Source organism: Gambusia affinis, linkage group LG16, assembly GCF_019740435.1.
Source record: "Gambusia affinis linkage group LG16, SWU_Gaff_1.0, whole genome shotgun sequence".
NCBI classification, from domain to species: Eukaryota; Metazoa; Chordata; class Actinopteri; order Cyprinodontiformes; family Poeciliidae; genus Gambusia; species Gambusia affinis.
The window spans coordinates 10,941,137-11,200,572 of NC_057883.1; the positions used below are offsets into that span (position 1 = coordinate 10,941,137).

At 38.2% G+C, this 259,436-nt stretch overlaps 4 protein-coding genes across 9 annotated transcripts; all 4 read right to left on the reverse strand.

Moving 5' to 3' along the window:
* Nucleotides 1–12,403: 12,403 nt before the first annotated feature.
* Nucleotides 12,404–16,600, reverse strand: gjd2b (gap junction protein delta 2b). The gene is made up of 2 exons (XM_044143279.1): nucleotides 16,151–16,600; nucleotides 12,404–14,719 (listed from the first exon to the last, which is right to left on the reverse strand). Exons 1-2 carry the CDS (start codon nucleotides 16,219–16,221, stop codon nucleotides 13,876–13,878), a joined length of 915 nt encoding a protein of 304 aa, XP_043999214.1. The 5' UTR covers nucleotides 16,222–16,600; the 3' UTR covers nucleotides 12,404–13,875.
* Nucleotides 16,601–18,931: 2,331 nt separating this feature from the next.
* On the reverse strand, nucleotides 18,932–33,494 carry LOC122846001 (actin, alpha cardiac muscle 1-like). 2 transcript variants are annotated; one of them, XM_044142639.1, is made up of 9 exons: nucleotides 33,265–33,494; nucleotides 27,537–31,318; nucleotides 23,204–23,412; nucleotides 22,384–22,522; nucleotides 21,937–22,261; nucleotides 21,279–21,440; nucleotides 20,835–21,026; nucleotides 19,290–19,471; nucleotides 18,932–19,208 (listed from the first exon to the last, which is right to left on the reverse strand). In XM_044142639.1, the coding sequence occupies exons 4-9, from the start codon at nucleotides 22,510–22,512 to the stop codon at nucleotides 19,065–19,067; spliced, it is 1,134 nt and encodes a 377-aa protein (XP_043998574.1). In that variant the 5' UTR covers nucleotides 22,513–22,522; nucleotides 23,204–23,412; nucleotides 27,537–31,318; nucleotides 33,265–33,494; the 3' UTR covers nucleotides 18,932–19,064. The 2 variants fall into 2 exon arrangements, with proteins under 2 accessions (XP_043998574.1, XP_043998575.1); XM_044142640.1 differs by having other exon boundaries at nucleotides 33,235–33,494.
* Nucleotides 33,495–34,974: 1,480 nt separating this feature from the next.
* aqr (aquarius intron-binding spliceosomal factor) lies at nucleotides 34,975–79,973 on the reverse strand. 3 transcript variants are annotated; one of them, XM_044143294.1, is made up of 38 exons: nucleotides 79,885–79,968; nucleotides 79,531–79,623; nucleotides 79,271–79,327; nucleotides 78,873–78,913; nucleotides 78,745–78,780; nucleotides 78,530–78,650; nucleotides 78,250–78,390; nucleotides 75,991–76,059; nucleotides 75,758–75,858; nucleotides 75,575–75,651; nucleotides 74,143–74,207; nucleotides 72,656–72,772; nucleotides 71,736–71,849; nucleotides 71,471–71,574; nucleotides 68,184–68,286; nucleotides 67,473–67,593; nucleotides 67,084–67,225; nucleotides 66,594–66,772; nucleotides 66,050–66,217; nucleotides 64,061–64,230; nucleotides 63,053–63,294; nucleotides 62,744–62,893; nucleotides 61,707–61,776; nucleotides 60,187–60,297; nucleotides 59,705–59,814; nucleotides 56,973–57,108; nucleotides 55,078–55,287; nucleotides 52,596–52,733; nucleotides 52,432–52,503; nucleotides 52,004–52,191; nucleotides 51,744–51,915; nucleotides 48,795–48,965; nucleotides 42,213–42,298; nucleotides 37,700–37,771; nucleotides 37,515–37,617; nucleotides 35,702–35,806; nucleotides 35,376–35,486; nucleotides 34,975–35,309 (listed from the first exon to the last, which is right to left on the reverse strand). In XM_044143294.1, the coding sequence occupies exons 2-38, from the start codon at nucleotides 79,612–79,614 to the stop codon at nucleotides 35,163–35,165; spliced, it is 4,404 nt and encodes a 1,467-aa protein (XP_043999229.1). In that variant the 5' UTR covers nucleotides 79,615–79,623; nucleotides 79,885–79,968; the 3' UTR covers nucleotides 34,975–35,162. The 3 variants fall into 3 exon arrangements, with proteins under 3 accessions (XP_043999229.1, XP_043999228.1, XP_043999227.1); XM_044143293.1 differs by having other exon boundaries at nucleotides 34,975–35,486; nucleotides 79,885–79,973; XM_044143292.1 differs by having other exon boundaries at nucleotides 34,975–35,486; nucleotides 37,515–37,550; nucleotides 37,633–37,771.
* Nucleotides 79,974–85,589: 5,616 nt separating this feature from the next.
* dph6 (diphthamine biosynthesis 6) lies at nucleotides 85,590–166,592 on the reverse strand. 3 transcript variants are annotated; one of them, XM_044143409.1, is made up of 16 exons: nucleotides 166,434–166,592; nucleotides 151,175–151,254; nucleotides 150,936–151,027; nucleotides 148,737–148,921; nucleotides 133,053–133,126; nucleotides 132,063–132,181; nucleotides 123,354–123,415; nucleotides 122,164–122,258; nucleotides 121,988–122,081; nucleotides 120,014–120,164; nucleotides 119,539–119,664; nucleotides 118,065–118,194; nucleotides 117,815–117,989; nucleotides 99,609–99,857; nucleotides 92,698–93,085; nucleotides 85,590–86,001 (listed from the first exon to the last, which is right to left on the reverse strand). In XM_044143409.1, the coding sequence occupies exons 1-16, from the start codon at nucleotides 166,464–166,466 to the stop codon at nucleotides 85,883–85,885; spliced, it is 2,172 nt and encodes a 723-aa protein (XP_043999344.1). In that variant the 5' UTR covers nucleotides 166,467–166,592; the 3' UTR covers nucleotides 85,590–85,882. The 3 variants fall into 3 exon arrangements, with proteins under 3 accessions (XP_043999344.1, XP_043999345.1, XP_043999346.1); XM_044143410.1 differs by lacking the exons at nucleotides 151,175–151,254; nucleotides 166,434–166,592 and adding an exon at nucleotides 151,286–151,451; XM_044143411.1 differs by lacking the exons at nucleotides 151,175–151,254; nucleotides 166,434–166,592 and adding an exon at nucleotides 150,307–150,504 and having other exon boundaries at nucleotides 150,936–151,028.
* Nucleotides 166,593–259,436: the final 92,844 nt, after the last annotated feature.

The window sequence follows — 259,436 nt, forward strand, 5'->3', positions numbered from 1 at the left end:
GCCCTGAGGGAACACTCTTAGCCTTTTGACAGAGAAAATGACTGACAGTTAGTGTTTGCTTTGCTGGCAGACAAGCACCCAGAGGTGGCTGAGTGGGAAGAGCCAGAATGACGTGCCCGAATGAGGACAACAAACAAGGTCATGTAAACTGTGTCACTGTCATCCAAACTCTAAAGGGCAATAGGATGTTTAAGGTGAGGCCTGCATTTGTGAGCACTTTTATTAATCTTTTATTGGATGTTTCAGTGGATGAAACGATTATAAATGATCGAAGATCTAGCTGTTGGCTTCAGGTGAAGTCAGAGGCTTTGTAGGTATCGTTATCCCACCAATAATGAGATAATAATAATAATAATAATAATAATAATAATAATAATAATAATAATAATAATAATAATACCAATAGTGTAACAAGGGATAATATTGTAATATCTCCTGTAACCATAATGAATTTAACATATTTAAATGTTAGAAAGGCAGTTCAAATAATATCTTCCTGACAGTCTAATAAATATTTTGAGTGAATAGCATGTAATTGGGTCAATGTTATCGTATTGAAACCCTTTAAAAATGTGATAAATAAACCTATGCCATAACAATGCATAGTGACATTATTATGTATTAAAAGTCTTTTTGTGCAGTTTGATCATCAAAAAGAAGGGATAGTGGGTGTCATAATTGATACATACTCAAAAGCCTTCAGTTCAATTAAATTATTCAGGGAAATGCCATGACCTGCATTTGCCATTTTGATCACTTTGTGGAGCACAGTTTATATGTAGGGCAGTGATCATGTAACCTACATGCGGTTGTTCAGTTTAACCTGCCAAAAGCATAGCAATCTTTTACATTATTGGCAAAATATTGTTCCTGACCCAAAAACATTTTATATTTTTGACAAATGATCACATAACTGGGTTTATTACATCTGAAGAGACAATTGAAACTTATTACAACATTGGTTGCCACACACATTGTTCAATGTACCACTGGCAGTATCACTGACTCTCATCATGATGCTATTTCTAACTTGGTCCAGTGTTCAGTGTTGGTTCCTTGTTCTCAGATTTGAAAGCCTTGCCTTGACTGTACCAGATATTCTTCCACTCATCGTGTCCAGTTTGCTCAATTTTGGTCTCTGACAAAAAAATAAATGCAAACTTTCTAGGTTTATGTGAAATTTGCCTCACTGTGGGCAGTGAGACTAAACCTCACACTTTATACGTAGCTTAGATACAGACTACTGCTTGCCTCCATTTCACTAGCATCTAATAAATTAAGAAAAAATTTATCAAGATATTCATATATTTAACTTGTCCCTTGTACCTTTTACCACTTAACAATAGATGAGTCGGACAGCAGCAGCTTTAACTCACATCCCTCCAGACAGTCCTCTCCTGAGTGAAATTAAAGCTGCAGTATGTAACTTTTATAAAAATATATTTTTTTACATGTTTGTTAAAACTGTCATTATGTTGTGGCAATATGATATGAGAGGTAATCTGTAAAAAATCAATTTCCTCTGCTTTCTCAAAGTGCTAGAAGCAACCAGTCAGTGGAAGGAGAGTTTTAGTGCTGTCAATCACAATCTCAGGTGGCTGAACATCCTTCCTCCCCCTTGCTCTGTGCTATACTGCAGCTAGCATAGCCTGTTGTAAATGCTTAGTAAGCATAGCTACCAGTGACAGCAGATATATAATTTTCCTGTAATAGCCTAAGTTGTTTTTCCACCATTAGCACATTTAGCAGTGAGTGAATGAGGTTGATTGACAGCACTAAGACCCTCCTCCTGGTTCTGATTGGTTGTTTTTGGCCAGAACGTTGTATTACTTTAGCTAGCAGTAGTAGCTCAGGGAAGAGGTGGAGGAGAAGGATTGTTTTAATAGATTATCTGTCTCATAAACTGTCACGACATGGTGACAGCTTTAACAAATATGGAGAAAACATATTTTATTAAAGTTTTATACTGCAGTTTGAATGAAATGCAACTACATAGCATTTTTTGAAATGTCTGGATTATTTATGTGTATTTTGCATGTTGTTTGTGACTGTTGCTCGTGGGGAGAGGCATTTCAGTAATCTAAAACTAAGAAAAAATGTAAGCAACCTACTTGCACACTGTATGCAGACTGTTGCATGTAAAATTCATGAGCAGTAAATATTGTCCTAGTATCAGTATTGGGCCAAAGAAAGCAAGGCAGTTGGAAGCCTTTAAAATTCTGATGCTTTTGATGGGTCAGATAGACTCAAAACTTGTAACAGCAGCTGTGCTGTGGGGCCCAAATTAAAGTTTTGTCAGGGGGCCCAAGATTCCTGGCAGCGCCCCTGCTTCCTGGAATCATCCTCCTTCACAGATTCTCCACCATTATCAAGTCAGGATTCATGCTGGGCCAGCACAAAACATTAATAGTACTTCCAGTCAGATAAACAAGTTAGTAAAATTAAAAGATTAGTGTAAACGCAAAACCTGTAAGGGTATGAAAAGTTTAGATCTCTACAAAGACAAAATGCCACTAAAGGTAACCCATAAAGTGTGATGATTGCAGCACAGTTTGGCCAGATGTTCCCAAGGGGGAACCCTGGTGCTCTGTGCTTCAGGATTAATTGTTTGAATAAAAGAAAACGTAATTAAATTCTTCCCTCATGCCCTGGCAATCAAAGAGATAAAGAACGAGGGAGAGGTTGGAGACACAGCTTTGATGGATAACCAATTCCAGTACCCCCTATCAACCCTCCTCTCATTTGCACCACACACTCACACACCAACAACGTACACAACACACGTTTAGCTCTGATGTACAGTAAGCAATGAGAATGCAATCGAAGGCCACCGTCTCTCAGATCCAGACAGTGTCACGGGTGGCGCTGAGGCAATGAGGTGGGACAGCAGCTGATGTTTGGATTGCAGCAGGAATTAGCCATGCAGCAGCAGTGAGTTGGAGTGGCAAATTATTTCTCTGCTGAAGATGGTGTGTTCAGAAACAGTTGGTGTTTACAGTTTTTCCAGAAGAACATTACCCTTAAGTGTCCTAATATCTCACTGATCTAAGTTACAAGATGTTTTTTTTCCTCTCTTCTTTCATGAATCTAATCAATTTGCAGCACAACATTATTCAGTTTGGGTGGTTTTAATTTACATACCAGCCAAAATGTCTCATGTGCAAACCTTGTTATGACTTTGAAAACTACAAACCAAAAGTTGTTTAACATTCATGAGAGATTCTGTTGGTGGGTGTGTTAACATGTTACACAAACAGACTTCATCAGAAGGGCAATAAGGTCATAAAGGATCCCTTGCATCCAGGACACTCTTTTGTTTCTCCTTCTTTCCTGCAGAAGACAATATAGATCATTCAAAAACTACTAGAGTTAGCGATAGTTTTCCCCTCCACAAGTAAGGAGCAACAATAACCTTTGGTCCTGAACATAGCAGACTGCAGTTCATATTTACATTTTCCTTTGTAATTTGACTTTTAATTGTATTCTGTATGTATTTATCTGCTTTTAGTTTTTGTGTGTGTCTTTGGTATTCTTTTCCCTATTCTAATTTAGATATTTGATATCTAATTGTGTAAATAAAACTGAACTGAATTACAGTGAATCAACTAGCTTCTGCATAGAGGACAGTCCCACTGTGGAGTGTGTGGTGCTGCAGGCGGAGGACTAACGGGGACAGCTGCTCGCTCAGGTCATGTGAACCCAAATCTCTGTTTGGAGAGAGACCAGCTTGTCTCCAGTTGTGCCTCCTAAGGCCATCAGAGAGCTCCCAGTCCAGTCCAGCCTGAGCCAGAGCCAGAGCAGCTCTACATTGACAACCTCTATACAAAACTTCTCCCACAGAACAGTATAATTCAAACCAGCTATTGTTATTCCATCCATGTGGCAAACAATGCAGCAAGAGTACATTAAAATATGTGATTGGAACCCCGTGTTGAAACGTGGTGGTGAAAGCACCAGCAGGACCAAATTTGGTTGTATGTTTGCAAATCATGTTATGGTTTTTGCTTCCTAACTCATCTGAAATGAAGTTTGGCTGAATTATATTTTACGTAACTTGATCTAGACTGGACATGTGCGACAATGTTTTGGTCACACTTGTGAATTCGTATTGTAAAGATAAGATCAAAACTAAAAAATGTGATAGTTTTAAAAAATATATAAACAAACAGGATAGTCAGTTCCCAAATTAACACGTGACGGGTCATCAACTCTTGGATCATTGCCTAATAATTGTCAATTATATTCTAAGGAGGTACCTATCATTATCATTTATGCCATTCTTTACCTTCAGTTGCCATTAGATCTGCAGTTATAAACTCAGATTACTTTTGAACAAAGTATCAACATATGTTTACAGTTTGCAACAAAAAAAAAACGTTCTCAAAATTGACGTAGTTTAGCTACCTTAAAAAAACAACACCACCACAACAGCTTCATGGAGCTTAGTGTAGCGAGGAAGTTCAATATCTGCAATTTAAAAATGCTGTGAACTGGGCCCTGAGCCTGAACCGATTGGGACACCTCTACCATTACCATGTTATGCATATTATGTTGTTTATCTATGTATAATGTTAGTATTTATATGCTATTTTATGTTAAAAGGTTCAATCAAGCTTGTTAAAAAGACGGATTTAAGGAATTGCACATACAAAGCCTTTATTTTTGCATAATAATTAGATCAGTTAAAGTAATTAGAAACAGACCTCCATAATGTAGACTCCATCTGTTAGTACTGATTCTAGATTACCATTAAGCCATTTCTGCACAACCAGTTGCCTCAGGCTTCAGTACAGTAACTCCTCCTCTAATGTTCACAGCCTAGAGGTGTCTTCAAGTCAACCCTCAAACAAAACAATTTGCTTTCATAATTTAAATGTTTATTCATTTCAGTTTAATTCATTTTTTTCTTTTTTTCTTTTTTTGCTTCAGCAGCTTTGAAATACAACTTGCAAAACATGTTATGGAATCCTGTCAACATTATATTTGATCCTAATTACAAGCAGGCATGAAAATCTCAAGAATGATTTACACAGCCAACACTTTCCGCAGTAGGATTGATTTTTAATGATCACGTGAAATTTTCTACACACGTTTCAGGTCGATCACAGCTGAGACACTTTCTGGCACATGGAGCGGGATCTCTGCCGTGTGGGAGGAGGTGTTATGTGGGTGTGTGACTCTGGACGGCTTGAAGGGAGGGTCGAAGATAGGATTTCTCAGTCTAATTAACGCCTCAGCAACAACAGCAGCATACGTTTCTGCACAGATTTTTCCCAGCAGCTCTTTTTTTTCCCCATTTGAAAAAAAGCTGACGAGAAAACAGCGCAGCATGTGTGCTTGAAGGGACGTTAGAAAATGTGGGAACACATGCATGTAAGTGCTGCATTCTGCCATAGCATTGTGTTTTTAGATAAATGTCGAAATGCAAATTGGGTCTTCTCCGCTACCACCAGCATCATGTTGCCAATTTCCAGGACGGATGATCAGATATTTCAGTATGAAGGTTGCTGCCGTCTTAGTAGATTATCATGTGACATATTCAAAGGTCCGAGTCATTCTTCAGATGCTCCAAGTGTTTACACTTTACAGATGATTCAAGTTCATATGAGAACAAAAGCTGTCTCACTGGGATTCCACAGAAATAGTGACTAAAGGATAGTCTATTCAGTCCAATAATTTTTATATATTTGAGTTCATTTGTGTCATCATTCTATCCAGTGCAGTTAGATAAAAATAAGAATTTATTGTAGGCACAAATACAATCTAGTCAGCTTCTTTGTTTGAATATCTCTGCATTTCTACCTGATACTACATGAAAGACATCAAGACATGTCAAATATTAAAAGGGTGAGGTTTAAAAAGCAACTCAGACAGTAAGAATATGATAAACTGTTTATTAAAATAGGAGAAACCAGCAGGAGGAAAAACAAAAAGCTCTAGTTTCAACATTAGATGGGTCAACCCTAGATGAAAGTAGTAGATGAAAGTAGGAAGAAGAGTTTTCAGTCTGATTACCTTCACGTCTTTCAGGCGATGTGGTCAGGTTAGCTTCACTGTTGGTGTGCTTCTGCCTCAAGGCGAAGACTTCACTGACCTTTGTTCGCTGACTTACAAAGAAGTGACAGAAAAGAGCAAAAATGATCAAAACTGAAATAGTTTGGGCATCTGCTAAAGATGGATCTTAATCATCATCAAGAAGAGATGTTGCAAAAAACTAAACACTTCCTAGTACATGACAATACTGTCTAAAGTATTAAAATTTTTCAAAACCTTGCTATAGTTTGTCACGTTACAACTCTAAGTTTCAATCTGTTATATGACTTACAAAAGATTTTGCAAGTGCCTGTGTTGGTAGTAAGTGTTTTTAAGTAACAGAAAAATGTTACGAATGTGAATTTTAGACCAGTATCGTGTGTTTGGTTTCATTCCATATTCTTCTGGATATTCCAAACATTCAGGGTTTCAAGCAATTTGCAGTCACTTAGCAGATAAAACTTATTCACAGCACTCAGCAGACAAGAAAGTGAGTGAAGAGCTGCCTGTTTCTGTTCTGCCCTTGGCCCTAAAATGACAACATTCGCCCCTGCCGGTGTTAGCAAAAATGTCACTTTCCAGGATAAGTGTCAGAAGAAAGGGCCGAGGGTATCATAGTGAGTGTCTTCCACCCACGCTGTGAAATCCTAGGTTTCCCCTGGCATATAAATTTGAATTCTTCCTTCAAAACAAAGATAGTATATGTTCCTTTGTCTTTTGCTTTCCATTTGTTTGCACTGAAAAAGCTTTTTTTAAAAAAAAAAAAAAAAAAAAAAAAAAGCAGCAGCCTTCCCACTCATCTGGCTCCTATTCAAGCAATTTAGTCTTTTATTTTGCACCCACAAAATTCCCGTATGAGTCTTATGTTTTGGCCCTGAGTACTTCTGTATTCATCATGTGCTACAGCATTTCAGTGCAGGTAATTTATGCTTCTATTAATAAAGTAAATCTTCTGTCTGTCTTAGCTGTCTTGCGCTATGCTGCACTGCACCTCGTACATCAAGTGCAAGTCCAACTGGCCGGTGTACAGCTCTGTGTCCAATTAAGACTTGCCAGCCACTGATTTTTATTGGCTGTGTAATGGTGCAGAACTTAAACATTTATCAGGGTCGATGGGCCACATGTAGCAGCTACAAGCTATTAGGAGACTCAGAGGGGGTGAGCGAATGTGAAAAGTTTTAGCAAATTGTAAATATTCAAACAAACTGTCAACTGTAGGAAATTAAAATATCCCAAGGTAGAAAAAAAAAATCTGTTTTTTTTTTTTTATTTTGCTGCGGTGCACATTAAATATAAACTGCTTCAGCGGAAAGAGGTAATGCAGCACAACAACAAAAGATGTTAACACGCTTTTTTAAAATTTTCTTTTGATTTTTCCCTGGACCTTTATTAAGGTAGCTGCAGCATTTAAGAATAATTAAACACCCGGAAGTTAAACATTGGGTCTCATTGAGTCTCCCAAAAGAAAAAGAAAAAAATTATCATAAGCATAGTGCCAAACTAGATAGAAAGTATCTTAGCGACAACAAGGTCATTGTTTAGGTGTTGCTATCACAATCCCTGATCTCAGTCCCATAGAAACTTTGCTGGCAGAACTGATAAGGTGTATTACAAGCCTGACTAAGTTATACCAGTTTTATAAAGAGAATGTCAGGAATTCCAGCAAACTATTGTAAGTACCTTGTGAAATGATACCCAAAGTTTTTGTCCATAGCATAAAGTAATGTTTTTTGTAAACTTCTAAATTCGAAGAAAGTAGTCATAAAAACTCTCATATTCTGTGATTTAGCAAACAGAAATATTTTTGGTCAACCTAAGTGACTTAAAGAAGTGAAAGATTAATCAAATCTACTGTCTGTTTATGAGGAACGATGATCTGTCTGTGTCTGCTTACAGTGGATGTGAATATCTGTTTTCAGCTGTGTGAAGGAGAAATAGCGTCAGCTCCTCTTTCTAATAGATTCACCCAGGCTGACTCAATCCCTAATCTCCCTTACCTGTCTGGCAAATCAAAATAGGAATTCGCATTCATCACTTTTTAGGTTTGGGTGCATTGTGTCCTCAGCCAGGTGCTGACTGTCCCACTGCGAACCTCTGTTTGACAAATCTGAGTATAATCCACTAATGTTCTTAATCCGGGGGGCACATTAAAAAATGGATGAGAAATTAATCTGCTGTCAGGTCTGTCAGGTATATTCTGTCAGTGCTGGTGCTTATTTTCAACCAATTCCTTCTGGGTGAGCCAATGCGACCTAAACACCCGACCAAAATCAGCCTGCTAAATCCCTCAGGATACCCTCTGTCAAACGTTCTCTTCTCTGTCCTTTTGTCCTTGTTTCGGAAAGATTTCATAAAAGCTGATGAATTTTGAAAACAAAGCAGCTGGAGCACAAATGAAACGCACACAAAAAAAAGTTAGCTCTTCTGTGTCTCTGAGTTGCTTTGAAGCACAGTGGTGAGGAGGCAGAGAGTAATTGTGGCTTCAGATAAAGGGTCTATTTTCCAGCTACCCTGGCTGACAGAGGTTGAAACTTGCTCCCACTGTGTAAATGCGTTTCTGTGTCCTCCCCCACAAGGTCTCCAACATCAAGTGTATTTTGTTTCAGTTTTTGCCATATCTTTCTGTGCCATGCCATTCTGTGCATACATTTTGCCATAAACAGACTAATTTCATTCCTTCCGGCTAGGTGCATCAAAAAGACCCATAGTTTGCTGGTTTTCTTTTTCTTCTTTCTTTCTTTTTTTTTTTTTTTTTGCTTTCCCTTTCAAGCTGTAATCTGTGCAAAAGGCTGAATTAAAGCAGGGCTCCCCCTGAAGGAAGCCCTCTCTGTTAAGATTAGAGAGTAGGTGAAAGAGGAAAAACAGGAATGATATGCCTGCTTCTCCTGCAAAAGGATTGCTGGATGAACTGTCAGGTGAAACTTCTGAAGGTTTCAAGGAGAAAGTATGTGCAAAGACAGTTCCAGTTTGAACAAGCTTGGTTCTGAGGAGAAAAAAAAGTTGTTTTAACATAATGTGATTTACAAGCACAAGTGAAATGAATATAATAAATTAATTTAATCTTGATTTGTAAAATTGTTGTGTCTTATGTCGACACAATAATTTTTTGCAACGTAGTGCTCAGGTGAAAACCTTGACATTTCTCTGTGTGTTGCTTCTTGCCAAAAGACGTTGAATTTACCAACCAAACCCATTGCGTTTTGATGACAAATTCTTAACGAGATTTTATCTTTGCATTATTTTCCTGCCCTTTACCGTGTTCAGGATTCTATAAGGCCAAAGTTGTGGAGTGCATTTCTAGCAGTTGTCATTGACGACGCCATGCTCCACATCAGCAGCTTCACAGAACAGCTGAGTTTAGAGGTTTGGTTGAAGAATTAGGTGACTTCTGAACATAACTGGTTGCATTAACATGTCTGAATACGAATACATAACATTTATTTTATAACTTTTGAAGACTATCTTTTCCAACAATCCTTCCATCTCAAGATTATATATTAATTTGTCTGGTCAATGACATCACTTGCCCCAAAAATACATTGTAATTTGTGATTATGTTCTGACAAAATGTGAATACGCCTGCACAGGTCATCAGTGAATGCAGACACTTAACTGTGCTTACACCCTGAAGGCAGTAAATTCGGGGCTGAGAAAAGAATCTGGAGTATTGTGAGAAAAACAAAACGTAATGTAAACAATGGAAATGTAAACTTTCCACACAGAAAGTCCAACCAATGATCTTGTAGCAGTGAAGTAAGCAATCTGACCAGCTTCCCACTGACCTGCACTAAATAGTATTTGTCACCCTAATAAAAAAGGTGGCACCTCTCTGTGCTACACACCAGAAAAGACCAGTTTATCCCAGTGTGTCATGACCTGCTCTCCAGACTGTCCTGAAAGGAACAAAAGAGACTCACAGTATTATTTGTTAAGCTTAGTCATCCATCTTACTATCCCTATAACAAGATATGTATATTTGTTTCTATAACAAATATACAAATTGATTAGGCTTATTTTTTTAGGTTTCCTGTGTGATGTATATGACTGGTTTTGCCTTTCTTGAATATGTTTCAGAGCACCTCTTTTGCTGCATTTTCTGTATTAACAGTTGTTTAAATTTATTTCACAGTTTTTTTTTTTTCTGTTGGCCTGGACTTTGTTTGAAGCCATTCTGTGACAGATTTACTTTCATGTGTCTGGTCCGTGGTCCTGCGGCACCACCCAACTCCCACAAGACTGCCATCCGGATGATATTCTGTCAACAATGTTTGGAATTTATTCCCCCATCGTCAAAGGACAGCTGTAAAGTTCCAGAGGCTGCTCTAAATTATTATGCTCCTGCCATCATTTTTCACTACGGGACTGATATTTTAGACTTAAAGTTTAAGCAGTTCACAAAATATTTACCTAGAGGCATAATGGAGTCAAAGTGCTTTTGGCTTGGTTCTGGAAAACCGAGGCGCGAGAGATGAACTCCTGGACGCTTCCTGTGTCATATATTGTGCACTTTATATATTTATTCATTTTTCTCTTACTAAGGTATGAATCTTATTTTGACCTAATCATGCTCAATAGCCAATAGAATTACTGTGGTAGAATCAGTTAATAAAACTCCAAGTGGAAACCTTTAATGTATTCTCAGGTATTTCCAACAGATGTCCTGTAGGCCAGGGATTACATTAATGCTTAAAAAGGAAGCTACTGCACTGCTATAAATACACACATTTAATAGAAAATAGGAAAACTGTGGACTTTAAACAAAACTCAAAGTCAGATGCGGTCTGTCTGTTTTTTATGTTTTGTTTTGTTTTTTGCTTACTGTGCCTCATCTTTCAAAATTCTGCTTATTTTGCTGCTTCAGCCTCTTCAAACCAACACCTGTCAGATTATATTTTTGAGACTTAAAAGCTAATAGTCCTACTCTTGGCTTTGATCTCTGCTGACCGGAAAATAACCTTACACCCTCCTGAAAGTCAGACAAGAGACCTTTATTTTTAGCGATAGGGTATCTGGAGTGTCTTAGGTGGCATTTTTAAGGTTTGTCCCTGTTTATGCTTATTTTGGTGCCTTTTTTTAATTCAACTTTCAATGCATTTAAAACCCAATATAAATTCTTAAAGGTTTTAATATTCCAATATGATAGTTTGCATTTGTATTTAAGTAATTTGATTCTACAACACTCCTTCGGATATGCTAATCGGTCAGAAATTTGAGTTGCCTGATTTTCATGTGCTGCACATTTATTCTTACTGACATGAACTAAAGCTGGCATTGTTATAACTGGGCTTGTTGCATTGTTCACATTCTGAATATTCCTATTCAGAACGTGAACAATAGAACAAGGTACTTTTCTTTTATACGTCACATAATAATGGGAACACCTCTCTTTTAATGTGTTGACTTTTAACCTCTTTTGACCTGTAAAATATAAATTGACTTAAGGAAAACCCGAACTGGGAAGAGGGTCTGTAGGCTTCTTGCCTCTCGTTTTCATCTTGTCACATCAAAATTGTTTACAATTGAATACAAGATAAACTGGATAAACAACCTAATTTTGTGAGAGTAACATATTATTCTTGAAACTGTAATTTTGTTCTACTGCATCCCACCATAGGCTGTTGCATTCATAGCTAATGAGGATGACAGGGTGCTGGTTCACAATGACAATGATTAATAGGACTGCTTTCGGTCTTCTTTTCTTTTTGAATTCATGACAAAATCTCTGGTCCCTGCTGAGTTGGAGATGGATGTGCAGGTACAGCTGCTCTTTGATTTCTCCCAGCTTTGCAGAGTCATCATTGCAAGGCGGGTGGGGAGGGGACTGGCAGTGAGGCTAGGGAAGGAGCTGGCGTAGAGATGCCATCCTTCCCCCAGAACAACTATCAACAGCTTCAGATTTTTCATTTCATCTCCAAAAGTCTTCATTTCTTTCTCATATCTCTGCCCCCCTCCCTTTTTTTTTGCGGTTATACAACTGAAGACTTTGTGTCTTATTATTTTTCCCCATCTTTTGTTTCTGACCTTCACAAGTAGCACAACGCCCTCTCCTCCTTTTGTTCTGGCTGCCTCCTTTGTCAAATTAAAGAGGATGGGATGAGCTAAGTGCACGTATTCAGAGGCATGATTAGCTGTTTGTTATCCCTGTAGAGTGGAGCACATTAACGTCACACTAACAGCCTGTGAATATACATTTAAGGGCTTGCGCTAGTTTAATGCATGCTGTGTTATCTCAGAGCAAAAGTATCGATGTGTCTCAAGAAAGCAGCACTAGAATTGCAACACATTGCAGAGTGGTGAGACTCTGCACCAGGTGTGTCCTGCAGTAGTGGGTGTGGCTAACATCTTCACTGCAGCAAGACACAACTACCACCGGATACCTCTGTGATGAAAAGAAGCCACAGCAGGGAACACAAAGTACCGCACTGCACACGTTTCTGGTGTACACGAATCCCATTTTTATTTTCCACAGAAAAAAAAATGTTAGTGTTTTGTTTTTTTTCTTCTTCATTCTGGTTCAGAAGGTTACATTTAAAACCATTCTATGAAAAACTGTAGCACCAGAGCAGATTGTAATTGCCCATTCATTGACAAAAATTCAACTTTGTGCTTTTCTTTTCAGATTTGACCAGCTGTGATTGGAGGGAGTCTTGTTATTATTGTTATTATTATAAAAAAAAAAAAAAAAAAAAGAACTAGCACTTCATTTCTTTTCCGAGACATTTCCAAAAATAAAAGACAGGGGAAAAAAATCTGAATATCTTAATTTCTTCAGTCAAACCACAAGAAATACATTTGGAGCAAACAAAAGTAAATTGGCCAGTATTGAGCATAATCCAAGCAAGGAATCAGCTTTCATGATTACTATTATAATCAGATATTTATATATTTATATATATTTATATATACATATATATTCTATATATATATATATCCATATGTATACATGTATTTATAATTTATATAATGTCTATGTACAAGTATGGCACTTGATTACACGAAAAGCAAGAAAATAAACACTCACAAATAAAAGCAGTGGGCGCTTTGGTGTGTCTTAAATTAAGGAATTCACAGACGTTAGCGTTTTGCAGCAAATTCACCAGATACTACTTTGCAAGTTATAGCTATAAAGCAATGGAATGGTTACATATGTTAAGGTCAGTGGTGCAACACAGGCAACAAAAACAAACAAGAAGAGTGGACCAAATTGATGTATTTTAGCTATATATATATATATATATATATATATATATATATATATATATATATATATATATATATATATATGTGTGTGTGTGTGTGTGTGTGTGTGTGTGTGGGTGTGAAGGTGTGTGTATGGGGGGGTGTAGGTGTGTGTGTGTGTGTGTGTATGTATAATGGGTATATATAAATCTGGTAGGAATATGCTATATTTTCCCTGTTTAATGGTGCCATATAAGAGAAATATGGGTGGAAAAAAATGTCAGCACATTTGGATACGATCAAGCTCTCATGTGTTCACCTCTTTTAGTGCAAGTTTTTCTTCTTCTTCTTCTTCTTTTGCATTTGCTCTTTTCAAGTTCAGCCCAAGAAAGAGTAAATCTGCGAACACTTCAACATGGTCTCCACGTTTTAAGTAGAAACGTTACTTAAAAAGTTGCATCAGTGCATTAATAAAATAAGTAAAAGTAAACCAACGTGTGATCCACGTTCGTCTTGAAGTCCTTAAAATATCACCAAATCAAACAGAAAATAAATAAAGTAAATAAATAAATCTGCCCACTCTTTAAAGTCATGACACAAGTTTTAGGCGTGCGGAGCTGTCCTTCATGTCCATCATGGGTTGATTTTATTTATTTATTTTTTTTACACGTATGCAGAGTCACTGGACTGCGTGCGGCCAAAGTTGGGCACGCTCATCCTCGGCAGGTCCTTGTTTCTGATCTCATAAATGGACTTCCGCCGGGCTTGCACGCCCCGCACCGCCGTCTTGATTTTCCTCCAGCCCAGGTGATTGAGTTCGGCCAGATTCAGCACCACGCAGAACCCGCTGACCGCGAACATGAAGACCAGAAACACGGTCTTCTCCGTGGGTCTGGACACGTAGCACTCGACGTCTTTGATGCAGGGGTAGCGGTCACATTCGTACACGGACGGGACGTTGAACCCGTACAAGAAGTACTGGCCCACCAGGAAGCCTATCTCCAGCGCGTTTCTGAACACCACCTGGATGATGTAAAACCTGGAGATGCCCTCCTGACGCCTCATTTTGGACTTGGCAGTCCTCATGGCCGAATTTGGGATCTCCTTCACCTCCAAGCAGTCCGGCTCGGCTTCTTTGGTGGAGTTCTCAGTGTTCTGGAGTACTCCGTTCACAATGGTGTTCTTTATCTTTTTGCTTTCGTCTCGCTTCAGAGAATCTTGATCCTTATCCAGCGTCAGGTAGATCGTGGAGTACCGCCGCTCCTTCTGCTTGGCCGACTGGTGCACAGAGTACGTGATAAAGCAGAGGCTAGGCGTGCACACCATGATGATCTGAAAAACCCAATATCTAATGTGTGAAATGGGGAATGCCTTGTCGTAGCATGCCTGGTTGCAGCCCGGCTGTAAGGTGTTACAAACAAACATGGTCTGCTCGTCATCATAGACAGTCTCTCCAACTATCGCTACGATTAGAATCCGGAAGATGACCACCACTGTTAGTAGGATCCTAAAAAGCAAGAAAACAAACACAACAATGTGAAAATATGTGCATTAAACGTCGTTAGTGTGGACGCGCTCGGATTTGATCCAAGAGAGCTGCCCGGTGCTGAAACAGGGCGTTTTTTTAGAAAAAGAAAGGATTTTTACAATATATGTCCAAGCAAACCTAAAATATGTAAAGAAAAAAAAAAGAAAAAAGTGTATAAAATAAATAAATAAATATGTGCGTTAAGTGTGTTCAGTGTATGGGTGGTTGGATTTAACTTAAGGAGCTGTCCGTGGCTGAAACAGGGCGCTCTGGTTAATGAAATTTGTCTTTACTGCAATGCAAAACGTAAAGCAAACACAACGACGGAAAACGAGAGAGTCCGACTTTAATTTAGGGACCTGTCCCCTGCCGAAGCAGGATCCCCTCCGAGAGAAGATAGGAGTTTCTTAAAATGTAATTTCGTGTCTTTTGTTGCTATAAACCAAGCAAACAAAAACATTTTTGAAAACGCGTGCGAGTTGTTGGTATTCCGTGTTAGGAGCGTCCGGTTTTAAGTTAGGACATTGTCAAATGCTGAAACGGTACATTGTCCTGTAAGAAAAAAAAAGTGCTTCTTTTAGTTCATATTTGTGCTTGTGAGTCTAGAAAGCAATCAAACAAACATAACCATGTGCCACTATATGCATGTCTATGTGTTCAGAGCAGATGTTCCTTTAGCTGTGCCGGAGCGCTCGGATTTAATTTAGGGAGCTGTCCAGTGTTGAAACGGACGCTCTGCGAAAATAAACAAATAAATGTGTTTCTTGCAAGAATACAAGCAGAGCAATGTGAAAATGTATCTTAGCTGTTTGTTCAGTGTAGGAGCGCCCTTATGCAATTTAAGGAGCTGTCCAGTGCTGAAACTGGACGCTCCCTGAGAAATGCGTTTCTTACGATGAATGTCCGTGGTTGTCATTTAATGATCATGACACGTCAGCAATCGACGTTGCTGTGATTGTACCTGTGTGAGCATGCTAATGAAATGAGGCGATGTCTCTTTCTTGCCACCCTCCTCTGAGTGCATTACCACCACTCAAACTCAACGACCAGCCACCAAATGAATAAACGGATGAATGATCACATGAAACGGCTACACATGAATTTTAAGTTTAGGCTGTTTGACTTTGCAGCACCATCCCAGGTTCCTAAAAGACAGCTGTCATCTGAGCTGAGCTGTCTCGTTTAGGAGGAAGACAAAAAGGAAGCAAAAAAGAAGAAGAAGAAGAAAAAGATCTGGGGAACAAGACAAGAAAAATCCACAACACAGACACGAAGCACCACTGGACACCACGGCACAGACGATCCTGGAGCCACAACACAGAAACGGGGGACTGGGGTGCCATGCTAAAGACGATCCTGGAGGCTGCTGCATTTCCTCGGTTTGTTCTTGGTTTTTGTAGATCATCTTACCTTCCTATCATAGTAGAGTGCTGCTGGACAGCAGCCTCCAGGAGCCTCTCTAGTATAGTCCATTCCCCCATTTCTGATCATCCGGAGGAGACGACGATACAAGGGCACTCTGGTCAAATCCCTCCAAAAAAAAAAAAGCACCCGGCTTAATTTCCCCGCACGGCCTCTCTCTGTCTTCCGGTGTTCTTACACTCCAGAGCGTCCAAAATCAGCTAAAAAACGCATCCGTCACTGGATGCTCCTATACCGTCCCCGTCCCCCCCTTCTGTCTCTCTTCACGCTATCTGGTTGGTTATGAGCTGAGAGTGCAGCGCCAGTGAGCGTCCTGCTGTGTGTGCCGAGCGCTCCCACAACGCTGCCACACTGTTCCTTGTCATGAGACTCCGAGGGCTGATTACTGTAAGCCCTCCTATTTTCGATCTTCAGACCAGGTTGATTGGCTGCGCGCTGTGTCTGGATGGAGGCAGGTTGGATTTAATGTCTTGCACCGTTAATCCGCCTTTAAGTAGTATGGACCCCCCTCCCCCCGCCCCCGCCCCCCGCCCCACACACACACACACTACACAGGCACAAACACACACGTGCACACCCGCAACCCCCTCCTATGCGTCACGTACCCAAAGACAAGTTGGTGTAGCTCCACCTAGAGTGCCAGTAGTTCTGACTTTTGTTTTACTTTTTTAAGGTTTTGGATCAGGTTCTGTACATTCTGCTCTGGCCTGGTTTGTTAAGAGTTGCACTGTCTTCATCGTCTCCACAGAGCTACTGAAACTGCAACCACTCTGTCTTGATCAACATGCTGCTTATTGTGAAGTGGAAAAGAAATTGCTTTAAACATTTTTTAACCAATAAAAATCTTTTGTATTTGTATTCAGCTCACGTGAACCAGTACTTTGTAGGCTACTTGTTTTTTTGGGGGGTGTCTCTGCAAGCTTTACACATCTAAAAAAAACCTCAGTTTTGAAATCTTTTCACCAATTTCCATTCCTGTGTGCACTTTAACATATACACTTAATTTAATCCTAACTATTTCATCATAACTAATGTGTTTAGATGCATTGAACTCATCTTTGAACTTTGACCTAGCTGCTTTAAACTTGCTCTCAGCCAGGATTGCCCCATATTTAGCTCCATCAGTCTTTCCATCGATGCTAAACCAGCTTTTCTATCTCAACTCAAGACAAACATGTTCACAGCATGATGCTGCCACCACCATGTGTCACAAGTGGAATAGTGAGGTCAGTGTGTTGTACTGTGAGAGTTGTGTACCACACATTGTGGATTATGATGTTAATTGTTACTTCATCTGACCAGAGCAGAAGTCTTCTTCATTTGTTTACAACTAGTACACATATAAATCACTATGAAACTTTCAAATCAAGTGGTGGGAAAGTTATCTTGGGGTCCCCCTTCCTGTTTTTCCAGCATTAGGCACTTGCTCAGTTTGCTTATGCAATGTCCCAGCTTTTGATATAAGAATTCTTTCTATTTTTACTCAACATTTGAAACCCATGGAGTCTGCTCTCGGCTAAATGGAGCCTCTCCTCTCTTTCTGGTAGAGAAAACAGCTCCCTCTTTTGCCCAGAGGTATTCCCTCCCTATGTCACAGGCTGTTGGCCCGGATGGCAGAGCTGTTGTTTCCACCTCGAGCAAAGATGACGCTGTGGATACAGTGACAGAGTGAAAGTACCATCCGAGTTGTTAATCGCTTTATGAAGCGGCCTGCTTGCCTCTCTGCCTCTCTTCGTCTCTCACTGAAGTCTGAAAATAGAAGCAAAATATGATACTTTGCTCCATATAACACCCAGAGAATGTAACTTATCATGCTGCACTGGGCTTACTCTAATGAAGTGTGTATTCAGTGCGCTTGTCTTTTCACTGGAGGTTTAGTTGGACCATTCGTCAGCTCTGGTATTTAAAGCCCATCAAGATTCAAAAGCCTACCTTTGTAAAAAGCTGCATTGTTAAACTTTCATTTACTAGGGGCTTTTGATTGAAGCACCTGCCAAATGTATGAAAATGAACATAAACTGAACAATGAAAAAACGTGATTTTATGCGATGAGTCTTCCTAAAATTCAATTCAAAAGAAAAACATAAGCTCGTGTATCGTCATCTCTCCATTTGAAACAATCTATTCTTTTCTTTTTTTGTGGCACATACATAAAGTTTTGAAAGGCCAGCAAAGTTTATTTTCATATCAGATTTAATCCTATTACTAATGCAGAATAGTCTTTTAACATAAGCTAATCTATGAAAAGTGGGGCTTTTTTTAAAAGACGGGCTTTAATTTGAAAGTCCAAACTTGCTGATCACTATAAAACCTACTTTGTTTATATTTCTGTTTTTTAGCTTCATTTTTAAAACCTTAGAACATCTGGTTTAAACCTGTTAGAAATTTAGATTCCTTTTAATTGGAATTTTGAAACTCATCTATGATTATTACAACAGAAGTAATAATACAAATATCATTATATTAATAACAGCATTAACTGCAATAATAATTCTAAGCATTATTATTGTTCGGAATACTAAGAGTAATACTATTGTTGCTGCCATTGTTCAGTTTCTTATTTGCTTTGTTCAATCCGGGGTTAGGGGTCACGTGACCCGGTGTTGTCACTAAATGAATGTTTCTCATGAGGTGGCTGATCCTCTTCTCTCGCTGTAATCTTTTCTAATTCAAATCTTCAATAACCTTTACTCAGCCATTACGTGAGGAAAGGACAGAGCTCAGAGAGCCACTGCTGCCCAGGGCCAAGAAAAAAACCAAACCAAAACATTCTTAAAAATTATTTATTTTGAAATATATACATATCTTGCAATAAATTCCAAATACATAAGCATAGACTTTGACAAGATGTAAATTGCTGGGAAGATAATAGAGGATGGTTAGAGAAAGAAAATAAAGTTCCTCAGAAGCACTTCCTGTGGACTATAGATGGTCCAGCCTCGTCATATTCCTCCTTACTGATCCACATCTGCTGGAAGGTGGACAGAGATGCAAGGATGGAGCCACCAATCCACACAGAGTACTTCCTCTCAGGGGGGGCAATAATCTAAACCAAAAACACATTTATGATGATGCGAACCTGCCCAATATAATATATAACAGGAGATTTTGCAGAGAGTTGAATTACCTTGATTTTCATGGTGCTAGGGGCCAGAGCAGTGATCTCTTTCTGCATGCGGTCAGCAATACCAGGATACATGGTGGTCCCACCAGAGAGGACGTTGTTGGCATACAGGTCCTTACGAATGTCGATGTCACACTTCATGATGCTGTTGTAGGTAGTTTCATGAATACCAGCAGACTCCATGCCTGTGAACGGAAACAGCCGAGTGTATTTTGGAATCATCTGTAGCAAGAAACATGCCACCATCAGCTGTCAGAACATGTGCTGAATGGGATAGCTCCACTAACAGTTGCATACATAAATCACATGGCTGTTTGTATTGTCATCAGACCGCATATCTGAGGTGGATAACCTGTGACCTTTAACTGAAGACAGCCGTGCTCCGAATCCTATGAACGGAAAGTTCTGAAAAACTAACATTTAGCATTTCTAGGTGTCTAATGAAGAATCACTTTAAAATTAGATGTATAAACAAAGCTCACACCAGCTCAGACTTTACATGAATTAAAAAAAATAAAAGATGTTTTGGGGTGTCCTGTGGTGGCGCAGGGGGTTAGCACACCCCACGTTTGGAGGCCTTAGTCATCGACGCGGATGCCGCGGGTTCGACTCCCGGTCCCAGCGACCTTTGCCGCATGTCTTCCCCCCTCTCCTTGCCCGCTTTCCTGTCTGCCTACTGTCACAAAAATGCGAGCCACTAGTGCCACGGGAAAAAAAAGGAAAAAAAAAAGATGTTTTGCTTCTTCTTGATCCTTGATGTAGAAAATATAGTTTTCTACTCAGGGCACCATTGTTTGGGGTGCATACGACTGAAATGCAAACGAGTTAGCTGCATTCCAGCCTATGGGAATAAGCACTCCCCTGTGCTGCACATGGTGAAAGCAAAGAAAGAAGAAGTTGTTCATACTGAAGAGCTACTTTAGTGTTTTTGAAAGCAGTAGGATGAAATCATCTCTTTTGCAAAATTTAACATAATTAGACATGTCACTTGTCAAATGAATACTAACCACAGATATCTCAGCACAGCTTAAGACAGATTTTTTCCTCTTTGTGAAAACTAACGAAGAACATTTTCAACTATTTTTGGCCATGAGGGTCACCTCGGGTAGAGACAACTGTGAAAAGCACAGATTATGGGTGTTTCTTAAAACATTTTGATACCTGTAAAATCTCTAGCTACAAAAGGGGGCCTTAATTTTCTTCTAAAACTGTATTGTAATCAAGGTGTCCATTCACCATTCATTTTTAATTTCAGATTACTTGCAATTTTTTTTTGAGAAAAATAGAGTAGAGAGAAAAGGGTTTGGCCTTGCCATGGGAATGGGTATATTTGGTTGTGCATAGGGCAGAAGAAAAGGGGTTTCCAATTTATACTACAAACAAACACTGTTTCTAAATACAGTGTCCAATAATCTATCTGGTTTCAAGTTATGCAATTTCTAAATTATTATTGCTAAGCCATTCACTTTGTTCACAATTCAGCTGATCACACAATATGTTGGTGATGTTAGTATGGGTGTTTGGATGTTTAAGTGCACGTTTACACACCAATAAAGGAGGGCTGGAAGAGGGTCTCTGGGCAACGGAAACGTTCGTTCCCGATGGTGATAACCTGGCCGTCGGGCAGCTCGTAGCTCTTCTCCAGGGATGAAGAAGAGGCTGCGGTGGCCATCTCGTTTTCAAAGTCCAGAGCCACGTAGCAAAGCTTCTCCTTGATGTCGCGCACAATCTCACGTTCAGCTGCAGATACGCAGACATTGATCATTTTAAAAGTTGTCAGAAAATTATTAATCATTAAAGCTTAGCGATTATTTAAATACTCAAAATCTTTTCCGCTCTACTTGTTTTGAATTTTCTTCAAAGAGCATTTGACATTTCATGAAGATAATTCATTGAAAAGTTAAACTATTTTATTTTGTATTTATTTTACTCTTGTTCATCTAGACTGTTTAAATAAGATGCGTCATGCTTTTCTTTGGACTTGAGACTCACCAGTTGTGACAAAAGAATATCCTCGCTCTGTTAGGATCTTCATGAGATAATCGGTGAGGTCACGACCAGCCAAGTCCAGACGCATGATGGCATGAGGAAGAGCGTAACCTTCGTAAACCGGTACATTGTGGGTTACACCATCACCAGAGTCCAGGACAATACCTGCAACCGATGACCAAAGTTCATAGTCATAATTCATTTCACAAATCACTATCTGTCTTTTAAAGGACAGATAGTCCTTTAACTCTCTCATCTTTATCTGTTGTGTATATTTTTGTGTTATATTTATTCAGTGGAGATATTTTAAATGTTGAAGCAGCAATTGTGAAATGCTGTCCAGATTTCATGTGAAACACATTTTTTTTTTTTTTTACTACTGTATAAAAGTTTTAAAATGGATACCAACATCAGGACTATTAACCAGCTATGATATACAGCCATATTCCTTCAGAGCGTATACTGCGCACAGCACAAGAGGGCACCCAGTTCAATCTAACAAGATGTAGAAATAAACAATTAAATGTCAAATAGCCGAGGAGAGCTTCAGGGCCAACAGTGGGCCCCCGGTTATGCTGCCCTGGGAGATGAGCCAAATTTCTAATGTCAGAAGAGGCACACTCTCTATGAATAACAAGCACAGCTGAAAATTCAGTCATACCTGTGGTTCTCCCAGATGCATACAGTGACAGCACAGCCTGAATGGCCACATACATGGCAGGGACATTGAAAGTCTCAAACATGATCTGAGTCATCTTTTCTCTGTTGGCCTTTGGGTTGAGAGGGGCTTCTGTGAGCAGGGTGGGATGCTCCTCAGGGGCAACCCGCAGCTCATTATAAAACGCATGGTGCCAGATCTTCTCCATGTCGTCCCAGTTTGTGATGATGCCGTGCTCGATGGGATACTTCAAGGTCAGGATACCTCTTTTGCTCTGGGCCTCATCTCCGACATATGAGTCCTTCTGGCCCATACCAACCATGACTCCCTAAATATGACAAATATGAGAAAAATTAAGTGATGTGTTTGAGTGCTCATGATGCATTGAATTCAATTAGAAAGTGTGTCCAAACTTTTGGTCTGTACTGCATGTCGAATAGTTTACTTTACCTGGTGACGTGGGCGACCAACAATGGAAGGAAACACGGCTCGTGGTGCATCATCTCCCGCAAACCCGGCTTTCACCAGACCCGACCCATTATCACACACCAGAGCAGTGGTCTCTTCGTCATCACACATCTTGTCAACTCTGAAACACGAAGGCCAGCATGTAGCCACAATTTAGCCAATCGGAATAGAATCATTTTTGTGATTTATAGCTCTACTTTAATCAGAGATAGCCATCAAAGGATACAAAGAGTTATTATTGTAAAAGGAAAATGTTGGATTTAACATACTGGTTCAGAATTCAGATCTGAAAATTCAAACAGAATAACATAAAACATTTCCATATCTTAAGGATATCTTCTTTAGATCTTATGTAATGTTCACATTTTTTGAGAAACTAAAATTTTAGCTCTAAAACATATTCATCAGAATGCATCAAACTGAGCATCTTAAAAGTCAGTCCTTGTCTTATGAAGCTTTATAATATATTAGTTTTTCTTTTTAATCAAGATTACTTATAAAATCCATCATTCAACGGTAATAGGATTTGTTGAGATGGGCCAATAGTAGACTACTTAAAAAAGACACTAGTGCATAAAAGGCTAGTATTTGTCAGTCTTTTAAAAGTTTAAAGCCTGCAGCCCTCTGGTCGGTACTACAGGATGATCCAGCGCAGTCAGAAGATCACAAACAAACTAACTGAAAGTGAAATCACTGCTATTTTGTGTTAAAATCCATCACCCACTTTATAATATATATATATATATATATATATATATGTATATAAAATCATTTAGTACGAACCAGACGTGTTGATACTCACCAGATTAATACGTGGGGGCCGGACTCTGAGTACAAAAACAAGAAGTGCTGAGATGTCATGGCCAGACAATTTATACCACGAAGAAAGGCCCTGGAGGCCAAGTAGTGTGACCCCCATCTCTATATTTGGAGGCCAATTGCTCCCATTGTCAACAACCGCTCCATGAATGGCATCACTAGGAAAGGGAACTCCCCAGTGGACATCTGTGCCTGCAAACCATATATGGATGAGGGCAATGAGGTGGGCGAGACAATGACAAAGCTGCCTTTGATCTTTTACCTACTGACGAGTCATTGTATCATTACTGGGAAACCTCAGTATGTCCGTGATAGGTAAGACATAGTCACATGTTTCTAATTTCCATTTCATATTTTGTAATAGTCTAGAAATGCTGCTTATCTTAACTAAATCAGGGAGAATCAAGTTACCAGAGCAAGCTAAGAAGCTTCTGACATGAAACCTGTAGTAAATACGTTGCTTTTTTTTTGTTTGTTAGTTTTTGTCTTTGGACTGACAAGACACATGCGAGCTGACAGTGCCAAACAGAGAGACTACTTGTTCCTCCAGCTGCTGTCAGCAGACGATTGACTTGCCCCCCAACCACCACCCCATGCCCATTTTGATTTTCTGCAAAGACAGCGAAGCTTACATTCAGACAAAACATCCCTTCTCTACTGTAGTGTGATTTCAGCTTTAGCCCAGAACAGTTTTGGTTCTACAATGAGATCAATGTGTACGAATGTATTCCACAAGCAAGTGCAGGTTATATGAGTTATGTTTGGACATGCCATAGGGATTCTGCAAGAAAATTTACTCACAAAGTAAATAGTATATTTACTTACTATTAGTTTAACATGCTCAAAATTCCTATCTGTCTATTTATCTGTCTGTTAATCAATCTATCTTTATATCTTGTCCTTAATGGGTCACATATTAGTTGTAGTCATCTGGTGCCCAACTCCAACGGTCAGTAACTGAGATAGGGTACCCTGATTACCAATGCTTCACAGGGCAACACCTAAACACACAACCTACACACACTCATACCTAAGGGAGATTTAGAGTAGTCAATTAACCTAACAGTCTTTGTTTCTCTACTTTTGGATTGTGTAAGGAAGCCTTAGTACCCAGAGAAAACTCATTTATGCAAGGGGACAAAGACACCAACATTTCTCTTCAACAACACTCCAAACAATCAGAAGGGGAACTTGAACTTCGTCTTATTTTTTTGTTTTTGCTAAAATTAATTCTCTACGTGTGAAAAGTGCCAGAGACAAACCCATAAACATTTGCAAATCTGATTGAGACAAAATTCAGTTCTACAAAAAAAAATTGAGGGGAGTTTGTTAAAAACTTTGTAAAAACTCCAAATCAGTTATTATTTTACATCAGAAAAAAAACCCAGAAAGTAGCAAAATAGGTAAAACTAATCTTTTTTTTTTTTCTGAAAAAGGACTTGTTCCAGCATTATTAAAGTATTTGTTTTTGAGTAAAAATGTATATGGGCTAAAACATCATGTGCAGGTTTGGAGCCACAGGTTGCAGACCTCTGGTTTATACTGTTAAATGTGGCAAAATGTGTAAAAAAAAACAAACAAAAAAAACAACAAAACAAAAAAAACAAGGGGTTTATATTTTGCAAGATAGTGTAACTCAAGCTGAAATTTACTGTAGCATGGCTTTAATGTGACACTGGGTAAATTTAAAAGATTTTCTATGGTTATAGACTTCCACAGGTGAATCAAAAGCAACCTTTGTAGTGTTTACTGTTTGCAAGTTCCCAAGTCTGAGTAAAAAAGGAGCATCTCATGTAGTGACATGCCACATATTCTTTCTTTAATCCCACACAGACGGGAAAGAAGACGACACTGAAAATGACATTGCCGGTTTACTCGCATCAGACAGAGAGCAAAACTCTGAAGGCTGTAAAATAACACTGGCTAAAAGCAGTGGATGGTCCCTCCACAAGGAGGACATGACAAAAGGGCACAGCGAGCCATGAATCATATGCTGCTGTCAACCGACCCCGAGCCATAACCCTCCACTGTGTGACTCTTTGTTTGGCTCTTATGTAATGAATTTTAGGCAGTGGTCTGCTTTAAGCGTCCTTTTGCCCCAGTATTCAAACATTCCTAACATTTTTTGACCATAGCTCATTTAGGGCTATGTATAGAGAGAAACTGTCTTTTAACTTGTTATTGAGTTTACTGTGAAAGCTAAAAAGGAGCCTTGGGATTCCCCCCGGAGGAGCTGGAAGAAGTGGCTGGGGAGAGGGAAGTCTGGGCCTCCCTTCTGAAGCTGCTACCCCTGCGACCCGACCCCGGATAAGTGGAAGAAAATGAATGGATGGATGGATGGAATTTATTTATTTATTTATTTTGCCTTTTCTGCAGATTTTAAAATTCAAATTGCACAATAAAAACAGACACAAAAAAAGGACATATTATCAGAAAATGTTCTTCTGTTCCCAGTGAACACAGAGGTGTGTTCAACTTAGGGTTTCTAGAGGGTTGCTCAGATCTCGTAGTGTGACTTTCACTCTCTCGTTTGCTACTGAGATTAAATCACTGTGGCACAATCACTCTACCACTCACGAGCCCTCAGGAGATCAGCTTCATTACTCAGCAGAAGAGATGAGATAATAAGGTACAAACTGTCGAAAACAAAAAGCATATTGATTGTCTATGGGAATTTCGCGTCTTAATCGGAGGAAAAAAGCCATTCCAAGAACCCTGAGGGGAAGTCATTTGCGAGGCTTTGTGCTCTAGTCAATAACATGCAGACATATTGGAATGTGCCTGTACCAGATTGTGGCATTTAAGTTGCCCATCTAAAACTCACTCAATACTAATGTTCTGTAAGGATTTTCTTTATTTATTTCAACTTGTCTGCTTCATTTATGATGTTTGAGGGGGCATTTAAAGGTCAGAGCAGATGGAAGGCGAGGAAAACGCTCTGTGGAAACTGGGTGCCCTTGTTCTGGTTGCTACAATAAATAATGAGTGACAAGCTGTTGGTTTTTCCTAAAGTCTCGCATGAGGTACCCCAAAAGAGTACAAGGCTCACGTCGCTGTTACCGTCGCTGCAGCGACTCTGCAAACATTGACATGTACAGTATGCTACAGCTAACTGCAGAGAAAGCGAGATTTGTTTTCAGATGAATGCATGGTTTTTATGTTTTGATGCTTATTCAGATATGCCACACTAATTTTTTGTTGACCACATGATTAAAGGAGAGCTGGTTTTAGAGGAGATGTTACATTGCAACCACAGTTTTTAATGTATTTTATTGGGATTATGTGGCAGACACAACTGTACAGTGAGAGACAAAGCAGAATCATCTGTAGCAAGAAACATGATGATTCAGGGGGCATTTAAAAGTCTATAATCTGAAAGGTGCAATATGCATTTGTATTAAGTCCCTCCTAGATATACTGTGTGGAATTATGAAATTGATACATTTCAGGAAAAAGACCACTCCCACTCCCAGTCCAATAACTGTTTTTTCTTTCACCTCCCAACAATCCAATACCCAGAAGACTTCAGGCTTGTTCAGCTTCTTGGAAAACCAAATTGAACTTTAGTCAAATGAATATCATCAGAGTTCTCCCTGTTTCTCCTAGATGTGACTTTGAGACAGTGTGGTGAATGTCAATGACTCCAATTTCTGAGATTTACAGAGAGATTCTATTGATTGATTATTTATTATTTCTGCAGATTAGAAAATATCAAGACCTGGATTTGACTTGCAAAACAGGGTTACGTTTCCCAAGTAAAAAAAATAAAATAAAGATAAATAAATAGTCAACTGACTATTCATCAATGGGACAATTGTTTTTTCCCATAGGACCAAGTTGGTTTGGATAGTTTTTTCCCTTAATGAATGAAATCATCTTTTGAAAATTGTATTTTATATATACTAAATATATACTATAACATTTATCTTTAATCTTTGGTAAAACATTGTATTTACTTGTTTTTAAGAACTTGATTCCAAAAAAAAGAAGCCAAATGTAGAAATGGCTTATTCATTGCCCTTCCTTTGGACCGCTGGCTACTTTCCTCCTATACTCTCTCAGGAATACGCAGTTGTGGTACTTGCTGGACACTTTCAAGCATTAAGCTTTCTGAAGTTTCTTCTCTTCAGCTGAACTTGCAAAGCATTCTGTGGACTGCATTAAACTGAATGGTTTCAGCTGTACCTTACCCGTGCCTTTATTGAAACGTTTCGTGACAGGAAAAAAAAAAAAACTTTCAAAATTGGCAGTTGCTATAAACTTTGCACAGTAGTTTAAAATAATCTGAACAGCTGGAAAATGTAAGATTTACTAACCATGACACTTGTGTTGCTCCAAACTCTTTGGCGATGGCTTGTGAATTTAATGGGGTGAGGTTTCTGAGCAGTATGTGGCTAATTGAAAAGGGACATCTACTCTTGTCGTTCCTTCTCTCTGCCTCTGAGGTCTCCTCGCAGCCAGGACAGCATCAAACCTGTTTCATGGTCAGTCTCAGACTTCGATGAAAAATTTACTAGCTTGCCTCTCTTTGATTCTCTCAGTTCGGTGCTGTCATCTTGGCTTGAAGGCCTCCCTCTTGTGCTCACTGCAAAGGCTTTTGGGAGGAAAAACAAAGTAGTTTAAAAACTGGGCTAATTTATTTATTTATTTTTTTGGGGGGGAAGTGGGGTCTCACTTCAGGATATTTGGGAGCAAATCTGGGTAATATATAAAAATGCAATCTAATTAGGTCTCAGATAGCACTTCTGTAAATATTACAACACTCTAGGGTCTTCACCTCTTTTTTTTTTTTTTTTGCTAATTTATCTCAGCATGCATTTTAAGAGTGACATTCTGACACTGCGTTTCAGTCGACAATAAGGAATCTGAAATTATGATGAAAAGCAGTTTGAAATGAAAATGAAATATTCATGTGGGTAAATTTGAATAAGCTACAACACTGGCAGATTTGTAGGTAGGCAGCTCAGTAAGATTATTTGAGAGCGTATTTATGGGGGTTTCTGAGGACGGTATCCGGAGCTATTTTGGTCCCGACTCAGGGTGTGTGATGCCAGTCAAAATATTAAGACAGCTTCTAAGTTGGTAAGCGCAGTACCCTCACACCTCGCCTTGACAAATACAGCTAAACAGAGTTTTTCTCGAATATGTGCAGAAATACTGTTAATGTGTTTGAATAAGCCTCTATTGCAGAAAACAAATCTGTAATTATCATAATGTTGAGGCTTTTTTGCAGCCTTTTTGGCTTCAGGAAAGCTGTTATGGAAGTCAGTCAGCATCACACATCAATTGATATCAATAAGATAACAGATCAGTTGTATTTATTGAGGTCCATCGGTTTCAAATCTTACTGTTTTTACGGAACAGCAATAGTTGGAAATGCTGGGAAAAGGGGCCATTAACTTTAAAGAAGCTCCTTCAATCAAGTAAATGGCTAATATGTTGTTAATGTAGTTAGCAATAACATATTAGCCAATATCAGTACAGGAATATGCACTGATAAGTGATTAATTTTTTTGGTGGTGTCTAAACATGTTCATAGACTCAGTTCTGTAACAAAAAAAAACTACCAAGCAGATCCATCCCTCCATCCATCCCTCCATTCATCCCTCCATCCCTTCATCCATCCCTCCATCCCTTCATCCATCCAAACATCCATCCATCCATCCATCCATCCATCCCTCCATCCATCCGCCCACCCACTAAAATAACTCACACATCATCATTTTTGTGAGTTCTAAAAGCTGGATGAATGTGAACGTGCAGAAGACAAACGGAAGCAGATGGAGTATTAATTAACGTTACAGTTCCAGGGAATTTATCTGGACATCAGTCTTTACTTAGAAGAACTCAAAGTGTCAAAACTTTAGTCCAAGGTCCAAGAACTTTTAACTGCTTTCAGGTTTTCGTTTTATTAAAAGCACTCAGTTTACTTTCAAAAAGTTTTCCCTTAAAAGATGGAAGCTTGGATATGTGAACCAAACCATTAGCCAGGGCTTTCAGAACATTTTTTTTTTCCTGTAAAGTCACAGTTAGTTATAGTCATGTGTACGAATTAGTTCATTCCTAAAATAACACAAACATATGTTATGATGTGTGTGCTTTGAAAGATATCCTGTTTGGGTCCCAACACTATAGCTTGCCCTTTGAAATTTGGCTGAAAAGTCTTTAGTTTACTCTTCAAGTTTAATAGCTTTCTCCCCCTTTGTGTTAGTAAGATTTCAGCTACTTTGGAAGTGCTTTTAAATGCTAGAAGAGCCATTTTGCAGCTCATGTCATACATCTGTGTCAGTGTATGTGGTTCATTGCTGGACTATCAGCAGCAAAGAACCTGATAAGGCAGACAGGGATATTTCAGTACAGCTTCTACCATCGCCACCATTTAGTCTACATCAGAGAGAGGAAGGAACAAAAAAAATCTAATCACTCTGCACTGCAGTCAGAAAGAGTAAAGGTTTCCAGGATTTATGTTGAACCTTTAAATCAATTAAGATGTAAGCAGAATGCAACATTCACTTATTTTACAACTGTCCCATGTGCAAGAAAAAACACCAGAAAACAATAAAAACATTCTGATGATGAGAAAATTCATCATCAGAGTTTGCTCCGACGTTGGCTGTCACTTTAGGATCCATCATGGGATCATCAGGGTCAAAGTCTGGCACAAACACCTGAGGTCATGATCCAATTCAAATGTTCTATTGTCTATGTGAAAATGGAAGTTTTGTTGTGCCATCTGGTCAGCTTGATTCTTGGTTGGTGGGTAGATATTTGGATTTATGGCATGCCATCAACTCAAATACACACAAAGCAGAGTTAGACTTTTTTTCCCTCAGTGGCCTTAAAAACATTTTATTTTGCTGCTGCTGGTGTAGCAGTAGGGAAAGAGCAGACTGTAGTTCTTGCAAACGTTTAGATTCTTCAGTGTCTTCAGTAAGACGCTGTAGATCTATTAGTTTGTTGTGGACAGTGTTATCTCTTCTGTCATCATCTGTTGAGGCAGCAGCATCAGAGTCAGTGACCTAAAATAGTTCAACAAGCTGATAAAGAATAATTTCTCTGTTCTGATGACTGCTATAGTACCTCTGGAGATGAATTCTTCATAAAATGAACATTACATCAACCCTGAGCATGTTCTTTATGAGACTGTGATGCAACAACAAGGGGTTTTCAGTCAGAAGCTTTTTAAGAACTGATGTAATACTGACAACCAGAGAAGATTCTTACTACCTACACGCATCTATCTATAAAAACTCTTTTAAGAAATATGTATAAAGCAAGTTACAATAACTATTTTTTTCCTTTTTCATTAGTAAAGTATTTTAGTACTGGAATTGAATTGAATAAATGAACTATTTAAACACAACATGTGTGTTATAAGAATTAAAATGTTGTTCATATGTCAAACTGTCAATGTTTTTCTGTTTGCTTCCTAATTAAACAGTACACATTACGAGTCCATCAGCAACCACAGAGGACGAGCTTAAAGCAGTTTTAATCGCATTCTAGGTTTCAGTACAGTGCTTTACAAGTCTAAACAGTTCTATTGTTAAAATGCCATTTTCATTCTTATCTTCTGCAGGCAGTGTCACCATGAATTATACAGAGAGCATGGACCATGAATGCAAAGCCTATTTTCTTGCACACAAAACTGAAATCCGAGGTTAATTAGGTGTTAACAGCAGAGGTGGAAACCAGTGTTCAAACTTTTTGGTAACAGAGGTTACAAGACAGAATGCCAGTTTATCAAATGCCACTCATTACAAAGTAAAACAGACACCATCGGCTCCTATCTCTGTGAAGAAGCTTTGTTGCTATAGAACGGGAGTTGCCTTTGACCCCTCTGTGATCAGGTCCTGATCACTCAGGGTGACTCTCAGCACAAAGGCTTGCAGTGCCTCATGTTGTTGGCACAGGTCCGGCCTATGTTGGCCCCCTCCAGCAGTAAGTCAGAAAGTCGATCGAGGCCAAGGCAGGTGGTGAGGGGGCTGAAGAGACCATAGAGACCGCCTAAGGTGATGCTGATTGGCCAGCCAATGCACAGCAGTACCACCAGCCAAATGATGCACCAGAAACACGAGCCACAACTCGCCATCCTGGTCTACAAGAAAAAGAAATCAGTTAGAATACAAATTAAAACATAGACAGGAATGTGAATAAACTGCTTCAACTTTAGCCCAGCTCAGGTGTAACACCAAAGGCATCATCTTTGATAGGAATATGTCAGAGACCATTTCTTCTTTAACAAATTAATACTTTTCTCAAAAACTGGCAGGGGAGAATCCTTTACTTGTCTCATATCACCTAGCGGTAGATCTCATACTATCACCAGCAAAGAACCTGGTGATAGTATGTAATTACAAAAATGACACATGGTATTGCACAAATTCTGTATATGTTAACTAATAAGTAATACTAATTACTAACTTAAATATAACATCTATTGCAGTAAACTGCGAAGAAAATGTGAGTTGTGAAATGTATTGTTCACAGATATTTTTTTGGGGGTCAGAGGTATGAATAGTTTTGTATCAAAAACAAAAACAAAAATTGTTTTCTACTCTTTTCCTGACTGATACATTGTGATACTAGCATTCCTCAATTCAATCTGAGCGTCATTTGTGGTTTCGGTGTGTACTGGTTCCTGTTTGACACTAGTGAGGATGTGGTGGTTATTTCAGAACAAGGCCATATCCTGCGTGGCGGAGGAGAGCATGCAGACTCATACAGTCACATTATAAAAACATCATAAAAACATGGTTTGTTAATATGGGTGTATGACTTCTTTTTCCACTGTATGTAGTTTAACAATATCAATATTTATATATTTTGTAACGAGCTTAATTTTTATAGTATGTGACTATCACTATGAGTTCTTGCATCTGGCTTTAAAAAACAATTAAGGTTGACTATTTAGATTACACAGGACAAAAAGTTAATGTTCTTCTGTTGTGATGAGAGATTATCGGTATGAGGTGGGAATTGTTGATCTAGAAGTGCTTGTCAGGATCAGACAGTCGCTTTTATAAAGCATGATATGCTGACAGCTTCCAGCGATAGTCACCATGCCTGTCTGACTGTCGAGGTCAACTGACCATTGAGTGACACGGTGTTGAAGAGGCACGTTAGTCACCCACTAATAGCAGATCAGCAAACATCATTCAGGACCTTTATAATAAGCACAACTGTCAGCACAGATAAACAGCAACCAGGAGTCGTAATGTGCTGCTATTCTCAGCCTGCTGCATCACCTGCAGAGACAAAGTTTCACTTGGTAAACTGTGCAGGTCTCAACTTCCTTTTTCACCACTTTGGAAGGGTTTGAAATAAGGAGTGCGGCTTTAAACATTTCCTGCGATAAAATCCACCAGAAAAATCTGGCCCGCGGCCCAGCCTTGAAGTTAAAATAGTAGATCTGATGGTTTTATGAGTGTGAAAGTATTGTGCGCTGTCAGGCTGATTCTTTAAGCTTGTTAAAGCTTTAAGACACAATGGTCAGATTTCTCCCCCCCAACTCCCTGCGGGCACTGCTGCCTTAACTCTGTGCAACGTGTAATTTCCTGTTTTGACAGCACTGTCATGTAGGGTTGGCCAATAAATTACATGTTCTTGCACGAGCGTGTCTCATGGTGTATCCCGTGCTCTTAGTAAACACCAGCACAATGAAAAGAGAGCGAAAACACACATAAATGAGCCACAAAATTACAAGTTTTTACAGCGGAGAAGAGTAGTGCATACAATTACAAGAATATTACTGATATTAGATCAAAAATTCAATTTAAAACTTGGAAATTTATACAGTTGCACACTCTGAGATATGATGAAATTATTGTCTATTTCAAAAAATATCCCACAAAACATTTAATAATAACGAATCTTCTCATACATCACTCCACAGGAAGCGCAGCAACAATCAATCTACTTCTGTTATGTTAAATGTGGTTAGTGCAAATGTATATCTAAGCAAGAGGTTAGGAGTGTCAGCTTTGCAAGAATAGCTATTAACCTAGAGAATACCTGTCCTGTGAGTATAAAAGACATGTTCACCTTCAGCACAGACAAGGTTCTGGAGGAACTGAGCGCCTGCTTTCCTTCTCGCACGGACAAAACTCTCCCAGATCCTTCCTCAGACTTCCAGGGAAGATGTTTGTAAGCAGTGGTCACTTCCCACCAGTTTGCCTCTAATTTGCTCCAACAAGGTGCCACAGCAGCTGGACTGTCATAAGGCTGGCTGAATGAAAGCTAACGGGAAGTCTGATCGGAGTGAGGCTGTTGCACAATGGAGCTATTCATGTGACTCAGGGAAAAGACTTCCCTGTTGTCATGAGATTTCAGCTCTTTGACGATATAGCGAGATGTCGCGAACCTTGAGGTTTTATGTGACTGATAAAAACAAGAGTGGATAATTGTGTGGTGGAAAGTAAATGATTTGTGGATTTTTAATAGTTTGTTGTGCATTTTTATGTAGCCTCCCTGACTTCCATTTCTTTGGTAAATAGCTCACACTCTGAGTGGAGATGATCCGTGAACATTAACTTTTGCGATATCTCAATTGGACTTAGATCTATGCTTTGATTAGGCCATTAAAAATATGCTTTCAATTAAACATTTTTCCCCATTAACTGTAACCAGCATTGAAGAGAACTTAGTAATTGTTATAACCCAACCCTGAATTAACTTAACATGCAATGGACTATATTTAGTCCATTGCATGTCATCAGAGGGGCAAGTAGTTTTAATGCATGAATTTTCAGATTCTTATATATTTAAAAAAAAAATCTTGAAATCTTTTGTCTTACACTCTACAATTATGTACTATTTTGTGTTGGGTGAGTATATGAAAAATTCAGCAGATTTGCCTTTATCTTATAGTTGAATAAAAATGAGTCTCTTATATGAAAGTCCTTCACTTACTCAGTACACAAAATATTTCTAAACTGTCATTCCAATCCTTACTCTAGGAAACAGAAAGCCCTACCTACTACTGCTCCAGCAAAGTCCAGTGAACCTTTACCTCAACTGCCCTAAATTTACACAATATAGCGGAAGAACAGACAAAAGAATTTTTATGGCTTTACAGTTGACTGCAGAAAATGTGTCTCTTCACATCTATCAACACATGGTTCTCCAGCAGGTCCCTGAACTGGCCGAGGCACAAGCAGCTGTGCAGCTGACCTGCTGCGCTATCAGGCAGCCTGAGGTGTGATGTAACAACGACCAATCTCTCGTGCATGATAATGACTAAATTTCCAGTCTGCGTTTTCGCCTGCAGTTGTGAACCCCATTAAACTCTTAATCATAATTAATTTATGTTGAAATGGTTAAGATTGCTTTAAACCTGGATTATGGATATCACTCTTGATTTTAACACCAATAATAAGTTCTTTCAGTCGATCTCATTTTGTATATGAATTGCTCTGCAACGTAAGTGTGTCTTCAGTACTCCACAAAGATGTGTGAATGGTGAAGGATTTACTGTTGCTGGTTGAGTGACTGTGCTTCTAGAGGGCAGGGTGAAATCCCCCAGCATGCACATGGGCTCTTGGGTGAAGTGACTGACCTATAAATGCAGCTTAGCAGCAGCCTGCGCTGCTGGTTTGGGTTGAGCCAGTCACAGCAGAGTTAAGATTACCATGAATGGATGAGCGTATCATGACACAAAGGTTATTTGATAGAGTTAGAGTGCAACAATGATTATGTTTGGAGACAAAGTACATTATCAGCTTTGGTAGCTGCACATAAAGAAACAAGCCAGTGTAAATAAAACGATTTTAGTTTCTTTAATAAAGTACTAATGGTTACAAAAAATCTTCTGCTTTTTAAAAAAAAAGGTAACAAGAAAATAGTACAAGGATCTTTGAGAAGCAGATTCAGTATCAACGTCATCACATATTTTCAATGAAAAATCTAATTTCTCCATGTGTAGTAGTCCACTAATGGATCCTCTACTGCTCTTCGTCATCCTCCTCCTCACTGTCGCTGTCTCTGCCTGGATGCTCTGGCATCTTTGTGTGGTCAACTGTTTCCTGGTCCCCCTCTTCCTCTGTGGTCTTCTCTGCATTTGGCTCAGGGTTCGCAGCTCCTGGGGTTTCCTGGTCCCCCTCTTCCTCTGTGGTCTTCTCTGCATTTGGCTCAGGGTTCGCAGCTCCTGGGGTTTCCTGCTCCATAGGAGCTTCTGGCTGTGGTTCTACGGAGCTACCCTGCTCTGTCTCGACTGCAGCGTCCTCCTGAGATTGTTGTGGAGGGATAGCCAGTTTAAGCTGTTGCTGCTGAGAAAGCCAAAAACACAAGGATTTTTAACAAATGAAATATTTTCACAGCAATTTTAGTAAAATGAAAAGAGTTGTTTTCTATACCTGTGAATATAAATACTATTTATTTCTTGATTGGAAGTGAAAATATTTTAGAATGGTAGTGTCAGAAGTGGTTATAAATGTTTTTTTTTAATACATATTCTAAGATAATGGTACTGAAAGGTGTTTACCTGTCTGTACTTCTGGGAGGTCTGGATCATGTGCATGTACATGTTGTACACAAAGTTTGTCATCTCTGGCATGTCCTTGATGATCCGGTCAGGCTGCTCATCCCTCTAAAGGAGAGGAGAAGGGAGAAAAAGGCAATTTGATGTTTCAGAATAGTAATGAAATCAAAAAGTCCTTGCATCTTGTTAGGGATCATTCATTAAGTTACCAATGCAGGTTTTATGGATTTACAGCAAAATCAGTGAGAAAATTACATTTCATCCCCGAACACAAATTTTCCTTGCAGCTACCACTTCTCACTGGCTAATGAAACCAAGTGCAGAATGCAGAGTCAGTAATTCGACAACATTAGCATGCAGACCATTTCTTGCAGCCTAAACTGCAGAGAGAGATGAGCAGAATATTTTATCTGCTGATAGACTTTTGCTTTGCTAACAGAGAAGATCCTCACTGGAATCCTGCTGGCATCACGTCAAAGTCAATGAGACACTTGATGACTATGACTTAAATGTGGAAGAATTCTCTGTAGAGAAAAGTTAATACAACATGTTGCTTTACTGTAATTCAACTCACTAAAGATATAGTGCCATGAAAGAGTAACTGTTCCCTTATATAGCTCTCCTATATTTGTCACATGTAACTTCTTGAGAGTGCAGAATAAATTGTAAGAATGGGACAATGCTAACCAGAGTAAATACAAAAAGCAATTTTCAAATGATTATTTCAACCATTAAGAAAAAAAAACCTCTCCTAACCAACCTGGCCCTTTGCTTAATGAGTTAATGATTTACCCAACCCAACAGTTTCCATCTAGCAGTTGCTACTCATTTTTTCACAATATTTACCTGCAGTGACGTTGTCAACATCCTCACCACTCCGAGGAAAGTTCACCACTATTTCAAGCATTCTCATTTTAAATATAATGGTGTTCCCTGCTGTCCCAAATAATCTAAGATGATTTTATAATCTTTTTCAGATCAATATGTTGGTGACTTTAGTTCTCATCTGTTCTTAAACGCCTTTAATTCAGAACAGAAACAAAGTTTTGAGATTTTTGGCCACCTTCATGTTGTACAACAGCTGCTATTTGAGTGATTTTTATTAGTTAGTTGTTCCCATATGACCGTGATAGTCTGGATACTTTTTTTACCTTAATTAATTTAAATGACCTTAAAACATAATTAGTTATCTGTACAATGTAAACACATTGCTGCAACATTGTGTGCAAGTACTCCTGTGAACCAAGTCAGCTTGCGATTTAGTGAGGCCAAATTGCTTGTTATCCTTCTGGTCGGGTGGTGTCAGACAAAATCTGCATGTGGGTGTTAGCAGCAAAGGTTTACCAACTGTAGATGGACAGGCTAAGCAGGGCCGCATGTGTGTGCCCAAAAGAGCTGTCCCTCGTGGGGATGAACACTCGAGATTCAGAGAAAGTGTCAGAGGCTGTGGGGTATTTTAGACTGCCCTGTTGCCACAGTGCGCCAGCCACTGAGATGCAGTGACCAGACAACAGCCGTGTCACGGTGGTCTGGCCCAGGGTTTTATTGCTAGATCTTTGGGAGTTAAAAATAGCCAGGCCTGTGTTTCCCATGATCACAAAGGGCCCCTGCACACTGACGTTAACAGATCAATCTCTCTGTGTAAAGTAGCATAAGGTATAATAATGACAGAGTGGAAGCGGATGGAGAAATAATTTAAGGAAGAAGAGACTAGCATGGTTCTCAATGTATTTGCCCGACTCATGATAAGGAAGGTAAACGGATTACGACAGAATAATTGATCCAGAGAGCAGAGCATGCATGTGGATGTACATACAGGCTGTTCTTGGCTGTAGTACTCATGTGGTCTGATGTGTAGCTGCAGTGGTCTGGCAGTCAGTTGCTTGAAGGCGGGAGTCAGCTCGAAGCAGTTCTCAAAACTCATGTGGTCTGATGTGTAGCTGCAGTGGTCTGGCAGTCAGTTGCTTGAAGGCGGGAGTCAGCTCGAAGCAGTTCTCAAACAGTGACACCCGAGCAAAGATGTACAAACCCAATCTGGCTCTTGACATGGCGACCACAAGACGCCTCACATCCCTGTGGAGGGAGGAGGAAAAAAAAAAAAAAACAGCTGAGCATTGGTTTGACATGAAGAGGGGGGATATTCAAAGAGACATGAGTGGGAGGGGAAGAGAACTGTGAAATTATTATGTGCAGAGGAATAGCTAAAACTTAGATCAGGGTTAAAGGATACAGTAAAGACGGAGGGAAAAAAAAGACTATGTAGCGTGGGAGGACGGAAGGTTTAAGGAAGGATAAGAGGGACTAGGTGAGTGGGACAAATACAGAAGACGAAAGAAAAATAAAGGAAAGGGAGGCAAGAGGGAACATAAGCAGAGGAAGTGGGAGAGTAGAGGAAGGGGCAGATTTAGGTTACTTTTTCTTGCCACCTAAGAGAATTAAGAGATTAAAAAGGACAGAGGAGTAATTTCTCTATGAAGAAAAAAAAAATCCCACTTGGCTTGGTCTAACACATTTGTTAAAGTACTCTGCTGTCAAGGAACACAACAGAAAATCTAAATACAGCCCCCATACAAGAGTATTAGCATTTCTGTTTCCAATGTTAATTCTACTAGAATCCCTTTTACATAAAGGCTCTAAAAAATAAGAATAAGTCTTGACATTTTCACTGGTAGTGCTTTTTAGAAGTTAGAAAAAAAGATGACAAAACATATAGATGTGTAAATCTATAACTGTTATGTCATATTTACTCTAACTCGTGATTTTCAGTAATTTTTCCATATTGTCCTCATACTCTGCCGAAAGAAAGAAAATACTACACTGCTCCAATTAAGAAATACTGTTACATGCTCGTACTTTGCTTCCGCCTCCTGATTGTTTATTTTTGTTTTATTGTTGGCACCTTTGACGGTTCACCTGTGGGGGGGGCGGGGCTTAGCCAGCCCAGGTGTTTTTAGTTGGGCTGGTGGCGCACCTGAGAGAGATGAGTGATGGTGGCGTGTGCGAAGCTGCGGTAGCAGCGGAGTTCGAAAAGGAATATTGATTAAAAACGGTGCGGGAAGGCTCTGGATGAAACAGAAGGTCTCAGAGTAATTTTGATTTTTATCAGTAATGGACAGAGTGGGAATTGAATCGGCAAACCACCAACAGAGGGATGAACTCCATCCACAGTCATCACCTTCGTCCCAACATTGTAGTTTGTGACAACATTGGAGGGATATGAATACTGTGGCAAAGAACTGTTCTATAATTTCTCCTTGACAACGCAGGTTTGGAAAGAAAAACAGACAGACCTGCACGTGAACACATCATGAACACATCATGAACCCAAAGGTAAGATGCACAAAAACTATGCTGAATGTGCACTGCATCCACCTACTCTACTGTATTACAATTAATTCAATGCAAATCATGCAAATCCAAGTAGAAACAGTAAACAATGTTTGTACTTTTAGTCACTGAAGACGAAGAATATAACTCATAGTTATGATGGTGCATTTCTAAAATCAAGGACCTTTTTTTTGAGAATATGGAAATGTATTCTAAAGTGTAAAATAAGTCCAGCTGAACATGTTGGCAGATTAAGAGAAGTAATCCTTTAAATATGCATGATTAGTTTCATGAATATGCAAAAAGAAAAAAAAAAGGACTTTGGGAGCTGCTGTGTGGCATATAGTATTTTAACAGCTCATACCAGCATAATATTGAGATTATTGCAGAAATTAATACATTGTTCAAAAAAGAGGTTCACTGCTACAAACTGGAGAACTAAATGATCATTTTTTTTATATGCAAAATATGCAATAAAGAGTCTGAACCATGGAAGACAATACTATGGAGGACATGAGCCAATCATCGTAGCCTGTGGACATGGCAGTCCTGAGAGATGCCCACCTGGGCTGTGCTCTGACACGTTGGGGCAAAGTGGACGAATAGCTACCCTTTGTGTGTCCACGTATTTGTGTGCATCTGTGGCCTGTGTGCTTCCCTGTCAAAGTGTGTGATCCTGTATGCGAGTGTGCCAGTGTGCATCAGCAGGAAGGATTCTCCTGTCAAAAGCCAGGGCCAGTTCATCATATGGTCAGCTGTATGCCGTTTGGTTGTCACGGCAGCAAATTGCCAGGAGGAGAGATGCAGGATCAGAGGAGAGGAAGAGGAGCATCGCTTGTGAGGGTGGCAGGCCACAGTGATCCCAGGATATCTCAGTGATCCTTTCAGAGGTAATTGCGCCTCTAACATATGAATGAATCACAAGGAAAGTAGTGTAAAAAGTATTTGTTGTATCTATATTACTGTGATTAAAGGACAACTGTTTGAGATGCACATTTAAATATATTTTGATGGATAAGAAATCCTATGAACAAATATTTTAAGATTTAAAAAAATTTAAGTATGAGACTATATTTGCTAGTAATCATAACCAACTTATGCTCAGTGATCATAATGAAATGTTGGACATTAAATAGATGAAGGATGATGAGGTGATAAAAGGACTAGTGATAAAAATAGGTGAATAAGACATATATATTCTGCATAAATTTTTATTAAAATATATGTGATTATGCTTCTTGACCTTTAAAATAATTTCCTGAAGCTAAATTAATAAAAAGTCACTTAAATTAAAACGATATAATTAAGAAATATTTTTAAAAATTGATTCCTAGTTTCTGTCATTTTCAACAATTTCTTTCTTAATAAAACTACAAAGATGAACCTCTCATTATGCCGCCTCTGGCTGTTCATAAATCACCAACCAAGCTGGTCGTGTTCCACACACATTAAAGCATTCATAGATAAAACAGAACCACAGGAAGGATGGGACAAAACTCCTGTTCTTCAGGATAAAACAAGGTTATTATTCCATTGTTTAAAGACATTTTTGATGCACTAGTTATATGCAAAGCTGCACCCAGTAGTGTTCAGGAGAAGAGATTGCTAAATCTCTTCTGCAGTGAATAAGGATGAAGATCAAACTGCAATATGCTGTGTGTGTGTGTATATATATCTGTCTATATGACTGGGTTTGTATTGGATTGATTTGAGTGTTAATTAAATAGTCTGTGACAAACATTAAGTAGGATTATTTGGGTTTGGATGAAAAGAACAAGAAACATTAGTAAAACATTTTATGCAAATGTTATCATTTGCATAAGATAAGTCAGCTAAGTGTTGGTCCCAATTTCCTAATATGATCTTCTTGCTTTGGGATTGGCTGAGTCTGATAATATTCTTTATTTCACTGTTGTCCGATGACAACAGTAATGATAAATGAGGTAAAATTACAGTGGTGCCTTGTTTACTTAAATCTCAAAAACGTAGCAATCTGAGGATAAGAAAAAGTTTTTTTAATAATTTCATGTGGGCTCCAAGTTGATGAAATGTGATGAAATCTGGGAGGCTTGGAAAGCAACACTTTCTGCAATATTCCCAAATGAAATAAGAATACATGCTTTAATATTGCCAGGAGAATCCACATTCATGTAGAGTGTTATCACCAATAGTATGAAGCTGACTGAAAACTGGGTTTTGAAGGACTTTGATGTTCAGTGCTGCCATAAATCATCTACAGAAGTGCTGCAATGCCATCCACTGACAAATCAGAAACCCTCTGAATGTGGGTATGGTAGGGTGTGAAACATGTGCGACAAGATCAGATAGATGAGGGAAAGAGAGAAGCATGCACTGCCAAAAAAGATAAAGTACATTTATTGTCAGGGACTTCAATTCAATTCCCTATCTGTGAGATAAAAAAAATTGCCTTTTAAGGGTCTTGTTTCTGCCACCTAACGGGTCCAAAATGAGGGCTGATGTGCAGAGAGAGAGATAGTATTCAGCTCTAAAAGGAATGGCTTGTTATTTGCTCTGGAGTACCAATTTGTTGGCTGTCCAATACAGCGATAAAGTTGTGAGCTGTGCAATTCCAACAGTAGCTAATGTATATCAGAGCAAATAGCCAGCATAGCTAACTGAAGTGCGGTGGATGAGTTCAGCCTCAGCTCCCTGATAATAAACCATGTGGCATATAAAGTGTAAGGAGCTCATTGAGATTTCATGAAACAGAAAGGCCACTAGACCACACATCAGTGGAATAAGGAATGAAGGGAGAGAGTCAGGAGCAAACGAGGGTCTAGGCCTAAGATGAGGGGCACGTAATGGGAATGTCATGGTTTTAGAGACAATTTTAATCTTTTTTTGGCTAACTTTCTTGTGTAAATAAAGAGGTTCCATATAATCTTTTGCAGCTATCTCTATGGGGGCCAGGATTTAAAGATGGATGGCTTGAAGGATAACACTTCATAAAAAGGCGTAAGGAAAAGGAAGTATGAAAATCTAAATACTTGTTATACTATTAAACATTAAATCTATTAAATAAAAGTATAAATAAACATTCCCATAAAGACATAGCATTAGAAAAAATAGAAGTTGCATTTACACAGGTAATATTGTAGAACAGCTATTGAGATTTTTTTTTATATCAGGTACATTTATTCTGCTTTGCATGCACTGGAATAATCACCTTAGGTGTCCCACAGCTTTGGTACGGACCAGCGAGAGGATGATGTAGTCATTCTGCTGACCCTGGAACCTGTCCACTGTTGTAATCTGCACACACACAAGCACATTTTTATTATTCAACAAAGCCAAAGCACACCTGCATAAATTTGAAAGATTTGCTAAACAAGCTTCAGCAGTTAAGATGCTTTGCAAAGTAAATGAATGTGTTATAGCCAGCAAAGTTTTTTCCTGAAATGTAAAAAAAAAAAAAAAAAAAAAAAAATATGAGTGAGCCTACTTTCCCTCTTCGCTTCTTCTTTTCTTGTTTCTTTCCTTATTTTTGAGAGGAGAGTGATAAGAAGCCGGCGTCTTCTTGTTGGGCTGTTATCGCTGAGGGCCACATGGGCAACCAAAAGAGTTAATGCGGCTTAAAGGGCATTTGCTATCACTAGCCTCTTAGCGGGGCCTCCTGAGAACCAGATCCAAGGTAGTAGGGGGCCATGCGGTTAGTCTCAATCAAAGGTTATTTTCAGAGGAGAGAAAATGCCTGAGAAGTATTTCTGTGTGAGACTTTTCACTTTAATTCAAGCTGATGGCAACTGTACTGACTTCAACACACGAGGAACATAAATGTCCCTGTGCTTTTATGCATTACAAAGTAAAGATATGGCTCCTTGTAAAATCTGAAGTAGTTAACTTACAGGTTCCCTTGGAACTAATAACATTATTTAATACACATAACATACAGCGTTGCATTATCTAATGAAAGTTAAAAAATAACTTTCAATGTGTACCACCAACAATGTGTACCACCATTGTTGGTGGTACACATTGACCACCAACAATGTGTAATTTTAGATAAATGTTCATTTCTGGTACTCTGATTTGTTCACAAATGAAAGAAAGATTTATTTGGGATAAACACCCTGGAAAAAAAAAAGCCAGTCTTCTGATTTACAGAAGTGAGACATGAATAAGCATGCACTTTAATGCTCTTTTTCTTTTTAAAGTTCATTAAAAAAAAATCTGACAAGCAGATTAAGCAGAAGATGATGTATGGATTCTTTAAATGGGAGTTTTAAAGTATAAAACCTGTGGATAAAAGCAAAGATATTGTGATTCTGTGTTTTCTCAAGTTCACAAAGGAAACCATTCAGCTAAAGGGATGTTTTGAAAGAAATGTGCAAAATTACATTTTATAAATCCGAGAGATTTTTACACTACTCAAATAAAGAAAAAAAAGTGCACAGACAAAAGTTGCTCTTTGGAATCATTACTGTATGGAATATGTGGTTTTACAGGAGGAATGTTCAGAAGAACCTAAAGCCCAACACAAAGAGGTTAGTGTGTCCTCTATAGATGCTCACATTAGAACAGATCAATAGGTCTCCATCAAGAAGCTGCACAGTGCTGGACTGGATACCTCACTCATGTTATATAAATCATGCAGTGGCTGGAACTTCCTCCGATCTCATAATCCAAAGTAACTTGGAACTCCCACAGAACACCCTATCTTCGGTAAAAAGTAATGTGTTGAGTGTGTCTGTGTGCTAAAAGGTATTTATTTATGTCTTCCTGATATTTATGTCTTTTGCCTGTGCAAACTCTCAGGGAAAAATATGTTGTGTTTTTAAGCACATGAGGAATCGTGGACTGTATATCCGCATGCATAAACATAAGCCTCTCACACCACGAGATGTGAGAGGCTTTTGACAGGTAGTTATTCTTGGCCCGGAGACACGGACGCCTATCGACATTCTCCCCAAGGTATAGCTTTTTGCAAGGTGTTTAGTTATTTATGAGAAATCTTCCTGCGAGAGAATCACAGAGGTCATGTCAATGTGACACACACACACACACACAACAACTATTTACAGGGGATCATTTTCTACCATCTTGTCTTTCTCCTCATTGTCAGAACAAGAATGACACACTGTCTTTCAGCTAATAGACAATCATGGAGTGTTGCACTCTTTTTGGTTATTTAATCCATTCTGCTACGTAGCATTCGTTGTAATCACTGCTGAGAATGTGCAGATTAAGTTAGATTTTTAAACTATTTACGAGGCATGAGGGACAACAAAATTAATAGTATGCCCTATTTTTGTGGGCTCCTGAAGACTCAATATTTATGACTTAAAGAAAAAAAAAAACAGAACAAAAACAGAAGGCAGGAAGATTTTCCTCTAATGACAATTATGTAGCATTTAGACATCCTGATTCATATTTTATGAATGAAAGATATGCACCTTTCTTTATGTTATTACATTTAGTCTCTCTCTCCGGTAATACAGTTTATGGTTTATGGTAATTTGCAGAAAATGAGAACAGAGACCTTAAGTAAGAACACTCCTTTGTTTGTCTTCTGCCCAAGTAACATGCAAGGAAATAAACAAAGGACTCACAATTCACCATTCAAGCTTTGACCCGACAATACAGATATTAGCCATTTCCAATTTCATGTTATGAAATTTAAGAGAATTAAACTATTCTTCTTACATAAAAGAACAGTGCTCAAACAATATTTTATGTTTATATAAGGAGCAGAAACAGTGTTAAACTGTAAGAAAATTTTATTAACAAAATGTTTAAGTTTTAACTCACTGGCTTTAGGATACAATATTAGCAACTACTGCATTTAGCATTATTAAAAGGTGAGTCTGACAGTCAGTTTACAATAAATGTAAACCCTTAGATTAACTAATGACTTAAAAAAAGGTTACCAACATTTTCAGATGTGGAATATGTTCAAATACAGGAAAAATCAGATTTTTTTTTTTTTTCTGGTATTCCACTCAGCCTTCCTGTTTTCTTCTTTAAGTCTTGCTTCATCTTAAACTTAATTAACTACAGGCATTACTAGACTCGTCCTGAAAAAAATATATTTTCATGCAAATAGCTTCCTATAACTCTGTGCTTCCCTCCACATGAAACAAATGAAACACCTTGACATTTTTGAAAATAGCTAACCTTGAGGGTTTTTTTTTTTTCTCCACTCAACACCATTACCTATGCTGAAGAGTTATGAAGTCAATGTGACCAGAAAGCACTGTGTTTGGATGAAAAAAAGAAAAGAAAAGAAGACAATCATCCAGTTCTTGTCAGAAAAAAAATTCTTAGTTGCATATCTATATAAAACTTTAATACTGAAAATCCAATTTAATACTAAGCAATTAAAAGTAAAAGTAAAAGTAAAAATAATAACATTGTTGAAAGTATGAGAAACTGGCTTATTGACATTCAAATGTAAATGTAGGCTAATGCTTCTCCTTTTGAGACTCCAACTGGTGCTAACCAGGATTTCCCGTCTTACTGAGTCTAATTAAAGCCATCAAAGTAAAGTAAGCAGGCTGCTGACATTTGCTTGGTTTTAGCAATTGTGACACATTGTCAGACACACTGTGGACCTGGTGCTCAGCGCCTGACCTTTCAGCCGGTCAGCATTTTTCCCATAAGAGTCCCTCTTTCCTTTTCATCAAGTGTCCGGACTGGCCATCCTTCATTTCAGCACATCTAGCAGCCTGTCACTCTTGTCACTGTATCACTGGGTATGCATACTGACTAAGGATGCGAGCACTTTGACTGATGCTTTGTCTTAACTTTGCAAGACATCTTACATGGCTAAGCACAATTTTGGGCTCATTGTCAAAACAAGGAATATAGTTCAAGAGAAAGGATAGAGGTAAGGTTGCACAGCAGAAGCTTTAGATAACAATAAGAAATGGAAGTAAACACTTTTGCCCTGCAGGTGTCCAACGCACCATTAATTTGGCACTCAAACTGATACCATAAGTGACTCAATGGGATCCACTTCCGCTGACCCATTTTCACATTTTAAGAAATAGCTAAGAGGCTGCCTGAAGCTTAGTTAGAGATTCAGTTAAGCCCAAATCTAATCATACCCTTGTGCAGGTTCATATTTAGGTAATCTTCTAATTTTACTAACATGTTTATTCAGACTGAAAGTTAAAATGACCTAGCCAAAGGGTTTGCAACTTCAATGACCAAAGAGACATTTTTGCCTCATAGTGGGACAGTTGGTAGCACTGTGTTCTTGCAGCAAGAAGGTCCTGGGATTGAATCCCAACTGAGACCTTTTTGAATGGAGTTTGGATGTTCTCCCTGTGCATATGCGGGTCTTCTCAGGCAGGACTGACAACCTGTTCAGTGTGTATTCTGTCTTTTGTCCACTGAATGTAGGTAATAGGCCCCAGGTGGCCCTGAAAGGACCAGCAGGTGTACACATGTAAGGCTAGATGGATGGATAAAAATATCTAACACTGTAAATTTGTTGTTGTGTTTAAAGGACTACCACTTTACCTCCACTTTTAGGCTTAAAAAAAACCCCATAAAAGCCAAAGGATGATGAATATGCTTCCTTATATGGGATGTTGATATTTAAAAAAAAAAACTGATGTTAAAAAAAGATGCAAAAAGTTATTCCTGCTACTTGTAGTGCCATTCTATTGTGAAAATTCAACCTGGATCTGGAAATGCATAAAGCTTGTCAGTCAATTCATTATATTTTCATAACCTTTCAACACCTTGAAAACTGACATTGCATCTCTGCTTCAGTTAAACAGCCCACAATCCTGCACTGCATTACCAACAAGGTCACATTAAACAAATATCACACGGTCAACTCAACACCCTCCCGCCCCTCACAAAACACATATACCAACAGCAACAAGATGGAAATAAACTGGGTTGTTAATACCAGCCCAGTTTTACCTATGGGGCCGATATTGATATGTTTAAAAGGTGACCAGCATCCATCAATGCCGATGTTACTGTCAATATATCTCTATTCCCCAATGTAATTTTCAGTCCTTTCTCCAAATGTTAGCAATCAATGTGTGTATGAAAATATTCACGGCCAGTAAAGTAACAGAACTCAAAGAGGAAAACCTAATCTTAGAATTGAGCTTAATAATAAAAAACAGAATAATTAGAATAGTGGGGGAAAAAAATCTGCCAGCAAGGTGCTGAATAATCATGTTAAAAAAAGAAAATAAAAAAATAAGGAGACAACAGCAGAGTAACAGATTAACACAGGCTAGACGAATACATCATAAGCATATTTTTTTAGAGGTAAAAAAATGGGCACAATTCACATTCCTGCACCCACAATCAGTCAGGTGGTTAAAAGAAGGAATCTGCTTCATTTGGTCTCATGACCTGCAGCTGTTCCCAGAGTCTCATGATCTGATACAACTGAACAAAAAAACCTTTTATTGACAAAATTTTGTCTCTTGATGACTCACAGTGCAACACATCAAGACTGAAAGGCAGTGAAAATGTACAGCTGACAAACATTCTTAAATGTGCACACAGAGCAATGTGCATATTTCCTTTTCTATGGCTGAAATCAAACACCAAGAGCTTTAGGATAATTGGGGATGGACCTCATCTCATATATGAGGTTGTGTAGTAAGTGCCAGTGACCATATCTTGTATGTTAAGTAGATTTTTGCTTACATGAGGTATAAAAATGTCTTCTGGGATTGAGGATTCCTTCAACATAAGGCATAAAACATATATCACCTTCAAGTGTTATTACACAAGGAGTGGGTTGTGTTGCAGAGTTGAAACACTACAACACAAAGAGTAGTGGTTGTTAAATGTCTGGCAATTAGAAGTGAAAAACATCCAAAAATGCACTTCCTAAAGATAAAAGCTGTTGTGACAATTGTACATTTAGAGACTTGCAAGTCTCAGAATACCATCCCAAAGTATAGAGTAAGAATAGAAGCATTATGTTATATGGCTGTTCTAGAGGGAATAGAGACCTTCACAAAGTAAATGGCATCCTAAGGAAAGTAACACCTGAAGACATCAACCAGAAAGTTAGGAAATTAACACAAACTAGTCTTTCAAAAAAAAAACACACTGTCAAAAAAATAAAAATGGCTTAAGGACAACAAATTATATGTGTTGGAGTAGAAATCACACAGCTCTGAAAATTTGTGGTCAAAGCTGAAAAGACGTTACACCAGCTTTGTTTGCGCTGCTTAAAAAAATTACTGTGCAGTGCATGTAAATATAACTTGATTCAACTGTATTGTTGAAACCAGGCTCAGCTGTAGGGATGTAACAATACACCCAGCATGCAAGACAAGACAATATTTATTTCCCCCATTTTTGTACTTCCACAAATAGTCGATGTATCATGTGCCAAACTGTGTTTTGAATTATCTGTAATCACTGTAAAAAGACAAATCGGTTTAGGTTTGACAAGTTCACCTACTGTAGTCATTATTTTTGTCTAAATCCAAAGTGGTCCAAATGTCACTGATGTTTCTTTTATTTACACAGTCAAGCGTTCTCCTACAGAAAACACTATTCTGCTTTAAAAAAAAGCTTTTAATTTATTGTGCATGAGAACCATAATGAATTAAAATATATTGATGTGTTCAACATTATGTAAAACGTTTTTAAAAATAATAATAATTTATGACACAGACAATTTCTTAGTGTGTGCAAAACACAGGTAGCAGCCATTCCCACTGATCTCATATATTCTTTTTTTCTTTCTTTGTTCTTTACTTCACATTTGTCAGGATATAGTATTTTATTCATATGGTGAGTTACCATTGGGACCTACCTTGTGAGGCTGCCCAAAGTAAGGGTTTCTAGCACATCGTTGGTTAATAACATCTCTGATCAGGTGCTTTTGTCCATTGTAGGTTGTGAGGATGCTGATTCGCTCTGATGGGTAGCCCAACAGCCTCATGTACATAAAGAGAGCAACAGAGTACTCTGCCTCAGCCAGGTTCTTCACAGAAAAGAAAAATAGGAAACAGGGAGAAGATTAGAATCTGATTATTCATATTCATTTGATTGAATGCTGAGTAAAGCATCACTCAGACAAAGAGTGAAAAGGTAAATGAATTTTTCCGTGTCTTCTAAATCACTTTGGAGTCTGTTAACACTTCAGCAAATTCAAATTTAAGATAATTTATCTTACTCCAGAGAATAAACTCAATTAGTCACATATCATTTACTGTCTGTAGAGAGTTTTGCAGATATAGATATAGAATTTCTTTTTTTCTTTTTCAACATACTGGCATGATTTCTCATCTGCTGGTCAGATAAAGAACACAACTAATTGGAACTGGAAAATCAGAGGTTTAAAGCAGGTGAAACTAAAAATAAAGACATTTTAACAACAGTTAAACAATGATATGTGTTAAGTAAACATATTCAAATTAAAATTGTTCTTGGAAGAACAGAGTGTCCATAAAATGAATTGTTGTTGGTCATTTACTAACTTTCCAAATGACACATTTCTCTTCTCTGTGTTCTGGCTCCAAGATTGTTCTTTGCCTTTCAAATGTGACCAGAAAAAGAAAACAAGCCAACTGTATGCATTATTCATTCAGTTTCAATTAAACGTGGACCGCAGCCTCACATCTTTGATAGTAATTTATGCAGGTTCATTAACAGCTTCTGATATAGTTTCAGTGGAATCAACACATCAAAAACAATGGGAGCCTTTGTTCATTTTCTCCCATTACCTGCCACCAAATGAAGCACATACATGTATTTATGAAAAAAAAAAAAAAAAACATGTTGGATCTTGCACATTTTGAATTTTGCAGTTATATACACTATCAATTTGGCATCCTTTAGAATTGAGAACAAGTGAAGCAGGTGGGATATTTGATTCAAGCCAAATCTCTCAGAAAATCTGAAATATTCACCTTGCCTTGAAAAAGAACTATCTTAATTTCCCTCCAGCAATCTACAAAAACTCAGCTACAGCTGTTCTGGTTCTTGCAATATCACAAAAGAGCTATGATACCTGAAACACACAGTCAGGATTACAACTCAGAACAAAATAATCTGCCAGAAATTATTGTTATTATATACAATTATTATATTTTAAAAGATATATAGACACAACTTAATGTTATATCAGACCTCGTTAGGAAAAGCTGGACATATTTTGCAGACTTTATGGCTGCAAATTGAGAAAGTTAAATGAAAAACATTTTAACACAACCAAGTATTAAAACGGTTGGGCTCAAAGTGTGGAGCACTTAGAAACCAAAACAAGCAGTCCGAACGTAACTTCACGCAGTTGAAACCAGCCCCCAAAGAGAACATAAAGACAGGAGATTATGAAAGAATGTCCAAGTGGTGGAAGAGCCATGGATGCTTTAAACAAGTTATTTTCTTTTAGCCTATTGTGTTTTAAATACACCAACCGGGCCAGATATGGGTTGTGAAACTGAATTATGAGAGAAATGTGGATTGGAGAGAACCTTTCAAACAAATAAGAATCTTGATGAAGAATCAATCAACTGAAAACTAATATGGAAAGTGCTGTAGCAAATGAGGTGAAGACGTAACGTGCTAACACTTTCTTTATAGATGATCTGTTCAGAGTTAGCGGACAACAGTGGTCGTAGCGGTGTTTGCTCAGCTGTGGGAGGTATTCAACAGGGACTGGAAACAACAGCTTCTCTTGTGTCAGCCATATTCCCCACCGTTTCCTAGCAAAGTTAATGTGTGTACATGTGTGTGCTTCAGAGCGATCCTAGTAATTCCCTCGAGGAACCTGGAAATGGCAACAGCAAATGGAGTTGAGTTGCATGTGACCTGCTGCCTTGAGACGTGCACATGCTCTGCATTTAAGGACAAAAGGAAGTTGTACTCCTCATGGAGCAATATCATTAAACTAATTGGACAGACAAGTAAAATATTAAAGAAACTCTTTCTATTTTATTTTAAGAACAGTTTTCCCCCTGAAATAAGACCCTGCAGCTGTTCCATATGTCTTCGTTTTTATCAAAACCATTTTAAATCTGTATGTAAGTAGTTCTGCATCTCGTCGTTTAAAACGTTGCTGTTGCCATCTGCACATTTGTAAATCTTTTCATATTGCAATAATATATTTGGGAATAATATTTAGGAATGACATTTGAAATGTTGAAGTGGTTGGTGCAAAAGAAAGAAGAGCTTATGAACCCAGCCCACTGCCCACGCTCTGTAGCTGAGTCTTAGCAATGCCATGATGAAATGCAATCTGGCTCCGGTGTAAAGGACAGACCCACTGCTCTGTTCTGGACAGCTGTGGGCAGCACACTTGGCACAGTGATCAATATAGCAAGTAAACTGATAGAAGAACCACTAGAACATAAAAATTAATGAACTCTTGTCCAACCACCAATTTAGAGGACACACTTAAAGGGGAGTGATGGAGCTGATTTCATGCTACATCAGTTTTAAGTCTGCAGGTGTGTTTGCCTTTGTAAAAGACAGTAAATTTTGTTCTGGAGGAGCACAAGACATTTTAGCTGATTTGACATTATGTTTCCAATGCTCCACAGATGTTAGGGATAGAGATGTTGTGCTTGTACTAAAACTTTACTAGCTGAAGGAACAAATCAATGTGGACTCGTACTGTTGGGATAAAAATACTTAAACATTTTCTTTACATCATTTTAAATACCAATAATTAAGAGGTTTGTTTTGATCCAGCTTGCAAAGTGCACATTAAAATGGTTTTAGAACAGTTGATTATGTTTTAAGGGTGTTGCATACTGACCTGGTAAAAGTAAGGGTTGGGTTCAGATTCTCCCACCCCATTAAAGTCCTCCACATTAATCAGTTGGAAGTCAAAGGTCAAGCCAGGGTTGGGTACCTGGAACTCAGGAAGCTGCTGAACGTGAGGCAGGTTTCCAAGGTGTTTATAGCGCCAATTGTAAAGGTTACAAAGGCTGAGGAGAGAAAACAGATGTATAGAATTCAAATTCCAAATTAGATCAAGCCAAAAAACCTCCTGCTCTTTCTTTAACTATGACCTACCTTGCACGCGCACGGCCCTGTGCATCCAAATCTACGGTAGGAACCCCCAACCGTACAAATCTGGTGAACAAAGACTGCTCCATGTTGGAGTACTTCTGGAATGCCATGTTCTTGATTACTGGGGGCAGCTGATGGTGGTCTCCGATCATGATCCAACGCTTCAGCCTGCTGTAGCCATCCTCCGGGTTCTACAGACAACAGGTGATAACAAGTTGGAGGCATTTGCACAAGTTTAAAAATGCACTTTTTACACATGTACATTAAGAAGAATTGGTAACGTACACAGGAAAGTAAGTGTTAACATTCCATGTATCAATATCCGACTTGAAAAAGTATAATCAGTGTGAACATATACCATTTAACAGAATTTCAGTCATCTCATTTTGTCAATCTCTATTCAGTTTTTTTCCCAGATAATAGAAAGTTACCTGCAACAGCAGAGGGATGAATGTCTCAATCTCAAGAATCTGTGCAGACTCCTCCATCAAGATGTTGTCGTACTAATAAATACCACAAAAATCTGGTTTTTACAACCCAAATTGTAGGTAAATATGTACATTCCTCCTGATTGCCATCAAATTAGATACGTTACCTTAAATCCTAGCTCCACCAGGTCATGACGTTTGAGTGCAGCATGTGTGCAGGTCATGGCGATGATTTTAGCTTCTTTCACCAGGAGATACTTGGAGCGGTCCAGTCCACTCCTCAGCAGCTCAAAGGCCCTGAACTCCTGTCAGATGAGAACGAAAGTAGTGATACAGACTTTACGAACTGTTCAATGTGGCATTTTAAAAAGTGGGTGTAATAAAAGTTAATCTCTGTTAAATGTATAACATTGCCTTTTGTGATTGTTGCCCAATCCCTTAAAAGCACTTTGTGTAACATATAAGCATGTGAAAAGAGCCCCATAAATCACATCTGATTGGCTTAATAAAAAATAAAAATGATAAAAAATGGCAAGAAATTCAAAGCCTAAAAAAAGAAACGACAAACGAGGCTGGAAGAGGACTGAGTTTAATTTCGAAGTTATAAAAAAAAAAAAATGCAAAGCTCACTGTTAAGAGAACTGCAGCAAAAAGTGATTATAGGGGTGCTGCTGCATACATTTTTATCTAATGCATTCTTTTTAGAAGTGAGGTCATATTGTGGTGCATTGATAAAAAAAAAAAATCCAACAAGCTCCACAGTGTGATAAATCGCTCAATATAAGCGCCCTACAGAGCCCTTTTACAGGCGGATTCTATTGTAATGTGAATGCAAAAGAAAAGTTGTTTGCCCTGAAATCCACAGCAGTTTATTTTAACATATCAATATTTTGATATTACAAGAACGCTGTGGGGTTAAAGGAATGCTGGAAGAATTTGCTGTGTTTTCATGCAGCCCAAGGAGCTGTGTAGACAGGGGAAGGGAGGGCAAGCGACATTTGGACAGCGCCGTGGTATAAATATTTGATGTGTTACTATTTTAGCATTAATATTAAACCAATCAAAACATGCAATATTGATGAGGTCTACTTTTAACCATCATGCCTCCAGACTGAGGAGTAAAGTCAAGATAATAAGTATTTGCAGAAATTGATGAGTGGGCAAAAAGAATTAAATTAAAAAGCTGGAAGAACTATAAAGGAGGTCACATCTACACATAAACTCCTAAGGAACAATAAATCACAATACATTACAGAGTAGCATTTAAAACTGCTTTTCCATTCAGAAGTGAAGACAGTTCAGCAACCGCAGCAGGATGTTACTTTTGCTACCTTGCGCCACGTACAGCACCCTCTCTTAATGGGCGAGCAGATTTCACTGCAGCATGGGTGAGGCCGAGGGAGGAGGGAGAAGTGCTGCGATGCAGTGATACAGAGGCCAGCCAGATAAATCAAGGTCACCACACGACACATGTCGGGATATTACCTCCGGCAAATAACTTTCTTTATTGCTTTTTGGAAACCATCTAGGTGTTCCAATAAATCAGAAATGTTTTCAGTTATTTCTACAGAAGTAGATGATAAGCTGAGAGAGAACGAAAACACTTATTCTGGTATGTGTGAATTAGTATGAAAGCAAGTGCAAAGCAACTAATGGAGCCCTAATTATATTGTTTTGATGGTTATTTTTTTCAGATTCCCAAACATAGTTATAAATGTACAAAAATATTGCTGAGCAATCTGCTTACGTAATCATGAATAAGTGAAGGAATGAGCAGAACTACAGCACAAAAGCCCTGCAGAGACTTCGTCTTACTAGTCACCAGTAATCGACAGCATATATAGATAAGAAAAGAAGCAAGTTATGCACGGGAAAATGAACAGCATTTGGACCCCCGGCTAACAGCTTGGGAAAAGAACCAAATACAGCTGGCAAAGCGTTTGTGTTTGAACAAAAAGAACAAGAGAGAAAGATGTTGCTCACATATATGCAGGAGCAAGTAAAAGTATATGTACACCCTGAACTTTTACACATTTCATTACAAAAACTGATTTCAATATATTTTAGTTTAATTTGATATGAAAGACCAACACAAAGTAGTGTACAATCATGAAGCTTTAAGAAAAATCATAGATAGTTCTGTGGACCTTTCCTAAATAAAATCTGATAAGTGCGGCATGCATTTGTATTCAGGCAGCCTCCGTGAATACACACTTCATAGCAGTCACTGCTAAAAGTCTTTACATGGCTCTACCACCTTTGATCAGATCTGGACTTTGACTGGGTCATTCCGACATATGAATATGCTTTGATCTAAATAACACAAATTTGTACCATAACACATATGCAAGTTTCTCTTTTACAGTTTTTACTTGTAAAAGACATTTCAAAACTATGTAAAATTGTTATATCACTTTACAAATACGCGACGCTTTGTGTTGACCTCTCAAAATCCTACAGACTTGCACTGAAGTTTGTGGTTGTATTACAACAAAATATAAAACGGTAAGAATACTTTTGCAAGTCACTGTAAATACAAGCTGTGATGGGTGCTCCAGAAATAGAATTACTGTTCTCAAATAACCTCTATATCTCACAGAGTTTTGCTCAGCAGTGATGAAACCAGCAAACTCTTTTAAAACGTCTCACCTCCAGCTGGGTAAATATTTTCTTGATGTGGCGATAGCAGCCCTCCGCAATGTCCATGTCCTCCTCGTACGATCGGCCCTTGAATACAGGCTGCGGGGCGTTGGAAAAGTACTTGTGGAAAGGAAAGTGTGCAGCAACAGCCTCCACCTCCACCTTCTTGCCCTGTTTAGGTTTGACTTTGCTCATGTACTGCTCCCAGCGTGATATCACCTGTAGAGAGGAGAGAAATTGGAAACATTTTTGAAAGACCTCCAGGTTTGATAACTTTTTGATGCTCACCAATACACAAATGTGCAGACACTTGCAGGGCTTTGTTTGTGCAAATTAGTGCCTACGATTTTGCTTTTTATAGTCATTGCGGCGTTGCATAAAACAGCACAAAAGTGAACAAATAGTCTCCTTTTAACAAAGCTTTCCTGCTGAGAAACTAATAAAGCAGCTTCAACCTAACAGCAGGTTGTTCTATAAATAGCCCGGTAAATTTACAAAAATGTAGAGAGTTGCTTCAGAGAGGCACCTTGGTGATTTAACTGGATGCATCTGTCTGTATAAATAATTGTGATCACAATGGAAGCATCTAAATACACACCATATTGTTATGGGCTATAAACAAGTGCTTAGCTGATTGAGAAAGTTTTACAATTTACTGAAATGCCACTCTTATTTTATTTTTACTTTGAAAGCAGAGAAAGTGTAAGCACCGTAAATCCATTTTCTATCTTGCACCAATTAATAAAGCAAGAGAGAAACACCTGGACTGTGACAAGTGTATAAATACCTAAATACAAATGGAAATCATTGTGACTTGGTGAAAATAACACCAGAAAAAATTGAAAAAAATAAAATAAGAGCTGAGGGATCAAATACAAAATTTAATAGAAAGGCATACTCAGACTTGACTAAGATTGACCCTCTCCTGACCTTCATGACTGTTTGAACACAGAATCTTGAGACCCTAACACGAGTGTGAAAGCAATCATAACAGTTCTGTACTCTCAGTGCTCTGCAAATAGTTATTTCACGTTTGCTTTTCCAGTCATCCAACGACATAATGCCACAGCTCTGAGTATCTCAGCAGGACTGAGATGTTTCCTCATGATCTCTGTGATTTCACACTCTCTCTGCAGAGAACATCCAAGTTCTAGCTTATTTATAAATGTCAGAGTATGGCATTAGTCTGGTATGCAGCGGCATATGTAATATAGGTAAACATTAAATGATCAAAATAAAAAAATACTTTCTCCTATAGCGAGGGCTCAACATTACTGTGACATGATAGGACAAGTAAGGCAAACTGAATTGTCTTGGTTTTAGAATAAAATGAAATAAAGTTTACATGTTACCCCAAAAGACTGCACTCAGTTCAAAATAAAGCACGTCTATTCCAGAACTTATCTTGTACAAAATATTAGTAAGAATAAATTATAGTTTAAAATTCCAGTTATTTTGGAGTCCGAGTATGCATAGGATGGCGTGGGGACTACACCCCAATAATTCTATAATATTTAGAATTCTATAGAGTTGAGAGAAACAAAACTTCTATTATGTAAGTTAACTGTTATAAGATTTCTGAGAAAAAGGACAAAGCCGCATTCAAATAAATTCATCAAAATCTCTCTGGAGTCTTTGTTGCTCTGTAGCTCAATAACATAATCCAACACAAATTTCAAAGATATTTAGTTGGTTGCAGAAGAACAAAAGAAAGAAACTGAAAACGAACAAAAAAAAATAAATAAAATCAATTTGGACATCTGAAAGAGATTTGCTAAACTTGTAGTCAAAAACAAATATTGTTTGGAAAACAAAACTATTCAGCTACTTGGAAAATTAGTGCCAAACGAGTTAATGTTTATCTTTGAGATGTCAGAAGCACTCATTCCTAGGGTTATTTTTACCTGATAGAGGTAGAAGTGCCCTGCAGTCTCACAGGTGTATGACACGTCTCCTGGGACGTCCAAGCTCTCCTGTAATCTTCCCACCTCTCTGAGAAGCTCCAGTCTTCTAGCAAGGACATAGTTCACTCTGCCATATCTGCAGAAAAATGCAACATGATTAGTGATTAGTAGCATGATTAGTATTTGTTGATTTGCAGAATTATATTAAACTGTTTTATTTTAACAGAATAAACAACAGCCTTGTTAATTTGAAATTGCAGCCATGTTTACATGTAAAATTATTCCGAAATGTACAGAATAATCAGCCTTAAGCAAATATTTGGTTCTGTTGTTATTACTGACTTCTTTATATGAATCTGTTAAAATGCTGAGTAAGATATGTTAATTATATGTTAATATTATTCAGATATTACAGGATTAATTTCTATTTTATTAATTCATGCATCTTTTTGTGCAGCTAGACAGTTCTGAAAATCAATGAGCCATCTCAGACACACACAGAGGAAAAAGGCAGGGTCATTAGGGTGATATTAGAGGTGAGCACTATTTTTAGACCATCTTCAAAGATCATCAGTCAGCAAATGACACAAAGAGGATCATATAGCCCTGCCTGTTTGGGAAGAATAAAGTAAAAAAAAAAATGGAAAGTGAACATAAATCTGACAAATCAGACCTACTTTCTAGATCTTAAAAACCCCAAACATGTTGCTTTGTTTAAATCTCAATAAAACCAAAAATATTTACCATGGATTGCAATAGTTTGTAGTTTCCCCTTTGGCAGGCAGTAGCTTTGCCATCCATTTTTTATTTTACCTTGTAGAAAGTGTTAATTAAAACCCCCTGGCTCTCTCTAGCTGGTGTCAGCGGAGTGGAAGAAGTGTGGAGTCTGCATGTTGGGAGGCGGCAAGGGAACATGTTGGATGGGGCTCATTATAGCTCTTTCTTTAGCATTTATGTTTTTGCATAATTTAAAATGCTAGTTACTGCTTTCGTGTCAAGATCCCAGTTCACATACAGAACTGAATACAACAAGCAGAAATATCAGGCACATGCATGGACGACACAAAAATCTCCCTACCATTCTCAGAGGAACTCTAACAGAACATAATTACTTGGGTAATTTACAATAAAGCCTGTGAGGAAGCTTTAAATAGTAACACTATAGGAACTAATACTCTGTGATATGGGACTATTTATATACAAAACAAATTGCTAAAAGAAAAAAAAAGAGAAAGGTTCTCATTTCTTCACCGATGGTGTTAAATATAGCAGCAGTCATAGTGAGCTCTAAGTGCTTTGAGCTTCTTGAGCCAAGTCTTCCACAAGTCAGTCATGAGACTTCATAATACATCATTCCCTATTTCACCGAGGATATGACTCACTTACCTTCAAGGCAATTCACACACACAAAATTAGTGTTTACAGAGCTGCAAGCAGTTGTGGGTTTTTAAATCAGACATCAATTCTTATTTACTGGCAATGCAAGACGTTTGGACTAGTGTAATGTGTTATTTGCACTGGAGACAATGGTAAAGTATTAACAAGATGAAGTGCATTTCAGCCTTAAGCCTGATGCACATCTCCAGTTTAGCTTTTGGAGAAAAAAGAAAAAAACTTCATACTGCACTATGCATGCTAGAATTAAAACATGTTTAATTTGGGCGTTCCATGGTGGCATAGGGGATGGCGCGACCCATGTTTGGAGGCCGTGAGTCCTCGACGCCGGCGTCGCGGGTTCGACTCCCAGACCCGACAATATTTGCCGCATGACTTCCCCCCCTTTCCGGTCAGCCTACTTTTATATAAGGGACACTAGAGCCCACAAAAGACCCCCTGGAGGGGTAAAAAAAAAACCCAAAAAAATCCCAACATGTTTAATTTAAAACAATCTTCGTCACCTGAACCTAATAACCATTTTAATGATTTTTTAAAGAAAATTAGGTGCATTTATTCATGCAGTCACTTATGCATGTATTTATTTCATTATACCATCACACTCTTTAATTACCTATCAAATAAATATAAATGAAATACCCTGTCAGCAATATCCAACCATTAATAAATAACAATCAAAACAAATTCCACCTTGTTTCTTACACTGACTAACGTTGTTTGATACAGTGCTTTATGATTATTTTTTTTGTGAAAAACCCCTAAGTGTTTTTCAAGGCAAAATCCACTCAGAGCAATTTCTGATTATTTAATAACAAATTATTAATCCATTTAATCTCAGTTAATATGAACCATCTGTTAATATTGTGCTACAATCACTGAAATATAGAAAAGCATAATTTCTATATAAACAATTATGAAGCTACAAAAAAGAGTTTCTAACTTAAACTTAAGAGTCCTGCTTCAGTTCTGTACAGTGATATAACTTGAGCTATTTTTTAAAATGATAATTATCAAAGCAGCTTTCATCGTATGACGTTTATTGCTCTCCAGCGAAAGAAAGCAATGCATTGATCAGAGCGGAGGAACAAAATGTTTTGATTAGTGAAAAGGCCTATGTGTGCAGTAAAGCCTAATAAAGTAAAACAAGGCCTACGGTGTGGCACATGAGGTTATTAGGAAGTCCAGTCACTGTACAGAAATGAATAAGAACATGGGCAGCTGTTTTCTGGAGAGACATGAATATGAGTTTATACACAATCATGTCTATACACCATCAGTATGTGTATGTGTGTGTGTGTGTGTGTGTTTTTTTTCTACTGGTTTCTTGTTGTCCTCACCTGCTGAAGTCTTTCTCTGTCTCCAGTTCCTCCTCTCCGTGGCCCAGACGCAGAAGGTGACGCTCATCAATGTCTAGAGCCATAATCTTTTCAAAGAGCTGGTTCAAAGCCTGGTGTAGAAGAAAACATGCAAAAAGGTTCATTTTGTAAGTAGTTGATGTTTGTTTTAAGCCAGTTAGATATACACTAACATTGGTATAAAGTTAGATTCTACAGGGAATAAATACAGGAGGGGGATTATTATCGAGCTATGTTTCTGATGGATAAGGTTCCTTCTGGTAAGCATTCACTGGTGTAAAACAAGAGCAGATTACTTTATGATTTAATACTTAAGGGGAGAGCTGTGGCACAAAGGAGCTTAAGTTTTTCCTTCATGGTATAAATGTGACTGCTGCCTTATTAAGCTGTGAATTCTCTAGACACTTATTTCAGCAGTGTTTGCAAAACCGTTTTTCCATGTCTTTGAGTTTGAGTGTGCTGACCTGATTCGAGTGAGTCACTATGAGAGTCCTTTGCTCAGGAAAATTGTGATAGAGGTTTGAGATGATCTGAACAGCCACATCAGTCTTTCCGGTGCCCGGCGGTCCCACAACCTGCAGGCAAAAAGGAATAAGGCAGTAATGTAGAAAAAAAATTTATAACAGTCAGACAAAGACATAAAAAGGTACACTAGGGAAAAAGCAGAGTATGCATTTCCATAATCTGACTCATATCTCCAGAGTTTTCAGTCCTTTTCTCCCGGACCCGACACACACACAATTAACAAGGACTGAAAAAAGCATCTTTCTACAGATGTCAGGCCTGAATCTTTGGACAAATAGGTGGATGACCAGATCAATACACTATTAAAAGGAATGAATGGATAAGTGGAGAAAGGGACTGTCGAACAAATAGACAAATGGATGCACGGTTAGATGGATGGACAAATAGACATTTGGAGATAATGAATGGACAAATGGATGACCAGACATTTAGACGACTAAACAGATGGATGGACAATGGGATGCAGAATAAATGGGGGAAATGTAAAAGATTCTTCTGTACTTATTGGCATCTGGAAAACACAGAGATCAAATTCAGCATTTCCCCTGACCTGTCCATATTGTGTGGAAATCCTGAGTTAAATTCAAAAATTTGTTTTGACAACTTGATTTTAAGGATTTTACAACAACAGGATCTGTGCTTCAATGAAGTGAAGCTCAAATGGAAGCAGTGCATTACAGTTCATACTGGAAACAAGTTATTTTGAATGCACATGCAGGTAAGGACAGACAGCCAGTGGGGGGAATAAATTACACTTCCAGTCTTTCTGTTATACTTACTATGTAAATATTACAGCCACTTCACTACTGAGCTCAAGTTAACATGATAATAACCCCAAGCTCTATTTACTCAACTAAAAAGAAGAGGGCGATGTGGTTATATCTAACATTCTAAATACATATTCATGAAACAGGTTGGTTTTAGCATGAGTCTCTCAGGTGAGTAATCTCTGCTAAAAATAGTAAGCACAATTACATTTGCATACATAAATCTGAGCATTATCAGCTGGTTGGTTTCCCCACATGAAAGCAAGTAAAACAAGGTTGTAGAGGGTGTTTGTTCTGTCTGCTAATGAATATGGTGTAAACCAAGGAGAAAGGTTAGACGAGGACAGATCAAGAGAATAGCATGTATGTTGAGCTGTCTTGTGACCCTGATGATAGCCTTCAGTCACCACAAAAGAACATGGTACACCACTCTTCATATCTAACTATCAGGCTGGGGTTAGATCCCAGTGAATATGGGAATTAGTTGAGGAAGCCATAGTTTCATTGTTATTCTGCTTTATTTTATTGCCTGAGACGTCTCACTGCAGAAATTTGTATTTTTATTTATTTATGTTTTGGTTTGGTTTTTCTTGCAGAGACAACTTTATTACCATTATACACCTTCATATTTGTGCTAAACTTTATCTTATGCATCATAGACAAGAAATCTCAGCAAACAAAAAAATCCTTACCATTGTTAGTCCTGGCTGCATCCCAGCTCGAATGGCTTCAATCTGAGTAGGTGTGAACTGAATCGTATTCCTGCAAGAATTATTACAATTCTGATGTTAATAATCCTGATGACATATTTGCATGTTTTATGCTATATCTGTCACTTTTGAAGATCACATTAAGGTATTACTACAAAACACTATGCTGCAGAGAGAAGTCTGCATGACAAAGCTCAGAATGACAAGTGTCTTATGGGTGCAGTAGTCATTTTGTAGAAATGTAAAAAGAAAAAAGGTCCATAATAATTTGAACATATTTATATCTATTTGAAGATGTCTACATGTCACATTCAATAAACCACTTAAAAGATATATACAAGGTTTTAAAACAATGAAAGAAACACATTGAAATATATGCATTAGATAATTGTAATATTTATACTGATATGGACTGGCTTATGTGTTAGGAACGTATGGTAACCACAAAATTAAACTTACCTACAGAACTCAAAGACAACTCAGAAATACTTGTGAGGAAAAGATGACGCCAGCTTATTTTGCCAAATTTTCTTTGCAGAAATTTAGAGTGATACTCATGCAGGAATTTGGACTACGCCGGTGAGGTTCAGGTATTGCCTAATGCAAGTAATAGTGGCACTGATTTTTGCCAAAACTAGTGGCACTGACTGCTTTGTGCAAAAACAGTCAGAGAAGAATGGGAGGGATAAATCCCAGCAGTCTCCAACTGTAAAACAAATCCTGTTTAAGATGGTTCCCTCCCCTTTATCGAGTAACGCATCAATCAAACATTAAGATTGCCAATGAACAAAACAAACAGAAAAATCAATACTAAAAATCCCTCAGTTCAGTCTGTTTGGTGTTATACATGGCTATTCACTTACCTCTTAAATGTTAAAGATCAAAAACTACTAAGGACATAAATGACACAAAACAGCAACACAGCAATAATTAAAGACATTTCAATTGGTTAAAACTTAAAGGACGTGATTAATCATTTCAATAACTGATGTTTTAGTCAGAGAGAGATGCTCTCTGACCTTTTGGGCTGGTTGTAGGGATATGGCCCACGGTTGGGGGCGACATATGGTTCCACATTTAGGGTTTTATCTTCCTCGCTGTCCTTCTCTTCTTCATCAGCCTTTCTCTTCTGTCCTTTGTCTTTTGTGGTTGAGATGGGAAACTTGATTCTGGGAAGCAATGGCAGAGGTTATTATCATATATTGTAAATAAATTACATATAATGTTGAATTCCATAAATTAAATCAGATTTATTTAGAAGGTAAATAATGGTAATAGTTATATGAACATACATTAAATCATTTTAAAAAGTATTTTTGGATTTCTACCTGAAAGGAGGAACTTGGAGTTCAGGATTCTCCTCCAGAACCTTTATGGTGTAGCCAGGAAAACACGACTGTAAGTGGTCCAGAGACAGGAAGGTGTCGTTGAAGTCCAATGTTGAGATCTGATTGGGCATCTTGGAATAGTGGGCGCTGCCCTGGTCACCGTAGCCAAGGATAATGTCATGAAGCCAGTCAGGCACAACACATTCTGTGTTCATCAGGTGCCTGATTGTCTCCAGCACCGCCTGAAACACAAATAAAAACATACTGAAGAGCAAATCAGGAAAAAAAAAGAACAGTCATCTCTCTAGAGGGGGTTTAGCAGAATAATAATATCTGACTAAGTTAACATGAGGTAATTTTATGGCAGCAAATTATGTTTTGACAAGCTAAAAATGTCCTAAAAATGTGACCATCAAGTACAAACAGTAAAAATATTTGTTCCCATTTTGATTCAAATTTCTCAATTTCTCAATTCTTTTTGGACAATTTTTAGAGTATATATAGAAAAGCTTGCACTGATATGATATAAATACAGTTATGGCAAAGATTTCTTGTAAATAATTTGACGAACTGAGAACCGAATAGATACCTGCATGGCAGGAAAAAAAGCCTAAATAAAATTAAACTGGATACTATTGAAATGACATAGAAAACATAGGAATTGTTTACTTTTTGCATTCAAAAGCAAGACAAAAAGATTGTGTATAAAGAGGATTGTTTCAAGCTCAGTGGATGCTTCATATGTGAAAATTTTGCTTAATGGACCAAATCACATTACCCAGGTAGGATTTTATTCTCCTACGGATTAAAATTATTAATTCAATTATAGTTTGGAAAAACGTATATTGTCATGTTGTTGCGTGTTTAGCTACATGTTTTTTTTATTACTTCATCATGATGGCTTTTTACAGAAAGAAAATGGCTCTTTGCATGACTAGTATTGCAAAGTGAGTCAGAGACTAATGACAAAATTCAAAAGCAAAATTATCTTCAGCTTTTAGTCTTTACCTTGAAATTGTTCTCTTTGGGTTTGCGTCTCATGATGATGTTGAAGGTCTCATATGGGTCTTCAGTTCCATTCTGAATGCTGCTGGTCATGTCCTGCTGATACTGGTTCGGATCGAGCCAAACACGAAAAGTTCTGGTGTCCCCACGTAGCTTGGGTTTGGGTTCAGGTCCTGTTCAAGAGAAAAAAAGAAGAAAACATGTTTTTCATGCAAATGCATGCAACATTTTGGACATAGTTAATAGAAAAAAAATGAAAATGAAACCCATGCACCATTTTACTTCCATGTGACAATTATGTACTACTTTGTCTTTACCACAAAATACCAATTACCATATCTTTAAATATATATTTTTAATTTCCAAAATTGTAAAAAGTTAGAGGCATTCTGCATCTAAGCACAGAATGACAATACCGGGTTGAAATAATGTGTGCAAGTGGTCATAAACCTGAACTTTTATTTGCAGTTATTAAAATGATCAGAATAAAAACTGGTCAATTATTTATCAACAAATTTTTCTCTAAAAACAGTATATGTTACCACTGTATTTAAGCAGTGGTAACATATTCAACTGGACATGGCAGTCAATGATAACTAAAAAAAAACAGATCTTATTTTGTTTACTCATACCTAACTTAACCCTTCAGCAAATGCTCAGTGATTTATGTGACATGGACACAATATGCAGCTAACCACAGAGCCACTTACCCCTGTTGGAGATCTGAAAGTTTAAGCAAGCCCACTCTGGTAGGACACGTCTCCTGGCATTGTGTCTACTTAGAAAACCCTTCCTTCTCCATATTTGATCAAAGCAGATGAGACAGGATAGGAAAAAGGGCGCTTCGACAAAAGGACACATGCTCCCAGGGAAGACTAAGAAGAAGCTTGGAGGGTAACTTGGGTGAAGCAGCAGAAGCAAACCACTTCAAAGAAGAGTACAGCAGGTAGCAATTTACCTCTCAAGTAATTGGCAGATCTGTCAATAGCTATTATTTTTTTAGAAATATGCTTTACTCATAATTATATAGAATGTTTTTACTATTATGTTATGTGTTAAAGCTGTTTTTATGCTTTATACAAACAGGCGAAAAAATACAAATATGTTAATTTTCTTTAACTTTTATTTTATTTTATTATTTAAGTATTTAAGAAGTAAATAATTTTACTTTATTTGAGCCATTTAAGAATTCACTTGTACTTTTCATATTTCAAAAAGCACAAAGAAGTCGTAATGATTCAGATTATATTTACTGCTGTAAAAAAATTTTTAATAAAGATATATTTCATTTTCAGATGAAGGAGGGATGAATTTGTAGACTGCGCTGATAATGATTTTTGGCAGTGGTCAGCTTCTCTATTACCGTAATATATGAGAAAACAATCAATGGAATGCATTTCAAAAGGGTATTTTAATGGCACCAACTTCTTATTGCAACACATTTATACTCTAATTTAGAAGAAAATATGTTAGGACAACAATTTACTGATTTGTCAAGCTTAAATGTACAGCACTTGTGTAAGAACATTACAGAAGTGTTTTTTAAACAATGGAAAACAGAGGAAAACAAGCTAAAAACTTTAATTTGTTGTATTTAGAGAGTAAGGAGGTGATTCAATTGCACCAGTTATATTGAAATAAAACTAAGCAGCCTAACATAAAGACTTAATCAGATATAAGCTAGTCCTACTTCTGAAAAAACAATCGATGGTAAAATATATTACAACTGGGAAAAGCACTGTTCCAGATGTAAGAAGAGCTTACTGATTTTCTGCAGCAAGAGCTCCTGAAAAATTAGGCAGAACTCAGGGTTGTTGTTGACCTAAAGTTGATGAAATGTTAACACTAACCTCCCAGGTCTAAATTAAAATTCTACCATTAAAAACACAAATCTGACGCGTCTTGAGGATTTGCTCGTAGTAATAAATGGGTACGCCAGGTTAAATGTCTCATGGCCTTCTGGTGTGTTTTCACAGGTAATTGCTACTTTACCTTCTTCGATGACACGGCCTTTTTCATCCAGCATGCCCTGGACTTCGCAGCCTCTCACGTACACCAGGCCGGTCTGGTCCAAAAAGGGCTGACGTCGATCGAAGCGAGTGCCGTAGAGTAACATGGGGCGCACTGTGATCAGAAAGCAAACATCGTGCTTTCGCAGACCTGCAAAGAGGGGAAACAGAGAAGAACCATTAGAGAGAACAGGAAAATGAAAACTTAAATTTAAACCTGCTTTTATTTTTTGAGATTTACAGCAACAGATAAAAGATAAAGTTTATGTGGATCTAGAGACTTAATCTAATACTTGCATGTTCATAAAACCATTTCACTCATCTACATACATTTTCCCAACTATAAACACCTCGAAGATATAAGAAAACCTTCTACAGAATTAACCTCTGGAACAGAACCACAAAATCAAACAAGGTGAGACATCTGTTATCTATTTATTTTAAGAAATGGTTAATGGGGAAACACATGGTAGAAATTTCTATAAAAATTTAAAAAGTATTTAAGTTGGATCACAGTCAGTTTTTACCTTCCCATTCTTGTTTGATGTGATCTTGGACATTGAGATTAATTGTGACGTCAGCCCGTACACGAGCAGGCCAGCTCTCTCCGATGTTGGGCTTGGCAACTTCAACGATGGAAAAAGTAGTGATAGTCTGAGCCATCCGAGCCCAGCCTCCAAACACCACTCCGCCATATTCTGATTGCCTGTGTGAGCAGAAAGACAGGAGTCACCACAGGTACTGAAGGCTGTTTAGAATTGGAAATGAGTTTAATCTAAAAGGCAGCTCATGACTCTACAGCTTACTTATATAGTTCTGGTAAAACACAGAGCAGGTTGCTGCATCACTTTACATACTTTAATCGCTTTTAAATTTAGGCACCAGGTTTCTAAATACCGCAAGATGGAAAAAATTATGATCTGCCACTATGTTTCAATGTGACGGCATATACAGACAGGAACAGACACGCTAATATTGATCCGTGTTTTACCTGCTATTCTGAATCAGTTTACCCACCATGGTTTCATTCTCCACACCACATCTTCAATGTCCTGTCGGATCTCATACGTGGACTCAAGGCGAAAGAGGTTAAAGTTCCTCAAAAGGTAGTCGTGAAGCGTCAGGAACTGGAGATTCAGCTTTGGTAGCGCCAAGCAACCTAAGAAGGTCAACAAGTCAAACAATAAACATGAGTAAAAACAAGGGATTTAACAAAGATTTTGAGTAAATCATGCAGATTTTTTGTAATTGTGTCACCTCTAAATAAACAGGATTAAAACAGAAAATAGTGCCAAAGCCCTGCAGGCACAGCACTTCCCATAAAGCACAATACAATATGTGGGTGTAAAGGAACTAACCGCACATAGCGCATTAATGAAATCCCAGTTCACACATATTTTTCCTACCTTCGCCTGAGTAATACTCCGTTGGGACGATGTTTTCATCCCAGATTATCTTTTCTGTGGGATAAAGGGGCATCTGGTTCAACTGCTCAATCTGAGAGATTCTGCGCTCATGGCGAGATACCTATGGGTGATTGAGATAAAACGTCAACAGAAATTCAAGGTTAATAACGTAAGCAAAAAGTTCTGCTGCTGCCTTAGCTCCATGTTTATTATCTTTATTATAACTAGAAACTTAGAAAACACCTGCTGATATTTCACTTTTAGAGATATAAAACTAACAATTTTTTTCCATGTTATTTTTTATCTATCTATTTATTTATTTAATTTATTTTGAACATGTTATAAGTATGAAATCACACACATAAACAAGGAATGCAAAAGACATATTTTTCTACCACAATAATCTTAACTTGTTTCATAATTTTTCACCATGAATTGAAATACAATATGTTAAAAAAAATAGTCCACAAACTATTGCCATTGGAACATTCTCATCAGTCGGTTAGGCAGCCAACATTGACAATATCAACTTAAAAGTGTAATTTACTTAAAGAAACAAAAGAAACTAAATAGATGCTTTTCAGAAAAAAAGACCTGCTTCTTGCAAAGTGAAATTTTTCTCTTCAGTTTTAAATATTTAAAGTAACACACATTTACTATAGCAGTTCAAATGATGAGGTTCTCACAACATATTAAAACACTGAATCCTACCATCATCTCGAGGAGAAATTCTTTCTCAATGGTTGTGTCTTGGCCTTCAGGCAGCTCAGGCAGCAGACACAGGTATGAGGCCACCCGGTGGAGCATGTTGGGACTGCACAGAAACAGAAAAACAATTGGTTAGTCAGCGAAAAATTTTAAACCGGAATAAAAAAATATTTCTGTGGTCTTAATTTCGCTGACACTCATCCAGAGTATGCAGATATTATCTTACTGGAGTACTGAGATAATGATTTTTGGCAAAGACTAAAATGATGACGATTCAGAGGAACAAGGACAACATGGTTTTCAGCCACATCTGAGAGATATAAAGCAGTTTGATGCTTCTGCATACCATATCTATGAAGAAAAATCAGTCTCTTTAGCACTTTTTGAAACTACATTTCAGATAGACAAATGTTTAAAATTCTGTCAACACTGTATGTGTGAAAATACACAGCCTTATCAAATAATTCATGCTTATTAGCACTTCAGCACAAAGCAATTTCTCTGTTTGGTTTGACACGGCTCTTCTGCACCGTCAGCATGTGCGTTAAGGGCCAAGAGCGCACTCAGAGACAGGATTAGAAAAACCAAAGCCCATCTCAACCTCGGAAAGCTGAGGCGCGGCTCTTTGCATACAGACTCGTTTTAATCAGCCTTCCACACTGTGACACAGGAATACTCTGGTGAACAGCAAAGGACAGGACCTGGACACGTTGTGACAGGCCTGGACAGCCACACGTGGCACTAAGCAACTGCGACCATGCATGTGCACCCCCACACTTGAGCAGCAGGGTAGCAATTTTGCCAATGTTGCACTTTGGTGGCCCAGTAAATGACCTGGCATGGCTCGCGTGGAAGTTCCTTCCCTCAGCAACAAGATAATGTTGGCACAATAAGTCATTCGGGGTAAGGGAGATGACTGGACCAGGTCCTGACTGACAGCGGAGACACTGACAGGGTAGAGTGGGGACATTTTAAGAACAAGGTAGAGCGGGGACATATCAGGAATTTTTCAACAGTAAATTGGAAAAGGATTTAATGACCTCCCTTTGATCATCATGTCATTTTCATGTCTGTAGAACATTTCACGTTATTACGATACAATCACTATACTATACAAACCTGGGAAATACGCATGCTGTATTAATTTAATATTGTTTAAATGTGAAAATATATTGTAATAACATGATAAAACATTTTCAATATAATAATAAGTTCATGTTCTGACAGAATGTAGCTGTGTTTTTATTTTGCTCAGGTGGCAGCTCTGCACTTAAATACCAATGCATCACACACTTTCTTGATTCTTCTTTGAGTTGCTCTATAAAATGCAACAAAGTTTTTAAAAGTGTATGACTACTTTGCAAGGCTTTGTAAGTTTGCTAATTTTTTTTGAGTCAAGTAAAATAAATGTCTCAGTATTTTGTCATTTTCCTAAGACAATTTTGTATTTAGCTAGCAAACGAAGGTTAGGATTCAGTAAATTCGCCAGTTTGAGGATAACAATCACAAGTACAGATGTATTCCTTTGAGAACAAATACTGCTACCACTATATTACATCATGTAGTTAACTTCTCTTCTTTGCCTACAATGCATTTTCCATGTTTGAAAAAATTGCCAGTGTGTCTCCATGCAGGCAGACTGGTAGGAGTGTTTAAAAGTGTGGGCAGACTGTGCAATAATGATACATTTGTTGTGTGTGAGGCACTTAGCGGATAAATTCAGAGTGGTGGTTGACTGGGTGCTTAGCCTGTGATTAACACAGCAGGAATTAACTGGCATTTGGATGAGTTGTTTGAGCGAAAACTGCATAGCTAAATCTGATCGTCACATTTAGAGTTGCTCAACGGTTGCTTCAGTGGCAGCTAGGAAAGATGCGGAAAATGCAGCCTGTTCAATATTCGAAACCCGAATTCTGGGAGGAGAAAAATGAATAGTTTCTACCAACATGTGAAATGGCTCACATTGTTTAAGGTGTTATAGGGTTAAAGCACAGTGACAACATGTACTCAGGAAAATTACAATGTCAAAACACATACATCTAATAAGTCTTTGCAGATCAGCAGCATATAAGTGATTATACAGTTATGTATACCTGACGTTAATCTAGATTCTCACAGCCACTGAGACACAGGACTGCTCATCAAAGTGAGGGTGGTTTTTGGCTATTTGGCAAGCTAATATGATTTGACAAACACAGCTGTTCAAAGAGTTTATTCTCGAGCCACTGCAAATCGATTAAATTAATGAGGCGTGCCTCTCTGGCTTGTACCAGCTGCCTGTTCAAGGGTTCACTAGCCGCCTTTTAGCAAGGAAGTCAGGCAGCAATGGCAGCTTGGCTATATTACAACACAGCAGTAACTTAACTGTAAATGCAAGGCCTGAATTTTGACAGCGACTTCTGTGATATTTTGACCAGGTACTGCTCCTTCAAACACAGGCTTTTATGGATTATCAAGTCCTTGTCTTCATTTAACCTGGAAAATGTGTTAAAAACCTAATATTTTGTAGTCTAAATGTTTGGCCTAAATTTGGCCACAAAAAAGAGACTAAGAGTAATTAGCTGATTTGATCAATTTTAACAATGTGTCAAGCATTGACACATTGTTAAAATTGGCCCCTTTTGCACACGCAAAAGGGCCATAAATCATAACTAACAAACCTTGAAAAAAGCTGTTCAGAGTGACACAACCCTTTTTAATTTGCCAAAATGTTGTGCGGTGATCAAAGAACCACAAAATGGGGAAAAAAACCATCACAGAATGGTTTGTTGCAACAAACGTGTTGAGAAAAGTTACAAATGAAGTGCCAGACATTTGAGAAAAATAAAAACGTGACGCTGTCATGTTCCAGAACTACAACCTATCAGGACTTCCAAGGAGAAAAGTGTGTTCAGGTCTCAAGAGATATGGCCAGTGCAGGGAAGATTCAAACCCGCTCAACACCAAACAACATCCCACGATAAGACTGGGCTAAGAAATATCTGAAGACAAATTTTTCAAAGGTTTTGCAGACCGGTGAGATATGGGAGCAAGGTGGTGGTAGGCTACAAGTATCTACTTGGGTTAATGGAGATGAGCTAAATGCACCTTTTCAAACTGAAGATCAACTCCCAAATCTACTGCCTTTTTTGGTAATGCTTTCATTAAGCAGTTATATAGGAAAACAACATTTTTTACAAAGATGAAAAATGTTGTTGGAAAAACCTTTTGAAAATAGACAAAAAAACAGACTTAAACGTCTTTGATCTTATCTTACAAATTCTACGTCTAAGTCACTCTTCTTTCTTTACCTGAGCTGCCCAAAGAGTTTGGTCAAAGACTCTCTGGTGTCCACAGCAGCAACATTGGACAATGCAAAGTCATGCAACTCCGGGAAATGAGCAAAGGCAGCTCTCTGAAAGGAAAATGAAGTTGTGAAAAAGTAATAAAATGTTGTATAATTACACATCATCAGTGAGAAGATGTAACATATTGTGCTATATAATATACTACCAGGAGAAATGACCCATGAAATTATCAGCAAAAGCATACAGCTGCCCTGTTTTGTTTTATTACCTGGAGTGAAGTGATTCTGTCATAGTGCAAAGTGGTCATCTCTTTCTCAGTCAAAGCATTTCCTGTCTGGTCATTGATCTCAAAGCCAGTGTAGAATTTCAGCATGTCAAGAAGCTACAATCAGAAGAGAGGATGAAACACTGAAATACTTTGTTTTGGTAGTTTGTTTGAGTAAAGATGTGTACAAAGGCCTTAAAATAAGAAGCTATGAATACTCTGACTATAACATATCCCTAATTTGCTCTAGGTCTCCAACAAAGAACAAACTGTTCAGCCGTAGAGATTTCCAGACTGAAAGTCAACACATATATTGCATTCATTTTTCAATAATTGCTAAGGAAATAAATGAGTGTGCCACCAATGATTTTGTTGTTCATATTGATGGATAAGGTGCACATAGGTTTACGATAATCCATCCATCCATCCATTTTCTAACACCCTTGTCCCTAATGGGGTCAGGAGGGTTGCTGGTGCTAATCTCCAGCTACGTTCCAGGCGAGAGGCGGGGTTCACCCTGGACAGGTCGCCAGTCTGTCCCAGGTTTATGATAATAATAAATAAAATAAATAAAAGTTATAATAAAAAGTATTGAAACATCCATTGCAGTTTCATTGGTAATGGATTTAATGGCAGCATCTCCACTTCACTGGAGCCAAAGCCCGACTGCAACATAAATACTGATTAAAAAAAAATAAATAAATAAGAAGGCTACTTATGACTTCCATTACATCTAGTAATTTTTTTTTTCAAATCAGCACAAAATAACTATTTAATCATATCTGTTTCCAAAATTTTCTGAATCAAGTCATGCTACAGAAATAAAAGTTTAATTAAATTTAAGGTTTTTTACACCTCTATGCATTACCCCCCCCCATGTCTGTAGAGTTGAAATCTTTGCAAAACTTTTGCAAGTTTTGTACCTGACAGAAAAGGTGGCCCTCCTTCTCTCTTTTGGTGAGACCAGAAAGCTGGCAGTTGACCAGCAAATGGGAGTCGTCCAGCACAGTATTGAACCAACGCCGTGTAGGAAGGAGGGCCTAGATAGACAAGTTCATGAACATAGTCATTAAAATGATTGTCAAGTTATGATTAGCAAGGTGGGCTAATGCTTCTTTTTTGCTTTAAGGTAGACAGAAATGACAAAAATATCAACACTGACAGTAAGACAACAACATACACTATCAACTCCCTTTATAGAGGGATAAATAAAGCTTGCTGTTGCAGGAAGAGAGGAAATAATAAGATGCTGTGCTTTGTGAAAACTCTGAAAATGCTTAAGGGCAACTCAGAGTAAAAGCATGGCTGATACATATAGAATCAAACTACACTAACGGAAAAAAATATTCTAGCAAGGAAGCAAAAAAGGTAAATACATTAGAAACGCGAAATTCTAAAGAAACAAAACTAAAATGGAATCATCCTTTATTCATTTAAGACTGTTCTTCAGAGGTAGCAGGTGCAGCGAGTTACACCCAAACACGAGCTGAGCAGATACTTTGATATCCAGCACTGTCTTTGATCTCAACACGGTCCTTGGAACCAGCATAAAGACAGCCACACAGATCTTTTTCCTGGGCTCTCATTTCCAGGTCATCATTGCGGAAAGGAAGTATGGACTCCAGGCAACCGAGTCTTTGTAAAATGATATTGCTGAAGGACAGGGGAAGTCTGTGGAGACAGTCAGCTGGCCGGCCACTCGACGCTGCCAGGAACTGCAAGGCCAGCCTTTCAGCAAACACCCACATGAACTCTATTCACCGCTAACAGCAGCACTAATATCAGTCTTATGGGATGATGTGTCATCACCAGCCTCATTAACAAATTTACATTCCCAGGCCAGTTTCTTTTGACATGACAAAACAAAGTGATTTTGTCACTGGCAGCTCTTTTTTCAATTGACTGTTGTCAAATTTCCAAACAGCTCATCAAACCAAATAAAATTAAAGAAATGAAGATCTCAAAATTAAATAACAGTGATAAGTAAAAACACCAGCGAACAGAACTGTAACATTAATCCTCATACCACCATGTTCACCAGATGCTATAAATTCCAAGAACCATGAGCCTGAAAGTAACTCCTCCTTGACTCAAATGAAACACTCCTGCTTCAAATACTGGAGGAATTTTTTTTTACAAATGTTTTTCCAACTCAGCAATTTAAAAACTGGAAGAAAACCAAAAGATTACTGGCTGTAATTGCAGTGGAAGTTGATTCTACAAAGTATTCACTCGGAGGGGCAAAAAACTGATATCAGACCATCAAGTTTCAACTGTAAAATTGTTATTAATTTGTGAGTGATAAGCTGTTACACTGTAAATTTCTGTCATAAAATATGACAGAAGTGCTTGACTAGAGAAATTGTGTAAGACTGTCTCAGACAGAATGTGAATAAATGATGTGTCTTACCTCTAAATCAATCAGCAGCTCAATGAATCTTTCGCAGTAATGCACTTTTTCCATGGGAACAGGCCCTGTGAACAATAAAAGACATTGTGTTGAATGAAACTGCAGCTTAGATCTAACATCACACTTTTAAGAAAGATATGAAACACTGGATGTTGCAGTGCTGTAAAGGACCCATATTTTCATATTTTCATTAAAGAAATGCATGTGGACAACAATGAAGGTGTCATGGCTGTCCGAATGGACCTTTCTATAAGATGCTGCATGTTCAGCAGAGCGGCATGCTGGGACCCAACTCCTCATTAGGCGAGTGTGTTGTACACTTATAGTCGACGCATGCAGCAAGGATCAGAGTGAAGCGTATCCCGCTGGCCTTTAGATCATAATCTAGTATGTCAGCGTTGAATTCTACCTAAACACAGATTCTGTTTTTAGCATTCAGGTAGGGGGTCTGTGTGTCGGCCTGCATTACCAGACACCGCGGTCGGTGCCCGGGGGTGTACGGCGGCTGAGTGAATGCTTCTTCGCCAGCACTCAGAAGGAAAGTAGAAAACATTGTAACTCAAAGCATGCAATAAAAAAAGTGATATTTTCAATAGAGTGTATCTGTTGTGTATCTTCACATTTGTGGAACTTTTTTAATTCTCGCATAGCTTTAGCGACACTGATCCAAATGGCAAAAAAGGGGTCCAAGTTAAAAACTGTACAGTTCATTTAAACTTTCAACATGCCCCCCACGTTGTTGTTTTGCCTACTAAATCAAAAGGATACATTTGAATACAATATTTTTCAATACACTATCACTGCAATTTGATTTCTGTTATTTTTTTCTATTTTATGGGGTTCAAATCCCTTCAGAATGTTACTTTTTAGTGTTTTTCATAGGGTACAGATACTTTTCATCTATTGTTTATCAACCAATCTGCATGTAATGAATATATATATATAATTTGAAGAAAATAACATTTCTTTTTGTTAAAAAAAATAAAATGTAAATGCATATAGTTGTGAAAAATTCAACTAAAGTTCAACTGAAATTAAAACTACACTTCTGAAAAATCAAACCAAAAGGTGCTACACAATATGTAATCACTAAATATTTTTTGTTTTAGGGGTCAAAAACAATAAAACTGTATGAATATTGCTATAGCTGATGGACCTTGACTTTAAAACTTACGTTCACACAGAAAATAGAAAAAAATACAATCAATGACAATCTGTAAAAGATTCTTATCTTGACTGCAGATGTAGAACAATGAAGTTTCCCCTAAATAGTTAAAAAGATGTAGGACTGTGCCATGTTATTAATAATGTAAAAGGCAGTGATCAATAACAGAGATGTAGTTTTTTTTTCTTCTAATTTGATTTCATCCTATTTTATTCTACCCAATAAGAACCATTTCCCCAAGGAGCTAAATGCATTTCTTCCAATTACCCTCAGCTGGAACTGACATCAGAACGACCCGAAACTTTTTAATGAGAGACGAAAGGAAAGTCCTTTCCTTGGTTGCTCTGGGGAAGACAGAAAGAAAACAAATCAGTAGCTGCAAATCATGAATTATAATGTCATAATAACTATAGATCTTCTGAACGTGCTTAGCAAAGAAAATTATATTACTGCTCGACTGCTTCAGCATCCATCTTATCAAATTTTTTCTTGATTAGATTCCAAAACTTCTGCAGCTTGGGAACTTTCTTCAGCTCTTGTAGGAGTCTGGACTATAAATACACACACACACACACACAAATAAAAATAAGTCTGCATGGGGTAAAACTGAAATAAAAAAAGGGAAAATTACTAAGTCAATATTCACCACCAAAATTTAATTATGGCTATGATTTTAATCTTACTGGTAGGAGGCACATCCACATAGGCAGAGAGATGAGCTGCTGCACCTGTTCTCTGATCAGATCCACCTCCTGGGAAGAACAGAGGGATACAAAGAGATATAAAGAGGGAAGAATGCAGTCAGAATGCACAATGCATGACAGATTTTTATTGCATTTGGACCCTTAATAAAAGTCTCAAAATAAAATATTTACAAGCCTTTATAGGATGTGATTTCAGGCCAGCAAGCTATCACAGCAGATTCTGAGGTGAGACATCTGCAGTGTTTCCCTGTGGTCCCATGCAGTTATTTGGGAAAATTACAGAGTGCTGGCAGTGCTTTATCTGTTACTGCCACTTAGTGGGCATTATAAGTAACTACCTCAAATCTTAATTCATCTTTAATTAGGCAAATTTACACTGCTTGATGTTTATCTGGTTTTATCTACTTGTCTTTAACCCTCCTGTTATGTTTGTTTCTAGAGTACAGCAAAAATGTTCGTGGGTCAATTTGTTTAATCATGCTATAGTGTCAGAAACCAAAAGATTCCTCCAAAACATTTTTGTATCTGATTACTAACTCCAATACTAACCATTTCAATCAATATTTGTGCAATGATGTTTTTTTATTTCTCAGAAATTAAGGATCAATGACGACAACTTACTCATTTACTCATTTGGACATAAAAAAATGGAATTTACATTTTTAAGGTTCACTGATAAAAACATAGACACAAAAAAAACAACAATTTCCTTAAAATTGATCTTTGGTCATTTTTTTTACATTACACTTTTTTTTTTCAATGGGTGATCTTTATAATTAAACTTGAGACACACATACTACTCAGGGTCAAATTGACCCACTGACTAAAATCAAGATAAATGAGTCATGCAGATAGTATTTATGTTTTCCTCCACTTCTGCTGAGTGTCCACTCAGTGTGGGTGGAGTTTATCCACGGGAACAGAAAAGATTCCAGTCAAGAGTTGTATGAACACCTGCTTTCTCGCAGTTTCCTTGTGAAGTAAAGAGAATAGTGAGAAAGCGGGTTCGTGTGTGTGCACATGTGCATGTATGTGTGTGGTGTGTTGGGTTTGTGTGTGTGGTGAAATATGGTTTCTTGGTAGCTGCAAGAAAACATATAGAATTGGACATTTTTTTTTATCTTTTTTTGCACTTTAACTTGACTGCCAGGTCAAATTGAACCAAACAGTATCTCTGTAAAAAAGTAGACCCAGGGGGTGGTGCAAATGTGTAAAATGAATACATTTTCAATTTCTATGTAGAGTGCACCTATTAAGACAAATAGAAAAAGTTTCATGCATGGACAAGGCTTTTTAGTTCAGTTTTAATCAATAACTTTTTTGTAAATAAATTAAATTAAAAATAAGAATAACAATTAACCTTTTTGACCTGGACTCAACATTTTGGATTAGATATATTTTACTTCTCCCTCACCCCAACAATAGGGAAAATGTATCAAACTGTTTTAAGAAAATCTTGTCTGGATACCTATTTGACTATAAGAATACATGCCACTTATATTGTGTTTATTGCTGCTCACTGCCATTCAGTTTTCTGAAAGGAGGCTACACATCTTTGATTGACTTAAAATAAAAACATAGTTTAAATATTTATGAATGTTGTGTCTCAAAAAACACAGGTGATAATACTGTAGGAACCGTATTTACAATATTCGGTGTGCTACCAGCAGGATGGATACCTAAACAGTCGAATCAAAAAACTATGCGCTAATTTCAGCATGTTACACAACAAAAACGTATTTCCTGCACAGTAAGCAAATACTACTAAATTCATCAGACGTTTGTTAAATATATTTTGATATGTATATTCCTGACCTAATCTAAAGACCACATCAACTAATTTCATATTCATGTCTATAGTTATGAGGATGGTCGGTTAACTGCAGTTTAATGATGCACAAGCATGACCCAATGCTTTTGGCCCTATAATGTAGATAGGTCTCCCCTCTGAGATATGTGGAATGAGTTTTTTTTTTTTTTGGGTAAAGGAAATAATATCTCTGTTCCAAACAAAACGCCACACTTCCTGCTGAATTTCATTATGATTTACCTGAACTTATTGTTATAAATTCATAAGTTTTTTAATGGAGGTTCTTCCTAATTTCACACCATGTTTATATGAACTAAAGGATAAACATGCAATCTGGAATGCTCATATATAAATGGAGAAACTATCTTTTGCTTTCTTAGGGAGGTTTTCCATGAATTGTAAGGTGTTATAATAATACTAATACACACCAAACTGTTGAAGCAGTGGTCCAGGAAGACCAGAAGTATGGTTTGCTCCTTTAAGGTGAGTCCAGCCTCCTCGCCTGCCAGCACAGCTTCCATCACACGTTTGAAGAAAAACGGGAAGTGTGTGGGCTCCTTTTTGAACACCTGATAAACACCAAAAAAAGACCAGGAGAAAGTTGTAGAAAGACAATCTGTTTGGATGTTAAAAAAAAAATTGTGTAAGTATAGAAGGATACATATCAAGTGAGAATTTGGCACAACATGGATATAACAATTTTCTTACCTCCCAAGCTGGAACGTTTTCTCTGAACTTCTCATTGACAATGCAACAGATGGACATGATGAAGGCTTTGCTGGAGACCTCAGGTGTGTAATTCACCCACAGATAATTTTCAAGGTATTGACTAGGGTGAGGGGAAAATAAAATACAGTAAATAGTCAACACACTTATGGAAGCTTAATGTGTGAAGTAAGAAGATAAAATGGAAATACATTAACCTGAATTCAAGAAGCATAATTTTTCTGATGGCGAATCTGTAAACAATTCAAGAAGGAGTCATTTTTTTCTTCAACAGATATTTAACTGCAGTTTAAATAAAAAAACAAAAATATATATATTTACTTACTTTGATGAGAAAATCTCTTTTTCATAGACATCTTCCATCACCTAGACATAACAAATATGTCATGAGATGTAGGAACTTAACACATTTTTTTGGCCAAAGTGACATAAGTTTAAACTGGTATCCAAATGTCATTCAACTTGCTAAATGCAGTCTATTTCCAATAAAAGGTCACTAGTCAAAAATAAAGGAGGAGTGGGGAAAATATCAATTTGTTGCATTGTCGCAATATTTACAACTAACATCCCCATTCCGCGATTTTCTAATTCAGTGTAGTCCTTTATTGTCGCATATGACAGAAAACCATTATGCAAAAGGACTAAAGTCGTGGCAAACCGAACAACATATTTGCAATAAACATAAATCACATAATTATCTTTCAGATGCAGCATATGACTCACCTGAGGGTCAAAAGGCAGCTTTTCCTTTACATGGGGAGCCCAATATTTATTAGCCAGCTGATAACAAGAAACAAGACATAAAACATGTAATACCAATTATAAGAACACATTCATATAGACAATGTTGCTTACTGAGGTACGGATCTTATCGGTCCTTGCATTTAATTTTCAACAGCTACTAATATCTCTTGGCTAGAATAAGGGCACATATTAAAAGCTGAGACTTAAAGTTAGCATAACGCGTTGGTGTACGTGGTTACCTGCGTGACATATTCAGCATTTATTTGGGACACTGAAGGCGCTGCAACCTTTTTAGCTGGACTCTCTTTCTCCGTGGTGGCCATCTCAAAAGGCTGCCATTTGAAAGAAGAGGAAAACACAATAGAACAACATAGCTATTGGCACAATAGTAAACAATACAGCGGAACTAGGCTCCTGACGTGGATACTACATAGGTATAATGTTAAAAGCAATAATACAGTAAATAAAGATTGGGAGGCAGAAAGAGATTGTAAGTCCGGTTCAGAAGTAAAATTATTTAAAACGGATACAATAAAGTAAATTAAATAAATAAAAAACGTCATGGAAATAAATACTGAAGTAAGCTTACTAACCTTTAATATGTTTAATCAACATGAGCGTGACAAAACGCGCTGAAAGCGTCTAACTTCCTGAATGGGTACTTCCAGATAGTCGTCCCCAACTACAAACAATCCGCTCTTTTGTTCCGCTAAGTAAGGCGTTTATTCAGTAGAATATATGAGTTAAAATCAGTTTCACCACGTTTCTTCTTCAATCCACCTTTTACTTTCTTTATCAAGTCTTTCATCATTTTATTTGGCAGTTTTCAGCATATTTTGACAGCCAAATATAGCTCTCATCTTTTGGGATTTGGCTTGGATAGTTTCTTGTTTTCTTAAAAGTCACAACTTTACAAATTACACACTTTTTTGGTTATCATTTTTAATTCAAAACAATTCAAATTATAATGACAGAAAGAACTAAACTGGTATAGAACAAACGGGTTGGGTAAGCAAAACATCATTTCATATAAACAAATAACATTCTGTACTGTAAAGGCAAAATTCCTGGAAAAATTATTTTAAGAATTAAAAAACAACTTTCAAAATGCAATGAATGCATCAGCATAGTACTTAAAACAAATGTAGAATGGCCTTTTAAAAGTGCATGATACTTTTAATAAGGTCAAATTTAGTATAAACTAATGTTTAGAAGCTAAGACAAGGTTTACAGGAACTTAGCACATTCTTTTTGGCTCAAGAAATGAAGACATTAATCTCAAAGAAAATACATGCATCACTAAAGGTATACTGAAAATGTAAATTAGCAGCCTAGAGATTTACAACAAAAACATCTTCAATGTTTCTTCTCATCTTTGGATATTGGGTGTTTAATTATTAATGAGTGATTTAGCACAGTGCTTTTCTCTGAAACAACTGCACCTCTAAAGGCTTGCTTTGCTTTTTCAACATTAATATAGCATTCAGATGCTGAGTTAACCAACATAAAATGCTGATTTTAAACTAGTTTAACATATACATGTTTATATAAGACTGGCAAAGTGAAGCGTTTAGTTGACATATCATTGTGCAAATAAAGATCATGAATCGGAAATACAAAGACCTGGTCAAACAGTAAATATAATTTGTGTCTGTCTGGCTTCTTTGATTTGTTGAAGAGAAACATAACCATTATTCTTGTTTCAAGCCTCTTTTCAATCTATGTTCTTATTTTGTTATAAAATCTTGACTTGCACTTACCACAATGCTGACAACATTTGGAAATTATGAATGTATAGCTTGTAGTTTATAGAAAAACTCAAGGAACAGTCAACAAATAGATTAGATTAGGAGGAATGTTGCTGGCCCAAAGTTTGGATCATCCAGACACTTCTGAATCTGGAATGTGACCAAAAATGCCTCTCAAGTCACATTTTGCACAATATAAAACCAATAATCAGAATGTGACCTAATGTGTGTCATTTGTTATCATCTTACCATACATATTTAATTGAAAGCTACACAGTAATACTTGTAAGTGAAAATCATTTTCACTCTATTCAGTGGCATTGTCATTAGAAGTTAGATGAGGGCTTGATAAGAGTAAGCCATACAAATGACAATTTAGACCAACAGTCATTATGCAACATTAATGTTGCTGTTATGGCCAATAACCTATATTTAACAATATTATTTACTTTATGTACATTTTCCTACCACACGCCCAACTCCCTCCAAATCACATACACAAAAGATAAAAAGAGGAACACATAGCGGTTATTATATAAGTCCAGTTTTAAGTGAAAAATGACCGGCCAGTACTGATGTCAATAGCCATATATTGTGCTTAAGTGTCTTTCACCTAAGACCTGCTGCCTTGCAGCAAGAAGGTCCTGGGTTCGATTCCCGGCCCGGGGAATCTCCCTGTGCATGGTGGGTTCTCTCCGGGTTCTCCGGCTTCCTCCCACAGTCCAAAAACATGACTGTCAGGTTAATTAGTCTCTCTAAATTCTCCCTAGGTGTGAGTGTATGTGTGAATGGTTGTGTGTCCTGTATGTCTCTGTGTTGCCCTGTGACAGACTGGGGACCTGTCCAGGGTGTACCCCGCCTCTCACCCGGAACGTAGCTGGAGATTGGCACCAGCAACCCTCCTGACCCCATTAGGGACAAGGGTGAACAGAAAATGGATGGATGGCTGGATGGATGGATGTCTTTCACCTATTGTCAAATATACATATGCTCATTATTGGAGCAGTTACAGGTCACACAGAAAAGAAATCTACCAAACATAACATGAACTAGAAGTAAAGGTCATAAAAAATGTGAGAAAGCCTATACAAAAATAACAGAGAAAAAATAAATAAATGAGCAACATGAAAGCTAAATATTCACTTTAAAAAATTATTAAACCAAAAGAATGGATGTAATACCAGAGGAAAAAAAAAAATATTGTTTATCATTGTTTATTTAAGTGGAATACATAGTTTTGATACATTTACTCAACATGGTAATGATTTTATTCAAACTGTTCTTCTTCCAGTGAAATCATAAAAAAGCAAATAAGTATGTTTTATAAACAAGACATAGGTGTTCAAGCTCAATTTATTGTCCCTATTCTCTTATCCAACTATATTTTAAAAACTTTTTAGAATTTTGATTGAACCCAAATTTGTTTTTCTGTCTTTGGTGACATAAAAAATATACAATCTGAATCTTCAAAAAAGAACTTATTGAATCATTTTTGTGAAAAATATTAAATACTGTTTGCTCTAGCATGTTATAACCGCAGTACGTCAAGTGACCACATGAGGGAAGCATACACCACCAAACAGCATGAGGTTGCCAGCGGGTTCAGCAAAGTTTCATCAAGCGAATGCTGTGACTGTTAAGACATGCCGTACAACAGTTCTAGCTTGGAAGACAACGATTACGAAACACAAGGGATTCCAACTTGAAAACAAACAAAACCGCAATCACTGAGGCAAGAGGACCACAATGTGAGGAGAAGGCATTTCATGCTGTGACAAGGCCACTGCAGAGCTAGGGAACCCTATTGCAGCCTACTGGTGTAGGGGAAGGGGAAAAAAAAGTCACAGACATCAGCATGGTTTGCCTGGAGGTAGAAACACAGTTAAAGTCCATGTGCAAGGCCACAATGACAAGGGCCGCAGGCTGGTACACTCCACACAAAGGACAGTATTAGCTACAAAAGTCTGTTTCATTGTGGAGTGGTTGCAGGTCAGCTTGGTAGAAAATGTACGTTTGACAAAACACATGAAAAAAAGGATAAATGTCACCCTGTCTTTATTCATTTTGTAAAGCAGCCCAGTGGTGAGGACACAAAAACGCACGTCTGCCATGGGCCATCACATTGGCGGAGATGAGGATGTGAAGATGTAGCCGTGGTTTTGTCAGCGTGTGTATGAAAACACATCTAATAAAAGACATATTAGAAGGGCGAGTATGTGAAGGAAGAGTGATTATTTTGAAGTCTGTGAATGGTAAAAAAGAAAATCTAGAATCTGGCAGATTATAGATTTTTATTATAGCACACTGTTGCTGTGCTATAATAAAAAAGCCTATTTGTAAAGATCTGTGACTTTTGATTCTAGTCACAGATTTAAAGTTTAAAAAAAAATTCCAACCCTCTATAACCAATTAATTTTGCTTCAGATCTTCAAGAAGTGATATTTACTCTCAAATATTATTAGTTCCAAAAAGCCTTGGGAGTTAAAAAATATTTAATGAGGAATATTGAAAAAATTTCTTACATGTGTGTTTGCAGTATCTTGACACATCGTGACTGGGATTGTGCAAGGGTTCTGAACTAGCAAACAATTTAAACCAGGTTTTTAAAAGGACAATAAAACCCTGCTTGTTTTCTTTGCAGAGCTCTAATCAGACATGCACCTCTATTCTTCATAACCTTATGTTCATTTTGTGTTGAGTTTTTTCTTTTTTTTTTTTTTTTTACAACTGGATGCATACATTTAAATACAGTAAGGATTTTTTCTAATCTACATAATTAAAATTCCACATAAAACTTTAAAGTTATAGATATACCATTACAAATATGTGGTTTATCTGTTTAAGCAAGATGCATCCCAAACACATTTTTAGACCATCAACATAGTCTAAAACAGGTGTTTGGGACTGGTTAGCTTAGATAAACTAAACAGTTTATCTAAAGTGGTTAGTTAGGTTTAAGGCAAGCCTGGTTTTGTCCATTCCACAATTACTTTCAGTGCATTTTTGAGAGATTGTTCTGTTTCAGCATCCAACAATGTTCAATCAACTGGTGCATGTCTCTCCAATGACAGAAAAAATACACTAGATGTTCAGGAACAACGCAAGGACAAAAAACTCCTAAAACATCAGACGCACTGACCGAAAAATAGAAGGTACTGTTGCAAAATCAAAATCTTCAGGGAGAAATAAAACACACAGCTGATTACATGGAGAAACTAGAAGTAATTTTTGACAAATGTTAAATATGGTGGTGGCAGAAGTTGTATCTCTTGTTCAGCCCTTGATACGGTGTTCTACTGGTTTCACATATTTTCCAGGTTTAAAACACTTTCTTCATACAGTGGTTCAGAAACCAAGCCTTGGCAGAACCTCTGCAGAACTTGAAACCACAATAAGGAGGTATTAAAGCCATTTCCGTCAGATGTTATTGGCACGGTCATATCCAAAACATGTAGGACACTGGAAATCAAATGGACTCCAGTGCTGTAAAATTAAACGTCATCCAAATTGATATAAAGAACATAGAAATTGAACAACAATCGAGGTGCCAAAAAGACAGTAATTGAAAAAAATAACATTTTGTGCAATAGGTAAACAATGTTAAAATGTGAAGAGTATGTTGAGGTCTATTTGTTGGGCTGTTTAGGTGCAACATTAAGTAAAATCTTCTAAAAGTGAGCAGACATATTTCTGTTTTCTTTATGTATATTTATGTGGAATTAATAGCAGCATCTGGGATCAGGAATACAATACCTGACTCTACTCTGGAACTATAAAACATCATAGAACAAACACAATCAGAATCAGTTTTATTTGGCTAAGCTGGCGCACACTAAGAAATTTGATTTTGCTTACAATGCACAGACAATTTAAACATAAATGGTAAAGTAGTGGGATACATATAGGACTAGAATGCTTGCTCCCATAAATAATTGCTTGTTTGTATTTTTCCAACCCTCAATAAAAGTGTGAAGGCTCTATTGGCTACCTCTATTGTTCAATTTTTGATGACAACAATCAAAGCAACACTGTAGTGGGTAAAGATCAATAGCCTGCTCCACTTTGAGAGCACACTGGAGTGAATTGCCAGAGTGAAGATTCATTCAAACTTAGATTATCAATACAAATCATGATCTTCAAGAGAAAAAAAAATGCTTCAGATGCAATGGTTAATGGTGTTATTTTCTTTCAACATGGTTACAACTCATCCATTGATATCCCCCTCAACACAGAGAGGACACACACTTGCCCTGCAGCTTTGTGTCCTAGTGTCCTTCTATTAACCAGGCTGCCTTGGAATCGATAGAAAACATAAAGAGGCTTAATCTTTTCAGGTGCTTGGCACTGATTGCCTATTACACAATAATAACACACCCAGTGCCCTGTGGAGCATGAGAGAGAAACTCGCTCACCTCATACAAATACATTACACACATCTCCAAAGCTATGACACAGTAAATCTATAGGTCTGCAACCGACAGAGGCGGTGTCAGAGGTGAAGCTCAGCTGTGATGAGCGGCGTCAGAGAAATTCCACCAGAAGCAGTAAGATATCATGGAAGGGAGTTTATTGCCTGCTGGAATGAAAGAAGTTTTCTGGTATGCACCTTTAGATTAAAGACACTCCAAAGGGTGCAGTAAATACATCCCTACAGCTACACACTTGCACATTTTACATTTGTCACTGATGAACAGCAACACTGTCAAGACTAAAGGGAAATTTCCATCCCCCCCTTCATTTATGTTCTTCTTTAAGTCTAAAGTTATACAGTAGCTTTACCAGAAAAGTGTCTCTGAATCATATGTGGATTGGGGGAATCTTCCCCTTGACTACAAGTGTGTTATTATAAACTGAGCCAGCAGGATAAGTGGAGGATCTGGGAGTCAGGCAGACCCAGGACAGGAACCAAGGCCACAGATGGACTGGATTCTCCTAAGGTGTTCTGTAAACTTTCTTCAAGTCCTGTAAGATATAAACAGCACAGAAGAGACAAGGTGAAAGCCAGAAATCAGGGGAACCTAACCTAAACCTGCATTATTGTTAAACTGAAGGGAAACAATACCCAATTTATGTTGACATAAACATAAATTGTTTATTTATGTTTATGATACCCCTAAATAAGATCCAGGAAAGTCAATTATATTCAGAAGTCACTTAATTAGTTCACAGAATCCACTCAAGTCAATATATTACCATTTTTCTTAAACATCAGTGAAGAAAGAGCATCATGAAGGCCAATGAACACAGCAGTAGAGGGTACACTAGTGAAAAAGCTTAAAGATGGGTTAGTTTTTATTTAATATCGCAAGCTTTGATCATTTTATAGAGAACTGCTCATCTCTTGTTCAAAAATAAAGAGTATGACACAGGACATGTAAGGCAACCTAAATTGACAGACTAGTTGAGGAGAAGAATATTTAGAGAAGCAGTAAAGAGCCCCATGGTGACTGTTGAAGAGGAGCAGAGAGCCACTGCTCAGGTGGAAGAATCTGTCAACAGGACCACCATTAGTCACGCATTCCAGCAATTGTTCAATGAACCCCCTAAGAAATCCCACTAAAGTTCGCCACACTCCAGGTACGAGGCAGGAAACAAGTAGAAAATGGCGCTCCGGTCAAATGAGACTAATACTGAATTTTTTTGGTTGACGCAAAGCAGTATGTACATGTGAAACGATACTAACATTGCACATCACCTAGAACACATCATCCCATCATAGATGATATCATACAGTGGGAAGGTTTTTCATCAGCCGTAATGGGAAATCCTGTTAGAGAAGATAAATGGTCTACTGCAGTCAATCTGGTAGAGATGCCTCACAACTTCTGTCTTTAACTGGAATAAAAGGTTCTTCCAGAAACTATTAACTTAGGAGGGCTGAATTAACACACTTTTCAGGCTTTATTTGTAAAAAAAGAAATCACACTATAACATTTCACATTAGTGCGCTTTCTGTTGGTCTGTACATAAAAGCAAGTAATGTTCTGGAGCCAGGTGACAAAATATGAAAATATTCAAGGCAGTGTAACCTTCAACCAGAGAGGTAGCATTAAGTTCAAGTTTAAAAGGCGGATGGCTACCTTTTACTCCCCACTAAATCATCTCTCTGTAGTGAATGTTGGGGGAAGCCAGTACAACTGATCCTCTGTTTGTTAACACGTTATTGTGTCTGCAGCCGGACTATTGGGCTGTGGACTTTTGAGAATTCACTGAGCACATCAGAGCCAAGCCTGATGACAGTCTGTCTGTTTAGCAGCAGGCAGCTGAGATGTTGCTCTAATTGGTCACAAGAGCCTCACCGTCTCCAGTCCAGCCTCCTTTCTTCTCTTCTACCATGTTGGACAAGACTCAGATGTGACTCTACGTTGTAAGTAACATCAAGCTGCATAATCTCTATTATAATCTTAAAAGGCAAAGAAGCAACAAATTTCTAATACAATTCTTTGTTACTCTGTCCTACTTTATGACATTTGTGTGAACTTGCAGAAAGTAAAGTCAGCACATGGAGGTTTCAAGAGCAGTTAGGTTGTTAATAAGTCTCACTCTCTCTCATTTGATGCACACACAGCATGGCGAACTCCCTCACAAAGAACCCAAAACCCTAATTAGCTAATATGCACCATGGCTTAAAATGCCCCTACTGAACATGGGCCTTTTTGGAAGGTATAAAAAGCCTAAATATGTGTTATCAGAGCGCAATGGGAAGTGGGGTCCTCTTTAGATAGTTGGCTGACAACCGAGCAGGCCGCAGAGATCACAGACTGAGGATGGTTTTATTAGGAGAAGAAACAAACCCTTCATCACACCTTGCACACTAAGCCTGTTTAATGTCTGAATGTTTTAATCTTTGTACTACTGGATGGGAAATAATTGCTCTCTCTTTGAGGTACTTTCAGTGACTGTACTCACCGGCAGGTCTGCGTTTATAAAAGGGAGACAACGAGAGGGGTGAAGGTGACATGAATGACCATGCAATTTTGTGTTGTTTCCTTTTTTAAAATCTTTATTAGTCAAATTAGAGGAACGGCAGCTCTCTTTTTTAAACCTCTCGCAATGATGTGCTCGAATTACACTCAAATGTACTCTATGTGCACTTTTACTAATGGGTATGGTTAGGAGCCAGAGATTATAATTGTGATATACTGATTTCTAGACAGGTCATATGATCCACTGAACTAAATACTAATTAGTAGGTTTAGGGTTATAGCAGTACAGACCAAAGAGACAAAAAAAGAAACGACTGCTCTGGGAGTGTGGTGCACCGATTGAAACACTTGAAAATGTATAACCACCTTAAAAGCAGTATGTTGTTAAAATAAAACAACATCTCAAATTAATGTAAGCATAAACATGCAAAGAACAGCTTGTCTTTGTTCTTTATCATTTTATCTTTTCTAATCAGTCTGAAACCAACATTTACATATTTTATCCATTGACTTCTACTGATGTTTTCTGTACTATTACAGAATGGTAATATTATTACTTGGGACTTACAAAGTAACCATTTTGTATGGATATTCTGCACAAAAATTAGAGGTTTAAAGGGTTAAGGTTATACACCTTATGTATTAATGGCTAGCCAGCAAAAACAAAAGTTTTTTGTTTTAAAATCAAAGATCTGAAAAGTGTGGTATACATTTGTATTTAACATTTGTGAATAATTCACAGAACCACTTTTCACTATAATCTTATCTGCAAATTTTCTTTAATTTGTGCATACGCTTCTAGCGCGCTGCCTGTACGCTTAGTGTCATTGTTCAACAAGTATGAATCTCCAGGCTTGAGTCTCTTGCAGCTGTTAACTGGCTTTCGTTCAGGATTGTCCAGTATTTAACTAGTGAGAGTTTTTCTATGAACTTTGACCAGTCTCCCTGTCTAACCTGAAGAAAAACGTCCCTCCCAGCATGACCTAGTCACCACCATGTTTTACTGTGGGGATGGTGTGTTCAGGATGTTGTGCAAAGGCAGTTGTTTGCCACACATAGGGCTTTATATGTAGGTGCAAAAGTTCAGTTTTGGTCTCATTTGAGCAGATTACCTTCTTCCATATTTGCTGCGTCTCCTACACAGCTCGTGGCAAAGTCAAAACAAGATTTTTATGACTTTCTTTCAATGAAGATTTTGTTCATACCACTTTTCAATAAAAGCCAGATTCGCTTAATGTAAGACTAATAAATATTTTGTCAACACATGCTTCCACATAGGCTAAGTAGCTCCTCCAGAGTTACTGGTATTGCTTTATAACTTCACTCTCCTTGAGGTCTCTCCAGTTGTTTATGCTTGACATATCTGGTTATGCTCCTCTGACCATTCTCTAAAATCTTTTGAGGCCTTCATACTGACTGACGTTTCACTTTTCACCTTGTGTTTCTCTAACACATAAACTCTCAATAAGATACTCTGTAGTTTTGCAAGGAGTGTAGTCATTAAATCTTTTAGAACACAAAATTATTTTGTACTTCTCATCTATGTATAAACTTCTATAATAATCACAAGATATTATTTTGATCATTTATTTTTTAAAAATGCTGAAGATTTTATTAAGCTGTGGGGTCATATCTGCAAAAAAAAACCCCAAAAAACCTTTCTATCGTAAGTAACAAGTTGAGACAAGATGTTTAAAGGTTTCATTTGAGCCATATGCCACGTCTATCAACTGTGAATCCTACAGTGAGCAAAACAAGGAGGGGTTGTGCAGTCGCATTTCGCTCCGCTGTACGTCCCTGCAGTGACAGCAACAATAGTAAGGCAGTGACTGCTGGCGCCAGAGGTGTTACTTTTCCCCGTTTGACTTTTTGGATTTATCACCCAATGAGCATCAGCTTTGACCCATAAAGATGCCAGCGGGTAAGCTCGCAGGGCCTGGCTGTGTAAGCATCAGAAGGTAACGGATTTCATCTCAGCAATGAGTCAATAAATGGTTTTAGGGGAGCTTTCTGTGCAGTTCATAATCCAAGAAACATACATGTGAAGGATTAGGATATGGCTGTTAAAAAAAAAAAAAAAAAAAAAAAAAAAAAAGCGATTTAAAGCTAAGCCCCACTTTTATTGCAGTATAATGTATAAATATGGATTTAAAAGGAAACATTGTAATAATCTGTTTGCTGAATATCTCTTGTGAATGTTTGAGGAAAAGGACTGACAAGCATCATAAATGCTCAGAAGCAGGAATATAATTAGTCAACAACATAAACAGCACTGACTCACTGTCATACCATTTTAAGACACATTCTGAGCACGCTGACCTCCTTCTATTCACTATTGGTTACCATAATTCAATGTTGTGAGAATGATAAGCTATATCAAAGTTAAAAATGACTGAAAGACGACTGGTTTGGCAAAGATTCAGAAATGCTAAATGACTGCTTTGGTGACGGCCTGACAGCTGAGCTTATGTGATCGATGTGTTCATCGCCCTTTCCTCTCACAGAGAACATCTTTCAGGATAAAACAAACACTGCGCTGCGTTTTGTCTTGACGAGATCCTAGAATCCTGGGAGCCGGAGACGGCGGTGTATAAAAGTGTAATGATGACAAAAGACTGTGCCAGCTGCCTGGGTTACTGTACACACTGAAGACACAACAAATGGCTTACAATAATTAAACACAGGAAGAAGAGGAGATCCTCTGGGGAGACTGTTTCCTTGAATACTTTATGATGGCTTAACTAATGTTGGCTCAAACTTTTTCTGAAAACAGAACACAGAGCAAGAGAGGCTGTCATGTCGCTTCCATTAAAAGAGTGTTATGGAGCTCAACTTGCAAAACCAGAACATGTCATGAGTGTTATACTTAACAGGAAGGCTTCTATGGGATTAATCCTCTCTGTAAGAGAAAGCATTAGATCACTTTAAATCTGGCATGTACAACAATCATAGATAATAAATCACCAACAGGTGAAGAGAATAATGATGTTGCAATTTAAAGTTCAACTGGAAAACCTTCTGTCCTTGTAGTCATACATATGTTTCTGTTTAACTAAGTACAAAACTGTTGGTGGTTTAGCATGTCACAGTGGCCATCCAACAGATGGAAGTGTAACTTGCTGATGTGACCCAAAATCTGTAGGGATGTGTTGAAGAAACTAGATATATATACAACCTATTATCAAAAGTGATTTCAGGTTTTCCAAACACTTTCATGAGTGTTTGAAGTCAAGCATCTCATCATGCTGCAAATATTTGTGAAACAATGGGTTTCAAGTGGAACAGCTGCTACACCATTTTTAAAAGTTGAGGTGCAAACTTATATTTCTAGTCCTCCGTTTTTGACCCAAGGAAATCTGATCACTCCCCGTGGTTCAAGTTTACAAAGTCTCTGTCAACTCTCATTGGACTTTTTAAACTTCCAACCAAAACATAAAGATTACAAGTGCTAAATTACAGCCCCACCCTAGTTCCCTTCAAAGTTGACTTGATACAACTCTGCATAAAAGTTGCTTTGTTTCAATGCGATCTCTTCAGTCGGACAGTTTACAGCAATGAATAGGGATCTTAAAATTTATAAAATCTCATTCAGCCTTTAAAGTGTTATAACACACATTGGAGGTTTAGGGTGACTCAGATAACTGAACTGTAAACAATAAGCAATTATGCCTCCTCCAGCAGAAACATGTGAACAATACAAGTTGTGTAAGGACATGAATGAGCAAGTCTGGAGATTAGAAACTTGATTAGTTTGCACAGAGTCAATCCAATAGAACACAATGGGATGAATTAGGATGGAGACTTTGTCCAACATCAGTGTCTGACCTCACAAATATTCTCCTAGAAGGATGATCAAAAAATTTACATAAACACACTCCTAAATCTTAACAGAAAATTCACCAGGAAAAAGGCATACCACTGTAAAAACCTTTGTGTTAACAACAGAATGTGATAGAAATTAATTTATGTGCATGAAATCAAAACATTTATGGCAATATATTGTTATAATTGTGTATATTTCATTTGTTTTTCTTTTTTTCCTTATTTAGAATTAAACTCTTAAACTTTATTAAACTTTTTTCTTGTATTCATGAAACGGTGGTGCTATGCCTATGCTGTTTGAGACCCACTGACGTAAAGTTTAAGACTCACACACAACAAATATTCTGACAGCAAAAGGTCAACATAATGAATGGGCCAGTTGCTTATATGACGGTATGTTAAGGTTTCAACATTTATTCCTCTTTAAAGTGTATTTTAATAAGAGCGCAAAGAAACATCTCATTTCATTGAAGTTTTTTTCCTGACCGTATGGAACATGTAGTCAAGAAGCGTTGCACTTACTCCATCAAACAAAAAATAAATTGAAGAAATCACATTATCCTACAGCCTTCAAACTAAGAAAATATATTATATATATTTTAGCACAAAATAGTTAAAAATTTATCAGGCAATAAATTGATTTTATTGATTAATCAAATTTCCTTCACCAATGCAGTTCTCAGGTTTCTATAGTTCCAAGTGAATTTTAAGCTATTTTCTGTCTCCGTCTTTTTTAAGGGAAAAAAGTGACGGAAAAATAAATAAATTAAAATCTGGGATTTTAATTTTATACCATATTGCACCAGCCCTAACTTTGGAAACATTGACGGGTGGTGGCCCTGTCGTATCCCCACCATGACTGCACCTTTTTTGTTATGACAGCGTGGTGGTAGTGTCATTAGAAGCATACCTTGAACTATCTGCTGAATTGGTGAGGGGCTGCACTTGTAGAACACCCTTGCACACTGTGGTACCAACTTGGCCTCTATCGCCTTTGTGGCCTTCATGAAAGCCGTGCCAAGTTCTTCTGTGATGCTTTTCACATCAGCGATTCCCAGGTCGCTCCCGCAGGCGATCATCGAAAGTGATAGCGAAGCACTCCTACGGTCAGCAGACAACATGGTGTGGCACCGTATGGATCCGCACACCATCTTTGTTGTAACATGCTGGGTAGTTCTTCTGGAGGGATCGTCATTCACTGCAGTCACATGAAGCTCAACGGCTGCATCCTTGGGTAGGGCAGGTATCACAACAATCAGCAGTGGCGCAAGTTTGATCTCAGATTCCCACAGCAACTCCTGCAAGTAGACAGATGGTATTCAAATTAACCTCATGGGAAATTACATACTGTGTGTTTTACCGCAGACTACAATCAATCAAATGCACGACCCTCCTGCTGAGACGCATGTTGCAGTTTCTGAACATAAGCACTAACCCATCAGTGTTAATATAAAGCCCATCAGAATAACACTGCCACACAGCACTAAGACAGGCTTTTTGCTTGACAGATTGACAACCTATCAATTAAAATGAGATTGTTAAATGACCCTTGGTAATGATAGTGTGCAAACAATACAAAAAGAATCCAGCGTCTGCAACCACAAACAAAACGCAATTCTCTTTTTAGGTGCATTTGGCAAAATGACAGATTCTCCGAGATGACTTCTCACCTTTTTTGAGAAGATCATTCACAACATGTTTCATCACACACATTTAGATGCTCAATTTTATCAATTGGGGGTGAAATATCTTTATTTTCTTTCTTCTCCTCTGGATGGAAGAGCCATTATCAAAAACAAAATGTCTTAGAGCAGTGTTACAACGTGGCCTTCTAATGATACTTGGCTGCGGCTTCATCTGCTAATGGGAGAGAAATGAGTGTTTTATGTAACCGTCATTCCAATCGGAGTCGATAGGGCAAAAACACTTAACCCCCTTTTCAATTTGCTGGATCAATTTTCATCCACTTACACCCTACTTCGTAAGTGCAGAATAATAACAGGTTACTTACATTTTATTTTGATACTCGCACGCACACACACAAACAAAAATAAAGAAATCATTAACAAGACCAGATGATGGCCCCTTTGTCCCTTCACGAGACGGAGGCTCGTCATGACCCAATCTGCTGCCGAAGCAGCACTTAGCTTCAGATTAAATTTAAGCAAACCCTGGCAAAACTAAAAGAACAAAAACAGAAATCAGTGTGTTTTTAATGAGCATATAAGAATGGGCTTGCTGAGGACTATCTGTACTTGGCTGTTTTTTGAAGAGAGCTTGTTTGTAGTGGAATCAAAGAAGCCCACAACAATAGCCATGTCAGCACCGTGTCAGGCAGAGTGACAGCACATATACGTGTCCAGCGCTTTGATAAATGTTATATTAGCACTTCTGGCACCGGCTAGGTATTCTCCTGGAGGGAACAGCTCCAGCACTTGTCAATAGTGATTGAACGTGGAACAGAGTGCAAAGTAGTGGGAGAAGTGACAGGACGGGGAGTTCTTGCTCAGCCAGGCTTAAAGGCCACCCTGCAGGCCTTGAGTGCCAGGGTACTATACCCAACCGGCAGCCTGTGAGGGGGATTTGAGGACTTCAGCATAGTGCTTCAGCCTCTGGCAGGATTTTATTGCCACAGCACAGTTGCTGACTTTTTATAAGAGCTGTCGGATAAGCTTACATCAGTTCTCGTTTCTTTCTTTCTTTTTTTTCCCCCCCTACCTACCGCGATTCAACATGAAGTGGGAAGTTCACCCAACAGTTCTGTGAATCAAAATGTACTAGGTGCATCTCAGTGAATCAGAATATTATCAAAAAGTTAGATTACTTGATACAAATGTGCAACAATAAGATGACTAGAATACTATTTTCTCATTTTGCAATCCAGTCTTTTCTGCCTTTTGTACAGGTAAGATCCTCGTGACGTTGTCTCTGGTTCAGGAGTGACTTGACATAAGAAATGAATGTAGTCCATCTCCTGGATACATTGGTGTAGTGGCTATTAGAGAACTGACACCATTGATTCTCTCTCACTTCACGATTCTCTCAAGAATGTGGTTATCCATGGTTGTGCATATTTTTATGCTACAGTTTTTCCTATCGATTAACTTTCCATTTATATGTTTTGCTACATCACCCTGAAGGGTCAGTTAGTTTGTGAAGGGTGTTGATGACTATCTGGTGGAAAACTGTCACACCATCAGTCTGTCCCGTGATTGTGTAGGCCATGATATAACATTTCTGAATTAAATAAAAGGTTTTAATGGTCCTTTATAATAAAGGAATTTTCTGACAAACTAAATTTTAGGTTTTTATTTGCTATAAGCTGTTATCACAAACATTAAAAGGAAAAAAAAAACTTTTTGAACTGCATCACTATGTGTAATAAATCAACAAGATTTTAAATGTTTGAAGGAATGATTTTCAGAATTAATAGCATACACCTTATGTGTGTTTCCGTGTGTGCCCATGGATCGGTGTAAACAGTTCTGTTACTCTATGCATCAAAGTTTATGAAAAAGGAGAAGAAAGAAAGAACTTTCATTTCTACCTGATTGGACATCATTAATTAAATAATCTGACAAAATACAGCGTTTGATATATGATGGAGCCTGAGTGCTGGAGAGGCAAGTTGTGAGGGCTGGTAGGTGGCAAGTGTGTGCGCGTTTGCGTTCATGTGTGTGTGTGTGTGTGCATTCAAAGGCCTCTGTTCTACTCCTCGCCAGCCGCTTAACCCAATCCATCTCATTACTTCATGCCACTTCAGTTCCAGGGCATGCACCATTCCCCCTGTGCTCTGCCTCACTCTGTAGATAGCAAGGTAAAAGCACATACAGTCTGAATCTGCTCCATCAGCTCCCTACCCTGATGGGGCGTGACCTGCTTCTCTTTATGTTTGTTTTCCTTTTCCTCGGCCCCCCACCTCCCACCTACCCAATCCTTCCCTCCAACTTGTGCCCATGCGCCTGGAGCGTGTGGTGGGTTGGAGGGCCGATAGGCATGAAAGCCGAACGGTAAACACGGTAATAAGGAAGTGGTGTAAAGGAGGGGAACAGCAGGGAGCTGATAGGGGTGCACAGCTTAGCCAGTTCCCCTACATTTCCTGCCCAGCAGGATGCCTTCAGCATGTGCTTCTTATGTCTCAGCACTTACTGTAGTGCTGTCAGTCTGCTATAATACAACCCCCCTGCCTCCCCAATTCCCTCTTTTATTCGCTGGCTTTTCTCAGATTCCACTCTGAGGCTTGTTAGATTGTTTGTGTAAATGAAACGCACGGATGCCAGTGGGGTGTAAAAGAGTTTATAATTATTTGGCCATTTTTATATTGCAGAAATAACTAGTTTCTCTGTCTATTCAGAAAAGAAACTTCATACTTAATTTTAGCGTGGACCCATAAAGAAAAGGGGATTTGTTTTGGATGAAAGAATGTGGTATTTGTAACTCCTGATTTAGGCCTTCAAAAAGGGATGGAGATAAAACATTTATTGGCTTTTACATACATGCATATCCCCTGTTTCATCAAACATTCTTGCATGCATGATGACAAACAGGCTCTTTGCGGTTTAATGCAGCGTAAATACAATTTCACACATGTAGCAACTCCAGTATGCTCCCAATTAACCCTGCAAGATTCTTCATCCACCTGATTAGAGAAATTATCAACGCACAACAACTAGGGAACCCTGTGGCTTCAAAGACAAGCCAGGCATTTCTGTTCAAAACAACATCCTCAGAGAGAATCTGTCTGGAATACGTTTGCTTTCTGATATTCTAAGTAAGTGTTACATGCACAGGCCATAGTTTTTTCAATTTGGTCTCAATGATCCAAATAACTTTATGCATTGCCAGTTCCTCTCAAAAGTTTAAATATACTAGCCATGAACATGAATGTCAAATTAATTTTGCATTTGGAGTTATTTATTTGAATAATTCTTCTTTTTCCGGTACAGTAATGAGAAAATAACGTTTAATGCATTTCATAAAGAAAATGAGGTGGGAGAGTTTCCATTATTTGTGGGTTTAGTCTAATTGTGAATATTTTACAAAGAAGTTCATATTTTGTAATATTTGACTACTTCTGACGTGTCCCGGTTGAATATTTCATCACTTTTCTTAGTTCAGATTAACTGTGCTGAATCAATTCTGCTGATACTCATTTGGCTTTCATTTATTTATTTTTATTTATCAATTTTTTTATTAAACCTTTTATTAACCAGATAAAAACCTCTTTCACAATGGTGACCTAGCCAAGACAACCAGCAGCACACATCATGTAGACAAAACAAGCAGACAGAAATAACAAAAGAAATATATAAAATGTAAAAAATCTGACAAAGTGTAGTTGTTGGGAAGTAGTTTTTTTCAGCACAGCTCACAAATTTTTATCGGGATTGTGGTGGGATTATGGGGCGGCCATTCTAGAAATATATTTTTTTCTACTTTATTTATTCCAAAACCAGGCTTGATGTTATTGGGATCACTGGAACTCCAGAACATTTCCACATTTAGACCATGTTAATGATGGGAAAAAATTTGAAAAATGTGGAGATAATCTCCCAGCCTCATTATTCCACATTCCCAACAAAATTATGCTACCAGGTAGCTTTTCTTAGGTTTGAAAACATCAAACTGATTATAGTTTTCAGTTTATAACCATCTTGTGCCCTGGTGCTCTTTACATTTTTTCCTGAACATTAAAACCGCCTTCTTTCTATCTGAGGGCGACAGTTTGAGTAAGACGGTTAAAACTTAAACACAATTAATTATTCCAGTAGGAGAATGATCCTAACTTGTATATCAGGATTGATTTTGGAGTTCATAAAGCAGGCTAATGATACCCTCTTGGAATTGCTTGAACTAAACACAATAAAACAATTTACAGAATAACTCATGCCTAAAGCTGGAACAAAGCCTTGTGAAAAGCTGCCACGAAACAGCGGCTGCTCTCACATTTAATGTGCCCTTGAACAAGACGATGGGCCAAAGTTTTAGTCCCAAGAAGGAAAAAAAGTCCTAACTTGTTCAGAAGCTTGACTACAGGTCAGACATTGAGCTGTCAATTAGAACTACTTCCTCAGACATGGTTTCTTGGTAGCAATCCATGGTCATTTAAATAAATATTTTAAACTGTTGTGACAGACTGCAGGGGAGCCCAACAGACGGGCATTGTTGCCATTATATTTGGCCTCCGGCATAAACATGAATTTCCAAAGCTTAATCTGAGTTCTTTTTTTTAATAAAATAAGACAGTATTCACATCCACTGACCTCTTACCCCACTTTATCATATATCATCCACAAATTGCAGTATTCAAGCCCCAATAATTTAAAGTGTGCCACAAGCCATGCATGGAAGACAAAAAGCATATTGAAAAAGGAACTTCGGTCTGATGAGACCAAACTGTTCAGCAAAACATTTTGATGCACAAAACTAACACTGGATGAAAAAGCTGAACAGAAGTTCAACTTTTAGCAGGACAAAAATCTCATTGCGTGAGCCAGAATGACATGATCCATTAAATACCTCTGCCACACAATATCCATGTGTTTGAATGGTCCAATCAAGATCTAGACCTAAATACAATAGAGAATCTGTGGTTGGACTTGCTGTTCAAAGACACCGTCCATCTAATCTCACTGAGCTTTAGTTGTTACTCAGCTCTACTCAAAGACTGCAGAGTGTCTACATGCGTAAGTCTCAAAGAGACATTTCTTATTTTTATTTGTTTAAAAAAAAATTAATTTCCTTCCACTTCAAAATTATGTACTAGTTTCCATTGGTCTATATCATCCAGAATCTTTGCAAAATACACTGAAATTTAGTTTGAAATGTGAAAACATTATAAAACAGTTCAAGAAGTGTGAAGATTTTTGCATTTATATGTAAAATCTGACCTGCACCGACGAGGCTTTATGAAACTGTAATTTGCAGTGTGACAAAATGTGTCAAATCCCCAAACCATCCCAGTATATGAAGCGCATACACGTTTTGAAACATAGAAATTTCCATCAAACATGTCAAAGTTGTGTGAATATGATTACTAACTTTAAATATGATTACAGTTTTACATATAGTTTAAGTTGATTATGTGCTAAGAAGTGACATAAAGTTGACATTCTCCCCCTAGTCTTCAGCAGTGTTCTGCGCTGCAACAAACCACATGTTGGAGGTGGGCTCCTGCATCTCTCCCAGAGGTCCTATTCCCATGGTTAGACAGATTACTGTGGGAGGAGAATGGCTGCCAAGGGAGACTGAAGCCCCTATTAGAAGTACGGAGCAAGGGTTGTAAGCCAGCGCGGGAGAATGGAGCAAAGGGTGGAGGGTTGTGGCAGAGGAGACGAGCGAGGAGGAGGGGGATAAGCTGCTCTGAGACTTGAACGCTGCTCCAAAATGGTGTGTGGGGGCAAAGGATTAGCAGGGCTCTGAGGAAGACATCTGCTTCTGTGCCAAGCTCTGCATTATCAAAGACACCAGTGTTTCCCACATCATCAACTTTTCATGAGCGCACTCACTGGTAAATATCAGTAGCAATGGCTTGGGTCTCGCGGGAGCAGAGAGGGGCGTCAAACATGCCCCCGCTATAAAACACAATTCTGAAAGGCGTCTCTGAAAAACTTGGTTTTCACAGCAAGTTTATCTTCTTTTATTTATTATTTGATGAATGGTTTTCTTTATCTTTTAATCTATTAAACATGAACTCATCCTATATGAGTGTACCAGTACTATCAATATTTCCTCTGCATCTATAATAAAACAGTCATTTGTCCCATGCTTGGCCACAGTTGTACATTTGATTGCGAAAACCTACAATTGGCAGCGACTGACCTTCTCTTCCTCTGTAGCCTTCAGCATGCTCTCCCACACAGCTCTGATGGTTGCAATGTCTCGGTGTCTGGTGATGTAGCAGTGGGCCTGGACAACGTGGGCCAGAGTCAAGTTGGGGATCACAGCTTCCAGTACCTTCTTCACATGGCTGAAGGACAGCTGAGCTTCTACGGAGGTGGCAGCTTTCACCAAAGACATGGTGCAGGGGACCAAAGGAATTTGTCCTGCACAGAACACCAACTCATCTACCTGGACAAAAAAAATTAAAAGAAGAAGTGGAACAGCTGACACTGAACCTATAAAACTGAGTTGTGATAAACAAATTCTTAGAGACACGGTGAAAAATCAAATTATGACTGGAATCAAAGGGTTTTTCAGTTTGATTTATTTATTGCTTAATTTTTATTGGGACAATTGAAATAAAGGCTTTACACTTTATATGTTAAGCCTAACCCTTTTGACAGTGTCAAATTTTAAATTCAAATACAAAACATAATTAATAATATCTCATAGGAAGAAGGCTGAATATTTTGAATATTGTTAATTAAAGTTCTTAAAGCAAAGTTGAAATCCGCTAATGATCAGATTTTTAACTCTTTCAAAAACTGGAGGAAAATTGAAAAATCAACTCCAAAACCTGGATCAAAACTTTTCAAGATTGTTTGGAAAATTATAAAAATTGTTAATTCAACAACCACTGGTTGGACTATAATAACATTGCTAATGGGTCAATATAAATAAAAATATGAAAAGTTATCTTTTGTGTTAACTACTGAGGTAAATATGTAATATTTTCAGAAGAAATTCAATTCAAGTAAAATATTCTAACTTCTTTCCTCTGCTTGAACAAGTAAGATGTCAGAGTAGTATTCCTTTTTTCTAATTAACATGCAACTTAACCTGGAAACTAAAAAAATAGTCTTTGTTTTAGAAAACAAAAATACACCATTCACAGTTGTGGCATAATTGAATTAACATTAATTATAAACCTATGTTTCATTAGCGGTACATTAATTATCAGGTTCCTTCTCTCATTTGTCAGCATCTTATCACCAGCAACTCATATTTCACAAGTCTAATACAAGCAAGTATTCTGTTAGATGCTTGCCAATATACCTGAGTGGTGCCGCTGTTATTCATAAGTATAATTAACCATGTGATAATAAGCTCAATTCTCCATTAAATGCCTCTGTTAGAATTAAGCTCCCTGAATAATGGAAGATGGAAAAAATCTATCTGCTTAATGCAGACAGACGAGTCGGCATAAGGGGAGGTCAGGTCTTTAGAGACCCAATAGATCGGTAGCATTTGAGGTTGGACAGCATTACAGCTGGACACTGGGTACTGGACAATGCAAATGGATGCCATAGGTATGCTAAGAGCCCCAGAGACTGCAAAGCACATGCAAATCTCTAGCAGGGATAAACTGATACACGAACAAGGCTTACCAATTACAAGTAAGATGTCAGACTCCACCAAGGAGCTTAGACTTTTAAGTGGTATTAGCAGGGTTAGCATATATAAAAATACTTTTAAAATTACGCCATGGATTGATTAAAAGTTTGGGCAAATAAAAAGGAAGTTTTTTTCTTTGTTTTAATGTTTTTCTTTCTTCACACTAGTGGCCTTCATTTGACAGTTAAAAGACAAAAAAATAGATGCAAAGCAGTTTAACAAACAATCAGATGTTTAATCTATGTTGTTAAGCAACTGACTGAAGGCTAGTCACCAAGGTTAATAGCAAAAATGATAAGCCAGTTAATATCAGCCTATGATACTCCTGTTATTCCAGACCTTGGAATTTTATCTTATCAACAACATGAGTTTGTAGTAAAAGTCGAATGCGTGTATATCTTGTATTTTGTATTCTTGTATTGAAATCAACTCTTAGCGTACCTATAGCATGCCACTCTGTTGTCTTGTTTGGTTGCAAAATCCACAGTATCACCCTTTTTCTGTATTGTCAATAAGCAGATCAACATCCATCCCACATATTAATATTGAAAAGATCATTTTTGTCAAGAAGACTGAAGAGCATCACGAGATTTCCAAACTGTGGCATTACAGACACAACATCATCATCCATTTATAGAGCTGTGCTTCCTTTTACTTCAGAAAACAGTGTTGTACAATTACCTACAATGTTAAAGGTAATTATTTAATACTTTCAAGATGCTTTGATTTATCACTGAAATATAGTGATACGAGTTGTTTTTTTTGTTTTTTTTCCCCTATAAAATACTTACAGAACAAGATGCTAGCAACACAAGTGTTTTCCTAAAGAGCAGACACTGTCATTGGTATTTCCATAATTGAATGGGTTAACCATTATCCTCAGCTCTTGGGTTCACTTGTCAGCTTTGATGAAGCTTTAGTTTCCATCTTTGCTGCTGCAAATTACTGGGACAGTATATGAGACAGGAGATGGAGGGAAGCTGAATTAGAGAAGCACATGTGAGTGAAAGGGAAGATAGGGCCCTCGCTGCTTTCAACCATTTGGATCAATCACCGGATCATTTACCTGCTAGCACGATCTGCCCAGGAGCCTGCATTACGGAGACTGCCTAACATAAAAGCCAGACTCCCACACATCAACAACAAATTGTCAATTGGCATTCCATTTATGAGCCATCAAATGCCATCAAATCCACTCCAACAAAGAGGAGGTCCATCAGGTTGGACGTGTGGCTAGAGTCTTTTAACAACCTCTTCTATAAAAAAGTGCTTGCTGCATTTTGAATTCATAAAGACCAACTATCATTTGTCAATTTGAATATCAAAAAGTGAAAGCATGGGGCCTCTTGACTGTTAAAGGTAGATTCCCATAGCGTCTACCGAGCAGGTGTGTGATAATCAATTATTAAGGATCCCACTCTGGTTACTCTTAGTGGGAGGTGGAATTGGGGATCTTGGGTTTTGCCGTTTCCATGCAGGTCGTGGATGGGGGGATGAGACCACGGAAGGGAAGAGCGAATACTATTTACATAAAATTAACAGTTCAAAAGAATGAGTTCACACACCAATCAAACTTGTTAATTGACTGTCAATGGTGTGTCCCTGAATATACAACACAACTACATTATTCATCTGAGGCCTTGACAGCGAAGACAGTCCAATTTGCATGGCCGTTCTAAATGTGATCAACAACCACAATGCCACATGCATTTTTAATAGGCCAGAGATGGGAACCTTTAATATTCATAAGGGTCAAATAATTGCATATGACATTAACTTTCTTTTAACAAGGTAAGTATTTTTCAAATGGTGGCCTTAGCTCTCCAAATGGCCCTGAGAGAAAAGGACTTTATGTGAGGGATAGGAAATGAATGCAACGTGTTCCTGTTGGGTTATATTTGTCAATTGGCTGATTGAAAGATCATTCCAGAATAGTATATTTTTTATCCACAATGTTTGAATAAAATGCAACAAAGCAGCAAAACTTTTTGAACAGCAATATTACTCTCCTTTACACTAAACAGGCTTACAGTTAAAAAAATGATTTTTCAATGTGACCTGTGCTTTTACATTATAACTCATATTTCTTTACATCGTAGTTAAAAGCTGCATAATTTTTCTAGCAAACTTTGAAGAGCGGTTAGTGCCAAAAGGTCAATGCCCTAATGACATTTCTTCTATACTTGAGGTGTAGACAGTAACATAATTAAATGCTCTCAAAATGAACTTGCTGGTGTCTCATTTCAGATTGGTACATCTGAGGTGTTACTAATTACAGTTTTTTTTTTTTTTATCAAAAGCATTTCTGGGTTGACCAGACAGTGCGAGACTATATTCATATTGGTGTTGGAGCCCTCTGGGTCCTCCCATCACACCAAGGACGCCTCGGAGTGTCATTAGCAAAACTTTAGAATGGTGTAGATTAACTAGCCAGGCTTGGATAAAATGACCTGGTATTGACGAACAGTCAGGTTTTTTTCCCCTGCCTAGTTCCAAGGACAGAGAGAGGTGGAAAATGGCTCCAACATTCCTATCAGATATGCTAATGGTCACATTTCTCCCCGTTGAGACCTTATACATAATTCAGTAAGGACAATGTGTGTAAAATTATTTGGATTAATATGACTTTAAAAGAATTACTAATGCAAAGCAACACCTACCATCTAAACTAATTCTATTTATTTTAATGTTACAAAATGTCCAGCAAATAAATGCATTATAGAAGTAACAGAAAAAAGTATTTTTAAGGGACCTATTATCTTTTCTGACGTGTGAGCACTATTTATATGTTACAAGATGTAAAGCCTTTCACCAGATCTATATTACACTTTCACAATGCCTTGCAGTATTCATACCCCTTTCACATTTTCATATGTCGTCACATCTTAAAGAGTAATCTTTAAGACTCAATGCTGAAGTTAAGTCTAGACTTAGGTCATTCTAAGACACAAATTTGCTTTGATCAATTCATTCCATTGTAGCTCTGGCTATATGTCTACTCTCTTTGTCCCACCGGCAGTGAAGGTTTTTACTGGTCTGTTATAATAATGAGTTTTAATTCCATTTATCTTACTATCTGCTCTGACCAGCTTCTCTGCCTTGCTGAGGAAAAGCATTCCAACAGCATAACACTGCCACCACTTCATTGTGGATGGAGAGGTGCAGTTTTATTAGGACAGCATTTTGCATGAAGGTCGAAGTGTTCGATTTTGTCCATATCTGACCGAAGCTGTGCAGCTTCTTCAGTATAGTCATGTATTGTTAGGTTTGTAGCCGTGCTTTACATTTTCAGGATCATTATTTAATCCTGTTTTTAAACCAAACTGTTGTGCTTGTTGGTTTTCATCATGCAGTTTCATGATGTGTAGGTCACAATGGATTTTATTTGGGGGTATCAGATTGAAGGAGTTTGAGAAAAAAAAATCAATCACACTGTACTGATTTTTAACCCTGAAATCATCCTGTGTCATTTTCCTACCATTTCACATTTACATATAAAATCCCAATAAGATACAAAATTGTCAAAGTTTGAAAAAGTTCAAGAGGTATGAATACATCACATTTAAGGAATAAAATTACTTCCATTTTCAAGACATCTTTCTAGACTTCGCAATTTTGTCCTTTTTACCTGACTATTTCAGACTTGACAAACTGCTCAAAGCACCCCTAAATGTGAGGATCAAAAAACTAAGGCTGAAGTTTTGTTGCATGCATTTAAGTGCATATATTATTTCCTTTTGGTAGGGATTTGGAAAGCAGTCACTGTTTAATCCTTATGCAGTGGATGGCAGTTTGTCAGGGATGTGTGCCGTGATTCCATCTTGAACCGGCTTCGAGTCTGTGGGGTTCTTTCAGCATTAGCGAATTCAAAGCAGATCATGTCTGGGACTGGGAAATGATAAGAAACGGGCTCTTGTTGTGCCGCGCCCTGAGGAAATCCTGCCTCCTCTGACACCTCATTTCTACAAATGGAAACCTTTCAGGAGAGGCACAACCTTTCTCTCTCCTACAGAATCTTTAACTTTGTACATTTGGATTGGAAAGGGAAAAGATATTAGCCATTTTCTTAATATTCCCTTCTCTTTGCCCCCCATTCTCTCTCGCTCCCTCTCTTCTTCTTGCTGTTCGTGCTCTAGTTTGAGTCTAACCCCTGTATGCTCATCTGTCACAAAACATTAGCGTTCTTTAAACTGTGACATAAATAGCCGTATAAAGTGCACAAGAAAAAGACAAATGTAAGACATTTTTCAGCTGATTTTTGCTTGTCTAATATTCTACAAATGTTCAGTAAACAAACCAGAAGTAGACATTAATAAGTAAAACAAGGACAAAACTGGCAAATTTAGAAGTACATAAAAGTCAAGAGATTTAGGGAGCTGCAGTGGAAACAACGTGTGGTCAGTGTGGGGGACAGAAGCTATTCCCTGCCCCCCCAAGTTTTTAAAGCTTGCATGTTTTTATTTTCTTTTTTTTCTGCTTCCTATGTTTGGCCTCGACATGTCCACTCTGTAGACATTGAACTGTGCAGAGCTGTAACCCTGCACTGTCAGCTCTGGTCAACTTTATGCTGGTCAGAAGCTGCCATTCAGTACTATAGCCAAGGTCAGAGGGGAGCTGCCTACTGAATGCTCAGAGATGTGTCTGCAAGGAATACAGCATAAATAAACAGAAAAAAATACTTTTTCTCCTTTGATAGATAAAAAATAAAATAAAATCAACTATGTTTGAAACAATATTTGTGTCTGCATTTTGCTGCGTACATATAACGTTTAGCAAACAGCAAAATGAAACTCGAGCTACCCGAGGCGGATGTAATGAAATTGGCTTTTGCATTGCAGCACAGTGCCACAACAGAGTCGGGGCTGTGAACGAAGAGTGATGGAGGGGCATGCTTTTTCATCGGGTTAGGCAAAATGCCCCGCTGCCTTCAACTGTCCTGGCCGCACATTTTTTGACAAATTGGTTGTGAGGCTTTTACGACTGATGCACATATCGCAAAAATCAGTTCTGCCAAGCTTCCTCTATGACCTGCCCGTGGGACATGACAAGCCCCCTCCACGCATCGCTCTATCAAGCCGAATCTTTCCAGGACAATGCAAATTATGACAAATTCCATCATCCTGCATTATGCGTTTTCCCCCGCTAATCTCCCTAATTCGAGAGAATCGGGGAGGGTCTCTCGCTGTTTCAGCTGAGGGGCATGTTGTCTGACTGAATGATGCTGAAACTGCAACCCTCATCCCCCGTTCTGTCTCCCTTCCCAGCTGTGACCATCTCATCTCTTCTGTCTTTTCTGATTCTTTTCCCACTTTTTTTGTGAGGTTTCGTCTCTTTGCCTGACCAGTCTGAAAAAATGTCAATTTGATCTGGACACAAATAAATAATCTCAAACAAAATAAGTAGTAAAACCGTGACAGCCTGATTGAAGAATGTTCAAAAGCTAAATTACTTGTGAGGGACAATATGAAATTCTGGAAAATGTACATCCAAAGTTGATTAAAAAAAAAATAAAATATTTAGCTATTAATCTAATAAATTAATTTGTTCCAGCCTGCATCTAAAAAACATTAAGACATAGACAAACACACTCTCTAACCTTGTACCAGTGTTCTATTGTCACACCATTTTAGAGGACAAAGTGGTTAGTCCAAAACTTACTAGAAAAAGATAAACAGCCTAAAAACATAATCAATAATGCAAAGAGTGACAACAATACAGTAAATACAGTCTCGGTAGAGACATGCGTTTCCTTTTCTGATCAACAGATGGCAGTATTGCTACATTAAAAAGCTGCACAGAATACAGCGTAAACATAGGACAGGCTGACCAGAGAGCATCAACAATCCCTTTGGATTCACTTCCATTTTTTTTGTTTGTTTTGTTTTTTGGAGGGAAAATCCTAAACTACATAAATATATAGCATTCTAAAACGAAATGAGACATTAGAAAGTGCACTGGAAACCATATCAAAAATGTAATGACTAATAATACCTTGGTGATTCTGGTAAAATATATAAACAGTATATGTGTTTTTCTTTTTTTCGTAAATCCATATGGAAAAAAAACACTGCCAGGGATGAAATCAGAAAATAACATATATTTTGCAAAAAAACAAATAAGTAAAGAAAGATAAGACTTAAAACAATCATTTAAATTTAACTTGTACATTTTTTCTGTAATACATAATTTATAATATAATAAAATCTAACAATATTCCAACAACAGCAAAGTGATATAGTAGTGTTCCTATAATGCACTGAATCCCATATGGAAAATACAGCAAATATTAACATTTGCCTCAGTGCATCAGATTCAGCTCAATAAATTTTGACATGTAGTAAATATTGTCTGGTCCATATCGGGAGAATGAGCCCTTGCCCTTAACATCTCTACTTCATAACATTCCAGGCTACACTAAACTTCCTGTTTATTACAAATGTATAGCATGAATGATAAATTTATGTTAAAAGTGAATGCGCTGGTATATTGGGAGGAAAAAAATAGCAGGCAGCAAATCATTCATCTGCAGCATCTTTTTTTTTTACCGCAGCAAGACATGCTTTGATGACAACAGCATTTGAAACGTGAATAACCCAAGTTAAAATTTAATACTCTGAAGAACCGCTTCACATGGAATTCATTGTGAATCGAGAGGCTCAATGAAACATCAACACTTACGTTCTCCTGAATCATCTGTAGTCTAGATAAATATACATATTTATATATATACATTAATTTATGAAGGTGGCAATTTAATACTGTCATTTTTGGTAGTAATATGTTGGAGCAAAATGCTAATAGATGGTTAAAATTTATAACTCAAGGAATTTGTCGAAGTGCTGATGTAATTACAGGAGTTATCCATAAAAGCACTTGTGACTGTGAAAGAGACACTGAATTCACCAGCAATAGGAAACATTATTTAGTTTAAAGTAATGACTGTCTGCAGCTATAACCCTAGTATGTCCTCACAACCATTTACCAAGTTTTATTTTTGATTAAAAATTAACAGTACATTAATGAACTACTAAAAATAAAAACATTTGGCTGTTGTCTGTTTTTAGTTTAAGCTATGTTTTTTCAAGACAATAGAAATAAAACATTTCCAGTGCTACATCGTCTATAAGTCAGCAAAATTATTTGTGTAGGGGTTGATTCTTATATTGTTTTGTCTATATGTGACAAATGTAGAAAGCTCTGGCAGATCGTCTTTATTTGTTTGTTAGCACGTATGTACGCGTGTGTGAGTGTGTATGCAGGCGTGTGTGTGTACATGTGTGTAGGCAGGCCCTGTCAGCTATGCCCTCTCGTCACTGCAGGGGGAAAAAACACACCCGGGCAGTTCTGAATATAGTGGCTAGTTACCATAGTAATGGGATGGTCATACATCTCTCCATTCTGAGACATTGATGGGAGTGGACAGGACACGCTGCTATGCTTTTTATCTATGCATCTGGTATTTGGTTATTACATTGTACAAATAATAAAAATAAAAAAAACACAGAGCCATCCAATCGCTCCTTTTACTGGATCCGAATCACAGGGTTGAAATGGGAAGTAAATAGTTGGGTAAGGGGTAATAATTCACAAACGGGACTACAAATAATTGATGTGTTTTGACTGAGTGTTTGCGATTGCAATTGTAATAGCGTGAGTGTCTTGGCAGATGTCTGCGGTGGTGGGATCTTTACAAGATGCTTTTCAGAAGCCTTCTTGATGTCTCTGAACCATTGCCCCCCTCCCCACAGCTCATCAGCAGTGACAAAGTGAGAAGCAAACAAGGATCTTCTAGAACACACACTCTCACACACACACCAATGCGACATGCGCTCTCCTCAGATTAAAAAGCAGTGTCGATCATTTATCAAATGTAATTATATTCAAACACTGTAATTGATTGCATTAATCAAAATATAATTGAATGTTTTGGTGCAATCTCTTCATGAATGAAGACAATAACAACATAATCCCTTTTACACAAACTGTGTGTATTTATGAGAAGGTGATTATCAAAGTATCATAATCTTAAGCAAAAATATCCACATGCATATTTACACTTGTCAGAAAAATGAAAAGTCAAAAATTATTTATTTGCTTTTATTTATGACAGGAAATAAATAATTATTTCTACTTTTGCAAAACATAGCATATTTATTATTGATTATGTTATTTCTAAAATTCTTATCTTGATGTTCTTTTAACCTTTTAGGTTAAAAAAATTAATTAATTAATTTCTCAATATGCTACTTTAATTGATGTGTGGCACTAATTTAGTTTTGAAACCATGACTATCCATGCTTTTTTTTCCACAGGCAGAATTATTCCTAAAAAAAATGTCTTTCTTGTAAGCAAGAGGAACATACCTTCATTCACCCAGCTGACAGGCAACCCCCAGCAACAGGTCGGGGGTAAAAATATTCCCCAAACACACAATTATGTCTACTTTTTAGTCAGCTGACTCGCAGTCCACAATAACAGGTGAGGGAGGGGCAGAACTGGAAAAAAATCTGGCAACTCTATCATTTTTTCTTTTTAAATTATTATTTTTCTTCTTCCTGGTTGTATATAGTAAGTGTTATAAGACAACATGTTTGTACATTAATGATGAAATTTGTTAAATCGGGTGAACAAACTGATTGATTGAGTGATTGATTGATAGGTATCTCGCTGAAAATAGCTTAAGCTGTCGGAACAATGAAGTGATTTTAAAATCTAAACTTTTTAAGACCTTCAATACATTCATGCCAGTAATTGTCCCCATGCACAGTCCTTATAGGCGCCATCCAATTTCCACTTTCAAAAAGCCTACATGTCCACACATACACAGTGCGTATCTCATTGTTTTTGTCTGTAGTCTACGTGCAAAAGAGAAAGAGGCACGATAGCTATCCTGTCCCAACTTCCTATGGTCTGTTGACATGAACCAAGGCAGTCAGGCACCAATAATACATGAAGAGCTGTTCAAAGACAATTAGGATCAGTTGTCAAGGCCAGACCCATTAATGAGTCGGAGTGTGGCAGGGGCCGAGGCGGAGGCACAGCACAGGCGAACGCCGCCGCCTGAGAGCCGATGCACTCTGACAGATCCAGTCCTTCCCCTGTCCTCGCCTGGTACAAGCTGATACCAGCCTGCGCCCATGATGGAGCTGCAGCAATGGCAGGATATTGTACCAAAAACAACAAGGAAAAAAAAAAAGGAGGTAATGTTTTCTGAAAATGATGACTGCCAAGCCGGGTCAGCCTTCACGCCGTCACAGCAGGAGAGGAAAGAGAGAAGCGGGCTGAGAGGCTCAGAGGATATTGGTTGAAAGCAAAATAATCATCCTTGCTGCTGTCTACCACTTCACATAAAACTGCCCCCTCATCAGATTAAAAAGGTGGTGTGGTTTGACCTTTTTCATAGATGTTTGCATTTTGAGGCGCAAAATCCCAAACCCAAGTTAAACCAATCCAAAACTGTTTCAAGGCAAAGACCATATGTTTAAACGGATATACATTTCTTAAGACGTACCAAAAGACAGAGAGGGAAACATTTGTGTCGGTACCTCGAATAAAGGTTTGAAATACTCTAAATATTTACATATAAATTAATATACAAAATAGGTTGTGCCTGTTTTTGTTTGAAGTGATGTGACTGCATGGATTATGTTAGGATGTAACAATATCTCATTATATTAAAATGTCACAATAATTCTTCTTAATGCCAGTCTCACAAAGTACTATCCAGCTGATCAGCGGGTTATTTCTTCTGGAGAAATAAGTCTCAGCAAACATTTCTATTATCAGCCCTGGAAGTAAAGTTGAGAGATTTCTGACACCCTGTTGTACATTTCTTTCAGACTCTGTTGTGCTGACATAGTCCACTAATAAAAACTTGTTGGGTTGGCTGACTACATTTAGTTGCTTTAGAATTAAAGAAGCCTTAAAAATGTTTAAGCTATTTATCTTGCAGCAATTTTGGTACCCAGTAAAAAAAAAAAAAAAAAAAAAAAGTAAAATAGTGACAAGACAACATGTTAGCTGCTAACGGTCCTAAGGTATCTGCTTTGAACTTCCTAATGACACTAACCTAAAGAACTGTTTCTCAGTCAAGATGCTTTGATTACATTTAGCTCAAAATGTAAGACACTTAAAGGGAAAACACACAAGCCTCTAATGCATCATGTGAAGCACTTTACTAGAATATTTGGATTATGAGAAAATGTATTGCTTCTAAAGGAATAACAAACTGGACACAGCACCATAAAGAATCGGCCATCAAATGGAAGCAAAGGTAGTGGGTTGCTTAAAAGAAATGAATACTGCTTCTGCCATGTGTTGCCCTTTAAATTCATCAAATCTAAACCAGATCATTCTACAGAGAATAGTTATTGTTAAAAACACAGCTTGAAAACTATATGTTTTGTGAAAATAAAGACATATTTTTCCAATAGGTACACAATTTTAACAGTAAAAAAAAAAACCCAATAAAAAAAAAACATACAGCTTGTCACATATCTTTTCCCAAAGACCATGGGTGTGTGTCCGACTGTCTCTCTGAAACATTTTGCCAGAGGCCTTGAAGCAGAATCAAGTCTCTGTGCTCATTTCTAACTGGTTTGATCAGACTGTTTCCTATTTGTCTAATTCAAGTAAAGACAGCTGACCGTGTTGTTTGGGAACAAACTTACAGAGATACTGCAGAGGTGATGTGCAGCGAAAGAAACTAAATCAATGCTCGCTGTGGAAAAGCTTTGAGGTGAAGCCTGACTGTCAGTCAAAACTTCTCCGGGCTCTCCCCAGACAGAGCCAGCGGACAATTCAGGCACTCAGGAATGAAACAACGAGCCTATTCTGCTTATGTTTCCAATGAAAAGAAAAGGGGAAAAACAAATTTGGGTTACTTCCTCTGCTGCGAATTGGAGCAAGTGACTACACGTGCTAAAGAACACCGCAGCTTTGAGTAGCCTTCAATCTCCCAACTTCTCAAACCGCTGAGCCTTCAAGACCTCATTTTTCATCAGCTCAATTACTCGACAACTGTTCTCCTCTTCAGCCCGCCCCTTCTTCTCCTGCCTTATCTCCCCTCCTCCTCAGTTGGAAGTGATCATTTGTTCTTTTATTAAACCTGATAACATCCCCTTGCATTGTCTGAGCGTGCCGGAGAGGCGCCCCTACTGTTTTTAGCCTCCAGCATTTTGTATTATTGGTGCATTATTTCACGCATGCCCTCCTCTTTTATCAAGCACATTTGAAGTAATGTTAATAGACTAGAAAATTGAGACATTTATGAAGTATGGGTCGGGTTTATGAAAAAAATCCATAAAATATGACAAGGGAGAGGTGAGATAAAAGCAAGGTTTTAATAGATTATGGCAAACAGGGGAGAGGCATCAGATGCTGACAGGCACCTCCTCTGAGATGCCTCATACTTTATTGGATTAATTTTGTTGTATTAGAAATGAAGTTAAATGTCCTAATTAATCTGTTCGTGCTGCATGAATACCTCCCTGAACACAGATGCCTGCACACGCAGTTTTTTAGCTAATTACTCTTCTGTGATAATTGAAGTAGATGTAGACTTTAGATGTGGGCTGAGGAAGTTTGGGGAGAAAAGGACAAGGTGCGGGTGTGTGCGGGCGTGTGCGTGTGTGTGTGTGTGTGTGTGGGAGGGGGAGGTTTGATGAGTTGGTGGTAGAAAAAGTGGTGCTGTTTTTAGCAAGCTAGCTGTTTTTCAGCAGAACATTCAAACCAGCAAACTAAAGTAATACATTAAAATTCTATTCATTGTTGTTCTTTTTTGCATACAATTTGACTTGAAAATGCTGAATTGTGATAGTTCAAATTGTGATAAGTACTGACTTCCTAAATTTAGGTGCTACTTTGGCTTGTGCATTTTGTCCATTATTAAGATTACAGACACAAGTACATTTTATTTGTTGAACCCTTTGTAAAGATGTATAATATGGTTTAAAATATTGCAGAAGGGTAATCTGACACCGAACATTTTAGAGAATTTAATTTGAGAAAATCTCCTAAGCGGAAGTTAATTGCCTTTAGAAAGTCTTAGGAAAATCTTTGATGCTTCAATTAGGTAAACTCGTGGGGTTAATAAGGTGCATCTCTCTTTTTTTACAAATAGAACAGCACTTTGTTTTCTCCTGTGACATTTCACAAGGTTGAAACATAAAGAAAGAGAAGCATCTGTGACCAGCATTTTTTTTTTTTGCATATTGTCCTGTCCCAAAACCTGCGTTCTTTCTTATGCTCTTCTCTTCAACTCACCCCACAAGTTTCTATCAGATTTCAGCCAAGAGACTGAGAAGACAATGGAAGAAGGTAGAATTTATGTCTACCTGAACCATTTCTGTGTTGATTTGGCTATAAATTTCTGATTGGTATCCTGCTGAAAGGTCTTGTAAGAACCCAATACCAGTCTTCGGTTGCAGTGACCAGATTTCAGTTTTGTAAAACTTCTGGGTATTTCAAGGTTCCCATGGCCTTTGGAGGATAAACAAACCCAGAGCATCACAAATCTTTCACCATACTTAACAGGCAGCATATGGGATTTTTCACATTTTTATCTCAGACAGAAAAATTGACACAGCTGTAAAAACAACAAAATCTCTAAAGGTCACTGTTAGAGAACTGAAGCAAAGACTGGCAAAAAAAAAAAATCACAATAACCATTATCTACATGCCAACCATTTCTAAAATGATGCCAATAAAAAGCCTTTTCTGACCAAATCCTTAACACATAAACATGTGGAAGAAGTCCCTTATACTCACTGTTAGGTATGATGAAGAACCTTCATGTCATGGGCCTGTTTCTCTTCCAAAACAACCCAGCTCATGGTTGCAGTTAGAGTTCCAGCAGAGTTTAGCAAAAGTCACATAATTATGTTAGTAATACTTCCAAAACACTGGTGGGCATGTAGACAGCATCTAATGGTTGCTTTGGAGAGTTGGTAACCCCAAGATGCTTTGTTGCACTTCTTTCACAGTCAGCTTACAGTTTTTCTCATTTCCTTATTATGCATGATGGTACCACAGACATGGCTTTTCATGCAGTCTTGTCGCTGGAGACTAAAAAACATTTTTAAAAAAGGCCTCTGTGTCGTGATATTTATACTCCACAAACCCAAAAAGTCCTGGATTACTCATTACAAGTTCTTGGACAATCTGCCCAACTCAAAAAATTAAAGTATAAATTTAAATACTGCACTAATTTTGAAGGATAGCATTAGGGAAATTAATACTTGTATGTTGCACTCAAAAGGTTGGATTTTAAAAATTTTTCAGTGTGACATTATGCTATATAAAATATTTATTTATTTTAAGAATCATTAGGCCTCTTTGCTATTTAATTTGTCCCCATCTTTATGTAAATAAACCTTGGGTTTAACCAGGACAGAAACCTCCACACATTGTTTCCTTTCAAGCATGCTCTCCTCTCCAGATTGGGTGGCCCGCCATCACTCAGGTTGACCTCTCAACTTCTTCAAGGCCAGACAAAGTTTAATTAATTTGTTTCCAGATATTTAGACTTCTATGAGAAGATTATTCAAATTCCACCACCTCCCTGAACGCACCCCTCCCTTTGACGTTAATAGGCAGCGTCAGATCCACATAACTGCTGATGCCTTGCAGTCCATTTTGACAATTTTCAAAACCCAATGCAAATCCTATCAGCGGCTTGCTCAAGACCATATCCCACAGTATTGAATGTCACTCACAATTAGGAGACCCCGGCAAAAGCATTGGTAGGCACTATAGCAACCTGAGGCTGGTGCAGTCAGCTCCCTAAACGCACCCCGCAGAATGTGATCAGTGAGTATAATTTCCCAGCAAATATCCCAAGGGTGAGCCACTTGCCTTAACAGGAAAGAGGAGATGTTTAACAACCATTCAACTGATAGTCCTTCTATTCAGTCCTGTCTGGGCTATTGTGTTCACCTCTGTAAATGTGCCTCCAAAGGGAATGTGGCCAAATAGGCAGAATCAATTTAAATAGACATGGAGGGAAGCATGCAGCTTGAGATTCTTGTCATCAACTCTGGCTTTAGTACGTGATAAACCAATTTAATTAATCTACCTACTTATAGGAGCAATCATTCCTAATTACTCTAAATTTGATTTTATTGGTAAAAAGCAGAATAGCTAAAAGCCCCTCCACCCCCCACAAAAAACAAAAGCTGACTTCAGTCACAAACATTAAATCTAACACAAAACTTTCCTTTGAAAGAATCCCATGATATGGATTGTGTCAAGACGACTTTAAATATAAATAATTTAAAGTATTAAATAATTGTTAGGCGATTGTTACTATGTCTTCGTCCAGGAGGAGTGAAAGTTGCAAGTCAATGATGAGGCTTGGTTTCCATGTTTAGAAACTTTTTAAACTACTTTGAATGATTAATGCTTGAAAACTAGCTTGAAAACATTTAATATTCTCAAAACTTTTTATGACTAATACATTAATTATAAACAGATACTTAGATCATGTAAATTATTGCTACAGCAAACCAATTTATGCCAAGAACTTCAGTAGCCTCACACTCACAAATAATGTGATACAATTATATTGGGATACATAAAAACAACTGTCATTCATGTGAAGAACAATATGACAGAGTGAAAATCAAATCATAAATTAAATTACAGTTTTTATCTTTGTCGCTTGCGGCTTTAAAGTAAACTGATGGGCTACAATATATCAGTGCACAATACACCAAGAGCACCCCCAGCTCTGACATTAAAAAGGTTAACTAATTCCCTAAATCAAGTCAGATCTGAATCTGTCATACTGCCAGACCAAGTCGACGTTGAGTCAGCTTGCCATTTCCGAGAGCTGACGCTGAGAGACATGACAAGCCAAGCAGACAGATGAATGGATGGATGGGGTTTGAAGGTCCAGCATCCATCACATGCCAATCTGATATGCACTTCCTCTATCCCTCCACCAGCGGCGGTCCTCCGTGGTTAGACTCTGCAGGGCCATTTTCTGTCACTAGCCATGTGCTCGCTCTCAGATCATTAGAAGCAGAGGAATGGACTGGTCCCAATATAGCAGGGCAATAAACATAGTGCTTAAAGCCCTACTTAGCTGAATCAACTGGTTAGCCCCCCAACTGGTAAACAATAAAGTAAACAATTACCCAGAACTTGTCAAGCTAAGGAATCTGGAGCTGAATTTGTTCCTCCATTAAGGTTTCACTCATGACATCATCTCCACATAACTGAACACACTACTAAGATATGCATAAGATTACAGGCTAACTGTAATCTTAAGCATTACAGCACATATCTTATTTACATCCTATATAAGATATGTGGACTGGAGGTACTTTCTGTTTTATGTGGCCACAGTTTTTTTTTTTTTGTCCCTGTGCTCCTCTGAGCAATGAGGAAAATTGTCATTAAGATTGAGACAATCACAGCAGAGCCGTGATGAGACAGTGGGGGTGGGTGAGCTGCTTGCTTGCTCACAGCAAGAGGCTAATTGTATCAATATGTAAAATTCTCTACTGCACTGAAGAGTTGTTAATACATTTTTGATCAAATTAAGCCATTGTTGCGTAAAGGGGAGTAGACGCACTGAGAGACCGCGCAGGGGTCGTGTGAAGACCCACACAGAGCTCTGAGTAAGCACTCTCTTTGTGGCTTGCTCAAATTATAGCGAATTCTAATTATAATTAAATGAATGAGAGATTAGACTTTTTTTTTTCTTGTGGCAAAAGTACTTGCACACAGCTGACTTCAATTTTATGTCTCGATGAGGCTTCACTGAAGATTTCAAGCACTGCTGGCATGCTAAAAACAAACCAAACTCTTTAGGTTAGCTCTCAGGAATCCAAACTCAGCTTCAGCAACAGACCGCTGAAATACGCCCGTCAAGACCCGAGCGAATGGATAATCCACACATGTTCTCACTCACAGCTGGATTTGGTTGAAGGATCAAGGACGTGTGGAGGAGATGGACACTATCCTTGTTGACAGTACCTTGACAAGTGTAATCCTATATAATACACACTGGGTAAACACAACACTTAGCCAACCATGCAACCACGGCCCACACTTCCTCTGCTTGGCCTTTGAATTTCACATTCTTTAAAGGTTTGAAACAATATGAGAGACAAAGACTTTCTGCTTTATAAACAAGTGCAAAGGGTAGGTACACATTAGCCATTTTAGAAAGGACACATGGTAAAAGATAAAGACAAAACTACTCAAGAAAAAATCCATCACACAATAAGTGTGGAATACTTGGAAACTTGGAATACTTCTGTGAATGAGATTGTTGCTGCATTTCTTTTCCACTTCTCTCTTGCCTCATTTCCTGAGAATTCTGATTGGACCCAATAAAGGCAACTAGCATTAAAAAATAAAAACTGGAAAATGAGCCAAGTTTCACTATCCCCAAATAATTCAGTTTCTGTTCCCTGAACAGTAGATAGTAACCTGAGCTACATCAGAGTTCCATCTTGGTAGGTGCAGAACATTTTTTATTTTGCACTTTTCACATGCAAGAAGCAGCCACAGATCCTAGATTTTAATTTTATCTTTGTCAGAAAAAAATCTCAATCAAGCTAAATCACTATGAAAATTATTTTGTATCTAAATATGGCAGGACTATGAATTATTTTCCACTGTACATCAAAACTGTGAATCAACCATAAACACTTTAATCTAACTCTCCTTTCTTGTTATCTTCAAAAGCATCATGTCACCATTGCACCCATGTATCCACAATGGAGGTCCATGAACCTCACCTTGAAGGCCTGGCTGTACGGCCCGATGTTAGCGGGGGCCCAGTGGGAGAGGCTCTGGACATGAAGGGCTTCTTTGTGGCGGAAACAGCCTTCCTCCAGGGGTTCGGTCCAGTCATGGAGGAGACAGTCCATCTGCAGCAGCTGTCCACCAGGCAGAGGCGCCTGGACACAAACCCTACATAACAAAACAAAATAAATATGAAAAAAGGGAAGAGGGTAAACATATAAAGAAATAAAGGGAAGCTTTTACCTGGCTGGAGGATTTATGTCAAAATATTTCCTGTAAACTGCATTGAGAGAAACAAAATCCTCCATATTCCTCACATAGAGATGAACCAAGACGATGTCCTTCATTTTCCAAGCCTTGATTTGCAACTCATCTGATAAAATGCATAAGATTTTTAGACATTATCAACAGCACAGTCAAAGTCAGAAAATCTTGCCTAAACTGAACAAACTAAGTCTATAAACATCTGGCAAAAAGTCTTACTTGTACTTAGCTTTAATGCTCGGTTTAGTAAAAAAAAAAAAAAATCTTTGTTTTACCTCCTGATCTTATTTTAATACATTTCTGAGTCACTCAAACTAAAGTACTTGTATCTGGCTTTAAGTATAAAGCAGAAGTACTGGTGGGCCCCTGCACTGAAAGCAATCCGGTGTGCATATTGGAGGCTTTGGATACAAATACAAGCTCCATGGCTCAAAGCAAGGCATCTCTCTCTCCCAACAATCATCTGAAAGAGCTTCAAGTTTGTTTTTCCTTTGCCAACACTAGCATCTCACACTACTTTGCCCCCATACAAAGACGTTGCTCATTAAATATTAACTTGTTTAATATTGTCTCTGGGAAGGGGCTGCTCAGCCAAGCACCACCATAAACATTAAATATGCTTTTCATCTTTTGCTCTTCCATCTCCATCAAAAAAAGAAAGAGAAAAAAATAGAGATACAGTGGGGGAAAAGTGGGCACTATGAAAACTTCTGCAGGGCAAAAATGATAAACCCACTCTACATGGTTGGAGTGTGTGCGAATGTGTGTGTCTGAAAACAGTTGGTTCTGTGTTGGCTTAAAATGCTTGTCCTTGTGCAGCGGCCAGCTACATACCCCATTCATCTGACTGACAGAATCTGTGACACACCGAGTTTGTATGAGGAGTTAAGAAGTACTGCTGAGTCAAGCTGAAGTTTTAAAGGTTTGCTGTTTTTCTTGTTTTGTGTCCAGTTAACACCACACAAACAGACATTTGTTTAGATCTCACCAGTAACTTTGTTTAGATAATAAAATCTGAATTTTTAGTACATAAAGTAAATACAGGTCTGGGATTTCAAGTGATAGATCAACACTAATCAGTCTATAATTGGAAAGCAGGAATAAAAAAGTTGGTTGTTTTGAAAAGTACGCAGTGTATTTCTATTAAGCCTGCCTGACTGAATATTTTGTAGAACAACTTTTTGCTACAATTACAGTGGTGATGTTGGGAGGGGCAGTATGTCAGATGTGCACAGCATACATTTTTGTCCATTCTTATTTGCAAAATAGTTCCAGACTCATCAGATGCGGTAGTGAGCATCTGTGAACCTCATATTTCAACAAATGACGTTAAATCACACAGATGTGGCAAATGGCTGTGATGGATTTTATATAGGGGTATCAGCAGACTGAGGTCTTTAAGAAAATGAAAGAATGTGAAGGATTTTTTGGTTCTTGTCAACATTTCCTCTACCTTGAAGCATAGCTAAAGCTGCCAGTGTCTGGCTCTCAATCCCAAGATCTTGGCTCCTAAGTCCATTGATGCCTGAGATCCACTGATAGCCCCTTGAACACCTTTTGGAGCAGGATGGAGGCTCATCTGGGGAAAGAGATGGCAAAGAAGTTATAATTCCCACCATCAAATTGGTTTTGGTTCATCATAATGTATGAAGCATCTTTAAATATTTGTTCCTTCATAAACAAGCCATAAATATTAATTTTATGTCATCAAAGAAATTAATTCAGATGCTGTCACAAATAAACTACTCAAGTGACAACTCTTGTCAAACCGCCATGTAAAAAGCTCCGGCATTATGATGCTGGTCACATATGACACCGATCCACAGCAACACACACCACACAAAGATATCATTTGACACACCCAGACATAAATACACACTCATGCATGCATGTCTGCATGCACACGTCTCACAACAAATGAATCTCACCGTGGCCCCAGTGACAACTAAGGTCACAGTTTGATGTAAATTTGTGCTGGTTGTCTTCAGCTTGATCAGCATATTCCACCTCCTCAGTCATCTTGTCAATGGCGCTCTGGCAAGGACAACTACCATGGGGCAAAGCTCTCGCCACCGCATCCTGCAATAAAGCACCACAGGGGAATACATCAGGCCAAGTGCCCACCAAAGAACGCAAAGCCGTTTGCAATGGCAGACAAAACGTCGTATAATTAGCCAACCTCACCACGTACGCCGCCGAGCAGGCTGTGTGTGCACGTCAGTCTTACATGACAAGGACCCAGACGCGCATAACTTCAAGGTGAATGAATATGAAACAACTTGCTAACATATTCGTGGTTCAGGCGAACAGGGTGTGGTGTTTTCTGATACTGTAGATCCAATCATAGTGGCTGTCAGTCAAGACTCAACACTAGATCAGTGAGACATGTTTTGGATTGCACCATTTTTTTATTTATTTATTTTTTTTTTGCAGCTGTTTGCTTATACTTTGCCTCTGCTCCCTGCTACTTCTTTAAATAACAAATCATTATCATTCTCTAAGGCATACATATTACCTGCCATATCCTGCAAGGGTGCCACGCGTTTGAATACATATTTCATATTTCCTCTGCACAACCCTCATGCCGCCTGATACTCTTTCACCCAACCCCCCCCCCTGTCTCCTGTCAGCCGCATTAGGCCATATGATAATCAAATTAATTATACTTCAGCCCCTCTCTCCTGGCCAGCATGAAAAATAGCTTGACTAGCATTAACTGAGGGCAAATGATGGTGGTCCATCCCCACCCCCTGAGCTTGGTGCAGTTTCCTCTAGTGCTGGTGTCACCGCAGATCTGTCACCCTGACGAGAAGAGCTTCAGAAAGCTGAACCAGGGCAGGTTCTCCCCTGGTTGTCCCCCCCCCCACTGCCACTGCCCCTCTTGCTCTCCCTCCCCTTTCTTACTCTTGCAGGCTCTGGTTTTCCCTACTCTTTCTCCAGCAACCTAGGGGGGGCTAGAGGGGCCGCAGGAGCATGCAGTGTCTATTTGCATGTTGGGGGTGGAAGCGGCTGCAAGGGGAGCAGGAAAAAATATATAGCTTAAGGGGGTGAGGCTGGAGGGTCGCAGAGGTTGCTGGATGGGGGTATGTTTTCTGTCTATAACAGTGCCCTCCCCCATCTAAAATAAAAACATACAGTACATATGTAAAAATGTCTACATATAAATTCAAGGGGACATGTGTATGTCACAGTGTGTGTCTTCAAATCACATACTTGATCCTTCTTTGTGATGACAAAATACTCCAGTAAACACAGAAAAGGCAAACTGATCCTTCAGTATGATTTTAAATAAACACGGGAACTTCAAACAAAGAAAGAAAATAAATAAATAAATGATCTGTCTTCACTAAATCTTTTCGAGAACAATTTAAGAAATGTTAGAATTTGCTGTCCACTCCTGCAGGGAGAGGGAAATGTGCCGTCCTCCTCCAGCATTTGAGGCCCAATTCAGCCTTCAATTTACCAAAAGCCAATTTCTTCTCCTTCCCCACAACCCTTTGCTTGTGTCCGCTCACCCAGCTACCTGAATGCAAAGCGCCTTAATGCGAGCAGACATGTTTATTAAGCTGGGCCTAGTTTCAGGCTGCGGCGAATATTGCAGACGTCAAACTAGGCCATGTGGGGCTGGAGGAGCAAGAGTGGGAGATGAAAGGAGAGACCAAGAGCTAGAATGTGTGGAAGTAGAGTTAGAAAGGCCTTCTGGAGGTTGATCTGGATCCTACCCTGCAGAGCTGTGTTTTTCCCCTCTCCTCGACAAAGTTACCAAGCACCAAAGGGTTGTGTTCTGGTATACTGTTTGGCCCTGAGAGCTGCTTGAACGCAATCAACCCCACAGAGTCAAACTTCTCCAAAGCCATTGATACTGTATTGAATGAACTTCAATTAACAGAAATTAGACTCACGCTGTGTTTGTCCTCTACATGCATTTTGGTGAAGCGCAGGTAGCCAACTGGAGCAAAAGCATCTGCAGAGTGAATCACTGTCTCAGCTTCATCTCTGCGCAAACAAACAGAAAACATCCAGACACCTGGAGGAAGAAAATCATTTTGTTGACTGAGTGTTGTGCTGGGTTACTTACATTGTTATCTTCTTTTTGAAGATTGGACAATCGAGAGTGAAGGTTTCATATTCACCTCCCTCACCACAAATATGGACTCCATACTTGTGGGAGAGCTGCTCAAAGCAAAGCAAAATATTTTATTTTAGTAATATGCCACAGTATGGAAAACCTTCTGCAAAATGATGCTAATCAGTTTACAGATATTTTAGTATTTGTGCTATTGTACATTAATATGCAATAATGATTCAGTGCTGACAACTTTATACAACAATATCCAAACCAATAGGAAAACAAGGATTTATGTAACTTACAGTTCCAGTCAGACATTTGTAAAACCTCAACATGGGCATGAATGTCATATTAATTTATTGATATTCTGATAGAAAGGATTGGGTGAGTTTAAAATAATTGTTTTCTCTGGTCCACACAAAATTTAAATTACACAAATACAAACATACATCCCCATTTGAACAAATCTCCCTTAGCAAGTTGCACCTTTATCATGCTTTTGTAGCCATCAACAAGCTTCTGGTATAATTTACTTTGTAAGTTGAACTACTGGATTGGTTGACTTGAATGGGGTATTTTTCTGTCTTGTACCTAATTCACAATTTTAGAAACAGTATAAAATCAAACCTTTGAAAAAGTAATGTCTAATAGTTTAAGATTACTGTTAATTATTGTCGTCGTGGAAATTCCAGTACAGTCCATGTTCAACCATCTTTCAACATCAAGTGGAAGGATAATTATTAGGATGCACAAGAACAGCAAAGTCCAAATCTATCATAAGCTGGAAGATGCCAGTGTCACTGTCCACTTCCAAGAAAGCTTGACATCAACAGACTGAGACGTTGCTGACTAAGAACCATCTGTTCCTAATCAACATGTAAACGTTTGAATTTGAAGCTGTCCACAAGGCCAAACTAAATTCCTTTGGTAGATAAATGTTCAGGCAAGACAAAGCTTGAGCTGTTTGGCCAAAATGGCAGGATGTTTGCTTGTTTTTAGAAATCATTGAAGATAAAAAAAAAGGAAAAGTTCCAATATCTCTTCAATACTCAAAATGTGTTAAAATTTGCGCTACTGATAATGTATGTAAACTTCTGACTGGAACAGTATATGTGTATTCAATAGAAAATTATGTGCACACTACAATATCTCAAAGTACTGAGGTCAGATTGTTGGAAAGGTATCTAAGAGTGTACGACCTGTTTCAAATAGGGCTGCATATCGGCCAGGGATTTTCCTAAGTGCTTCTCTGGATCCAGGCCTGGCATCCGCATGGAAAATGCAGGAGAACATTAACAAAGCAACACAAACAGAAATACACAAACACCGTGCACACAGACAAGAAGAGAGGGAGAGAGAGAAAAAAAACGGTCTGATCAGAAACGGACTTAGTGATTGAAGATGACAGGCAGGGAGGTTTACGGGCAGTCTCACAAAAATACTCCTAAACCTGCACCCTGGATCTATTTGTTTGACTTTGCAAGTAGTGTACACAGATCTCTCTGTGTAAAGGCAACAATTTTCAATCGCAAGCCGCAAACTCCCCCAATGCACCCTCGCCTGCCCCCTGCACATGTAGTTCCCTTTGAGAACATAAACTCTGGAAAGAAATCTTGTTTATTTGCCTTTTTTCTCCCCTTCCCCTGAAATGGTGCATGGAAGTGACTCACAGGCAAGGGAGAGAAAAGAAGAAGGGGAAAGAAAGAGGTGCCGGTCAGTTTTGCCTGCATACCGAGTGGTGGCATGCTCTGGTTCACTCCCCCACACTCCCCAGACAATAAGACAAAAGCGTTTAACTTACCATTTACAAAAACAAATGCGCTCTTCCTGTTTACAGCAATAAAAATCTGCTGCTTCAGATTCAGATTAACAGACTGGCGGGTTTAATTTAGAAATGAAAGGTAGAATAAATCAATCAACAATTCCCTAAACCCTGGAGGGGTTTTGCTCCTTTGAGACGGTGAAGTCCTGACTTTGCCTTTTCGGCTCTGGAGTTCGAGGCCTCAATGTTGAACTTCATCTCACCCAGAAAGAAAGTGCAGCCCTCAATTTCCTACAGCGCATTCTTCACAGCTCAGACACAAAGCAAAGCTCACAGTACCAGGTCCTTACGACAAAGAATAGAACAATAAAAAACATAACAGGACATGAACATAAAATGTTAAATTTGAGGAAATTCCAAACTAGGTATTTGCCCTTTTTCCTTCTTTTACAGTTAAAAAAGTAACAGTACAATTGTAAAGTCACAGGAACCACATGCGTGCAGCTGATGGTCTTTCATGATCGCTTTTCTTATTTTTCTACAGAAGTATCTCAATGGATTAAAATAATGTTCTACATAATATATTTCTAGAATTAAATTAATAAAGTGAAACTAATTTTTGAATAGACCGATTCAAACACATTGTCATTTATTTCAAGGGTTTAATTTTCTAACTTCTAATCATTATTGCTGACAGAGAATGAAAACCCAAAGTTCTGTTTCTCAGAGGATTAGAGTACTGTATCAGTCCAAAAAAGGGCACTTGGTTGGAAAGAATGGAAAAAAGATGTGTTGTAGAAAACATTTCACAAGAATCGGGAATAACAGCAATGTTGAGAGGACAAGTAGAGTGTATATTACAAACATCAGTTTGTTGATAATTCTTTATTAAAATTGGCCCTTTATAATATATACTATGCTGGGTTTTCAATACAGTTACAACTGCTATCTTAAGGTGCTGTTTTATCTGAATATATAATTTTGAGTTTGCAGGTGTCAGGTGTCTGTCCTGATTGGTGGAGCCAAAAGATGGACAGATTTGGACTGGTTTCCCAGGAGGAGATGGTGGATGATGCAGATCGCTCCGTTTTCATTCTTTGTTTATCCCAACCTGCCACACCTTTGCTGTGAAGCACCTTTGAGAACACATTCAATGCTGTACATGATTGCGAGGAGTGTATGTGTTATTTTTTGGTTGCTTTATTTTGAATAGGTATGTTTCTTCAATATTTTAGATAGTTGTTCTGTGTTTTGGCAGAAGTCCACGCTGAACCTGCACATAGCACCTTTTCAGTGTTGAAATCTGAAAAGAAAAACATCATATAAACAAATCATTGTAAAAGGGGTACAACCTTGTTTTGTGGCTGCTTAAAGTCCAAAATTAATGGGAATAAAGTCTTGAGTGTTTGTATGTGTGACTAATCGTTATAGTATAAGAGTTTTACTTTTATGACATTTCAATGATATTTTAATTTACTTCAAGGCACATGTACATTATCCACATGGTTTTCCTGTGACTGGCATAATCATTAACAAGTAACTGATGACCTATCTGGGTGAATAGTAGAGTGGTGACAGTGATGTCATGGTAATAAAGATAGTTGTTGAAATGGACCCATAATTTTCACTGAAAATCGAACATAGCTCCTCCACTAGCACAGATCATGCGGCCCTGTTCATTGGCATGGTCATCTGTTTAATTAGACAAATGAAGTTAATCCTAATGTGAGAATCTCTCGTCTCTCATGGCCTGACAACCTCAAAGGTTAATGTGTCATCTTCAGGCCCCATGAGGAGCGATGGCTGGAAGACTAGAGGAAAATGGAAAGGAGATGTGAAGGAGGGATGTCGCATCCCATCCCGCGTTCATCTTAATCCCAGCTGCGTCTCTGCTGTGGGTCTCCGTGGTCCAGCGCTTCAGGGAGGAGAGATAGAGGGCCATGGTAGTGAGGAAGGAGGGAAAAGGAGGAGAGTAGACAGGGTGTGGAAGGATAGAATGAGCAGGCCCTTATTCTCCTCCCAGGGGATCTGTAGTCTTAATTAGTGTGAGAATATCTAATCTCAACATCCTCTCATCTTAACCCCGCCACAAAGGTAATAAGGAGGGTGAAGAAAAGCATTAAAATTCAATCCAATTAAAATATCCTCTTTAATTAGTCATGCCTTTTAACAAATTTTGAAAATTGGCTCTGAGCTCCTAAGGGTGGGTGCAGCGTTTTTTAATGTGTTCATTAACTTCCCAGCTCTTAAATAATATATGACACATAATTTGATATTTACAAGGAGAGAACGGGATGACTGAAACCTACGACGACAGGAGTGAGTGATAAAACCATACTAAGATGGCATTAATGTGGAACTATTTCTCCAAAGACCACTTAGCACTTGTGTGAGTGTTTTCCTAATTGATGTTCCGGTTGGAATTAAGGTTACTGAAACCATTTGTACATGAAGGAAGCTGGGATGAGGCTGCACTTGTACAATATATGCTTTGCAAACTCCTAAAGAAGCCATCAGCGTAGGCTACTGGCGATCTAACACCACTCATTTGCATGATCTCCACATCTCTGTCTCCTCTAAACCTGTTTTACAACTTGACCTAAACCCAATTACCTAACCTCATTATGCCACATTAAACCCAAATAAGCCCACTAGAAGCTGCCATTAGTCTGCCACCAGAGACAGTAAGACCACTCTTTGGAGAGACATGAGCTTTCCTGAGAGAGACTGAAAGGAATGACTCTCTTTTAAAAGGGCCTTTTACATCTTATTATCCCATAAAAGTCCAGTTAAATTCAGTGAACTTTAAAACTTTGATGTCCAGTAATGATTAAATGCATTTTTTAGAAGCACCGAGATGGCATTTAGGGGGCAATATTCAAGAAGAAGACAACGTTTAAGAGGAAACCAGATAAAACCTGAGGTTTCCTTAAACTGAGATTGAATAAAAAACATCAAAAATAAGATAGGTGACAGAAATACAATGTGTCGTTGAGGAATGGGAGTCAAGTACCAAAAAGGTATATAATTCCAGTACTAACCAATTACGTAGGGGTGGGCAATATTGATTTAAAGCTTTATTGTGATATTTTGTGATACTATTGTAATAAAAATAAAATAGACTATTAAACTATTTATTACATATTTTTAGGTAATTATGACTAACTGATTGGAACAGCAATCATAGCAATAAAGTAATTGTCTACAACAGCTTTACACATTTGTAATACACTTCTTTAGGTCATCAGTTACATAAAAAAGCTTTTGTCTCACTTAAATAATCATATTTTACATTTTATTGGCAATTGTTAATACGCTCATTGAACAGAGAAAATAATAAAAATAATCTAAGGAAACTTCTTAAAAAATATATATTAATTGCAATTTATTATGAAAATGATAAATACAATTACTTATGATGGACAATACGATTAATACCTGTCCCTATGTAAAAAAATATTAATGTTCATTAAAACTGATGCAAACACTGTAGGCACCAACTTGTCGTCTGGCCAAACCCAAAGAGTCCATAAAGCCTGGCTTCACAACCTTAATTATATCACACAAGATCTTTAGTCTATGATCCAACAGGATCATAGACAAAAAGATCATAGACAGTCTGTAAGACCAAGAAGAAAGAAGAGAAGTTAATGTCAAAAAATAAGATATAAAACTTTTTCTTTATGCATGAAAAGCTTCTGAAGAAAAAGACTTGGATCCGATGGAAACAATGAAAAAGCAACTTTTGTTTACTCAACAGAAGTTCACTCATGAGAAAAGGCTTCTCTCAAGTCTATTCTTCTTAAAGTCAGAAACAATTATCTCCAGGCCTCTGTCCTCTATCTTCCTCTATATCTTTTGAGAAACCACGATTAGTCTTTCAACCCTTGAGAAAGTAGATTTTTGTTGCCCAGCAGCGCTGGGTTACCTATTTAATTAAAACTTCTTGTGATTTTGCTTACTGAGCCTAATGCCAAATTAAAAAGCTGCGAGATTCTAGATACTGTCTAAACTGAGCTGAGCACAGTATTGCCGACATCCGCAGGCTGTCTTAAGATCTGGTGAGCGAGCTGACAGCTCCGCTTTAATCCCTGCCTTTAGAGAGAAAAAGCAGAGAAAATTGGATTCATGATGTGTAACATTTTAGCCTTTAAATGGGTGAAATAAGCATCTCCTCCCTCATAGGTGAGCCGCATCAGCTTTTAAACAACGTTTTAAAAGATTGTTCACCAAAACAAAAGCTGTTCACTATCACCTAATCTTTGCAAGGCAGACGGATGATTACAGAAATGAAATAAGGAAGGAGAGGGAAGTGGTACGGCATAAAGCATGGTAGGATTAACAGGATATGTGAAATTTGTCAAGCTCTTATCTGAAATTCTGTTGGTGTGAGAAGCATAATAGGCAGCATAAACTTTGCTACAATCCCATCAGGATGCAATCTTATTTTCAGGAAAAAAATGTAAAATAAAAGAAATAACCTTCAGTGAAGTGGGCACCATTTAATCTTTTTGTGCCCCTGTACGTGGTCAGTAATATACATCATATGTCATATGGAGGTGGGCAATATGGAAAAGATATATCACACATATTTACCCAATCTACATCCTTCATAGATCAGTCTTTTGTAGAAGCTACATATTTATAAGATATATTTTTCACATATTTGTTAAACATTTAACCTTGTCCTGACAGTATAATATGGGAAAGATGACTTCTGAAAAAAAAAAAAACTAAACTCCTTTGCCTCCTTCTACTGACAACTGGAGAAATGCACAATTCCTGGTCTAAAACAACCAGTCAGAGCAATGGAGGAAGGTCTTAGCACTGTCAATCACGCTAGCATACACACTGCTCACACCCTTCCTTTAGCTCTGCAGCACCTTTCTCACAGCAGAGCCTACCATCAGTGCCCAAGCTAGTCAGCATGGCCATCTACGACAGTGGATAAATGGTTTTCCTGGAACCGTAGGGCGTCTGGAAAATAAAATATTCACAGTGTGTGTTTACTTTTATTAGAAGTTTATTTAGTATTTCTCCACTTGGCACCTGCCTACACTGCCAAAAGTTCCAAAAACTGGTTCAATGGCCATGTGTAAATAAAAAAAGACCTGACCCTCACCTGAGCAGGTCACAGAAAGACAGAAAACTGCAGCAAACAATCCACTATCTCATTCACCTCACATCACCACAAAGGGTGAAAAAACACTTGGACTTTTTTGTAACTTGCTTTCATTAGTTCACATCCCTAATTCAACAAATTCAATTATGTTTCACGTTATAGTGGTAGTGGTGTCCCCTTTCAATGTTTAATTTTTCACAATGTAATACCTTTATATCACCAGTGTACAAGATTTGACTGAGAAAAATCAATTTTGGTATTTTTATATACTTGTTAAAAGATGATAAATAATTTTACAACTACTTCTGAGCTTTGAGAAAAAGACTGACATTTTTTTTCTTACTGTGACAGCAATTTGGAAATGGTTTAATTAGGAATAAGTCAAAAGACAATAAAAAAAATTGTAATAAGTGTAATATAACGTCAATGTCATTTTAATTATCTTCTAAAATTAAGCTTTATTAGGTGCGAGTTGAACCTCATATCTAATAATCAGAAAACATAAGACTCCCAATGTCTGACGGGAAAGGAACTCAATTATTCAACATGAAAACCTTTTACTAGTCATTATCACAACTATTAATTGTCCTGAAAGATAAATTAAATTATTTTTCTGGTAGTTTAAAGGCTGCATTCGAGTTCATGTAGACAGACCTTGATTTTGCACATGCCAATTACTCCTGGCAGGACCAATTAATTGCTGAACCTGTGCCCTGATACATACCTGCACTAATCAATCAATTATCTAATTACATGAATATTTTATACTAGCTTTTAGAAATGCCAATTAGCATGGTCAGCTCAAGAAATACTGCATTCCAAAGAGACAGCTTCAGAGCCACACCACACATTTTCCTTTAATTAGAAGCATTTCCTGGTATTCATTTGCATAAACTTGGGTGATTGAACTTACTCCCCTCTATGACAGTTGGCATCTTTAAAAAAAAAAAAAAAGAAAAAAGGTTTTAGGCAGTCATCAGCATACAAACACGCTTTCAAGAAGACTGACTTTGAGCATTCAGAAAGATACGCTTCAAGAATTTCTGGTCTTGGTGGAATTTTGGTCGACTAAACAAACTAATGATGGAAAGTAAATCTTGAATGACTTCTCATTTCTGAGAATCAAACAGAGGAAAAAAAAAACACCCATTTCAGACTTCTACAGAATATCATAAGCTGTTGCAGTTGGGATTTCAGATGCCGACTTAACCTTTGCCCCAGGAAAGTTGGTTTTTTTCCCTCTTTTTCTAAAGGTCTGCACAAGTAAATCCCTCAAAGACTCATTTTTGTTCTCTGCCACACACAAAAACCAAAGCCCACCAGGTACGCCCTTCTGTTACCCAATCTCCCCTAAGCAGCACACCTCACTGCTCAGACCTGCTCCCACCAAAGCTGCAATTATGGGGGGCTGCCTAGAATGCCTTTGGCACTTGCCCCTCTATTCAATTCTCTCCTTTCTAATTACTACTGCCCTGGGACAGGTGAGAAGTCAGGACTGATACGATCTGCTCGCTTTACCTGTAGCCAAAACACACACATACACGTACGCACACAAACATCTACAGCCTGGACGATAAAAAACATACGCATAAGGCACCCGAGGTGATCTTCTATTCTAATTATAATCTTTCAAAAAAAATGTTAGGAATTTGCTTTTAGATCAAGTTGTGTTTGGATTAGGAAGCTTGGCAGAATAGGAGAGTTATAAGGCGACACGTCTTCAGTGGGTTGTTTTCTTAAAAACATGTCTGTCATTTAATTTCATGATTAGCCCATAAATGGAAGACGAAGAACTACTTTTGTATTCGTACAAAAGTAAATTTGACAGTTCTACTGAAGCCCTCATCCGTCTGTACTATTTGATTCTAAAGAAGATAAACTAAATTTATCACGTCTTTAATTGATTTTAAAGAAAAATCTCTCCTGGTTAGTTAATTTAGCGAGAAAATAAAATCTTGAAAACATCTCTCCTTTGATGGCCATCATATTTATTGTCAAACCCCTTTTATTTATTATTAACATAAAAAATGAGTGTTGGCTGCAGCAACTTAAGTACCAACAATAAATGGTTTTGCAAGTGCATGCCATAAGGGGTTATTTAAGCAGTGTTGAAAGATAGGCAGAATATCCTAAACATACTCAGCTCCACAGGTCATCAGTCAGCTCCAGACTCCGATCCGACTGATTGCTTCCAAAGGTGACAACAAGCACTTAGCAGGACATAAACAGTGTGTATATAATGACCTCCCCCTTCAAGTGATATAAGAGCAAAAAGAACCATTTGTAGCCATACTAATCATTTATCACTGGAACAACCCAAAAGAATCCAGCTGCACTGTCAAGTAGATACAGGTACGGATCCTGACATCATGTACTTGAGAGAAGAATAAAGGAAAACTTTTGTTCTATCCCTACTGTTTTACAGTAATCTGATCTTTCTGTCCTCAGGCTCCAAAACAGATGAGAGGAGAGCATGTGACTCCATAGTAACCTCTTTCCTCAGAGCTGAAGCAGTTGAAGACTGCAAATGAGAGAAACAAGATTTTAATCTTCACTTCACGGACCGCATAAATGGAGCTATGCATAGGTGAGCCTCTCCTACACGGTGCAGACATGCGCCGGTTATTGACAGCTTGCATTAATGTGCGGGGCAATCACCTGTGAGTATTTCTCAACTGCCAACCATTTCTCCACCCACCCTCCTAACACAACGCCGCAATAATACCTCCCTCCTCCTCCTTTGTGCTTCTTATCTTTTCATATTGTTCTCTGGTTCAATTCATTGCCGCTGGCGCAAGTCTTAACACCGCCGCTAAGCCGCAGATTAATGGGTTGGGTATTACTTCACTCGTCTCCTTGTCTACCTTTAGATACACCGCTTTTTTCCACTAACTTTTATTATAAAAAGTTTGTGTTTCTGACCAGCTTGGCACCTCAAGAAGAAAGAAATAAAAGGAGGGAAACAGGCAACTAGAACGGAGGTTAACTGGCTGGGCACAAACAAAAGACAAACAAAGAACTCACCAAAAGCAGCAACTTTGATGAGGATGGCATGTAGGTCGGATGATATCATCTCAGAGAGCAGCGACTCTTGGTCTCGGTGCCACAGGTAGGCCAGGGGCTGCAGACCAAGACGCAGACATCTATAAAACAAGTGAAATAGATGCAAAGTAGTTATTATTGAATATCTGCCCACTTCAGAACATTGTCACAACCCCATATTGCCAAAGCACCTTATCTATTTACATGAAAGCTGTCACCCGGATAGGCCCACAGTTCACGGATTATTAATGGGAAACAAAAAACCCCATTTAAAGATTTTTATTACATCATACAGTTAGAGGTAACATGAGTCAAACTGTATATTCACAAATGTCCACCCCTCAAAGAACTGATGGGGAGCATTGTGTCTACTACACATGCACAAATATTTGTTGGCATCTCTGTTAAAAATATGTGTTGAAATTCAGCTCATATTGTGGCAGCAGTAATATAAACTCACAGTGAATTTTTTTTTTTTTTTTTGGAAAAAATACAACTTTTAATTTGAATGTACTTAGTGAGAAATCCTAATCTTGTTTGCTAAACTCTAGACCAAATTGAACTGTTTTGCAACAAGCAAGATCCAGTTTGGATCTGTCTGCAGAACAAAAAGAGACTAAGCTGGCAGAAACTTGAAGGAAAGAAAAAAGTAAGAAGAACTAATGCTTTTTCTATTGTTAAATTTCTTTTATGTTTAAAGATTTCTTCAGAAAAATCTTAAAAATGATGAGAATTTCAGCTTACTTACCTAGAATGAAACAAGTCTAAATACAAATGGCATAAGCAAAGCAAAAAGTGTGTACATGTGACTGTGTACGAGTAAACAGAGCCCTCTCTTAGTTTAGTTTAGTCACACAAGTGAGGGAAAAACTGGATGTATCATTTTCCTTTGGTGAACCACAGATTGTGCCTTACTTGAGTTCAGAGGAGCAAGTAAGCTTTGCTGTTCTAAACCTCCAGTGTTTGACTTACACATTTTCCACACGGACCCTCTGGTAATCGGATAGAATAGCTCCTACAGACACTGCCTCAACGGCCTCCTTTTCCTGTGAGGACAAGAAACAATAATAGTTCAATGCTTTTTTATTATAAAGGAAAGACAAAAACTTGCTTGGTAACAGAACAGGGGTGTCATATTCTCCTAAAGTAAACTATTCTTTTTGAAATTGTAATGGAATCCAAAAGTGTTACAGAAATGACAAATGGCACCCAAATTTCCCTTGCTGTTCAGACTTTGGGCTTGTTAAGGTATCCTTGCTACTGCCGATGAAGGGAGCTACATATGAAGCTTATTGTAAATTGCATGTGCTTTAAACAACCAACCCAAAAAAATGTCTTAAACATTCTTCTTGCTGCAACTTTAACTGCTCATTATGAGGAAGCATGGCTAACAGGGACTGAATGGCTTTGTTCACTTCCTGTTATCAAACTACAACCATACATACTACAATTCAAAAACAGTGCAGAAATTCAATGTCATGGTTCACAAGTCTGGCTCCTATTTACTGAATGGCTCAGATTAAATGCATCCTGAAAAATTTTGCTCAAAGGGACAAATCCCAGACAGAACAATGAAGAGAGATGAGAACTGGGTGGAATTTCAAAGGTAGGCAATGGTCGTCCTGGGAAGTTAGGTCTTAAAAACTTAAGTGTGTGCATGCATGTGCACTGGCATTACCAATGATAGATTCTGTGTCTTACAGGCTGTGCGCCAATATTACAGAAATGCTAAAATTTCAAGACATTCAAGACAATTACGGGAAAGAGTGATAAGTTGACTGTTGACAAGCAGAAATTAATTGACACAAACCAAAACGAGGGTAAGCCATTCGAATTCATTCATGTAAAGCTGGGTTTGCATATTGCTGTATCCCAGTATATTAATGGAGAGTTAAGGGAAAGGGAAAAGTGTGGCAGAAAATTGTCCACAAGCAACAACTATAATCACAGGTTTGAGAAGATTGAGAAGCAAATCCAATGCAAGTTTGGGGACACTGACAAATAGCAGAGTGAAACTGGGGTCAGAGAGTCAAGAGTCACTCCACACAAATTTATCCAGGACATTGGCGAAAATTGTGTCATTCCTTGTGTTAAACCAGAAAGAAGTCCAGGAGAATTTCTGAAATAATAAAATTTTTGTTAACATTCTAATTTACTGAGAAACAACTGTATCGACATCTTGTCCAGATTTTCTACCCTCTGCACATCCAGCCATAAGATGGAGCCACACTGATGACTTGAAGCACCAGCGCAACTTTCCATCTGTGAGTGGCATGTATCTTTAATATTGCTAAAGGCGTATCTAATTGCTCTTCATATCATATTCATACTTCAAAAACTGTGGGACAACAATGCACTTGAGAGATGCTGGCGCAGCCTTGAGATGCATTCAATCTTCTTACAGGAAAACAGGCTTGATCTAGAGTGACACACTCAAACACGCACATATACACACACGATCACGAGCAAGAACCACATGCTGATGGTTATACATCCTCATAAATGCCTCTATGCCTCCACCACCCCCCTCTACCCACACACACCTGCAGATTCATTAGAACATTACATGGGCTGTAATTAGAATAAGAGGCAAGGGTAGGAGCAGTGGAGGGATGCCCAAGTCTCCAGTAAATTACCTTGTAGCCATTATCAATTTCCCTGGCTACTGGTCCTTAAGATAACCCCCCCCTCACCCTCCACTGCCCCTCCCTCTCCCTGTGGTCCCTTCCTGCAATTTTTCTCTGCCTGATAAACATGCTGATTAAAGCGAACACGGTGTAAACCTTTGATACTTTCCTAAATGAAATCCATGCCCTGCCTGGGGCTTGATGCTGAGCTCAGACACACAAGCAAACACGCACGCACAGCTCCACATAGGCACACTGGTTAATCAGATAAAGGATGAGCTCCGTGCATGTGCACTGTGCTAACTGTGCAGCAGAGAATGTGAGGTATTAAACTGTAGACATACAGTCAAACACAGAGATATCTTAAGAAGTGATTTTCCTCAAGTTCTAAAATCTCTCCAGAGAGTCCAGGACCAAAACATACATTAGAGTCAATCCCATTGCCTGGTGACAGTAATTAAGTCAGACTGATAACATTTCAGGCCAGCATAGAGGGAAAGGTGGCTGCAGGCAGTGTCATGTAATTCTAGGTAAGCCTCGAGGAAAACACCACTCTAATACAATGATAACCTTTTGCCTAAATGCAACTGTCACTCTCTAAAGAGGCAAATTAGGAGCCACAGAGTGGAATTAGGGAGGACAGACAGAAAGCTGAGAAGATTCACAAAGGAGAGAGTTTGTAAAAGAGCGTGCAACATCAACACCAATTTAGTCCCTCGGCTTTAAACTTGGCAGGACCTGACAAGAGCATCAGAGCGCCAGAGCAACAACAAATAAGAGCTTCTTTGTGTATTTTAGTCTGTCTGTCTCCCTCTATCTACCCTCTCTCAGGAGGCAGGCGGTTGTGGGTACTTGGACCTCAAAGGTTCAACTCTGCCTCGTCTAATTAAATGGCACCTCTTTTTTTCCCTGGCTCTCATTACATCCCATCGCACAGCCTTACAGCCTACTCGCCACTAATTATAACATGAGATGAATTTCTCACACATCCCTTTCTGTTTGCAGTGGAGACTTTTGCTACTGGAGCATTTGGCAGTGGCTTTGGGAAATGATTATTTTTGGATGAGGCTGTGTTTTTGTCGCCATTACAGAATTGCCAGGAGACAGGCTGGAATGAGGAGGGATAGCGCTGCTCTGGAGATTATTTTTCAAAATCTAGTCCAAGACTCAGGGTGAATTATTTTGAATAAGCCATAGATTAGAAATGATTGATGTTTTTGGGTATTCATACTACTATGAAAACAAATTTGTAATTTTTAGAAAAGCTGAAATTTATAGTTAAAAGTAAAGATATTATAAAAACAAGGTAGCTCAGTAAAACAGAATGAAATGGAATCTTTTCCAGAGCTTCTCTGACAAAACAATATTTTGACTGTTAGAGGTGAAAGCTAAGTAACATTAATAATCAGCACAAAGGTTTTCAGGAGGGTCAGTACCCAATTTGTAAATTTCTTTTGCCACATTCAAACCACAAACTTCCTTGTAGTTACTGTGATTTCATGTGATAAAGCATCACAAGCTAGTGCATAATTGTGAAGTGCAAAATAGTTCAAGTATGGTCAATCTAGACATAGTCTGTGAACAACACGTTCAATCGGATTTAGTTATGAACTTTGATTGGGCCATGCTAACACATTGATAAAATTTTGTTGGTCTACTGCATAAGAAAAAACAAAAAAACATTTGTGATTGGAGTGTGATAAAATATGATGGGGTATGAAAACTTTTGAAAGGCTCTGTACTTTGTTCTTAATTTGTTATTTTTGACATGAAATGACCCTAACCTTGTTCAGCCATCGGGGCCTCCTGCCCAGGCCTATTCTGGCATGGTGTTATGCAACAGTCCAAACCCGTAGAAGCTCCATCAAAGGCAGGCTAAACAAAGGCATGACCTGACTTCCCATGTCTTCTCCAGCAGGCAGAGAAGCTATTAATGAGGATCTATGGCCCACAGCAATGGAGGCCCTGAGTCCCTCTAGCTATGTCCATCAGGATACTTAGCCCCATGCAGTCATTAACTTCTGTTACTAATTGTCAAATTCATTAAACTAATCCTTCCCCCACATCCTGATGTCTCCTGTGGAAATAGATGGAGAGGCCTGAGTTATTAAGATGTCAGCTGTGGAAAAGATTAAGGCCAGCAGACATGCTCCACAAAGAAACGATACGGCCATTAAACTCTATATCAGGTAGCGTGTGATGAATTTTGTAATTATATGTACATTTATCTTTGGAAGGGAATAAAAGACTGGTTCAAATGTATTCACAGTCACAGACATGCCTTCAGTCACGAAATCTATCTGCACTAAAGATACATACAAAAATTGAACTGAAGGAAGCTGCAATTCTCTCCTCACTTGGGTAGATATTCAGTCAGGGAAATGTTTAACAGCCAAAGCCATTAACAGCAACCAAGGCAATTAGAAAGCCATAAAATATTAAAAATTCAATATTCATATTCTTATGGAATACATCAGAACCCTCATTAATGCTCTCTCAATGGCTGTCACAATGAGCTTCTAATTATACACCCTAACAATACAAAGCTCTAATTTGTAGAATGGTGGGTTTCCAACATGCCAGATTCAGTCTGAGCCCAGAGCTGCCAGATTGTACCAATTACAAATGCAAAGTAACAAATTATCACCCTGTGTTCCTATGCATTTTTCATGTCAAAAATTTCTTCTAGAAAATGACATTTTGAAATAAAACGCGTATAAGAATAGCTTATTTCTCAAAACAGAAAAGATGACTTTGAATTCATGGCAGAAAGTTCCACAGGTAGCAGGCTTTAAACATAGAACCTACAGAAGCAAGGACAGATCTGTAAACAATGATATAGGGTTTAAAATCAGGGAATCTAAACATTTTTTAATGCTGTTTCCAATAGTGGAAAATACCTAAATATAACTCCAAACCTTTCCAGAATGTCCTGATTATAAATCCTCTTTTTAAATTGCAAATTGCTGAACATGTACGCCATAATGCTTTACATAAGTGTTGTGTGTTGTATGTAGTGTTCTATCTGTAATATCAGTTTGGTGGAAAACTGAAGAAGGTGGAGGAATTTAATTAAAGTGCATTGAATGACAGTTTGCACAAGGGCATAGAAGTCCTGTCTACTGCTCTCCAAAGCTGCAATCACAATGTCATATTATCAGCATGTCTGACCCCATAGCTTTAAATCCTACACCCCCTTGTCTTCAACATTCTACTCCATCCGGCCTCCTCTCTGCCCCACCTTCCCTGCATCCATCATGTAAGTGACTGTATGTGACACAGTTTTAATGTTGTCTGCATTAGATGCACTCTGGACCCGTTTTAATCTAATGGGATTGTCCTCCTGTGCTTGCCCCCACTGTGGGAATATTGGGATGGGGGTTGCTGTTGCATCTAAAGTGGATGCGGTGCAGAGTTGGGGCCTGTTGGGGTCAAGCGATCTCGTTTAATGGAATACTGACAAAGTCCTGGGGCGTGATAAGGTGCCCTGACAGCTTAGACATACTAAAATGACAGGAAGCTGAGTCTGAGCAAAGAAGAACACAGCTGTTTGATTCTCTTTACCTTTCTGTATGATCCAAAGTGACAACCTGGGTTCAGAAAGAGGCAGGTTACAGCATATGGAAAACCATTTACAAGAAATATTTGGTAGTGTTTATAATTATGTTGCAGCGGTTAACATTTAAAGTTTAACCATTTCCATTCGGATACAAGAGCATCTACTGAGGGTTTCAGTTACAACAAAAGAGTAAAAGGACATAGAGGCTTAGCAAGTGTCTATTTAAAACACATATTAGGCTAAATCTTGTTCAAAAAGCTTTTCAAAAACACATTCCCTAAGGTACTCTAGTGTTGCTGTGTGTTTTGAAGTAGCTGCTGAATGATGGGCTCTTCCTTTGCGCTTGCAGACAGACTGGCTAGATGACTCAACATGTGTCAGGTCCCGACCGTGCACACTGCTGAAACAATAAAAACAAAGTTCCCACAAAGCCAGCTGCACATAAACTTCCAAAGATGATGTAGCATGAAGACGTGGAGGGAAGAAGCAGACCACAGAAGAGCATAATCCTCCGCTTAGGCTGCGATGCAGGTGTGACCAGCCAACAGAGGATATGACATGACACGTTGACTCTTCAGGCCGATGAATGAGCTATGCTCATCAACCAGGAATGTGAGGAGTGACAAGCAAGTGTGCGCTGACAAAGAAGGAAAAATATTGAATTTATTCATGGAGGTGCAATGGCGGCATTCTGTTCTATTGAGTTTGCATTTGGGCATGTTAAGACAAGGAGTAATTCACTGAGACTTTATCTAACATCACCAAGCAAAGCACAAAGGTACTTTCAGCCTCCATTTGAAGGAATCAGCCTTATTTTGATACCTCCAAATTTTGTTCATCTTCGTTATCATATGTCATATATATGAATAACAGTTTACTACCACATTCATTTCAAATGACAGAATACAAATTTCAATTTCAAATACATTGTCCTGCTAAGTATCTTTTAACAATGACAGAATTGTTTTTGACCAAAACAATTCTGTTTTTGACGAATACATTTTCCACGCATCACTGCTGGGGTTGGAAATGTAGAGAGATTAACGTTAGGTGGATTTTCTCTTAACATATACACGGCTACGTAAACACACGCTCAGACAGTTGTCAGGCAGGGAGGAACGAGTATTTGGCAAAAGCAAGCGCTATGTCTTTGTTTCAGCAGGCCAAGGACAAGGAGGCTTTCTTTATCAACACAGTGAAAGCTACATAGAGAGAAGCAGAAGACAGATATGGATGGATGAATCTATGCAGCTTTAGCAAAGAAACTTACATCTTCCCAGGTTTCAATCAAACTGTCACTAAAGGTTTGCTTTTAATCAATTCATAATTTTTGCAGCTCTTGCTGCAAAGTCGTAAACATTGCAGCAAGAGCTTTCTCTGGGAGACAAAAACAAAGTTATGATCCCAGAGCTGTTGTATATCAACATTCCCGTTTGGCTGAAGGGAGGAAAAAAGCATTCAATACAGGAAGTTGCTTTCAGAAAGTGAAAGGGACAGAATCAAAGAGCAAAATCCAGCGCCACAGAGAGGCAAACTATGTCAGTTGTTTTTTATGGCCCAAAGCAAACGCCTGGTCCGCAGGGTGTACAGGCGTACATGTGCTCATGTCCATTTACACACACAACCTCCAAATTGTAAAAATTTTTCTTTTTTTCCCATTGAGCTTATATTCTCGGCTTTTAGCGTTGTAACTCTCCTGTCCTGCATCCTTCAAAGATCTCAAAGACCCCTCCTCTGATCCCCAGAGAGAGAGAGAAAAAAATACAGCATTGATATTGGTTTAACTTACTCTTCAAGCTTCAGACTGTATTTTTTCCTATAGATGGTCTTTAACTGTGGGAGATGACGAAGCCTCCAACAAATATTTTGTGAGGGGAGAGTGGTTCACAGAACAAAAGCCCTCTAAAATGTGAGAAGATTATTGACAGGGAGTTGATAGACTTCACTTATTGGATGGTGTGAGGCAGATAGCATTAAGCTAGCTGTGCGTACCTCATAAGTTTAAAAGATTTAGAGATTAAATTCCTAGAGAGTGAGAAAAGGAAAATTTGAGAATAGCATTTTGATCACAGTAATTTTCTTCCAGGGTCAATTCAATCCCAAAAATTTCAGTGCAAACAAGCTTCATGATGTCTTTAACATCAAAATAGCACTAGAAAACAAAGATAAAAAAACACTCTGTTCCTCAATGGGACAATGTTCAAACCTAGCAGTTTGTGGTGGCTCATGCCCTTGGCAAGGCAAGATAAGACTATCAGCTTCCATCATCGCTAAACAAGATTGAGCAAAGTACATTAAGCAGAAAAACACAAACAAATTACAAAGGCTCTGGGAGGCTCGGCTCTTTATCTAATGTTTGCGGCTAACCGGTAGCGTCAGCTGGTGGGAAATGGGCCTGCATCTAATAGATCCTGTCCCACCATTTCCACATGGCCAAGCGAACAATACACAGCGCCATTATCTCACCGCTAATGCTATCCTTCCTCAAGTGCAAAACAAGCCTGTCGACCAACCCAAATACAAGAATTTTAGAGATGAGGAAAAGATAACAAGGACTATCACAGAGAGGCGGTACTGGAGACCCAGCTGCTTGAAGGAACCTTCATGAGAGAAAACTGTAATACATTATTAAACTTACCTGAATGAATGCCAAAAAAAAAGTTGATTTATTTCTGAAATTCAGTATGAGGAGGGCTGTTTTATGTGGTTTAATTAGACAGCTTGAAACTGATCAAATAAAAGACAATATTAGTAAGAAATGTAATGGCAGGAATAACTGTGGTAGAAAATCAACAGTTATGGCTATAGCTTTAAGAAGATTATGAATGCAAAACCCTTACAGAAACTGCCAAAAGTACCAATTCCTGCTTGAATGACCATGGTCATTTTACTAGATGGGCCAGTAAACTGGACTGACATTAAGTCCACAGAACATCTATGGAGTATTGTCTAGATTATAAGAAGACAAAAAAACCCAACAACGTAAACGAACTGAAGTCTACAATAAAAGCAACCATAGGCAGATCGTCTCCATGCCACAATGCACTGATTCAGTAATTTATACAAAAAGAGACCCAACCGACTATAGAGTGAATATATTTTACAATACATTAACATCATTTTCAGTGTGCCGACAATTCTGCATTTAAAATGATGTTTTTCAGTAATCTGAAACAATATTTAAATATTCTGTGAACATATGTGATTTTTCATTAGTTTGAAGTCATAATAATCAAAATGAACTGAAATAAATGCTTGCAATAATGTATGACAGATTCCCTGTGATAACTCTAGCCCTGTTTCACTTTACAAACTAAAACACTCAAACTTTTTCAGGATTTTAAGCTGCATCTCTAACAATAAAATCTTTGCGCAAATGATTGCCTGTTGGCCCAAAACTGCTTCTGAGCGACTTCCAATATCACCATTTAGATGTCTCTTTGCACCACAAACCACCTACAATAAGCCTGCATTAGCTTTATTATCGATCAGATCTTCTAAATCCTCACGGTGACCCTAGAGGTCATGATTTATGTATTAACCAGCTTTTTAAAGAAATCCATTTTCCTGTTGAGGCCCCGATGTACGTCTAATGCGGCACCATGCTGGTAATCAGAGAAGAGTCGGGTGTTTGATTCAGACCTACCCCTCCCTCCACCTTTTATGGTTCACACCGCACCTCAACATCTTGTCTCACAACACCTCGGCTGCCTAATCAATACTGCTTGGCTCCTGGTTCAACCAAAGACGGCTCCACCTCCCTTCACCACTGTTCTCCATTATTCTGCACTACCTTTGGTTCTTCTGCCTTCTCTCTTCACAGCAGGAGGCACCTCAATCAGGACGCACGTGTCTCGGCTTCTGAAGAGTCCGGATGAAAGTGCGACAACAATACAAGGAAGAAAAAGTTGAGGAAAGATAGAAAGAAAGAGGGAAGGCTAAAGGAAGATAATTCTTTGGACTTGTGGATGGGCTGCCTTGACAATCTCCAAGGGCCCCACTCCTGTGTGCAGATGTCAATAACATACCGTCAGTGGGGGGAGGTGGAGTGTGTATTTAATAAAGGTCAGGGGAAACATGGAGAAGAGGAGGAAAGAGTGTGTGTGAGTTCAAGAGAAGGATTATCCCACTAAACACAAGGTGTTTTAACCCACATGAGAGAGAGGGAATTTTTTAATCTACAAAGGCCAAAGGTCTCAGTCTGCCTCTTCAAGATTTTTTCCAACTCATCTCACCCCTCCACCTCTGGACAGAAAAAAAGATCACCCAATGAAACAGAACAAACTATTTTAAAACTTGTATTTCTGAGGAGTTAAACATTAAAGGATAAAAAAAAATTAGATTTGAAAGTAACATTTCCGTCTTTCTGTAAGCGGGGTCTCGCTTTGACAGAGACGTTACAGCCCGGCTAATTAGAGCTGGCGGAATAGAACATGTGCATAGATATCATCTATTGTTCCTCATCACTCTAATGAGCTTAAATGTCTTTGTCTTTATTCATCAGCTCAAAGGTTGCAGAGTCGATGCGATAGAGTTATTTTCATTTTCTACATCTCACAGTGTCTTAAAAAAGTATTCATACCCCTCAAACTTTGTCACATTTTGTCATGTTGCAACCGCAAACTTTAGGGTGAAATGATGTATACCAAACATTTTCACCCACTGTAGTCTGAAACGTGTGGACTGGATATCAATTCAACAACCTCTAATATAAAAAATTTAAATAAAATCCACTGCAATTAATTATCTTCAGAAGGTGCAGATTATGCATAATTAAGGCTGAGCACAGATCTAACTATTTAATGAAGGCCTCAGAGGTTTGTCAAGAACATCAGTGAAAAATGAAGGTAAAAAGACACAGCAGAAAAGTTGGGGAGAAAGTTGAAGAGCATTTTAAAGAAGGGTTAAGAGTGAACATCATTTGAAGAGTGGTGCTGCTGAAAATTTACCAAGATACAGGACCCTACCTAAACCGACATGTCAGACAAGGAGAATATTAATAATAATAGAAGCATCTGAAATACCTTTGATAAGTCTAGTGGAGCAGCAAAGATTAATGGTTCTGGTGGAAGAGTATTTTAGTATGCCAAGTAGTTTGGAACTCTGGAAATCTATGAAAGAGGGTTAAGAAAAAGTCATTGTTGATATGAAGCTGTGTGAATTTATGTTGGCAGTTTGTCTCAAGCCTAATGAGGGGGAAGATTCTCTGGTAAGATTAGATCTAAATTCAACTGTGCATGGTGAAAAACTAAGACTCCCCATCAAATTTAAAACATATTGATGGCAGCATATTGCTGTGGGGATGCATTTCTTTAACAGAGCTGAAGATGGGACAATTCTGGAAGAAAACATGTTAAAGGCTGCAAAAGACTTCAGACTGGGGAAGAGGTTCATCTTCCAGCTGGACCCTAAATTAACATATAGCCTAAACTGACTTAGTCTGAGCTATTTTGCAAAGAACGGACAAAAATGTTATTCCCTTGTTATGCAAAGCAAGATTAACTGACTTGCAGCTGTAGTTGCAGCAAACAAGGTTTCAACAAAAAAAAAACCTAAATACTTTTGTAATGTGCTGTACATGTTGACGTCCTTCTAAAAACATTGTTTACGTCTCTAAAAAGAAATGTAGCTAATAGCTACTAATCCATGGCATCTCCGATGTTTGGAGTTGGATCTAGGGAAGAGAAACAGAGTGCATGGATAACTGAGAGGAGTGAGAACACCTCTGTCTAACCTGGAGTGCTGAAAGAGGCCAAGCTTGTGGAAAGGTGTGCAATGGGAACAGAGATAGACCTGTTATCATGTAACAAGGGCCCCGATTAGAAATGACCTTGAACAGACAAGCGTGCATGGAACACACACACACACGGACGCACAACAGGGGTCACGGGGCACAAAGAGCCACTGTGTCAGGTCACAGAACACAGAGAGAAGGATATAAGATTTGAGGGATGCGATATGACTAATATGAGGGGTTTTGCAAGCTTTGGGCAGTGGGGAGACTGGCGTTACAGCCAGGGGTGACTGACACTGTTGATCTGTATCACACATCAGAGCGGATCACACAAAGCGGAGCAGACCAACCTCACAGTCAAGTATGGGCACAGAACTTGCAAAATAACATTTTGTAACTCATGCGCCTTTGTGGTGACAGCACTTTCATTTGAAAGCAAATATGAGTATTTAAACCCTATACCACAACAAAAATATCTTTCTGCATTCAAGTGTCTTAGATTTATTTCCCAGATGACACCAAGATGCAATTTATTCAGTGAAAATGCAGCCTCAAGCAAAAAAAAAAAAAAGAAGAAGAAGAAAAGAAAAAAAAGAAAAAAACGTCAAAAACTTCTTCACCCAAACTGTTATTTCAGCTCCTCAAAGGAAGAGTTCAAAGATCAGCACCTAGCAGGATGGGACAGGGTACGGCGTGGCTTGCATGTCGATCAGGTTACACACTTCAAAGAAGCGCTGCCATGCACAGCCAGTGATGAGAGCAAAGAGGCCAACTAAAGAGCCACATTGTCATTCTGCCAATATTGCCACTGCCAAGGAAAGGATAGCTCATTTTTTTCTAATATAATTGGAGGGTTTTTTCCCCCTCTATCAACAAAGGTTCTGAAGAATATGATCTCTTCCTTTGAATTTTCTGAATGGCTTAAAACATTCTCAGACAACTTTTCTTGGGCAGAGAATGGGAATGATCAATAGATGGCACTGTTGGCTAATGCTACAAGTTTGCGTTGCCAGTCTCACAAACAGAGAAGGAGGAGGGGGGAGGAATATCCGCTTTTAAAAGTCATCAACTTTGGATCTGGGAAGAAAAAAAAATCTTTCATCTACATGCAAGTGTTCTTTGCCAGATATAAGCTTGTAACTTGAAATTAATTCAAACTTCTAAGGAGTAACTTTAAAACTTGTATTATTTATTCGCTCCATTTATTTCTATTTGATATTTATTGCTAGTGTTTCTTCAATGCATTTATTATTTGTTACTGTTTGTTTAATGTGGCATTTTCCTATTTTTATGTCCCTCTGCGCAGCACTTTATCTCATTTCTCTGTATCAAAGGTGTTTTATGAATCATAATAAAAAGTTATTGATTGCTCTTAAGTTATCATTTTATTTTTTATATTGTTTATTGCATTAATTTTATAGCAAAAAATGTTTTTACTATTAGTTTTATCAAAATCTATTCTCTCAGCAATATCTAAAATTTTCGCAAACCCAAAAATCCTTTTTTCATTTTGTTTCTAAAGGAAAAACAGTGAACCTTAAAACACTAAAAATGACCCTAAGACATGTAAATAATTTGTTAAAGTTGAATTTTGTAGGAAAGTTGACAATATAAATACAACTGACCGAAATATATGTATGCAGAGCACAAGATCCAACTAGGAAACAGCCTCAGAGAGCGGCGGCTGAAACTGAAATCTGAGCCATCAAGTTGTACTCTTATGGTTGCCATCACTCAGTAAGCAAAAGAGGAAGCCTGTTGTTTATGGTGAAAGATTGTTGATGACGGTGAGAAGGGTAAATGGGGACATGACTGGAGTTTCTGCAGGCCTACGAGGGCCCCATGGGAGTTCAGCTGCCCTGATCTATGGCCAGTCAGACTGAAGAGGTCAGGCCAAAAGAGCCCTGGAAATAGGAAATTAGCAGGCTTTTGCAATTAGAGAAAGGGCCACAGGCGAGGATGGCATTGGCTCATATGCAACAGAAATATTTAAATGTAAATGATTTCAAGACGGCATAAAAACAGAAAACAGGCTGTGTGAAGTTGGATATAATCACAGCACGAAGGCTACATCAAGAGGTTTTTGATTTAAAAGTGTGTGTAAAGCTGTGCGATTTATTTAGAAAATGATAAAAGAGAAAAAAAAAAAAAAAAAAAGGCGGGCCAAAGGTTTGAAATGCCCCTGGGCAGTCTGACTAGCCCTTGCCACTAGGTCTGAATGTGTGAACATGCGGAAACCCCAGAGCAGCCCTGCGTTCCAGATAAACATGTCTCCACATCAGCTCTTTAGAAAGGACCATGAGAAAACACTATCTGTCTTATTTCCAGCACATCGAGCCAGCTCTCATCTGAAAAACAAACTCCACAATCCCATAAGAGGCGTTTAAATTTTGATGTATCTGGCTAAAATAGGAGGTTGTGTAGGGGTGCGGCGGGAATAATGCGTTACCCTGCACAGGATCAATCCCCGCACGCTGTTTGCGCTGACAGCAGGAAGAGCTTTTGCCGCGGTTGAAGTTTCTGTCCAGGTAGCTTCCTCATGGCTGCAGGCGGTCAGATAGGCAGCGCTGAGTTAACCACACATGCACTTATCTCAAAGCTGTCAGTCAGCCACCCCTGCACCACACCAGACCACCGAGGTCCTCATACATAATTTGCCATCAAATGAATATTTTCTCAGCGTCCTAGCAAACGGGCTATTTGATGAAATATTCATTCAGTGATTAATTTTTGCATCTGATCTTCTGTCAACTGAGATAAAAAAAAATTTAACTTTTCCTGTGAAGCCGTTGTTGAAGGGCACCTTTCTCCAACTTTGCACATAAAACTTTGATCAGCTGATGCAGCATGCATACTATTGTTCCGGAGTGAGGCGAAGAGACAACTTACCACACTTACAAGTGAAGTTATGGCATACTAAATGAGACAGACTAAAAGCACAAACATGACTTTTTACTCTTCTGAGCAAATTAGATGCAGATGATAACAGGTGTTATGAAGAGTGCAGCAGCTCAGCTGATGCTACAATATAAGTAGCAGCTCCTTAAGGCAGTATGAGGAAACAGATGGTTAGACTCCATCACATCCACCACATTTAAACACCACCTTTTCTTAGCAAAAAAAAAGACTAAAAGTAAATAAAAGGCTCATTTGGAATTATGATAAGTATAGTGAAAATGTCTACATGCCAAAGTAATTTGACCTTTTGGTGAACAAATAAAATGAGAAAAGCATAAAACTGGATGGACAGAGTTTGAAAAATAGCACGAGACTCAATCTCCTTGAGCAGCAGGAAGTAAGCGTCACCAAGAGAAGAAGGAAAAGGGTGAACATATGGAATCGTTTCAAATCTTAAAAAAGGCATTTTGCAAAGCATGTGGAGCAACAATACCTGGCAAAACACAGCAACTTGAAGAGACATCTGGAAGCAGACCATCCCACACATCCTAGATCAGACATGTCAGGGTCAAGACCTGCGGGGCCTGGGCTACAGACCCAGATAAGAAGTGAATGTAGTTCATAAAACTGAACAAACCCAAAGCTGAGACAGAAGTTACTTTGTAAGCCACAAATCCTGCTTCGCAGTTCAGTTTCACTAAACTAAGTATGAATATTTGCTGAAAATGTAAACTTCTTTTTCTCAGATATTTTGAATTATTCAATAGGGCTCCCTTAGCATTTGATTCAATCTTAATGCCACCACCGTAGGCATCCCATATGCACTATAATATTTCTTTACAATTTTCATATTTGTCCTACATTTAGGAGGTTTTTGCATGTCAATCTCCAGTTTCAGCTTTGTTGTGGAGGAATAAACCAATAAAAGTTTTGGTTAAATTATCAGCCATGCAGATTAGGATAGTTTCTGCAAAAAGCGATGTATGCCATCTGATTCTGCGCAAAAGAGTTGCAAAAATAAAATAAAATTTAAAAAACTGCAACACAAAAAATTTACAACTCCGTTCACAAAAGGAAATAATATTCACCAATGTCATACTTGACATATATTGTAATATATTCTAATACTGCACAAAATACTCCAAAATACTGCAATCTATTTTTGTTTCTGAAAGGGACTCTTCACTCAACCAGCTTACATGCACAATTTGGAGGTGTGTGTGTCTCTCTATGGCTGAAAGTCCAGAAGCACCAAGACTCAAGGAAACCATTTAATTAGCAGTGGCGTGTACATCAGCTGTTGAAATCAGCTGTAGCACTATCAAGTTTGGGTTTGAGGACTCTTCCACACAGCACTCAGAGTCTTAACATGCTGCAGCCATGTCATTACAGCGGTTTTGTACTTTTGCAAAAAAATCAAGGACCTATCCAGCTCCATCATTCATAGTGGGAAGAGCAGAATGATGTCCCACAATAGCCTCCTCCAAGGCCTTACAGACACCAGTCTCTATGAAAAGGGGTTCTAAAGGAAATACACGAGTTTATTAATTGATACCTTCATCAACATTTTCAGATTCCAGTATAGGCTGCAGGTTTCAGGTGGCTATGCCTGGTTTCCTGTTCCAATGATTTAAAACGGATTGGGCTGCAGTTACCATGCAACACCATTCTTTTTTTTTACTGCCATTGTACAACACAAAATATTTCTTAACCTTTTTCATTTAGTAGTTTCAATTCTTTGTGCAGTAGTTTACTGTCAGATGATGAGGTAGGAAAAAAACCCCAAAACAAACAAACGAAAAGAAAATTCCATAAATTCTTCTTGAGATAAAACCTACCTTAACGAGGTACAGCAGCTGATACAGGTCTTCCACCTCATCCCCTTCTGTCTGACTGTAATTTCTGCTCGTGTCCAGGCTAGAACCTTGTATGGTACATCTATAAAGAGGCAACTCCATTGCATCAGCGTACAGCTCTATTGCCTGATGACCCACCGTCTGGTACATGTAGCTGTCCAATTCATCTATAGCATAAGGAAAAGTGTTTTGGGTTCAAAATCTGATGGCAGTGCATATATGGAATGAAATGACATCAGACTTATATGGCACATTTTCAGGACACTCAAAGATGCTTTACAATGATATCAGTCATTCCCATTCACATGCTGATGATGGCAAGCTAATGGATTGTAGCTCCATAACAACGGACATAGTTTGAAGAACAAACTCCTACCTCAGTCACCCCAATATCTGATGTGTAAAGGATGAATTTGTAAATAAAAAGGGATGCTAGCAGAAGTGCATCAAAATGTGAAATAAACAATGGAGCAACTCACTGTAAAATTACCAATTTAGTTAAGTATCATTGTATGTTGCTAAGTCACTGTAAATTAGCAATATACCACTTTAACATGGCTTACTGTGGACATTATTACAGAAAACCATAATATAAAAAGAAATAATTTAAAGATAATTATAATATATTTGGTGAGTAATTACTTTTGAATCCCTATTCTTAGACATGATTCCATCCTGATGCAGTCACATGTTATTCTTACAAATATGAGACTTGACTTCTAAGGAGTACAATGTATTTTTCAGGCACAGTGCCATTTTTTAGCACAATCAAGAAACTATGCTATCTTCAGATAATATAAAAATACATATATATCAAACATAAAATGTAAAAGAATTTGGCACATAATTTGGTGCCCTGAAATTGGACCTCTGTCTCTTTAAGAAACTCCAACTAATTGCTGCTGCTGCTGCTGCTAGTCCGGTGGAGCTGAGTAGAGGAGAAACAGGAGAGGGGTACTCAGTAAGGCAACAGCACAGTTGGTGAATGAAGCTCTGAGGAGGGCCTTTGTGGAAATAGGTGAAACCTTTTTGGGAGCAAAGGTTTAGTCATGTTTAGTCAAGTGGCTGCCACGGGTATGGTGGGGTCACACTGACCCTGTGTACAATTTTACAGTAGATTTTTGTGGAAATTGCCGGTCTGGCCGTCTCACTAAGACCACAGGAGGATTAACCTTCCATGACAGAATAAAAGCGATAGTCCAGGTATGATTGATGAGGGAATAACATTATAACATGATTTAAAGCTCAAAAAGTCAAACTTACATAAAACCCTATTTCATAAAACATTTTTCACAATTTCTCTGATCATTTGGCACGTGGTTTGTATGAGGCTGGAGACAGAACAACTATGATTTGATTGAAAAAAAACTTGATGTAAATTAAAGCATCTGCTGGTTTTGATTGGCATATTTATATTTGTATGTACGGTACCTAGTGAAATCTTCCTAGTGAATTGGGTGACGAACAAAGCAGATGATGGTCAATGGTTGTAAGCATAAATGCCCAGGGTGTGTATCCCATTTTATAATAATTACATTGTTGCCATGTTCACCTTGTGTGTGAAGTTACTTTCTGGGTGTTCTGGCTTCCTCCCATAGTCCCAAAAACATGCAGTTATTACCGGGGGAGGGTGGGAATGCATGTTTGTTGGTTCAGTGTGTCTCTGTGTTGCCCTGCAATGTTCTGACAATATGCAAAGGTGTACCCCGCCTGTCAGTCTTTAATGACCATCCATCCTTTTAGCTTTTATCTGGGTATAGAGAAACAGTGGATGGAGTTAGTACTGTGCATAAAAAAGGAAAAGAGCATTGTTGCTGTTATCTCTGTAAATTGAACCAAATCTCTAAGTACAGTAAACAAAAACCTCTAAAGTTGTATTGAAATTATTTTTATTTTCTTATTTTTGGATAGAAATGATGATTTTACTTATCATATGATATTTATATTTGAAAGAGAAAGAGAATTATAAATAATGGAAATTTCATAAAACAATGCAACTAATTTTTTTTTTTAAACAGCAAAATTAACACAACTTATTAATTACAGAGAAGGGCAAACTGTAGTACTTCTGTGACATATACAAATGTATGTCGACAAGCATACTGGCTGTCCCAAACACAATATGTAGCCTATGAGGACCACAGTGGATCCAATTAAGCTACGTCGGAACATTTTCCTCACCTTTGTGAGCGGGGCGCAAGTTGGCCAGAGCCACAATCTTGTGTCCAGCAGCAACACACTGCATCATGTTGTAGCAGCTGTCTTTGCCTCCACTGCACACAGCATCACAAACAGGCAAAAAGGTAAAGGCAGAGTTACAGCAGTAAGAGTGAATCTATTATTATAAGGACTGAGTTGCAAATGCAGCTATCACGCTTGAATTAATTTATACTTTTCTATAGACATTTATGACAACTTGCAAATTATTGTAAGTGGTGTGTGTTGCAAACAGTCCAAGTTTGAATGAAGGCAGCCTCCTTAAGATGCTCGTTTTGAAGTTCTGCAAACGAAAAACAGAGAGCTGTTATTACCTGATTAACGCAACCACTTTCATCTTCTTATAACCCGTCTTTTAGTCTGTTGATATAAAAAGGGAGCAGAAACTACTGTGATAGTGTGATAAGCGCTCTTAGCAACCGGCAAAATGTACACAAAACCATGTGAGAGGAAGCTTCCGGGTTAACGAGGACCCCGTTGGAAATATTAGACGGCCTTCAATGTGCCTGAATAAAAACTTGTTTCTTTTTAACGTTTGAGAAAAAAAGGGGGGTTATTTTAACTTATTGCAGATCACCAAAGGTTTTGGGGTTGTATAAGGCTAATGTAGACATAGTAATATCAGACAAAGAAACATCTGTTGTATAAAAAAAATGAAAGAAGCATCACAAGCATAAAAAAGGACTATAATATCATGAAATGAAATAATAGAACCTGTAAAATTATGCAAATTGGTTATTCTAGATCACTGATGAACTTGTAATTTTTAACCTACAATTATTACACATACTTCATCAAAATATCTTGCCTTTGAACATACTGGAATACTACATAATATACTCTACAAACTTTGGTGTCCTGCAACTTTTAGGTGTGTCTCTGTTTCAACACCTGAGTCTGACAAAGAGGCTGTTATTTGAACAATTCTGATATTTGATCCTTCACCGTACCTAGAAATGTGGAAGGGTCTGCAATATATTCAGAAATTGAATATATTTCTGAATATATTCAGAAATATATTCTTAAATATATTTCAGAAATATATACCTCCCCATAAGTACCTTCCTTATGGGGAGGTACTGTAATTGCTTCATATTCAATGCCATTTGTCAGCACAAAGTTTGAAGTATCACAACAGGAGTAGACTGGTTTGTGGACTTTTTGAGTAAAGCCAATTGAGTCTAAAATGGTATTAAAGTATACATGTAGGTTATCACTTTCCATGTGTGATAATAATTTATGTGTGCCAACATCAATGAAATAAATTCCCCACCATATTAATTTGATCAATATTTAACACTAAATCAGCTAAAAATATCTGAGTTAAAAAATTAGTGTAAGGACCTGTTGGTTGATACAAAATAACAAACGCAAGTCGTTTTAGTTCAATTTTGATGAGGAAAAATAACGGTTAGTTGTTTAAAAGAATTGTAGCTATTTATAGGTCTGGGTCTAATATTAAATTTGGATGAAAAGTGGTTGCTACTCCTCCACTTCACCCTATTGTTCAATAAATATGAACATTTTAATAATTAGAAGGAATTTACTCATATATGCTAATATAATCCTCTTACTGCAGCCATGTTACTGTGAAATGAAACAAATCTGGATCAATCGGATTATCAGAAATCAAAAACTGAAAATGTAAACATCTTTTTCTCAGATTTTTTGAATTATTCAATAGGGCTCCCTTAGCATTTGATTCAACCATAATGCCACCACCATAGGCATCCCATATGCAGTACAATATTTCTTCACAATTTTCATATTTGTTCTACATTTAGGAGGTTTTTGCATGTCAATCACCAGTTTCAGCTTTGTTGTGGAGGAATAAACCAATAAAAGTTTTGGTTAAATTATCAGAAATGCAAATTAGGATAGTTTCTGCAAAAAGCGATGTATGCCATCTGATTCTGCACAAAAAATTTCCAAAAATAAAATAAAATTTAAAAAACTGTAACACAAAAAAATGTACAATTCCGTTCATGACAGGAAATAATATTCACCAATGTCATACTTGACATATACTGTAATCGGGTTATCAGAAATCGGGTTATCATTAACTAATAATTGTGTTTTATTTTTCCATTCTGCCAGTATCATATTTTTCTTTTGGATTTTCATGATTTGTTTGTTTAAGCATTATCTTTAATCCATTTGACTTTAGCTATGGGCAAGACACTGTCTCAGTGGGGTAATGGTGAGTAACTACCGTAAGTTACTGAGAAGTGTCCTATGACTCTGGGTTGTTAGTGCATTGGAGGACTGATAAATTCAGACAAATTCCTTAAAAGAGGAATTTGTCAGGTCCAAAGCAGACAAATTCTGCTTTGGACCTGGTCTCTTTTTATCAGACCAGGTTTTCCCAAAAATATTCAACAATTATCAGTGAATCCATGAAGACAATCAGCTGTTGAATGGCAGCATGCAGCTTCATATGTCATCACTGGTCCAATCAGGACGAGGACGATAGAAAATTCTGTAGTTTGACGTTGTTTTTGCAAACACATGGTGCAAACAAGGGGGAAAAACATTTTCAAAGTTTAATATACAGTAAACTAAAGCTACAACAGCTGTGGATACTGTACTTCTCATTTTTTTAAAGAGGACAAAAAAGTCCAGGCAGTGGTATTCACACGCAGGTTGTGCTTTTCCTCTGAGGGAGCCCCATTTTGCTCAGAGGAAAGCCTTTGATGCTCCTTTTGCTCTCTGTTGTTGTGCCAGAGCAGAAAAATTGCACTGCTTTTTGTGCGCTTCCCTCACCTTCTACCCCTAAGCAGGCCAAAGGCAACTGATTCCGTCTGAGAGTACAAAATTGAGAGAGACGTCTTTTCATCCCTTTGCTTTTAACTAAATTCGCTTTTTTGCTGTTGTTTTGTTTCTTTTTGCGTTTTTTCTTTTTTGTAGAATAATTGACAAAATCAACAACCTGCAGACGAACATCATTTTAGTTGTGATACAACCAGAACAGGCTGAAAGTACAGCTTTCTTTATTTAAAAAAAAATAGCTCTAAAGTACAGTGTTGTGAAAACAGTATTTTCTCTCTTACAGTTTGCTTCTGCTTTTACTATGCTTCAGATCATGAGACAAATTTTGATGTCACCCAAGAGTTAACCTGAGTACATACTAAAAATAATTGTTTCCAATTGTAGATTTTTAGCTAGATGCCAGTGTTGGTTAAGAATAATATTGACCCTTCTAAAATTCATTTATTAAATTCAAATATTTTTTTTTATCTCTTTGAAGTTACTAATTTTTTTCCCTACAAAATCTAATAGCGTATTCCTGTTCTACAATGAACATTTCAGGTGAACCAAAGTACATCTGATTTATCATGACGGCAAAACAACTGCGAATAAATTTGTTATTTTACCTCGCTTACAGATTTATTTAGATACAATGAGTGATATAGTTTTCAGAATGTTACTCCGACATAGTAGCTTGAAAAATATCCCTGTCCCAAGAAAGCAGGACACATCCCCCTGGGTCTGGTTGTCCTTCAGTTTTCTGAACTCGTTAATATATCATCTATGTCTTCCAATTCTTGAGTTATATTTTACATTACAGCCTCTTTCCCACAGGTAACATCCATTAAAGCCCAAGCCTAAAATATTTTACTAATGCAAATTGTGTCACTTATCACTTTTAATCTATCTAGTTTATTACCAAGACAAATAAAGAGGTATGTTGTTCACACTTTATTTGTGGCAGCATTTTCTGCTGACGTAAAGGAACATTTTATGTCTACATTGTTTGTGGGATGGGGATAAAAAGTGTTGATGGATAGCTCAGCAGAGACACAGCCAGCAGACGTGAATATGAGACGCATAAATATGAAAGCAAGGCAGCGGGAATCAAATGACACCCTTGGCCTTTCCTTAAAGGAGCATGTACATACGACAGGTGATTTACACAGAGACACAAGCTAATTTTTGCCACACAAGGACACAAAAACTTTGGTGTAATGAGAAACAAAGGCCTGAAATCACAAGACAATAAATTGAGTGTCAGAACACGCCGGCCAAGGTTGTACACTGAGTGGCCGGAATACAAACTCATGAACATGGTAGTAGTGCCTTCAAGAAAACGACAAAGCAAGTAAATAGTTTCTGGTGTATCATGCATTCTACATAACTGAGTTCTGCAAGTATTTGTAGAAAGAAAAATAATTACATAAATAAAACCAGGTAACAAAAATGTATTTTTTTCCTTCGATATGAATATAAAAGTGTTTTTTTAGTCCATTACAACTTGTATTAAAGTGTCAGGATTTCACTAATACAACTTGGTCAATGAGTGCATGGCTTACATAAATCTGTTTTGTTTTTTTGTTTTTTTCACTTTGCAACATCATACTTTTTTGTTTTCCTTTGGGTTCCCATGTGTTTTCTACATGAGTTGTGGATCTCCTCAGAGATACCATGGTCTTCCTGGCAGATTCTCTGATTACTAACTTGATGTTTGCAACATTAAGTTATTGGTCATGATAGGTTTAGGGAAAAAGGAAAGAAGGTTTGAGCTGGAAATAGGTATTAGAGCATGAAAGTAAAAATTTTCTAACTCCATTGAGTACCGGATGGGTGGGACCCTGAGAATTACCTGTCTACAGCCAGGTAATTATCATTTTACCTGCCCGGTAGCTGGAACAAGCCAAAACTAGCAATGTGCAACATTAACACCAAAGAACAGTTCATAAAGACAACATAGAGAAGCAATATGTTTTACCTAGTTATATATTTTCCATCCAGATTAAATTGCTTGCCAGTAAAAGTCTTATCAAGTATCACTGATTTGATAACCTACTTGTGGATTATTCTTCAAAAGTCCTTCTTCTCTTATCTGGTTGTCTTAACACCCATTAAATGTTTTATCATGCTATCACCTTTTCTATTAGGAACCAAACCCAAAATACTGAAAGCACAACCATCAAACGACATGGTTGTGCTCAAACAACTCTTGGTTGTCTCAGTCCATATTTTACTCAAGAATTGGTTCGTGAAACAATCTAAATTGGGTGTTGTTGTTTTATTAGTTTTTTTTAGTGTATGGATCATTATTCTTTCGTCCACCAGACTGGAACGTAATATTTTTGCATAATCCAGAACCTGAGTTAAATCACAGCAAGAGTGGATTGTTTCTTTGGCTTTGTGCAAGGTGGGCCTTTATACTACTTAGCCATGCTATATGTTGATGACTGGTATCTAATTTAAGAAAACATCTTAAATTCTTGTTGTAGGCAAGAACCTTAAATGAGGAGTCAAAATCAATCTACAAGTTGTATTTTGAGTAACTAACCATGTTTGAATGGTCTGGCAATTAAAAATTATTCTTCAAAGAAGCCACAAGCACAAATCAGGCAGCAAAGAAGTCACGCTTTTCAATTCCTTGCTCTGAAACGTCTGGTTATTCAATTTCTTCTCTTCTTATTCAGACTGTTTATAGTGAATTAACAAAATGTTACAGAAAAGAAACTGCTCCTTAATTTTGTTCTCAAAAATGCAATGGGCAAGACAGAAAACTTCCTTTAACCATAGATGAAACTGAATGAGCACTGATGACAGCCAAATGTTATCCTGAAGGAGTGATGTATTTGCACTCAAGTGAGTGATAGCTCAATGCAGCCTTGAGTATTCTTAACTCTGGTGTTTTCTCCATCAGGGGCTCATTTTCCAAAGAACTATCAGCATAATGATACCTCTTTAGGGCCCAACCACATCCAAATCAGTTAGTAAACAACCCAAACGGGGATCTGTACACATTTTTACAGACAATTAACTGTTATCATGAGGGCCCAAATGGATTAGTAGGCTCATTAATGTCTGAGGCTAATCGGTCCTTGATTGCAAATGTGAGAGAATGTGAAATAAGATCATGGTTTGATCCAAATTGTGTTTGATCATGACATCGTCCTTAACAACAGCCACAGCCTGCAAACAGTAAGTGAGGGGAGATTTTTTTTCTTGCCCTTTCTAAATTGCCCAATGACAATTTGGCTTGTAGTTCTGTTTCATTTGGCTTATAAACAGAAGAAAATCAATAAACTGGATGAAAAATGTTTTGCTTCATAAGCTGCTGCTGTTACTTGAAAGCCATGAGATAATTTACTGGTAGTCTAACTTTTGTTGGGTGTTCAGAATGCATTTGCAAGGAAAGTGCCTGATTGCTTAGAGAAGAATTATTAAAGTGACACCGAATGGATGCTGCTTTCATTTATCTGCAGTTCTGATTTGATCGACAGCACTTGTATTTGGCACCAGCTTGGTAATGAAAGTTAAACTTTTTAATATTTGATAACAGTTTAAAGATAGGTGATCATATATGAGAGCTTAAAAGAACAGAAGCAATGTTGTTTTCTTTTGCTGGATGTTGGTTACAATTTTGTAGTTGGTTATAATTTTGTAACCAACTACTAGGATTCCAAAACACCTGTCAAATTCAGAATTGTTCCATAATTCTTGCTGAGAGTTGACTTATCTTGTATTTACAGTGCAACAGATCATTACAAAAACCTGAGAAGTGAAGACAGATGCCTCTACCAGTTTGTAGCTAGAGATATATTTAAAAAAAATAGGACTGGGTCACAACCTAACAGGTGTGTAGTTTTGTGATCCTCTTCAGTAATCAATCCATCCTGCCATCCTGCTGCAAGGTGAACCTAATGGATGCCCCAGTAGAACTTTTTTTTCAGCATCTAACCTCTTCTTGTTCAACGACTCCCGTGTATTTAGTTCGATCCGTCTTGCCATTAACTGTGACTAGCTTCCTTGTTCCTGCCGAAGAAAATGATTTCCCACAGCATGATTCTTCCGCCACTGTGTCTCCCAGTGGACATGGCGTGATCTGAGGAATGTGCAGTTTCAGTTTAAAGGTTTTGCAAGACCTTTAAACTTGCAAAGGTGCACCTACAGGAGCTGCACAACTCCTGTAGGTGGAGTTGTGCAGCTCTAAGCACCAAGAAAAGCTAACACCAACATGGTGTTATTTTTTTCACAATATAAAAAAAAAAATCTATCTGTAGCATGTTTTTATTATGATTATTTAAACAGGAATCACTTTGTTGCCCAATCAAGGGAGAAAACTGCTTTAGAACTTGGATTGCACAGGTTTGCATGGTGCAATTTCTTCAGGCAGAATTCAAAAACTTGTTTAATTCCCTACCTATGAGAGATAAAACTGAAGAGCTAGTGTTACATCTGGATATGTTTTTCTCTTTAATATGGAAGAAGGGAGAAAGCACATGATCACTAAAACTATTTCTGCATGACCAGAATGTGCAGGAATGAGTCATATTGTCAGAAATCCAGCAGAAGCAAAAATAAATATGCTGTAAAGGGGATTGGTGGCGTTAAGGGAAAAAAATAGTCTTGCTCTAATGGACTAGTAGATTTCATCAAGGTTTCTATCTGCTTGTATAAAAATAAACAAAATGTTTTTTAGGAGTCTAATGGCGAATCTTAGAATTAACCAGGACTTTAAAAATAAATCTAAAAGAAATAACTTCTTTCTCATCCATGCAGTGCAGTACAAATGGGAACTTTCCATCACCCAAGCCAGCCAACCATCCCTTACAGTCTGAGTACAAATTGATTTGATTGTCCTTCCCTTCTTCTAGCCTCATAGAGTGAAATCAGGGATTTAGTGGTTGAAGCTTGTGAAGTTCCAGCCAAAAGGATGTGGTCTATTATGGTGTGCCACCATTCCTCTAATTACCAAGGAGCCAAAGCAAACTGTGCACACTGCTTTCACCTGACCCTGCTGTCTAAAACAGCTCTTCATATGTGTTAACAAAGATATTCTACTCTCAGAAACCCAAACTCCTTGGATATATGGCTTACTTGTCCAAATCCAATTGAAATATATCCTCAAAAGAAACCACACATCTTCCAGTCTGTTGAGCTCTTTAAGCTTTAAAAAATATGAACACTTTTTAGAAAGTTTGCAAAAAAGTTTATCGAAAGATTGAAAAAAAAAATAAAATAAAAAAACCCTGTAAAAGCTTCACCCTACATGGATGCCACTAGAAAATACAAACAGAGGCAAGTGTTGGGAAAATAGTTTATAATTTGCAAATTGTTTTGTGGGATTTGGTGATTAGCTCGTCTGCTCTCTGATATACAATCCCCCCGACAGTTTCCCTTTCAGACGACAAACACAATCCTAATCCAGGAAGTGGCATGCAATCAGAATATTGAAGCTGACATCAGAGGTAGCCACAGAGGCGATTCCCACACACCCCTCCCAGAGCTTCAAAGATCTTCCTGCGCCTGTTATGGGTTTCCCTCGTGATGAAGTGTGACACTCCACAAACACAAAAGCCCCAGCCCTCTCGTGGGTCTGCTTTGCTTTTCTTGGACCGCTTAAGTCCGACCAATGCCAAAGCAACTTGGTGGTTGTCAGAGTGGGCCAGTATCTTTGTGTGTGTATGTGTGTATACATGTGGTTTTTGTGTTGATTCAGGGTAGATAGCTTGTCAAAGTCAGGTGGCCTTGACTGGTTGAGATGGCTGCCTGTGTACTTCCACTTTAACATGATGTCATGAGGACCTATAATTAAAGCTACCACCTGGTTGTTACTGGGAGTTTTTTGTTTTTCTTGTTTTGCTTAATTTATTTAAATAATTCTTATAGACAAACTATTTTAATACATCCTTGGAAAAACAACCAGCAAGATGCCCCATTTTCTTTATTGCCCTTTGCCTCCCATATTTTCTGTCACTGACTCAAATACTAAGACGTCACCATTGCTGGAGAGCTGGCCACAGCTGAGCCACACCGGCAAACCCTCTGCCAGAACACAGAGAGCTTAGGTCTGCCATTTGTCATGTGGTTTTGAGTTGGGGATATTTATCTAACTCGCCGTCCAATGTCAACACAGGCTCTAAATACCCTCACTGCTGCACGGAGTGGGCTTCCGCAGGGAGGATAAGGATTAATGTTTAGTTGGAGATGAAATAAAAGGAGAAGGGGAGGAAGAAAAAGGACAGATTCAGGATGAGTGTTGAGAAGAGTGATAGATCAAAGAAGGTAAGTAATATATAGAGGGGAGAATGAGCTAAAGAAAAAATAATTTGGTTCAAGTTTAGATCCATCTCACTTATTGGAGTATTAAATAGCAAAAAAGTAAAATCAGATCCTCTCTTATTGAAAATACTCTGCAGTTCCTGGCTAACATTTTTATATCATTAAACTGTTTCTCTTTGCATCACATTATAATAACAAACTTCAATAGGTTTCATCTTGGTGTTCTGAAATGGGTCAATACAAACTACTCATTCTGAAGTAAAATGATAAGGCCACATTAAAAATAAACGGCTCTTGACATAAATTAATCTGAAGTGTGGCAAGCATTTGTATCTGTCTCCTCTGATGTCACTTTGTAGGACTTTTTTGCAAATATAGTTGCAGTTCTTGTCTCTGCCAGCTTTGTTAATTGAACATTAATTTTTGAAGTCTTGCCAAAAATTTCCTTCTTGAATTTAGGTTTTGACTTTGAGATGCCCATTCTAACACAAGATGCTTTGACCTAAATCCATCCATCCATCCATCCATCCATCCATCCATCCATCCATCCATCCATCCATCCATCTATCCATCCATCCATCCATTTTCTGTTCACCCTTGTCCCTAATGGGGTCGGGAGGGTTGCTGGTGCTAATCTCCAGCTACGTTCCGGGCAAGAGGCGGGGTTCACCCTGGACAGGTTGCCAGTCTGTCGCAGTGCTTTGACCTAAACCGTTAAATTAATTTCTTGTTGTAGGTTTATTGTTATTCAAAAAAGGTGAACCTTCACCCAAGTCCCAAGAATTCTGCCAGCTTCCTTGTCCGTGCCCAGGAAAAAAATATGCATGATGCTGTGTCACCGCCAGTTTTCACACACAGAGTGGGATTTATATTCTTAAAAAATTTTACCAATGTATGATTTTCCCCTCGACTTAACAATCAAGCACTACTTTATGTTGGTCAACAACATAAAATCCCAACAAAACACCTAAAAATTTATTGTAACATGAAAAAAAAAAATATCCAGGGATAAAAATATGTTTGCAAGAACCTGCATTCTCACTAGTTTCTTGCTCTTCCGAGCCTGAGTGTGTATACTTTCGAGCTGTGACAGACTTCATGTGAAAGATAGCCTCCAATCATTCCAAGCCATTCCTGAAGCTGTGACTAACCATAAATAACAAACAAAATCCAAGGTCTACTACCACCATCAAAACATGCATCCCGAGATGAGAAACTGTCACCAAGATGGGAGATGACCTCATGTTTATAGCCTAAAACTTGTTGCTGCTGAACGATTGATCGTCACCCATACAGGAATCAACCAGCCCCCACTCCTTGAACAACCGTTCTCCCACCCAGTGGGCCCCCACTCCACACCGCTACTAACATGACCCACCGTCTCAGCAGGAGCAAGATGAATTTTAGCAGTGATTGTGCCAAGGGATACACATCAGTGTCCCGCTCACTTTCTTTTACGAGGAGAATTCCACATATTGGGCTTAATATTCCTGGTTACTGGAGCCTAGTGATTAAAGTGTATAAAAAAAGTACCACTAAAAGGTTGTGATTTACTGAGCTGTCACCTCAGTTCAGACAGGGCAACAAGTTCAAGTCCCCACAGGAGGGTTGTAATGAAAATGAAACAAGGGAAGCAACAGTGGAGAGGTTGGATGACTGGAAGGGTAGAAGGTAGGAGGTGTCGGTAGGAGGCATGGGGTCATTTGGAGGGTACGATGGTTGCGGTGCCTCAAGTTTCATGCTATTCTGTGTACAGTGCCATGCAAAAGTATTCTTTAAGATATTAAGACAACACAAGAACTTTTATGTATTGTATTTAATATATTTTATGATTTTATATGAAGTGAAAGTAAACGCTACAGACATTTGTCAGAGTAAATTAATAAGCAAATAGGTCGCTGAAGACCAAAGAACATAACAGAAAGATCAGGAATAAAGTTGTGGACATATAATTTAAGCAGAGATAAATTATAAAACTATAATTCAGGTTTTGAAAATCTAACAAAGTGTCATATAATCCTTTTTCAGAAAAATTTTACAATATGAAACGAGCTGCAAAACATGGTTGATCATTTTGTGTTTTCTTTAGTAAACAACAATGTAAACCTAACAGGTTTAAGAACTGACAGTAGATGGGCAAGGAAAATGGATCATGTCACAGGAGGAGCCAGTAAAGCACAATAAAACCACACAGATAAATATACATTGAGGATGGAGTGCAGAATGGTAATGGATGCAGGGGAGGAAATCAGGTGATTGGTAACAGCTGAGAAAGAAAACAAACAGGTAGACTGAGAGAAAGTAAACGTTAAACACTTAAAAGCTGAAGTAGGGCTCAAATAAGAAACGGAAAAGATCATGAAAAAATTTTGAGAGCGTAATAATAATATACCAATGCTACAAAAAGTCTTTCCAAACTAAAACTAAGAGAATTAAAAACTAAACCCCTGACACTTCCCTAACCTATTCCTGACCTCATAAATACCCTGACCCAAACCTTTCAAGCCTTACAGGATTCATCTGTTGCCTGGACCCTTGTCTCTCATCTGTGGGCGTGACGTGCGATAACTTCAAGTACCAGCCATCTACAAAAGACATATCCTGATCTATCTTCCTCTGTTGTGCTTAATAGCTGTCTGTGCTCCGTCCCTCCCTAAGCCACCACCAGCCTGACCTCTGCCACCACACCCAATCTCAGCCTTGGTGCTGGCCCTTGGCTAACCTCTCTTGCTCAAGGTTCAGGGTCAGGCAGCGGACTTGCAGCCAATTGGGTGACTGCCCAGAGGAATGATGCAGCCAAGAGACGTAAGAGATCCAGGAACCCCTCTGATCTTCCTGAGAGTTTCCAAAGAGGGAAAGGCTTGAGTGTGTTTACAACATCTTAAATTTAGGGAGGGAAGGAGTGCCACACGGGATTATACAAAGCATGAGGAAAGAGAAATGCAGTCTATAAATAAGTGTCAGGTCAGAAAATGTATGACCTTTTCACAGCAGATAGTTCTGCAAAAGTTATTCAATGCAGACAGTAAATTGCATTTTTATAGCACTGGCACACTTATGGTTGGTCTAATCTAATTTTATTGTTTGTTAGATCCAAACAAATAGAAATGATCACAGTGATGAACCCAGAGATGACTTTCTCTGAAACTAACAGCTGGTTGAGGAAATTCATTTTGACCAAGGAATGAAGAATGACTAAATAAAGAGAGAGCTTACAGAGGAAAAAGTGAAAAATGCTAAAAGGGATGTCTTACATCAGTATTTAAGTTGTTCTAAGAATTATAACTTCGGCAGTGTCTGTAGAAAAGCCACTCCCCTGAAAAAAGTTAATTTCAGCTTTGAGAACAGTTCCTGGACGTGTTTCTCCTGCAGAACAAAGAGAACACAAACACTCACACTTTTAGCATTTCTTAGTCTTGCTTATGTGTGATTCTTAGACATTATCAATTTATGTCTGCACTTCTTGTCCTTCCTGTTCAGCTGTTCTTTCTTTGTGGCCTACTTATTCTCCAAGCAACAATGCTTGCACAGTGGGCCAAAATATAAGAGAATTTTACTGTGCTTTGCCAAAGAACTCGTTCCCTTTGAATTTTTTTCCTTTTTCTTTTTTCTTTTTTTTTTTTTTTTACCTGAGCTTAAGTCTGTTTTAGGATTTGATGTAATAGAAAAAAAAAATAAAATGTTTGACGTGAAAGGAAAATTTTGCATTATTTCAGAAAAATATAAAATGCTTGGCATCAGTATGTAACACAGTCTTACTTTGATACACCTAAATAAAATCCAGTACATCCCTTTCATATGTCACACAATGAAGTGTATTGTGCCTTACAAAAGCTTTCATACATCTAGAAGTGACACAGATAAGGTTCATATGATACCATGAAAATATACAGATTCATTTACCCCACTTTTATTCAAGTCTGACACTAATTTGCATCTGAAGATGACAAATATCAGAATAAGTGAAGAAAAACTTTCAATCTTCCGAACAGTATGTGAAATGTTAGTAAGCATTTCTTAGCTTTGGTTATGTCTTTAAACATCAACATATTTTGGATTTTATATGATTAAGCCAAGACAAAGTAATGCACTAAATGAACAAGATTTATATTTTTCTGAACAAAAATTTAACATTTTTGCAAATATTTGTATTCTGATCCCACTAAATAAAATCTAATACAGCCAGCGGAGTTCAGAAGTTGCCCAGGTGTGTTTAAGAAAAAAGAAAAAGAAGATGGAAGCCATCTTATTAGCTGCTTTTCTGAAACTAGATTTTTGGAATAACAGACTCCAGCTGCTTATGGCCATCTGATGGCTCCATTTTTCACTTCATATAACTTGCTAACTTTTACTGCTCGGTGTCCTCCACTTAGGCTGTGTCACTAAGTCATAAGACTGCTAGTCCCGACTGATATATGGGTCCACAAGATGATGTCAGCGAAAAACACTTTCAATAATTGCTATGATTAATACTCCCAACCTTCCATCACCTTCCCTTCTTCACATGGCTACATATCTTCACCAAGATTAATCTATCAGTCTGCTCCCAATTTGCTCAAACTCTCTGAGTGATGCATGGCATACTGCAAATCCTGTGTTTCAATGCACTCCATTTACATCAATTCAGATTATGAGTTGATGAGCCTCTGGAGTGTAAAAAATGCTCTGAGTCAAGGAGGTTGTTGAAGGAATAGAAACAATGTAATTCCTATTTAATTGATTCAATAACTCTTTGAAATTCATTATCCTACAGTTTCAATTTTTGTCACCAGAAATGCACTTATTTCCCCTTACCTCAGTTCCGCTAATCTATTAATCTGTCTTCTATAATTTTTAATTACGTTTTGCTGCACATTTATGGACACTAGTTAGGAAACTTTGTGCCGCTGGTTGCATGAACAAGACATGATGGTTTTCCTTTGGGCCAACTCAGGGAATTGCTTAGGTATAGACATTAAGAGAATTATAACACCAATAAAGTAAAAAAAAACACTTGGTAGAGATTCTTCTTGGCCCATGTCAGCAAATTTGATCAAACTATTTATGCTAGAAGCCCACTTCACATGAAACATTTACACATAATTTCACCTAATATTTAATAAATCAATTCATAAATAAATTCCAGTTCACCTCTGATACTCTAGCTGTGGCTAACTGTATGTATAATAATTACCAATATTTTATTTTAAACCCTCACTTTATTTTTGAAAAATGCATTTCTTTAGTAGCTTTGCATGTTCCAAATGTGCAGCCTAATACAAAACAAAACAAAACAAAACAAAAAAAAAAACAAGTCTTTACTGGGAAAATGAATAGCATCTTTAGACAGTGATGGGAAATGTAACAAATTGATAGGAGTCAATTAAGCATCTATTATTAACCTCCTATGGTTCACTATCAATTATCTGTCCCATTAACTCTGCAATACTGTACGCAGTATGTGTTTAACACTAGTATGGCTCATATCTATTCAGACTTTTAAAAAAAGAAACAGAAATGATTACTTTTAATGTCCATTCAGTTTAATAAGATTAAATGAAATAGTTAAGATCATTTTTGTCTCTGTTACGGGGCTCTTAGATGATTTATAGTAATAATAAGGTACGATTATATAGATTAGTCATAAATTCTCTCCTGTTTCACAAAATTAAATGCAAGTCGCAAAGATGTTTCTTTTTTCCTGTGGAGATTAAAATTTAAAGATGATATTACAGTCCACTTCAGAACACTCACAGTAAATCTATTTAAAGGCTTTGCTAAACTGAGACATTTTTATTTTTTTAAATTTTTTTCAAAAATAGACTTCAATGCTTGATGGAAAGAAACACAGTAAAGCCAGTCACCATCCCAAAGGAATGATGCATATGATGCAGTTCCGCTTTATGTTCATCAGCGCACCTCTGTGCCTGTGGGAGGAAATGGTTTTTACTGCTGTACTGACTGAGCTCTATTTACACAAACTCCCTGAAAACACTTAAGACAGGATATTTAATTGTGAGAGGTCTTTTTTTCTGTTCCCCTTTCCCACAGCTGATTGTCACTGCGGCTTTAGATCTAAACATATGAAACAAACAACCTTGCAACATTATTTATACGGTGAAAAAAATTATAAAGAGCTGCAGGTAGCTAGAAATAGATCTGATAAGATGTGGTTTGATGCCATTGTTCTTTTCCACAATGAGCTGAATTAGTCATGTGTCATATTTATTGTACTGAAACACGTTGCATCAAGCAAATGAGAACAGGAAGCAGACTACATTGTAAAGTGTAAAACAGAGTCGAACACAATGACAGTCAGTGATTCTTGTTTAAAATCATAGAATCGTAGAAGAAAACGACCTGAGAGATTCTAAAAAGCTGTTTTTGTGGACACAAAAGGCAGATTTGCCAACCCAGACATTGTCTCATCTGACCTCATTGACTGGACTATATTGTGTTTACCTCGTGGTATCTGGACAACCTCTTTGCTGCCATGTCTTTTAGGCAACATCCTTTCCAGCTCTTCCCCGAGAGGTTTATGATTCAGAGACAAAAAGAGACAAGGAAGCACGAAAAACCTGCAGCTCTCGAGAGGAACGTTTACAGTTCAAAAGATACTAATTTTGAAATTGAAAGTCTGGTTTGAAAGTGCTGACTGTGCGTGCTGGAAGAGGAGTCTGCTGCCGCACAAAGTCAGGTTCACTCAGGCATCATCCAGCTGTTTGCCTGATTCTATCCTGACTTCTTCTTTGATCCTGTGCTGAGACCGACATGTCCTCTGTTTGTTCACCGTAGCAACCTTCCAATGGCACTAGCAGATTTAATAGAAGTCACACAATTTGATTTAGACCATGTTGGCAGAGTTTTCCTGGCAAAGAACAGGCTTCCAGCACGGACATTGCTTCCATCGGCATCTCTGTATGTCTTTCCACTACGGAAGTGAAACAGGAAACATTTGTAGGGTCCTCATGTTCCAAGACTCCGGGAACCTGAAGTTCTGAAACGTATGGACAGGAAATGAGAGACAGAAGGGAAAACAAAAAAAGTGAAAGAATATACTTGGAGACAAAACAAATGAATGAGAAGTGTTGCAGAGTACAAAAACAAATAAAATTTTTTGTCCTCATATTGTGTTTGATATGGTGTTATAACCAGGATTTAATTTCTCTTCTTGAGCTTTAGATAACAGAAAAGCAGTAATCATTTACAAAAAACTATATTTTGACAAAAAAATTCAATAAAAGTCTCTAATAATAAATCAATTGTTTTAGCTATACCCTCACCTCCACTCTCCGATCCTTCTTTCCAAAATTTATAAAAACTGAGATGGGTTTAGCTAAAAGTGGAACCCCAAATGAAATTTTCTACTAACTTGTCTAATCATAGGATATTCCACTGAAGATTAAAAGAAAGAAATCTGGCATTACTTATCATAAACCAACCAACTTGTATTATTATCTATGATCAAAAATCCCTAGGATTCCCTTAAATTACTCTAAATTCAGAATAATCCCTCACATCTTTTTCCTCTTCATGCACAAGCAACATATTGCTCAGTGATTGTGTTCTCTGATTGTCCGTGTTTAATAGCAACCTCCATCTGCCAACGCTGTGTGTCTGCAGGCAAGCGGCCCGTGGCGCCCCGCATTAGACTCTCTTGGCGTGGGCCCCAGGCACATTCCGCTTCTGGAAGTGTGATTATTGAGGCCTGATTACAATGTCTGCAACCACGATAACAAACCGAGCCGTTGGCAAGCTCTGCGTAAAACAAAAACGGCTGGTGGATTAATGACGCTTTAAACTCGCACAGGTTTTTTTTTTTCTTTTTTGTTACTACTGATAATCTGAATCTGGGGTAATTTGCACCAATTGGTGGCATATGGTTTGGGTTTTACACTTCATGCCCAACAACAGATATGAAATCTGTTAGACTGGCTGCACATATTTAGATCCATTCAGTGTAATTTACAATGACTGGATAAATAAATGTGAAAACTACTGTAAACAAAAAGGAGTGATTAAGAGACCATGATGATATGAAAGAAAAGATTAACAAAAAGGAACAGAAAGAACACAGCAGCAGTTTTTCTATGAATTAATTTTTGAGCATGTTTTGCAGGTTGGCTGAAGCATGTCATCATGGAAAGGAAGCAGAGAACAGAGGGAATGGTGCTTAGTGTCTGACACATACCTGAAAGCCCCCATGTTCTTCCTCTGTAAAAAATGCCTGTGGTGGTCTCCAACTGCCCACTAGTTTTTGAGGGGTACTCATTGCCTCGTCCCTGCCTTCAGGCAAAACTTCACCCCGTTCCTACTTCCTCTATTCTCTCTTCTTTTTTTTTTCCTCTTCGCCTCTCCTCACTCATCATTTGCCTCCTGTGTTCAGACTTCTCTCACTTCTTAGTTTCTCTATCTCCTCAACCCCTCAGGGCAGCAGGTTCAGCTAGAAGTATATTGTGAGGATCAGAGCTTATAACCTGTATTCTGGACAGGCGGGCCCACATGGGGCCACACCTTGCCTGAGGATAGGTCGATCCATGCTGGGGGCAAGAAAGGCACAGGAACTGGGGGGCTAAGGCCGGGGGCTAGGTCTTAAGTCAGGGCTGAGAGCTTGAACCATGGTAGGAGCGCTGGGGAAGCAGGCCGGATGCTTGGACGTCAGCTGTGAGAGCCTGAAGGCCAGGGCAGTGGAAAGGGGGGTAGAGGGGTGCTAAGAGCAGTGAGGGGCAAAGCAGAAGAGCCAAGGCGAGGGTAGAGGGTCAACATTCGTGACAGGGGTCTGCTCAGTCTGCCTGAAGCTCTACTGATCCATGGTGTAGTGGAGTTGACAGGTGAGAGAACAGCTCCACCCCTAATGATGGCAGCCAAGGTGAGGGTTAGGAGGAGATGGCGCGTACATTGCGAGGTGGGTTTGATGGAGTAGAAGGACGGCGAGGTGAAAACGAGGCTCGAGTTGGACAGGGAGCTGTGGAGATTGATGCTTTATAGCTTGTAGCCAGCTGTGTGTGTAAAGCTTTTGTTTACACTGGTGTTTCAAATCAGATCAACTCCGGGGAAACCCTCTCACTGTTTCTGCAGTAAAGTCATTATTTACTGAGCAAAAAGCACATCATTATTCCTGCGCCTTGAACTTTTTCACATTTTATCAAGTTACACCCTTAAACTTCAGAGTGTTTCATGTGGATTTTTATGTGATAGACTAACACAAAGTACTGCATAGCTGTGGAGTGAAAAGAAAACAACGCACATTTTCTGAGATCTTTTTTAGGGATATATTGGCATGAATTTGCTTTTAGTTTTAGAGAGAAACTCCTCACTAAAAAGCAGCCAAAGGTGGACGTTTTCTAGTATGATGAAATGTACTAGTATCTCCCTGAGAACATTGTGTTCTTTGAGGGTAGGCCAAGAAACCACCACTATTTAATCTTCCTGGAGTTTGGTTTAAATGAGTCTTTTGATGATCAAGATTATGAAGCCACAATAACATTACTCTGGATTAGCTTCCTATTAAGCTGCTGTCCTCTCTCTGAGAAGTCCTTGCTCCGTCATTCGTCCAAATGAAGATTTTTCAAGTATTAATGTAAGCAAAGAATTATAAACAACAATATCCGCTGATCTCCTTTTATTGATCTCAAGCTTATAAAATAAGTGATTCTTTAAATGGTTGATCTCCTGGTCTGATGTGAGTCTTCAAAGCTGTCGTGAGCTGCAAAGAGAAAAGAAAGAGGTACACAGAAGGTTTTATCATGCCAGAGACACAGAAAATATTACCCAGGGTAAAAGTATCTCTTTTCTGTATCTTTTTTTTAGCACAACTGCAGATCAAAATGCAAGTTCGAGTACCATGTTCAAAGTTCAGACCAAAATCTGGCTGAGAATCTGTGGCAAGACTTGAAAATTGCAGCTCAATCCATTGAATCAGACAGAGCAAATGTGCATAAACTGGACAGAACTTTCAGTCTCCAGATATCCAAGGACACAGGAAAAGGTGTCGATTCAAGGATCTGAATGCAGGCATCGAACAATTTGCAAAGTTGTATTTGCAAAAAAAATATTTAAAAAATCTTGTATAATTTTCCTCCCACCTCTCAATGATATGTTGCTAATCTGACACACCCAATCCCAAAAAATACATATTTAAGCCGAGGGTTATAATTTAGCAAAAATTAAAAATTCAACAAGTATTAATAGTTGTGCAAGAACTAAAAATAATGACATAAGTAATGCTGAATCTGCTCCATAATGTGTGATGGCAGGCCATGTGTCTCAGGCACCACTGAGACCTTAAAACTAAACTACTATGTCAGTTGGTTCAGAGAGCACAAACTGAAGCAGTTGGTCAGAAGGGTTACTGGACTGTGTTGTGCATTTGTGCATATATCCAGCATGTGTGACTAAATTAGATATGTAAGTGTTTTGCAGAGCAAGGCCCTGCTGCAACGCTCCATCTGCTCGGCTGTCTGGATTGCCACAGCATGCTCTGCCCCGATTCCATCACCTTTCATGGCTTTGGAGCCGGTGCTCAGATGGGGGGAAGGAATGGTGGCGGTGGCGAGTGTACACAAAAAGTCACCCTGAATCTACCAGCTGATTAATCAAGGGTGATTCGGCAGCAAGTGGAGCCTACCCGCTCCTTCCTGGCTAGTCCTTGTGTATTTATTTAGAGTAACCCGTGGCCAGTCACGCCTGACCTCAAACCATCAGGAGCAGTCACAGTTGCGCCCAAGCATAAACAAAAAAAATGCATAATGAAAGTAACAGGACAGAGGACGGGTTGGTGAGGAGGAGGGGAGTTGTTCATTCTTCTTCACCGAGATAGGGATCTTGAGCTTAACAACAGTGCTCGTGGGGTCCAGACACCGAGCTGAAATGGCTGCCTGTGTCCTGGTGTTTACTTCTCAGCAGACACGGGAAGGGAAATCGTTGACCTCTGTCAAAGCAGCCGGGGTCCATCCATCTTCCAGTAAAATGTTTTTTTTTTGGGGTTTTTTTGCTAGGTATCAAATAGCTGGCAGTAAAGAGGGGGGTCCAACAAAGTGTTCATAGTTAAATATATACAGCGAGTGTTACAATGGGACAGCTTAGATCAAAATAAATTTTTTGCATGTTAGAATTGCAAAGTCATCAAAGACGTCCATATTGCAAAGACTCAAATTTTAATTCAAGTAACTGAATTCAAATGCTACCACAGTTTCTATTAATTTGTATTTCAAAAGATGTTTGCAATCATTCTGCACCAAATGTATAAATATACACTTCTTTGTGTTGGCCCATCATTTTTAAAAGCACCTTTAAAACACTGACAGTTATGCCTGACAAAATGAGGATAAAATCAAGATAAGGCGCTACACTTACAACTGTACACAGATTTATATTTTAACACACAACTTAGTTTGGGTTGGTAGTTTACTACCAAAAAGAAATCTCTTTTCAGTTTGTTGCTGTTTTCCTTGCTGAATTGATGTAGTGCTTGTTGGGTTTAGAGCTTCAAGTTTGATCAGTTTCATCATCTTAGCTGTGATGTAAGCAGAAAGCCAAGCAGGAGAACAGAAACAAACTGCAAAAGGGAAACCTCCACTGAGGATTATTGATCAAACATGAAGGTTAGCCAGAAGTTGGAAAAGAGTTGTCTCTTAGTGGTCCCAGGTGGTTCACAAGGTTCAAATTTTTCTGCCTTTAAGCGCACAAAACACAGGAAAAAGCAAATAAAGCGGACAGCTGGAGAGGAAGGAAAGAACAAGTGAAAGAAAAAAAAAGTATAAGATTGACACTTTTTCTGCCTTTAATATTGGTTTTAATCTCCTCAAAGTTATCCTAAAGGCACATTAGAAATCAGCTGTAAGGTCAGGTGGTAATCGAGATGAGGCATGTTTACTAAGCTTGTTTGTCCCCCACCTGTCCGCCTCAGCGTCTACCCTTAGTAAATAATTTTCTTGGCAAGATATTGTTGTGCAGGAGAGGTGGAGTGGCATTTTAGGTGAGCAGGTGGAAGCAGGCATTGAACCACCTGGTGCCCTGGAAAACAGAAACAAGAAAAAGAAGAAGAGACAGACATGGCACAGCCTCCCTGCACAGCTTGTTGGGTTCTGACCCACCACAGCCCTCATGCTCCACAAAAACCCACCCACACTCACATCTCCCTGCCGTCACATTCAGATCAGCGGCACAGCACCTGCCTGACTGACGCAGGAGGGGGGGTTCTGCCTCCTGTTGAGGCAAATAGAGTATGGGAGGGTAAAAGGAGAGCAGGAGGGAAGAAACAAAGTGGTAAACAACGGCACCTTTTGTCCTGCCTCTGTCTGAGGCTGGCATCCTACAGTGTATGACAGGCAGAGATGCATGAGGTGCTTTCAGCAGGTTCTGACACAGATGTTGAGTCATCCTGGTCATCACCTCCTCTGTTTGTGTTCCTCCTTCACTTTCTTTGATTTTTTTATTATTTTTTTGTTTTCACTATTTTTTGTCAACAGATTATTCACCGTGGTGCAATTTTAAACGAACAGTTCAGTTAGTTCTTTTTCCCACAGTTTGTGACTAACCTGCTGTATAACTCTTGTCACCTTTCTTCATTATAAATGAAGATTTGTTTGTCCAAGAGGACTAATCTCAACTGCAATGTCAAAAAATTACATTGGTTTATACAAAAATATTTTTATGAGCCTTTAAGCTAAGGAGTCTTCAAAGTTGCATTGGGTGAAACACGTTTTGAGAATCAGAACATATCAAACATTTGTATTCAGAATAACTATTCAATGTAAGAATAAAACAGTGTAAAAAGCCAAACATTATAGTTGTATAACAATTACATCAACTAATTATACAAATAATTGTCTTACTCCTATCTAACATACTACCTAACCCAACACAAAGATTAAAAAAAAATCCTGAACTATACCAAAAATTAACATTGAAAAACTAAGTTGACTGCTGTTCAAATATATTTTCCAATGAACTTTAACAAAATCAAAAGCTGCCAAACAATGGCAGCAAGGAGAATCTACTCCTAAAAAACTATTAAATATTTTAAACCGCAAATTAATCAAAATCAAACACATAAGATGTCAGTAGACAGATGTTGGGTTAAGCAACACAAACAGAATTAGATAGTAATTCTTTAATGGTAGTTTTATTCAAAGGGTAGATGTGAATTCTCTGCCTGATGGTCAGCTAGCACATTATTTATATATATATATAGAAATATATATATATATATATATATATATATATATATATATATATATATATATATATATATATATATATATATATATATATATATATATATATATATATATATATATATATATATATATAGCCTGTATGGCACAGTTGAACTGAATTTATTGTTTGTGGGCACAAACTAAGCCAACAAAGCTCTTTCTGATTTTATCTACAGAGAGTAACTTGCTTGTCAAACTAAAACCCTGACAGCTTTTCACCTCTTGCTGCCAGAACATGAAAAAGAAATTCAAAAGCTCTTTGACTTGTGGCACTTTGGATTTAGAAGTCAATTTGACAGATGCTATACTATTCCACACATGTTGAGATGAGAGAAAAGATACAAAAAAGGCTTTATTAATTTCACTCTGTGCATACAGTCATTATTCACAGAAAGCAAAGGGAAAACAGGCGGGCAGGCTGGTTCATGTGCCAGCCGGTAACTCTAACCTTGAGCTTTCACCATCTCTGGTTGTCATCTCAGAAAATGCACTCTTTTTACATAATTTTTCTTTCTCGTCTATGCGGATTGTGTGCAGGACTGTCACAGGCAGAGAGGGGCGACGTTAAGCAAAGGACACATGTGGCTTCCTAAGGAGGGGGGGTCTGTAAAGTCACTCACAGAGCTTCTGTCATGCTTAAGTAGACAGGTGCTTACTGTTAACACCCCACTAATATCTTTATGCATATTTATGAATCCCCCTCCCTTATAAAATGGTGCTCGTTAATGTCACAGCTGCCAAATATTGACTATGACTTTCTTTTAAAAAGCGCATAAATAAAACAGCTTTTAAAGAGTCTGACCTGCTTAAATACATCACTTTTCCCATTCCTTTGATCAGAAAGCTTTTCATTATTTAAGCCTTCTTTATATTTTGCCACCTCATCTGCTGCAAGAATGCAATATATCTTCATTTGGAGTTGGTAGCTATATTTACCTGAGCCAACGCTGGTTAATCCTTCCACTTTTCCTTCTGCAGTAGTGAGGTCAGAAATATCTAAGAGCTGCTATTATGGAAAAAGTTTGTTGGAATGGGGGAAACTTTCTGCAGGGCTTCCTCAGCGAGAAGGGGGGGGAAATGGTTCTGTATTCCCAGAGGATTTGTGTTCTGATTGCTACTTAACTTTGACTCCTGCTCTGTGAGTAGGACTTTTCTCTTCCCATGAATACTTGGCAGAAAACTGCAAACCGCCACTGATCAGAGAAAGTGTTATGAGAAGATATGCTTGGAATTAGATGCTATTTTACAGCCAGAGTTTCTAATGGAAAATATTGTCATTGGACTTAGTAAGAGGCTAATGCAAAGTGAAAAAAAGACTGAACAACAACAATCAAAACCACAACTCAACTATTCACTTTTTTCCGTTATGTGTGTTTCAGTCGTATCAAAGAAGCCTAGAATATGAAATTCATGTTGTATCAGTATTTTATACTTTTAGTTTACAGGTAATGACAAAAAAACACAAAAAAACCCCACAAAACAATACACACCACTGTTAGAAACTCACGTTGGGTTGATGAGAACAAGTTGAACACTTTTTCTCCACCTTTAATTTGTCCCACATCCTGCAAAGCAAACACATCTGTTAAAGTGAAAGTCTAAAAAAAAAAACACAAAGGATTCAATAATCTGACAATTTAGTTGTGCTCACCTGTTAACAAATCTTTTACTGAAGCACCTTTTCGGTCCAGTTTCGGTCCACTTAATTTAGAACTTCTCTCGATTATAGAGAATCTGATGAACCGGCAATACATTTCAGGTGCCTTCACAACATGTTCTACTATTTGCTCCTTCTCAACCTTTAGATAATTCCACATTCTGGAGAGAGGCCACAAAATATGAAAATGTTATTGTGCAAAACTGTCATCATCAAAGACAACACTGTACAATCTTTGGTTCCATTGGTCTCTCTACAGGCTGGACAAGAAGCATCAAGAACCCAGTAAACTCATTCCATTTATCTGGTATGCATGGGGTGTTCTAGCAATCTGAGTTGAGACCAGCTTTGTTCTGAATGCGTGTTCGGTTCTTAGAAAGAACTTCCTTCCAGAAAAATCTCTTGGCGCTTCACTAATCACATAAAGTTATTCTTTACTTGAAAAACAACAACAGCTAAAAAGATTACATCAGCCCTTTCTATACAAGACTTGTCGTAACAGAGCAGTAGTGCAGAGAACATTTCCACAAAAAAAATCCTTCACTCTTATACTATCTATTGGGATTTTAGTTGATTATTTCTCTGTCTCTAGGAGTAAACAATTTAGCCCTATTGAACCATGAGAGGGGTCAGAGGTCAAGTCTGACGCAGGAAGGAATGGCGTGACAGGCTTAGGGCCCTCGGACTTCTCGCCCTCGGAGCAGATGTTTGAAGAGGCGGCGTGATTATCACCGCGGTGAGCCAAGGAGCAGGAGCCGCGGCTCTCGGATGGATGCTGGTAATTACCCAGGCTCCCCTGGGAAGGGGATGACACGTGCCCGCCACTCTCGGAGATCACAGGGGCATAATTAAAGCTGTAGTAACAGTTGTTAATAGGGCAGAAAATAAAGGTAGAGGAGGATGAGGGGAAGAGAAAGCAAGAGGAAAGGAAATCATGGGGGCATAATGGAGGATTGTCTCGCTCTCTCTCTTTTGTCCTCTGCCTTGTTTGTTTTGCACACTGCGACCTTCCTGCAAGGCAGCGGCTTCGCATGAAGGACACATCACTGAGACAGAAGAGAAAGCAAACCCGATTGGAGTAAAATCTAAGGTTTCTTTTTTTGTTTCTTTTAAGTTAAACACAACAAATACAAGGCTTTTGCAATTGCAGTTTTCTTTTTTTTTTTCTTTTTTTTTGTTAGAGCAAAGCCCAACCTCTATGTAAAACATAAAATAATAGAACTTTTTTTGCTCCACAAAAGAAAAAAATAGCATACATCAAAAATTTTCACAAAGTCGCAGCAAAAACTCTGTTGGCATGCAGGAATATGGTTAAGTGTAGGTAAGTGACAGGTATGTTTTTGTCTTGCTCTGCAGTGTGTGATGCTGAGAGTGCCCATGCAGAGCTGTTAAAAGCACCATACAAGACCCTAAGTGTCAGAGCACATCACTACAGCCTTTTAGAGGCACAAAACCCTCTGACAGCACCAAAATGACTTCTCTTACGTGTTTTTTTTGTGTGCTTCAGTCGGCATTGTATAAATGACCACATTCAACCCTTGTGGTATTCTTGACAGGTCCATGAATTCTTCTTCCAAAAAGGTCTAAAAAGGCACAAACACTTTGCTTTGGGCAGGTTATTGTGTGGAGGTATAGACCTTGTATGAACACCTTAAGTGGCTTTCAGCCTGGTTCTCTTTTGGGTGTCAAGAAAAGCTGAAAGTGGTCAAATTGGAAAATGTGGAGGGATACTGAGGAGAAGCCAAAACATCATGACATTGTGTATTATAATAGCAGCTGATAGTATTTTAAACGACTTGTGACATGAAAGAGCAGATGAAGCATCTACCAGCTTACAGATAACATCTCAAATTCAGCTTTTTCAGAAAATTTTAAAATTTCAATAGATTTTAAGTTGAGAAATGTCATGTTAGGGTCATTTTATGGCCTACATAATCATGGGGAGGGTTACTGACTTGACCATTGTCCAGCAGACGGTCACTGCCACCTTCCACAAGCCCAGTAGACTACAAAAAATCTAGAAGAAGCTTATTACTGGAAGGTTGAGTGGAAGGAAACATTGTGGTAGAAAACCTTACACAGGCAACGGGATTGACAGCATCAGTTTTCCATTGTCATTGATTATTTGAGAACCATGTCATCTACTTGTGTTGATCAACTATTTATAAATTCAAAGTCAGCACTACTCTCTACCTCAACATTTTAGAGTATGTGTTATATTCTCTGTTAAAAATCTTTAGATGCTGAATAAACTTTCCAGCTGGACTTGACATCCTGACAACACTACAAAAATCACCAATACCTGGTTAATGTTATTGGTGATCACTTCATTTGATTAGCCAGCAGACTCATCAGACCTAAACCCTGCAAAGAATCCATATTTTACTTTTCAAGCAACTTGAATTTTAAGTTATCATTGGCTATAAGACACAATCACAACATTTAACAGAAGTAAATACTTGTTCAATGCATCCGTGCAAATTCATCTTGAAAGCATACAGAACCTAAAGCCTCGCAAATTTGAGATCTTGTGAAGAAATCCTGGAATTATAATGTGGAACGATAAGAGAAAAAGGGGGATTAGATGACTGCGGTGATAATGTGTGAGTTTGCCAATCAGATCTCTCTTTCCTGGCAGAGGGTCATCCCGGAGAGAATTAGTCATGCTGAGCTTAACACATAATACCCATCCAGATAACCAGCAAGGTTCTGGCAGCACATAATTTTTGGATTAACTCATTGACCCAAAAGAATGATGTCCACAAAATGACATCCTCAGAAACTCTGGAAAAGAAGCAACCATTTTTATAGCCCTTAGAGAAATAGTTGAACAGAAAAAAAAAGGTTAAGAAAGGAAGTGCTTGCCCGGCACTTAGTTCGCTATGGCTTGAAGACCTTAGTGTGACTTCCCTTTCCTAAATCCTGCTTTTATTTGGACAGCAAATAATTTTACCTTACAATCCATTCCATTCATTCTGTGCCTCTGTCTCCCTCGCTTTTTACTCTCTGTGGTAACATTCACACATCACACATTGCAAATGTACGTACGGTCTCTGTTTCCTTTGGTGTTGTGTTGTCAGCCTTTCATGACTTATTCACTCATTTTGTCCCACTCAGGACATCAATATTTAATGGGGATGGAAGCATGCTTCGCCTTGGCTTAATAAAAGATATGGTGTGCATTGAAAATACAGCGTGCGCAAACTCTAAATGCAGTGAAGCAGATGTTGTCAGGCACAAGTTCAGTAACTAAAACAACTGAATTTGAAAGAAGAAATAGATTTCAATTGGTGTGAAGTGAAAAAGTTCAGACATTAATAAATGAATTATGCAAATCTTGTTTAAATAGAATTTTGCTGTATTATTTTATTCTAAATGATGGGGTGTTAGTAAACTAATTAAATTAGATTTTTGTTTTAGCATTCTAAAGTTTAAGTGCTATGAAGTGCCATGCATAACTACTTTAGAATGAGTGTGTTTATGAGTACTGAAACTATTTTTCTGAGAATTCTGAGCATGCCAAATAGATTTTTCAAATGATGAAGATTAACTGTGTTCAGATCCCTCAAGTGATATTTAAAAACCCTCTTGATGTGAAAAGACAAAGCTGTAAAAAATTAGCTACTTTTTGCATAAAAACATTACATTTCCCCATAATTGGCAATTATGCAGTGGAGATTCTTACAAACACAGAGAATTAAGACCAGCAATTGTCTCCTGACTGTTGTGTGTGTCTGCAGCACACACATAACAGACTAATACGCTATGAGGATCCTGGTGTTTCACAAGCACAGCCAGTCATCCAGTCATCACACAGACCTTGTTAAACTCACTCAAATTATTTTAATTTTTTTTTTTTTTTTATTGATAATTTTTGGGGGTGTTTCAACAAATTAACACCAATGACACAATTTTCAAGTAAGACTATATTCCACCCACTAACAGAGGAGATACATTTCAATTCATCTGTCAGTTCTTGTTAAAGCAATTTTTAAAGACATTTTTAAAGAAATAATTGTGAATTATCTATATCACAAATTAATATGAGGAAGGTGAATTTGATTAATTTATTTGGAATATTTGCCTGAAGGACGTATTCCCAAGATTCCACACCAACAAAGAAAATCATCACATTTAGAGCATCTACTGTAAATATGATGATTTACAGTTTATGTACAGCCGTAACTCATAAGTGAATTGAAAGGCCTTTGTTCTAAAGTTGAGTTTAACTTGCTGCATCAATTGGTATGACCTTATGCATTCAAAGGGCACGCATGACTCCATTAACATACTGCATAACTTAATTAGCTACCGATCACTACAGTCATGCTGTATCATTTCCACAGTTAACACTCATCAGAGCTAATCCTCATGCAGCTTACTGTCATATCCCATTGGCAGGTTGGATCTAAACTGATTTGGAAACCTTTAGTCTTCCCTAATTTGGCAAAATCAATGAAAACATTGGCTCTTGATCCAGCATGGTGGGGGGAGGGATTTGGATCAATATGAATATTGATCAGTGAGTGGTGCTGGATGCATTGGGAGGTCAGTTGGTCCTTTAAGGTCGAGGCTAATCAGTTTAAGTTACCCACAAGCAGCAGGATTGGGGCTAAGCGAAGTTTAAGTAGTGACCTGGCCTGCAGAGAGGGTACATGGCTCTTTCCGTGTAGTGAAAGCCCCCACAGTGAGGATGCAAGGAATGAAAAAGGAAATTTTAGTTCAATGTGTCAGATGATTGAATTTAATTATACAGCAAAGTATATTTGGTAGCTTTACCCTCACTTAGACATAACCGAAGTTTTTTTTTTTTTACCAGTCCTACCCAACTCTAAAGATTATGATTACATTTTAAAGATTAAAAAAAAGACACTAAGATAGAGTGATCTTCTTGATTTAAACCACCTTCAATTAAACGGGCATAATTTACTGCTGTTAAAATGATGTGCATTTAAATTTTTTTGTATTTTGGTTCATCATCAGTAAGCAGATCACATTTACATTGGAAAACATGGCGCACATTTTCAACTCAATGTGGGTAGCAGAGAGCACAGTGGGTACAATTAAAGCCAGCAGATTAGGCGTGGCACTGACAAATGAGACATGGCCATGGTGTCGACACACACAAAGAGACTCACACAAGCCTTTAGGGGGGTAATTAACACAGTGCAAGTGTATCAAACCCAGGAACCTGTTCAGTCTCCAGCATGTTTTTCTCTTTTTTAAAAACAAAATTTCCTGAGTTTGTGTATCACTTTTACCTGCTATTTCTTTTTATACTCTAGATATAATTTCTTTCCGTTTGCTCAATAAAGGAAACATGTTTTGACATATGTGCTTCTAACATGGTTTAAAAAGAAGGTACACTGCACACAGGGCCTAGCAAATGTAAATCTCCCACCTGAGCTGTGAATTTCAGCAGCTCCTCCACAATTATCACAAGCTTCTTGGCTACTACTCCCCTCCTTGTCCATTTTAAGATACTAATTATTTAAATTGTTTAATGATAAAAAAGAGACATCTTGCGGCCAAACCCACAAAGAAGGTTTCAAAGATAGCAAGAAAGAAGACAATCAGGATTTTAGACAGAAAGAGGAAAACAAGAGTGTGGTGAGTTGTGGCAGAGTTGGGGCAACAGATGACCTTTTCAGAGAGAGGAGCCTCTATGCAGTCTTGGGCCGAGGTGCACCTTTATTTATAGTAGGTATTTATAGAAGCGATTTTCCTGAGGTTATCCTGAGCAAAATGCCAGTTCTCATTACCAGCCGGGCCCTGCCTGTGCCTCATTTTATGGCTGGATGAGTCCAGGCAGCGGGGGACCCAGCGTGCAGCACAGGGTCACCTATTAAATCCTCATGTCCAAGAGAGCACCGTCATGCACTTCTTGTTCTACACTGGGTGGAGCCGCGAGAGTGGAGCAGAGTAAATGGCTGACCAGGTGTGTGTACGCAGGTGTGTGCGCTTGCTGTTATGGGGAAAATGATTTATTGAGAGGAGTACGCCATCCGCACTGAACTTCATGATCCTCTTGTTTAATCAGGTCACGCTTATTACATCATATAGTTATGATCACTTCATTATGTTTAGAGAAGAAGAAAAACTTTTGTGTTGTATTTTATTTTCAAGCTCCTTTTAGCTGGATTTTCATCTGAGGCATGAGTTCTGAACAACAAACTGACCAGTGGCACAATGTAAAGACTGTATGGGATTGAGTGTGCATGAAATTGGACAAGTGTGTCTGAATGCACAAAGATTTATTTTTTTTCTTCCGAACAGCTATAGGTCACCCTGGTGAACCACCTCAGGCTGTAATAGTGAGGCCTGGGAGCCTCAGCATGGGGTCATCACAGCCAAGCCCGACAGGGACAGACAGACAGCCCAGAATGTCATCTCAAAGACACAATTAGACAAGTGTAGGTTGTAGGAGACAAAAAAAATTTACTAAACGTATGTAGATGATTGTTAAGAGGAGCATGCATACCTCAAGCAAACCTAAAACTTGCAATAGGGAGAGACTGATGACTCATTTGTTTCAAAACTGTACAAGGAAAGTGTGTGTAGGGAAAGCAGACACCTTGAGAAATAACTCAATCGCAAATGGCAGAAGAAGAGTCCTCTGTATCGGCTGTTCATGCTTTTCATTTGGTGCAAAATTGAGAAACTGTCAGGTGTTGTGCCATTTTAGTCCATATAGCAGTCTCCAGAAATAACTACCACTGTACATTATTTAATGTAGGGTTGGTGACTTTGCAGCTGCTGCAATTGCTTGAGAAATTTAAGCACAAGAGTCAGTTGTAGAGTTGCTTTTGGTCAGTTGTGCTATATTAAGTGAATTAGGAAAATCTGCTTCTGTGGGGAAAAAGTTTTTGTTTTTTTTAAAGTTTCACAGATAACCACAGATATGTATCACATTATTATATTTGTCATGACTTTCATTTTTGACCTGGAGAATAACATTTATTTTTCTTTTTTTCTTTTCTGGGTTTGTACAGTCCAGCACACAAAAATCCATAATTTAAAGGCTATAATGTACCAACAGGACTGAAATAATGCTTATATGTTTTCTGATAACTTTGTTACAAGCCTCTAATATCTGGTTTGGGTTAGGTGCGCTTTTCCGTAAATGCTCGGCGATCCTCGCAACCGATAAAAAGATTTCAGAGAAAAGGAGCTTGGGTAATTGCAGGCAATCAGAGGAATATTAAAACAAAAATGAGTGATGGGCTTTAAGTGATACAAATGAGCAGTTTCATAACCAAAAGAAAGGAGATTTAACTTGTGTAATTCATTATGCAAAAGTCTTGACTTCACATTCAAACAGGTAATGTGCAAATGGAGGCATCACCGATTTTAATCTTTGCAGTGTGAGTTGACTCCAAGAGGAAGATATAAATGCAGCAGCCTTATAGGTCACAAAGGAATCAGGGTGACATCTACGTGTCACCTTTGCGAAATATTGCAGAAATCAAGAAAAAAACTTAACAAGCTTCTGGAACACGTCCAAATAGCTGCTAAAAAGTACGCAGAAAGGTGAAACCATAGTAGATTGATAAAAAAAAACCAGGTGCTAACTTTGGAGAAAGACATAGTTAAAGACTACTGTCTACTAACGTCAATGGACACTGATGGATCCAATGACATGATGAAAGAAGAGTAGCTCACATTTTGGATTACTGAGTTTGGATGTAATGAGCTTAAACCTATTCCCACCCTATTTAGCACATAAAATTAAATAGTTAAGCCGTAAATGTCTGTTATTATCTTGTGACTATATTTTTCTGTCTCTTTCTTTTTTATTTTCAATTTGAAGTAAACAATGAACTAAATGCAATTATTGTAAGACAAATACAAGTAAAACTTGAGCTTTTAATGTAATTAATATTTTTTTTACTTTTCTGCTTACAAAAAATTAACAGATTATTCAGGCAATAAATATGATTTGAGGTTGAGTTGAACAAGAACCCCAAAAGGTGCCATTGATTTCAGTTACACAGCAGAAAGAACGCAGGTAAACAACAAGCATGAACACACTGACTGGCTTCGAAGATGCACTGCACTGGCAGAGCATGACATCTTCATCTGAATGATCTGCCTCTGTTTGTCTTGCCAAATTAACAGCATTGCCATCACACACCAACATCACACATAGTTCTGACCATCAAGTGAAGCCCCCAGAGATTAGACCATCTCCATGGTTGTTCATCCATCCAACTTTCCAAAGCTACACATTTCCTGGGATTCCAGTGTTTGGAAGCGAAGGAGCAAGGTCTGTCCCCCTGGGCTGTTTGCCTGCCTGTCTGACATCATAGACTGCGGCATCTTATGATCCGTCGGCGCAGAGAGACAATCTGACAGGCTTAATTTACAATGTCAGCCCTTTCAAAACCATTTCCCCCCGCACGCTGACAGCAATCCTGCATTTATAAATTAGCAGAAACATTAACCTTTAGACTGATTAGAACGGCTTCGGAGGGAGGCAAATTAACTTCCATTTGTTAATGTCAGATTTTGGGTCCAAATGGTACGGAAGAAAATGAAGTGAGGAGATTGAGAAGATAACGATATGCACCGCACGTCCCGAAATGAAACGTTTTGTCAGCCTTTGCTTGATGAAGACGACTCTGTTTTTGATGTAGTGTGAAGCATGTCGCACTTCAGGTGAAGCTTGATAATTGCAGTCATGCACTCATCAAGTAAGGCATGAAGGTTTTATTGTTTTCAGAAAAGGAGGTTATTCTTATTTTTTTTTAAATCTTTTTGTGACATGTGATCTTGACGAAATGGACGCAGAAAGTATAGAAATAAAAGATAAAAATGCAATTAAAGTAAATGTAACAACATGATTTGCTTCAAGGGAAAAAAAGCCAAATGAGACTGATATGAGGTCTCCTGTTTGCCATCAAAATGCAACATTGCTGTCCAGTTACATCAGTGTAATTGCTAACTTGCGTCTATCAAACCCAGAAAAGTCTTCACACATTGGCACGTAACAGCTTGTCATGAGGAACTGTTGCAGCAATATTTGTGGCTATTACCCTAATTAGAGGAAAGCGCACAGATGGTGTTGTTTCACAAACTCACAGACTGAGAATCAAAATGTCATCACTGCCAGAATTAGTGATGGTCTGAGAAAAAAAAGAGAAAAAAATCGGGAAAAAAAAAAAATCACTTCACTCTTTCACACAGCGGTCCTGCTTGTTTTTCAGAACTTCTTTCGTCTCTCCAAGTAAAGCTGACATTAAATGGGCTCACATCCTTGATAAAAAAACATGGTCTTTAGTGGTGAAACAATGGTACTTGGGTACCATATGCTGCGTTTAAGTGCTGTAAGACAGCTGTGAAGCCTGAGTGTTCCTGGATGTAGGCCAGCTCCCAGAAGAAGCGTATACCACTGCTTGGAAAATGTTTCCAGCAAGAGCAGGAAGAAGCCACTTTTCATGGAGCAACTTCCAGATGCAGGACACAGACGATGAGATGAGTACATCTGTGTGTCAGAGCATGCCTGTGTGTATTTTTCCACATGCATGCCATTACTGTATCACATCAAGCAAAGTCTATGCCCATCCTCCTGGAAAAACAAAGTAGAAGACTATAATCGACGCACTTTTAGTTGAAAACTAATATTTTTTGTCTTTTTATTTTGGTTGAAATTGCAAGAAAATTACTGCTGTGGTACTACTTTCTACTTTAACTGCAATGTATTGTTAATAAAATGCTCTTATAACCAGAAAGATTGATTTCCGCCTCACAGACAACAATGAAAGAGAATGTCTTGTGTTTCTGTGCAGCCAAGCAGGAGGTGAAAGGCAGATAGGCTGCTGCACTGCTTCTGAAACTGACTTTATTACTTACCCCCATAGAAACTGTCTGTCAATCAAATCAGGCTCCTTCACAGAGTAGCCCAAGGGTAGAGTACCTGCGCACCTTCACAACAATGTTACATTGTTCGCTACATATAGCATATCTACCACAGAGAGGCAAAGGATTCAATAAGTAGACCATAAGGTAAGATGAGCCCCTTTGTTGAGGAGGAATGCTGAGGAGTCTGTATTGCCGAGTGGAGCTTTTATGTGTTCCTTGAACATGGTTATGAAGAGGTGAAAAGTTTCCAATAACTGTATTTTGCCTTCAGCTGAGATTAAAGTGAATCTTTGCCCAATGAAGGAATCTAGGATTACAAATTCATTCCCTCCCACAGGGGTGTTTAACTCATCTTTGTCATTTCTGAATCTCCTGGCATAACTCCTGTTTTGCAATGATTTAATGTCTTCAGCAGGATGGATTTTTTTTATTTTTTATTTTTTTATTTTTTTTTATTAAAGCTGCAAATCTTTCTGAAATATATTTGAGATTTGAAATCGTGCTGCTACACTGAAAAAAGGAATTTTGGAGGGAAATAACAGTATCCATTAAGACTAAGCATAATGCCAAGAGATGCATTGTGGTCACCAACAACACGCCAATAAGCATCCCATGATAACAGTGGATATGCAAACAACTGAAAATATATCACAGTGTATAAGTAAAATAAGGCTGCACAAAGTAATTATAAAGATAGTTGGAAAGCTTAAAAATAGTTTTCTGTGGATACAAGTGACATAGGGATATTGTGGGCACCCTACATAAGGAGGCTATTAGTCTTCAACACAACCATCCAGGGTTCAATTCCCAAAATTAACTTTGCTGCATGTCTGACCTCCTTCTCTCTCTGCCTGTTTCCTGTACTATTACTTAAAGGCTATTAGTCACACAAAATACTTAAACAATGGTTTCCAATAAACAGGATATAAATTGCTAAGGATTGTGGATTGGAAGAAGTGCTGCTGAATGTATTCATAATTGAATTAGGGGAACTGATGGCTGAGCAAATTATGATGTAATTTTGCTCTAAGGATGTTTCTGCAAACCACAGCATGTCTATGCCACTTCCATGACTGTGCTGTGAGGATACACACAAATTTCTCGTGAACATAAAGCAAAGATAAACAAATATTTTAGTAGACAATTTTACGTCATAAAATAAAAACATTTTGTCTTACAGTGAAGCTGAATTTAAAGTTTTTAAAGTTTGACCCTTAAAAATTTAAGTTTGTTCAAATTACACTCATTTTGCTGACTGTGTAAATGAATAAAATATTTATTTTATTTGGAAGCAAATAAGTGAGTAAATAAACAATTAAAGTTATTTGTTTTGTAAAAATCTGTAAGCTGCTAAACTTCAAATATTTCTAGTAAAAATATGGGTATTTAAGTCTACCTAAATATTTCTGAAAATTTTTGAGGTCACAGCGCATAAAAAAAGACTGGCTCAATCATTTTCTATTAAACAAACAGCATAATAAAATATGACTCAATATTTTCTATTACACAAACGGCACCAGCAACACATCAAATCTCAGCAATTAGTCGTCCTGTTTTTAGAAGTGACAACTCTATAAATCCACCTCTAAGTTATGGTGATCTGTTATGTCTTGCTCTTCAAGACACCAATCTAATGCATGTAAACTGACATGACATTTAATTAAATTGCTTTTGTTAAAACGATTCAACATTTGAATTTCACATCTTTAAGTACTTCGAAAATAGTTTAAGATAAACTGAGTTATTTAAGTGTGTTTACTCTTTAAACTTGTATAATTTCTTCTCTAATTAATGTCAACCAAAAAGCATCTATGCAGATTGTAAAATTTTCATGTTTCAGTAGAACGTGCAACAGTAATGGCAATTCATATTTTCCTGTATCCCCACAGCTTGCCGGATTTAACTTGTGAGTGTTCAGGCCTGTCTGGAAGTGTAGTATTGGATTACATGTGGACAGACTTTTAATTCAGAGTAATCACTTAGGACAAGCCCTCATGTCATTTTATCTGGCCATGACTCAAGGCCAAAGTCAATACTCATAGTATAGTAATAAGTAGGGGCTAACATTTTATTAGGCCTGTGAGAAGTGAAAGAGTGCAGCTAAAGTCAACTTGTGACTAAATGAAAACATCTCATTGTGTTTCATTCATTACTGTCTGTCTATCTATCTATCTATCTATCTATCTATCTATCTATCTATCTATCTATCTATCTATCTATCTATCTATCTATCTATCTATCTATCTATCTATCTATCTATCTATCTATCTATCTATCTATCTATCTATCTATCTATCTATCTATCTATCTATCTATCTATCTATCTATCTATCATTCATCTATCTATCTATCTATCTATCTATCTATCTATCTATCTATCTATCTATCTATCTATCTATCTATCTATCTATCTATCTATCTATCTATCTATCTATCTATCTATATATCTATATATCTATCTATCTATCTATATATATATCTATATATATATATATATATATATATATATATATATATATATATTTATTCAATCAGCTTGTGATTACATATGAACTACTATAGCACACACACGCCTACACAAAATTACACACACACATCTACTTTTCCAGTCACTCTGCTATCTCCAAGTCACACTCAGTCACCCAGTGTTGGTACAGTGTCTGGTCCTGACAGCTGAGTTTTAATTGGCCAGGGTGCTGCAGCACGGGCCGCTGTCATGTGGCTGGCAGTTTGAGGGGTTGTGGGACAGGCCCCACCGTGGGGGCTGTCAAACGGCCCACGGTCTCCACGGGAACCCCCCACCGTGGGTGTCCCGCCTCATTTAGGAGTGTGCAGACAAAGCGCCAATTAAGAAGGGCTTTAAACAATCAAACAGAGTTCCTCAGGGCCTGCAGACACTCCACAGGGTACTGAGAAAAGACAGACAAAGATATGCACACATCTTTTCATGGATGATGGTACACATGCAGGGAGGCAAAGATAGAAAGGTAAAAATAGACTGATGAGGACTTGATCTGAAGACATAATTAATGGTTTGTCACAGGGAAGTTGGGAATAACGTGTGCATTGTACATTCCTCCAAACTGAACCTAAAATTAAATGTGACTGAAAAGGATATATAGGAAAAAAAACAACAACAAAAAAAAACAACGAACACTAGATGAGGGTATGAAACTGAATGTTCTGGAACATCTCTTTTGGATCTTTTTAATGTTCTGCAGAAATTTCTGCTAACATAAAAATAAATCACACTGCTGATATTGTGAAATAAATCAAGAAGAAAACTTGCTACGAGCTCAAAAACAACAGCCTCTTGCATCTGGCTATGTTTCCTCGCCTCCAGTACCACGGAAGGAAGCACCACTGACTGATACTACCCTCCAAACTGATGAACCTTGCATTTTTAAGAGCAAAACAGTGCCTTTAATGTATATCTCTGTCACTCCCCTCCTTTTGCCCCATCTTCCACTATGAGCTTCCATATGCCACTTCCATATGGCCCTGCACCCTCTTCTGACAAGCCCATGGCTTAGGCCCATCCATCATTCTAGGGAGTGCATTCACTTGTTATCAGCTCAGGCTGGTGCTGGGGAAGGAAGCCGAGGATAACAGAATTCAGACGAACCACTTGGATTTTTATTTTACAGTTTTATCACAGAGGCATCATTTGGCTGCAAACGTTAGTTCAGACGCTGTCTGATCCGTTCTAACCACCCGGACACTACTCTGGTATTTTATTTAAACGATTGCATTCAGAATGTGATGCTACAGATGGAGATGTGGCCCTGAAACTGCTGCCCGCTCAAGCCATGGTGTTAAGGGAGAATGAAACCATAATCCAAGTTGTCCTGGAGGGGGAGATACAGGCATGCAGACAAGCTGGTGCAAAAGACACATCACAGTATGTTTAGAGAAAAAAAAGAAAAAGAGAAAAGATCTACAGCTAAGTACAATAAAGGATATTATTCTTATTCCTATTCTTATTCATATTCTTATTATTATTATTACTGGTAGAAATATAAATAAAAATTAATGACTATTCAGAAATTAGTGCTTATTATTTAATAAGTTAAAACAATGGCTGTTCCTCAAGTTAATAATATTAATACAGGTAGCTGATAAAATAGCAATATTGAAATTAATGATAATAAAAACATTATTATTATTATTATTATTATTATTATTATTATTATTATTATTATTATTATTATTATTATTATTATTATTATTATTATTATTATTGCTGTTGTTGTTGGTAATATCTAATGCAAGCCATTGGGGTACATCCACACAGTGTGCTCCACAAGACAGAGTGGGTCGGTGAGTGAACTTTAGCATCCACAATTGCAACTGAGGCAGAGGAATCTGGACAAAATACATCATCACTCTCGTACAGTATAAAAAATAAACACTGTCCTTAAGACCAGATGCTGCCCTAATTCATGATGTTTATCAAATCCCATATAAACACAGAGCACAGACAGTTTACATTTCTATTAGAGAGCATGTTCTGTGCTCTCTCAGTATTAAAAGAAAAATATATCTCCAAGTACGTAAGGGCCGAAACAGAGGATGACACTTGTGTATTATATTTCATTTATAAAAACATTTCTGTATAGACCACAACACCATCTGCCAGAGCTGGACAGCTTTACAAAGCAAACCAGCAACACGGAGCTTCCTTCTATATCTCTTACATGCTTGAAACTGTATTTCCTTACACGACTCCAGCAGGCCCATCAGTCTGCTCGACGCATATGGTGAAAGAAAGTGGGATCGATTCAAAAAGAAGGTAAACAAAGCACACCTATAGCGAGCCATCTTTTGAAGATCATTTACCACATAGCAGCTCAAACTAATTTCAGTGCATTGAAAGAAAAGAAAAAGCCTGGTTTGGTGCAACATTTTGTAATCGGAGGAAAAGAAGTGTGAAGAATGCATCCACCTTGAAACTCAAGGGAGAGGGTGAGGAAGACGATGCGCCTTGCGATAAGAACGACGACAAGGACAAAGTGGAAGTGGAGGCATTGTGGCCATTTTGTGGTATCAGTGGTGCCAGATATTCTATCTTCAGGGCCATGTTGCCTCCATATGCTTGTATATCCACAGTGGTCACACTAGCAGTTGACAGAGCAGGGCATCAGTAATTTTAAACCCCATTAACAATCACCATATTTATTTATGAACCCGAGGCTAGCTTGGTATGCATTGCTGCCCACAGAACGATCCCTGTCTGAGGTTTCCTGGGGGGGAGTCTTACCTCCTTGTAGACACTGTGATAGCATGAATTATTGAGTGAGTGGAAGAAAGAGGCAACTTAATTGTAACATGTGGCCTTGTTATTGGCTCAAATCTTTTGTATCCTCTCAGCTTTAATTAATACAGTGAGGAAAGAGGTTGGTTGGTGCAAAGGACACAGATTTCTATGGCTGTAGTATGTGTCATTGTTTCTAGAAAGGTTTTCATCCATGTAAAAAATGTCAATTAAAAAAAATTAATTACTACAATCCACAAAAAACAACAATGTAAGGACAGCATATGCCTTTGATTTTGTGTCTTTTTTATTGGGATGAGGGGTTGGCTTAGACTTTGGGGCTATTCCATTTTTTTTAATTTTTTTTTTGGGTGATTTATTTCTTTGTTGTAAATGGATATGGCAGTTAATCTCATGTGGTAGGAAGCCTGTTTGCTCCCCTTATACAAATAAACAGTATGATTTCCACATAAAGAAATTATACATTTGCATTCTCTGTATAAACCTTCGTAAATCTGCTCTGCAAATGCCAACAAGGTTTTGGTGAAGGCAGTGTGATGGTGTGGGACAGAATCTCCCTCATTTCTATCACTTATTACTGGAAGCAACCTCAGGTCAGACATATTGAGAGATGAGATTTTACATTGAGGCAATCCCATAACTCTACTCTGCAGGGGCTGAACTCCGTCCTCCAAGGTGGCAATGCTCCAAACAGATATGTATTTTTTTTTAGAAACTACCACCAGAAGTGAAGAGGGTGGAGTTGTCTGTCTGCAGTTCTGTTCTCAATCCCATTGAACGATTGTGGGTTTTGGCCTGCTGTCAGTTGATGGCTTACTTATGACTATGTTTATCTGAAAACAATGATGTCATTGCCCCAATTCTAAATCAACCCCTAATCTGGCCTTTGTCACTTAGTTGCATAATGTACAATACATGACAACACAACAAGTACATTCCCTTATATTGGCTTAAGCTAAAGAAAGAGCTGTAGAAATACAATAGTTGCAATATCTCTTTTCATTTAAAACACCATTAACCTTGTTTATGTCCTGCCAAATTGATAGACATGCATTTGAAGATGTTTCCTTCACATTTTTCACCCTGTATTGATAATTTGGGCAATTAAATTGTAGACATCTTCACATCTTTCTGACCGCCAAAAAATGGTTCTGATCCAATGTGACTTCACTTCAAACAACTTTGCTCCACTTTTTTAATCAGACCGATCAAAAATCCTCTGCAGCTGCGTTCTCATCCTCCCTTGCCATTGAGGCCAAAAAACTTTCCCCCGATCAAACACTGTGTCTGATCCTGCCCATATGTCTCCAAACAACAAGTGCAGCCAATATGGCCACCTCTCTTCATGCTCCCTGGGTGGGACACTCCACCATTGCCCCCCGGCGACTTCAAAAGACCCCAGCACGCTGCGCAGGACTGACAGACAGGCGAAGAGGATGCCCGATGGAAACAAAAGCTTGAGCATTTTTACCATCAAAGAGGACAAAGCATTGTTGTGGTCAGCACCGTGTCACGTGTCATGTCGGATGACGTGGCGGGGGCTATGTTGGTTGTTTTGATGTGCAGTGGGACATTTTTTAACAGGGTTGCGGAGACTTGGGAATGTGTTCAACCACAGTGCTGAGACTCTATTTATCAAAGTCAAGTGTCAAAACAGACAATCGGGTGTTAAGCTCATAGGGTTCTTTCATTTTTTACACCCTACATTTTTACATCTTTGGATTTTACGTTTAAAAACAGGAAGGAGAACGTTTCCCAATTCAGTTATCCAGGCTGATTTATTTATTTTTTTGTATTTTAAGCACTTATTCTTTTGCCCCTTTCTACTTCTCTTTCTCATTTCCCACATGCCACTGGTGACCATCACAGGAAAACATTTCTGTTTATGTTTTCTCTCATGAAACTGCCTCTTCTCCCTTTTGCCCCGTTTACCCTCAAAAGATGTGTCATCTACTTACATGATAGATCTGGACCTGCAGGAAAGCCCCCCCCCCCCCCTCCCCCGTCCAGTGATTTGTTCAGCAGACAAAGTGTAGGGAGAGTTATTGGGGGGGTCAGTAAGGAAGGGGAAGGGGAGGAGGAGGAGAAAGATGGGAAGTCCCCTTGGCAGAGAACTCAAAGGGGAAAATGTGAAGAGGGCTTCGGTCATACTTCCTTCAGCCATGTCAGCTGTGAAGATGTGGTTGCGTGTATGGAAAGGAAACACTGAGAGTGAGAAGGAGAGCTGAGGTCTGAATACTTTCAACCCAGCAAAGACATTTCCATAGCAGGTGGTCTGGCTCAGCAGCCATATGGAGGCCTCGATGGCAAGATAAGCTTTGCTATTTACAAACCCCAAATTTTGTTTAGACAAACGCTCTAAAAGCCATGTGATGGCCAAAAGAAACACCAGACTCGCTGTTGTTTTTAACCACTGAGAACCGAGGGGGGGGGAAAGAATGTCATGCTGAATTTCCCCCCAAAAGCCACAAAGAATTACAAGTAAGTCAATAAATATAGCATTAGGGGGAAAAAATGGGCTGTTGCTTTGCAGATGTTTTGCATACCAGAATGTAAAGATCACAGAGCTCAAAATGTTCAGCAGAAATGCTGTGATAACTGCACAGTACAGTTTTGAGGACATATGTTCAGAAAAAAAAAATTATACATAAAAAAGGAATTACTTGAGATGCACCATTCAGGCCTTTTTTTACTTACAGGGTCAATTCACCTCTACACAAAATTGCACATTAATTTCAAACCTGTAAATGTTTCACCCATGTGCAAAATTGCATATCTTTGTATTTTTCTTGGGCATTTCTGACATGTTAATGAGTTATGGATGTTTTGGTTATCTTTGTTTAAACATTATCTTCTGAAAACTTTATATTGTATCTGGTTTTTTTTATGATTCCTGTTCATGCCAACAGATTTATGAAAATGATCAATTTTGAGTCTAAGCCTCCCTCTGCAGGTGAGTTTTATTTATTTGACTTATAAAACCACCGTTCCTTAAAGCAACAAAGAGTACTAAACAAAAGGGGATTGCTGTAAATCATTGGTTTTTGAAGTGGGTTCAAAATGTGTCACGGTAGAAGGCAATACTTTGCACTCGAAATGTTTCAGATACAAAACGGTGGTGACTAAAGTAAAAAAAAGGTGTGGGAAACACTTCAACCCTCCACCCCACCCACCATCCTCCTCGTAGCGAGAATATGATCCAGGTCAGCTAAGAATATCAACTTCCTGATCTTGATCTGATCCTTCTTTAAAATCAATACTAAATATGGAAAAGAACACATTACATTTCATCAGTATTACATGGTTTACATTAGTATTGTGTTCCACTCACCTCACTTACACATGAAGTTCATGACTTTGCAATCTCTTCTGTCTGTTTTTTATCCCTGACAGTGACAGATACTTTGTCCCAGACTGTGTTTTCTTGCTGGTCAGTACCAGAATAGTGGTCCAGCAAATATGTAAGAAATTATATTAGCTTTCTGGCTAAGAAAGCTAATATAAATGTACTGACAATGTGCTGTTTGACACACAGATCTTTAGTATTTGTTTTTTCTCAACACATGCAGTGAATTTTCAATAAAATTATGATTTTGTCCTGCTGCTGATGTTTCTGTGTAGAGCAGTTTGCTGTAATATTTCCCAGATGTTAGCTTATTTCCTTTCTATTTTAAATAACTCAATAATTCTCTGGTTTGAAACATATGTCACTGTAGTTCCAGATTATCATCTATATATAAAACTAACTTGACTTGTTTAGGAAAGTTAGCACTTTGCTTTGAACTTTGACCTGTTCTCTGTAGCTCTGCTGGTAGAGCTGGGAAGATCTAAGAACAGCATAGAGCAAATCACAAAACAGTGACCCTGAGCTGAAGAAGCACCTGAACCTTTTTAGATACACAGTTTCACAATCAATGACATATGCATAAATAGAGCAATTGAAAAAAAAAATCAGGTAGTAGACCAACTATAACCATTGAGAGTGCAATGCAATCAGCAACAACCGAAAAAAAAAACAAAAACAAAAAAAAACAACCATCTGGATAAGATCAGGAAATTCCCAGCGATCACGTTCCGATTTTTTTGTTTCTTTTTGATGGAGGTTATCATGCAAGATTAAAATTGACTAAACTGTTTTTAACAGTAGGAAAACACATTTTCCAGCTTTTGGTGTGTTGATTCATTTATTAATCCTATTGCCTCTCTGGTTCATCATCACAGAAGGTCAAAAACAACTTACTGTAAAATCGCAGTAAGATTTCATTCATACATAAAATGGTGCCAACATGTTTCCAATATGGTTCTTGGTATGTGTGGAAAAATCAGCATTTTCTGCACTCTCAGCAGGTTAAGGTGATTCTGTGGCAAAAGTCTATAACCTAAAAGGTCTATAGCTGTTTTAATGCAGCTTCACATCTGCATTAAAACACCTAAGACATTTGATGTGGCTGGTGCCAACATTGTCTCGCACTGAAGGAAAGCAGTCAACTACGCTGATTCAAACTAATTTTGATGTAAAACTACACCATCAGTTTAAGTTTCAAACTAGTTGGTAGTGAATAGTTGTTACAAACTGGGTCACTGTTATTGCAGACACACAGGAGTTCAACATTCTTTGTACTTACTTTGAATCTCCCCCCTTTCACTTCTCCATGCAGCTCTCTTCTCTATTCCGGTGATTGGGGTGTAATGCAGGCCGACTGCGTTAAGCCATTTCCACTAAGTGAAATATGTGTCCTGTCAGTGCTGCTCATTCATTATTAATCTGTTTGCTCACATATGAAACAAACCTGAAAAAAAAGGAAAAGCTGTTTATGGGCCTTTATTTCGGAGGAGCATTTGCTGATGTCATGCAGAAGTTGTTCTTGCATTCTGATCTGTTCTAAATATTCTTAATGGATTCCTGCTCAGACGACTCCAGAAAAGTCAATTGGGATGTTGTTTTGATTGGAAGGGGAGAAATAATCAAAGTCTGCAACCCATTTATTTAGGTTAATGTAGGAAAACTCTGCTTGTCCAAGTTCAAAGTAGATGTCGTGTTTTTTTCCCCCTGTCCTTTAAGTAACTACGAAGATAAAGTCGCTGTGATACTGTCATAACTGAGCATACTTGCTGTGAATGATTACCAGATGTTCCTTATACACTAATGCATTTGCTACAGTAATAAAAATACTTTTGATTACATTTTTTCCCCCTCAAAGAATAGCTGGAGCTCTCATTGCAGCTGGAACAAAAGCAGATGAAAAGGCGAAGGAAGATCAGAGGGATATGATGAGAGGTTGGAATTCAAGGAAAAAAGCATTTGATAGAATTTTACTATGGCTCGAGAGAAGAGATGGAGTGCAGCTTTCAGTTTGCAAGCAACCCAGAATTTATCGCCTCGTTGCAGGAGCAAGCAAGGAAATTAAGTGATAAGAAAATCAATTCAATCCTCCTGGATCCTTTGCAAATGTTTAAAATTCTCCGCGAATGTGCAGAGAATGCAGACTGGGAAGAGAATACGGGAGAAGTAAAGGGTTCCAGGAGAGGACATGGCTGGGAGTGGGGGTCGATAGGCGTGGAGGAGAGGGTCATCAATCACATCTGGGTGACACACAATGAAATCTGACCGCAGCCCAACATGTTTTAATGCGGCATCCATTAGAGCCCTCAAATAAATTGCAATTTGGAAAACAGAACACAATACCGGCCAAGTTTTCCTCATCCATCTTGCAGTGTGTCATGTAATGTAATTGCGTTGTTAATTTATCCAAGAATTTCCTTGGTACACCATTTCATCCACATTGGTTAATTTCCCTGTAGAGTATATTTTCTCTTTCCCTCAGTCAGCCCTCCCCTCTTCTAGCTGTGCAGCCAGCAGGGGCAGAGTAATGTTTCTGCTTAGCGTGGCATTAGTCGAAGGGCTAATCAAAGCACTGAAGTCCGTGACACTTTATCAATGCTTGGCTGCATGCCGACCAACCTTGCAGTAGTGCAGATCCAATCAGGCCTCCGCTGGCTGTCATTACATCTCGGTGACAGCAGGATCCCTCAAAAATGCCTGTGGAGTACATCGATAGTATTGACAGAGTTTGGGGGCATTTAAAGCTGGGCAGCAGTGGTGGCCAATCGCAGAGCAGAGAGCTGACACTTCCCATGTTCGGACCGAAGCTTTAAAGCTGGCCGGGGGAGAAGACAGGAGTTGGAAAGATGTATGGACATGTCCGAGATAGATGTAAAAATCAATGCACTGCTTAAAATAAAAAGGAGGAACAAGGAAATGCACTGTGAGCTGTTGCTGATTCTTTTATGCAAAACCTACATTTTAACTTTTAGTTTTATTTCTTTTATTGATGTTTTGAATCAAAACAACAAATTAAATCACCTGAGTGGCTTTGTAGTACGACTCGGGATGTGACAGACTAACCCACACTAGATTTTAAAACAACTGCAAAGACATAAAATAATGAGTAGAAGAAAAGGTGAAGGGTTCGGAGGTCATTAGTAATAGACTAAGGATTGATAGATAAACTGAAATGAATTCTGAAAATGTGAAAAACTAAAAACTCTTCTTTTTAGAAGCTAAAATTTCAAACTTCAAGTTTTATAAAATATCAAGTATTTGGGTCAGAGGTTTCTCACCATCTGGGGTCTCAGAACTTAACAAGACCACCTTACATCTTTGTGAATCTTTGAGACTGATCCTGTAAGAACACCTAAATTTCCTGCTAGTTTTAAAAACTGGCATATTGATCAGCAAATCCCAATGGTTTTTGATCTTGAAACTTGATCATGATCAAGCTGGGATGGCTGTTATTCACAGATCCAGGTTGTTAAATCAGAGGTAAATGAAACACATCATGAGCTGTTACTGATTTTCTGCCAACTGAATAAGCAGCTCATCGTTTACAGTTTAAGTTAAAAGCTCACCGTTCATTTGTTTGTAACTGCCATGCAAATAATTAATATTCATAAAATGTGTTCTGATTATCAAGCAGCTCAAATACTACAATTGGTACTTGTAAAACCACTGAATAACCAAGGATCTAAGTAATATGACAGCATATTTTAAAATCTTTCACTGGCCACAAGGCATTGCATCCTTTCATAGTTACTCCTTGACTGGTTTAAGGTAAAGCACAGGTATCTACCACAGGCCTTTGCACAAGAACTCTAGTCTTAATTTCCTTCTCTTGTCCCCCGACTTGAGAGCTTGAGGAGGTGGAAGCTTAGAGCCAAGGCTAGGAATGGCCCGGCGGGGGGAAAAGGACGACACACTTTTGTCTCTCTCCTGGCGCAGTCCTCAATGAACCTTCTCCCCCATCAGCCCCATGAGGCTTGACAGACAGTGAGGAAGACAGAAATGATCAAAGGATGACAGAAGAGCGAGAGGAGGAGAGTCGACCAAAACAAAGACTCATTCTAAAGTTCCCCTGTGCAGGGTTCCTTGGCGTTTGACAGAGAGGGAGAGACATGGACTCCACCCCTCAGGCAGTGCTCGTTTCTATCAGTGGACACATCACAGACAACAAATGAGGCTCTGTTATATGATTCACCTGAATGCTGCGCATACAGTACCCTGGAAAGGTATTGGGGCTGCTTGAACTTTTCCCTTTTTTTTCCCCAATATAAAGAACAACAAAAAATTCGATTGATATGCATTTTACTTGGATTTTAAATTATTAACCAACACAAAGTTGAATGCATTTATTTAGATTATTTTACTCTGATGCACCTAAATAATTCCAGTGCAATTCTTTGCCTTCACCTAAATCACCTAATTAGAGTATATAATCCATCTGTGTGTAATTTGATGTGAAAAGGCAAGGCAGCTGTGTATTTACTTTTAAAATCAAGACAAAGGAATATACCAGAATAGGACTACAAATTGATCAGTTAAACAGATGAGCATTGCTTTGCTTACATTAAAAATCATGTATATAAAGAGCCTGAAAGCCATCCATGGATTTGAAATTTTACATCAGCAAAAATGTAGACATTAATCTCCTAGAAATCCACTCGTAATAATTGCTTTGCATCAGTACTTGTGTTTTTCTCTCTCTCAAGCAATAGATTCCTTTCCTGCTGCTCTCACAATAGATTTCTGCTTTTTCCCATTTGGAGGACATCAGATACTGTTGTTTTATAATGTATATATGGCACCATAATGCATCGCTTTGGGTGACATTAAACACTGAAAATAAATATTATTCTGGAGTTCTCAGTCATGAGCATACAAGATGTACATAAAATCAAGGGGTTCATCGCATTCCTGATGAACAAGATACTTGTTTGTTTACATTGTTGATTCTGTTTACATGTTTAATTCACAAACTGTTTAACTTATCAGACAGAAATCTGAATTAATTGCATCTATTTGTTAGCGTTGGAAACTATGATTTCCTTCAATGTAATGTATGGTTTGATAATTAAGGTTTTTAAAATCTTTTTGTTTTGTGGGTGGGGGGTGTAATGTTCAAGTGGCACTATTGGGGCTAGCTTTGTTGATTTGTAACAACAGGAAGTCAACACAAAGGTCACAGTAGACTCTGGCATTTTCATGAGCTTTTGATTTTATACATATGATATTTGTATTCAGATGATCAGAATCAGACATTTTTCTTGCTGTGCAGGTCCACATGTGTTTCCCAGAAGAGGGTTTCATCCATGTTACATATTTTATTAGCACTAAAAGAATGTTGAAGCTGGTTTAAGCAAGCTTGAATGCCACCCCCATTATATATATATATATATATATATATATATATATATATATATATATATAATTAATTGCTTTAGAAAACTGGAAGATTTTATTGCAAGAAGATTTATCTGATAAAAAGTCAAACTCTTTCAGAGATTTCTGAATTCAAATAAAACATAATGATTTCCACATGCGTGTGATTAAAATTGGAACTTTTGTTCGTAACTCGGCACATGGGTCCTGCTTGACTGTCTTCTTGGTTTCCGACAAATCTATCATTATAACTTGAGTGATTTACACAGAGAAAGCCTCACCACTTCCACTAAAATCACTGAAATAAAGACAAAATCTTTCATGCACATCCAAAGCACAGCCTCAAAGGCAGCACTGTAGAGGGATGCATTTATTTTCATGGTTTTGAGAGGTATAATTTAATGCTATTATGTGGATTTGGCTTAGCTGCACATCTACATCACAGAGAAAGGGCTGTAGTTCTGAAATAAGAAGAACATAACATGAAACAGACTAATGTCATCTATTTAGGAAGATCTAATGACTCCCATGACATCCTTTTTGGTGATAATAATGTTTTTCAAGTCCATTTTTTCCCATTTAATGCATCTGTTGCAGTATAAGATGTTACTCAGGGCCTAATGAAAAAGATAAGTTTAAGGCTTTAGTAATATAACATCTCATCTTTCCTTAAATAAGTGAATTCCTTCCGGCCCAAGTTTCTCACGTTTTCTTTCACCCATCACATTCTCTTCCTTTTTTGTTTTCTGTGGTAATAAAATATATCCCAATAGAAGGAAAGCAAGGAAGAGTTACCCCATTTTCCAAACCCCGGAGCCTCACAGAAAGCACAGGTAAACAATGAGGATGTGGGAGTTAGGTGCAAACCAAACCTTATAAATCAGTTAGGGTGATGGCAAGTGAAATAAAATGTTGACAGGACTGAGATCCAACTTAGTTCCGCAGACATGTGCATTATAAATTAGCTGTAGGTTATTTACCTGTCAATGTCACAGGACCATTTTATCTAAAATGGGTGTGTCTCAAACAACATTTCCTCATTGTAAAAGTTAGCAATGTGCCAAAAACGCGTGGAAAAAGGTTAATGTGTTGTATTTTCTTCAGCTGCACAAGTGTAAAATTTCCATATAATTTTAACTACATTACAGTGGTAGACAAAATGAGCTTCAAAGCTAATCTTGATTTAATAATTGACACAACCTGTCTCGGAACAAGCAATCAAGATTGATTATAACTTAGGTAGTGTTGTTAAAATATCCAAGTTCCCATACTCATCAGTGAACTGATCAAATCAAGCACAGTTTAATTTATGCATTTCAGGGTTTAGTAACTTTAACTCAGGGTTCATTCTTCCACTGTTCTGTGTTAGGTTACTTTGGAATTTATTTTAAGGCCCCAACCAATTGAACCAAATGAGCCGTTTTTGTGACTTTTTTTTTTACGTCTAATAACTACCACCCTCTCCTTATGATCAAAACTTAATAGTTCTTGGCAGAGGCATAGTGGGTAGAGCGCACAACCTGTGTACAGAGGCCTCAGTCCTCGATGCTACTGTTGTGCGTTTGGGTCCCGCCCCGTAGACCCTTGCATCATATCTTCTCCCCTTTCTCATGGTGTGTTTTCCTGTCAATGTACAGTGAAATAAAAGCCACTAAATCTCCCCCTCTTCCTCCTAAAAAAAAAGTTAGTCCATCTTGATTTTGAATCTTTCTCAGCAAATACTATATAGGTGTCTACACAGACCTGCCCCTACCTATTATTGAACTTTATGACTGCTTAGTGACCCCTGCTGACCTGGAGGACCCAGAGAACTAGAATCCATAAGGGCAGGTTGACAAATTCACCACTGGTACACACACTGAGAAAAAGCTTCACAGGTTTAAAGTTTTGTTACATTTCAAAATGACAAATTCTGCCGTTTCGGTCAAATGTTGGTTTGTAAACAGACCAGTGAGAAAAAGTCTTTTTTCCAGTGGTTGCACTGGAATGCAATATAAATCCAGAAAGATGTTAGTAGTAAGCAGAAACCCCCCAAAAAAACTATGAGCAAAAGAGCAAATCAAGAGTGCACACATTGGAAAAAAATATCCTAAAATGCAATTTAAGTACAGATAAAGTCTTAGGACATTCCTTCCCTGTATACTTTTAAGCATGAACTGCTCCTCGTTTAAAACTAGCTCAATGGCTAAACTGCTAAAAGAAAGAAAAAAAAAAAACAATTTTTTTTTTTTTATTCACGTAAACCCATATTTCCAGAAAATCTTTCTTCCCCTAGAGACTACTGTTGTAATAACAATCATCCTTAAAACTTGCTTTGAGATTCAGGTTTTTGCAGTGAGGCCTTCTTGTGGAATTTTCTTGGCCACATTGTGAACCAGCCGTCTTTCACGACCCCTTAAATCTTTCTGTGGATTTCTACAGGCTGGTAAAACGGTTATGACCTCTTTATCTGTTTTATGGACTCCCTGGCGATAGCAGATGGGTAAAAATCAATGGCATTTTTGACTGAAATCAATTGAATTTAGTGGAGATAATATGACCATGCAGCTTTTAAACAGAATGGTGAAACAGCAAACCTCTCTCTGAGTGAGCAACTGCAACCTGGTAAAAATAAAAAATAAATAAATAAATAATAATAATAATAATAATAATAATAATAATAATAATAATAATAATAATAATAATAATAATAATAATAATAATTCGGTTAAGCTTTGGATTGAAGAATCAAAATGCAAGATTACATATTTTGAGATATTTTGCACTGAAAGGAGAGTAAATTCAGTTTATTGTGTCGCTCTAGATGAATAGAGTACACTTCACCTCAGCACATTATTGGTTGGTTTGCTGTGGGAGTCATATATCTCATAATTCCTCTTTTGCTCACACGCTCACTGTAATGTCTAATGACGCTCAGATTGATAATACAGCTCCTCCCCCCGTCCTGCTCCTCCTCTTTGCCCATCTGTGTTACAGATCCAGGCAGTGCTGCTCTGCCTCCCAGCCTGGGAGAATAAGAAGACGGGATTAATGAGAATGATTTATCTCTTTCCGGTCATACACACACCTTTGTTCACTTCTTGCATATCCTTAGCACATCCCAGAATGCATCAGAAGAACGGCGCTACCTTACTGTTTTGGTTTCATAGTTAAAACTGTTGTAGTTTTCTTAATGTTACATACAATTGACAGTTGATACACCTTTTCAATTGATCAAGTTGAACTTAAGTTAAATGCACAAAAAGATATGGATATGCAATCCATACCAGCGCAACCCACAATAACAGAATTTTCTTAGAAGGCTTACATGAACTCATCACAGACCAATTTAAAATAACCTGGAGCTGCATACACAAATGGCTAATATTGCCATTCCTAGGACAGTAGTTAAAAGAGGCTAAGGGTCTGTAATGACTTACATGGTCTTATTTGTTTTTCTTCTTTTTGTTTTTTCTGAACAGCCTCGAGGATGATGGAAATGAGCTATTACGGCTCCTCGAATGAAAACACAAAAGCTTCATCCTAGAAAACAATTACTCAATTGATGTAGATCGTTGCTACTACGTCTATTCATCCTCACATTAACTGGTGAAAGGTGTTTTTAAGTCATTAGAAGGAGAGAAAAAAAGAATTGTCTAAGTCACAGTGCCTTGCAGAAGTGTCCAGACCAGTTTAATAATTCATCATTTAGTCATATGACAGCCACAATTTTATATATACTTCAAACAGATTTGGGGCAATAAAACCCCAAAATAAAGTACTGGTGTTTGGACCTCTTTTCTACTGCAGATTTAAAAATACTATGTGGTGGAAAACTAATGCTACAAATCACTATAAAAAATAAACAATGCCATCATCATGCTGTGGAGAGGATTTTCTTTAGGCTTGGGTTGAGACAGAGCTTTACCTTCCAGCAGGACAATAAACATAAACATGCAGCCAGAACTACACTGGAATGATTTAGATCAACAAATGTCCATGTACAATCATGTTCCATAAAATAGAAAATTATTGAAAAGTTAATTGTTCCAATAACTTAATTCACTAAGTGACACAAATTGTAATTCCACAGAGACTGATATGTCTGTGTGTAATTAATATATGCAATATCTATATCTATATATATTACACAAATATTTGCATACACAAATATATATGTTGATTATGCAATATTGAATTTGTGAAACCAACACAAATTCAAGTCTGTATTTGTGTTGTTCACAAGGATTTTCAGTTTGCATTTAATAAAAAAGGTAATATGTAGGATTATATTATTACAACAGGCCAATACAAAAGAAATATGGACTTATTGGAAAATATGTTTACCACCTTATCAAAAGCTGTTATTGTTAAAAGGTGAATTTGTTTTGACAGTAGTTCCTATCGAAACTGACTGAGCTACAGGTCTTTTGCAAAAGTTGCAAAAGTTGCATTCTGTAGACGTTCACAGTGATAAAAGACTTGCAGCTGTAAATAGTGGTGGTCCTACAAAAAACTTACTAAAACATTTTAAAAAACATGCACCATTGTGCTTCCTGAGAATTAAGCACAACTTTGTATTGGTGTGCCATAAAAATTCCCAAAATTCAAGTTTGGGGCTTTACTGTGACAACATGTAAACAGAAAGGGGCAGAAATTTACAAGATGCTGTATTTTATCTTTTTTATTTATGCAGCTACTGAAAAAAATCTCTCTGCAAAAGGACAGGGGTTATGGGACAGTTTTCTACCATCTGTTCAAAAAGTCAGCTGCTAATAATGGGGGCGCATAAACTGTAATTACAAAGGCATGAATCACAAATAATATCCTGTGACTAAATAGCATTGCTGTCTGGGTGGTAGAGCAGAGAAAAAACAAGCGGTGTCCCTATGGAGCAGTGGGTGATCTGCTAACAGGTGAGGAACAAGCTTTCAGCACACCACAGATTGAGTTTCTGGGGGGGAAAAAACCTGCAAAACAGCGCCAATGCATTCGTCACTCTTAATGTTTCAAGTTCAAAGTGAGAGGGTGTTTCCAAGTCGATAATTGTAGTTTTAGCAGTAAAGTAATTGCTGGTATTTAGCCAAAACAGGATGTCAGCAGCTTATTCCACAACTAGACAAAGTTTTCATGAACTCAGTTTTAGACTTAATTAAATACATGAGATTTTTCACATATTTACTCTAAATTTGGCAACCTGTCCATCAATTCGGCGCTGCAGGCTTACAGAGATTTGATATCTTTTGCCTCTCCTTCCTGAGCCCCAAAGGCCTATGGTTAAAAGAGCAAACTCCATGCGCTAGAACATGCTCATAAAAACGAAGGAACTAGAAAATGCTCAACCAGCAGCTTCCAAAAATACAAATGAGTGACTGCTCCACTGGAAGACATTCAGCCTCCGTGTCACAGTAAATGTGTGAGGCTGTCTTAACTTGAAGTGGCGCCCCGTTTGAGGAGGAATCCCTCGCTCCTCTCTGCACATGCACAGCCATCAGCGGGTTAATTAGCTGTGAAAGCCGCTCACTTGAAACCTTAAATCACTCGTTCAGCCTTCTTGTCATGAGCCACTGGCTTAACCACGTCGACGAAGGCTTCGCCTTGTTTACCCAATGCGGGAGATGCCCGTGTGCACGTGGGGGGAAGGGACTGATTTAGGAGGATAGGTGCTGCGGGAGGGGCATCGAATTTTACACGTGGTAAGTCTGAGACTATATGTAGGAATAAAACCGGTAGGGATAGCAATAAATGTCCTCTGTCTCATATCACCATGACTGCAGACTGATGTTCATTGTGCTCTTGGTAACATAATCTGTTGATTCAAATTGTTTGAATGAGAACAGGTGGATTTCATCTGAAAGCTTTAGGTATTTTGGAGATGAATCAATCTCACCCACTCCACCAACATCCTACTAGAGCACTCAAGCACCCGGGGTTTCTTTGTCTGACATAAATAGTATCTCTGAAGCTGTTGTCTCCGCTGCAGGGCACGATGGCACCGAATTCCCGGCATTCCAAAGGAAATTTGGAACGGACTTCTTGGGTGATATCTGTTTGCCAGGCAGCCAGGACCCAAGCTGTGATCTTTCACACCCTTCAGATCCTCTATTATTCCTGCCTCCGTAGGGCGTCTATGATTTCCAAATGTGTTTGCTCTGGAAAAGCTTGCACCGTTCGCCTATCCACCCTCATTAGTCAAAAGCAGCCGCAACTGGACTCAGAATCTCTTTCGTACAGCAACAGAAAGAAATCACCAGAGAGGTTGCACTCATGTCGGCTCGATTCTCCTTTTAACAGGTTGGACATCTCAGAGACTGGTTCATTTTGTTCTCACTGCAGGGGTATCGAGCGGTAATGGCACCCTGGGGAGGACTGGACTAATATGTAAGAGCTTTCAACAAGAACGAAAATCAGAGATGCATATTTGGATTCACTTATTTTAGGGGGGGAAGGGGGAAAGTCCATTCATTTGGAAGGATGAAAACCAAACTGCTCATTTTAAATGTCTCTTGGATGTGGTGTTTTCCCTTGCCGAAGTGCTGACAGCGTTGTGTTGTGTGGAAACAAAATGACCGAGCCCTGGTGCATCCCTCTCTGCCTCTGCCTGCCTTTGTAATCATCGCTTCCTTTCTTTAAAACATTACCACTGAATATGACATCCATAAATCACCTCCCTTGGAAATAATCTCATAAACTTTTTTTTTTTTTTTTTTTTTTTTTTTTTTACAGTGCTCATCAGCATTCTTTGTTTAACATTTATGTTTATTGATAAATGAAGCTAGGTTTAAATAATTCAAGCCAAACATTAGCTGTGAGCAGGGAGATTAATAATTGATGGGGTGTGTGAAGGGCTGGGCCACTCTGGGAATAGACAATATTAGCTTAATGCAGGCTGTGTGAACAGGGGAAGTGTAATGGACCCGCTGCCTTTAACTGATGATGGTTATTGTGGCTTGAAAGTTGTTGCAAAAGGAGAAAAAAGGGGATCCGAGTTGTACAGGGGAGGGACAGTGGGGGGGAGTGTGGTCACAGATTTGGCTCGTAGGAGCTGACAGTGCAAACTGCGGTTTTAATAGCAGGAGGTTTACACATTCTACTGGGAGGCCCTAATGGCCTGGCGTGTTCTTAGAGCAAAAGGAGAAAAATGGTCTGGTGCTATTAAAATGAAACCCGAGAAGGTCTTTGCTCTTGGTTAGGTGTTTTCTTTTTTCCCCTGGTCAAAATCTGTCTCTCCATCACTCATTCTGATCCCCTTCTGTCCATTTCCTGTCCAGGGTCTCTATTAGGTTTTCTCACCCACCCTCAGCATAGCAGGATGCCATGACCCTATGTGCAGCAGGCAGGCCAATTTCACAAAGGCTGGGAGACCAGGTGACATATGGGACAGTGTGATCCTGGGCAAAAGAAAATCCTCTGTGAATAACCTTAGTATTGCATTAAACATACACTGCCATGTAAAAGTGTCCATAACTCGTAAACCTATTCACGTTTTGTCATGTGTTTGGTCGGGATCTTAGTTGATAAACAAGCACAAAGTGGAACATATGGTGAGCTGAAAAGAAAAATAATTTTAAAAATATTTCATGAATAAAAATGTGAAAATTTTCTGCAGATAATTTACATTCAACTCCTGTGGTTCAATATAGCTCAGTTACACCATAATTTTCTTTTTTTGAGTATCACTCTACCAGCTTTATACAATTACACTGAAAATCCTAGAATTCATCTCAGTTAGACTTGATGGAGAACAACTATATATGTCATCTTTTTTTAATAATTCTCTATTGGATGCAGTTCTATCCAACAGGGCTAGACTAGGCCAATTTCCACCTTGTTGACATCTTATGCAGCTAATATTATTTTGTAGCTTTGATGATGTCCTTGACCCTGCTGAGGAAAAGCTTCGAGGCAGGATGCTGCTGCTCTGTTTCATTTTGGTATTGATGTGCTGATAGCCTTTCAGTCTCATTTTGGTCTGAACATCGTCCATATATTTTGTGTCATCTTGACACGGTTTTCTTTCAGAAGAGCCTTTAACTCTTGCCAAATTCTCATCCAAGCCAAATTTATGAAGTCTACTACATCCTATTAACAGATCTCCCACCTGATTTGTAGATTGCTGGAGCTCCTCCGGAGTTACCATATGCTTCTTGGGCGCATTTCTAATTAATGCCTTCCTTGACATTTTCGTCTGATGGACATAATAGTGCTAGGTGCCATATTTGAATATTGTTTTGTAACCTTCCCTTGCTTCGAACTTTTCCACAACCCTCCCTTATCTTTCTAAATTTTCATTGGTCATGCTGTTTGCTTACGAATATTCTCTAACAAACCTTCAGTGCCTTCATTGAGCAGCTGTGTGTATGCTGAGATTACCTTACAGGTGAAATTGCTAAATCAGTGACTTCTAAAGGAAGTCCATGTCACCGGATTTCATTTAGGAATATCAGAGGAAGAAAACTGAAGAGATAAGCACTTGCTACACTTTTCAGACCTTATTCTTTTTTTTAAAAAAAGAAAGAATTTATGGATTTGTTTGTGTTTCTTTGTGTTGGTTTACCACCTCAAATACCAGCAAAATATACTAAAGGTTGTTGTCTTAATTCTGAAGAAGTTCAACAAGCATCAGTACATATGGTGGGCATGCATAGAGGCATGCTTTCAGGCCCTTTGGAAGTGCACAATCCACCACAAACAACACAGTCATATTAGCAAGAAATCATCACTTCTTGCAGAGAGAAGAAAGCAGGAATTTCAGATATTAACCACATGCTTATAGTGAAAGCAGCTCAGTGCCTGCAGGTCAGCCTGCAACAAAAGGGCCTCATTTACTCTCCAAGGGATACTATTCTTGTTGTGCCAGGCTAGTGAAAAAAGATGCAAAGGGATAATGTTTATCAAAGGCAAAGGAGGACCCCTTCATTCCATATTGCTATCACAGCAACATATTAGCATGTAAACAAAAGAAGCAGAATCCCCTGCAGCGTAGCAGCGTTTCATGTGGTCACTTGCTGCCTTTATTTATTTCTCAATCCAACACATTTTATGCTGACTGGTAAAATTCTGCGCACATCTCCGCCCCCTCTACCCTTGCGTTGAAAAGGGTTGGGGAAAGAAAAAAATACAAAAAACCCTATGCGCTCGTGTCTTGAGCGCGAAAAGTGTTGAAGTTGCTTCTTCTTCTCTTTTTCTTCTCCCCGCTCTCTCCATTCTTTTGTTTGACTTTATCACAGAGATGACAGCTGCCATCACTCCTCAGCAGGTCTTAGATCTGCATTTCAAGGTTTGAAGGTTTACGGGTTCACCAGTTTCTGTTGGGCAGCTTATCTGAAATCTACGTCTGGGAAAGATTTTATTTTATTTTTTTATTTTTCCTAAACACAAAGGTCCTGGCAAAAATGTTGAGAGAATTCATATCTTCTAAATTGATGTTAATAAATGCAACATAACTGGTATGTGTTCTGATTTCAGTATATTTCAAATATTTTATATTTCCTGAAAAGGTTGCAATAGTCATGAAAAAATTGTGGAGAAATAAAACTACAGACTTAAGCTGACAAAATGTTTTAGCAGTAACCATCTCCTACTTTTTCTAAAACAATTATAAAACTCTATACATGATTAGTGCATAGAAATAAAGTGTATTTTCATTATTTTATGACTTCTTGAAGGAATATATGCAAATACTTATCATATGTTAGGAGATTTCTGAATCCTGCAGTTTAAAAATGGCCAAGCACATGTTTACATTGTTTTTTTTGTTTTTTGTTTTTTTGTTCCATGGAAAGTATGCTTCACTTTGGCTCCATGCATTGCATTGCAGGACTATCATTTTTGCTTTTCTCAATTCTCCTGCACAGAGATAATTATTTCCTTTTTACTCTCAGTTGTGATGTGACTCTTTGATCAATTTGTTTGTAACATTTGCAAGTGTAGTTTCAGTTAACAGTGTGAGGACAAAACTTACAGAAAAGTGCTACAGCTGCTCTCTGCACAGCTCTCCATCACACTGAAAAACTGCCTGATTGCAGAGAGCATGACATGTAAAATGACACAGACAGGAGGGAGCAACAGCTAATACAGTCTCTCTTTCACTGGGAAAAAAGGTGAACAAACACATTGTTAGAGGAGACTCAGAACTGCCAGGTTGAGAAAATAATGTGCTTCTAATATTTGTGTTGACTGTGCAATAAAATAGCTGCACTATAGTCTTACAGAGATTCTTAGTGCCATTGATAATAAACTATAGAGAGCTCACCAATAACAGACTTCAGGAGTTGCATTCATGAGGTAATTTAATTTAAAATGATAATCGCTACTTGTAAAAATATAATGCTATTGTCTTGCTGTTGTGAAAGAAGCATGCATCCTCATGACTGAGCCTGACAGCATTTTTTTTTTCTGAAATACTACATTTTCTTTGAAAAAAAAAATATATATATATTATTGTTTTATTTAAATTATCTGTGGATTTTGGAAGAACAATGTGATCTTCTAGTGTCAACTTCAAAAGGGGAAAAGGAGAGAAAACATTCAGAAAATGAATTAAATAAAATATGAATTAAGTAAGATGCCTATCTGCTCTTTAGATTATAGCTACCTACAAACTACATGGAGCTAGCTGAACAAATCAGCAATAGCAAAGCAATTTTTTCACTAACAAAACGCTAAATGAACTCATGGTCTGTTTCTAAATTAATAGGCCATATAGACTTGTGCACAGGGTTTGCTTATGGTTCATAGTAGCCTAATAACATATCAACGCAAAGTTATGACAGCAGTTAAAACTGTCACCTCTTTCGTTAAAAGGGGGAAACAGGTGCAGCAGTTGCAGTCCTGTCTGACAGACTTGTTTGCTTTTGACCCTGGCCGCTCTCCCCTGATGCCGTCACTGTCAGAATTGAATTGCCCTTTAAGATGAGCGTTTGACTGGTCAGCTGGTGACCTGCTGTGCCACTACTGGAAAACATGCAAAGACCAACCCCACAATTTCCCAGATATGGATTTGACAGCCCATTGAAAAGGATCAATAGTAGTCTGTCAGGAAGCAGCACCCGTTCTCCCTCATTTAGAGATAAAGGTGAGTTTGAGTTTGATGAGTTGAAGCACATAGCACATAGATGACACAAGGGATATATATATATATATATATATATATATATATATATATATATATATATATATATATATATATATATATATATATATATATATCAGTATATTTGTGTAAAGTTTGTAATGTTACTAGAGTCTTTAAAATGGTGTGTGACCTCTGGGCACGAGGAGGACTCTGCATATGTAACCAGGCTAATTTAGACAATGCTCTGAGCAAGTTTTACCCCGTAATTCACAAGCCTCTGAATTACGGGGTAAAGCTTGTTTGAACCCCTCTTCTCCCCATCAGACAGCAGTAGGTCTACACAACGTAGGCACCCCAGCTCATGTGGATAGCTGGAGGCCAAGTCAGACACAGATAATAGACCAAAGGTACAAAGGCACACACACACCCCAACAAATATACGAGAGGGAAGTGCAGGGTCGTTATAGTAGCCTGGGTTGGCCCCAGCCCCAACACTTTCTCTGATGTGTGTGTAAAAGGGTGACATGTCATTGTCCTCATGCCCGGCCTAAAGCAAAGCTCCTTTGTTATTGTCTCTGAATGCATGAACCTTTCTTGTCTGGACCTCAGAACAGAGGACGGGGCAATTATAAAAAAAAAAAAAGACAAGAGTGCCTTGAAAATACTTTTTTTTTTTCCCTTAGTTGTTCTCAGTTTCTCATTCGAAGATGTCCTAAAAATATGTTGAACTAACTCAGAGGAACTGCTACACTGATGGATGTTATGGTACATTTATTATTACTCAAAAGAGCACACTCTATTCAAAGCAATAAAATTAAAACAAATACTCTAAGGTGACTGTTAAACAAAATCTCGCAAACAAGCAAACATCAAAAGGTGTTTTTTTTCTCCCTCAGCTGTAAGTATTTCAAAAATATACAAAGAAAAAAAAAAAAGAAAATCTCTCAAAACTCAATTTTTAGATCACTTTGGTGAGCTTTCAAAACAAACTCTGCTGCCGCCAAACTCTCTGAAACATTACCAGGGTTCCTCTGTTCCTCTGTGAGCGTGATGACGGGCTGCTCTCCCTCTTCACAGCCTTAATGGTGTCTGCGGAAGGCGCGCGGCATCGAGTTCCAGGCTGGCAGGGATGTGCTTAGAGCCGCACACTTGTCACAGCGCATGATATGAGAGCTCCTCTGAACTACAGCCGTGAATAATTTCTCCAAGATCCAAAAGTCTCTCTTTCTCCCTCTCTCTTTTTTCTCCAATCTTTCTCTTTACAGAGCCAAGTCACTGTAACCATTTCAACACTTGCAAAGGAGAAAGCAAAGAGATGGAATACAGTAGTAGTCTCTCTTTGTTTAACTCAAGAAAGTTTGCAAAACTGCGCGTTAGAACTTGACATTAAAAGAAAGAGCATATATGAGCAGTGAGCCAGACGGGATGTCAAGGCGGCGGGCTGTGAAAGGAACTCTGGGAAAGAGTTAGCTTATCTAATTGTAAACCAGCACAAAAGTGTCTGGACACTCATCATGCACTTGTCAAAACATGGCTGCCTGTGATTTTGCTCTGCCGCGTTCTGTTTGCATCCAGACGGTCCTTTTATGAGCCCAGTTTGAGGGTACAATTGTAGCAATTACTCTCAGAAAGGTGCTGTGCAGCTGGAGAAACAACAGCATGAAAAGATTTATTCCAAGCACCCCTTACAATTATTGCATCATCGTTGGGCTTTATTTTTATTTCTTTGTGCGTCATCCCCGAAAGAAGATTTGTAGATATTCACTTTTTCCATTGTGGTTGTAACTGTGGAAGCTGAAACTTTTCTTTTGTTTGCTCATTTACTTAGCTATATCACTTAGTGTGAGGTATTTCATGAGGAGCAAGAAACTTGTCAAAGTCAAGTAGCGCACACGTATGCTGAGAAAAAGGATTATAAATACACTTTGTAAAATTTAGACTCTTAAGTGAACTTCTACAAAGGAAATAGCAAACCCCAGACTCAGGGTGCTTTTGCGCCAGTCCTGTTTAGTCCACTTTAATTGAATTCTAGTCTGTTTGCCTAAAGAAAATTCAGTTCGTTCCGTTCGTGTCGGGTTGCTGGGACAGCAGCCTGAGTAGGGAGATGCAGACTTCTTTTTCTTTTATTTTTACAGGAAATGTGTAAGAGTCAGTGTTTAAATTAAGTCAGCTGTTTATTGGACTAATGGCAACAATTTACACATAACACAAGAATACAATTCTACTCAAGTTACAAAAAATCTGTTACATTTTTAGTCAGTGGCCACAAAAACTTATTTTTAAAGATCTTTTTGCATGAAACATATGGGCACGCTGGTGGAAAACTCAGGTAAAACACAAAATATTTATAATTAAAATTGGCTTCATGGTAATGGTGTTGAAATTTATTTATAGAATGATACTGGGTCTCTGACAAGCTAGTCTTTGCTGGGAAAGCGACCTGACCTTGGGTTGGTTTGCTAGCCTGCAGTCTGTTCCTTAACTGATGTCACTCAAGCCTCTTAGCATGCCAACTTACTGTACTTTAAAAAAAAAAAAAGATGTTATCACATTCTTGACATTGCTACTAAAAGGAGAAATAAATAATTTAGGAATCTGGAATGGAAGTAGAACTGAGGGGATGCTTATATGGTAAAAGATGATGTAGCTAAAAAGGCAAAAGAGTTTCAACCCCTTGGGCATCAATGCAAAATCAGTCTGTCTTGTACTCTCCATTTAGCTATGTTACACTACAAATGCTACTTCCATCATAGCTTGAGGCCTGACCCTAGAAACAAGCACCAGATTTAACGTCAACATGAATTTCAGAATTGCTCGAGGAAGCATGAGAAAGTCTTCCTCTTGCAGATGTTTGCTTCCTCCACAAAATCATTAACATCTTTTTTCCAAATGGAAACACCCTGCGCAATGTTGAAAATGCAATAAAATAGTCATTTTGAACTTCTATGAGTGAAAAGCATTTGAATGACATGTTCTCTTGAGTTCACGGGAACATCCTCGCTAACCAGGTGTCACCAGTTGAAGGAAGAGGCCAAAGTTGAAGGAAGGAAGAGGCCATTTTGTTTTTCATCATGTGCCCAAAACTGCTGATGGATGCACTTCCTGAGTCTTTGCATACACACACATGCCGGAACAAATGGTGCGACCGTATGCTAATGCTTTTGCTCGTGGCCACGTATTATGTGCTCAACAGAGCAAAAGATTAGAAAACAACCTCAGATCACTTCTGTTTGGAAGGGGAAAAAAGATTTGTTTGACAGCATTTTGCACTTCTCCTTAAACGCCACAAGGCATCAGTGCCAAGTAATGACTAATCCCTCATTGGTTTCTGTGGCTTTGAGCATTAAAACTTGATGCTTCTCCTCACTTCACTGTAAACGCCTGAGAACCTCTTAATGTGCTAGCCTACAAACGTCTTGCCATGTTGGATTGACCTTAATGGGTTTGGTCCAATGACAGATATCCTGCTCTCATAAATTGATTTGATCTCAGAGGACGTAGAATGAGGGATAATTTTAACAATTGAGGCATCGATGGAGCACAAACCACAAGCGAGAGGATGGAGAAAGTCAATCCCTGCTAAATCTGACACTGAATGAATCAAGAGGATGCTGCCAGAACAAATGAGTATTAATTTTACTTTATAACTCAGAAGATCTTCTCATCAAATAAGATTGTTTACCTGAGGCTGTAAGCAGTTTACATTCTTTCCTACCATAGTAGAAATCATTGTCATCACATGTGGGGATAAACATGTTAAAGTCATCACTGGTAAGTTTGTATTATCTATCACCATGTCTATTTTTAAATCGGTCATTCGGCCCAGTAGAGGCTGATTGCTCCTAGATTCGGCATCGAACAAAGTGATCAGATTACATTTAATGCATTTTTTTGGCATCCGAAGGCTTCTGCCATAAATTAAAACCATCTGAAGGCATCTGGAGTGCATTTCATTTTGCTTTAATTCATGTGCTGTAACTTAAACCCTCTCTGATTCCCTGTGTGTCATAGGACAGCGAGCGAGAGAGCCAAGCACGTCAGGAGATTAAAACCTAACGATGAGGCTGAAGTCAGAATTTTAGGCAACAGATAATACAGTAGAGATAGAAGAGAAAGAAGTGTAAACAAAACCCTGGCACAAGACAATGCCTGCTCATAAAATCTCCTCTCACTGTTGTCTGACTGACAAAAGAAGGTCTGTGGACGTGTTGCCGTCTATGGACTTGTGTGTTAATCACAGTTGACTGAAATTACGTATTATTTTAGAACCTGACCAGGGATACAACATGCTGTAACATAAAAACTGAAAATGTATAATTGTCAAGACATATATATATATATATATATATATATATATATATATATATATATATATATATATATATATATATATATATATATATATATATATATATATATATATATATATATCATGAAACAAGCTGTGCAAACTACTTAACTCATGTTATGAAAGCTTGACACTGAAAATTATGATGTATAAAACGCTTGCGCTCTATCAGTACTGCATGCTGGGTTAACACCTTTTCGTCCTTGTGCGTCTGGCCGCTGTAGTGATAGATTGGTCGTTGGTTGCATGTTGGGAGCAGCCCTCAATGAGACGCCTGCCGGACAGCTGTGCTGGCACGCAAAGAGAGGCTTGCTGCCAAGTTGCAGAGCCCTTTTACCCCTGCCGCTCTCTGAGCTTGGTGCTTACCTTCAATCTCTGCCCCCCCATCGCGCTGCAGTGACAAAACACACGTCAGGCATTAACAGCTCACTTTGCATTGGCTCGGTGGTCCCAGTTCGCGTTTAGGATTGTTATCTGCAGTGAATGGCAGGCCAAAGGAGCACACAAGGTCATATTTGTTATTTATTAGACTACCAGGATTATAATCAGTTAAAAACTTTCACTCCGGGTTTCTTCACCGGTTGGAGCTGGTTTGCTTTTTTGTCTTTCCAAGAAGAGAAACATCACACTATAGCAACTTCAATAGGTTGCATTCTACACATAAAAATGAGTACAGATAGTTAAAAGCTATTACATAAAGCTTTTTATTTCTTTAAAACTTAATTTTAAGAAACAATTGGTTTAACAAAATCACTATTGGTGCAGTTACTGGTAAACTACTATACAGTTCAACCGTCTTTTATATTTAGGACACCAGTTAGGCTTCATCGGTAACAAGAAAGTTTTAATCTTGGATTTAGGGGACTTTCACTTCAGAGCTACTTGGTCTGCTTTAATTGGCAAATAATTTGTCTCCTTTGACAATCTGCATTATTGGGCATGTCTGAAACTTCATCTGAAAGGTGATGCTAAGGACAACTGGAGAAAGGAAATCCTGGTCCGAGTTGTTTACAGTGGGGAAAAAGCAGACTATTAACCAAAACATATGAAGGAAGTGATATACGTCTATAATTTATGAATATAGATGAGAGCAGAAAACACAAAGATTCTTTCATTACCATGTTATTCGTCTGTGTACCAAACATGTCACAGTCTCTTGCACTCTCATTCATCTTAAGCGTACAGACAAAAATGCAGGATGGCTCACTGTCTGACCTGTTGAGCATACTCGGTGGCTACCTAGCATCCCAAATAAAGCAACTTTTGAAACTGTGATGTTCAGTCATTCCAAAGAACAGTTGAAAGATTAATCAAACCATAGGTAAGAGTGGAATTGTCCAGCACTTCCACCCTTAATCAGTTTTGGTCAACGCACATGTTTTTAGTTGAAGTCCCAGCAGAGTTTATGTACATATGTTTCACTTGGTCAAACAAAAAGTGGACAAATGTAGATGATTTTATTTTCATCAAATAAAAAATTATTGCGGGACTGTGCTACAGCAATAAACATTTTTATTTACACATCGTATATAAATATGGTTGGGCCTGTATATATAGATATGAGAAAAATGTAGAATTGTGTATGATTAACAATTGCTGCAACATCGGACTCCATTAATAAGTGATGATGATGAATCAATAGTTGTCATGTGCAAGATAAAATATTAACTAGTCTGGAAACTGACCTGAAGAGATTTCTTTTCCTCCTGCAGTGAAGGCTTCACGTGGTTGTGGGTAATAATAAACACCTACAGTGAACCAACAGCTAGCTGGGGAAATATTACGTGTACCAAGGAGAGGGAAGACACACAGTTAACCTTTGTTATAATTAGATCAACCTGCTCTCTTGTATGTTATGTCAGTCAATTAGAGGCAGAAAGAAAGAGGTGCTTGAGTGATCAGTAATAGAAACCGTGAGAAGTTTGGATCCTGCATTTGTAATCTTGAGCTGACCCCAGACTTCAAAACATTTATCAGAATTATAACATGGTTTTGTGCAAACATCTGTCTGTGTCATCTTCTGGTTTCACTTGAACGCAGATACTTTGATCACTCCAAGCTACCTCAAGATCCAATGAAAAAAATCTGTGTCTGTGTCGTGTTGTATGAAAACTTGGGGAAAGGAAGCAGATGATGTCATTAACCGGATTCTCCATACATTGTTCTCATTTTCTCTGCAGTTATCCAACCAGCCAATTCCTCCGCCTCCTCCTCCTCTCTCCACCTTTTGTGAATAGATTCCCAGTGGAAGCATCGACATGGATTTCACAAACAATTTATTCCAAATTACAGGAAAATTGGCCACAGATCTTAGAGACAAGAGCAGGGGGAAAAAAGAGGACTGCGGGGTTAAGATGATCCACAGGGTATTTATTCACCAAAGCTCTCGTCGTTGTTCCACAGAGTTCTCCTCTTTCAAAATAACTCCATACACCCCCCAAAAACCCTCTCAACAGCCCCCTCCTTTCATTCGCTGTTTCAAATGTATTAATGGGCCGGAACCTTCCTGGATGATCTTGGCCCTCTCCCTAATGAAAACGCTCTGCGCCTGGATCCCAGAGCAGTAATCAGGCTCTGGCCTCCAGAGCACTGGGGCACGCAGCACACAGAGAAGGAAGAGCCCTAGCGTGACCCCGCGCTGCGTCCTTTGGTCACCCCATGTTGCCCTTCACCCTCTTTGGCCTGGGCCTCTTCTTCTCTAAAGCCCAAATGCCAAAGGCCACAAGCCTGGACCTAAACAGAGTGGAAAGAAAAAATCAGCGGTTTGATGGACTGGAAACACTACACTGTTTACAGTATGTCAATGGTGTGTAACATTCTACATCATTCAATTTGGAAAGGAAATTGGAGCTTAAAAGAGTCAAGCAACGATTGCTAAAAAGTTGTGGAAGGTGATGCACATTAAACTTGGCATACGTAAATAATTAGTCATATAATCTACCGAAAACAGTTTCTAAAGGATAGATTCTTTACCCAGTTAAATTCTATTCATCACCTTTTTAAGAAGCAAAGAGCTTCTGTATATTTCTCAGATTAATATTTATATTATTATTAATATTTACCATAAACCAAATGAATTAAATATAATAAAATATTTTATTTTATTTATCATTAACATGAAGATATATTTTCTAATTAATATCATTTTAAATTTAGTTAAAGAAATCCATGAATAATTTTATAATAAAATTTTATTAATTTCTCCCAGATGTTTAAATGTACATTTCCATAGAGCGCAAATCTGAATTTATTGGAGAAGAACGGAGGAGCCAACTCAACTTCCCACACACACACTGAACATAAAAACCATCATATCAAAGGATGCAATAACATGTAGATTTTTTTGGACATGTACGGACGTTTTAGATCATCTGTAAAGCTAATAGGATCAATGGAATACATTCTTATTCTAATTTATTTATTTATTTATTTTCTTTTACAAAGGACGAGATAATCTGACACCATTACAACAACTCTATGAGCAAGACAATTCTGAAAACATTTAAAGACTCTGGGGAGTTTAGCTGATATAAAAAGTCCAGCAAGGATATTTCAGATGGACATGAAGAAATGCAGTTGTTCTGGATTAAAGGTGTGTTTTGTTAGCTACAGTTTTAATGTAGCATCTTTCAATATATTACATCGTTGTGCACTTTGAACACTTTGTTTTAGATCTCTCCGTTAGATATCTCAGACCATCAAATGACCCCTTAGTTACTGTAAACACAGGCAAACCAGTTATTGCACACAGTGAAATGAAAGCCTTCCATTTCACTGGAGGTGTCATCTTTAACAGCGCAGGCAGAAACCAGGCACTCGACTCTCTTTGTGTGTAACCTGTCAGTAGCCAGTAAGCTTTTGTTTGGTGTGTCCTGACAGGTCTCCCTTGGTCTCAGGACTCTGTCCCTCAAGGCCCCCTAGCCTTCTTCAACCTTGAGGTAAGACCAGCCAGATGTGGCAACCCTGGGCTTCTTACAGCTGCATGTGCAGCAAGGTACTAAAAGATGGGGGGAAATCATTGGGACGTGCATCATCTGTTTTAGCTTGTCTGTCTTCTCTGTCAGACCGGCTGAGTGCTGTTTTCATTCCTCTTGGGTAATTTCTCTTACGGTTTCGCAAAACTGTCAGCACACCAAAAGCGCTGATCCCCACCTGGCAGCCCCATTGCCCATCACCCTTAATGACAACCAGACAGCCTCTAAGACGGGGGACTAAGGTGTTAACTACCCCACAGAGCTGTGTTTAGCACACATTTACCTCCCCATGTTTTCCACCTAGAAAGAAAAGGGGCATATTTTCAAGAATGTTTCAAGGTAACTGAAAATCATCCTGTAGGATTTTGCTGCTGGATTAGTCAGATTGTTGGCACTACACGTGCCAACAATTATGTTGTTACGTTAATATCTTAACATAATACTTATGTTGAGACATAGATCATATAAATTGGTGCCCCTAAAACTCCCCTTGATATTAATGGGACAGAAGCATTTTTTTTTTACATTTTTACATTGTGATTTTAAATTGATCAGAATTTTTGTAACCATATAATTACCAATCTGTGGGATTCTGTTTCCCTAGAATGCAAATATAACATGACACACAGGATTTATGGTTATTTTATAGCTATTAGAGTGGAAAGACTGCAGACCCATAATCATCTTGCCACCATGATCAGAATGGTAAGTAAAGTACATGAAATCTTTAAAGTAGCAACTTGGGATCACCATGCCTCCATGACAACCTGACATGGTTAGGTCATACTTCAAGCCTATTGGTCAGACACCCAGGAGATCAGTTGTGCATTTGCTATCTATAAATCCAATACTCTTTGAAAAGCAAAGTAAGAGGTCGCAAATGTCATCTCAAAAACTTTGTAGCAGTAAATAGGCATTATCGTCATTTTTTTATTAAACTTGTAAAAGTTTGATAAAATAATCTGAATTGTGTCTTTTATTCAGTCAGCCAATAAGCTTTTCAGCAACAAACATTCTAGTTGTGTTTGGCATGCTGGATACGAATCCATCTCAGTCAACATACCTGGATTCTGTCTGTTAGGGTGAACATATTGAAGAACCAGAGTTCTGGGTGATTGAGACAGTCTGTAACTGCAATTAAGGTCAATTATTTCCGAACAGCGTATTTTTTTTTATCATTAAATACATTTTTAAAATTAAAGACTGGATTTTTATTTTTCTTGAGTGAGATACTGCCACTATAATGAAAAGAGAAAGAAAACCAACAAATTTGTCTGTCAGTGCAGGTGAAAAAAAACAACATTGCTCACTTCAGACATTTAATAACATAATAAAAGGAACAATGTCACTCAAAGTCAGCAACACAAGATCAAAATCCGAGGACCATTTTCGCAAATTATGAAAAATGCGACTCTCAGCCCAGTTTATGTGAGACACGTTTATGTGTGAGCACTTCTTCAGGGCAATTTATTTGAGGATAAAAGGGGAGCCAGCCTTCATATGTGTTAGTGAAGTATGTGACAACTACACTATGGTCTGCATTTATTTTTTGTGGGCCCTTCCATTCTTTCTCCCTGACCTTGAGGGAACAAGGACCACTGGGCAATTGTCTGGCGTCTAGAATAGTTAAGTCAGTCATTTTGCCATTCTGCAACAAACTGCAGCCCCTTTAACTACTGAAGAAATTGCAGAGACATTATAATGAAAGAAAATTTGTCAGAAGTGAGGAACACTGAGCTTTCTAATGCCAGCTCTCAAAGCCTGTCATATAGACCATCTTTGAATGTAGAACGTCACTTTCCCTACGCACCTTCAACATTTCTCCACCTGAAAACCCGCTCTTGAAGGTAATCAGTTCAGCCCAAAGTTGTGAAGGAAAACCAGTCAAAAGCAGCAGGAGATGAATCTGTTTAGGTCCTCTGAACAACATAAAACAAACTGAGCTTCCATTATTCAAGTGGCTTGTGCTGCTTGTTTACAGTGCAGTCAGACTACCGCACCTGGACTCCAGGTAGCCTGACAGCTTGATGGGGCCTATAATGGTGATTCACTGGCCAGATCTGTGTGAATAAAAATGGAATTCTGGGAGAGCGACCTAATAAGAAAATAAAGCACAGAATGGTTGGCATAGCTGTGGGATGGGCTTGTTGGGATGCTGTTCACTAGACAATGTTGGCTGCATATCAAATACAAACTTTGATGTTGGGGGTTTATCACCTTAGCTGTGAGTTCCTTCAAACAGAGTGTTGCAGGGTTATAGTACTTTTGTACTGTGGGAAGGAGGAATAGATACATGCTTTTACCCTTTCTGAGCCTTTTCTGGAGTCCACCTGTGGAACTGCTTGGACATCCACCATGCTCCAACTTCCACATGAGTTGTAAGGTATCCAGAGGCAAGCCTGAGTATATGATGTTCAACACCATGTACTCATTAAAGGCAATGCACTAAGAGCTATTCCCTCGCAGTAACATGAACTTATAAGCCCAAACTCACACAGAAAGACACACGAACATGCGAAAAGGGCCCTAACGTGCAGTCTGCATTGATTTCCCTTGTCATATATCATTAATGAGGGTATTAAATCCATGCTTAGGAAGCAGAAGGCAGGCTTTGAGCAGATTTTTTTCAGCTTGCACAAAAGACATTTGCTGCAATCTCCCTGAAGGAAAGGCCATGACTCTCAGGGTATCTTTGGCTGAGGAGCACATTAATGGAGTGATGTCATGGTGGCTCGTATGACTGCTACTGTCCAGAGACAGGGAGAAAATTGAAGTTCTTTGAAGTGTCTGCTAACTGGTGAATTATGACTGACGAAACTTAATAAAAGAAAGAACTCTCACAATAAATGCTACTTCTAGCAGAACAGCAAATTATTATATTATTTGTGGAAGCTGCAAAACTATGGCACATTCCAAGAAACTACCTTGTAAACCAGCTGTATTGATCAGAGTAAAATTCCCCCCCTCCATGCACCTCACCCCTCGGTTATCATCGCATCATTACCATCCGGCAGAGACGTTGCCGTATGATACGGCAAATGGACTTACTATTGATTTTGTCAGAGAAAGAGAGAATGGCAGATGGAGTGGAAGTCAAAAGAGAACATCTGGAAGGGGACAAGGGTGCTTGAAGGGCCTCAGATGATAGATGATACAGAAGGATTGTGCTACAGATAATCCTTTTGAAGTCTGGGTTTGTGTCAGAAGAGTAGCAGAATTTCAGAGGGGAAAAACATTCAAAGAATTCTGCTTCTCTTGGTAAAAAATGTCTTTTACCATTACTTTAAACTTTATTACACGTGATTGAAATTGACTAAATATGCATTATTATCATGCTAGAGAAAAAAGCTAGGTCTGTATCATATTAGAAAGTGGAAACTTTACTCTGACTAATCCCATTATGAGAGGGAGGCTGCTTTGCAGGAAAACTGAGGTTTTAACATGATGAGCAGCGTGAAGCTTGGAAAAAAAAATGGGGCAATCCTTCCTTTTGGGAAAGGGATATCCTGAGGCATGGCTATATAGACCTTAAGTGCTGACAAAGAAGATATTGTATTTTTCCAGTAATCCTTTTAAACACCACAGGGCAGAATCATACACTTCATTTCACAGTAATGCTGTTGAGTTTCATTGATGAAAGATTCTATTAATCATTTATTAAATGCCCAAAAGCTCATAGTCTCATGCAAAAAAAGTGTGCTTATAGAAAGCCTGACTCTTAGAAAGAAGTAAAGCAATTTCTCCAGAATCAGAATCAAGCCATCCACAGAAAAAAAAAAAAGAAAAGAAAAAAACTAACGTTTTTCTGTCTCGTTTCTTCCCACTGGCTTGGTTTGTTTTGTTCTGCTTGATTAATCAAGAATGCAAGAAACTGTGTGTATTGTTTCTGCACCATGAGCAGTGTCTCAAATATTTGGTGTGCATTAAATACTTTAGCAGACAATCAAAATCCTTTCAGCACTCCCCATTACTGTGAATAGGCTTAAGGGAAAATAATGTGCTGGGCATGCTGGTTAAGGAAAACATGTCAACAATCCCTCGTCAGAGCGAGTTCCTCGCTGTCAGGTGGAGCTTACTAGGGGCTACGATTAGCGCGGATTTGTGTGATGCACCGTAACCTTGACACTGAACTGTGAAACAGCTTCATGGAATGTTCCAAAGCACCTGTCAGTCAGCTCACACCTACGAGGATAAATATCCATCTGCAGGGGCGGCGCTTTCAAACACATTTTACAATGAGTGCAGTGTTGCTGTTTTAGTCACACCAGGAACATGTTTTGAAATACATTATTGGCTGCATGTTTGAGTGTTGTTTCACTGCTGACACTGTGATGTACAAACATCAACATTACTGACAAATTGACCCACTCAGTTACCTGCAGGGAGCAAACTGGAGGATTATGGTTTGCTTGAAAAGGATAGTTCAGGATTTTTAAAGTCAGCTTCTATTAAAAGGTTGGTATTTTAAATTCTACAGACACAATCTTATTGTCCTGAGGGTTGATTAAAACATCCAACTTAAAAAAAAATAACCACAAGTTTATTGATTTCTACAAAAATCATGTAGTTATTGACAGAAAAAACCCCAATGATATTTCCCATAGGACATGCATGGAGTTTGTAAAATGAGCTGAATACGTAAACTTTCTCAAATAAAAGTAGAACAGAGCAATCTAGCTTTTTCTTACACAGCTTTACTTCAATACCAGAACGTTAGTCTAGTCAGAAACACTTTATACATTCAGTACGTTTCAAGCAGGACAAGCACCAGTGGCACACTGCCTATGACTTTCATTTCCACTGTGAAAAAAATATAAATATTGACTTCTTTGTATACTTAACTATCCAGTAAAAACATAAAAAACTGTTTACAGACTCATAACTATCATACATTTTTAAGGTTGCAGTTGCTTTAAGTAAGCTTTGGTCTTTGTCTCTTTCCAACTAGCCATTAGCTTCAGCTAACTAATATGCTAAGAGAGGTATTAACTGAAAATTGTTAGCTTTCCCACTTACACATATTGAGACGGAGATTAAGAATTCAAAGATCAAACCCTCTTCCATTAAGGGTTTGCTCTCCCATTTTGGACCTTGAGAAAAGCAGCTGCAGCGGATGTTGACATGAGTCATAACCATGTGACTTTCTGTCCAGACGGCACCGCCAGCACAGGAGGATCCTCTCGGCAGTCTGTTCTGTTTGGCCACTGTAAAAGCACCATCAAGAACAGAGGTGAAGTGAAATGCGAAGCGGGGAGGAAACACATTTTTCAATACATTAGTTTTTAGGAAGTATCTTTCATAAATGGCTCAGCTATTGTCTGACCTGTGGGAAGCTGCTGAATGAATTTTAGCTCATGTTGGAGGTGGAATCGTCGCCTTTGGGATGAGAACAAGCCAGATAGGAAAGCATTATTTCTCTGAACTAAACACCCTCTTTGCCAATTTTGTTTTGGTTGAACGTCGTGTCTATGTGTATTTGAACAACACTGATACTAATCCATCAGATTAAAAGGATGTGATTTTCCCGTACTACAGTAGCCACAAGGAAAACAAATCTGGCATAAACCATTTAACAGCTAGACGGCTGCTTGAATTTATTGCAGGGTTGGATGATCTGTCTGCCAACAACCTCACATGCTTTATGTAATATCTACTGGCTTCAAACTACAGGAAGTCTGGCTTCGATACCAGGGGAAGCTCGACACCCCTAGTGAGAGGAAAGATGGGCAGAGGTGTGGTGCAGTGGTCGGGGCACCTCACAGGAGACCAGAAAGGATTTCACACCACTTGTGGCCAATTGTTTAGGCTCAGCACAAACTTTGTCCCATGGTTTAAAGAACTCCACCTCGCTAAAAAAGCAGCAGCTCAGCGTCAAGCAAGACAGGATAAAATTGTTAAGCATTGTTGCTTCCAATAGGGTGAGAAAAAAATAGAGGACACACTTTTGCGAAAAGACTCGAATGCCATTGGTATTAACACTCACAAGATGAATGCACCGGCCTTGCCTACTGCCATTCTGCCGGAATTAAGGGGTTGGCAGTTCAATGAAGCTGTCAGTCACCGACATGTTTGGACTCGTCGTACACTCATCATCAGAGTTTATAGAAGTCCCTCACCTGACAGGTAGGGATGACTGATATCTTCCAGCAGCAGTGTCTAAACATGTCCCAGAATCTGCTCAAAATCAAAACAGGATGAAATGGCCACGTACTCATGACATGTTTTGGGAATAGATCCCCTATAGGCTTATTACAATTGTTTTTTATCCTTGTTGGGTTTTTTTATTTATTTATTTATTTATTTATTTATTTTGTCTTGATGCAATTTCACCTTGAAGAGTTTGACAAAGGCTGGCATTCTCTATTTAACATCTTTTCATTTGGGGCGGTGTGCCATGGGGGATCTGAAGGGAGTGAGATGAATGGCATGGCAAGGCACACATTTGGCTTCTGGTGTGACGTAAGGGCCATGTTTATGCAGCATCATAAATATGCATGTTGTGTTATGTGGTACAGGGGCATTTATGACAGGGGAGTGACAGTATTTGCACTTTCAGAGGTCATTTACCTGTCATCCATTGTGACAGCAGTGAGGAGCAAAGCCAAAGGACAACTGTACATTACACCCTAATGAAGTGAAAACTTTGAAATGTAAGGTTTTCTTTTAATAAAGCCACAAATAGTAAGAAAAGTCTTTGGAAATTGTAGGTCATGAACCATGAACAATCAGATAACATTAAACTTTAGCATAAAAGCAAAAAAAAAAAAAAAATACTGGTAAAAAATAGCAAGTTATTAATGTTTCTCATGGCCTGGGTTATTCTATTTCTTTATATATATATATATATATACATATATATATATATATATATATATATATATATAATCCACATATAATCCACATATATTATATGTGGATTATATGTGATAGCAACACAGACTTGTGGAGCCAAAGGAATATTAAGTAGCACTTTACAATTAGGCTGCCCTTATAGATGGCTAATAAATAGTTTATGTTATTAATTAATCTCAACACTTTATAAGTCATTGCTAACTTTTTATTATATAGAAATTGAGAATGAGAAGAAGACAAAATCTCCTGGTTTCTTGCCAAGTAGTGAGCCAAGAATGTTCACCTATATTTTATCTACCTTGTAAGCAAAATAAGCATTTGTAAACATAACCTTTCGGTATGTAGTCTCCTTCTCATCCTTAATTAATGCATAATAAACAGTTATTAACAATTTATAACGTGTTTGTAGTTGAATGGATAACATATCTATAAATTGTTTATTGAACATCCATACAGGGAGCCTTATTGTAAAGTGGTATCAAAAAGTAGATTCTTATGTGTTTGCTGTGGTTAAGCACAACCCAAGGAGGCTTTAGTCCTAGATGACATCAACTGCAGTCGCAGGTTCGATTCCCGGCCTTGTGATCTTTGTTGCATGTCTTCACTCTCTCTTTACTTATTTTCTTGTCATAGCACTTTGAAATTAAGACATTTATTTTTTTTCTCTTTTCAGGAATAAAAATTTGGACAATGTGGCATGCATTTGTATCTCCCCACCCTACCCTGACAGCCCTAAATAAAATCCAAAGATATTCCCTTCAGTGAAGACCTGAGAGAACATTCGTGAACAAGCAACTTAATCAAGAACAAGATGTGTAAGATGTCCAAAGTAATTAGAGACATAGAGCCTTAAATGAGGATGGTGATATTGCCTCAGCCAATTCATATGGTATATGAAGCTATATCTGGTGCTTCAATTTGTCCTGCATGTTCTTGCACAAATTGAGCCACACTGGTCACCATTCATGCCCTCCCAGATGGCCTTCACTCCAGGGACTGTTCTGTCAGGAAGGAGCTGTTTCACCCTTCAGCCACTTAATAAGTAAAAAGTAAATATTTGAAGTTTTATTAATCTATACCTAACTCTGCTTCATCCCCTCAGACTTTTCCATTTGATATATTTATGGTGTTTTCCTGAAAAATAATGGAAGAAGGTCAAGCAGGAAAGTAGGATTAAGATTTGGAAAAACAACTAATCACACAAGTCAGTAAGCTGAGAAGCTGATAAAGTCTAAGAAAACCAAACCCTGCTGTGCAGAGCCTCACAATAGCTCACTGTTTTCCTTCTTGCATGCAAGTCTGAGCAATCTCCTCTTGCTAGGTCAAAGTGTTACATGGCACAAGTCCAAACACAGGCCCACAGTAAATAGTGAGTGCTTCGGAGGGCTCGGAGCCCCGCTGCAGAGGGACAGTGTTTGGATAGGCCCCCAGCTCTCTCATCTACATGGCCTGCAAAGTTGAATTAATGGGCTCACATGCTGCATGTCAGATTTATGTGTCTCACTTTGCTGCTTCGCCTCTTCAGCCCAGCACTTAGCATATCATACCATAGGTTTCTCAACGACATATATCTCAAGGAAAACAGAAAAAAAGAAAAAAGAAAAAACTCAACTCTGTGATGCTTTTGTATGTCTTTTGGCAGTTTTTCCCTGTTTACCAAAGCAGGAGGTAAGTGGTACCCCTGGGGAGGGGTCATGCGCAGAGATTTTCCATTGTTTGTGTGTTATGAGCAAACCGGATTAGTTTTGCGTGTGTATACATTGGAGGATGGGCATAACTGTAAACGTAGGGTAATTGTTTTGGGGAGGTGGGGAGAGGGGAATCAAGTAGTGACAGTGCCTACAGGGAAATTGAAGTTATGCGTGGTGTGGATATTTAAAGTAAAATTGGACAGGAAGCTGGGATGCTGGAAAACAATTTTACCCCATTCCTCTCTCACTGCATGGAGCTATAGCTGATGTGTCCCTGGCATGGGCCCCAGGCACTGAGAGCAGATATCCACTCCCTAAAGTTGTCAGCCTGGAGAATAAATACAAGTCTATCATCACTAAGCTGAAAGACTCATTAGTGTTAGTAGGATAGAGAAAAATGGAGGAGTCACGGTGTGGTGTGAGCTTGTGTTTGTGCAGATTGTGAGAGCATGGTCAAAAGCAAGAAAGGGGAGTCAGGAAATTATGTAAGGTTCTAAAGACATAAACTGTTAGTGATGATTATTTAAAAATGGACTAAAATCTGGAGCCTTTGAAGTGAACTGACTCTACAAATAGCACCCCCTCACCCCTGTTCAAATGTCATTGTTAGGGTTCTGACTGAAATATGGATAGTTCCTGCTGGGTCAGGATCCCAGGAGATGGATATTTCCTTCGTGTCTATGTCTACAGAGGAAAGGAAATATTAAACAACTCCTCCGACCATTGATGTTTCTGCTGAATGATGTATTTTCTGACTAAAGTCACAGAGATCCAGGAAACATAATAGTAACAGAGCATGCTCCATGTATCTTTTAAGTCTATATTTACACAGAATGACAAAGAGCAGTATAAACTTTGACAAAACGTGCGTTGCATAGGGAAAGATTAAACAGTCTCAAACAGGAAGGTACGAAGCAACAAGCAGACATCACGCTGTCAGTCAGAGTCAGTCTATATGCAGCAGCTCCATAAACCGCTGGATGCAGACAGGCCCAGAGGAGGCCAGGGCCTGCGTTCACGCAGAGCATTCCATTATAGTGAGCCCACGGGAGTGTTGGGCCCAGTAAAGTAAAATACCAGCCACAGCTCTGTCTTCGGCAACAAGTATCACAGCCCATCTAACGAAGAGGACAGGGCACTTACACCACTGTCTCTCGGAGTCATTAAACATCTTTCACTTACAAAGATTTATTACCTCATGATAAATGTGCATGTGACTAAGTGCAATAAAGACACTTCCAAAGATAACAGTTTGTTTTTGTCAGTGTACTGGCCAACACTGAGTACTCCATAAACCGAAATGTAACTGTTTAGAATAACATGTGACAAACTTTTTGAGTGGATTGCAAAAGTGTTCAGTTTTGCAACGCATGGGAATTTCTTCCCAATTTTGCATTGAGTTGGGCTCTTTAGAGACAGGCCAGAACAAAGAATTGCAGAATTGTGAAGTTGAAAGAAAGTTGTATTAGGTTTTCAAACACTTGTATCAACCCACTTTTCTATAACTCTACCAAATAAAGTGCAATGAAACCAATTGCCTAATTTATAAACAAATCAAATCAATCAAATTTTTTATATTTTAGACTTGATACGAATACAATTGTGCTGTGAAAACCTTAGAAGATAGTTAGAAGGTGATGTGGTTTGATGAGACCAAAATTTTACCTTTTGTCCTATATGCAAACCACATTCACGGTCATTAAAATAGAATATATCTCCCAATGAGGCTCATTTGTCATCTTAACAGTTCTCTTTGAAAAATAACAAGCCAGCAATCACCTTCTGCATGTTTTAACTCATTTCAATGGTTAAATTTATGCTAGACCTAAACAAACCAAAGCTAACCCAAATCCATCTAACGTCTATGGAGAACACAATTTGTGAAAAGCATTTTGTTATGAAAGCTTTAAGAGGAAGACAACCTGCTGTAGACCTACAGTATACAGAAATACACAAGCAGAAGCCAACAGTGTTATCTGGAAAAGAACATCACAGCTAATCCGAACCATTTCCAGGACTTTGTGCTGCTTAGATGGCCCCATGCCTTCAGGTTCTGCTAAGCATGACTCCCCTACCTAAATCCCGGCTAAGGAAAAAGAAACCACTGACTGAGCTCATCCAGGCCTGCAGCAAAAAGCTAAAAGTAAAGCTGGCTATCACCTGTCCATGAAAACTCCTACTATTTAATTTTGTTTTTGTATGTGTGTGTGAGGAAAGGTGTGTATGTGGCTTTTGGACGAAGAAATGGCTGGGCTCATGTGCACTAACAAAGTCCTTGCCAAAAGCACAGCTGCCTTCATTGTGACGCATGGTTCCATTCCATCTGACCTATCTATCCAGAAAATGAACACACAACCCCCTCTTTTTTTCCCCTGTGGTGTACTTCACTGACACTCCTCTTCACTTCTATTTCCCCCATAGTTCACCACTATTTTTATCTCCCTCTGCTCTTTTATCTGATAATTTCTGCCAGTTGTGGTGTCTGATTCTTCTTTTCTTTTTGAATGCGATTAATCCCAAAAAGTTAGATAATAAAACCAAGTTGAAGATTTAAGACTTATTTTCTGTTGAAAGTACATGCCTGTCTTACTTCTGCCCTCTATTTGTGTTTTTGTGTAACATGAGGATTTAGCTTAAAATTTAAAGAAGGGAAACTGAACATTTTCAAATCTCACAAAAAATTAGGGATGTTCTTATTTCAGGTGAAATTTCAGGATTAACCTAAAATTCGCTCTTACCTTTACAGGGGCACTTCCTCTAAACTTTTGAATGCAAATTTCCAACTGTTCAAAGTTTCAGTACTTTTTGGACATCTTGCTGTTCTCTAACAAGGAGCTTAATGGCACAATGGATCGAGCACCTGTGACTTAAGAGCAACTTGAGTCCCCATCTCTGGGCAAAGGTGAAGAACATCAATTATCAACATTTTTCTGGGAAGCTGTGACTCCTCACATTCACATGGTTGTTAGTTAACATGTACCACCAACCAAAATTGCCTTAATAGTCACAGTCATTCAATGGCCACACCACAGCACTGTGTAAGTCGTCACCTTCACTAGGATAATGCATCATAGACACTTTGGCTGGTGTCTGCAATTTGAAGCTCCTGGTTTCTGTCTGAGATCGGCTTAATCTATTTTTTCAGTTTCTGTGTCTGTAGGACTTACATAGTGGCAAAGCAGAAGGCCAGTTAAATAGGAAAAAAAAAACTTTAAAATACAGAGTTCATAATCCAAAACATGAATCAATGAGCATAAGTCTGAGGGGGGAAGATATACTGAGGACAGGTGATCAATGGAACAAGAGACAAGTGGGAGATTAACTAATAGAGTGACAGCGAATGAGTCAGAAACCTGAGAAGGAAGACAGAAGACAAGAAGAAATGGCAGAACAGAAACTAAACACACCAAAAAACAGAACAATCCCAAAACACAGGCTAAAACTCTCTTAAAATGCTCAGTAGATGTCATTTAATCTCCAAAAAGGTTGGACATTAAACCTCAGAAAATTTAATTATATCTGAGACAGACAATGAATCCTAATTCACCAAATATATTTCAGCTTTCATTCCAATTATGTAATGAATAAATATATATGTATTATGATAAGTATCAGCAGCAAAATAAGCCATAGTTAGATTCTTGCCTTTATGATTTTCAACATAATATTTTAGGCTTCTGTTTGTTTTCCTAAAGAAAAATTTCAAGGGCTTCGAAAGTAATTGAGTGACCTTTCTAATTTTTAACCGTAATGTGATAATTTTGTGAAAGTACATTTTGCTCACAAATAACTATATAAAGTCAAATTATTCCTAACTTAACTGCTTAATTCCTCTCTATCATACAATCTGATCAAGACCAAATGAACAAATAAGGACCTTTTACAGAACACAGTGACTCAATTAGGTCTTTTAACCAAACCACAGCAAACAAATCACTTTCTTGATCAATCTCTTCAATAATTAAATGCCTCGCAATAGCTTTTCTGCGTGGCCGTTGTCAATACTATTGAAATTTATTTCCCTTTGCCTGTAAAGGAAGTCAATTTTTACAACCTTTCGATTTCTGACTGTGAAAGCAAATAATTTGAATGCAGCAGTGGGGATGGGAATTAAACATTCTGCTGTGGATCTGCAGACGACGATGTCTTTAAAGGGGGGTTTTTGTTTTCCCATGCAGCAGCATTAATCAATAGCTGAATTTAGATATGCCCTGCAGTCCTAAACCTCCTGCGCCATCCTCGAGGAATATTGGTACAGTGTGTCCGCTATGTGAAGCATATGAATATGAAAACCATCCAGTAGTGGTACAATCCACGGTGGTAATACAACATGATGAAATACATCCTCTGAAAGCATTTTGGATTTTTTTTTTTTTCTGCAAGGGTTTGATTCTGCCTCATGATGGAGTTTCCCTCCGGATAAAACAGTATATCATTATTTTATCCTACCCTCGGGCTATTTACAACACTTTTCTCTGACGAAATAACTTACTTTCGATTGGCAACTCGTGCCCTCTTTGTAAGGTAATATCCCTCGCTGAAAACCAGAGTGGGAACCAAAACGACAAATTATCCTCAACAGTGACTGGACGGGCAACAACAAGGACATGTAAAGTTAAGACAGGCACAGAGAATGATCTCAGAGATGCAAACCGGTCCAGATCAGCAATGGGATACACCCTGTTTGTAACTGTACTAAAGAAAATAATCACAACAGTCAGAAATAAATAACAAAGTTGTCAGGGAGTAGCGGAAGGGTTCAGTGGGGAACATAAATCCAAAAAATATCACAGTGCTGTGACTCCTTCAACACATCTCCCCAAAGACGAAATCTGGGGCGAGTTAGATCCTGGACTTTCTCACAGCTATGTAAATCATTCTCGCAGTGTTAGGCTCCTCAGCCCTCCAGCCTTCAGACACAAGTCACAGCTCCCACAGCTCAATTGTTAATTCAACCCAGAAATCACTGCAGTCCATTCCTCTGTCTCAGAGGAAGCACTTTAAACAGGGCCACAAAAGTCTCCAATACATATATTTTCAGTTGGGATTCTGCAGAGTTAAAGCCACACTCGTACATGTCGTGACTCCCCAAAATTGAATTCTTTGGTTGTGGAATATGTTGTCTTCTAAAATGAAATAGCATGTCTTATTATTTATCAGCACATTACACATTTGTGCTGCAGTACTGCTTTACTATTCACAAGTTAGCCAGTGTGACGCTTACAACTCGCGGATCCCCTTAAAACAACTCTAATCCAAAAAATGGGAACACTGTTTTATAAAATTATAAACGAAGGCTCTTCAACTCCAGCCCTCGAGGGTCAGTGTTCTGTAACTTTTAGATGTGTTTCTGCTTCAACACACTTGAGTCAAATGATTGGGTCATTAGCCGGACTCTGGAGAATATGCCAAGGAGATAATTCAGCCATTTAATATGAGCGTTTGGACCAGGGAAACATCTAAAAGTTGGAGGACACCAGCCCTTGCGGACTGGAGTTGAAGACATCTGTTTTAAACTCATGTTCACATAAGGCGGTAATTTACACAAAAGCTAATAATTATTTAAATCCGATGCCAACAATGTTCTTATGGTTTAAAATACAAACCGAGAACTGAGCATGTAAAGTTACTCTCACTTTCACTATATTTAATAAAGGAAGTCAATAGGGATTACTCTAGTTTTGGCTATGATGCTAAGAATTTTCTACTGCAGGGAGAACACAAACTTTCATGCACAAAGCAAAACCTTTTTTTACCATGTTCATACTCACACACACACACACAACAATTATCAATTAATAAACAGTCAAAAGAAAGAACTAATAGGCTGCAGGTGGTGGGTGTGGAACTAATCTGGATTCAGACCAAATTAATTAATCAGTCAAACTATATTTATATAGTACTGTCTGAAAATAACTTGCATTGAGCAAAGTGCTTTACAAAGTAAAACAAATAAATCCAGAACACAATAAAACAAAAATATTGCCAAGTAAAAGTCAGAAAATACAAGCGCTTTGAATAAAATTTAAAGAGTAAAGAGAGTTATGATGTTCTAACTGAACCTCCCTCCAAAAATCCTGAACGATCCCTTTAATGTTCTTCGCCTCAAGAAAGAAGAAGAAAAAAAGAAGCTGAGAGGCATGAGAAAGTTTAGCTCTAGAAGTAATATTTTCTTCTACTAAGCCCTTCTTTTGGACCTATGCAGGAGATTTTTGTTAAATTTTTTTTTTTAAATGGAGCTGTTGATGGAATGCAGCCATTTGTTTGACCCTTTGGCCGTCTCAAGGAGGAAGGCCGGAGACAGGTAGATATATGGTCGGTTTGTTATTGTGAATTCCAGATCCTGTGATTATCTCCGACTCTCAACCTTCTGGAGTTTTTTAATCTGGGGATTCCTGCGACAGTTCACTTGCAGCCTCTGACGTCGCTTTGCGCTCACCTCTGCCTGACCTCCCGCTCCGACCATATCAACGCTGCCGCAGCGCACATACTCACACTTGCACACACTGAACAGGATTCCCTGTTTGAAGCAAAAATCATGGAAGGAGTGGCGGGGGGGACACAGCACCTTACAGATTCCAGGGCCAGGGTCAGGTTTCGTTTTAATGTCCGTTTGAATGTCGATGGGGGGAGCTGTATTGGGGCTAGCATGGAAGGGTGTGGGGTGAGCAGGAGTTCCCTGTGGCAGCACATCCATTCTGCAGATGGAAAACTCCGAATGTCACACACAGCTACTTGCAAGAATCCACTCTTTGTTAGAAGTTAAACTTGGTCTAATAACAAATTAAAAACCTTGTGAGCTATAAAGCACAGTGATGGACAAGACAAACAAGAGAGCAATGATAGCACAGACTTCTAGACAAAAGGAATCAAGTTTCTGCACTTTCCTACAAAGCAGAACCGGCTGATTGAAACCAGATAAGGTTCAAATGGAACTGCTAGGTCCAGTAATGAGATTCCCCGGGTGTATGTTTGGATTAGGTGATTACAGACTTTAGCTTCCTCCTTTCAGTCACTCAGACGTGCACAGCAACTCGCAAAGCACGCACGACCTTATACATTCATGCAGGCGCACGCGCCATGCAGCAGAGTTTTTAAGCATTAGGCTGTCACGAGGGTAAGAGTTCATGAAAATTGTGAAATACAACTCAGTCTTCCTGTCTCCGTACTTAAATACGAAGGTGCAGCAGAACAAAAGAAGAACGAGTTATGAAAATAGACACAGCTGCCGGAGCCGTAACAATGGGCCAGCTGGTACTTTCAGAAGTCGATGATCGTCACACAGCCTCTCTCAGAGGTGTGACGAGGGTCTGTGACAATGTCAGTAAAAGTATGGCTAACATTAAAAGACAAGCAGAACCCAATAAAATAGCCTGTATTTTTTGGCAAGCACCTGTTTTTTGAGGAGGTTCACACTGGGTGTAGGGTGTGAGCAGTTCACACTGGGGATTCTGCACTACTGACCCTTCTCAACAGACACAGTACCTTTGCAAATGTTTTTCAAAATTTTCCGAGTTATAACCACAAAACTTGCATTTTGTTGCCTTTTCACATGACTGGCACAAAGTGGTGCGGAATTGTGAATTGGGGGAAAAAAACAAAATACTTGATTTAAAAAAACAAATGTTTTACGAATAAAATTGATCTCGGTATAAATTCAAATTTTCTGCAAGGGATCCTTCAGAGAACATTAGTGACAGAAGACCAAAAAGTATAGCACACAAACCACAGATAAAGCTGAGGAGAAATTGAAAGAAGAGTTTGGTAATAAAACAAATGAAATATTCAATGCATCTCAGGAAGCGTCATCTGACAAAAGGATAAATAATATGGTTCAACTGCACACCTAGAAAGAAATAACTATCCACCTGGATCTGAATCTCGACCCTTGAATTTGGCCCTGCATGTCTTCCCCTCTCTTCTGTCTAACAATTGTAAATAAAGATCACTAGTGACTCAAAAATAAACGTAAAAAAGAGATCTGGAGGTCATTGGGGTCATAGGGGTAAAGTGTGTGACCCACATACAGAGAATTGTTGATGCCAGTTGACCTTTGCTGCTTGTCTGACTTGTTTTAGCCAATGTACAAAACACTTGTTTGGTGAAAAACTTACACCACACATCACTATAAACACATTACTTCAATAGTGGAAGTGGCAGAATCATGCTGTGGGGATGCTTGTCTTCAGAATACACTTTTGGACTTAACTTTTTAAAGTGTGAAAAGCTTTAAATGGTCAAAATCCCATTAAAAGACGTTGAAAGTTGTAATAAAATTGAAAAAGAAGGTTCAAGCCAACATATTAGTCTAAATGTAAATAAAACTTGTTCGTATTACAGTATTAATCTCTCCATTTTCCCAGAGTGTCGGCAGAATGTTGACATACGTTGGCTTAAAATATAGCATGCATAATTAGGTGATGTTTCCATTTTTTAACTGCTGGGACAACACTGTCAGGGAGGCTTGCAGCAGCGCACTTCAATGACGGCGTGCGTGTGTGCATTGTTCTTTTGAAAAGTTTGTCACAGTGACAGCGTCACCGGGGTTTTTGACATCGCCTGTCATGCTGAAGATATCTTCTGCCTCTGTTGCTGTCACTCCTTATCAGCACTCATTTCTTAAGTTTACGCTTGCAAATATTCAAAACCCATATTACCATACCTACCGCTGCCAGGAGGGCAGAAATGAAAGGAGGCAATAATCTCTCTTTCTTTATCTGCAAGCTATCCTTCAGCAAAGTATTCTGAGCTCTGAATTTTCAGCAGGCTTATATGACAGAGAAGGATATTAATGTTTTGATTGTCATCTTTTTTTCCCAAAATGATCCGGCTTGTGTTCTCCATAGCAAACACTCTAAAGTTATTCTTTTAATACTCCTCTAAATTATTCTACTTTACCCCAGGTTAAATGGCAGTGTCACAAAAGAGCGCGTGTAAAATTATTAAATAGAGTACACAATAGTTTGGGGAGTGTGGGGGTGGCTTACATGCACATTTAATTGCATTACAAGAAAAACACTTAGCGCCATAATGCTAAATCACAGCAGTGCAATTTCACAGTACTTCCACATAAAAACATGCTGCCTGGCATGCGTTGCGGTATATCCATCACAATGCTGCTATCTGCAAGGTGCAGGGTAACCTGATTTAAGGGCAACTTATTGGATTTGTGGGAGGGACAGAGAGGGGTGGAAGGGAGAAAAGAAAAACAAAAGGGAAGGATTAATCTCGATGCGGTGGCATGACAGCACCTACAAAGGCAGCCATGAAACAGTTGCTTGACGAGAGAATGATTGCAGGATCTGCAAGTAACCGGCTGCCACAGGCGATGTTCTTCCTCCAACTCAACTTGTCAGGTGTAATCATTTTGTTAAGCTTAATGTTTTATGCAAATGCACTTGGGGAGAGTTTTGTCAGGGGGTTATGAGTGCGTGTGCGTGTGTTTCTCCTTTCTCTGTTGTGTGATATATGCGTGGCTATGTATTGTGGTTTAAAGTGTGAACACTGTGTATGAGGAGTGGGGTAGAGGTGGTCTGTGTTTGGTGGTGTCTGTGTGTGGCATTGTTTTTTAAGCACTCTGAAAATATTAGCATTCCTCTGAGCCCTGCCTGTGCTGCCCTGATTATTTCCTGTATGCATCAGGGTTTTCTCTTCGCTGAGATCACACAGCTCAAGTTGTACGCTGATGTTTGAAGAGAGAAGGAGTTAGTGCTCAACAGCGCCTGCCTTCACCAGCTTGCGCAATTTAATTTGAATTTAGTACTAAAACTTCATTTATTTGCATGGTCTCACAGTGACATGAACCAGCATTTGTGTTTACCTGGATCCCTCTTGACTTTTGAGACGACCACAAAACCTAAAAAAAATTCTCATCTTCATCACAAACCATTGTCCAGCATTTTCCAGGGCTATAAGTAATGACAATTATGTTTTTTGAACCTTAATTTAAATTGATGATAGGCCATACACTGCCTTGCAAATGTGTTCTTGACCTCACATTTTTCAATCTTTGCTACAATCTTGAATGTTTTCATTGGCATTTTATGTAATAGGCCTACCAAAATCCAAGAAACACAGTCTAGTTTAATCTCAGTATAAATGCAGATGCTCTTTGAAGGACTCAGAGGGTTTGTTAGACCAGACATGTCACACATATAGTTGTGGGGAAGTTTAAAACAGACAGTCAAGGAGAGCATTCATCCAAGAACCAGCTGAGTGGCCCATTGTTTCCTGGAGGAGCTGCAGAAATAAACAGCTCAGGTGGAAAATTCTGTCAACAGGGCAACCAGCACCACAGCATAAAATGTTGGACACTATGTATAAACCATCTTGATCAAAACACACATATCATCACCATGGTGTAAGACAAGGGTAATAAATAATTCTTTTTAACATTTATATGAGTGAAATAAGATATCATAAAATCGGGCAGACTTCACTTGTTATGTTTAATTGCCTTTTCTGCAGATCTAAAGAAGATCCTGGGCTCAAATCCGTCCATTTTCTGCCTGGAGCTCGAATGTTCTCGTCAATTGTGCATGGATCTCCCTGGGTACTCCACCTTCCTGCTGCAGAACCAAAAACACAACTAGCTATTTGGTTTCTCTAAATTGTGCCAAACATTAAGTGTGTGTCCCTGGTGGTTTGTCCTGTGTGTCTCTGTGTTGTCTCTGTGATGGACAGGTGACCCGTCAAAGATGTGCCCTGCCTCTCGCCCAATGACTGCTGGAGAAAGCTCCAGCCTGTGATACTTAGCATTTGCTATTACTGATGTATTGCATCAACATAAACTCAACATGCTCAGATGCATGGTGCTTTTTTCCCCTAGCAGGGACAGTGAAGCCCTCCATGGTTGATGGGCAAATATATGGATTTCAGAATAGAATAGAGATTCACCTTCCAGCAGCACAAATGACCCAAAACACACGTCGGGAGTTGAGAGAGAGGAACCCCAAAAGACTCCCACTTTGCATATTTGAAAAGAAAAATGGGTCTGCAATAAAAGCATGCCACTCTTCAGAAAAGTTATCCATTAAAACCTTGCCATAAACAGTTGCATATAATACTTTGAGTTGATCTATCACATAAAAATCCCAATGAAACACACTGAGGCTCGTGGCTGCAATAGAAACAAATGTGAAAAAGTCCAAAGGGCATAAATACTTTTGCAAAGCTTTTGGATGTCTTTCGTAAAGGAAAAAGAGAGATCCTATCAGCCTATCAGGAGCCAGTAAACATAAGCACCCAGATACACTAACTCCATCAAACCTGAATGTGTTTCATCTATAAATATTCGAGGTAATCATCTCTAAAAGTCAGCCGAGGGAGACGAAAAGAAATGTGAGGGACCAAACCTAACATGGCTCCCAGGTCTTCTTTATGAACTCATGGCTTTTTGTACTTTTATTGAGCTATATCATTTTTTATGGTTCATTGTCATCTTCTGCGGATCCCATGTGAGAAGTGCCGTCTAATGTCGGTGTGGAGAATAGAAAGAAATCAGGCTGAATCTTTGCTGCAGGTTTCATTTTCAATCTTTTTTTTTTTTTTTTTTCTTTCCTACACGTACCTTAATTTGCTGCCAGATGTAATAAAATGGATGTAGCCTGTGGAAAAAAAGGGATGCCTGTCTTATCTACAAGATAATATTCACTGCCTCGGATTTTTTTATCACCTCTAAAACTCCCTCATATTTTCACATAAGCTGCCTAAATCAGATGGAGCAGCTTTCCTTCTCTGCGCTCTCCTGTTTGAGTCAAAGGAAACTGAGTGAAATTTATCTACACTTTTAAACACCTCACTGCTTTGAATGAAATTTGACAAATTGCTCATTTCAATTCCCCAAAGGTTATATACCCCTAAGCTCCCCTGTGCCGGTTTGGGTTAAATCTTTTTCATCGTTGTCTCAAGTCGAAACTGTTTTGAATAGGAAGTTGAATGTTGATGATTCGTGACTTTGAAAATGATTCTGGTGGCCAAAAAGGGGAAAGAGCTGTGTGACTCTTAACCTTGAGCTCATCTCCCTTGTGCATACAAGTCATGGAGAAAATATCTGAGGATCCTGTTTAAACTGACATGACCTACAAAATGTTAATAATAGAGCAAAGAGGAAAGGAGGGGCAGAAAGAGTGACAGCTAATTTAGTTTATGTCTGAGCTATAAAAATAGGAGTTTTCTATTTTCAGGGGTACTTTTCTGTTTTCCAAACTTACATCTCCCATTCCCCTCATGCGTGGGCCTTACCCCTATATTTTTAAGGGGTATGGTATGTTGTCCTAATGGTTTTTTTGTGGTGCAGAATCTGTTCTGTTGTCAAGTGCGGTTTTTCATGGCCGCACTTAGAAACAAAGGAACTGAAACTGCAATTACACACAATAATGTTAAAAAATAAAACATCTTGTGTGCACAGAAATTACAGCAACGTCTTGCCTGAAATGTTCCAGAACATTATGTGCAGTATCCAGGGTAGTTTTTGATCAAAATTATGATATATTTTCTAGAATTCTATTCTAAGTTCTTTTCAACCAGCATTCTTGGAGGACAAAACTCAGAAGTGCAAAAAAAAAAGAAAAAGAAATCAAAGCAAAGTCAAACCATAATAAAGCATTGTGAACATCAAATGGCAAAATAAAACTCGACACAAATTTTAGGCTTTATTCTGTCATAAATGTCAAGTCAAACAAATGAGTTTCCCAGGAGAAAAATAAACTTTGAGTCCAATTCAGGCGTTTTTTTCAGCCGCAAAAAATGTAAGCAGCTAATTGGTAAGCACCTTTTCTTTCATTTTTTTAATGACTCCATGGATCAGTAAACATGTTATGTTACATTTTTGGCCCTGAAATCATGGTGGGCTAAACAGAGATCACTCCATCACGTGCGTCTTTAAAATGATGAGTCTACACTTTGAGCATGACTTAAATGTTCACTCCACTTTGGACCCCACTGCGCTTGCACCTCACAGTTCAATTTTTGGTCCAAATTCAGTTCAAATTCTTTACACCTGGTAGATGAGAAACAATCTCATCTATGGCTTCTACAGCATCTACCGCAATAGAAGCAAAGTTGCAATGTTGAAATTACAAAACGACACTTACAATAAAAAGTAGCAGTTCTGTCCTTGATCAGCACTTGATAGCTTTAAATTTTCATTCTTCTAAATACTGTAATTCATTTTATAGGCTGAACATAATTTATATGTTGTAATTTAATTTACAAATTTTTTCAAAGAAAATCTCCACTTGTATCATAAAAATGTTATGTGAAGTGAGCCAAATTCACCAGTCACTAAAATCCCTCTTACTTACAAATAAAAATAATGTTCTTGGAAAAATCCAGGCAAAATTTTGTCACCTCATAGAACTAAATTCATTGTTTCTAATTTAAAAAAATAAACAGATGCAATATTATAGTGGGTAGTAAATAGTTTAACATCAATGTACTCCAATAAGAAAAGGTCCAAGTTTAAAGGTGGACCCTCTGGCTTGAAGCATTTTTCTAACCCTGTTTGTGCAAATTCAAAATCAACACATGAATAACCAAAATGCATGTGCAAACACCGCTGCCTCTCCTCGTTTTCTGCAACTGTCTGGGATTTAACTTTTATTGTTTCTGCGAGGTGGTTTGGATGCCCTTCCATCCAGAAGTAAGCAATGAATAAACTGCAGTTTCTAATAAACACCACATTGAGCTTCAAGTGGATTTGAAATATGATAATGAGTGTTCATCTGCGTGCGCGTCAAAAAATGAAAAAAAAAAAAAAACAGCAGGCTCGAGTTGACGAGTGAAATGTTGCAAATGACAACAGAGGACTCCTCTGATACTCCACACTAAAATGGCATCCGTGGCTGCAGCTAAAATTACAAGAGCTGTGTAGCTGTGCCTATTTCTCATTAGAATTTTACCTCTGGCTCCCAAAAGCAAGTTGAACCCCATTAAGATGACCTTCACTGGTACTAGTGCTCATTAAAGAATGCTGAAATGCTCTTTTTCATCTGTGGCCATAATGAGGGGACCAGTGTACATATCAATATTGGATTTTATCAAGAATGATCCTGGCAGCAATTATAAGGACCTTTTTGAAAAGTTCACTCCCATTATGCCTCTGTACCACTGGTAATGACATTGTGGCCATAATCGCTCCCCCATGTAGTTAATATCAAATATGAAACCTGATATCAATAGCCCTGGAGATAGTGTGTGGATGCTGTGTGCGTGTCTGCATGTAAGCACTATCACTGAGCATCCTTCATCACATTGTGCCTTTAATCTGTTGATATTACAAGCCATTCATCATTTCATCCTGACACCTTCATAAAATAAAACATACAGTAATTAATTTTGTTAGATGCAGAAAAAGAGAAAGGCAGTGCAGAGGGTGATGGGAAGATGCTCCTGGAGACAAGGTGCTGGAGTCCAAAATTAAGATTAAATTTGCGATGTTTCATGTGTCACATCCAGCACAAAAACTATTTTGGAATCTTGAGAGAAAGAGCAATGAAGCTAATGGAGTCGAACAAGAGGATGATCTACCGGTTTTACACTTGAGTGTTGAATTTCACCTCGATCCTCATTTATCAGCATGAAGCCCTGATAGTACAAGAGCACACGACTGCCAGATTTAGCCAGAGATGAATGTAAACGTGCAGAAACTGTGATATTCACTAAAATACTGCACGTAAAAAAATGTCTTGTTAGTAACTGGATATCTGTTTAAGGCAAGATGTATTATGTCACATTAGAGCATAGTTTCAATATGTTGTTTAAAACTACTAAAACTGAACTTTATAAACTGACTGAAGCAAACGTCTAAATGAAACATCAATTCACACTTTTTGTTTTTTTCAGATTTTGTGACGGAAAATAAAAAATTCCCTGGATGTTAAATCATCAATAAAAGTGTAGTATACAGACTTTTTTTTTTTCTTTTTCAATAGATGCTGGAGCTTGCGTTTCTTGTCAGTTGCAGACTCCACGTCAGCCTGTTTCACACATCAGCGTGCTGTGAAGCCCCCGACGCTGCTGCAGACAGTGGAGATGGATGCTTACACAGTCGAAAGTGCAAAATTAAAAGGAAGAGTGTTATAAACTGGCAGCAGGCACCTCAGGATAGAGAAGATGGAGATGGAATGATCATCCCAACCTGAGGGTGGAGCACTAAGGAGACTGATGGATATACAGCAGGGGAAGATGTGTTTTTTTCATTCTTTTATTTTTTAGTGGTTGATAAAACACAAAAAATGTGTGATCTTTGTTTCTTTATGGGCTGTGCATACATTTCTCAGCAGGTACATTAGACTCCTTTTCTTTTAAAATTCAGTTTCCAGGATCAAAATGATTTCCATAAAAAAATAATAAGAATAATTTTTATGCTAAAAATAGATTTGCTTTAATATTTAACCATTTCTAATGTTTAGAGAGTTGCTTCAAATGAAACGACAGTCAATACGAATACATCAGCACATTGGTTAAAAAAGATGAGTTAAAGCAGTTTGATTGTGGGTTTCTGTATCTTCTAAAATCGAGCTGATTTATTTACAAATGAACATTACCTCTTAAGAACATTAACTAAGCCAGAATTTTAAATCGAAGGCTAAATAAATTAATAAAAATAAATCAGCCAAAGACAAAATGCTAAAAAAATTTCTGCAACATACTGTTGAGAGTTTATACTAAAATGTACCAATAGTTTATTTCACACTTGTTTCAGCAGAACCCATCCTTAGATGATTTTTTCTTATAGATTAATGGTATCATTATAGTAACATCAAATATTTGTGAAGTCAGCACAAACTTTGTTTTGTTTGTTTCTTATCTCAAGTTATATATTTTTTATTGCCTTAATTGACTTCTAACATAAATCTTTCAGAAAACTATAAGGAAAAAATAAAACTGAAATAAAAACAAAAATATAATTAAAATAAAACATCCCAAAGAACATATTTTTATTTTACTTTAGTTTAAAGGAGCAACATTTCTTTCTTCTCATTTGTTGCAACTCTCTCAAGCAAAGAGTTGTTTCTTGTCTCTCTCTCTCTCATTACAAAGACACTTTTTGTAATGTATACATAGAAGTTGTGTAGTATGCAAAAACAAAAAAAATGCTTTATGTATTTGATTTTAAAATGCTGCAGATCTTACATAGTGTCACATATCTAAAGTTTTTCTCGTGACTTGTGAACAGCTTTTTTTATATATTTATTTATATTCTATTTTTGCATCATTCTTTATTCTTGTAATTTTTCATTGTAGTTCATTAGTACAGGAACATATGCTCAAGTTTGTTGAACTTTTCCATGTTTGTTCTTATAAATTCAAACATCAGCATATCCTGCTGGGGTTTTTATGTAATAGACCGACACACACTGCAGTATGTGGCATAATAAAATATGTTTGTTTGTTGAACTGCTAAAATTTGTAGTTATGAGCATACTAGTATTTGCAGACTTAAGTTGAGCATTGTACTTTTTTCCTCCATACGATAGGCCACAAACTTCCTTTTTCTTTTCTTATCAGAGATCTCGATTTATATTTTAAAAAATGGTACACATGTGCACTCTGTTTGCTAAACCTTGGCTTCTTAAGGTAATTGGTTGCACTGAAGTATATAAAGAACTTTCAGAGTAAAGACAAGTAAGTAGAAACAACATTTTATGTTTTTATGTGTAACTCGCATTATTCTTTTCCTTCTGCTTTGACAAAATGGGGAATTTCAAGGGGTATGAATAATTTTGTAGGACATTACAGTTGCCTGCTCACTTGTAGCCCTTCAGGCTAAAGTTTCCATTCTGGCACAAGGCTGTTAAAATTTAAGCAGCAACAACCAAGACATCAGTGTAACTAATTCCCTCAGACATCCACTTCTCGGCACAGCAGCAAATGTGGAGGATGTAGTGGCCTTTCAAACCGGCTTTATATCTCCCTCATGTCTTCCCTTCTTCCTCCAGCAATGGTGCAACCCCCCCACACACACACTCACACACACTCCCCCTTTGCCCTGTACTGCCCAAGCTGCTCGCCCTCGCACAGGTGTTTCCCATTGCCAGTCAGTCTGTCGCCTCAACACCAACATTGTTTTAAAGCCGAGGACTCCTTCCAGAGGCATCAGAGTCCTGTTTATCTGAACGCATAAAACTGCATGAACTTCAGTGTCTACTCACTTGGGCCTCTGGAGGTAACACATGGTTTTAACATTAGTGCGTCCCTCTGAATGAAGTGCAAGAGAGTGAGGGAGGATTGTAGCTTTTGTGGAAAGGACAAAAACCAGAAATGCTTCGGAGTACATTGTTCATAAATGCTATATGTAACAAGTGCAGTTTGATTAGGCTGCTACCTGTGTTAATGGGAGCAGCGGGCACACAGTCATCTTGATCATTTCATTTGAGTGTGCCCCGAGGTGAAGCAATCTTGCTCAAAGCAGCTTATTTCATTAAAATGTCTCCTTGTCCATCAGTAAGAACCTGTTTCTTTTTAGATAAGCTACTACAGTTCATCATAATTGCAAATGTTTGCACATAATGTAAAGACTTTGTGGGTCTTGTATTCTTTGAGACATTAAAAAAAAAGGTTGTCATGCATACAAATCAGGCAAGTGACAGTAATGCCTGGGAACATTTTCAATTACTTGCAATTCAAGTAGAGGTGTCAAGAGTTGCTCTGGCCTGCAGGGTTTTGAAATTCAGCCCCAGAGGTTTGGTGTTCGGACAACTAAAAGGCAGCTAAAACAGAGAAATGTGTTCTTCTCTGCCATAATCTTTTCAATTTAAGTTTCAGACTTTCACTTTCCCCGTCTCCCACTCAGTTGGCACATTAATGTACACCGTGGATCACACATGTATGAATGCGCGTTCACACTCCCTCCCACACATCCATGTGGCGTGGCAGCTAAAGGAGGACTAACTTGACAGAGATTGCTGGGTAATTCAAGCCAACATGATTGACTTTATGAACACTTTAAAGCGCCAACTGCTCTTTATGTTTTCAAGAAATGCCAAAAAGTTTTCAGTACAAAAAAGAAGGAGCAAGAGGTAAAGAAACCCCAACAACTGCTTCCACTTTACAGACCACCTCCCTTGTTACGTCTCCCTTGGCACTTTTAATGGCATAAAATTATGGGCCTGAAAGAGCGACAACAACTGTCTTGATTAAAAGCATAATACGTTGACAGGAGTGACACGGCCATTTTCTCCTCCTCCATTAGCATTGAGACATGGCCACCTCCTTTTGCTCTTAAGGAAACAACCACAGTGGCAGGCTGTAGTTGTCAGACGTCACTTCCTATGTCATTATGTCTTGCTGACACACTGACTGCTGTGGCTTTCATGCTGACAAACAGCAAAAATATCAAGTGATTTAGGAGTGGGCTCTTGGTATTGTTACATTAATGCACACTAATCACTAGGTGAGAGGGAACACTTCAAATTCAGCATGGATCACAGACCACCTGCAAATATTTGGCTAAATGGAGCTACAATATTCATATAGAGCTGAGACAAAGAAAAGATAGTTAGTAACACAAGAATATGCCTTTTTATTTCACGTTTTGTGGCTTTTATGTAGAAGCCACAAAAAGATCTCCACAGGTCACCGAGGAGATTGTGCCTCGCAGGTGGGACACGTGGCGTTTGTTTCCCTCCAAACATAGCTTATTGCAGCAAATCTTTCTGGAAATTTTTGTAAATCGACACACAAAAGAGGCTCCTGCTCCAACACAACCTGGAATGTGAAAAAAATATAACGAATGACAATATATTGCTGAATCCTACTCCCATTCCAATGATAATCTTCTTGGAGATGCATTCAAATCATTTTTGTAGCAGACAGAAATTTTAGGTGTGTAAAGATAGTAGAGCCCTTTCTTTACAATTTAACATTGCACGCAAATTAATGGAATAAAGAAATCAATGTTATTGGAATTTAAATAATAAAAATGGTAATAATCAAAGAGGAAAAGGGCCTTCTTCCTCCTCTACTGTGTCCCTGAAGCACACTGTATCAGACACAGGGCCTTCCTTTGTCTTATAAGGACGATTTTTAGAGCTTGAGATATTTGAGTTGAATGTCTTTTATTAATTATTATTGACATATTACTTGCACAAACTCAGTAAAATCTTGGTCTAACACAATGGCCTGGCTCATATTTGTGTGTTTTTCAGTGTTTATCATATAGCATATAATGATGCATTGGAAATTAGACAGAGCAGTCCAGGGAGGCTCGACTGGCTAGTCAGGATGTGGCCTCATTAGGGACATTGATGGATGGGCTTTTGCTGCCACTGGGTTCCCCCAGAAAAGCTCTGGCTATTATTAGTGTTTGTCTGTTACATAAACTGACATTTAATTACAGGTGCAAAAATCGTACAGCACACCAGATTAAGAAGCTGCGAGGCAATGCCTTCGATTCAGATTTTTATTTTGTATGTATAAGTAAATTAGAGGTTTTGTAAAACATGAACATACATATTTTTTTTTTAGAATATTATGAAAAATAGAATATAAAGATATGTTTCAATCAATACTCAAGTCTAAAAATTATCACAGAGAACTGACGTCTTTTGTTTACATGCATTCCCTTTATTATTGTCACCAAATTTAAGAAAACAATAAACTGTGTGATTTTTTTTCCCCCTAAATTTTAACATGTGTATAAGATTAACAGTTTTTTAAACACATGACACACAGGTATAAGCTCTATGTAAAGGAGAGCTCATTTCCATTCCTGCTCACACACAGGCAACTGTGGTTGTGTATCGGATTTACAGCTGATAGTTTACTTTTATACCAGAGCAGGTCATATGATATTTTATTTTCTGTTTCCCAAAATGGCTTCGGCTGAGGACTCAGACACATAAAACATACTCCTGACAGTGATACATTTCACCTGATGACACTACTCTGGAACAATCTCGATATTGCCTTTCCCCATCATAAACAAAAACTGACCACAGTTCTGTTTGCGGGTTCATACATCTGTGTTTGGGTGTGAGTGTTTGTGCGTGTGTGCGTGTGTGTGTGTGTGCGTGTAGATGCGTGGTGTAAAAGGAGAAGTATGGCAAAGATATACAACGAGGAACGCTCTCTCACTCTCAGGAGCGGACGTAGTGTGTAGATAGGCCTGCATTACAGGGAGAGCAGTGAGGACGGTTGTAAAATGCAAAACTGAGTAGGGAATGTGTGTCTTTGTTGAGGGCGAAGCAAAAAGCGAGACAAAGGGGAAAATAGAGGAAGGATACGACAAGAAGTGGAGGGAAGGAAGAATGAAAGAAGAAACAAAGTGGAGTATATGAAGGTGAGCTAACAGGCAGAGAGGGCTGGAGCAAACATGGTAGAAAGACCGGCAGGTGCTTCATCATCTGCTCAGGCCTTGTCAGGGCGCCCGTAAACAGTCATTGTGCTTCTCGAGGGAGCAACCTTCTTCATAACTAGCCCAGGTATAACTTCGCCTCTTAGCCACTAAATTAGACAACTTCTTGAAAGAGTCTCAGTGTGCAGTATAGAGACAAGGAAAAAGGGAATACACAACATCAAGGCAATCCCCAGAGAGTTGCAAACAGGGTGGATGCACAGCCTGCAGTCTGGAAGAATTAAAACAGCTGGTGACTTTGATCCGTATGAAAAATTGCTTATTCGTTATTGTGATGAGTGTCTTTCCACTGTACAGGACTAAACTCATTTTTAGACCATCTCAAACAGATGTCCATGTGGAAAGTGTCTGCTGTGTATACAAACTGAGCAGCAAATCCAGTGTCTGCTCTATGATAAACTTCACAGTATTTAGTAGGGATTTTATGGGATAGACCAAGTCAAAGCTTTGAATCAACCAAAACACATCACCCACACTGTGTAACATGGTAGAGGTGGCATCATGCTATAGAGATGGCCATCCACAATAGGGAAGTTGTGCTTGGTTGATAGAAAAAAAGTGATGCTCAGAGAAAATCAAGTATTAAAAATCTACCAATGAAGGTGTTAAGGTTAAAATGATTTAGATCACATTCAGCTAATTTGGATAAAAAAATGTATTCTTTTAAGATTTTTTGGGACCTGCCTCCCACCCCCCAAAACAATTAAGAACATTTTTCTTTACCATTCCACTTGATGCACCACTTTGCATTGTTCAAGCACATAAAAGTAGATGAGAATTTTTTTTTTTTTTTTTTTTTTTTTTTTTTTGCATGGTGAATATTCACAGACAATACTCAATGTGGTTTACTAAATCCAAAAACCTATTTTGAACCATCTGAAATTTCCCATGGAAAAGGCCTTCTATCATGCAACCAAAGTGCAATGTTGTAACAGGATGCTTGTTTCAAAGAGCTCTTTGGTCTGTATTTGCTAAAACATTGCTTCACTTGCAGCCTGCTTGCTTAAAAGGAACTCAGATCAGGTATGTTAGCAAAAAGGCGATCTTTTTTCACTTCTGATACCGATATCTGAAGTTAAGTATGGGCCAATACCGATCCAGTGCAGCTGAATCGACTTTAAACTATTTTTTTTAATTTTGTGGTGAAATGAAAGGGAAAAGTAGGTTAATATTCAGACTTCACTGATGGGAAAATTATTTATTGACACCTTATTGTAGAGCATTTTCTGTGAGTTGTATGATGAAAAACCAAAGTGAAAAAGTAATTATTATGTACAAGAAAATAGAAAACCGTTACATTTTTTGACATATTTAATTTATATTTTTATCTAAAATCAAGTGCGAATAAAGTTAAAGTTTCTCTAAAAGATTTAATAAGTACAAAAATACTAAAATAACTATATTTAATGATAATATAAGAATTAATACCTTAATCAGTCGTCTCTGGCTTTTGTCTATGCTAAGGGCTGGAACAACTATTTTACTGCTAACCCCATATAGTTTTACAGAAAAATCCCCACAGGACTGCTTAACATTCTAATAAAACATTTTAACAGAGTGGTGTGAGTGAAAATTTTTGGGATAATGCCATGGACAAAAGCAAGGACAAGACATTGTGAGCACAATAAAAAAAAATAGGATAGGTGAAAGGAAGGTGTTAAGGTTATTTTAAAAATAAATCAAAATGAAAAGATGTTAAGCTCCAAATCAAGTCAGTAAACCAGGATAAACAACTTCTTAGCAAAATGTCACCTTAAGATTTTATGCCTTGTATTTTAAGTTGTCTTTTATATTTGATGACCCAAACAGTAGATCATGCTAAATCAAGCAAGCCATAATCAACCTTTGATACAATAAGCCTGCTGCTGACAGTAATAATCCACTGGCCACCTTCTTGATGAATAATTGATGCCCATCTTAACAGACTAATGAATGAATGTGGTTTGGGTTTGAGTGATAGCCCTCTCGTTGAAAAGCTATCCCAGGAGGGATGGGGCACTGGAGACAGAGGTGCCATCCACTATAACCTGTGTAATTGGACTTTTGACATGACTGACTGGACTGTGTGTATCTGCACCCTGCCTGTGGAGGCTGACCTATTTATTTATTAGCGCTGTTCCAGGTTATCTTGCCAATTGAATATGGAATAGCAGCAATCAGGAAAGAAAAACAAATTATAAAACATATATAGATGAATTCTGTTCAAAGTTAGAAATGAAGCTAGGTCCTTTACAAAAACCTCCAAAACTAAGAAATTGTAGAGAATTTAACTATTTAAAAGGTGAAATATATATATGTTAAAAATTCTAACATATTAGATTTGAAATGTAAAAACATTAGTAACATCTTATTTGCCTAAAGTTTTTTTTTATTAGATATTAAACTAATTGATATTAACTAAGATGTTGGTTCAGTCAATTGTTAGCAATTCTTATTTAATGTTAGAGAGTGAAGTGAGCCTGACATGTTTATTAAGTTGGAATTTATGTACAAATGCCTAACTAAAATTCATTGCTTGTCACAAATTTTAGCTGGAACAATTATCTTGTACTGAAGCAAGAACTGAACTTTGTGAGCAATATTGCTAAAGCTAAAGTCAAATTTGCTGCTAAGCTGAGCGGCTTAATCTTAAGGAATCTGTTGCCAATGAAGGACATGTTTAGGCTATGATTTTAAATGGAAGGTTTTATTTGCTACCTTTAAAACAAATTTAGTGAATGTGTATCCAGGTTTAGCTACTTTAGCAACAGCACTAATGCTAATAACAAGACTACTAGCAAGCAGAGCTTCTTAACCCTGAGGTTATTGTTGCCAGGCCAGGGCACATGTTAAATATTGGCATACAAAAGGTTTTAATCCCATATTAGAATACTTTTAAAACTTTTAAATACTTTTGAAAATCTCTTCTGTAACATTGAATGCCTCTTTTAACCAAGAGGTCATTGCATATTACATGTAAGCTATAAGTAAGTTAATTGATAAAGCACATTTTACAGATAGAAATCACAAAGAACATTACAAGGTCACAACATAAATATTAGAACATGATTAAAAAGATTAAAAAAAAAAAATAGATTAACTATTGCAGACAATTAAAAACAAATAAAATACAGCTTTTAAAAACACATTTTATTTAAAGGACCTATAGTTGAAAACAGTTTAAGTTCAACCTGGACCACATTTCAAGTACATACAATAGATTCTAAAAGCTTAGCACTATTTATTTATTTTTTTTAAACACTATTTATTAACATTGTATGCTTTAACTTGTTAAGCAACTGTATAAATGCTAAATTAAAACTTGCTAGCAAAATGAGATTCTCAACCTGCAGGCCATGTTTGTCAATAAACAGTGCAAGTTTTCAAAATGAAAATTTTTTAATATATCACTTTTCAGAAATAAAAAATTATAGGCTGGGAGAAAAAATTAAAATGTGACCAAAAAACCCCCCAAAAAAACCATGAATAAACAAATGAGCAAATGAAGAAAATTTAACAATAACTATAAATATGGTGTTTGAATGGATGCACATGTAGTTCCCAGAAAAACATTCTTTCTAGATCAGATTGAAAGAATATAAATAAGTACATTTGAAAAATTTTACTGTATTAATATTTTTTTCAAAAACTAATTCACATCAAACCAAAGGTTTAAAATGTTTAAGGAAGGTGATTCTGCTGGCTGTTATCTACTTGTTTATAACTGATATTTGTGCAAAAATATCTATTTGATAAAGTATACACAAATAAATACTGTCCATTTACTTTTAGGTCTAGAGAGGGAACATGATTTGAGAAAACAATAATGTATTATATTTTGAATCAGATTAGAGTAAAAATGATTATATCTGCATCTTTAAACTTGCATAACATCCTAAACAAAATGTGTTATATTACTGGTTTTACTGGTTAAATACTTTGTTTTGTCATTGTGATTTTTTTTTTCTGAAAAAAAACAAAAAAGAATTCTGACTTTTAAACCACATCATTGAGGTCTATTTCTTGTGTACACTTGTGTTGTGCTTGCTCAAACAATCCTGCTTGCATTTTAACACCATTACACATAGCCAATTTCTACAGGTCTGATAACATTCTCCCTGCAGTTTCGGAGTGGCACTCTGACCAAACAATACCTTGTTGACATGAGCCCTGGCCTCACAATAGCCACAAAACATCAGGGTTCCTGTTTTTGTTGACTCTGTTTGAACCCTCCATTGAAAGCAAAGTCACTGTGGACACAGCAATGCATAATTGGAGCTTTCTGTCATACAATACAACAAATCAGCCCTTTAAATGTTTGAGTATGATAAGATAGGGAGGGGGATGTTGGGGAGCATGACGTGGACAGGGGGAAGTCAGGTGAATGGAAGCATGGAAAGTTGATGGAAATGGATATGGAGGCTGTGGAAGCCAGCGCCACTAGGGGACAGTAGTAAGTCATGGACAGAAGCAGTAAAGTGCACATCTCTGAGTGAGTGCGTGTGTTTGTCTATGCTTGTAGGGGTACGTGTGTGTGTGTGCGTGTGTGTGTGTGTGTGTGTGTGTGGCAAAGAGCGAACAAAAGACTTTCTTTGTTGCACTCAAATAATAAAAGCATTCCGAAATAACAACTTGACTGCTATAGAAAAGATCTTGAAAATGCATCGACCCTTAATGCACAAGAACAGCTCCAGATTTGCATAATCATATGTAATGTAAACCACTACGAGCCTCCACAAACAACAAACAAACTGACTGGGGAGCGGGTGACAAAAGGCATAGGGATCCGCTTTCCCCTATGGACTTTTTACACCTCCTACAGGTACATTTCTGCTTCATGTGCGGAAAACACTGAGACACGTTTGCAAATTTTGTGGACAATGGCAAATAAAACCTCTCAAGTTTACACAAAAAGCTAGGAATGTGAGGCCGTGATTTTAATCAGCATTTTCAGGCAATACACCTAAAATGATTTATAGGTTTAATTACTACAGATTCATACAGAGAACAAGCTCGTTCAGAGAAAGTGACAAAAGTGAAAATGGACAGAAAGGAATATAACTAGAAGGAGGAAGCTTGTGTGATAATGGGAAACTAAACTAGTGGGACCTTTTCTTTGACCACAGATCAAGCTGAATGGCCAGAGGATTTCACGCTGCTGTTTGAGGAATTACTGCTCACTATCTTCTGTCTTTGTGTTTTAAAAAGGGTCATTAGTTTTGCAACTGGCTTAAAGTAGAAAATTTAACACCTCCACGTACCCTCTGACGTTAAATATAAGTGGGAAGCTTGTGTTTCTTTTTTGCTATGGTAACCAAAGACCTATATTCAAAACACATGGCCTCCTCCTCCTCTGCCACCTCCTCAGTCTGCAATTAAAAGCAACACAATAACAATATTCACCAGTGACAGTGGTGTCTGTACAGTACTTATGCCTTTTGTTAGTTTTACGATGTTCCTCATGAATTAGTTAAGTCTGTTAATTGTGCGTTTATTGCTCTCAAGGCAACAAAAATGCCCTAAGTAGGAACAGAATAAAGCAAGGTTGTGTATAAACAATGAGTTTAATTCAGGCAAAACTACTAAACATTATGTTGCATAAGTAGGATATTATTTAAAGTTGTTTCTTGTCTTCGCTCTTCAAAATACTAAATACAAGAGCAAAAGTATTTTCTACACTATAAGTAATAAAAATTGTGTGTTAAAAGTAGTAAAAATATATAAATACATCATATTACAATGTAAAATAGAACTTAAAAATTATAATAAAAGGTGCCAAATTAATAAATCACTTCTATTTATATGTTCAATTTCCTTCAAAAGTTTGCATTTAAGCCAAAAATGCCAAATGTGTAATTTTTGTATAATTCAGAGAACTCTACGTCTTTTACAAAAGTGGCAAATTCCTCAAAAAGCTACTGTAGCAAATCCTCTACTTGTCTTCTGCTCTCTGGTATGGCTATATAATCACCTCCTAAAGAAGCAGAATTTTCATTAAGTAAATGTTCTCATGAAATGGTTTTTGTATCTACTACCAAAGAGATATTTTGTAGTAGATACAGCAAAAGGCATACAACAAAAAACAATCTAACACTTAATTTTTCATTGTAAAACTGAGGCGAAAGCATGTGTATTCGGGTATATATGATTTAATCTTTTTAAAAAATTATCTATTTAAAAAAAGTGTATATTTTATTTCTGCCATGTGTTTTTGAGGCATTCAATCTGTATTGTCTTAACCATTAAAAAATATATATATAATCTTTGAAACAAAGAATCGGAAAGCCAGAGGATTGAAATAAAGGCTTTGTGTAAACCATCCATCAGCTCAGCATCAAACATTTAAATGGTTAAGATGTCAAACTGATTCGGGAGCATAATCACTGCACGTTTATAATTTATCATTGTTCTCTCTGTGTATCAGTTACGATCCAGATGGTATTTTTAAAAGACTGCCTTGCTAAAAGAATCCAATAAATATGTAGTTTCCTGACTATCATTTCTTATTTCAGACTGTAAGGGGTTAAGACCGTATGGCAAACGTCAAAATAATGCGGAAGCTTAATCTCTGCATGTTTACACTTTATCATCGTTGTTTCAGATCTCTGGCATGTTTCATTACGGAGTGATGTTTGAGTGACACCGAGCCGGCTGTCACAGCCATGTGCTGAGGTTTCCCTTCTCACTCCCAGCAGCAGCAATAATAATACTACTAATAATGACTATTCTGCTGCTATAGCCCCACTATTTGTGTTATTGTGCGGTGTCAGACACAGGCTCTGACGTTTGCTGCACTATCAGCAGGAGCGAACAAACACGAACACATTTGCCTGAGTTATTGACCTTTATCTCCCCACTTTCTTGACAGCCTTCTCCAGTTATTGACAACACAAACACAAGGGACGACGCATAACCTTTCATTCACAGAGCACTTTCTCTCTTTTTGTCTCTCTTTGCCTCCGTCAGCCTGTGTCTCTCTCTCTTCCTCTTTCTCTGCTCGTGCAATTTGTTTAAATAAAACTGGGGAGACAATGGTACTGCTCATTTCTGCCATTTTTCTTTCACTCCAAATTTCAGGGGATAATATCATTACACCAATATAATGGTTGCTATTCAGGCTTCAGATACACAGATATTTCAAGTATTCAATATAGTTTTGACATGCTGGCATTAGGGGGAGAGCATTGTTTCCCTATTTGTTTGCTCACAAAGTTTATTCCATCATAAATCTTTGATTCCCGATTCAGGCTGCTTGTCTTCATGATGCAAAAATTACATTGAAAAGCGCGGTCAAGAACGTCAGAGGATGCTCCAAGAAGCATAATTTGGAAAAACAAATATGTTTTTCCAAATTTGTTTTACATATACATCCAGGCAAGCAGTAATATTAAATATAATAATTATTCTAAAATCTTGACTCCATGTGTAATGCCTTAATTTATTGTGTCTCAATACAACGTTGAATAAGAATGGTCATAAAAAAGGACTACCACTCCATTAATGATTCTCCAGGATTTATTGTGTTTTTTTTTTTCTTTCAAAACGAGTCCTCTTGCATGTCTGCGTGGAAAATGGAATGCATAAAACACGGGTGTTCCCTCCCCAATCATTCGGCCCCGCTGCAGGTACTTGAGAGCCCCCCCACCTGTCCTCCCAAAATTAAATTTTAAACAATCCAGACCAGTGTTTGGTGACCGTGGTTAATCATCAAGAAACAAAGACATCAAACAATATTTGATAATGAGAAAAATGCCTCCAGGATGTTAGGGGATTTGTGGGGTGGGAGGGGAGGGTGCAGCATGATCCCCAGCAAGCGGTGAGGGGCCAGACGTGAGCTGCGCTTACATGTCTGTGTGTGGTGATGGTGGATGGGTGACACACAAAAATACACCTCAATGTCTGTCTGCCGATACAGGCTTGAAAGCACAGACGCACACATTTAGGACGTAAAAAAAAAAAAATAAATAAATTAAAAAATTTAAATTAGCCTCTCTTTTTTTGAAAGTTCACAGTGAGATAATTAGAAGCATTCACAGCATCAACCCAGCGTGGAGGTTACAGCTTTGTGAAATTGTGCTTCATTTTGAACTTTTCTCCATTGCACCTCAACTCAATTATCTGCAGTTAAAATTGATCAAAGATGACAAAAATCATCATAGAAATAGCTTTTCCTCATCGACAAACAGGATAAGATTATCAATCATTATGAAAAACACAAGATACATACAATACAAAATGCAGTCATGTTAAATGTTAATACAAATGAGTCCGTGAAGAAGTTTGTTGCTTAAGAAATGCACATCTTCCACAATTTTCTAAGCAGCACAATGAAGTCAGGCCCAGCTAGAAATAGAAAATTGAGCTGAAATAAAAACAGAAAGAGAGAGAGAACAGACAAAGAAGGGTTCTGTAAGAAAATGTTTTTTTCCTCTTCCTCCGTCATACTGTTACTGGGATATCCGTGATTGACATAGAGTTAACGGCCTGGCCAAACTGAGGCAGATCCAGCAGCCTATCTGAACAGCAGCATGTGCAGCCACCTCGGTCATGCAAATTGCTCCCGGACAGCCCGTTGACTATGATTAATGAGCTTCAGACTGCAGCCTTTGTTTCTACATCTAGCCGCTTGGACAGAAATACAGTTTCAAAATATTATCAATCGCCCTAATAATGAGCTGCATTTGCTCACCTTCTACATGCGTTTGACTTGAACAATTTACACCTAAAAATGTGTGCATGCATATGCTAAGAGGGTAAGCACAGTTATTTTTAATTACGTGCCCCTTTAATTGAATCTAGACACAGGATGATAGAATAGTGATCTAAAAGCTGGGGTGAACCATATGATTTTCTACTGTGATGTGATATATGGATGTGAGCTTTTCATGGGTTAACGTTCTCTAAAGGGGGGAGCTGGAAGGAGTATGAACTTGATACCTTGCTAATACAGGAAAGCATTTCCTGCCTGCAAATTGCCAGATTTCTGATCTGTGACTTTTAAATCAGCGCAATATTACAAAGGAAGTTTGAGGTATTACTGAATTTAATGCTCATCATATATATAAGGTGAGTAATATCGCTGATAAAGGTCTGGCTCTTTTAAGCATGGGCTGGCTACAGGTACCAAGATAACCAAGATTCTACAATTTTGATTTAAAAATTCAAAACTGAATTATATCATATCATTCCTGCTTTTTAAAGTCATTTCAGGATATAGCAGAGAATTGTTTTTTCTCTCGCTGTATGAAGCATAGGGTGAAAACACCTCCCCATTGCTGCACACTGGTGGTCAGCTGTACTGACAGAAGACTGCTACACATTTCACACACATGCAAAACTCTTATTAAAGATATTTCTGCTTTCATACGACAAATAGCAAGCTGAAATTGGCACGTCTGTCAAGAAGCTAACTATAACAACTACTTAACTAATTAACTAGCTAATCAGCTATAAGCGTATTACATAGACTTCCTACTCTATGTGGAAGCAAAATGACAAGAGTGCTATAACCTGCATAAAAAGCATTGAAAAATGGTGCTTATTTTATATTTTTGCCTAAGCCTGTGTATGAAAGACAGGTACTGTCACATAGTTTATGTTTAAATTAAAATTAGTTATATCATGTTAATAAAATAAAATTTTGTTTTAAATCTGTCCTCATGTACCAGTTATCAAACTGTGAGAATATTAACCCAGGCCGTGCCCAGTTGTGCGAAAAGTTAATTATACATTGTTGCATATTTTAAAATTTCTCTGCATTTACTGGTGAACAAAATAAAAAAAAGATAAGGAAACCCTTTTTTTGATTTATTTACTTATTTTTTTATCCCACACACACGTCCGCAGCCACATTCCCCTCTGCCACAAGCAAAATGTAAATGTTTTTCTGCCATTAAGGTATCTAAGTACTATTAGTGGCTCAGTGCCTGGCACTACAATGGTGCACCAAGAGCCGTGAAGCAGAGATCAGTGCAGCCCTGCTTGGATATCAGAGGGACACATCCTTTGTAAATTCATCTCCTACTGTGAGCAGGCTTCACAGCTGGTTAGCGACACTGGGTGTGCCGCTGCCCTGTTTACTCTCAGCCTCCGAAGCTCTCATCATTTCACTGCCTCCCCTCAATCACCACAGCTTCAAACACAGTCCAGGACGGCTCTTAAAGCAGTCAAAGATGCACGCAAACACATACGGTCATGCACAAAAATGCACAGCATTGCACACAAGAAATGGAGTAGACATCGCTGCAACAAAATCTCTGATCCCCTGGCTTTTGGAGCTATTACAGTACATAGCCTTCAAACCCCCCTCTCTGATTTTTATCTTTTTATACCATTGCATTACATGGATTCTTTTATACCTATTAAACGCGCGGCTCCCCACCAAAGCCCCCTGATCCTCTGATACCTAGATGAATAAACTGCTTCTCCAGCCCCTGACCTCAGCCCTTTGTAGCAATCAGAGCAGACTTCCTCAGAGGCCCTGATCTTATCTGGCCAGAGCAATCCCACTACACAGCCCCCCTTTTGTAGCAACCACGGAGCGCTGAGCCTTTTCAGACCCTCAGATTGGGCTGGTGAACATGCTGCTCGAGACCTCAAGCTCATCTCAGACATCATAGTACACTGCCCATCAACAATGCACTCTATTTTCTGATGTGACACAGGTCAGATGGCAGCTTTCTGTGCATTGTCCACCCACAAAGGAGGAAAGCAAAAGAATGTTTGACTTACACACAATCTTGCCAATTAAAGTTTAAAGTCCCTCAGTTATTTGTAAAGAAACATCAGCTGTCCAAAAAGATGCTTTGTCCATGTGTTTAAAAATCCATAAATTTCAATTCTTGATATGAAGTCCTAATTAGAGTTTAATTTAGTGCTGCTGAGAGACATTTTTACATCATACTGATCTCAAGGGATATATTAGACAAATTGGTCTGAATGAATTAACCCTAACATCATCTAAAATACACAGCGAGAAGAAATGTGATATTTCAAAGAAATTAAAACATTTACATTATAGCTACATTATTGTTTTAAAGAAGAAAAAAAGGCTAACAAGCACATGCTCATTAGTTAAACTAAAAATGTTTTCTCTTGCAATATTCAGAAATGTTGTTACTCTGCATCTGCACATAAGTCAGATCTTAAAGGTGCAATAGGTAACCTTATTAGAAATATGTTTTTCAATATTTGTTAAAACTCTCACTATGACGTGTCAGTGGGAGACATAACCTGTGAAAGAAAATCTTTCTCTTTGTGGTCTTACTGCCATCTGCAAAAATACAACACACTCAGTCAGAATTAACCAATCAGAGCCAGGAGTAAGGTTTTAGCACTGTCAATCATGCTCAGATATGTGCTTTCCTCTCTTGCTCTTCTGTGCTGCAGCTCCTCCTCCAAAGGGGAGCCTGCCATAAATAAAAAGGCTAGAAAGTATGACAGCAAATAAACTGTTTTCAGGCAATGTTAGGCTGTTTCTCTGAGCATTGGAAGATGTAGCAAACAGGCAATCTTGAGCTTGTATGTACTATGTAGAGGGAAGGTGTACTCAAGTGTGGTTGACACTACAAAGACTTTCCCATTGGCTCTGATTAGCTTTTTTTTCTGACGGGGAGCGACACTGTGAGGGATTTATCCCTCTTTAACAGGTGGTGTTGTTTTTTTGTGCTGTTTGTTTTATTTTTTTGTTTGGGCCCAGCTTGTTTTTGTTTTGTTAAATTGTTGTTTGTAATTTTGTGTGTAATTGTTTGGGGATATTGTTTAACACCAAGGTTTTTTCTTTCCTACCTGGTAAGGTAATTGTCCCCGCCCCTTAATCAGTTCAGGCACGGTTTTAAAAGCCAGGTGTATGGAATTAGGGGGACTCCCTCCTATTGTCTGAATTGTTTGTGAGGCTGGGGATTGTGAAGAGATGTGCAAAGAGTTACATAAAAAAAATAATTTAGAGCTCTATTTCTGCAAATGGCAGTAGGATATGCCATTTGCACTCCATACTAGGATCACTGGGAGAAAGCAGAGAAGCTCCAACTTTCACAGATGATCTGTCTCATATTGTACTGTCATGAGTCACAACATAATAACATTTAACTAATGTGTAAGAACACATTTTTAAAACTATAACTAGTTAGGTGAAAAGTGTGAATGGTGACAGCCCACACAGCTTTAGAAAATTAAAAGCAACACTATAAAAAGTAATTTTGTAGGGTTTTAAATATTAGCCATTGAAAGCATAAGAAAATTATCTGGTTATCTGGTATATAGTGCCATTTTATAGCATGATCATGTTACCTTAAGTTGAAATAACTTAGACTAAATTTGACTTTGCAATTTGATACATTGAAATTGGCATGGTTTTTAAGAAGCTCCTGTTCTTTCCAGCTCTCCACCTTCTGCACATAATGCTCCTAAGGAGTCAATCTTACATAAAATCCCTAGAACTCCTGTTAGTAGTTCACTATTTCTGCTCAAAAATATTTA

What these genes read in the sequence shown, in the direction of transcription:
- gjd2b (XM_044143279.1), bottom strand. Translation starts at nt 16,221, where the DNA reads ATGGGGGAATGGACTATACTAGAGAGGCTCCTGGAGGCTGCTGTCCAG. An exon ending in CACTCTACTATGATAGGAAG is followed by an intron (nt 14,720 to 16,150) that starts GTAAGATGATCT and finishes CTTGCTTTTTAG; the next exon opens with GATCCTACTAACAGTGGTGG.
- LOC122846001 (XM_044142639.1), bottom strand. Translation starts at nt 22,512, where the DNA reads ATGTGTGATGACGAAGAGACCACTGCTCTGGTGTGTGATAATGGGTCG. An exon ending in TTGGTCGCCCACGTCACCAG is followed by an intron (nt 22,262 to 22,383) that starts GTAAAGTAAACT and finishes TGTCATATTTAG; the next exon opens with GGAGTCATGGTTGGTATGGG. An exon ending in ATATTCTTTTGTCACAACTG is followed by an intron (nt 21,027 to 21,278) that starts GTGAGTCTCAAG and finishes GCGTATCTGCAG; the next exon opens with CTGAACGTGAGATTGTGCGC.
- aqr (XM_044143293.1), bottom strand. Translation starts at nt 79,614, where the DNA reads ATGGCCACCACGGAGAAAGAGAGTCCAGCTAAAAAGGTTGCAGCGCCT. An exon ending in CTCCAAGTTCCTCCTTTCAG is followed by an intron (nt 62,894 to 63,052) that starts GTAGAAATCCAA and finishes ATTGCTTCCCAG; the next exon opens with AATCAAGTTTCCCATCTCAA. An exon ending in ATCTTTGCTCGGGTGTCACT is followed by an intron (nt 37,618 to 37,699) that starts GTTTGAGAACTG and finishes AGACCACATGAG; the next exon opens with TTTTGAGAACTGCTTCGAGC.
- dph6 (XM_044143409.1), bottom strand. Translation starts at nt 166,466, where the DNA reads ATGGCAGCAAAGAGGTTGTCCAGATACCACGAG. An exon ending in GGTTGTCCAGATACCACGAG is followed by an intron (nt 151,255 to 166,433) that starts GTAAACACAATA and finishes TTTCGTTTGCAG; the next exon opens with AACTTCAAAACGAGCATCTT. An exon ending in CATCAAAGTTGCTGCTTTTG is followed by an intron (nt 123,416 to 132,062) that starts GTGAGTTCTTTG and finishes TGCGGATGCCAG; the next exon opens with GCCTGGATCCAGAGAAGCAC.